The sequence below is a fragment of the Phocoena phocoena genome, chromosome 2 (genome assembly GCF_963924675.1).
Source record: "Phocoena phocoena chromosome 2, mPhoPho1.1, whole genome shotgun sequence".
In the NCBI taxonomy this organism is placed as follows: Eukaryota; Metazoa; Chordata; class Mammalia; order Artiodactyla; family Phocoenidae; genus Phocoena; species Phocoena phocoena.
This window is the reverse complement of record NC_089220.1, coordinates 159190182-159432577: the sequence shown is the minus strand read 5'-3', so window position 1 is coordinate 159432577 and position 242396 is coordinate 159190182. Positions and strand designations below refer to the sequence as shown.

The 242396-nt window shown below is 43.8% G+C and overlaps 1 protein-coding gene across 3 annotated transcripts; it reads left to right on the top strand.

Moving 5' to 3' along the window:
* Positions 1 to 31026: 31026 nt before the first annotated feature.
* CCNY (cyclin Y) lies at positions 31027 to 157384 on the top strand. 3 transcript variants are annotated; one of them, XM_065870959.1, is made up of 12 exons: positions 31027 to 31180; positions 125837 to 125911; positions 132762 to 132800; positions 134535 to 134547; positions 136116 to 136122; positions 137932 to 138032; positions 143763 to 143798; positions 147021 to 147078; positions 147171 to 147290; positions 152395 to 152561; positions 155832 to 155994; positions 156655 to 156771. In XM_065870959.1, exons 1-12 carry the CDS (start codon positions 31027 to 31029, stop codon positions 156769 to 156771), a joined length of 1050 nt encoding a protein of 349 aa, XP_065727031.1. The 3 variants fall into 3 exon arrangements, with proteins under 3 accessions (XP_065727031.1, XP_065727032.1, XP_065727033.1); XM_065870960.1 differs by lacking the exons at positions 134535 to 134547; positions 136116 to 136122 and having other exon boundaries at positions 132762 to 132796; positions 156655 to 157384; XM_065870961.1 differs by lacking the exons at positions 125837 to 125911; positions 134535 to 134547; positions 136116 to 136122 and having other exon boundaries at positions 132762 to 132796.
* Positions 157385 to 242396: the final 85012 nt, after the last annotated feature.

Sequence of the window (242396 nt, the reverse complement as noted above, 5' to 3'; positions counted from 1 at the left end):
TTACTAGAACGTATAATTAGTCCAAAACTAGTTTTAAAGGACTTTAATATTTCCAGTAGGACTGAATTTCTAGTTTGCTTATTGAAGATTATTGTGGTGTGAGATTTTTTACTTAATTGTATATATCATGGATTAAACGATTTGATAGCTCCGATCATTGTAGATTTGCATAAGCCAATATTTGAAAATATTTCCTTATCCCTAATACCTGACTCTGGTGTTTGGTAACTTCAAGCCCCTGAGACCCAGGACAGAGGAATTTCTGTGGTGAAGGGCAGCAGCTACAGCCGTGGTTGATTATGTCCCCCTTGGAGATAGGTTTATGGAAAAATCTTTGCTGACATTCTGTGGTCATATGATGCACTGCAACTAATTTGGGCTCTGTGAGTAACTTTACCGAGATATAATTCACATACCACAGTTCCTCTATTTTAAGTGTACAATTCAATGATTTTTAGCAAATTTACCTAGTTGTTCAATCATCAGCGCAATCTAGATTTAGAATATTTCCACCACTCCACTAAGATGGTTCATGCCCATTTACAGTTAACTAATTTGGTTTTATTTTGCTTCCTGTGATATACAGAATGGTAAAGTATCATTTGTAATTTGAGAATTTCATAAAAACTAGAATTCTTTTTTTTTTGGCCGCACCGGCAGCTTGCGATATCTTAGTTCGCCAACCAGGGATTGAACCCTCGCCCTCGGCAGTGAAAGTGCAGGGCAGAGTCCTAACCACTGGACGGCCAGGGAGGTCCCAGAGAGAATTCTGTTCTTTTTTTTAACCTGTGTTAGGTCTTCGTTGCTCTGTGTGGGATTTCTCTAGTTGCAGAGAGCGGGGCTGCTCTTCGTTGCGGTGCGTGGGCTTCTCATCCCGGTGGCTGCTCTTGTTGTGGAGCACGGGCTCTAGACACGTGGGCTTCAGTAGCTGTGGCGCATGGGCTTAGTTGCTTCATGCATGTGGGATCTTCCCTGACCAGGGCTCGAACCCGTGTCCCCTGCATTGCAGGCGGATTTTTAACCACTGCGCCACCAGGGAAGTCCTATTCCCCCCCCCCCATTTTTATTGCAGTACAATTGCTTTAAAATGTTGTGTTAGCTGTACAACAAAGTGAATCAGCTCTATGTATACATATATCCCCATATCCCCTCCCCCTTGAGCCTCCCTCCCGCCCTCCCTATCCCACCCCTCTAGGTCGTCACAAAGCACCGAGCTGATCTCCCTGTGCTATGCAGCAGCTTCCCACTAGCTATCTATTTTACATTTGGTAGTGTATATATGTCAGTGCTACTGTCTCACTTCGTACCAGCTTCCCCTTCCCCCACCCCCCATCCTCAAGTCTGTTCTCTATGTCTGCATCTTTATTCCTGCCCTGCCACTAGGTTCATAAGTACCGCTTTTTTAGATTCCATATATGTGTGTTAGCATACGGTATTTGTTTTTCTCTTTCTGACTTACTTCACTCTGTATGACAGATTCTAGGTCCATCCATCTCACTACAAATAACTCAATTTCATTCCTTTTTATGGTGGAGTAATATTCCATCGTATATATGTGCCACATCTTCTTTATCCATTCATCTGTCGATGGACATTTAGGTTGCTTCCATGACCTGGCTATTGTAAATAGTGCTGCAATGAACATTGGGGTGCATGTGTCTTTTTGAATTACGGTTTTCTCTGGGTATATGCCCAGTAGTGGGATTGCTGGGTCATATGGTAGTTCTATTTTTAGTTTTTTAAGGAACCTCCATACTGTTCTCCACAGTGGCTGTATCAATTTACATTCCCACCAACAGTGCAAGAGGGTTCCCTTTTCTCCACACCCTCTCCAGCGTTTATTGTTTCTAGATTTTTTGGTGATGGCCATTCTGACTGGCGTGAGGTGGTACCTCATTGTGCTTTTGATTTGCATTTCTCTAATTATTAGTGATGTTGAGCATTTTTTCATGTATTTGTTGGCCATCTGTATGTCTTCTTTGGAGAAATGTCTCCTTAGGTCTTCTGCCCATTTCTGGATTGGGCTGTTTGTTTTTTTGATATTGAGCTGCATGAGCTGCTTGTATAGTTTGGAGATTAATCCTTCGTCAGTTGCTTTGAAAAAAAAATCAGAACTATTGAATCTTTGGTTGAGTACATTTGACATAATCATATGCTTGGGAATGAAGAGCATACTCAGAAATTAAAGACCCATTGTTATTAAGTCTATTTGGGGATCAAAGAGGTATTTTAAAAAAGCATTATGATTCTCTTCATATCATATTTGCTACTCAAGGATTTGCGCGTGCGTGAAGGCTTGTCTAAACCAAAGAGTCTGGGGACGTCCCTGGTGGCACAGCGATTAAGAATCAGTGCTTCCAATCCAGGGGCTCCGGGTTTGATCCCTGGTCAGGAAACTAGATCCCACATGCATGCCACAACTAAGAGTTCGAATGCCACAACTAAGAAGCCTGCCTGCCGCAACTAAGACCTGGCACAACCAAATAAATAAAAGTTTAAAATAACTAAAATAAATAAATAAAATAAACCAGAGGGCCTGATGCCCTTTCCAAGCTGGTGGGGATCCAGGGGAGAAACACTGCAAAGCTTATTTGTCCCTTCTATTGATTTGGTCCTGAGAAGCTTGGTTTCTATCATTATTAAACTAAAAATCCAACAACAACCCTCACCCCCTCACCCCACAATGAACTCTAAAGTACCTTAACGCATTGTTGGGTTAAAAAAAAAATAGAAGAAATGGAATAAATATTGGGACTTAAGGCAAAACCTTCATTGTTTAAATTATATGAATATTTTAATGGAGATGTTTTGTCCCTTATTTGAGTAACTGCTAACTCTGCTGCTTAATTCATGTATTTGGAGAATAGCACCAAGAAGCTGGGCCAGCATGGGTTGGGCTACACCTACACGTACTTCATTGCCCTTTGTTCTTGCTTTTAATCCAGGTCTTTACTTTCCCTTGACCATCCATCAGATGTGGAGATAAAGCCCTTCTGTGAATCTACAGTGGGAATTCCTTGGGGTCTCTGTACAGAAAGCAGTCAGAGCCTGATAATCCTGAGCTGAAAACCCTTCCTTCTCCCTCTCTGCCCTCCCTTGGCTTCTGCCCACAGCCCCGCAGTTATGGGTGCACGGGGGAGGCACGTGAAGCTTGCCTTTCAGCTCACCAACTCCCCGGAAAGTGTAACCTTTGAAAAATCCGAATTGTCTCTTTTTACTTTTCAAAAATTAACATGTTAAAAAATACTTTATTTTTTAATATTGGTAAGACGTACTTGAGGTTCAAAATTCAGAGGATACAGAGGTATACAGTGAAAAATCTGTCTCCCATCCCCGGCACCAAGCCACCCGGGAGGCAACCACTGTCACCAGTTAAGTGACAATTTGGAGTCGCAGGAGAGAGTCTGAGGCAGTATGTGGTCGGGCTGGGTTTCGTGATAAAGACTGGGGTGGTTAATAGTACACGCCAAGCTCTTCATCTATTCTGTGCATTGCATTCTACACTAGAAACTTTGTGTGCATCAGTACAGTAATCCCATGTGAACCTGAGACGCTGAGAGCTGGCAGGGACCCCTCTGGACACAGGGCAAATGCCTTTAAGATCTGAGTGGATCGATGAATTATTTATGCCCTACGTAGCAGTCTGAGAAGGGGCCTTCAGACTCACCTGGCAGGGCAGCGGCCGAGGTGCTCTGAGTGTTCTCCACCCAAGTGGTGTCAGTGGTCAGGAAGAATCCCCACCCTGCAGTCACGACACTGATGGGCAGCTGTGCGAGCTTCAGGACGTGTCTGCGGGTGTCCTGATTAACGGTCTGGATGCTGTTTATGTACCTCTGGGGTCCTCTGAAAAGGGTGTAGAATGGGTGCCCAGGTCTTCGTGCATCTGGAAATCCCTCTAGGTGCCAGGACGGCCCCCTGAGCAGAGGGAGGTGTGCATCTCAGGCTGCTTGACCCTATTTGGGAAAAGGATCCTCCTAAAAAAAAAAGCCTCTGTGTGTGCATTCGCACGCACACACGTGTCCAAACCCTGGGAACTTAGCCCAACTAATGTTCCTTGTGTTCTGTTTCTGTATTTAAGGTGGCATCCTGTCCATTTCTTCTAGGCCCTCATGCTGCAGGCCCTCACGTCTTTTAACAGTACGCAAATGGTTAAGTAACATATGGTGCACCCAGGGTATTAAATACTATTATAATATTAAAAGTATATAAGCATGATACATACCAACAAGGAATGCTTTCCAAGACATGCTTGCAGGAAAACAAAAATGACAGCACAATTCAAACATACGATCTAGTAGTTTTACAAAAATTATACCCATATGCATCTATGTGTATACATTTATAAAAATGGTGCAGACTTCACTTCCACTAGGTGCTCTGAGACCCGCTCCCCCCCCCCACTGCCATCCGTCTAAGCACTGGAGCTGTCTACCCCACCCTCCGCAAGGGCCACCCCCTGACAACACAAGCCGGGGCGGAGCAGGTGGCACGCTGAGGGGTAAGGCTGCCTTGAGTGGGGGTGGGTGGCCGCAGCGGCGTCGCTCTGGGGGCACCTGCCCTTGGCCCGGTGGTGGGCTGGGCGGATGCTGGCCTCGGGCTCTGGGTGGAAAAGGGCAGTAAGGTAGAGCTCCAGTGGAAAGCACAGCTTGAGGAAAGCTTCCCTAATTTAGACCTGGAGGGCTCAGGATCCACGATCCATAAAGGTCACCAATGCACGAACAGATGAGCCACTAGGAGAGCAGAACCGGCTCCGCACTCCAGGCTGCAGGGTGAGTTCCAATCAGGGAGGCGGGGGGCTTGCTTCATGGGGGTGCTGGCTGACCAGGGGCTGACGACAGCCCCACTTGGGAGTGGGAGAAGAGGGGCAGGGAATGCTGCCTTCAACACACAAATGGACTGATCATGAGAGAAAAGATGGATTTGACTAAAGAATTTCTCTTTTTAAGTGAAAAATCTAAAACATGAATGGGGTGCTTGTTTTTGCAGTATATGTAATTATGAGCAATATCCAACATATAGAAAGAATTCCTATCTAGCAAAGAAAAGTTAATGCAAAGAAAGAGGAACAGGAGACATGAGTATCTTATAGAAGAGGCGACGTGTCTGGCCAGCAAACACAGGAAACGCTGCTTGACCTCATCAGTAATGAAGGAACTACAGCTGCAGACCGGGAGCTGGCATTCTGCAACCAGGAGACTGGTGAATTCAGAAGTCCGGCAGCACAGATGTTAAAGAGGATACAGGAGAGGTGCCTTCTGACCAGGACGGAGCAGCAGGAACCAGATCAATCTGCCTGCCTGACACAGCAGCTCAGCACAGGGCTCCCTGAGGGAAGGGACGTTCTCTGTGACCCTGTGGTTGCCCCAGCCCAAGGTCTGGGAGGAGTCCAAGGCCCCCAGGCAGGGAGGGGAATCCAACAGCCAGCCAGCAATCTCCCTATGTTGAGGAGACAGCTGAGGGTTGGGTGATGCCAAGGTAGCAGCGTCCAGAGAAGAGGGAGCCGCAGAGGAGCCCAGACCCCAGAGGCCCCCTATCAAGTCAGACCAGCCAAGGAAAGGACCACAGAAAGGAGCTCAGTGGAGTTGGGAATGGTTGTGTCTCCAATGGTCAAAGCGGAAACACTCCTCCTTGGTGGGGCAGCAGGTAGAGTCCTCAGAAAAGCACTGCCTCTGCCAGTGAGCCTGGAAGCCGCTCTTTCCAGGCAGGTGACTCCGCCCAAGGGAGACTGAGCTCCAGGACCCAGGTAAGCCGGGGCCAGATTCCTGATGTGCAGAAACTGTAACAAAGGTTGCTTTCAGCCACTAAGTTTTGGGGTTATTTGTTATGCAGCAATAGATAACTAATACACCCACTGGCCAGGACTGATCTAGTAACCTGTACAACAACATATCTAATCTGCTGATGGTAGAGACAGGCACCATGTCCCCTGATTGGTGCTATCTTCTGAGGAGACCACATGGGACCCCCTTCCATCCTGCAGGGGACAGAGGTACATCCCAATGGGCAGAGACACATGGTCCAGATATTGGTTTGACTTTTCTGTTTGGAGGCATCAGCACCCACATCCCAGGCCAGGGGACGTGTGGGGATGGACTTGTGCTGACCCGGGAATCTCCTCTTTGTGAAGCAGAGAGCAACATTTCAAGATCCTGTAGGGGAGTAGAAATTCTCCTTCCTACTAGCCTCCTGGGTCATCTGGCAGAGCTCCTTTGAGCTGACCAGACAGGATACAGATTAACCACAGAAAAGCACAGAGGTCCATTAGCTTGTGCATCCGACCCACGGGGGCACTCAGAGACAAACGACTCAAAGGGAGCTTAGAACTGGGCTTACAGAGCATGTTGGCAAAGCAACACTAAAAGTTTAGGGAAGTGACAAGACAAAGGAAAAGGACCTTGAGTCTCTAGGGGTGGCAAATTGTGGGAAGGCAGATATCTGGGAACCAATAGTAGATCCAGGCTAATTAGTAAAGTTTGTCATGTTGCTTCCTCTGGTGCTGTCTGATTCCGGACTAAGGGTGTAAAGTTGTCTCATTAACATCTGTCCTTCCTGGCAGAGAGTGGAGAGGGACACGTTTGTAAATTTATGTCCTGATTTTAGGCAAATGGGGGAGCAGCTGCTGCTTCTCAACCGCCTTCAGCTCAAAATAATCCTTATGCCAAAGTGCCCTATCGTGGGGTGGCATATTCTGTGACCCTGCAATACCTAATACCTTAACCATTTCCCATAAGCCAGAATGATTCATCCATTTCTTTTGAAAGCTTGGAAAGCATGGTAAAAGTAATTAAAAATCTAAATTTTTAGCAGTTTCAAATTCACCTTTTGTCTCAAATGTCCTAAATTTTGTTTAGGGCTGAAGAGTTAATCTATTTTTAGAGGAAAAAAATATTACTGCTTGAAAGGAGGAGATGTGACCTGTCAATATACAGGTATTAGAAGAAGAAAACCCCCCAAATCCCAGGCAGATTTCTCCGTGTTTCCTTGCCACACCTTCCTCTGGGCACTGCGCAGGTGAGAACACTCAGTGAAGTGCCCAGGACTCAAATGCGACCACAGTTACTGCTCCTTCATGGGGGATGAGCACATATGTAACTCCAAAGTAGAACTCGGGGATGAGTTCCTGGTGTCACAAAGGCAAGTGGATTTCTCTTTATAACTATTGTGCCCAGATTACCACCCAGTTAAGAGGAGAACTCTTAATGGATTATCTGGTTAAAGAACAATTTTGTTAAAATGGTATACTAATTTTATGCCAATTCATAGATACAAGGTAATAATACCAATTTGTTTTTAAAAAGAACTCCCAAAGGATATAAGCCAGTTACTTACATAAAAGCCCTGTATTGTACTGTGGAAAGACAAAAGATTGGACTTGATAAATCACAGCATCTGTCATATGAATTACTCTACCAAGAAGAATTAAAGGAAATGTCCTGTTACCATGTCCAAGCTCGTATTGCTCGCTGCACGACAGGCCAGTAAACTGAGAGACGAATTGTCGGGGCAAGGAATAGCGACTTCATTCAGAAAGCCAGCAGACTGAAAAGACGGTGGACTTGTGTCCCAAAGAACCAGCTTGCCTGAGTTAGAATTCAGGCTTTTATACTGAAAGGGGAGGGTGGAAAGTCAAATACTTCCTGGTTCCCATCAGCCTCCTGGGGGGAGGTGTTAATTTCTTCCTCCCTGCAGTCATTCACAGGTGGGCATGGTCAGCATGCTTCCTGGGAGCCAAACAAAGTTACTTTAGCTTAATGCTCATTACCTGGGAGGCAGGGTTCCCAGAGATGGGCCACTGTGTATAATTTAAGCTTATAGGCAACATCCCCTCAGTGATTAACTTGTAATAGAACACGAAGGCTCTTCCCTATCACAGTCCTACCAGAGGAAGCTGGGGAGAGAAAATATGAGTAACTTGGTACAAAACAGGTGGTGGGCAGGGTTTGACCTACAGTCTTAGTCGGCAATTCCTACTCTAGAGCTAAGAATGGTGTTTACATGTTAAAATGATGGAGAAAAATTAAAGGAATGAAAATTATTTGGAATTCAAGGTTTCCTGGAACTCAGCAGAACCTGCTTGTCCATGTGTCTTCCGTGGCTGCTTTTGCTGAGTGCTTCTGACAGAGACCCATGCCCTGCAAAGCCTGAGCCATTTGCCATCTGCTTCTTTATGGAAAACGTTGCCATTCCCTGCCCTACAGCAATGCTTCTCAGTTCTGGAACTGTGTGGGAAGGTTTAATGTTATGGATCTAATTGGCCACCTGCTGAACCCCGCTCCACCCCATGACCCTAAGACCCTAGGACGCAGCCAAGGTTGAGAAGTTCTGCTTTGAAACCAGACCTGAGAGCTGCATGTGGGATCTTAGTTCCCCGACCAGGGAGCAAACGCATGTCCCCTGCATTGGAAGCGCCGAGTCTTAACTGCTGTACCGCCAGGGAAGTCCCCAGACCTCAGAGCTTTTTAAAACACCAAGGCTGGGCTCCCCCTCGGTCCAGTTAACTAGGAAGGGGGGTGTGGTTGAGGGGGTGAGGGGTGGGTGTCACCTGGGTGATTCCCGCTGCAGAGCTGAGAACTGGGGGCCTCTCTGAGTTAAATCCCTGCCCCCACTTAGTAGCCCTGTCCTCGACAAGTGACTGGAACCAGCAGGTGAGCCCCAGGGGCCAAGTGGGGAGGGGTCAGGGAGAGGTCGAGGGTTCCCTGGGGCCTTGCACAGAGATCATTTCACCTGGTCAAGTTAAAGATATTTCAGGATCCTTGGAGCTTAAACTCAAGTGTTATCTGATCACACCTCTGATCTGATTTCTTTTGGGAACTTTGAGGAAAATTTCGAATGAAAAAACAAGGACAAGCCATAGTAAAATGGGAAAAATGCTTTGAAGTTGGAAGTTTTGATCCTCAGAATCCTCATTTGCTAAACGAGATGTAAAACACAATACAAATATATAGATTCCCAGATTAATGTATTTGGAGCATACTTATACTAAAAAACATATTTTTTAAATCTGAAATTTAAATTTTATTGAGTACCCTGTATTTCTATTCGCTAAATCTGTCAACCCTATATAGAAACCTTAGTAATTCTTCAAAAAAATGACTAAATATGACTAAGTATCATATTTGCTAAAAAGGTATATATTCTCTTAATTTCAATCATTTACCCCCAAACCTTCCTAAGAAAAATGACTCTGCTGTGTGGTTTAAAAGGGGTTTTAAGGAATATATGAGAAGCTACTAAAATTTGCAAACTGGCCACTAGAGGGAGCCAAATTGATAAATGACAGCCTATCTCCTGCGCTGATGAGTCAGTCTATGCACAGTGTCAAAATGAGTCCTACGTGAGAATTAATCACTTTTCTAAAAGATATGGTTTTTAAAAAAACATCCTTGAAATAACTAACACATTCAATGTCTTAAAAAGGTAGCAAACAACATATGGTTTTCAACAAGCGTATTCTTTGCATTAAACCTTTCCCATTTGCCATGGATGGAGATGGGGACCAGCAGGGAGAAGGTGCAGACCCACAGGAAATACTGAAATAACAAGCCCCTAAGATTGATGACGTAATGCATTGAACCTAAAACTGTAAACCAGAATCGAATTTGATAGATGACTTAGTGAGTCTTTGAGGAAAATACCAGAAAAATAGGGTAGGAAATCTCCAAGATCTCTCCTCTCCACACATGAGATGTCACCCTCCCGTAGTTCTCTGACTAGAGGGGGACCAACTAGGACTCACTCGTTTTGCTGCTGCTTCCTCTTCCCAGACCTGGAAGAGATGGGATTTTTCTCTATTCCTTTCCTGTTTCAAGGACTCACTTACACTCTGGTTTAAAGTAAAATTCTGTTTTACATTTTTCAAATGATCATCAGAGTTAAAAATTATGCCCTTGTAATAATCTACGAGCCAGCCCTATTTGCTCCTGGAAATACAAAGATGGAGCATTTGGGATTTAGAAAGTCCTGTCTCTTTGAAAGCCTGTTTGGCAAGTTTGTGATCTTAACAATTCTCAAAAGCAAAGACTAGACTGCAAAAACATAACGTATTTTCTTTGCCTTCCTTCCATAAGAATCATAATCCTGTCTGAGACAAATGGATGCCGCCAACAGGATAGGGGGAGGTCATATACGTGGAGGTACAGGGGGAAAAGTACATCACCTATTTAAAAAATAATACCCATTACGATTCTTCAGCATGACAGTCAAGCCAGGTTTATCAAGTACTTTTTTTTTTTAAGGTTTTTTTGGATGTGGACCATTTTTAAAGTCTTTACTGAATTTGTTACAATATTGCTTTCTGTTTTATGTTTTGGTTTTCTGGCCACAAGGCATATGGGATCTTAGCTCCCCGACTGGGGATTGAACCTGCACCCCCTGCATTAGAAGGCAAAGACCCTAACCATTGGACTACCAGGGAAGTCTCTTTATCAAGTACTTTCTAACGCCTGATGTTTAGCCAGTAGTTAGATCCAAGCAAACAGAAATAGCTCCTAACCTGTGTAATAGGGAAGAAACTGTGTTCTATTACAAGTTAATCACTAAAGGGGTGTTGCCTATAAGCTTAAATTATACATAATGGCCTGTCTCTGGGAACCCTGCCTCCCAGGTAATGAGCATTAAGCTCAAGTACCTTTGTTTAGCTCCCAGGAAGCATGCTGGCCAGGCCCACCTGTGAATGGCCGCAGGGAGGAAAAAAGTAACACCTCCCCTCTGGAGGCTGACCTAATATGTAGTAGGCACAAAAGAAATATTTATTGAATTTACCAAACCAGGAAGTGTCTAACTTTACTCCCTCCCCTTTTAGTATAAAAGAAGCCTGAATTCTAACTCAGGCAAGCTGTTCTTTGGGACACCACTCCACCATCTTCCCTGTCTGCTGGCTTTCTGAATAAAGTAGTTATTCCTTGCCCCGACAACTCGTCTCAATGTATTAGCCTGTCGTGCAGCAAGCAGTACAAACTTGGACTCAGTAACACATGTACCTTCTTAAGTAGGATGTATAAACATCCCTACTATTTGGGGGTTATCTACTGGGGCCTGTCCACAAACATTAGAACAAACAGATGTTTTCTGTTTCTCAGTGACTGTAGTAAGTACAGTAGAAGAGTCTAAATGGCCAAAGAATTGTTCTAAAAGAATTTTTCAAATGATTACCCATTGTTAACAATTTCAGCGCTGTAATAATGAAAGAACTATTTGATCGAGGGCAGGCACGTGGTGATTATGGCACGTGCTGGATGGCTGGTTCATGTCATGGCAACCATGGCAACCGGTGTGAGAGGTAATGGGTGAGTTTGGTGATCTTGCTAGGAACCTAGGGTGTAACAGTTATGTTTTGGTAGTTATTAAGTGCTGCAAAAGGTTGAATAGCGTTTTGCATTTATACAGTAAACATCTGCAGAAATAATCGAAGACCAATGAAATGAGAAAAGCAAAAGCCATTTTTCTGGGTTTGCTATAGTAAGGGAGCTAGCCACTATCACTTGCGTTTTGGTGGAGACTCAAAGGTGGGCAGAGGAGTGGGAATGCCTTATAAGGTGCAGAAAGGGAAGGCTTCAGGTGTGCCTGGCTGGTGGCAGGGGGCAGCTGAGGGTGGATAAACTAGAATCGGGCATCCTAAGTGATTGGTTAGGGGAGCAGATTTGGCTTTCTTTGGTTGGTTTTAAGTTGGAAGCAGGAACAAAACTTAGGGAGGGCTGTCAGTTGTTAATCAAGCCCTGGCCATTTGGGGCCAATTGTTACAAAAGTTATTATTTAGCTTCCTGGTTTGCTGCTAGAGACAGCAATCTTGCTTCCTGCAAGTCTGATTTACAGGAGGCTGGCTTCCTGGGCTGGTTACTGTGGAAGAGCGGTTGGTGTCCCAGGCAGGTGGCTGCAGGTTGTGGGACAGAGCTCTATTGCTATGGATGACCTGGCCATCGTCTGTGTGTATATTCAGTCTCTCCCATCCCATTCCTTAATCGAGAAGAGAAGGAAAAACTAAGCAGACACACCCAAAAGATGTTGGTGAGAGATTAATTAAAAGTTTTAGTCATAATGGGAATTCCCTAGGGGTCCAGTGGTTAGGACTGCGCGCTTCCACTGCAGGGGGCACGGGTTTGATCCCTGGTTGGGGAACTAAGATCCCGCATGCCTTGCGGTGCGGCCAAAAAAAAAAAAAAAAAAATCATTATGCTCTTTTCGAATTAATATATTTAAATTTCAAATATAGTCTTCATCCAAATAGGTCAGGTTGCAGACATTCTGGGTAAATCATTTATTTTATGAAAACCAGTGTCCTACAGTTGTGCACTTTATTAGGTGGACCGCAAAGGTGCATGTGCTCTTATATGCTATACACTGGATTGGAAACGCTGGAAGGCCCCTTAGCCCTGGCATCAAGAACAGGCCTGATATGTAGTAGGCACAAAAGAAATGTTTATTGAATGAATGAATGCATGTTTCTAACTCTTTTTTTAAAGTTTATGTTTAACTGTGCTAAAATACATATAACATAAAATTTACCATTTTAACCATTTTTCAGTGTACAGTTGAGTAGTGTTAATTACTTTCACATTGTTGTGCAATCATCTCTGGAACTCATCTTGCAGAATTGAAACTCTGTACCCAGCTCCCCATTTGCCCCTCTCCCCACCCCATGGCAACCAATACCCCCACCCAAGCCCCGTCTCTATGAGTTTGACTTCCCAGGTGCCTCATATACGTGGAATCATACGGTATTTGTCTTTTTGTGACTGGCTTATTTTACTTGGTACAATGTCCTCAAGGTTCATTCATGTGTAGCATGTGTCAGAATTTCCTTCCTTATTTTTTTTTAACCTTCCCCCACCTATCCCTCCCCACCCGTAAAAAAAATTAGGAAGGATATAATCTGAGAATAGTGAACTCACAACGGTGTCTTTGTTTCTCTTACTTCACTCATTTTTGGCATTTGGAAATGGGCCTCATTTCCCTCATCTGTAAAATGGGGTCATAATATATACACATGCACGTGACCACTGACCTAGCTGTCCTGCCTGGCACAAACGAGGGGATGGGGGGCTGTTAGCCCTCCCCTGCTCGTCCCCTTGAGCTGGTTTTTCCTCTTACTCCATCTCCCACTACTAAATACCCTTCTCTCTTCTTCTGACCCTCCCGGGAGCAGAGAGAGGGAGGGGCCAGGGTGAGGGGTGGGTCATGACACGCACAGGTCATGACCAAGAGGGAAGAAAACTCACTCAGTCCAGGACAATGTAGGGACTCTGAGGGAAAATTCAGCCTTTTTAAAGCTGAATAATATTCCATTGTAGGTATACACCACATTTTGTTTACCCATTCATTTGGTGATGAACCCTTAGGTTGCTTCCACCTTTTGGCTATTGTGAATAATGCTGCTGTGAACAGGAGTGTACAAAAGTCTCTTTGAGACCCTGCTTTCAATTTTTGGGGGGTATATACCCAGAAGTGGGATTGCTGAATCATATAAGTCTATTTTTATTCTGGGGGGAACCACCATACTAGTTTCTATAGCAGCTGCACCATTTTACGTTCCCACCAGCAGTGCCCAAACACGTTTCTGACTCCTAAGTTTGATTTCCTGGTGTGCTGGTCTGGAGCAGATTAGAAGCAATGAATTAGAAGGGACCAGCAGGTAAAACAGTAGCATGAAGTGTCATCTGGCAATCTAATGTTGAGTGACAAGAATTACAAGAAGCAAAACTAGCACTAGATTATTACAATATTCAATAATGGATACCCTTAATGGTGATCTGGGATATAATGAAAAAGTTAAATTATGTTCGATTTCCATTGTATAAGGAGCCAGGCATCCTTAAACCATTGGTAATTATGTAAGAAAAAATCCATTGATAATTATGTAAGTATTGAAGTGTTTAATTTTAGAATGATTTCCAAAACAAAGAGTTCCATTAAAAATTGTGAAATTTTTCCAAGGGCTTGGTCCTTAAGGAGGTCATTTTCATTTATCCAGGAAGTTCACTTTTATGGCCTTGACCCCTTCCTATAATGCCACATTAGTGAGATGTCGCTGTTTCCATGTATAATAACCATACAGAGGCCTTTTCAAATTTAAATCATGATGTAATGACGTATACTAAACCAAAATAATAATTTCAGCTAATGGTGTTTGTATGGTCATGAAACGTTTATTGATTAAGGAAAGAGGGAATCCACTGAGCTAGGAAAACATTCTCCAAACCACTGGAAAATGACAGGTCTAACAAATAATTACCATTTGGTGGTGTATATTGAACTGTCTTACATACAGAGCACCAGGGATCTGAAAGAAGTGAGGAGGTGACATATGGCCTGAGGAGGGTCATGACCTAGTTATGACTCACAAGGGGCATTATTACAGCGTGTGGGTTGCACACGGGAGGAAGGGGGGGGTCAGGGAGAGATGTGCCCTTCATCCCGGGCAAGAATCAGTGGGCCATCCCGCTGATAGCTGGCGGGCTGGCAGGCTTGTCCAGAGGCGGGCTGCAGACGCATGGTGGTGAGTCTGTGCAAGCCAGGCCAGGGCGCTGGGGATGGAGGTGAGCTGGGAAGCAGGAGAAATGTCTGTCGGAAAGCTGGGTCGGGGTTCACCACCAGAGACCAAAGCCGAGGTTAGGGAACCCAAAGGGATCTGAACAGAAGGTACTGAGACTGAGAATAAATAAGTAACTGATAGTTAAAATGGCAGAGGGTCACTGAAAGGTGCGTGGGGACATCACACACGATGAAGTTATGCTTTCCCATCTTTTTTTTTTTTTTTTTAATCTTTATTGGAGTATAGTTACTTTATGCTTTCCCATCTTGAATTGGGAAAATGCTGCTGTCACTTTGTTCGTTCCACGTCCTGACTCCTTTGTGAAGTCGGGTGTGTTGTCATTCCAGGTTCATGGTGAGGAAACTGGATGGTGAACCCAAGCCCCCTTCAGTCACATCCACGTCAGGAGTTGAGCTGGGACTGGAATTCCCTGCCCTGGAGCTTTTCGTTACCAGGTGAGCCTTGGTCCTGTCATTGTCCAGTCTAAAAATCTTCCCCTTCCTAGAAAAAGCTTTTGTTTATAATAAATGTCTTACGTCTTAATGGGCAGTGGGCTGTGGGGTCTGGAGGGTAGCTTGTGTAACATATTCAGTCAAAAGCACAGGTTACCCTGGTTTCCTCAGCAATGTTAGCTTAGGAAGTGGCCTGAACTTAAGGTGACTTGGTTTTTGAAAGTCTTTTTTAGAGACACTAGGTTTTTGGCACCTGGCACTGAGACTTTTATTCAGTAGTACAGATTCTATACTAACCACGAAGCCTGTGCTGGACTACTGACTTTTATCTAAAATGAAGATATTTATCGGTTTTGCAGGCAATGAAGCAAGGGCTTTTGCATGTATGTTTGAACCTGCGGTGAATATTTCAGAAAATCACTAAAATGTAAGACTACTGAGATTGTTTATGTTATTTAAAGCTTTTTAAAAATTAACTAGATTGGGCTTCCCTGGTGGCGCAGTGGTTGAGAGTCCGCCTGCCGATGCAGGGGACGCGGGTTCGTGCCTCGGTCCGGGAAGATCCCACATGACGCGGAGCGGCCGGGCCCGTGGGCCATGGCCGCTGGGCCTGCGCGTCCGGAGCCTGTGCTCCGCAACGGGAGGGGCCACAGCAGTGAGAGGCCCGCGTACCGCAAAAAAAAAAAAAAAAAAAAAAAAAATTAACTAGATTGATAGAGAATGAATCTTGGCCATATTTTCTTTTTTAACTGGAAGTTCCCTTGTTTAGTAGTTGTATCTTTAAACCTGAATTACTGCTAGTTGGTTACAAATGAAATAGCTCAAGGCACTGCTGTATTCTAGAATATTCTGCAAACAAGTGTAGTTTAGGATTTATAGTAACAATGAATTCTAAGGCAGAGTGGGCTCCCTGTCTTCCTAACTCATGGTGGGGATCTCTTATAGAGAAGATTGCCTTGGAGCTTTGTGAAAGATCCTCTTGGGGTCTAAAACAAAGGCCAGAACAAAGCGTGACTATAGGAACCATCAACGCATGTTTCTCTTTGGGAGAAAAGTTTGGGAGGCTGAATGTGAAACACTTCCAGGTGGTTCAGTGCATATTAAGTTTAAGAGCCCTGCATTTGAAGAGGGAAGACCAGACTTCTGTCCAGGTCTGCTCTGCCTGATACAGCCTCTTCTGGACACTCCACTATTTCCATGACATGGATGTCTTAAGTCAAAGCATGATGTACAAATAGGATACAAACAAAACTGTAAAACTAACAAAAATTCAAACTGGCAATGTTGATGTGAGACAGATGGTGTTCTTTGCTGAAACTAAATTGTACAGTGTTAGGTTTATAGCAGATAAATGTAGCTTCAAGTCCAATTCTATTTTTTAAATTTTTTACTTTTGGCCATGAGCAACATGTGGGATATTAATTCCGCAATCAGGGATCGAACCTGCGCCCCCTGCAGTGAAAGCTTGGAGTCTTCACCACTGGACTGCCAGGGAAGTCCCCAATTCTGTTTTGATTAAATAATGTAACTGTAGATGGGCTTTGTTTGCTAAATCGGACTAATGAGACTTCACACGTAAGCAAACTTTCCCCAGCCCTCAGTCCTTCAGCGTCACTTTTAAGGAGGTTTCCTAGCAAATTTCAGAACATCCACAGTCTTCTAGATTAGGAGCTTTTCTTTTTTTTGGTAAAGGGCCAGATATTAAATCTTTAGGCTTTGTAGGCTAAGAGGCAAGATTGAGGATATTATGTAGGTACTCACATAATAAGAAAATGTCTTTTCACACTTAAGAAGTGTTTTGAGATTAACAGTCTTTTTGTTGAAAATATGTTACTTTTCCTCTTATACAGTTTTCAGTGGAAAGTTAAACTAGGTAATGAGCTCTTGATAGTAATTGCTGTTATTTTCTTTCAGAGGCTATGAAAAGTATGTTCTCAAGGAAGGAATGGATGACATATTTGAAGTGAATAACTGGCAGATTTAGACAGAGCTTCTCAACCTTGGCACTACTGCCATTGTGGGCTGTACGGTTCTTGCCGTGGAGGCTGTCTTGCACACTGTAGGATGTTTAGCTGCATCTCTGGCTTCTACCCACTAGATGCGGTACAGTCCGTCCCCAGTGGGAATAATAAAAAGTATCTCCAGGAAATGCCCTGGGGTCCAGTGGTTAGGACTTGGCACTTTCACTGCTGAGGGCCTACGTTCAATCCCTGGTCCGGGAATTAAGATACCACAAGCCGTGCGGTGTGGCCACCCCCCAAAAAAAGTATCTCTAGACAGGGGCAAACCACTGTTTGGGACAAACTGGCAAAAGTGGTCAACTGAAGAAATATGGCTTATTAGTACATATATGCCGCTTGCAAGCACACACACACACACACACACGCAGGTGGGCGCACGCACACACACACACGGCATACACATTTTTCTTCTAGAGGATCTGGGTGCTTTCAGGTTTAGAAGAAAAAAAGAAGACATAAGGCATGGCAACCTGAGCTGTGGAATTCTGATTTCTGCCTTTGAAGTAGACAACTTAATGAATTATACTTTCACTCTGATGTTTTTCTTCCTAATGCAGTCAGAGCTAGGCTCTGAGAAGTACAACTCCATGTCACAAGGGCCCTTTTCCTCGTTAATTACATTCGCGAGAAAGCATTAAAGGTAAAAAACACTGTTTATTTCCAAAAGATCTCTATAAATATCAGAAGCTTCACAATGCAGAGAATGAGAAAAATATTTTCTCAAAAATTTCAACATATAATCAAAGGGAATTATCCATGACAACTCTAGCTTTTTACAGTCATCGCTAGCAACCTCCCCTGTCTGCAAATAATTCCCTGTCCTTTAGCTGCTGAGAATAAAGGAGAGAAAGAAGAGTACCAGGAGACTGAGGGAGTGAAAAAGGAGCCCGTTTTGGTTCTTGTCTAACCTCCTACAGGTAACATATAGTCCTGGGGTGCCTCTTAGATGCCAGGCACCTGGTGAGCACATCGAGGAGTCTGGGAAGCATGGGTGCCCTTTAGAAGCTTACAGTTCAGCAGGCAGGATCAAGCAAATGAATGCACAAAAAACCCATAAAAAAGTAGGAAAAGTGGTTTTAGATGAAATCTATGTGAGTTTATGATCTCCAGCATCATGAGGGCTTGAGAAAAAACAGTGCTTGTGCTGGGCCTGAAGGATTATAAGCATGTGGAGCTGGGGCAGGGGAGGAGGAAGAGGGTTTTGGGGGATGCGGTCATGAGTAAAGTGAGAGGTGGGAATGGCAGGCAAGGAGTGAGTTCTGAGAAGTTCTGATGGACTGGAGGGAGGGTGGGCTTGAAGGTCAGGGGGAGTGGAGTTTTTATTCTAAAACCAGTGAGAGGCTGTTGACAGATTTTAAGCAGGGTGGTGACAAGACTGCCCACTTCAGCAGCATCCACCTCGCTGCTCCTGGGGACCCCAGGCCTATTTGAATGTCGAACTATAGCTGCAGGGTGTTTTGAGTTTCTTGGAGGCTAAAAATGTGAGGTAGAGACAATAAGTTAACACAACTCATCAACTATCCTTGTTTTACTTTAAAAATGCTGCTGGGGGGCTTCCCTGGTGGCACAGTGGTTAAGAATCCGCCTGCCAATGCAGGGGACACGGGTTCCAGCCTGGTCCGGGAAGATCCCACATGCCGCAAAGCAACTAAGCCCGTGCACCACAACTACTGAGCCTGTGCTCTAGAGCCCGTGTGCCACAACTACTGAAGCCTGCGAGCCACAACTACTGAAGCCCACGTGCCTAGAGCCCGTGCTCCGCCACAAGAGAAGCCACCGCAATGAGAAGCCCGCGCACCGCAACCAAGAGTAGCCCCTGCTCACCGCAACTAGAGAAAGCCTGCACGTAGCAATGAAGACCCAACGCAGCCAAAAATAAATAAATTAGTTAAAAAAAAATGCTGCTGGGTTTTCGGTGTTGGAACAGGGTCTGAACTGAGGCCAGTTAACCAAGATAAAGGTATGTGGAAGTACCCAGCTACTGGGAGACAGTCAGTGAATCCCCTGCCGACACCCCAACGCCAGCCACATGGGACTAAAGAGCCTTCTGGCCTGTGCCGGGAGGAGTACAAAGTGGCAGAAATGATCTTCAGACTCCCTTCCCAAGTAGTTAGTAGGGGAGCCATGAAGGGAGGTCCAGAAAGAAAAAAAGGTTTTGAATGGGAAAGAATCAATTTCCTGGGCCAGGTGGCTCTTGAGCATATATACCAGGGACTATTCATGGAGTTTCCTACTCACAGGAACCCTCGGCTCTAGTTCTGCGGATGCTGAAGGAGTGCTATATTAAAATAATGTATCAGCTATTTAATTCTTTTAATTTCTCTGGGGACTAATCTGCCTTTTAGAGAAATAAGTTCCTTTTGCTGGGAATTCCCTGGTAGTCCAGTGGTTGGGACTCAGCACGTTCACTGCCTGGGCTCGGGTTCAATCCGTGGTCAGGGAACCAAGATCCCACAAGCTGCAGGGTGCGGCTGAAAAACAAATTCCCTTTGCCACCAAAATCCTACCTTGGCTCCAGAGCCTGCCTACTGCATCTTCTCACTCCAACCAGGATTCTACTATGGGGAGCCAAGCATATAAGACTACCCCACAGTTCTAGGTCAGAGTCCCTTATTATCTGGGGACCAATCAGTGAAAACTGTCAACATGAATACATGGAACGCCAATCAAAGAGTAATATCAAATCCTGGCCATATCAGGATTAGGTTTAGCTGCATATAACTTAGGAGTTCAAAATAACAGTGGCTTATAGTATATTTCTTTTCTTTTTTTAAAAAATAAATTTATTTATTCATTTATTTTTGGCTGCCTTGGGTCTTCGTTGCTGCGCGCAGGCTTTCTCTAGTTGTGGTGAGTGGGGGCTACTCTTCATTGTGGTGCGCGGGCTTCTTGTTGCGGTGGCTTCTCGTTGCGCAGCACGGGCTCTAGTCATGCGGGCTTCAGTAGTTGTGGCGCATGGGTTCAGTAGTTGTGGCACATGGGCTTAGTTGCTCCACGGCATGTGGGATCTTCCCGAACCACGGCTCCTTCCCAACAGTGGCTTATATAACAGTTTATTTCTCTCATGCAAAAGAGCACAGGGACATGATCTTAGGTCAAGGCTTCCCTCTTTAAGGTCACCTGGTACTTAAAAGTGCATGCTCTAGAATTCCAGCCCCATTCCAAAAAGAAAAAAGGAGGGAGCCTTTTCAGAGCACTTGCCTGGAAGATTCCACTCACATCTTTGGCTGGACTTGGTCGCGTGGCCAGCTGTGGGCTCTGAGTTGGGCAGACTGTGTTCCTCACAAGGTGAAGGGCCCTGTACTAAGGGAGACGGGAGAATGGACACTGGGTAGGGATGCAGCCTCTCCCTACCTGACCTACGCCTGACTTGTGAGGTGCTGGAATCTGCCTTGTCCAGAGGACATCCTAATTCTCAGAGATCACACATACACTTACCATTTTTATTCTTGGTGAGTAGAAGGGATAAAGAAGATAGTTTGGCAAGAGAGAGACTGGACTCAAGGCTGGTTAGCCTAGGGATAGATGAATTTTCAGTGGTGAGGAAGATAGATGAATCAGTTCCCACGTGGGCCTTCACCCAGATACCCAGCAACTATGGCTGTGCCTGCTTCGTTATTTATCCCATAAACACAGGTTTTGCTCATGGATAGGAACTATGTGGCACGGTGCTGTCTCCTCCCTCTCCTTTCCTCACTGCAGCATTCTCCTCTGCTGAGTGGGAGCACGACCTCAGAATCTGGCAGGTATTTTGGTCCGAAAGTCTTGGCATTAGTGTTTCAGTCTACTAGCCATCTTTAATTGCTTATGGGAGTTTTCACTCTGACGGGATCTCTGGATATAATTCTTTACTTCATAGGAATAAATTTCTCATAGTGGAATTTAGGTGTATCCACACGCAATAAAAGTATTCAGATTTTACCACTAAGTGACTGCGATCACTTGACATGTTCTAAACCTGTTCTTTTGACTGTTTACCTTACTGGACTATGAGTTTCTCTAGGGTGAGAGCTATATTTTATCCATTTTTGCATCCCCAAGGTCCCAGGCTTGGTACATACAAGAAATGTTCTGTTGATAAATGAATCACTTATGTTGGTCAAAGTCAAGTTGCTATCAGAGTCAATACTTCCCCGTAGCTGGTTACCAGTGAGTATTCCGGGGGCCTAATTTTGGGGGGGGTCATTGGAGAATAAGAAGGTAACAGGAAGAGCACTGGTGGCCCAACAAAGGGTCTTGGTTACTCCACATCTGCCTTACAAATGTCAGAGTGACTGACACAGGAAACTGGCTACCAGGTGATAAAGAAAGAGCAGATATAGTCTAAGCAGGTATTTGGTCCAAGCTTTTAGCCATTTTCCTTCTTTTGACCAAAGGTCCATTTCCTGAGTTAACCTGGCTCAGCGTTTTGTCTTCTAGGAGGTGATTCAGGGAGTTGTGCAAGTGATTGGTTCATATTTCAAGGATACGAGTATGGCTGAAGAGACCGTAATTACGCTCTCCCTGATTCAATCAAGCTAGCCTATTCTCAATGATTTGTTTTTATAAGTAGATATTTATAAATTGTTTAAGCTAATAGTGATATTGCTAATGTTTTAAATACTGTGATTCCTTTCAAAACCTTGTTAAAAAAAAAAGCTGCCATAGCTAAAAAGTTTGAAGAGCACTAACTTAGCTATTCACCCGAGTTCCAAATGCACCTCTCTACAACCAAAACCTTATATAGCGATTATGGAGGAGATGAAGAAACATAATTCCCCAATGCTTCTTTCTGCTCAAAGAGCAGGGTGTGATTGAGTCGATCCAGCTGGATGTTTTCTAAGGCTGAGTGTTCGAGGACGGGGTCTAAGGCCGCAGTGCTCACCTTCCCTCTCCCCTTCCAGCCCCAAACCTGGGCTAGATCCATAAGGAGGAAGTGTCCCTGCATTCAGAATCCCAAGTGATACATCATGGTAGATACTGTGGCTAAAGGCACAAGTTTTTTCTGAATAATGCTTCTCTTCAACCTTGTTGCCGTTGGTCGGGAGGGCTGGACCCACAGAAATAGCAAGGCTTCCTCTCTTCAAGTCTAGAACTAGTCCTAAGCAGTCACTCCCAAACTCCTTCAAAAAGAAAGAAGACAAGCTAGACTCACTAGAGTGAGTCTCTTTTCTACTCAAAACATCTGCAGATTCCTTCCCTCATTATTCCAGTCTGCTTCCCTGCTCTCCTCCTGTTCAGTGATTCCTGGAGGGGGGGTAGGAGGGGGGTGAGGTGGATGCAGCTAAGAGGGGCCTCATGGACTAGATCCCCACTTAGGCCATTTCTCAGTAGTCTGACCTTCCATAGGTTTAATTATCAGAATTCAAGTGTGTTTATTTGTAAAATGGGGAATAATAGGGTGGGCTTGCTTGTGAAAAAAAATTAGTATTTGGCAGGTGTTCAAGAAATGACACCTTTCATTACCATCTTGGCATCCCACTGCTTCTGCAGCCTTTCCTAAAGTGTCACTGTGTGTCAAGCAGGAGGCGTCTCTGCCTGGAGGATTTTGACGTGTGTGTGCGTGTGTTTTGGCAGGGGTGGGGTGGGGTTGACACCCTGGTAAATTACTGGCAAGGCTTTCGTACTTATCTTTCTTCTCCAGGCGTGCTGACCGGAAGTCATATTCCTGAATAAGCCCAACAGGTGCATTCCTAAGGGGAATAAGGTGGGAACATCAAAGGTGGGGCGAGTGCAGAAAAGTCCCTGCAGACCAGTAGCTATCCATCCTTTGGCAACAGTCTGTGGCTACCCTGCCCCCTCCTCCAGATGCTTTTCTCGGTTAACACTGCCATCTAGTTCTGCCAATGACCTGTCAGCATGAGAAGCTTGCAGACAGTCATGCTGTCTCCTAAGTGCCATTCTGTGTATCCTCGTAAGCCCTTCAAACTGTATCATTAATATAATTGTTATGATTAAATAAAAGTTTAATGTGCCTGCATGGACCTGCTGCACACGTATGGTAATGACTGGATGCTTCCTTTCGTACGACACTCAAATCACAAAACAGCAATCAGAACAGACAATACGGGAACCCCCTCCCAATTTTCAGCCATCTTACCCATGCACTGTAGCCCTGAAAATCTGAATATTCACTGACTTACAATTATGTTACAAGCTTTCCTGGGAAGCAAGAGGGTCAGAACTGCCTTAATAAAGAGAATCATTTCATCTTCTTGCTACCTACCCACCTCTTTGGGGCTGCAGTTCTTTAGAACTTTCCTTCCTCATCTCCTCAGTATCAGCATTTTGCTATCATTTATATTCCAAGTGTTACCAACCAGCACCCTTGGACTCTTTAATCGATAGAAATTGACAAGAGGCCAGATGAGAATTTCAGACATGGCTTTATGGGGGCTTGTGCTGCAGCATAAGGAAGTGAAAGCAAGCCCCAGGTGTCCTTGCCCACTCCTTCACAAAGAGCTCCCTGGGTCCTCTGATGGGGTGACAGTGGGGGTGGATCTGCAGGCCAGACAGGGGGCATGGCTTAGGCAGTTTGTCCATCCTTCTTGGCAGTGCCATATACAGAGATCATGTGCAGTTTCCCACTTTCTGTGCCGGCACCTCAAGATGGCAGACTTGCTCGTTACCGCCACCAGGAAGGTTGTGTAGTGGTCAACATTGCCCCTACTGCACAGGCATGAGGTTGTTTTTAATCACTTGTGGTTGATTCACGGCCTTCAGCATCCCTTTGCTTAAGGAAGCTTTACCCCTTGGTCCGTTTATGGTTGCCAGCTTCCTGTTGTTCAAGGAGGCGCTGTCCAGGTGCAAGTGTCCTGGTAGATGATTCTAGGTCCCAGCCGATCTCATTCTCTCTTGAGGGATTCTACACCCATTATTCTTTTTTTTAAAAATTTACTTATTTTATTTATTTATTTTTGGCTGTGTTGGGTCTTCGTTGCTGCACACAGGCTTTCTCTAGTTGCAGTGAGTGGGGGCTACTCTCTGTTGTGGTGTGCGGGCTTCTCATTGCAGTGGCTTGTCTTGTTGTGGAGCACAGGCTCTAGGCACATAGGCTTCAGTAGTTGTGGCACACGGGCTCAGTAGTTGTGGTGCACGGCCTTAGTTGCTCCATGGCATGTGAGATCTTCCCAGACCAGGGCTCGAACCTGTGTCCTCTGCATTGGCAGGTGGATTCTTAATCACTATGCCACCAGGGAAGCCCTACACCCATTATTCATAAGGGTCAAGGGGCCAAACATCTCTTCTTCTGGAGCCACGTCCTGCTGAACAGGGGCCACAGACCCTAGCCTACCCTAGAGGTGTAGAAGTCCCTTGATGACTGTTCTAAGGACCTAAAGGGACATGGGTCACCTTCTAACGGAACGGGTTGAAATTCCTGGGCCACCATGAACCTCACTTGGAACTGCTGAAGCCTGGAAGACACAAATCTAACTAAAAGATTAAACACGCAGGGTCTGAACAATAACAAAAGAACTACTGCCACTAGAGGGCCCAGGAGACGCAGGAACCAAGTAATGCTAGGGATGTAACCTCTAATTGAGTCCCATATAGTTTGGGCAGTGGGGTAGCTGAACCCATGTAACCACTTAGCTTGTTCATAAATTTCCTGAATATTTAGTTCAACTTCCCCCAAGCTGTTGATGTATGTACTGCAAGTTTTGTTAATTACTGCATAGACACCCACTTGTTCAGCCCGAAGATAATCCAGGGTTAACCTATTGTCAAACACAACATTGTCTAAGGAATCTAGGGACTCCTGGAGGCCCCTTAAAGGCATCACCATTTTTTTTTTTTTTGGGCTGCGCCGAGTGAGGTTTTCGGGACCTTAGTTCCGTGACCAGGGATTGAACCTGTGCCCTCGGCAATGAAATCACTGAGTCCTAACCACTAGGGAATTCCCATCACCAGTTTTTGAGGCCAGGTTCTCTATGGCCTGTGTGGGTTTCTTAAGGTTGTTTTGTGATAGGGAAAAACGCCCCAGGGGCGGCCACTCCTATGGCCACCCCAATTCCTGCCAGGATTAGTCTGAGTACCCAGCTATGTCTGTTTTGAGAGGTGGCATTATTATATATGGTGGCGCCTTGTCCTTTAGGGCCCAGTCGTCCCAAAGTGCATTCTCCCCGGAAGTGAACATTGTCTAAGCATGGATAGGCCATTGCTTGGAGAGGCCAGGAGAAGGAGGAATTTGGGTTCCCTTCGAAGGGTAGTTTATTTTGGGATGGACCACAGAGGAACAGATGTCCAGTGGGGGTGCAAGCTTGGCGGGGTGAAGTGGAATTAAACCATCGACGTAAAAGGGAACCCCAGCTAGGTGCATTATTGCATCTGGGGGACAGAGGTCCTCCATCTAGTGGTCCTCCATCTAGTTCTGAGTTTTCCTCTATTCCCTCCTCGTCACTGAAGGCAGATGGGGTCTGATAGGTGAGCCTCCAGGAAGGGGCTGCTGTTCCCTTCCAGTGCATACAAGAGGTGTTGGGTTGGGTCCCTGGGGAGAGCAGAGATGGGTCCACACACCAATGAGTCTGGTTAGGAGTGCATGAGGAGCTTGAAGTGGAAAATGACATAGGATAAATAGAGAGTGAGCGTCCCGTATCAGTAAGGCAGGTATCTGTCTGGCAGGGGCAACAGGGTTTTCCTTGCCCTGTGCAGAGAAGGGGCCGCTTGATCCAGAGACTGGTTTGGTTCCAAGGGTCTGTAAGCTCTACACACCCGATATCATCATGATCTTCGAGTTCCACTATTAGAAGCGGCGTGCTCCTAATGGGTTCAGAAGTCAGGATGAGATTAATGTCCTCATCTACAGGCACAAACCGGAACCGAGAAACCCCCTCTTGTGCGAGAGGATGACAGATCCAACAATTAGAGAGATTTTTTCCTGAGGCCAAAATGCTGGAATAGTTGACAACTGAGTTTTCTCTCCAGGTTCCCCTTCCCTTATTATTTTCTCCCCAGCCCCTCTTTAGGAGAAGGGCCAAGAGAAGTGCCCACGTTTTCCACTCCGTCATTGGTTCTGGTCTTCTAGACCCAGGAGGGACAAAAGAGTTGCTTTTTCACTGGGGGTGGTTGAGCAAACCGGTAAGATGTGAGCAAAACTATAACAAAGTAAGCAAATAGAAGTCCAGCCTACCACATCCCCCTTTACTCATCTGTTAGTGGTGCTCAGTTTTTGAGTAAGTATCTCAGGTCTTCTACTGGCTCACAGGTGTATTCTTCTGTTGTGGCCTGTGGGGTTTTGGGAGGCAAGAGTTTTAATCTAGATAAATGTACCTAACTAGGTATTCCTTGTAGTTTAATGGCAGTGGGGGTTGCTAAAATTACTCTACAGGGGCCCTTTCATTTTGGTAATAGTTGATCTCCAGGGGATCCCTCCTTCCAAGTTTTAAGAAGAACCTGGACCCTGAAGTTAATTTGTGGAGGGGCTGCCCCTTCTGTTTTACCCCTAGTGGGACCTGGCAGTGCCTTCTTGACTTAGTCCAAGATTGCCTTTTGAACCTGTCCCAGGTTAATAACACACTGTAGCCTCTGGCTCACTTCCTCATACCAGTGGTAAGGAAGGGCATCTCATAGGTCACTTCGAATGGTCTAAGCTTCAGGAGACTCCTGGGGGCTATGTGAACCCTGAGGAGTGCAATAAGAAGCAGGTTGGTCCAAGGCTCATGAATCTCTTGGCAAAGTTTTGTTAAGGTTTTCTTTAAAGTATGGTTCATTTTGTCTACTTTTCCTGAAGATTGGAGGTGCCAAGAGGTGTGCAGATTGTAGCTAATTCCAAGGCAGTCGATAGGCCTTGGGTGATGTTCGCTATGAGGGAGGGCCGATTATTGCTCTGGAGGGATTTTAGAAGCCCAAACCGAGGAATCGTTTCTTATTTAAGAGGGACTTACAGACTTCAGTGGTCTTTTCAGATTGAGTGGGGAAGGCTTCCACCCATCCTATAAAAGTACTGACAGACACAGGAATATATTTATACCCTGACTGTGGGGGCATTTGGGTGAAGTTTAATTGTCAGTCTTCCCCCAGGTATGTCCCACGGGGTTGAAGTGGCTTGAGTAATGAAGGAGGGATTGGATGGGCCTGCGGATTATTAAGGGCACACAAATCACAGGCAAGGGTCACTCATTTTATTGTTCCTTTAAGCCCCTTTCCTGAAAAGGTCCTTTGTATCAAGTCCCATAGTGTATTCCTCCCACAGTAGGTGGCACCATGTAAACCCTTAATGAGCCTCCTTTCTTGGGCCCCAGGGATAAGAAATTTGTCATCCTTTATATACCAGCCTGTGCTTTCTTTCTTATAGCCCCATTTTTCAGCATTCTCTTGTTCCTGTGGGGAATACTGGGGCAGGCCAGGGAGTTCAGGGGGGCCAACCGTTAGGGCCATGATTTGGTCAGGCTCTTGCGGCCATGATTTGGTCAGGCTCTTGCAACTGAACTGCCTGTTTTGTGGCCTGATCAGCTTTGTTATTTCCTTGGCTTATAAAGGACCTGTCCGTCTGATGGCCCTTACAGTGAATTACTGCCACCTGGGTAGGGAGTTGCACTGCTTCTAAAAGAGCCAAGATTAAATCTTTAGGTTTTATGGAAGAATTTCTAGCAGCTAACATTCCTCTCTCTCTCTCCAAATGGCAGCATGAGCGTGTAGTACATGGAATCCATATTTAGAATCAGTAAAAATATTTTTCTGGGCTGAAGTCTGGGGTGGTGGGGCCTTGGCTTCTATGATTTCATTTAAGCTAACTATAGCATCCTGCCATTCGGGTTCCCATCTCTATAAAACTACTCCCATCAGTGAACCGTTCAGCCTCAGGGTTGTCAAGGGGTTCATCTAGAAGACTGGATCTGCTGGAATAAGTTTGTTCTATTGTCTCTGTACACTGAGGCAATAAATCTCCATTTTTGACAGCTGTGAGAAGAGTTGCTGGGTTTAAGGCTTGGCACACCTTTCAAGTAATATCAGGGTTATCCATTAGAAGAGCCTGATATTTTGCTAACTTTCCCCTGGTTAACCAATGGTGTCCTTTGGCTTCTAACACAGATTGCACCTGATGAAGAGTTGATGCATCTAGGTGTTGTCCCACGGTGAGCTCAGAAGGCTCACTGACCAGTAGGGCCGTGGCTGCTACCACCTGTAGGCAGCTGGGGCATCTCGGGGCTGAGTCCAGTTGTTTTGAAAAGTAAACCACTGGCCTTTGATCTGCTCCCAGCTTTTGGGTCAGGACTCCTAGTGCTATCCCTGACCTCTCATTGATAGGGTGAAGGGTTTGTCTAAATTTGGAAGCCCTAGTGCTGGTGCCCTACTCAACTCAATCTTTAGGGTCTCAAAGTCCCACTGGTGGTCCCTACTCCATTAGAGGGGTTCCCTTTCTTCTCCCTTTAGAGCTTCCTGTAGGGCTTTGATTATAAGGCCATAATCTGGAATTCAGATACGGCAGAACCCAGCCATTCTGAGAAAGCCTCCGAGCTCTTTGTGGTTGGCAATGGTAATGCATTAATGGCTGTTTTCTGATTTATGGCCAGGGCTCATGCGATGGGGGTCAAAACAAACCCTAAATATTGAACCTCTTGCTGTGAAATCTGAGTCTTTCTTGGGGAGACTTTATATCCCCTTTCTGCCAGGAAATTTAGGACCTTAACAGTATTCTGATCTGAATCCTGCTTCACCTTTTTTAGGTAAAGGACCTTAGGACCTTATTAATAGGTCATCAACATACTGTAACAGAGTTCCATTTTTCAGGCTCAGTTCCCTCAGTTCTTTTCCTATCGCATTTCCAAAAAGACAGCAGCTGTCCCGAAGGCCCTGTGGAAGCACTGTCCAAGTGTAGTGAATAGCTTCCCGGGTGTCAAGTTCCTTCCATTCAAGGGCAAAAAGGTACTGGGAGTCTGGATGTAGGGGGATACAGAAAAATACATCCTTGAGGTCTAACACAGAGAAGTATTGAGCACCCCCTGGCATTTGAGTACGGTGTACAGGTTTGGCACCATTGGGTGAATGGGATGGATGACAGCCTCATGCACTGCTTGTAAGTCTTGCACCAACCAGTATCACCGTATCCCCGGGAGGCTTTTGGATGGGGAGAATTAGAGAAGTGGACTAGCAGGGCCGAATGAGCCCAGGTTCTAGGAATTTGGTGAGCAGCAGTTGGCCCCCATCCCCACCTCTTCCCCTGCCTCAAGACCTCAGGCTTTAAAGGATAGTGCCTCTGCCAAGGGTATTTTCCCCCAGGCTTTTTCTCTATTTCTATTGGGGGAACATGCTTTGCCTTTCCTGGTACCAATATGTCCCAAACCACACGATCTACCTGTTGCCTAATTTCTTGGGGACTATTTTTATGACCAAAAGGCAGGTCATCTGGGGCTACTAACAGATGCAATCTCTGTTCCTTCTGGGACCGCACCCTGTTCTAAGAGTACTAGCTCCCAGTTTATTCAGCAAATCTCTTCTGAGGAGGGGGAGGCCATTCCGGCACATACAAAAAGGAAAGAGTGATGATACCAGAATCGACCTCACAGGTAAGGGGGTGGGATGTAAACTGTCTTACCTTTGGCCGCCCATCAGTCTCCATTACAGTACAGTCATGGTTGCAGAGGGGACCAGCAGGCCAACTCAGGACAAGGACACCCACCACTTAACCCAACAAATGGCAATAATACAGTTCAGAGCATGGAACTTTTTAAAATACGGACTAATAAATGTAATAAACATTACTGAGAGACCGGGGGGAGCACAAGTTAAAAAAAGGTTAAAGTCGTCCAGAATTAGACAAAATCATGTTTACACTGCTTTTGGCAAGATGTACACACATTGCTGATGCTGGGTATTAGTTCCCTTACTTTTCTTCCCAGTTAGTACCTGCGTCCGTCACTAACACTTCGTGTCTCTGTACCTCAGTTTCCTCATATGGAAAATGGGTTGCGCCAGGTTTCTCCTGTTCAAAGCATTCTGTCCCCGCGTCTCCCCTCAGCACGCCTGCCCTGGCCACCTGGAAAAGGTGGGAGGGTTGTTTCTGCCGCCTTACTTTGTCCCCTCGACAGGCGAAGGTGCAGCGATGCACTGGGGGTGGCGGGGCGGGGACCACCCTCCAGAGTCCCCACACGCAAGGCCCACGAGATCGGGGGAACAGGAGAGCAAGCACTACTGAACGGATCTGACGGTAACCTGCAGGGAGCGCGGCGCCGCCCGCGCCCAAGGTGCATTCCGCGCAGACGACAGGCGGCTCAGGACAGGAGAGCGCCCCCACCCTGCCAAGCTGCCTCTCAGCGCATAAAAGAGAAAAAAAGCCCCTCACTCCGCTCCACCCCACCGCCCCCGCTCAGCCCGGAGCCGCCCCGCGGCTCCTACCCCGAGGCCCAGGCGCCGCACGAACCTCTCTTCCCCGCACCGGTCCCTCGCGACGCCGCCGCGCTGCCCGCGCCCGCGGGAGGGCCCCCTCCTCGGTAGCGCCCCCTCCTCGGTAGCGCCCCCTCCTCGGTAGCGCCCCCTCCTCGGTAGCGCCCCCTCCTCGGTAGCGCCCCCTCCTCGGTAGCGCCCCCTCCTCGGTAGCGCATCCGCTTCCAGGGCAGAGGGCGGGGCGGCGCCGGGGGGCGGGGCGCTGAGGGCGCGGGGGGCGGGGCGAGAAACGGCGCGCAGGGCGGGGCCAGGAGGGCCGGGCCCAGAGTCCCCGCGGCCGCCCACGCCCAGGCCCGGCGCTGCTCCTCCCCGCTGCTAGCGTTCTCGCCGTCCACGGCTGTCCGCGTTCCCGCCGCCCGCGTCCGCCCCGCGTCCCCGAGTCCCCGCGTCCCCGCATCCCGAGCGGCCGCGCCCCCTGAACCGGAACCGCTTGCGGCCGCCGGCGCGGAGCCGGGCCGACCGGGAAGCGGAGGCGGCTGCGCGGCGCCCGCCATGGCGGCGGCGGGGTGAGCCGGGCCGGGCGGCCGCAGTCGCGCGGGCGCGGGCGCTCCTCCGCCGCGGACAGGCCGCCGGGCCGGGCGAGGGGAGCCGGGCCGCCCATGGCGAGGCCGCGCCGCCGCCGCCGCTGCTGACCCGGGGCCGCGCCGGGGCCGGGGCGCCCGCCATGGGGAACACCGCCTCGTGCTGCGTGTCGTCCAGCCCCAAGCTCCGCAGGAATGCCCACTCGCGGCTGGAGTCCTGCCGGCCCGACGCCGACTTGAGCCGCGAGGACACGGGCTGCAACCTGCAGCACATCAGCGACCGGGAGAACATCGACGGTGAGGCGGGCGGGCGGGCGGGGGTCCCTCCGATTCCTCCGACGCCCCGCGCCGCCTGAGCTCACGCCCCGCATCCTGCCCGGCGGCCGTTGCTCTCGGCCCTTCCCCGCTAGCGGGCCAGGGTCTTCGCCCCCGAGAGCGGGCCTGGGCGGGGTCCAGGCCGGGGTCCGGCCGTCTGTCCGGCGGAGCCGCCCGTCTAGTTGCACGCAGAAGGGTGAGGCTGTCCGTCCTCCGAAAGGCGAAGGGTATGGGGACCCTGGGCAGGCCGAGGACTGGGTGCCTGGGTCAGCTGCCCGGAAACTCGCCAGTTGACCCCACTTGCTGGCTTTCAGCCCATTTCCATGAAAAACTAACCTCCCCAAAACACCACCAACAAAAAGCTTTTTTTTTGGGGGGGGTGATGGTTTAAGAGATTGCAGTCAGATAGTTTCACCAGAATTCTTTAAAATTTTTTCTTTACGGTATTATCACAGTGATTTGCAGAGAGCTTTGGAATAAGTCCCCTCGTTTTTGCTTGGGGCTGAATTACAGTCCTGTGAATTTCTGATTGATTTGAATGACTTTTGGTTTGGATTAGTGTTTGTAAAGGAAGTTAAAGGACTGATCGCTGCGCCTAGTAATGGTTGTTTATTTTATTGGTCTTACAGTACCTTTATTAGTACCATTTTATCAATAAGCTACGTGGTTTAATATCTACAGATGGGTAGTTTATGCATCATACAGTTTATAAGTTTTCACCTTAAAAATTTGAAATTGGAAATATATTTTTATGACAACTTGACTTTTTTTTTAACCATTGAATCTTTTCACAGTTGATGTGGTTGAACTAATCTGAAAAAATTTCTTGTGTGAATGAATTGGCACAAGTCTATCGTAATTTATTCTTGTCGCTTTTAGGATGGCACATTCCATCTAGTGTGCAAAGCCAAATTTAAACTCTACCAAAGGGAAGAATTTTCTTATTGTTTGGCCTCATTTAATTTCTTCTAAATAGTAAATTCTTCTTTTTAGGACAACAACTTTATTAAATGAGTACCATATGTAAAAGAGACTAAAACAATGTCTGGTTTATAGTAGGCACTTAGTAAATTAGGGCTCAGTATGACATTTCTAGTGGTGTTATTTTAGACTTCCATTATGTTGACCTACTCTTTAGTTGCCTTTGAACTATAACCGTACTTTATTTTTAAATTTATGCATTTAAAAGCATCTAGCAGGATATTAAGTTCGGTCTGTCATGATCATTCCTATGGTCTCAAGCACCTGAAAGAAGTGGCCAGCATGTACTAAACACTAAGTATTGTGTTTTAAAGGAATGAATGAATGATTTTGTTGTAGGAAATCATCACTTAGTCCTATATAATGTTGGAGCATTGAAGATAATTTCTCCCTTATGCTGTGCCCTAATATCAGGTAGAGGCATTGTGTTTTAAATAATGGATTAAAATAATACAAACAAAAGGAAGACTCATTTCTTAGATCCAGGCTGCATGTTATTATCGCCTATAGTAAGGAAACAGGAAAATAAAAGTAATTGTAATCAGCTATTCGGCAGTAAGGTTTAGAAGGATTTTGCCAGAAAAAAATAGAGTAGTGTTGTGTTCTTTCATTTGGAAGAAATCTAAGTTTTGGTCATCATTCGCTTTTGAGAAAACATTTGGAAGAGCGGCAGCTCTTGATTTGGAGGTTTGGGGAGGTTTGAGAGACTATAGAGCAGGTTAAGAGGATTTCTAATCTGGGCTGTAGATGATTTCTAATCTGGGCTGTAGTGGCTTCTCACCCCAGAACCCAGTTGGTATGAGGCTAGTTTAAACCCAGAAATACTAATTCACTATTTAAACAATGTTCTCTCTGTCTGCCACATTCAGTCAATAATACTTGTAGTATTTACCTATTTGGCCATTCTCAACAGTTTCAATTAGAGCAGAAATCTAGGACTGGGCTTTGGCATTAGTATGTGTAAAGCGCTCCAGGTGATTCTAAGATGCAGCCGGGTTGAAAATCGCTGGCTGGGTGAGCCTTGGAAGTGTCATTGTTGTTCAGGGGCATTTTCCGTGGAAATTCATTCTGTCCGAGGCTGGGAGAAGAGAATAGATTTGCTTAAGTTGTAGTGTATAGATATACATATATATCTGTATTTTAACTTCTGATTGTTAGGTGATGAGTAAACAAGTAAAAACTGCATCTCAGGAGTTCTTGATTTTAGTAGGTAACAAAAGCTGAAGTGCCTAAGTACCATATTTCTTATACCCTGAAAGATCTTCCAGACAGCTAGTTTTGGAAGGTTCAGAGAAGTTCATGGAGCTGGGTTAGGTTAGTTTCTTTAGAGCACAAAGATACGAGGTTCATGTTTTCCCTGCCCAAACACAGCAGGTAATGTTTGTAGAATTTCAGTGACTGTGTTAGGCTTCCATGACGCCCACAGGCAACTTGCCTGCCTTTGTATTTAGTGTACCTTAGTGTTAGGTTATTCCTGTTTTTTATATTAGACTCATCAGTTACCCAGGTATTACTCCTGGTAAAATTACTGTGAGAATGAGAAAAAACAAAAACACTTAGCAACAGTGATGGTAATAAGTACAACCCTTACACATTGCTTACTCTGTGATGGATGCTGCTTTTATGCTTGACATCAGCTCAGTAACCCTGGGGGTAATATTATCCTTACTTTAAGACCAAGAAATGAGGCAGAGAGGAGAAATGACTTGCCCAGAGTTATGGAGCCAGTAAATGACTAGTGGAAACTTTCCATTGTTGCTTGACTAGCCATCAAATATTAACTAAATATTAACTAGTGTGGGGTTGCCTTCTGGGGTAGGCTCTGTGTCACTGTGTCGCATCCATGGTTTCTCTGGGAAGGACTTCCTCCATCTGTAACATGCTGGACTTACCAGATTAGATTATTTTTGTGGGAGGAGAAGAAGAGGAATGGACTGAAGAGAATTTAAAATTCGGTGAGACCAAATAAATCAGGATAATTGTTAACATCTGTACCAGAGTGTCAGTTTGGGTTGACAAACTCAAACCTCAAAATGATTGGGAGCCACTTCATCCAGGGATCAGCTGTCATCCTTGACAATCCAATAGCTCCCTCATCTCATATCCAGTCTGCTAGCAAGGCATGACTCTCTATCTTCAAAATATATCCAGAATCTGACTCCTTCTTAAAACCTCTCCTGCTGTTGCAATCTAAGCAGCCTGACTGGTCTCCCTGCTTCTCCCCTTACCCACCACGGTCTGTTCTCAACACTGCAGCTGTGCTGAGATCCTTTTCAGAACTTTAACACATCACTCCTCTGCTCAAAAAACTGCAGCGACTCCTTATGTCACATGGAGTAAAAGCCTTACAGTGAACTTGACAGTGGAGTCCTTCCAGTGGACTCCAAGGCCCTTTGTGATCTGCCTGCCCTCCTCAATCACTAGCTCTTTCTAGCTACACTGGCCTCCTTCAGTGCTGTTCCCTGAACACACCAGACATGCTGTCACTCCACGACCTATGCTCTGTCCCTCTGCCTGGAATGCTCTTCTCCATGTGTTCTCTTGGCCAGCCCCCCCCCCGCCCCTCACCTTCAGTCTTAGTTCAAGCCTCACTTTTTCAGTGAGGCCTTCCCAATCATCCCACTTTAACATTCCTCTGGTCACCCCATCAGCAATCCTAATATACATTTTGTGCACTATGATTTCTTAACTGCATGTCACCTGTAGTACATTGTATACACATATGTATGTATTGTAATAATATTTCTACTCTAGCGTATAAGTTCTGCTAGAACTTTTTTGTTCATTGATGTAACCTTAGTGCTTACAGTAGTGCCTGATACCTTGAAGAACCGCTTTAAATATTTGTTGAATGAATGAGTGAAGCCAGCCACTGAAGGACATCAGAGTCAGAGCATCAGTGTGTGTATTTATTGAGTGAGAGGAAGCAGAAGGAAGTAGGGAATGAATAAGACTTGTAATAATGAAAGCAGAGTGGATGTGAAACTTTTTGGTTGGTTTGCGTTTTAACCTGAGAGGTAAGCAGATAAGGTGATATCCTGAAAATGAAACTGAAGAAAGATTTCAAAGCATGACAAAAGAAAAAAACACACCCAAACTGAAAGGAAACCAATGGCTGGTGGAAATCTGTTTAACAGCATGATATGTTCAGTCTTATTTCAGATGTCTCTTCAGATGAATGGCTTTAGCTGTGGTCTCACGTCCTTAAGGATCAAAATGAGACTAAGATGCTTATAAATAAAAAAACACTAGATAAACAAATGTGATTATGAACATAGCCATTCATGTGACTTTCTTGGATTAAACGTGAAATGTGTTCTGGGATATATGGCACTGGTATCTGAACCTCCCACGGCCAGGGAAGCTGGAAGCTTGAGGCGCTCCCCCAGGCACCGCAGGGTAGCTGGGGAAGCCAACTGCTGTAAGGCTGGGGCGGCAAGAGAGCTGGTAACAGACCTGAGTGCCTGTTTGGAGCAGGAGCTCGGACTCCTGCCCTTGGTTTCTGCGCTGTCTGCAGCCTATGGAAATTGATTCCTTCTGCATTCTTTTTCTCAAGTCTCGGTCCCACTTTAACCTTTCCAGCCTGACGGGCAAAACCATGCCTGTAGACTTTGCTTCCAGGCTAAAATTTATTAGCAATGCTGCCTGTGAGGTTTGTGAAGATGTTCCGACCAAGTGTGGGCTGACTGCATACAGTGGTGGCTCCATGGAGCAACGATTGTGGCCCCCTGACCTCCACTCCACTCACTTATTTTCCTCCCTAATTTAGAATCAGGGAGTCATTTGCCCCTCACTTTACGGATGAGGAAGCTGAATCTTGGAAGGTGCAGTCTCTTGCGCAGGTCATGCAGATCCTGGAAGAGGGTAGTGAATCTCTTCACATCTTTCTCCTCATTTTACAGGAGAGGTAATCGAGCCTTAAATGTTACGAAATTTGCTCAAGTTTCCACAGCTAGTTAGTAGCAGAGTTGGGGTCCAATTTATCCTTACTTGCTAGAGCATCACACCTCAACTACCCTGTGATAGCTACTTAGGGAGGGAGTGATCTGTGCCTGGCCCACGCCTGTCTTGTTTTCAGAGGTTCAGTTGTTGCCTGTGTGCTTTTGGCTAACAGTACTTTGCGAATAGGATTTTTACTTTTCTGCTTCTTTTAGGGAGGAGTGAAAATTAAATAATTTTTTGGAATTGTAGATTTTCTCACCCTTTTCTACGAAGCTGATTGTTTCTGTCATCTTAAGGAGATGAATTGCTTTCACATTTCTGGCTAGATGAAACTAACAACACAAAGATTAAATCCAGGGCTTCCCTGGTGGCGCAGTGGTTAAGAATCCTCCTGCCAGTGTAGGGGACAAGGGTTCAAGCCCTGGTCCAGGAAGATCCCACATGCCTTAGAGCAACTAAGCCCGTGCCCCACAACTACTGAGCCTGCGCTCTAGCGCCCACGAGCCACAACTGCTGAAGCCTGTGTGCCTAGAGTTCATGCTCTGCAGCAAGAGAAGCCCCCGCAATGAAGCCCACGCACCGCAACAAAGAGTAGCCCCCACTCACCACAACTGGAGAAAGCCCGCACACAGCAATGAAGACCCAACGCAGCCAAAAATAAATAAATAAAATAAATAAATTAAAAAAAAAAAGATTAAATCCATTCCTATCCAGGAAAGGGCAGAACCAAAAGGAAAAATATAATGAGAGGCAAGCCACGTGAGCAGCTTTGAAATCCTGTTTTAATCATGCAGGGTCAGAGATTTAGCTCCAGGCATGCAGTGTTGGGCTTACCTTTAAGGAAGCAGTGTTTGGTATTTTTCACAAGAGAGCGATTCACAGTATCATGCTTGTCATACTTCAAAATACAGATCCTTTAACGATTCAACATCTAGGCACCCAGGGTAAGTCTGTGGCACCAACAGTTGATGTTAGGGCCTCTCGTGCTTTCAGTATCATTTTCAGCTGGTAGCTGGAGGGAGGGAGAGAGCTCACTCTCCCTGCAGCCTTTCGTGTCATCGTGAAATGTTGAGTTTGTTGCTGGGAGTCTTGGGTAGGAGATCATTTCCTCTCTGTGCTCCAAGACTCACTGTTGTCCTATCCTGCCTTTCCTGAAGAATGAGAGAAGGCTCTTCCCAGGGGGTTTACAGAATGTGCCTCTGGGTCTGTGAAGTTGATGGAGGGCAAGGAGCAGGAGCCCAGTAATCAGGAGGTCTGTGCCCCGGACATGACTCTGCCTTTGCTGTGGGGCCTCTGTCCTAGTGAGCCACTTTCCTCTCTGCTTAAAAAAGTGTGCTTAAAAATACTGCCTTGAGGGCTTCCCTGGTGGCGCAGTGGTTAAGAATCTGCCTGCCAGTGCAGGGGACATGGGTTCGAGCGCTGGTCTGGGAATATCCCACATGCCGCGGAGCAACTACGCCCGTGCGCCACAACTACTGGGCCTGAGCTCTAGAGCCCGCGAGCCACAACTACTCTGCGCCTAGAGCCCGTGACCTGAAACAAGAGAAGCCACTGCAGTGAGAAGCCCACGCACTGCAACAAAGAGCAGCCCCTGCTCATCGCAACTAGAGAAAGCCTGCGTGCAGCAGCGAAGACCCAACGCAGCCCTAAATAAATAAGTAAATTTATTAAAAAAAAATACTGCCTTGACATATGACCTAAGGGACCTAAAATGAGACCAAAATGCTTAATAAACCAGAAAGTACTAGATGCACGTATGTCATTATGAACATGGCTCTCATGTTGATTTTCTTGGATTAAATATGCAGTGTGCTGCAAGAGCTACAGCAAGCTGTGTTTGAACTTTCCATAGCCAGAGAAGGCAGAAGCCAAGGGGCTCATCCTACCAACATATCAAGCATTCAGGGTAGTACCGGAAGGATAAGTGGAATTTTAGAGCTGGGTGGGATGAGGTTTTGCAGAGCTCTGTGACCTTTGAGTGGGAGCTTGGTGGCAGTAGAATTTGGAATAGAAACCATCCTTTTTCTAGCATTTATTGCCCTTCTGGGTTGCATCTTTCCAAAGTCATACCATGATGCCATGCAATGAAAGTGGGATGAGTATTTGAGACAGCTTCTCCAACTCCTGCGGATACCCGGCCCCTCCAGCCAGCCGGCTGGTTGGCTGGCTGCCTGCGGAACTGGGTTCCTGGGAACGTCAGCCTGTGCCGTGACAGAGAGGGTAAGGCCAGGGATTTAAAAAACAAAATTCTTCAAAGAATAAGGTTTTTGAGGCATGCATACAGGTGCTTTATTATATTAAAATACTGCTTTAAATAAAGAGGAATTGATGGGCTGAAAAATAAGCACAGGAAGCCCTGAGCGAGTTTTTTTGGGGTGGTTTGTGCCCATCTTTTTCATGGAAGAATCTGACTGGCTGGGTCCACAGCTGCAGAGAGGTCAGAGGAGACCTCGCCCTCTGTTCCCTTTCTCAGCTGCTTGTGCTGCTGATAGCTGTTTCGTATGGCTCCCTTCCTTTACTTCTTCTGAGGCTTCTTTTGCTCTCTGCCAGCTTGGAGAAAGGAGTGTGCTGAAGCTAAAATCGAGTGTGGTTGGTCTGACAGCTGACAAATTGGCAGGCTCCTCAGTCAGCAAGAGTTTGCCTAGAAAGTCTCTTGGTGACTCTGAGAAGAGAGATCATCTCAGGGACGGTCAGTTCCAAATTGCTACATTTTGGGCCTCTCTCATGCCTTGCTGGGGAGGTTACACTTAAATACTGGAGTGGAAAACCTTGAAATCCTTTATTCTTCACCTTTGTCAGAATATTGACATTCTGTACAACAGTTTTGACTTTGTAAAGAAACTTTGTTTTTTTATTTGTTTTTCATATGGCTCAAAAATTGGACTGAAAGGGAGTTCTAAAATATTTGGTCAATGGTAACATCTCTGGGATAAGTGTCTAGTCTCCTCTGGTTATCCTACTTTGATTAAAAAAAAATTCAACCTGATTTCATTATTTGATAGACACATTACCTAACATATGTAATTTTAATTCCTGGGTCCTTCTTTTGTGGTCTTTGTCCCCTACTCGGGCTGTATAGTGGGGGCTCATTGGGTGTGATAGATGTGAGTGCCATGCTCAGCAGAGATGTACCAGCCTCCGCAGACATGTCAGCTGGCTCCTGGTACTGAGAGAAGTACAGCTGGAGTACACTAAAGATAATTGTTAGCAACTGCAATTACATCCTTGCCAGATTGCTTCGTGAGCTTTACAGAAATCTCAGTTGGATGGTGAAATGCAAGTCACTTCTATTTTGGACACCTCCGATTATAGACCTGTGTCTCTGAGGAGGATAAATAGGAAGTACTCGGCATGGGAGTTCACATGTAATATAGCTGTGTGTTGCAACAGTGTGTAGTGTTTGAAACATTTTGTAAGCACGTTTTCTTGTGGATGGATGATTCTGTTCCTGGTGGGGAAGGAGAAGCTATTAAAGATATTGTGATTATATTTGATAAACTCTTGTCTCACTCTGCAAATTTAGCATTAATCAGGGGAATTAGTGCATGGATGGATAGGTTAAGAGGTCTGTCCTTCACCTCAAGAAAAGGTTTCACCCCACATTTAGGATTCTGTCCAGGAATGAACCTTGACTTAGGATACTAGTTGATGACAGCTATTGAATTAAGTGTAATCGCAGTTGTCCTTTGAACTATTTCTGGTTTTTAGATCTGGATCTAGATTTTGTACAGTTGCTTACGAGTCCAGGTTTTAGGGCTCCCTGTGTGTCCTGCTGAAATCTAAGATGAGAGTTGAAGTTGTGATGCTGTGTTTAAATTCAGCTTCAAAAATTTCGAACTCACACATTCATCAAGCAGTTCTTTCATTTATAGTGAGCAATTACTTTTGTCAGTTTATGCAGATAATCTTTTTTTTCCCCTCAAGCTGTGTGTAAGTGATGGGCCGTTATTTTAATGTGTAGTTCTTGTTACTCCTTTTCGTGAAAGACATTGGTAAACAGGGTCTCTACAGAATTGGAGATTGCCTTCTGTCTTCGAGAGCTAAAGGCAATGAAGAGGGACGTTCACTTTAATGTTAGCATACATTTGACTCTTTTCTGTAGGTAAATCTAATGTCTAATTTTATGTGTCTTGCATTTTGCCGGAAGTCTGGAGGAAGCATAACAAAGCTGCCTTTCAGAAGTGTGACTTGAAGTATCAACCACACAGCCCTGGACTGGAGGAGGAGAGCACGGGTCCTTGCCGTGCACGCCGTTCTCTTCCGTGGAGGCTGGTGGTTCTGTCTGAGCCCTGCACCCGGGTGCAGGCCCCGTGCGCTATGTAGTGTCTCCTCCGCAGCGGGAGGGACACTGCTTAGTCGCTGGCTTTGCAGCTCTTGGTGGCCCCTGGGTTTGGGGAGTGCAGGACTTGAACAGAGCGTGTGCGGAGGGGCTGTGGCGGCCTCGAGGAGGTGGGGGTGGGTGGGGACGACCCTGTGCAAGACCCCCGGGCGGGCACGGCCCCACGAGTGGTCAGTGCCTTTGCTCCTGGGCCACGTTGGGTGCCTCGCGCCCTTGAGAATGACTGGGGCTGGACGGCGCGCGGGGCTGTGGTTTTCAGGGTCAGTGGGGGTGGCCTGCTGGGGAGAGGCCCTGTGGGCTTCTGGTGTGGAACCAGGAGACACTGGACGACTGGACCTCATCGTCGTCTCTCATTTAACCAAGAATGTTCTGGAAGGAGCCTTTGTTGAAGCCTAAGTTGAGTTTTTCAAAAATGGAAGTTATTCTTGTGTCTGGGGTAAAAAGGCACTGTGACAGGAACAGAGGGAAGGATGGAGGGAGTCGAGGACGGAGTGTGAGGACAAGACAAGAGTGGGTGGAGCCGGGTGAGCATGGGCCACAGCCTGCAAGGGGACAGCGCCATCTCCCCTTTGTCTCAGTTCTGCACGTTTGTCACTGTCACACATCCGAGGCCACGGGCGGGCATGCCGGGCTCCAGGGGCACTGTGTGAACAACCCCGCTGTTTCCCCACAGGGCTGCTTTCTGTGCTCATTTGGACTCCTTAGGACGGGCATGTGCTCTGAGGTGGGGCTCCTTGTGGTACTGTGGACAGAAACATGTGCCCTTGACTCTGAGCTGATGGGGCCGTGGCGTTCTGGGTGCACCTGGAAGGTGTGTGATTCCTTTGTTCAAATTAAAAAGTCATGCGTTTGTCTACCGTATGCCTTCTCCTTTTTTTTCCCCTTTCTTTTTTCCCTTTTTAGTGCAATACTGAGAGGCGTGGTACATTTTTCTTCTTTTAGCCAGAAGTTTTATTTTTTACTTCAACTTTAATATCAGCTAGCTTTTTGTGTGGGTTTTTCATATTTTCTTAGTACTCACAGTGGGCTTTCCTTTGGGAGTCTGTTTTGAGGAGGAATATAAAGACGGTCTCTTTGAGTTGGTAAAGCTCTGATGTGTTTTCTGACGTTGCTTTGGCTGGGTTTGAGTGCTCAGTGCAGTTTTGTATCTTTGTGGACCTTTTCAAATCTCATCACTGCAGCTGGGTGACCTGGCTTCCTGAGGCAGGCGGTGGGTGAACAGAAATGGTGTTTGATTCAGGGTCTGGTATTCAAGGTCATGCTTAATAGAAAACTTGGGGGGAAACCCCTCTGGGTGTCGTATCTGTGTTGCACTGTTACACTCTTGAGGAAAAAAGTTTGGGGATGAACAGGTCATTTGATTTCAAGACTTGATTTGATTTGAGGTTTAGAAATTCAAGTCTTGATTTGTAGCTTGCCTAGGTGAAGAAAGCTCCAAAAAATGTGGTGATGCTGTATTCCTGACAATTAAACCTTGCCTCTATGAATATTTGAACCCAAAATGTCAGTCCCTTAGTTGTAAAGTTACCTATAAAGATAGAAATGGAAGTGGCTCCTGAAGCTGAAGATGTTCCTCCAGAGCCTGAGGGTTGAAGGTGCGCAGTCAACGCCTGCGGCGCCCATGTAGCACAGATCGCTGGTTAGGAAGCGTCCCCGTTGTCAAGGTGCAGCCTTGGATTAGCGAGGGGGTCAGCAGCCTTGCTGCAGAGCTCAGAGGGAAGCCGGCTGCCTGGGCCTTGACGGCAGGATTAAAAAGGCTCCCGGCAGAAAGATGGGAGAACGGAGCGGTTGGGGCTGGCACTGCTTCTGGGGCTGCCCGTCCACGTGCGCTCAGAGCCCTGTAGCAGCACTGCTTGGAGTTACAAGGATGAGCCTTTCCTGGTCCGCATAGCACATCTGGATGTGACACGGAGATGAGCCATGCAGAGGCAGCCAGACCTTGGTCATTTTCTCTCTGTTCCTTCTGTATTCTGAGGCCCTCTGAAGTGACGTTCAGTATTGTTTTTAGAGTGAATCTGAAGTTTTACGAGGCCCAGTATATGCCCGTGTGCATGAAATAAGAGGTCTTTCAGGGAAGGAAGGTCTGGCCTTACCCAAGCGAAGTGTGTCATAGTTCTTTCAGCTGCTTTTGTGGGCAGGCTGTCTAGAGAATCTGTTTGCACAAGAAGAAATACGGCAAAATGTCTTCTGTACCACTTAAGGTAGGGGTAATTAGCAGTCCGTGGGGACCTGGAATGTAACTTGAGACAGAAGATGATGATTATAGAATATTTTAAGTACTTTTATTTTAAGCATATAAAACAAAAGCGTGGGACACGATGAACAGAAGTGCTTCTTACTAGGTGCCCTTACGAGACCTCTTTTGGTGAACAGGTAACCAGTATATAAAGGGGTATCCAATATGAATTTGAATCCTCTTAGTAAACAGCAGTGCTCCTCTTGAATGTCTTCAGCCCAACAGTTTTTAGGGCCATTGCTCGTTATACGCTTTGGCCAGGTAGGCGTGATCACTGATACCTGCGTTGGCCATGTTGTTTGGTTTGCTCCTGAGGGTGTACGTAATTTACCTGATTTTCAGGTATTATTATAAGACACGTGGGGTGTGATGTCTTGGCCTTCATCTCACTTGTTTTGTTCCAGGAAGTCTACCTAGAATATAGCGTTCCCAGTACTGTTTTTATTTGAAATGCCAGTTATTGCTGAGGGTGGGATCAGTTTGTAGGGTGACTGTGGCTGCGAAACTCATCACAAAGCTTTTTTTTTTTCTTTTTTCCTTTTTTTCCCCAGAGTTCAGAAGTGGTGACAGTTGTTTAGTTTGGAATTCTCATTATAGATAAAAGAGGCCACATAAGCAGAATGCTAATGCTGTGAGGAACTAGACAAGCTGAGAAGTTAGGGGGGCTTCCTTTCCTTTTAAACTAACATGTCTAGCAAGTGGTAAATTCCTTGTGAGAAGTATTTCTAGAATGTGTTGTCTTCAGCCACGGAGAAGCAGGAGTTGGAGAGAAAATGGAATTCAGCAGCAAGTGTTGGCCAAGAGACGTCTGTTTTCCATCACTTAAAGGGGGAACTCATGGTGCCTGTGATGACTGGGCTCAGAGCCCTGGCTATCTCGGGCAGTGCTATGCTGGCATTTTGCATACGAGCGGGAATTTGATGTCCCCTGTTGGAGGTTAAGGTCCAGTTCTTCTACCGGTCAACAGATATTGGTCAATCCAAGTACTAATCAGTTCTAGGCTCCCCACTGGATGCTGGGAATGCAAAGATCAATGTAGCTCGGACTTTGCCCTTAAAGACCTAATGATCCTTTAAGGGAGACAGATACGCAGATAAGTGATTACAATACCATATACAGAGGTAGAAGGGAGGCTGAAATGATGATCTCTGTCCTAGGTGGTGAGGGGATGTGGTCAGGGAAGACTTTGCCAAGACAGCCTGGTGTCGAGGGCAAGAGGAGTGGGAGTGGGGAAGGGGCAGGAAAGGGTGCAGGGAAACTGCTTCAGAAAGATCCTGCGTGCATTGGGGTATAACTTTGTTTTGAAGTCAGTAGGTAATGTTGAACTTATCGGTGGCTTAGTCCCCAAACATCTTGTTTAATGAATTATGCTCCTTAGGGGGACATTTGTTCTAAAAGATTTCATAATGGATGGATGTGCATTGGAGAGCAGTTTCTTGAGTATTTTGCATATACTCTGGATTCTGGGAAATGATTACTCAAAGTTGTAACGTGGAAGACAGAATAATGTCTTGAGAACTGTAAAAGCAATGTGCTGTTTTTGTTGGGTATGAGACATGAGCCTTCATAGAATCACGGAGCGTTCATACCATCAAGTACCACCGAGATCCTCACGCTTCAGGTCAGGCAGCCAAGCTGCTGGGAGGGTTGCTCCCCAGCATCACATGGCTCGTTCCGGGTGGCGTGCAGGAGGGAAAGTCTCCTGATGGGAGTTAGGGTCTTTCACACTGGTTTTCGCCGCAAGATTAAATATTCCCCAAAGGAGATTAACCTTTTTTTTTTTGGCTGCGCTGGCTCTTCGTTGTGGCATGTGGGCTAATCAGGCTGTGTAACAAACTACCCCCAAAATTAGTAGCTTAGGACAACAGTATTCATCATCTCTCAGTGTCTGTGAGTCGGGACTCGGGCACACCTTAGCTCAAGGTCTCTGGTAGAATTGCAGTTGAGCTGTCAGCTGAGGTCGTGGTCCTCTTAGGGCTCAACCAGGAGAAGAGAATCTCCTTCCAAGGCCTCAGGTGCTCGCTGGCTGCTGGCTTCAGACATCAGTTCCTTGCCTTGCCAGCCTCTCCAGGGGCAGCTCCCACCATGGCAGCTGGCTTCCCCTAGAGCAGATGATCTGGGAGGGCAAGAGAGACCCCTAGGGTAGGAGCCGCCGCCTTTCTGTACCTGAGTTAGAAATGGCATTCCATCATTGCTCAAGTCTGGCCCACACCCAAGGGGACAGTGTTACATAAGAGTGAATACCTAGAGGTGTTTGGGGGGGCTATATTGGAGGCTGCTTACCGCAGGCATTAAACAAGATTCTTTTGCTTGTATGTAGTGGTCGTCCACTAAACCTGCTTGAGCAAAATGGGTGGGGAGTGCAGGCGGGAAGAGTTATTGCAAGTACCTGAAGATATTTCATGGAAAGCAAGGGCCAGGAGCATACCTGAGTCTCATAGGGAACTGGAGTTGGGAGCTGGACAGCCTGTAGGAACAGAGGCAGCTGTCTCTTCAGTATTTTACTGTTAAATTCTCTTGTCAGGCTTAGTTGGTCTTATCTTTTTCCATGTCTCAAATTTATTTTTCTGTCAATTTTTATTCTCTCTGTAAAATTCCTTCCTTCCTTCCTCCCTTCCTTCCTCCCTTCCTTCCTCCCTCCCTCCCTCCCTCCCTCCCTCCCTCTCTCCCTCCCTCCCTCTCTCCCTCCCTCCCTCTCTCCCTCAATTCTAAGACCACAAAAGACTGACTAGAATCTCAGTGTTCCAGTTTCCCAGGAGAAAGGATTGCATGCACTCCACCCAGCTAATGGGGTGGCTTCCCCTGTGAGAAGTGTCCAGTCAGCTGTGGTGGGTGAAGGTCAAGGTGGGGGTCTGGACATGACTACAGAAGCTTTACCTCTGTTGTTATGGAAGTGGGTAAAAGGGTGAGGTTGCAGGGGGTGGTGAATGGTTGGGGGAAGCACATTTCAGAGAAGGGCATTTGGAAATAATTTTATCAGATATGTATTTTTAAAATCTATGTTTCAGTTTTCCCTAGTAGGAAAAGGAATTCCCTAGTAGACCTAAAATGAATGAATTTGGGTAAAACTCAAGTTAGGGATAAGTTTTGCAAATAGTTTGGAAAATAGGGAACTTAGCAGAAAAGCATGGTTATCTCTATTAAGAAATTTAAAAAACAGTCTTTGAGACATCTGTTAATTTGAAAGCTGGGAAACTTATTGGTTACTAAAATTACTGTTTCTCTTTCTTGCTCTTTCTGAGCTTGCCCCTTATAAATTCCAGGTTTATCCACTTAAAAAAAATGCTCTTACACTGTGAACATCTGTCAGCTTTCCTATCTTAGATTTTTTTTTTTTAGCAGTTTATGTAACTTGAATTGAAATAAGCATTTTTGTTCTGTTCTAAAACTGCCCACTTAAGTGTCTTCATAACACTGTTTTTGGCTTTAATTGATTTCAATAAATTATAAAGGTGCACAGAGGTTTTTTTTTTTTTTTTTTTTTTTAAATTATTTATTTATTTATGGCTGTGTTGGGTCTTCGTTTCTGTGCGAGGACTTTCTCCAGTTGTGGCAAGCGGGGGCCACTCTTCATCGCAGTGCGCGGGCCTCTCACTATCGCGGCCTCTCTTGTTGCGGAGCACAGGCTCCAGACGCGCAGGCTCAGTAGTTGTGGCTCACGGGCCCAGTTGCTCCGCGGCATGTGGGATCTTCCCAGACCGGGGCTCGAACCTGTGTCCCCTGCATTGGCAGGTAGATTCTCAACCACTGCGCCACCAGGGAAGCCCGCACAGAAGGTTTTTATTGACATTTTTGCACACTTTGACTTAGCTGTAAGAAATTTTGTGTTATAAAGATAGGAACTGAAAGCCTTTCCCAGAGGTATCTTTCGTTTTGCTTTGTAGACAAGTTGGTTGGCTGGTTTTGAGTTTTGTTTTGGAGTTTGATTTGAACAGTCCAATAGCGGCAGCAATTAAAGCAGATTAATATGTGGTGAATACTTAAGCTTGTACATTTTAGGATGTTGCTCTGTTGGTTAAAAATTGAAACTGGCAGAATGGTCTCTGGGAATGCTAAGCCCTTACAGGTCCCTGGGTGGGGGGAGCTGGCAAGTGGCGTTGGCGCAGGTGGGTGTGGAGACCCAGAGGGTGTTCTGAGCGTTTCAGAGTCTGCTGGTTTTTGCGAGGTTTGCCAGTTGGTGCTCCTTTGGAAAAGTCAGCTCCCACTATTTACCCTAATACATTCCTCACACAGTACTCCATTATTGTAGATGTAGATTGGGTAATGACGCTGCTATTTCCTGTTAGAATCTGGTAGGGAAAAAGACTGTCGACTGCAGTTGCAGAATCTCTGGGACGATGCAGCAAGTTTCTCCAGCTTCTTCTTGTTAGTTGCTTCTTATGATACATTCTCTTCAATCTGTTATTTCTTATAATCCAGTCTGTCTCCCCTTTACACACGTGGAGTTATCTTGTCCCTCTGCTTACAGCCACACTTGGCCCCAGTTGGGTTCGCTCAGACACAATCTCCTTCCCGCGCCCCTGCCTGTGCACAGACCTCTTTCCTCATCTAGCGACTCCTCGGTGCTTCTCAAACTGCCAAGCCTGCCCCTGTCTCAGGGCTGTGCATCCTTTATTCCTCCTGCCTTGCGTGCTCTTCCCAGGCTCGCTCCAGGGCAGGAGTGCACGCAGAGAGGGGAGCCTTCTGCCACCACCCAGCCCCAGCCCTAGGCCCATTGCTCTCTGTCACTTTACCTTGTTTGCCTATTTATTATGTGCGCTCCTGCCATCCTCCGCCTGCCAGAATGTAAACTCCAGGAGGGTAAGGACTCTGTCCATCTTGATCCCCATTACCTAGAACAGCACTTGGCACATAGAAGGTGCTCAGTAAGTATTAGAACAGTAGAGATAGTGCATTCATTTCACATCTAATAAACGTTTTGTGGTTCTTGACCTTGGTATTTTTAAAGAGCACAGGCCAGTTATTTTAAAATTACCCCTTAGTTTGGGTTTGTCTGATGTTTTCTCTTGATTTGCTTCAGGTTCTGCATTTTCAGCAGGAATACCACAGAGGCGGTGCATCACATACAGGGGCACACGTGTCCTGTTCATCCCAGGGCTGCTGATGTTGACTTTATACTCGGTTAAGGGGTGGTACCATCTGGGTTTCTTCAGCATAATGTAGCTTTAATTAATAGTAGTAATTTGTGGGGAGATTGAGACTATGTAAATGCCCCGTTTCCGATCAGTTTTTTCTCGTGAGCTTCAGTGTCCATTGGTGACTTAGGTCCTTCCGTGTTTTGGGTGGGCATCTGATGTGCGGGCGAGCTCTTCTCATTTATAGATTTGCCAGTTTGGAGTCATGGATTCTTATTTTATTCAGTGAGTTGCAATATGTTCTTCTTATTTTTTGTTGTTGCTCAGATTGTCCCAGATTTGGTTGGTGGGAGCCTCTTCAAACTGCAAACTGGTTTCTTTATCAGCTCTGTCCTTTTGATATGTCCTCCTCATTCCTTGAACACTTCCTTAATTTCTCGCAGGATATTTGCCTTTTAGAAATAATTTTTCTCTTGGTTTGGAAAACGTTTTCTCCCTTAAGAAATATGGATGCAATATTTTCCTTTACAGAACATCACAGTAACATCAGTAGCCAATCTTGGTGCCTGAAGATGTGGCCTTAAGCAAGTCTCTCTTTTTGTAAACTCACATGATTTTGCTTGCTGGTTCTGTGAAATCAGAGAGCTGGCAGGTTATCTGCCGGTAGCTCAGGGACAAGATAGTTGAGTGAGATGTTGACAGTATTTATTGAGTACTGCCAACGTGTAAAGCCTTCTACCTGGAGCTGGAAAAACTGAAGACAAGCGCCCGCTCTGCTCCCTGGGGTGGAGGAAGATGAGACTGTCTGTGCATAAGAACAAGTGAGGTCAGAAAGGCGAACTTGGTAACGAACAGTCCTCTTCACCGGCTCACACACAGAGGACAAGGCAAGGCCAAGGCCTGACCCATTTGACCTATAAAGATATGACAAATCACTTTCAGATTTAGATGATAGATTACCTATACAGACAAAGGAGCCGGCGTCCCCAAATCCTTGTGAACCACACACCAGAAAGGGTGACACTGAAATAAAAGGGACCAGTGAGTTGCAGGCACCCTGCTGCTGTGAAGCCAAATCTGTGTGGGTTTATGTTCTGGATGTCTACTCAGAGCAGGGTGGTGTGTGTGGAAGGCCCCATACTTCACCAGAACCTGGGAGGCAATCAGAGAGGGCGGGAGGCTGATGGGAGTTGGCCTCTGCTATGGTCTGAAGAGTTTGTGTCTCCCCAGAATCCACATGTTGGAATCCTCATGGCCATTGTGTTGGTGTTCAAGTAGGGCCTTTGGGAGTGCTTGAGTTGTGAGGGTGGAACCTTATAAAAGAGAGTTCAGAGCGCTCCCTTGCCCCTTCCACTAGGAGAGGGTACGGTCAGAAGCCTGCACACCAGAAGAGGGCCCTCACCCCACCGTGCTGGCACCCTGATCTTGGACTTCCAGCTTCCAAAAGTGAGAAATCAATTTCTGGTGTTGTAAGCCATCTGGGGTGTGGTATTCTGTTACAGCAGCCGGAACAGACTAAGACAGCCTCCTGGTGCTCCTCAGGCCCTCCTCTCGTGCTCCGGGAGGGGCGTGAGGTGCTCCTCCAGGACACATCTGCTTCCGGGGCTGTGTAGGGGAGGGTGAGGTTGCTGGGGCACCATGGCGGAGCCGTTCTGCACTTTTCCACTTGTAATATGGTTGACACCTCCACGCGGAGATGTCATATGGCCTCTGACGGTCGCTGACCTGGTTGTTGCACTACTCCCTTGTCCTGATCCACTTGGCTACACATCTGTTCTGTGATTAGCTCTTGTGTGCATCAGGCTGTTCTTGGGACCTTTTTTTCTGTCCGGTGTACTCTTTACATCCAACTTAAACCCCTAGATGGCATTTGTTTGAGAATCCTAGGTCAGGCTGTCCTGAGTGCCGCGTTTAGGAGCATCTGGTTTTGGGTAGTAGGCTCAGCTGGTCAGAGTGGCCCAGGAAGATTAATATGTTGGAGCTATGGGAGCTAGATGTGAACAGGAAAAGACTGGAGCCAGTGGGAAGTCTGAGGTGGGATGGGGGTCTTGGAAAGAAAGTTATGGACGCACCCTGCTGCCACACCCCCCAGCCCCAGACAGACTTTGAGTCCCTCAGAGCACCCACCCTGCCCACTGGAGAGAATGAATGGAGCAGCCTTGGAATTCAGGATCCTTGGAGACGGCAGGATGCTGTGTTGGTGAGTGGAAACTGGAGAAGGAGGAGGAAGAATTGGCTTTGAGGAAGGAGAGGGTAAACTTTGGGGGCATAGACAGGTTTTACACAGTCTCCCTCAGTGTTAAGTGATAATTAGTTTTTACAAATTTCATTTTAATATATTCCTGTTAAGAATGTAATTTTCTAGGTCTAGTAATGTGAAAGGATCTGAATGTTCTCATCCTCAAAGAAATGATGAAAGGATCCAGACTTATAGTGATTTTACTTGATGAAAATGTGTGTTTACAGCAGCTCTTGGTGATTTGGGATTCTTTGATCTCGTTTCTCATATGACTTCTGGTCTTTTAGCCCTTCACCCATAATTCAAAACAGAGGAGGCAAGTAGGGGTGAAATTCAAGTATTTAGATTTAACTAAAGGTTCTTTTGATTATTCCTTTAAGTTATTCAAGCTAGCATGACACAAAGTTGACTGAATTTTACGTCCTGTTTGTTCCACATATAATTAGATATACCAAAAGATTGCTTTCTGACCACCAGACATAAGTTTTTAAGTTGGTTCAATGTAATGTTATGTATTTAACTAATTTAAAAATATGATGTGGTGGAGTGGTCAGATGTACCATTAGGGTGATTTTTTAAATTAAAGTGTAATTGACTGGACTTTCCTGCTGGCACAGTGGTTAAGAATCAGCCTGCCAATGCAGGGGACATGGGTTCGATCCCTGGTCCAGGAAGGTCCCACATGCTGCAGAGCAGCTAAGCCCGTGTGTCACAACTACTGAGCCCGCACTCTAGACCCCGCCAGCCACAACTACTGAGCCCGAACTCTAGAGCCCGCGTGCCACAACTACTGAGCCCGCACTCTAGAGCCCACGTGCCACAACTACTGAAGCCCATGCGCCTGGAGCCCGTGCTCCGCAACAAGAGAAGCCCCCGCAATGAGAAGCCCGTGCACCGCAACGAAGAGTAGCTCCCGCTCACCGCAACTAGAGAAAGCCCGCATGCAGCAAGGAAGACCCAAAACAGCCAAAAAAAAAAGTGTAATTGACTTGCAATATTATATTAGTTTCAGGTGTACAACATAGTGATTCAATATTTCTATATATCATAAAACGATCACCACAATAAGTGTAGCTACCATCTGTTACCATACAGAGATATTCCAATAATATTGAGTATATTCTCTATGCTGTGTATTACATCCTTATGACTTATTTTATAACTGGAAGTTGTATTTCTTAATCTTCCTCACCTATTTCATTCATCCCCCCACTCCCCTCCCTCTGACAATCATCTGTTTATTCTCTGTATCTATGAGTCTATTTCTATTTTGTTTTATGTGTTCATTTGTTTTGTTTTTTGATTCCCCATAGAAGTGAAATCATACGGTACTTTCTCTGTCTGACTCATTTCACTTAGCATAATCCCCTCAAGGTCCATCTATGTTGTCACAAATGGCAAGATTTCATTCTTCTTTATGGCTAATACTCTATTGTATAAAAATACCACATCTTCTTTATCCATTCATCTGTTGATGGACACATGGGTTGTCTCCATGTCTCGGCTATCGTAAATAATCTTGCTATGAATATGGGAGTGCAGACAGACATAGTGTTTTTGTTTTCTCTGGTATATACCCAGAAGTAGAATTGCTGGACATGTGGTAGTTCTATTTTTACTTTTTTGAGGAACCTCCATGCTGTTTTTCATGGTGGCTGCAACAATTTACATTTCAACCAACAGTATACCAAGGGTTTCGTTTTCTCCACACATTAGGATCATGTTTGAATGTGTGTTCATAGTAGTGTAGAATATCAAGAGATGACATATTTCTAAAGTTTCGAATTCTTATGTGAAAGTCAGCTTTAATAGGAGCACTACCTACATTAATATGCTTACTAGACATTTTACCTCTGAGAATTGTGTGTTTTTATGCTTCATTTTTTCTAGCTACTGTTTGTGTTTTTTCAAAACTTCGGGTTCTTTATATGATTTGCCTGTTAACTCTTTTAACTTTTGAACTTTTAAAAGCCATCTTCTTTTACACATTGAGGACTTTACCAAAGCAAAAGCTCTATAAATCTGATTTGGGGAGTGGTCCTAAGTTAGAATTGGGCCCTAATTGTCAAAATGTGGACATTTTCTGAGCTGTCCTAGTGCTCATTTAAGTTCAAGACCACCTTGTATATACTTTTGAAACGAGCCAGTTAGCATATGTTTAACAATCAGTCAATTTAAACAAATGTGTTTTGTAACATGTTGATCTTTGAACATTAGTGCTCTGGGAGGTGGAAAATTCTAAGTGCACACGAAAGATTTTTATCACTGGGTTACATACTTAACAGCCAGTTCTATCTCAAACTTGCCTAGTAGTGTTTGTTGAGCTCGTGAGGTTTATGGAATATAAGTAAGACAGGTAATCTTTTTCCCTGGAGGACATTTGAGAGCAAGAGTAGCATGAATTTGATACTCAGCTAGAAAAGAAAAGAAAAAAATATATACATATGTATATATATATACACATATGCTTATGTTTAAATGGTCCTCGTGATATAAAGACTTGTGTAGCCTTATTTTTAATGCAGCCTTATATCTTAAAATCAAACCAAAACCTAGATTTATTTCTTTTATGCTTATCAAGTGAGGAGACATTTCTGTGCTTCCTACCACCAGTTGAAGAATGTTGAACTTCAAAAATAAAAAGTCACAGATGAATTCTCCCTCATTTGTATGCTGTTACTGTCAAGATATTCGATTACCTAATACAAATCAAGATTTTTTGGTTAACTTCTCTGGATTTGAGGTTGTCAGTTCTCTTTTGCCCCTACTAATCTTTGTATGCTTAGAAACGGCCAGTTAAGGGGTCTTCCCTGGTGGCGCAGTGGTTAAGAATCCACCTGCCAATGCAGGGGACACGGGTTCGATCCCTGGTCCAGGAAGATCCCACATGCCTCGGAGCAACTAAGTCCATGTGCCACAACTACTGAGCCTGCGCTGTAGAGCCTGTGAACCACAACTACTGAAGCCTGCGTGCCTAGAGCCAGAACTCCACAACAAGAGAAGCCACCGCAATGAGAAGCCCGCACACCACAACAAGGAGTAACCCCAACTACTACTCTAGTTTCTTGCCGCAACTAGAGAAAGCCCACGCGCAGCAGTGAAGACCCAGCGCAGCCAAAAATAAATAAATTAATTAATTAATGAAAAAAAAAAAAAAAGGCCAGTTAAGTATATATAATACTAGGTAAAAAAATAAAAAAGATTATTAATCTAAATAAAATCTTTAATTGAAAGTATTGTACCAATGTTAATTTCTTAGTGTTTAAAACTGTGTATATAAGGTGTTATAACTTTGGGGGAAGCTGGACAAAGGGTATATAGGAACTCTGAACGATTTTTATAATTCTTCTGTAATCTGAAAATAATTTCAAAATAAAATGTTAAAAAATGACTAACTTATCAGCAAAATTATTAGTGTATTCCAAAACCAGATAGAAGTCGTTTGTCTGCTGAGGTTGATTCCTTGTTTATGTTCATTAACCTGAAAAATTGAGAGTTGAACTATCTCAGGAGGATGAAAATGCTGTGCTCGTGTGTTCAGTGAGGGCAGACTTGTTCCTTCTCCTCTTCTGTGTTATGTATCTATATGCGTAGATGCACAGGTATCAATTTGCATACACATATGCAGTAAGTGCATCTAAAGAAGACACTGGCTTTACAAAAAGATTATAGAATTTCATTTTAGCTTGTTACACCTTTGTTTTCTTGGTGGGATGGGGCTTTTTTGCAAAAAGCATATGATTTGGGGCATCATGTGTAAGTTGAGTGATCAAGCAGTTTAATAATGATTTGGATCTAAATTTAAGAAATGAGATTTCTTTTTGAAATGAACTGGTTCTGAATTGATTTCTAAGGAACAGCATGAACAGCGTGAAGTTTCTTTGTGCAGTGGTCTTATCTTTGGACTAAGTTTAATTTGTAGATTTCAGCTTCAAAGGCTGTCACTTAGATATATACCATTATAAATTGTTGGTGACATCCCTATTAATAGATGAAAGGACCAATGGTTTTTCAGCAGTTGCTGTGTGGGCCGTGCTGTTGCTTAGTGTGGACACTAACCCGGAAGCTTGGGCTGTGCTTTCATTCTTTATTAGTCAAGCCCCAACTTATCCTCTTTGCCTACCCTTTTCCTTTTGTTCTAAAGCTTCCTCTGGTGATGGAAAGGTTCCATATCTGTGCTGTCCAGTATGGTGGTCACCAGACACATGTGGCTACTGAGCTCCTGAAATGTGGCTAGTGTGACTGAGGGACTGAGTTTTACATTTTATCTAATTGTAAAGAGTTTTACTGTGGATAGCCACTTGTGGTAGCTGCTGTTGCTCGTTCCTTAATACTACTTTGAATGCCAATTTAACTGTAAAGGGACTGGACGCAGACATTCAGTTCTCCGTTGTTCAATATAAAATCTCCATTAAAGCAACACAGAAACCATGTTGACTCTGCTTTTGCTTTAGGGCTACCTTAGTGAGAGGCACCTTTTGGGTACCTTTTTTGCGTGCGAGATCTTAGTTCCTCGATCAGGGATGGAACCCTGGCCTGGCAGTGAAAGCTCTGAGTCCTAACCACTGAACTGCCAGGCATTCCCCTTGGGTACCATTTTAAAACATAATTTTTTTCACATAAACTTTTCTATGTCAGTAAGGATACTTTTATCTCGTCATTTTTAATCACTGTTGTAGTGTTCTGTTTTATGGCTCTTCCATCATTTACTTATCTCCTATTTATCCTTTTAAAATATTGCATACAATTTTTATGTTACATGCAATTCTTAGAAGACTAATTAATGTACATTCTTTCGTGGCGGTACATCTTTGCTTTGGTCCTCAGGAAATTCCAAGGAGTAGAATTTCGCAGTCAAAGCGTAGTTGTATATTAGAGTTTTGTTTTGTTTGGTATTTACTGCCAAAGTGCCCCTGATGCTGCCGCTTCTCCTCGCCAACGCCCCCTCCCCCGCCCAACAAGTTTGCACCCAGTTTACTCTCTAAACTGGCATTTGTGGAAGGTTGTTCATCAGAGTGTAACACATTTTAGGGGTTGTGTGTTGACACAAAGGCAGCTTTGAGGGGGCACCTGCACATTCCTAAATCTTCTGTTTGTCTCTTCTCTCTGCGCTGTTCAGGCCAAAGATACAGTGACCTTGAACGTGGTGTGGTGTTAGACACTTGGCTTTCTGGGTTAACCTTGCGGGTGATGCTCAACGGCACCTCCTGGGGCAGGGTTGGGGCTCGTTCGGCAGGTCCGTGGGGAGCTCTTGCCACTGTTATGCGGTTCTGCGCTGTCGGGTCGCTCAGTAAGAGAAGCCGGTCCCTGGACGTCGAGCCTGGAGCCTTCAGCCCTCTCTCCGCAGGCCTGCTGCCCCAGGATGGTGGCCCCGGCTGAGCACAGGCATGCCATGTTCACAGTCCGTGTGTTTCCTGCTGGACTGAGTGAGCCGTCTGCGGTCAGGTCAGCGCTGCCAGTCTGGCGCTGAAAATAGGTGTTATTTTACATTTGGGACAAAAGGGCGCCTTTTTCTTTCACACTTTTCTTAGGATGCTATCTAATCTTTTGAAAATGGTCTCAAGTTCAGAGGCTTCTTGAAAGAAAGTAGCGTGCCTTATTCTTAATTTATTTTTATTTTTAAAGACAACTTTTTAAAGAGCAGTTTTCACAGCAAAATAGAGAGGTAAGCAGACTTCTCATCTGTGTTGTGACCCCACACCTGCAGAGCCTCCTCACCACCAACATCGCCTACCAGGATGGAACTTGCTACAGTTGATGACCCTACACTGACACGTCATCATCACCCAAAGTCCATGTTTACATTAGGGTTCACTCTTGGTGCTGTACATTCTTTGGGTTTGGACAAATACATGATGACATGTATCTACCATTACTGTGTCGGATGGAGTATTTTCACTGCCCTAAAAATCCTCTGTGCTCCACCTGTTCATCCCTTCTTTTCTCCCAACTCCTGGCAACCACTGATCTTTTTTTTACTGTTTCCATAGTTTCTCCTTTTCCAGAATTTCATGTAGTTGTAATCAGACCGTCTGTAACCTTTTCAGACTGCCTTCTGTCACTTAGTAATATTCATTTAAGGTTCCTCTATGTCTTGTCGTGGCTTAATAACTCATTCCTTTTTAGCACTGAATAATATCCCATTGTCTGAATGTGCCATGTTTGTTTATCCATTCACCTACTGAAGGACATCTTGATTGCTTCTGAGTTTGGGCAATTCTAGATAAAGCTGCTATAAACATCTGTGTTCAGGTTTTTGTGTGGGCTTAAGTTTTCACCTCCTTTAGGTAAGTACTAAGGAGAGTGATTACTGGATTGTATGGTGTGAGTACCTTTAGTTTAGTGAGAAGTCGCCAGACTTTCTTCCAAAGTAGCTGTACCATTTTGAATTCCCACCAGAAATGAATGAGAGTCCTTGTTGCTCCGTGTCTCACCAGCGTTTGGTGGTGGTGGTGTTAGATTTGGGCCACTCTAATAGGTATGGAGTAATATCTCATTTTAATTTGCATTACCCTGATGACATATGCTTATTTGCCTGCATTTTAGAGAAAGTGATAATTTAAAAATTCTGGTGGGAACTGAGCTCTACTAGAATTGAACCTGAGGCAGTGCAGCACTATTAGCACAGAGATGAAATCCCCAAACTTTAGAATGGATGGTGAAAAGCTTTTTCTCTGAACAGGCATTGAACATGTAAAATGTGTCGGGCTGTACGTGGATGGGAATAAATCAACACTTGCTTATCAGAGAGTAGAGGAGTTATGTGGGAAATAAGATATACAATGAAAAGTCACAGAACAAGAAGGCTTTATTAGATCTATAAGAAGGTGAAAGAGGCAAATGTGTTAATGTTCGTGGAGCACCTGCTGCGAGTGCCTGGGCCTGTTTCATCACTTCCCTCAGCCTCAGTTTCCTCTTCTGTGAAATGGGATAATAAAAAAATCTACCTCAGAGACTTGTGTGGGGGATAAAAATGGGAAAAAAGATCAAGATCACTTACTTTGGTACAAAATAAGCACTCAAGAAATACTAATTTATTAATAATATTACTAGGTAAAGGTCATTTCTTGTGAGATGACATGGGCTCAAATCTCATGGATCTTATAGAATAAAACAAACACCTTAAAACTTGGGACAATTTAGGCATCTCTGGATTCAGAGTCCAGAGTGGTGACCATGGAACCTTGGAACCAGCGAGTCAGGCACCTGTGGAATGCAGCTCTCCACGAGGCTGGCTCCCCGGCGGCCTCAGTCACGCTGTTTGTTGGTGGAGGTGGGCAGGGTTGTCAGGGCACCCCTGTACCTGTGTTTTTTCCCTGGACACCTTCACAGGTTTGCAGTCTGAAAGTGATTTTCCTAAACCAGAAAAACGCACGTGTGAATGACCAGAAGTAAAAGATTTCATTTAACAAAACCTCCTCTCAGAGGACCTCTCATTTTGCCCAGTCTCCTGAGTAATGGGATACAAAGAACAGTCACACACAGATTCCCCCCTTCCACCCCTCTGTAAAACTTTGGAGTATAGTTGCTGGTTTAAAGAGCTTGGTTACTACCTAGATGGAAGGCCATTTTTTATCAACATGAGGAAATGGGTAAAATTATCAGAAGAGCGATTTAGGTGCACATGCCAAGGAAACGCTTGAAAATAAGAAAGGTTAGAGCTGGAATTGATTACAGGCCAGGCAACAAAGTCTTCTTGCCTGGAGGGCAGTACAACAGAGGTGAGAACTGCTCCTTTTGGAAGGCAGCTGTGTAGTGGGAAACACCTACCCAGAAATCGGGAGACCTGCTATAATGTTTACTCAGCCTCTATTAGCTGCATGACCTCGGGCAAGTCTTGTGAGTTTTCTAGGCTTCACGGGGGTTTTTTTTTTTTTTTTTTTTGCGGTACGTGGGCCTCTCACTGTTGTGGCCTCTCCCGTTACGGAGCACAGGCTCCAGACGCGCAGACCCAGCGGCCATGGCTCACGGGCCCAGCTGCTCCGCGGCATGTGGGATCCTCCCGGACCGGGGCACGAACCCGCGTCCCCTGCATCGGCAGGCGGACTCTCAACCACTGCGCCACCAGGGAAGCCCTGAGGCTTCACGTTTTTTTTTTTTTTTTTTTTTTTTTTTTTTGCAGTAAGCAGGCCTTTCACTGCCGTGGCCTCTCCCCTCGCGGAGCACAGGCTCCGGACGCGCAGGCCCATCGGCCAAGGGCTCAAGGGCCCAGCCGCTCCGCGGCATGTGGGATCCTCCCGGACCGGGGCACGAACCCGCGTCCCCTGCATCGGCAGGTGGACTCTCAACCACTGCGCCACCAGGGAAGCCCAGGCTTCACGTTTTTAATCCTCATCTTTACGATTGATTTGCAGATTGTGTCCTAGTATTTTTCATTTGCAGAAACTGCACTACCACAAAAATGGAAAAATCGTAGTCTTCTCCTAATTTGCAAAAAGAAAAAAATTTTTTACAGTGTATTGATAAGCTTTTCTTCTGAGTTTTTCTTATATAAAATTGTCTTAAACTTTTTTGCTTCTTTTCATCTGCAAATGAGTATTCATAGATAATACATGTACTTGTTATTTTCACAGATGTGGTTGTCATTGTATACTCTGCTAGGCTGTCAGAGGCATCTCTGTACTGGTGAAACCATTCCCAGTTTGCAGTGGAGCCATCTGCATCCCCGCCCAGAGACCGGAGGGCTGCCCTGGAGCACTGACTGCCCTGCACGGGCCCTTCCCAGTGGGATTAAAGACAGATTTTTGAAGGAAAGAGTCATAAAATCCTAGATTTTAGAACCTCAGAAGGGCCTCAGATCATCTTACTGTCTCCTTAACTGAGGCTCCAGAGTTATATCCCAGGTCACAAGGCTGCTGAAAGGCTGATCAGTGGGGCTGGGCGAGCAGCTCTCCAGACTCCAATCTGGTGTACTTTCCACCACTGAATTCTGAGATCTCATCGCTCTATTGAGAAACCCTTCAGTGTTTTCCATTTTCCTGGTGTATAGGAAGGAGTGGCAGTATCCTGCCTGTTATCTTGAGGAACTTCCTGCTGGTCTGACTTCATGGACATGCCCAACTTGCTTTGTGGAAGTAGTCCAGTGCCAAATGCACAAAAAGCGTTCTGGACTAATTCATCATCAGGCAGAAATGGCCTTGCGCTGTGATATGGACAAGGTTAGTTAAGAGTGTCTGAGGTGCTGGTGACTGTGTGGGCACTGACTTGCCCCTGCGGGTGTCAGTGGGACAGAGGAACAGAGCAGGACAGATGAGCTTTGACAGAGATCCCGCCTGGGACCTTGGGCCCATTCGCACCATATTGCATCCCGCCAGAGGCTTCAGCCAAACTGTTAAGGGCATGAACATTGTTTGGTTTCAGGAGTAGATTTGTTATTCATCACATTCGGAAAGCCAAGGATGAAAGGCTCAGCAGAGTCCAGGGAGGTTGTGGTCTCTGGCAAGTCCTAAACGGAACTGTTTCTGTGATCCCTGAAAACTTGGATTCTTTTTTTTTGGGCGGTATGCGGGCCTCTCACTGCTGTGGCCTCTCCCGTTGCGGAGCACAGGCTCCGGACGCGCAGGCCCAGCGGCCATGGCTCACGGGCCCAGCTGCTCCGCGGCATGTGGGATCTTCCCAGACCGGGGCATGAACCCGTGTCCCCTGCATCGGCAGGCGGACTCTCAACCACTGTGCCACCAGGGAAGCCCTGGATTCTTGCTTTCAGAAAACACAGAAGAAATTCCAATCAATTTTTTTATGGGAAAGAGTTATGAAAATATAAGAGAATAAATTCTTGGCTTTGTTGACTTAAAAAAGAAAAACGCACAGCGTTAGAGCTGTGAGTTTCAGTTTGATTGGGGGGGGTGGTCCCATTAAGGACTGCAGCCTGGCAGACAGCTTCTTGGATAGCTCTGAGGGCCTGCTCCACAGAGACACGCACGTGTGTGATTTTGGTGAAGGGTGTGTGTAATCAGGCACGCCTCTCAGTAGAAGTTGCTGCTAGTCACGAGCAACAGGTATCTATGTTAATGATTTTAGTGCTTTTCTAAGTATGGGAAGATGCCAGCATCTGTGTTCATAAAATTTTCTCCTAAAAATACCTGTGTGAGGGCTGTTCTGCCTGTTTTCCCAGAACATGGAGTGCCTCATTCCTGATCTTCACCCTGAATTCCTTTCATGGTGTACTGTAGGTAGAACTGGATGGTGGACAGCATTCTTTGTTTTATAGCTTAATATACCCATTTGAGAAGACTGCTCCATTGGGCCTTCCTCTATTAAATTTTTCTTGCCTGAGATTTTCACAGGATTTTTATTAGTGTTCTGAACCGACTTAGGTGAGCTCAACATATATAAAAATTTGCAATTGAGGTGTGTTTCTGAGATGAAGCCTACTGATGTGTGATGGAGTATTTTTCTGCTTCTGCACGTTATCACATTCGTGTGAGTTTCACAAATTGGACCCCAGAGAAATCAGTATTTTTACTAGATTAGAGGTGACCAAATATCTTAATAAAGTGCATTTGAATTCTGACTTGTGTTACTCTAGGCTTGGCAGACCACTTCTGAGAGCATTTAAAAGGGTGACTGGTACACTGTTCTGGATCAGAATTCCCTGGATGGCTATTTGAAAATAGATTTCTAAATCAGAATTTGCAAGGATGGAACTGTGGAATATGTGTTTTCAGTAAATTGCTCACATGATTTGCCCTAAAGCCTTAGCTCCTACAAGCCTCACTACAACCCCGAGATTTCACTGTTGAGGCCATATGCTCATAGAGGGGAGGTGAATTCTGTCTTTCACCCTACCCATATTCTTTGGGCATTTATATGTATTTGGTGTGTGCCTAGAAGTGGGCTGGTTATGAAGCCTCAGTTGAACGTTGTTCTAACTTAGCTAGTTATAGACATTGCATGATAATGATCAGCGATCTTCTGTTTCTATTGCTGTGTGGTTGGTTATCTGGAGACTTGGCCAGGTAGTGTTACTACTTTGGATAGAAGCTCTTAAACTCTGTTCATTGTTGATTGCCTCTCAGATAGCTTATTTCACTTTTTGTTCTGTGAGGTTTTTTTTTTTAAAAGGCTGGACATCTTTTCTTGTCATCCCCACCTAGCCTGTGTGTCCCTTCACAGCAGGGACTGTATGTGGATGATGTCGGTAACAGCACTGCCCAGCGTTGCCGAGGAGACGCAGGAGGAAACATGGAACCTGGTTAGTGATGGCGGACTGGTGAGAGGGGACCTCCTCTTCCTTTCTGTTGCCACTGTCGCCACAGTCGCTCCTGCTCTCATTTCTTAAGGCTGGACTCAGTGGTCTCCTTGGGCCCCTCTGCTTTCAAGACCCATCCTTCACCACCCTGCCAGGCTAACCTGCAAATGCCAGTTTGAAGAGTCCCTTCCTCCTCAGTGACCTTCGCTGACCCTCCCTGACCTGGGAGGCTTTCCACAATTTCACTTCTGCCTTCTTTTCTAAACATCTCACCTTGCCTTTTCAAACTAAGTCTGTCCCAGTTGGGACCTGTTTTTTCATCCTCCGCACAGTTTTAAATGTGGGGCTCGAGCTGAGGAGGGTAAGGACAGGGCAGAGATGTTGTAAGTGTTCCCATGGCGTAGACTGCAGGGCCCGGGACGGGACGTGGGGATGCAGCACCCACCCGGTTTGGAAGTCGAGTGGAAAAGGGTGGTCAGAGTTAGGACAAGAACCAGAAGAGGCAGCCACAGAGGTCCAAGGAAGAAACAACTTCAAGACGAAGAGGATGATCAGCAATACTGAGTGTTCAGGCAAGTGGGTGAAGACCGAGGGGGTTCCATTGCATTTGATGAGCGAAGGATGGCAGTTTGGTGTGTTCTGTAAAGATTTCAGTGGGAACAGAAGTTAAATTGCTCAGCAGTGGGGGGCCAGACCACTCATTTGTGAGATTTGAAAATGAAAAGGCAGGTTTTATTTATTTATTCCCCCCCCTCCCCCACAAATGACAGATTCTTAGGTGTTTTGAAGGCCCAGAGGATGGAGCTGGTATAGAGGGGAAGAAGATTCAGAATAATTTAAAGAGCGATCGTGGTGGAGGAGGAGGAGGAGGAGGAGGAGGAGGGAAGGGATGGGGTTCCCCCAGGGACTCCGTTGCCTCTGACAGTCAGGAAGAAGGAGAGGGCGGAGGCAGGCGGCAGTGCTGGGTTCTGTCGGTAGGAGAGGAGTCTCACTGGTAGCAGCGTGCGTGGGATAGCTTGCACTGATTCTGCAGAGATTAGTCTTGGAAAGGTCTGTCTTGTGTTATCCTCTTCTCTTCACAAAGCTTAGGTGACTCACCGTCTCAGGCGTGAGCCCGGTGCCTTCCGTGGTGCCCAGGCCATCGCTCGTCTGCCTTTGAGGACCCCCTGTCCCGTGTGTCATTCTCTCAACAGGCCCGGCTGTTTGCCGATGACGTGCCTTTGCTCATGCTGGCTCAGGCCTTGGCCGGAATGACCCTTTCCTGCTCCGCCTTCCTCCTCTGTGCTCATTAGGTGTTGGTTAACTGTAGATCTCATCCCATAGAGAATAGAAACACATTTCTTAAAATTATGGTTATTTTTAGTCATGCTTTTATTTCCTCTGCTAGGTTATAACTGAAAGGATTTTTAAATCCAGGAATAATTTTAACTGTAATAAAATGTAATAAGAAAATGTATGTAAATATCAGAGGATAAGCCTGAGTTGGGCTGACTTGAGTTTGAATCCTGGCTCTGCGTCTCCCTGGGTGTGGCGTGGGGTGGTTACATCCTGTCACCTTATTAACCTACAAAGTGGGGATCATGAAACCTACTTTTTAGGGATGGGGGGCCCAGGCCTGGCACACAGTAAGTGCTCTGTAGTCCACACTACAGTTGTTAATAACAGATTCCTTGCTTCCCGACAGCATTTGGCTGAACCTCGGGAGAGATGACGAGGTAGAGGAGAGCGGGTGAGTGTGCCCCCTCCTCCTCAGTGCACTGCGGGCAAGGATGCGGGATTCTGCTCTGAACTTCCAATCCCACGGCTGTGCACGTCGTGTAGTAAAGAGGTAGTGGATGCTCTTTATGACTGTGTTAACTTGTTTCGTGAAGTGCCCTATGCGAATAGTGGTTTCGTTGTTTTCCTGGTGATTGCATAGAAGGAAGCACATATTTATTCTAGCAAAGTAGTGTACACATAGTGATGACATCATTTTTACAGGTTTTTTTTTTTGGATTGGCAACTAGTTGGGAGTAGCACATAATTAGATATTTATAACATTTATGGCAAGAGATGCAGCTTATAAAATTAAAGTTTCCCCCATTAAAGTTGCTCTGCTTTGTCTTTGCCCATAGAACCCTGGGCATCTTGAAATGATTTATTTTCAGCCCTTTCCTTTTCAGAACAAATGCTGAGGCTTAGACATTTAGTAGGGCAGCTGTGTGAAGTATACATATTATATAGCTTATGAAACCAGAGAAGGAATATTACCATGGGGTTAATTTTTTCTTGTTAATTTTTAATGTATTTGACATTGTTGCAGGATAGCTGATCCTTCCATTTTCTCTGTAGGAATACAGATGTTTCCTAACAGGGAAACAGGAAAAGAAGCTTTTTCTATGAGAACTCGAGAAACCAATATAAATATTTTAAAAGAGTATTCTATTCTGTTCATCTCCATAGCCAGTCACACTGGGTTTTAGCTCTCATCCGTCTTTGTGACGAATGAGTGCACATTCAGTTTTAGTGCTGAAAATATGTCTCATGACATAGAGGCTAGTGATAAATGACATTTGTAACCTAGAGATTGTGTTGAAATGTTTTGCAGGTGCAGATGGGGTGGTGTTTCATAATTGAGCCAGTGGGAAGCCCCTCATTGAATGGTGATGCAACTTTGATCTTTGTGAAGTGTTTATTGGTTTGTCAGATATGCATTCTGAAACGGTTTATGTTCATAGCACACTAGAAGTCTAGTATGCTATGAGAAAATGAAGTCATTGTCCATGGAAGAGATTTGGATTGTTAAAACCAGGATGCAAAGGAGACAAAAGCGAATTGTCAGCACTTGTTACAAAGTGATGCTGAGCAGGTACTCTGATGCTTGTCATTCGACAGAAAAGAATAAGGGTTAAGAATGAGGGTTCAGATTTTAAGAAAGGAAGTGGAAAAGCTCCAGGGAAGGACTGTGGATAGGTCAGTGCCCCTCCCTCCCTCCTTCCCTCCCTTCCTCCCTCCGTCCCTCCCTTCCTTCCTTCCTTCCGAGTGTTCATAGAAGCTTTATTTGGAAGAGCCCCAAACTGGAAACCACCCAGACGTCTTTAAACAGGTCAATGAGTACATTATGGAATGCTACACAGCAATCAGAAGGAACAAACTACCTGCACATGTAACACCCTGGGTGCATCTCCAGAGTACTGGGCTAAGTGAAAGAAGCCAGTCCCCAGCGATGACATTGTGTGCAATCCCAAGTGTGGGGCCCTTCTCCTTTCATTTCCTGTGGTTCCTGCCCACTTTTCTACTCTTTCATCTCTCCTTCACTTTCATCCATAGTATCTCTCTTTCTTCTGTTGTCTCTTCTGTGCTTCTTGGTTTCCCATAAAAGACTGCCTATGACAGGCACCAGCAGGCAGACAGAGTGCTGCACTTCCTGTGCTTATTAAGCTCCTCTCCGTGCATCTGTCATAGCACAGACTTGGAGAGACGGATTCAAAAGTCACCCTTTAGAGTTTCAGAGGTACAGTAAAAGTAGCATAATTGCCCTTGTGGTCTTTCCATGCTGTAGCAAAAGGCAGGACTTCCTTCCTTTTTCTGGTAGTATTTCATTTTATATATGTCACAGCTTCTTTATCCATTCATCTGTCAGTGGACACTTGGTTTGTTTCCATGTCTTGGTTATTGTAAATAGTGCTGCTATGAACATTGGGTTGCAGGTATCTCTTCAACAGTGTGTTCTCTTTTTCTCTGGATGTGTATCCAGAAGTAGAATTTCTGGATCATATGGTAGTTCTATTTTTAATATTTTGAGGAACCTCCATATTGTTTTCCATAGTAGCTGTACCAATTTACAATCCCACAACAGTGCACAAGGGTTCCCTTTTCTCCACATTCTCACCAGCATCTCTTATCTTTTTGATGATAGCCTTTCTAACAGGCACGAGGTGATATCTCATTGTGGTTTTAGTTTGCATTTCTCTGATGTGTAATGATGTTGAACACCTTTTTGTGTACCTATTGGCCATCTGTATGTCTTCATTGGAAAAATGTCTATTTAGGTCCTTTGCCAATTTTTAATTGGGGTATTTTCTTGTTGTTGTTACTGAATTCTTCTATATGTTTTGGATATTAACCCCTTATCAGATGTGTTATTTGCAGGTATTTTCTCCTATTCTGTAGGTTGTCTTTCATGTTTGATTGTTTCTTTTGCTGTGCAGAATCTTTTAGTTTGATGTAGTTCCACTTGTTTATTTTTTATTTTGTTGCTTGTGCTTTAGGTGTTATATCCAAAAAATCATTGCCAAGACCCATGTCAGGGAGCTTTATTTCTATGTTTTCTTCTAGGAGTTTTATGGTTTCAGGTCTTACATTAAGTCTTTAATCCATTTAGAGTTTATGTTTGTGAGTGATGTAAGATAGGGGTCTCGTTTCATTCTTCTACTTATGAATATCCAGCTTTTCAGCATCATTTTTGAAGAAACTGTCCTTTCTCCATTGTTTATGCTTGAATCCCTTGAGAAATATTAGTTGACTGTATATGCAGGGGTTTATTTTTGGGCTCCTGATTCTGTTCCATTACTGTATGCATGTGGTTTTATGTCAGTACATACTGTTTTGATTACTATAGCTTTATAATATAGCTTGAAATCAGGAAGTGAGATGCCTCCCACTTTGTTCTTCTTTCTCAGGATTGCTTTGGTTATTTGGGATATTTTGTGGTTTCACATACATTTTAGGCATTTTTTCTATTTCTGTAAAAAATGCCTTTGGAATCTTGAATAGGGATTGAATTGAATCTATAGATGGCTTTTGGTAGTATGGACATTTTAACAATATTAATTCTTCCAGTCCATGAACATGGAACACCCTTTTATTTATTTGTGTCTTCTAGATTTCTTTCATCAATGTCCTGTAGTTTTCAGTGTAGAAGATTTTCACCTGCTTGGTTAAATTTATTTCTAGGAATTTTATTCTTCTTGATGCTATTGAAAATGGGTTTTCTTTATTCCTTTTTCAGATAATTCATTGTTAGTATAGAAAATGCTGCTTATTTTTGTGTGTCAACTTTGTATCCTGCAACTTTACTGAATTTGTTGATTATATCTAATGGTTTTTGGTGGACTCTTTAGGACTTTCTATATATAAAAATCATGTAATCTGCAAATAGAGCCAGTTTTACTTCTTCCTTTTCAAGTTTGATGCCTTTTCTTTTTCTTGCCTGATTGCTCTGCCTAGGACTTCCAGGACTGTGTTGAATAGGAATGTTGAGAGTAGGCACCCTTGTCTTGTTCCTGATTGTAGAGGAAAAGCTTTCAACCTTTCACCGTTGAGTATGATGTTAATGGTGAGACTGTATTTTTCCTATAGCCATTTTCTTAATGTAATGTGGATATTCTTTGATACTATACCAAAACTTGACAGGTGGTAGTTTACTGAAGGTTAGTTGCAATGTGGAATCTGAAACCATTTATTCTGTTACATTAAAATGTATTGATCTAGCTTGTACTTTGAATGGATCTTTTACCCATCCAAAGTTTTGTAACATCATGCTTTGATCATCTGGAAAATATTGGTTTACCAAGTTATGCAGATCTTTTAAATATTGTCATATTTCATCCATCCATCTATCTCTCTGTCTGTCTACCTAAAATTACACTTCACTCACCTCTATCAATCTATCTAAAATTACACTTGACTCAGGACTTACCTGGTGGCACAGTGGTTAAGAATCTGCCTGCCAATGCAGGGGACATGGGTTTGAGCCCTGGTCTGGGAAGATCCCACATGCCACGGAGCAGCTAAGCCTGTGCGCCACAACTACTGAGCCTGCGCTCTAGAGCCCCTGAGCCACAACTACTGAAGCCCACGCACCTAGAGCCGGTGCTCTGCAACAAGAGAAGCCACTGCAATGAGAAGCCTGTGCACCGCAATGAAGAGTAGGCCCCGCTCGCCACAATTAGAGAAAGCCTGCGTGCAGCAACGAAGACCCAACACAGCCAAAAATAAATAAATTAATTAATTTAAAAAAATAAAAATAAAATTACACTTGACTCACCTGTGATCTCATCAGAAAAGTCTTGACGATTAGAAATCATCAAGGTTACGGTGGCAGACATGAGTTTCTAGAGTTCTGACTTCTAAGTGAAAGCTCAAATTTTATACCATTATCAATGCAGATTTGAAGTTAACAGGCTCTCTTCAAATATTAACATAACAGATAGGCAAGTCTGAATAACTATAGTTTGTCATTTTTTTTTTCAGGTAAAAATGATATTCTATGAAAAAATGGCTAGTTTAGCTTACAACTCAATTGCCACATGCTTAAGAGCTTTTTCTCAAGGTGACCATTGAAATACGTGCCATTTCATCACATAGAATATTAAAAAGATATTTACTTAAGGGTAGAGGTCTAGTAAAATTAATTATCTTTACTGTTTCATCAAGGGCATTCTTAAGTGAAACTGGCCTTTATTTTTTCTTTCCCCCCTTTCTGTGAGTGCGTGAGGGGAAAAATACAAGAATTACTGGTACAGTTTGGTGTCGCTACCTTGATTTGTGCCGGGGCGTCAGCAGTTTTAACCAATATTGCATTTGCACCATTACTGCAAAAGTCAATACAATGAAAAGGCAAAAAATTCTTTGTATTACAATACAGATGGTTTCAGACCCCCTGAAAGCTTCTTGGGGGCTTCAGGGACCACATTTTGAGGCCTGCTGGACTAGCACATAGTAGGTGTTAAGTACATACATCAACTGGTATTATTGTCTTGTGTTACAATGCTTTATTTATAGCTCTGTCTTCTTTGATCCAGGCTCTTATTTCTTCATCTTCAGCCTTGGGCACAGTGTCCCAGAGAGAGTAAGGACATTGATTCATATGGGATTAATGCATGAACTCCTGTGGGTTTGTACTGGGGGAGGTCACGTTAAATAGCTACCTGTTGTGCTGGATGCTAAAAGGAAGGAGGCTGCTTTATGGGATGTGTGGTTCATCTTTTAGTGCTTTCTTGGTAACTTTGATGGTGAATGACATTTTCCCCAAGGGCATGAGATAACTGCAGAATTTGGCATTTGGCTGTTTACTTAGTCTCAGGGGTTTCTGCGGTGACGTTTGAGCTCATGAAGACGTTTCAGGCAGCCGGAGCATGTGTGGTTTCCAACCGTCACCTCTTTCCAGGAATTGGCCCACGTGTCCATTTGGATGTGCACAGGGAACTCAGGTGCTAGTGCAGGGAGGGGGCAGCTGGGACATGGGAGGCTGAGTAGCCGCAGGAGGCTGAGTTCCACCTGGATCCATTTCTCCATTAAGACCTGGTTTCTCAGCACTTTAAGCAGTGTATTTACTTATTTTGTTTTTTGTTTTTGTTTTTAATGTGATGACAAAAAGTTTATGAGTATTGGAGCCATTACCTTAAAGAGTTGGAAGAGTTTTTTTGGTACGCTTTATCCTAACCCTGATATTTGGATAATTAACCTGGAGGTGACTGTTGCTATATTTAGATTTTTCAGAATCGACGTCTGCTTGGCTTCTGAGCTCTTCGTTATTACCAGGGTTGTTTTCAGTGGGAGAAGCCGCTTTCCTTTGTAAGCAGATTCTCTGTGGTGTGATCAAAATACTCCCTTCTTCCAGAGGGCTCAGAAGTTGAAAGGGAACCCCAGCTGTTGGTCTTGGGGGTTGTGATAAGATGTGTGATATTCATTGTTTCACAGCATAAGAGATTTTGCCTGGTGTTAACCTATTTTTATGGTGACTCCCTAGAAGTCCTTTGTTACTCCATTTTATGCTAGGGTGTGGTATACATATACTGAGGAGAGCTGGGGGTTTTTTTGGTTTGTTTGTAGTGATCTAAGCCTTTAGGGCAGAGACGGAAGGGAGCCAGAAAGAGGGCAGAGAGCAGGGCGGGGTGTTAGGAGGGGCTTCCACCTCAGGGAACTGCAGCGTGTGTGGGCGTCACAACTTGCAGCAGTGCTGTCCCATGTCCCGCCCATTCTGATCCTCACCAAGATCTTTCTAGTTCGGTAGGGAGGCAGGATTACTACCCAGTTTTATAGGTGTGGAAAGTGAGACTCACACCTGCCAGTCTGAAGTCCTAGGTTAGCCAGGAGTGGGCCCCGGCCCTCAGGCCTCCTGCTTCCTATGGACAGTGTTAGTTTGTAGCCACGCTCGGCTTGCTCTGTGAGTGAGACACTGGCGGAGCTGGTGTGCTAAGTGGTGACCTTGGAAAAGACTTGGAGGAAGGAGCACCAGGAGATGTGCGGAGGTGGGGCGGCCCCGCCCAAGCTTGGTTCGTAGGTCAGGGGCCGAGGAGGCCACACTCGTGCGTGCGAAGAGCATCCGGCAAGCCTTGTTAAGACATGGGAAGCTTTGTGGGGAGCGTGTGGGGCAGGCTGTCGGGCAGGCCGAGAGGTGTCTTAGGAGAGCAGGGGAAGGACACTGGCTTGGCTTTCATTGTGTTTTGAGGGTGAGCTTGGTTGAAGGCTCCCTTGCCTGCCTACCTGCCCGGGCTTGGGTGGCTTGAAAGTCCTGCATGTGCTGAAGGGGGTTCCTGGCTTTCTTCCCAGCTTGACCCCGGAATTCCGGCCTTAGAGTCGTTTGTGGTATGTATTACATTCAGTTCATTCAGCCTTTTGGGGGGATTTCCCTCCTTCGGCAACAGTCCTCATATCATTGTTGTGTCTTTTGCTGGGCTGTGATCCATGCAGAGCAGAAGGATTCAGGGCACCAGTCTCGGGTCATCGGGCTTGGATCTGGAAGCACTGCTCCCATGTTTGTATTTTGTAATGAATGCCTGGAGTCAGTCCGACATCCAGTCATTGAGGCGAGTATGTGTAGGGCATCAAAAGGGAATAGTATAATGAATCCCTATATATTCATCATCCAGATTCAGTAATTTCAGGATATTTCCCAGGTACAGCTGACTGTTATATACAGAGCACTTAATTCTGCTTTCCTTTTATTACCTTACAACAGCTCCATGGGGCAGATATTATTTATCTCCTTCTTGAAGATGAGAAAACTGACAGGCCCAGAGAGATTAAGTGACTTGTCCAGGGTCACACAGCAGCAGCCAACCTTCAAAGCCTGTGTGCTGAGTCCCTCCACTGCACTGCACTGCCTGGAAACACTTCTTAGCTTGTCTCACACAGTCTGCTGGAGTCAGACTAGAAGTGGGACCAGGAGATTTCTCCACTTCATTTTCTTTTATGATGGTTTTCTTGTGACTTTTCTCTTTCCATTATTCTTTGGCACGCAACTACTTTATGGGCTTGGAACTTCTGAGTACCATTTTAACCCTGTGAAGCAGACAGTGGTGTACCAAGGACTGGGTGGTAGGAGTAGTCTGCTCTGGTGTGGGTGATAAAGGGGTGCAGTGTCTGTAGGAAATTTAATAGTAAAATAAAACCATCCAAAAGTTTGTCTGCAAAGTCTGAAACTCTGGAATTGTGCCTGTAATTCTGAATGTTGGTGATAACATATTCCTCCAACAAAAATCTTTTGTTGGTGTGTGTTCTGAATAATTGCTGTGGTAACTTGAGTTTTAACAATATATACGTAAGCCTCAAATAAGTACTTTTTGATTACTTATCCTTTCTTTTTAATTAATTTATTTAATTAATTTATTTTTGGCTGTGTTGGGTCTTCATTGCTGTGTGTGTGCTTTCTCTAGTTGCGGCGAGTGGGGGCTACTCTTTGTTGCGTTGGGCGGACTTCTCACTGCAGTGGCTTCTCTTGCTGCGGAGCACGGGCTCTAGGCGCTCGGACTTCAGTAGTTGTGGCTCGCAGGCCCAGTTGTTGTGGTGCACGGGCTTAGTTTCTCCGTGGCATGTGGGATCTTCCCAGACCAGGGCTCGAACCCGTGTCCCTTGCATTGGCAGGAGGATTCTTAAACACTGCGCCACCAGGGAAGTCCTGATTACTTATCCTTTAATAGATATCGTAGACTACATGGAAGTTAAATCAGAGACTCCTAATTATACAGGTAGCCTCCAACACATGGCATGGGATTCAGCTACGTGAATTCATTTTGAGAGAAGATTTTTAAGAGTTTGGAATTGTTCCAGCTTGCTTCAGACATTCTTTGTGTATTTAACCCCTGTATATTTCTGCATTTAAACAGTAGATTTGAAATGAACAATCATGGTATTACTGAGGTTTGTAATTCTGTCATTCTCTGTGACCATTTGGAGCTTTTGTTTCTGCTTAAAAGGTGAAACAGCGGAGACCTGGAGGTGTAGTAGTTTTCTTTGGTAAGTGCAAATTTTAGTTCATACATGAACTGTTTAACTAAATTTGGATAATATCAGTAAAGTTGAAATGTATTATTTTAAAATTGATGGTTCTGATACTAAAGAACAAGTCATAAAAATAATGGATTTTTACATAAGTATTACTGAAAATAATTTTTTCATATGAGGAGAGTGTTTTAAAAAATGGTCCTTCCTGGGTGTTGAATACATTAGGTATGCCCTTGCAGGCAGAATTCTTTTTCTATAGTTCTTTTTTAAGTGAACAGAATGAGAATCTTTTATATGTGCAACTGGAGCCTTTGGCAGGACAGGAAGAAAGATGCACACTAGGCACTACTTTATTGAGGGATGAGTCTGTGCCAGGAATCACCGCTGGCACTGGCTGCACCTTTATCTCACTGTGTCACTCCGTGAGCTTCTCCCAGGCCTTGCTTCAGGGCCCACAGCCTGTGAGACAGAGCAGTGAGGGCTCCATTGGGGCCTGCTGGGCCTCTCAGCTTGCCAATAGCAAAGGGTGGCATCGCAGCTGCTCCCGGGCGGTGGGAGCAGCTGGTGGAGACTCTGTGTCCTCTGCTCTGACCTGATGCAGAGCAGTGGTCCCTACCTGATTTTGCCCCCAGGGGACATTTGGCAAGGACTGGAGACATTTGTTGTCACGGCTGAAGGGGATCTGATTCTGGCCTCTAGTGGGTAGAGGCAGGGATGCTGCTAAACATCCTACAGGGCACTGGAAGCTTCTCCACCCCCATGGCAAAAAATGTCCATGGTGCTGAGAAACTCTGACTTAGGGCAAATCACTTAAAATTCCTTAGCCTGTTTCCTCATTTCCTCAAAATGGGAAGATAATAGTGCTTTTCTCATAGGGATTTTGTGGCAAACTATGGGAGATGATACATTGAAGAAGTCAGTTGGTGGTGTAACGATGATGGTTAACCTGGTGGAGAGACCCATAGGATGGAAACCTACTGCTGTGACCACTCAAGTGCAGTAGGAATACTCCACTCCATGTCTTGGCTGCTCTAAGTGGACGATGGTGCTTAGGATCCTCCCTCCCTTCTCTCTCTGTCTCTCTGTCTCTGTCTCTGTCTCTGTCTCTCTCTCTCTCTCTCTCTTCTTTCTTTCTTTCCATGCTATGTGGCTTGCAGGATCTTAGTTCACCGACTAGGGATTGAACCCGGGCTATGGCAGTGAAAGCGCTGAGTCCTAACCCCTGGACCGCCAAGGAATTCCCAGGATCCTGCCTTTAAATTAGGAAATTGCTCTGGAAATCACTTAGAAGCATTTGAACAGGAAATAGTGTTTCTGGCCCAATGCTGGTTTGTCAGTATTTTCAAAACTGGTCTGATGATAAGCCACCTGGGCTGCTTGTTAAATGATAAGATCTTTCCCTTGAAGACTTTCAGAGGTTGGGGGTGGAGGGGTTGTGCTTGGGTAGTGGGAATCCTCTGTGATAACAGTAGTCCTAGGTGATTCTTAAGATGAGGCAAGTTTGAAAAACAGTCCTTTTAGGTAGGAAAAGCGTTCCTTTGTCAGTGAGTTTGGGAAACCCTGGTTGAGAGTAAAGCAGACTTCTTTCCTCTAGAGCTCTGCTGAGCCTTTAATGTGATAATTTGCATTACACATTGTGGGGAGTGGGAGTAAGATTATATACATTAGGCAACATTTCCCAAACTTACGTGACTGTAGAATCCTCTTTTATTAGGCACACGGCAGCGTGATGGTCCACAAACAACACTTTAAGAAACAACGAATTATATCAACTCATGCTCCACAAATCCTAGTTAAAGGAGGCTTCCAGCTAGTGTTCTAGCAGGCTGGCTACTTCGTTTTGTAATGTCCCAGAAGATAAGCAGCTGGGGGGACCCTGCAGTGGAGGAAGTGGGGTTGATGCAGATCATGACTCACTGGAGTATAACTTGAATGCAGATTGAGTCCCTTTGGGTCTGCATGCACACCCCTGAGATGGCTCCAGGCCACTCCTGTGCGTCGGGTTGGCCTGGGGCACTCCCACCTTGGGGTTATGGGAGGAGCTTCCGTTAGGATCCACTTGCATGGGCTCATGACGGTCCGTTTTCTGGTGATGCCTTGGAAGGTAATCTGATTTCTCCCATAGGTCCGCACCATGCTTGTCTCAGGAAGTTTTGCCGGTGCTTAGATGGCTGATGAGTTCCTTTGGGGCCACCATTTCAGCCAAGGGCATTCATCTCTAGGAATTCACATTAATGCACAGAGTCAGATCCCTGGATCTTTGCTCCCAACAAAGGGATTGAGCTCATCTGTATTTCACAGTGATTGTGGCAAGAAGATAGTAGTAGAGAACCAGGTGTTTAATAGCTATAGGCCTGCTGAGAACTGATGGTGGCTAATAATCTGCTTACTTATAGCTTTGATTATTGTGATTTGAAAATACTCAATCTGAATTATACAAATATGTGAATTAAAAATTGGAGTATTGTAGATAAAATCTACAGCTCTAGTTTATTGCTTGTAATTGCTATAAAATAGTATATCCTTATACCCCATTTTATTTAGCTATTCTATTTTTTTTCTAACTACTTATTAATACAAATATTGACTCCATGAACATTTTGCACGTGTCTCTTTGGGCACATGTTTTCATGTTTTTACAGCATAGATACCTAGAAGTGGGAGTATTGGGTCATAAAGAAATTTCAAATATATGTAAACTTTAAATTGACACACTTTTATTACTTATCCTTTTCAACTCTAATTGGCAAGGAGTGATTAACCAAGGACAGGGAGATGGGAATGATTGGCCTCCTCTTCCCCGTCTGCAGGCAATAAAGGGGTCCATTGTAGAGAATTTAAAAACTATGATAAAGCTGACCAAAAGTTAGCCTCCCTAGCCTTCCTTTTTTTTTTTTTCTTGCCTGCTGTTCTAAACAATGTCAGTGGTAACCTCCTCAAATCTTTTGTGGTCTAGCTTCCATATATTTGCTGCAAAGACTGTTGATTGAGGCTTTTGTTTAACTTGGATAAGCCTTCTCTTTCAGTTCACAGGGAGGCTCCGAATTGAACTGGGCTCCATACCTGTGGACAAAGCTGCCCAGGCTCATTGGTTGTGAAGGAAAGTTCACGATGACTTGACTCTGGAGCTTGCCGTCTCCAGCCCCTGGTGCTACTACTGTGTTAACAGGAGGTTGAGTAAACAGTGATAGCACAGTGATTGTCTTCGTGTGTGGCCACTGGAGTTTTTGTGTTTAAAAGAACTTGCAGTGTAATACTGTTGCTTGGTACCTGCAAATTTGAGTTCATAGGTTAAATACTTTGTCAGCAGTTTTCCAGAGTGGAATATATACTACCAGCAGCAAAGGTTAAGAATTCTAGTTGTTCTGCATCCTCACCAGCGCCTGATCTTTCTTTTAAAATAAGTGAAATTTCGTTTCACTGTGATATTCCTAATAGTAGATAAAAGTTAAAAAAAGCTTTGCAGTACGCGTCATCAGAACCATGACATTCAATGTGGCTATTGGGGTGTGCTCCATAGATGAGAAAATTGTGGTCTCTCCATCCAGCAATGAGATGTTAGGTGCTTTAGTTGAGAGTGACAGTGGCCCTTTGCTGAGCCACTGGAAAGAAGGTTAGCACTGTACTGTCCATTTAAGTGAACATGAAGGCATAATTTAACATAAATACGTGAGTTCTAAACATCACTTCATATCCATACTAATGTTTCTCATAAGTGTCTTGATCCTTTGTCTGTTTATATATTTGTTCCCAACAATCTGATTAAAATGAGAAATAGAGGAATAGGAATTGGATGTGCTTTTTGGACCTTTGGATGCGAAATTCTATTAGATTTAGATGAAAATTTGTATCGAGATCCTGTAAAAAGACAGCTGGTGACCCGGGGACACTTAACTTGGTGTTTGTTGGCTGGTTGAGGAGTCGTTTGTCACATCCTGCGAGTTCTTTTTTCTTTGTCTTTGTATGACGTCAGAGTCTGTGGGGCTGCCCTCTCCTTCCCTCCTCGGTGTTGGTGAGAAGGCAGGGCTGGGGTGGAAAAGGATCCCTTGTAGAGGACAGTGACTCTTCTTGTCTCGTAGGTCTCTCGGGAGAGCTGTGTGTGTGCTGATGATGTATGTCCTCCCCCTTCAGTGTACAAGGGGTCGGAGGCACTCCCCTGAGAAAATGTGGGTTTGGAATGACTGGCAAGGCTGTTCTGAGCACCAGGGGAGGGTAGTGATGAAGAGGAGACCCTACCGCTGCGATAACCGGAGAGCCTCAGCTGGAACGAGACTGTGCGCTCAGTGTCCCACCTGTGGTGGGACGGGGAACGGCTTTAATCAGCGTGCTGACCACACATAGGACATTGGGTGAGACCTCTGAGGAGCCGTGAGTAGATCAGGACGAAGAAGGAGCTCAAGAAAAGGGAGGAGGGTCATCTTGCTGTACAGCAGAAATTAACACGACGTTGTAAAGCACCTGTACTCCAATAAAAATTAAGTAAAGGGCTTCCCTGGTGGCGCAGTGGTTGAGAGTCCGCCTGCCGATGCAGGGGACACGGGTTCGTGCCCCGGTCTGGGAAGATCCCACATGCCGCAGAGCGGCTGGGCCCGTGAGCCATGGCTGCTGAGCCTGTGCGTCCGGAGCCTGTGCTCTGCAACAGGAGAGGCCACAACAGTGGGAGGCCCGCGTACTGCAAAAAAAAAAAAAAAAAAAAAAATTAAGTAAAAAAGAAATGGGAGGGGGAGAGGGTACACATGTTCTTAAAAGTGATTATATGCACACAGTTTGCTTGTGATTTAAAAACTTACTGTGGGCAGTTTTCTAAGTTCAAAAAACAAGACAATTTCGGACAGTGTAATAAATTTAGTAGTTAACATATAGCACGTAGAATTAAACTCGCTGCCAGCATCCACAAGATAATATTTTAAGCCACAGATCGTTGATGGATTCTGAACACAGCTGTAGAATTTCATACCGGAGCCCGGCTTTCCTGAAAATAGCCGAATTAGGTGCGGCCCTTCCCTTCTGGCCTCCGTCCCGCTGAGGCTGTGCTCACTGGAGTCATCTTGAGTGAGCAGACAAATACCAGGCTGGGATCCGGGGCAACAGTCCCTCTGTGCTTTCCCACCTTCATTTTCATTTACTGTTTCAGAAGGTGGCCTGGCAGGTAACTTTGGGGCTATTTTCTACTCCTTTGGAGAGCAATTTCAGAGGAGCTGACTTTCTCTGGCCCGTGATTCTGCAGCTTTTTTGTGGTATCACATTTAAATGCTGTGCTCCATAGTAAGCTATATTTATAGCCTCTGTTGTCTGAGGCTGCAGCAGAATAGACTCTGCTACCAGACATTTCAGAAGGCCTACGTGAGCATCATACACGTGGCACTTACACGTTCAAAGTGGTGGTGCTGGCAGAATAGTTGTGACCTTGTATTTGGCGACTTTGTCTCCCAAGTGACAGCTCTCTTGGCTGGTGAGTGTGTGAAGGATCTTTCGAGAACAGGCCCTGGAGACTTATTGTAACACGATGAATGTGTGCGGCTCGGCCATTTGTGCTTCTGGATCGAGCATTAAGGTTTAACAACCTCACGCTCCTTGCTGAGTGTGGCTGATGAAACATTAGTAAGAATGCGTGTTTTCACATATAAATAGTTGTATCTTCCCACTGAAGGGCTGTCGATTAATTTTCTGTTGCTGCCTTAACAAATCACTACACTCTTAGTGGTTTAAAACGATACAAATGTATTTATTATCTGGTAGTTCTCTAGTTCAGAAGTGACATGGGTATATCACTAGGCTAACATCGAGGGATTGGCGGTACTTCCTGCAGCTTTAGGGGAGAATCCTATTTCCCTGCCTTTTCCAGCTGAGTTCCTTGGCTCATGGCCCCCTTCCCTGTCTTTAAAGTCAGCAGCCTAGCGTCTCTTGACTCTGCTTCTCTCATCACATTTCCTCTGCCTCTGTTTTCCACTTCTAAGTGGATTACATTGGGCTCACCCAGATAATCCAGGATAATTTCCCTATTCTAAAGTCAGTGGATTAGCAACCTTGATTCCATCAACAATTTAAATTCCCATTTGCTATGTCAGGTAACATATTTATAGGTTCCTGGGATTAGGATGTGGACTTCTCTGGGGGCCATTATTCTGCCTATCACAGGCTCTTTCTGTATTTCCATAGTACCCTGATCTGTACTTAAGTCATACAGAAGTTGTCCGTTTACATATATTTCACTCCTCTGGATTTCACAGACTCCTCCAGGGCCACCACATTGTCTGTATCACCTTTGAATTCCCAGCATTTCCACTGCATCTGGCGCACATATAGGGTGCTCAGTAAGAGTTTGCCAAGCTAAACAGAACTGTTTCAACACCCCGATTTTAAGAACGAATTTAAGAGCTAGAGAATTGTGACTTTTACAGCAAAGCAGTGAGAGCTCAAAACCCCTTTTATCTCTTGACTTCTGAAAAGCCACTGAATGCGAGGCTCAGATAACCTGCGTGTGCAGTAGAATGCATTATTGTAGCCATCTCTCAGGAAGATTCCCATCATCCAATACTGGTCATGAGTGTGAAACCAAATGAACAGAATGAATTACCACTTGTCTATTTGAAAACTGCTCTCTGCTAAACAGAGTATCGCTTCGTAATAAATCATGGAAAATAGAAAATCTCATACCAAACATTCATTATTGGCTTGCTCTTAAGGATAGTACTTTAAAACGGTGAGAACTATCAGATTATGTTTGTATAAATATACCATATAAATCAGCACAATAGCATAATTTGATCTTTCTTTATATTATGGCTGAAGGTGAATTCTTGTCAGTTAAGTTTGACCTTGTCTAAATGCCCTTTGCGCTGCCTTTCAGTGTTTAATTAGTAGGAGGCAAACCTAGGATGGAGAAGCACCCCCAAAAACTTGCTCAGCACCTGGTGAGACAGCATAGGGAGTGGGAATGCTGAGAAAACCCACATTCTTTTGCAGGATTGGCACACGTTCAGGTGGTTTTAAAATAGAGTTGCACATGTGTTGCATTTGTCTTGGTATTTGAATTTTTTAAATCAAAGCTGGCCCTAACAGAACAACGGGCTTTCTGAAGTTTTTATTAAATGCTGGTTGCTTTGAGGGTGGCCTGCACGTTTGGTTTTTATGTAAGCAGGAGGTGGATGGTTGTCACCAGTAGAAAGGCTCTTTCACCTCTGCCTCACTCCGCATCCTTTGGAACTTCCTAGCTCTCATGTTTCCGTCTCATTTCTGTTTCCCAGCAGCCTTTTTCCTCCCTCCGTGTCCCCAGCCCAGCATAAATATATCTATATACTTGCCAAATATATCTCAGCCCCTCAGGGCCTTTGTAGTTGGCACGGTGGCATAGGGCAGTGGTTTTCAAACTGTTGTTTATTTTTTGAAGTGTTGGGAACTCCTGTATCTTAAAAAAATGCTGTCTTACACAGATACTGAAGATACAGGAAATGGGTTAAGATGGAACTGCTCAGGTGATACTGAATGGGACCCAGAGCCTGCCCTGCTCAGGGCGGTGACGGAGGCAAAGTGTCCACGGATCCCTCTGGTAACACAGAACCCACTTGAAAAATTCCTAGCAGAGTAGAAAGAGCACAGACTCCAACACTTACTAGATGTGTGCTTCGGGCAAGTCACCTAGTTTTCAGTTTTGTTATCTTTAAAATGGAAATTATAAGACCTACCCCGCTGCCTGGCTGCAAGGATGAGATGAGATTATGCTTGTCGGGAGCCTGGGATCTGACAGCTCCCAATAAATGGTAGCCTCAGCTGTTGCTTTTGAGAGTCCCTTCCCAGTCTGCTCCTCCCCCCAACCCTTCCTTCTCCCTTCCTCTTCCTCCCATTCCCCTCCCCTCCCCTCCCACGCCCTCCTCTTTCCCTCCTAGGCCTGTTCATAGGAACCTCAGCCTTCTCTGAATTCCTGTACCATTCATTATATGTTTCCTTAAAATGTTTTCAAAATGACTTTTTCTGTATTTATAAAAGTAATATACATCTACTGCAGAAAATTAGAAGAAAATAACTATAAGATCTCTTAAGACAGGGGCTCTCTTTTTTTGTTTTTTTTAATTAATTTATTTTTTGGCTGTGTTGGGTTTTCGTTGCCGCTCGTGGGCTTTCTCTAGTTGTGGCGAGCAGGGGCTGCTCTTCGTTCCGGTAGGTGGGCTTCTCACTGCGGTGGCTTCTCTTGTTGCGGATCATGGGCTCTAGGCACGCGGGCTTCAGTATTGTGGCACACGGGCTCAGTAGTTGTGGCGCAGGGGCTTAGTAGCTCCACGGCATGTGGGATCTTCCCAGACCAGGGCTCGAACCCGTGTCCCCTGCATTGGCAGGCAGATTCTTAACCACTGTGCCACCAGGGAAGTCCTCAGGGGCTCTCTTTTTTATTGTTATTTTTTTCTCTTCCTGATGTGTAAATATAGTAGGAAATACCCACTTAATCATACTTAATCATACTTTCTGGTAGATAAACTGCCCCACAGTTCTCTCAAAGTCAGTCCTTAATTCAGACTCCTAAGACTGTAAGTTTTGTAACTGCTCTTGAACTGGAGCTCTCTTGTATTTTACAAAATGCATAGTGTATTTGGTCTAGAAAAATCTGAAAGTTTCCAGTTCAGTAAATTTCTAGATGAAATGCCTTAGTACGCATTTCTTCCTTTAAAACAGCTGGAAAACGTGCTTCGTTTTTACTGTTTCATTTAACCAAATGGCATTTATGGGAGCGAGGTAACCTCAAGCTGTCTGGGAGGATGTTTGGCTTGAGGCCCACGACTGATGTGGCCTAGGCATCTCGAGGGCCTGGGAACAGACACAGTGCTTGGCTTCCCTGGTCCTTTGGTTCTGTCCTTAAGTCCATCACAGCCTGGGCTGATAGCAGACTTGCTGTGGAAATGCATTTTGAGTTCCAAACCAGTGTTGTGCAAATTGACTTTGAGAACCTTGCAGGCTGACTGGGTTTCTTTCATATTTTGTTTTTTTTCTCTTTTCACGTTTCATCAAGCTCTTGCTTTAGGGCTTGCTGTGTGCGTTTGATCGGAAGGCACCTAAAGAGATCCTGAAATCAAGAGTCGCGTTTTGAATATCCCTCCCTAATGTGGTCAGACTGTTAACTCCCTCGCACGCTGTGGAGAACGTGGACCCCGTGTCTGGCTGCCAACCCTCAGCTGCCCGGGTTCCTCGTCTGTCCACCCACAGGGCTCCTTCCGTGGCCACTGCCTTCTCTGCACCCCTCTCCTGGACGCCTCCTGCCCCACCACTGAATCTGGGCACTAGAGTATTGAAGTGGTGGGAAGATGGTGTCGTGACCTTAGGTCCTGCCTGCCTGCGGCGTGGGTCAACGCAGGAGACGTGCTTTTTAGCTTCAGGGGGGAGCATCTTTCTGCAAAGGAAAACAGGCTGTTGTGTTTGTTTTCCTCAACTGAAACGTGGCTGTATCTCTTGTGTAATAGATCTTTTATTTTTATGTACCGACAGGGGAATGTGTTGCTGGACACCCCTGAGCAGATCTCAGTAATATGCTCCTTTCCATGCCACAGGGAGAAAATTCTCCTGTTACACTGGGAACCCTGAGGGTGCTTTCTCCTATAGATTGGGAACATTTTGACTGGACACCGGATCAGCCTCCAAACTGGTGTTTGAGGACACGTGCCTCAAACCTTGGAGATAGGGCTTTATTGGAATGGAAGGCCAGGCATATGGTTCTCCTATTTATAGGGGCTCTCAGAAAACACGCGGAGCTGGAGTCTCACCAACGCCTCTTGGACATGCCCCCATCTCTCTTGCCTAATTCCAGCCCCGCGGATAGCTTTCCTTTCTGTTTGGATTTCCTTCCAGCAATATGTATTTGATGTGGGCAGTTCTGTAGAGGAGGCCTGGTGGCCTTTGTGAGACACTAAGAACTCGTCCTTGTAATGCGATGAACAGGCATTTTATTCAGAACCTCCCTGGTACAGTGCTGGGGTTTTGTTCTGGGAGGGGAAGCCCAACAGCTAGCTTCTTCTCACCCCTCCCGCTCCTCCTTTGGGAATGAATGTTCAGAGCACTTCAGTGGGTCCCTTTGAATTTGCCAGTTCACAGAGGGAGGAGACACTGCGTCACAGTCTGGAGCCTCCTAGTTGCTGACCTGATTGGATTACTTGAAATAACCTTGTGTGCTTGGTTAAGAATATGCTTTGTTGAGAAAGCGTATTTTTTGTTCTAAGAACTCAAAGAGTGTTTCCTAACCAACATCTCTCCCAGTCCTCCAACCGAAGGAACGGTCCGTAGGTATCTCCAGAGTTATCTGCTGTTTGTTAGACAGCTGAGAGCAGGAATATTAATGGTACAATATGTGCTTAAACAGTGTTTTCAATGGAGAGAATTCAAATCATAAAACAAGGGAGTCTTCCCTGCCCCGGGAATCTTTACAGCATTTCGGCAGGGAATGGTTAATGTTGCAGGTTGGGCTGTGGAACTGTTGCTGTGGCAACCTCAGCATGAATTTCCAGACTGTTGGGTTTTTCTTTTTAATAGTAGGCACAGTGTGGTAGTGATCTGTTTTAATCAGCGCTTGCTTTCTTTCTTTTGAGAGAAGGAGAAGATGGTGGAGAAGAAAAGAGACTTTTGCATGTGTACTTTCTGGAATGCAGACTGCTGTGAACTGTGCTCTGAAGGGTACGCAGGGCTGGCAGGGGAGGTGCCGGCTGGCACGCCCCCTGGCGGGCGGGCGGCACTTGTGTTTGAGTGTGTTCCCATCTGGAGGGGGGGTTCTGTCACGAGTGCCATGTGCTTCTTTGCATCCTTGGACCCCAGCTGCCTCTCGCTCCCTCTCAGGTTTGATGAGAAGAGTGGAACGGGAGGCTGCGGGCGGGCCTCTGCAGAAGAGCATTTGCTCCCAGGAGGAGAGGAGGCTGCAGTGTGTTGCCCTGTGACCGCCTCATTGCTCCGGAGGTGATAACGAAGCCCTGGGATCTCCCAGAGGACCATAGAACACTCTTCCCTTCCAGCTCTGTGACTCCCGAATTAAATGATTGCCTGTCAGTCTTCTCCTTGAACAGCTATAGCAAAAATTTGTTTTGCCAGGAGCAGGCTCAGTTCTAAATTTCCCGAAGTTTTTTGGGGGGTGGGAGGCAGGGAGTGGCTGTTCAAGCAAAGGCGTCTTCCTTTCTCACTCGGAAGTATTTTTTCCACTCAAAATAAGTGAGAAAAAAAAAGGGGTTGAGGGAAATTTATTTTCAGAAGTGAAAAGGAACGAAAAACATCTCCAGCTCTGCTCGGGGATGTTGAAGATGGACTGATGTTGAAGATGGACTGAGCGAAGGCCTAGGGAAACTGACATTAGAAATTGATGAAAACAAACCAACAAACTGTATTGTTTCATCATTAATGGCTCAACTTGTGTTCGAGCCCCGCCCTGCTTAATGCTTGTTCTTTTCTGGTTATGGAGAAAAACAAAAATACTCTTTTGCCTCGACCCAGGCACAGAGATGAGAGCAGAAATCAAATTGACCCTACGTCATAGCTCATTACTAGGCAGAGAAGCAAACTATGTTGAGAAGACTGTGTCTTCCTCAAGGACTTGCTAGGCTATATATTATGACCAGGAATCACCAAGCTTCTGGCCCAAGTCCTGGTCGGGAGCCGTGATGCCGTGTGGCCAGCTGCCTTCATGAGGGTGGATCCTGCATCTACCACGGTGACCCCGCTCGACTGTGGGTGCCCAGGTCGCTGCAGTGGTGGCTTCAGTGCCTTCGCTGCCTTTTCTTGAGCTCCCGTGCTGGGAGAGCCTGCCATGCCGACCCGGGTGTGGGTGCGGGCTGTGGGAGCCACGGCCACAGCTGCTGTCTGGGCGTCTGAAGTAGGGCAGCCGCGCGCAGGGAGGCCAGGCCACACGCTCCAAGAAGTTTGAGTCACTGAAGTAACCGCTGGCAGCTGGAAAGTAACGGCTGTGAACAGAAAACCAGCTGGTCTCCTGCTTTCTAGAGGCTGGGCCAGAGTGGCAAGAGGGAGAGGAACAGAGCCAGGAGCAGAAAACTGCACTGCAATTCTAACGTGAAAAGAGAAGTTGTCTTAATTGAAACCGATGTACAGATGATTCCTAGGAAAGAAAGACACAGTATAGGGAACGCTTTGAAGAACTCACTGTAAAATAAAAATTAATGATAAAATGTATAGATAAGAGGTATTCTGCCCCTATGCGATAAAGTTGTCTGTGATTCTTACCTGACTTGGATGGTACAGAAACACAAAGGAAGAAAAAAAATCAACCTTGCCCTATTCCCCTTGAAGGAGGAAATCATAGCTGCATGAGAAGCACTGACTTTTCTGAACAGTGTCAAAGCCCAGATATAAGCAGAGGCTTTCACAAACGCTGGGGACAAAACCGTCAAAAAGGGTCTTATGTTTGGAGCACGACCAAGGAAGAGGCAGGCTCCCCAAGTGGAAGATGATATAAAACAAGCAGCTTGGGTCTCTTCGACATTCCCCGCTGCTCTACTTGCATACCAGCCTGACAGACCTGGATGGAGAGTGAGGGCAGAGACGGGGAGTTGTCATGTTCAGGACAAAGCTCTCTCCCTCTTTTTTTTTTTTGGCCGTCCCGCATGCCTTGTGGGATCTTAGTTCCCCAACCAGGGATCGAACCCATGCCCCTGAAGTGGAAGCATGGAGTCTTAACCACTGGACCGCTGAGGAAGTCCCTCTCCTTTCTTAAGTGGAGATGTGGAGCCAGTGGAGGCTGAACTTGACCTCTCAAGTTCCCTTCTGCCGTGGAGCCTCTGTTAGAGAATCAAGTTGCAGATACTGATCTTTCAGCCCAAGGATTTCTATCCTTTTAAACCTGTCCCTTCTGTGTTAGTTTTCTATAGCTGTGTAACAAATCACCACAAATTCAGCAGTGAAAAACAACATGTTTATTAAAACACTTTAATAAATACATTTATTATAGCAGTTTTCAGTGGGTCATGAGTCTGGGCGTGGCTCAGCTGTGTCTGCAGGATGCAGTTGCGTGGCTGAAGGCTTGAGTGAGGGCAGATCTGCTTCCACGCTGACCCACAGCCTAACTTCATCAAACTTAGCGAGAGAGAGAGAGAGAGAGAGAGAGAGAGAGAGAGAGAGAGAGAGAGAGAGAGAGAGAGAGAGCGCGCGCGCGAGTGGGGGGGGAGCGAGAGAGATAGAGAGAGAGAGAGAGAGAGAGAGGGAGAGGGAGAGGGAGAGGGAGAGGGAGAGAGAATGAATCTGTAGCAAGATAGAAGGCACGTCTTTTGCAGTCTGATCACAGAACTGGCGTTACCTGTGTTCTTTGGATTAGGAGCAAATCACAGATCCCACCCACAGGCAGGAAAGGGGATTATGCAGGGAGTGAGTGCCCTCTTAGAGGCGGGGATCATTGCAGGGGAGGATCTCAGAGGCTGCCTGCAGTACAGTAGAACTGTGAGGTGCTTCTCTTTGTCTTGAGACTTTGGCAACATGCCTTCAAGCAATTTGAGGTCCGTGGTAAAAGGGGTGCCAGAACAGATGCCAGTGAAGATGAGATGTGGTCTGAACTTTGAAGTGGTAGCTCAAGAACTTCCATATACCAGGGGCTTCGGGACAAGGGACAGTCTGATTGGCAGGACGTGCGCAACGAGACCTGCGTTTTGGGGGGTTGGGAGGTGGAGCTAACTGACACTGCTCTGGAGGATGCAAAGGCTTCTTTCCCGCCAACAAGGGAGAGGAACAGGGTGCAGCTGGGCACTCTAGGCAGGGAGAGCCGCAGAAGAGAGGCGCTGGAACTTGACCAGGCGCCGTTTGTTTCGAGGAGAAAGCTAGCAGGTTTATGAGGCTGGTCTTCAGGGACATGGAAGGTCATGAGTGAGAGCGTGGCTGGAAGGGTAGTTTGGGGCAGGTTGTGTTCCATCAGAGGAAGTGGAGCTTGGTCCTGTGGGCAGATGGGGGCTTTAAACCAGGATAATGAATCAGGACTGCCCGCTTCCAACTGACCGTGCAGGCCAGCTCCCTCCTGTCATGCCTTCAGCTGTGGAGAATCAGTCATTCAGTGGGCCAGGCAAGTGGCACTGCCAACTCTGAAGAGCTGATGAGGAATAGTTTTTATTTTCTATCTGTCAGTAAAAACCAGTATTTGTAAAAAAGACATCTTTTCGTGATACAGTGTTGTCATGTTGGATGTGAAGAAGAAATGGTCGCTTTTCCCCCATAATTCTTTAAGGAACCGCTTTCCACATCATTTTAGCACCTGCTTTTTAAAAGGAAGAGAAACTGGCATCCGCGGCGCTGTCAGCATCACTGATGACACTAGTTAACGTTGTATACTGACCAGCGTCGTGTGGCGTGGCTGGGAAGCTTATGGTAGTTGGGTGTGTGTCTGTGTGAGGCTTTGTGTGGTTGTTACCTCTGTCCCGGCCGCCCACCGTTTACTTTGATGAAGCTGGCATTTGTGTGCTTCTGCAGATGTGATGTCAGCTCGGTACATAGCACTGGCACTCTGTCTAGTCTTGCCCTTTTCAGGGTTGACTCAGAACACTTATTTCCCAGTGGTGTTGAGAATTACCGTGGAGGCCCCGTGGATCTCTTCAAGTCATTTGTTGTCTGTAAGAATGGGGAATCCTTTCCATAGAGAAGAAATGGAATCTGGGAGGAGTCATAAAAGAAGTCATGGATCTGGAGAAGTACCGTGTCATGTCGTTACCAAGTGATGTCCAGACTTACTTGAGAAAATGGCAGCGAAGGCACCACAGAGCAAGAGTAAGGTTCCTCATGGCCTCCCGGGCTTTGTTATCACGTGAAACTAGGCTGCAGTGATGTACTTGATTGTGATTGTTCTGCTCCAGACATCAGGTGTGTTTGACAGGGGTTGGAGTGGGGCCCCGTTGCAAGGAGGCCCACACCCCCTGCTTACTTGGCATGGTTGTTCTGGAGGTCACTCCCTGTGGCCTCTGGGAACACAATAAACCCGTTCACACAGGTGGCAGTGGGACCTAACTCCAGCCTAGAGGAGCCTGGGGGAGGAAGAGTCAGCCGGAGCACAGAGGGAAGGGAGTTCAAGTTCAGGAACATGTATGTCCTTGTGCCTCTTACATTAGGCAGCGTCATTGATGCGAGGTTTCATAACTCATCAACCTTCAAGTCTCAGGGTTTAATACAACTTGCTTGAACAGGGTTATATGCAGGCTAGGTGACCCTTCATCCTCTCTAGGGTCACTTCAGCAGGAGGAGAGAGATGGAAGAGGTACGTTGGAAGTGAGAAGTGTCCCTTCTTACAGTCCACTGGCCTGACCCAGTCATTCGCCCCAGAGCACGGCGGGGTGGCTGGGGGAGTGGGTGGTGTAGAGAGCACGTGGAGCGCTAGTCCACTCCCCTGCCTGCCTGGCTTTGACCTCATGGTAGCTTTTCTGGCAGGGAGGTACGTTAGATTCCGTCACCTTTGTGGATCTTGACGAGGGTGTTCTCATCCTGCATGTCCTCCAGGGAGTTTTAGGAAGAGCTGGTCCCACAGGCCGCAGAGCGTAGTAGCCCATGTGGGCTCCAGCACCAGATTCTGAATTCTTGATCCACCATTGACTGTAACTGTGGGCAAATGATTTAACTTCTCTGTCTCAGTTTATCGGTAAAATGGGGTCACTGATAGGACAGTTGTAAGGATGAAATGGTGATTAAATGACTAAAGCTTATACTATATATAAAATAGACAAACAAGTCCTACTATATAGCACAAGGAACTATATTCAATATCTTGTAATAACCTATAATGGAAAAGAATCTGAGAAAGATGTGTATATATATATATATATATATATATATATATATATATATATACACACACACACAAACACACACATAAACTGTATATAACATATGTATGTGTATATATACATATATAACTGAATCACTTTGCTGTACACCAGAAACTAACACAACATTGTAAATCAACTCTACTTCAATTAAAAAAAAAAAAAGACTAAAGTTTAGAATACTGCCTGTTACCTGGTCAGTACTCATCATTGTCGTCATCATTGTCAGCCTGAAACGGTGATCCACTTTTCTTCTGTGCCCACAAGGCTGTTGGCCCTCTGTGTGTGGGTATGTCAAGAACTAACAAATTATCCTTATGTCTATTTATAGTTTTCTTTTATCTGTGGGGGAAAGAAAAGTTTATGGTCAGTTTCCATTAAAATATTTTAGCATGTTTTTCTTTGTCTTTTTCTTTAAACATCTTTATTGGAGTATAATTGCTTTACAATGGTGTGTTAGTTTCTGCTTTATAACAAAGTGAATCAGTTATACATATACATATGTTCCGATATCTCTTCCCTCTTACATCTCCCTCCCACCCTCCCTATCCCACCCCTCTAGGTGGTCACAAAGCACCTACTAGAGAATGGACTTGAGGATATAGGGAGGGGGAAGGGTAAGCTGTGACAAAGTGAGAGAGTGGCATGGACATACATACACTACCAAATGTAAAATAGATAGCTAGTGGGAAGCAGCCACATAGCACAGGGAAATCAGCTTGGTGCTTTCTTTGTCTTAATGAGAGTTAAACCCCAGTTCCTCAGATGCGTTTGTAAACAGTGGATGCTTTGTAGAACTTCTGGTTGTCACAGTTTTAATTCTTTGGTGTGTGCCTTCTCTCAGGCATTTGACGGAATGGATCTGCATCTTTGAATTATGTTAATTTATTTTAACCTGAGCGCTTCAGTAGTAATGAAGGAGGCAGCTATCAGAGCTGACTTCGCAGTGCTCCGGGGAATGGTAAGAGATCTCTCTCCAGGCTTCGAAGGTCTCAGCATGTCTCTGAGTTGACAGCTTCGAGAGTGAAGAGGAAGCTACCAGAGCTCATTCACCTCTCCGGCAGTCTGTTCTCTTTTCTCATCAGCTGTTTCCAAAAAGCCTTCAGCAATATGATGTGTGACATTCAGCTGATACCATTTGCAGCCAGTCTAAAAAAGCTCTAAACCTGTGGCCTTTTGGAGTGTCTCCTTTGCAAAAAATCATCCAGTAAAGCTTGAGGCTGAGGTTCTTAAGTGTAAAATGAATTTTGTGCCACAGGCAATCATTTGACTCCAAAGTTGGTGAAGGGCTGAGAGTTGATGTAACAGAGAGCTCAGTGCTGGCTTGCAGACACTAACGTCTGGGAGCAGGGAAAGCGGGCACTTCCTCCCGTGGCCTGGGCGGAGTGTTGAACGACACCCAGCATGTACCTCATCTGCCTCCAGTCGGGACAGAGGGATGGAAGGGTTAGGAAAGCCTCCTGGCTTGATCACCGCATCTTTTCAGGGAAGCCTACTGTGGCACGATGCTCTCGCTGCCCGGGAGGGAGAAACCGGACAGACAGGGAAGATACATGCCCACACAGGCATGGGTCACCCAGCTCCACGGGCCATGTGCTGCGTAGAGTCACCTCTACATAGCTCTTGTCTGCATTGAGGCGTGGTCTTGGTCCTGCGTAAAAACGATGGCAAGTGGGATAAGTGGTAACTGAGAACGCACTGCTGGGACTCAGAGTGGAGAGAGCGGAGGCGTGTGGGACATTGGAGGGTGGAGACGGGCACCGTGTTGGGTCCAGTGTGGCTCTGGAGTCTGACCAGCTGGTGTCACCCCGGCCCACTGCTTCCTCACAGGAGACCAAACCCAGGCAGTTTCTTTCATGCTTCAGATTCCTCCTGGATGGAACGGGGGTACTGACAGTGCTTACGCCATAAAGTGGTTGTGAGTTCACGCATGTCAAGTCCTTTGGATGCTGTCTTGATATACTGCGAGTGTTCAGTTGTGTTATTACTATTATTCAGGAATTCTTGGAGAAAAGTTAATAAAAAGTAGGTTGAGGTTAATTGTGAGGCACCTCTAATGTGATGTGATGCTAAAGAATTCGGACTTTATCCTGTAAGTCTTTAAAAAATTAAGCAAAGAAATGGCACGAAGAAGTGTTTTAGAGATGTTGGAACACTGGCAGAGTGGTCCAGGATGGACCCGAGGTTTCACTGGGAACCTGTTGAAATAATGAATGCAGGTGTGCCTTAGGTGTGCACCCAGGCGGTAGCCATGGGAACATAAAAGAGGAGCTGGAGCTCATTGGACCGTTCCCTTTCTTTGCAGTGTGTATTAGGTGTTAAATTAGAGGTTGAGAGAGTGATTGAATAGCTAATTTGGAGACTGTCCAAAACTAGATCCCCATAGACACACCATTCATTGTAGTAGCTTCATCCTTAGTCATTCATACATACATACACACACACACACACACACACACACACACACACATGAATTATATATATGATGTTTTAGGTTTTTATGCTTTCCCATCATTGTGACTGTCTTCACTCTGCTGAAGGTAGAAAGTAGGTTGACTGATTACTAATTCCTAGATAAATTTTCTAACTAAAAGAAGAGAGAATTATGGCTGTCATTATTTGGTCCTGCAAATGATTTCTTATTCAGTTTTATTTTTCTCTACAGGAAATGTTTGGTGACTCCTGTTCTTAATTTTCTCTTTTTCTTAACTGGGGTCCTATGCCTGTGCTTGCCTGATTTTTCCTGTGCTGTCTTTTATAGCTAAAATAGTGGAAGTATTGTCATGTATATAAATTCCAAAAGTTTTCATTTGAACCACTTTGCTCCCTAGAGAAATCTGCATCCTGCTTTATCTTTTGTTTGTATGTGGGAGTGTATAGAGCAATGCCTGAGTGATTCATGTCCTGCTCTGTGGGAAGAAAGTTCTGGTATTGTTTGCTTTGTGTGCAGTGGAGGCCGGCTTGTGGGATCTGGCCCCAGTGGTCCTTCCTAATGGGGAGGGAGCTAGCTTGAGAATCTAGGTCCTCCTGGATATTCTGGGTCTTTCTCACTGGTGGCGTCTTGTTTCTCTAGAAGGTGTGAAGCTGTTGTGATGATATTTTTATGCCTCTGACTTGGCACAGGTAGCTTTTTGGTGACTTTACACCTACTCTTCTGGCGTATCTTCAATTTGTGGTTTAAAAAAAGATGAAAATGGCTGGAGTGCAGTTTGAATGAGGTAAAACCCACACCAGTGATGGGGATTCTGGGGAGTGGAGTGTGGGATCCAGAATCACCTCTCTGGTCCCTGATAATCGAATCATAAGGAAAATCACTACCTTACCTCACAATCTCATTTGAAAATAAAAACAAAGTCTCACCTAAAAAATAGAAACTGAATGCTAAGTAAACTTTTTTTTTAAAAAAAGGAAAAGTAGCTCTCAAGCTGCAAAAACAGATGCTTTCTTTTGGCAACTTTGCTTGTCAAACCTAAGCTGAATATGAGTGGAGAATAAGTTCTTAACTATTAATTTGGAGTCTACATGAAAATGACTCTGAATTCTCATTTCAAAATCTTATTTGGCTGACTGAGGTGAAAAATGTGTCATTGTTGACTAATTCGGAATCATACCCTGTAGCATTTTAAGCCAGATCTGAGCATGTCCTGGTCAAATGTAAATTGCATATTTCCATTTTTTTCTTAATAGCGCAGCCAGCTGAGTTGATAGGCCTGTGGTCTAAGTTGGGCTGTATTCGTCCCAAACTGAATGAAACTGAATGAAAATTGAGAAGTCTCTTTTCTTGGCTCCATCCACCATAAACCCAAACTGACTAAATGCAAACATGAATGAGCATATTTCTCAAGTTAATAACAGTTCTCAACTTCTTCATAAAAAACATAATAACTGGGCTTCCCTGGTAGCGCAGTGGTTGAGAGTCCGCCTGCCGATGCAGGGGACACGGGTTCGTGCCCCGGTTCGTGCCCCGTGATCCCACACCTGTGCTGACGCCTGCTCAGCTCTGGCGCTGGATCTTGGGTGCCGGATCAAGTCCAGGGGACCTGGCTGAGGACACGGACGCAGCCACACAGGTGTCCAACAGGGCCCCTCCGGAGGAGCCCACTCATGTGCTTTTCTCGGGTTATCTTTCTAAGGCCAAGTGTAAGGAGAGGAGATTTCTTCTTTAGGTTGGCATTCCTGGTTTCACGGACACTGTTTTACTTTGTCTTCTCTGGAAGTTACTGTCTCCAGACTGAAGGGCAGACAACATGGTGTTTCACACTGCTCTCTTTAACTCAGTAAATCCCAACTCTTGTCTCCCATTGCTCAGCTTGACGCAGGTTTACGGGACCAGTGCCTTCCAGTCCTATCCAGGTGCCCTTTCCTGTTATTCTAGACCCTTGACTTTGATGACCCAGAACTTGCGAGTGTGCCTTCATTGTCTTGTCTGCAGTCTGTGGCCAAGGACTTTTGACTCCCTTTGGTACTTACAAGAGTCAGGTTGTTCTTGTCAGGGACTCCAGTTTCATACCCCTTGGGCTTTTTTTTTGTCCTCCAGAACCGCCCTGCTAGTCTTATCCAGGTGCTGCCGAGCTCTCCTGGCTGGACCCCGTTAGCCTGGAGTCTGAGTGACCCTTTCCTCTGGGTCTGGGCAGCCCCACCCCATTTTCCTGAGCGCAGTCACTCGCTGTCCTGCAGGGTGTTTCCTCCTGCTTTCTCTTCTCTTCGGCTCTCTGTCCTTGTCCACGTGGTAGCCTGTTAGGTTTGAGTCCGGTCTCTCTGCACTCCCTTCAGATATCTCCCTTCATAACAGCAGCACCAGTACAGTGATCACTATAGCCAAACATGGGTCTCAGTCTTGGGTGCTTTTCGCTGTTTTGCAGATGGGACAACAGAAATACAGAGAGGGTAGGTCACTGCCCCAGATTGTTGGGCGGCTAAGTCGGCGCAGTGGGATTTGAACTTAGACACCTAGCTCTGGAACCAGTTCTCTTACCACTGTTTTATACTGCTGCTGAGTCTTGGTTCCTCTGCTCTCTGGCCCAGTGGTCCCCGGATGGGTTAGCTCGTTCATATGTGCTCAGCCACCCTTTAATACACGCAGGTGTGGTGTTTTGAACCCTTGCCTAATTGTGTGACTTCAGACAAGCTTTGTAACCTCTCTGATCTGTTTCCTCATCTAACTCAGAGGCATTTGAGAAGATTAACTGTGAGTCAGTAGCAAGGTGCTTGGCACATAATAGATGTTCAGAAAATGGCAGTTATTATGGTTTTGTTTTTTTTTGTTTTTTTGTTTTTTTTTTTTTGCGGTACGCGGGCCTCTCACTGCTGCAGCCTCTCCTGCTGCGGAGCGCAGGCTCAGCGGCCATGGCTCACGGGCCCAGCCGCTCCGCGGCATGTGGGATCTTCCCCGACCGGGACACGAACCCGTGTCCCCTGCATCGGCAGGCGGACTGTCAACCACTGCGCCACCAGGGAAGCCCTGTTATTATGTTTTTTATGAAGAAGTTGAGAACTGTTATTAACTTGAGAAATATGCTCATTCATGTTTGCAGTTAGTCAGTTTGGGTTTATGGTGGATGGAGCCAAGAAAAGAGGCTTCTCAATTTTCATTCAGTTTGGGACGAAGCAAGGCTTTTTTTTTTTGTTTTTGTTTTTTCCACTTAAGAGCTAAAGGGTTCAGAGAGAATTTTTCCATTCAAAACAGAATACTTTTACCATCTAGTTAAGCCTGAAGATACTGGTTTATCTTTTGCATATCTTTTTTCCCATTTACTTTATCTGGTAACGAATGCTGACTCATTTAATGTCTAGCTAGAGTAAAGGCCCTTATAAAAATTTTTCTCTAAAAGCACAATAAAGTAGTATCTACTTTCATCTAATTGCAGTCTTTGAAACTGACTTCACATGTTGTTAGGTGGTGCTAAGTCATCTGCAGTTACTGCTTTAATTAATGGGGACGAACAACCGCTTGATCTGTGAACCTCTGTTTCCAGCCTGCTTTGTATGCTGAACCCCCCACCTGCCTCAGTCTCCTAAAGTAAGTCTGGCCCTCCTCGGTGCTGCTTTGGTGGCGTGATGTTTGTCTTTCATTCAGTTCGGCTTTCTATAGTCTTTCATTTACTTAATCATTTTCTACCAAAAGAGGCTTTTGGGGGAGGGGGTATGTATCCTGAGGGGGCTGGTTACAAGCAGCGGGTTATTTTGGTACAAACCAAGGTTTTATGAAGGAGATTTCCCCCGAGTGTGTTGGATGGTGGCAGACGTCTCAGCGTGGTTTCGACGCCCGAGTCCTTTTGGAGAACCATGCAAGGAAACCTTTTGTCCAAGAAGAACTTTGGCCTGCCTGAATTCCTGGAGTACTGGCCATGGCCAGCTCAGGCAAATGATTAAAAACAGCAGCACTCGTTCATAGACGTACTCTTTTGAAAATTCTCACATTTGCTTTTTCTGAACTTCAGTAAGACTGTATTTATCCAAAGGTTGCTTTTCTGATCACCTAATAGAACTCACGTAGTAGGACATGATGGTTAGAGAAGAGCCCTTCATATGGCCCCTAAGTCCCCGTTCAGCGTGGAGATGAGGAAACCGAGGCAGGGGAGGTGACCCTTGTTCCGGGAACATGCCTGGAACAAGGTGGCGGAGCAGAGTGTGGGCTTGGCCCTGCAGTCAGACTTCCCGGGCTCCCTCCACATCCTGACCCTCCCAGCGTGGGTAGTAAACACCCCCCCACCCCCCCACCGCCTCCTTCAGAGCAGCTGTGAGTGTTGGACAGGTTAATTCATGTAGAGCCCCACCATAAGCTCTCAAATGTTAGTTACTCTGTTATAATTGTGGTAAATAGCCCCTCGCATTTCCACAGTGCTTTGTGGCTTACGGAGCGTTTTCTCACTTGCCCTCTCATCCGATGCTCATAGCATCGTCTTGAGGAGGTACGTCTGCTATTAGTGAGCGCTGGCCCAGGGCCCCCCAGCGCTCAAGGTGTGTGACCAGAGCCTGGTCTTGCAAAACTCTCAGGAGTGTTGAGAACCAAGGTGTATGTCCCAAAATGTGCCTGAGTAGATGCATAGAGGTTACAGAATTCATGCTTTGAAACTCATGCATTGTGTGATTGTAGAAATTTCCTTTGCTGATAACCTATCTCCTTTTAGGTACAGTTCTAGAGAAATGTCTAATCCACTTTGTCCTCCAGCTACACGAGCTAGGAAAGTGTTAGTAAAAATGTCAGGTACAGCATTGGTTCTAAAAACAAACAAAGAGAACCATGATTTCTTCCCAGCCCCGTAAACTGGCCGGGACCTCAGCCTCCAGGGTTTTTTCTGGTTCTGCAGGGGTCCTGATGCTGTGTGCTGTGCTCCAGGAGTAGTGTGGGTGCCCTGCTTTCACTCCGCACGTGTGCAGTCACGTGTGTGGCCTGGGCGCCCGGGAGGCACACGCTGATCCTCTGCTCCGGAGATTGCAGGCCCCCGTGAGAGGGGGCTCCCTCCAAATAGGATGGGCTTTGGGATTGCAGTTCCCATTTATTTGACTTACTCTTTGTTTTCTCCCATTTTGGCCAGGAACCTTGGATGGGCCTAAAGATTATCACATTGGTATCATATTAGATTAAAAGTTGTTCTGTAAATCGGTACAACCTGATTGGAAGGCAACTGGGCAATATCTGTTTAAATTTACTTGTGCCCTATGACTGAGGAATTTCCATTCAAAGGCATTTATCCTGGAAATACTTGTATACATTTGCAAAGGTCTAGGGTGTTCATCACAGCATTGTTTATAATAAAGCAACTGTTTATTGGAGATTGGTTAAATAAGTTATGGTACATTCCTAGAATGAGATACTGTATTTGGCTTAAAATGAGTTTTATAAGTACTGATACGAAAGTGTATCCAAAATAAGTAAGAAGGGCTCACTGAAGAACAGTAAGGTAAGAATTGTCCAGGGTTTGTTTATAACATTGTGTAGGGTGAACGTGCAGTGAGACCACAGAGGGAGAAACGAATGATTTGATTAGGAAAATTTTTGTTTTGATAGTTCAGAGCAGTAGTGAAGGGAGCGAAGTGAGTGTAACATTATAATAGAGGACTTTCCACTTTATAAATTTTTACATTTCTGTATTGTGTAAATGTTTAAGTAGTTATAGGGGTTGCTTTTGCAGAAAAACTAAAAACAAACTCGGCCAGTGCCATGGCCAACCTTGACCCTGGGTCTCCTCTGGGAGGTTACTTCCTTCTTCATGCTGCCAAGAGGTGCCGGGAGGGCCTGTAGCGTCCTGCTGTCCCCTGGGAGGACTCGGCCCTGGGGTCAGCCAGCAGCGCCAAGAAGCCCCAAGAAGCCCAGTCAGTCTTCTCACATCAGAGACCTTCGCTCAGTTAAAACACTGGCCCCTCCTCCCCCTCTCCCGCCCCATCACACACCCGTGCACACACACCCCACTCACACAGTGGCACACGGTGAGTAACCCTGAGGCCTTTGCTCTGAAACCTTCTCTGCAGAGATGCTGTGTTGCCTGCTTTCCCAGTTGGCAGCAGGGTCTTAGGGAAGTCTGATGGTGAAGCAGGAGATGGCAAAACTATAGAGCAGTAAACCAAGGCCTGAAAAAACTCCACACGTCAAACTCCACGTCACCTTGGTGCAAAGAGCCCAACGTGCCTCAGCAGCCGCCTCGCTGTTAACGTTAACGGTCAGTCGCTGGCGGTTTATCCTGATGACTGTGGACAGGCACCGGGAACAGGCAAAATGCTGTTTCAGGTACTCTGCTTAGGAAGGCAGGATGGTGTGTAGTACCTTTTAAAAAACAACCTTAAAATTTCTTTAACAGTATGTTATATTACAGCATTAGTTATCTGGAAATTCTGTGATGCTGAACCAGTGGTTTCACTGACTTTAAAGCCAGTATCCATCTCCCTGGAACTCTTTGTCTCAAAAATAAAATGTCAAGTTGAGGCCAGAAGTCTTTCTGGAAACGCTCCACCCTGGTGCGGTATATTCTGAATTGCCGTTTCTGCGTGGACAAGCACTCTGACAGAAAAGGCTTCAAAATTTTGTTCTGAGGAAGAAGCCAGATTTCCACCCGTCTGTGCGTCACCAGTGGGCTTTGTGCTTCCTTTATTTGAGGAGAACCCATTGTGCCTCTGGAGCTTCCTGTCTCGACCCAGACAGCTGGAACCACAGTCGCAGAAGCCGTTTCTAAGATACATTGGTGCACTCTTCAAAAGTATATCTGTGCCTTATGCGGAGCAGAAATCAGATCCCTTCAGTACCTTGGGCTTTGTGTTAGTGATTAAATGCGACAGACCCCATCACAGCTTTATTAAGCATCGCTGGAAAAATCCACTGCTCAGGCTGCAGCACGAGGGCACGCAGCAGGCCATGAATTTTGTCGGGGACACAGTTGGTACTTGGGTGCACCGAAGCATTCAGATCTTAGGGTGAGGGACTTGGGCCCCTGTTGGGTGTGTCATGGTGGGGCAGGGGCGGTGCACTGCCCCGGGGAGGCTGACCCAGGGCCCCGCTGCTCCCTCTGGCCACCCCGCAGCCTCCCTGACCAGCTCTGCGGTCTGCCGGGCCCAAGCCCATCTCACACCCGTTGAATTGGGCGCTGTTGGTGTGGACGCCGGCGTCAGTATTTTTTAAGCTTCCCAGGTGAGTCTCACGCGCAGCCACGTGAGCACGGCTGCCTCGGATGGATTAGTGAGTGGGGAGGAGCCCTCCTCCAAGGGAGGAGGGGGCTGTCACGTGTTTTCACGTCCCGCCCTCATGTCCACTAAAGAAACAAGCATGCCTTTTCTGTTTGACACCTACACACGTGGGAAGATATCATAAAAAGGGAAGGAAGGGAAACGGAAAACTGGGGTTGAAATGTTAAATGAGACAAAAGCGAAGCTTAATGCAACTCCAGAGGGACCAGAGGACCTGCCGTGACTTGGGATCTGAGTTTGCAGCAGCCAGTGTCACAGGGAACTCTCCTGGGTTTCACATTTAACCAGGGCTTCCCGGGCTTGATCCCTTAAGCTGGCCCAGGATATTGGGCACTGCGCTGGGGCTTGGCTGTTTGCACGCACACGCACGCCTGTGTGAGTGTGGTTTGAACCTGCCTCACTCACCACCCCGTGGATCACTGGAACAAAGCACTCCTGCATCAGACAGGACAGCTGGAATCCATCAAATACCAGCATTCACAAAACAGTGCACAGTGGAGAAGATGTGTAAGTCAAGGGTGGGCAAGAGTAATACTCTCTACATCTGTTTGTGTGAAAGTCTTCAAAAGACGAATCCAGTTTGCAGTGAGTGACAAAGCAGATCAGCGCTTGCCTGTGTTGGGGGGTGAAGGCAGGTGTGTGGATTGGGAAGGGGGCACATGAGCACATTTGAGGTTATGAAAATACTCTGTATCTTGATTATATTGGTGGTCACACAGTGTATAAATTTGTCAAAACTCATTGTACACTCACAATGGGTATACATTTAATTGTATGCAGATTACCTCAGTACAGCTAACTTTTTCTTAAAGTGGACAGGGATAAAGGTGGACAAGGTGTAACTGCGAGCAGAGAGAGGGCCCTGGTGTTGCTGTGCGCCAGGCTTTGTACGTCAAGGGCGTTTTTCCAGGGAGGGACGTGGTGGTTTTCTCTGTGCTTAAAGTACTTGCTTCCAAAGTGCATGTTATAGTTTTCCATCCAGGCCGGCAAGGGTGCAATCAAAAAAGCCAGTTTCAAAAAACTCACAAAATAAATTGTATTACTCTTGGTAGTTTTTTTCCCCCTTTCTTTGATGCATATGATTGTATGTGTTTATGTCTGGCCTGAGAGTTCATTCCGTGGTGGAGATGGATCTCCAAATAAACCCACTGTGCTAGCTCCATGTGTAGCCAGGGCCTGCCCTGGCATGGAAAGACTAATTAAGCTAAAGATGGTATTTTCTTCTCTTAAAAAAAAAAAAGGCCAAAACAACATGTTTCTTTTCAAGCTCCTGCTGAGCTCCTGCTGGTTGGCTGTAGTTGGGCAGAAGTCCAGTGAAGTTGGGGGAAGAGATGGCGGGTCTGCAGCAGACAGATGCCCACTCTGCCACTCACGCGTGGTAGCCTGGGCGAGTTACCCAGCCTTCTAACCTCCAGTTTCCTCATTTTAAAATGGATACGATGATAGAATGTTCTTGAAAGCCTTCTGGTAAGAAGTAACTGAAATAATGCATGTAAAGCCTTTGGTGTTTTGCCTGGCACATAATAAGTGTTCCATAAATGTTAATGATGTGTGTGTGTAAATATGACAATATTTATTGGTACACACGTTCTCCACGTATGTATATAAGGGAAATCAGTTGTGTCCCTCGGAAGCATATATGTAAATAACATAGGTTACAAGGGAGTTGAGATCAGCTTCTGGGATTTGCCAGGAGTAAGCTGTAGTGTCAGCAGGAGCCTGTCAGAGGTCTTGGTACAACAGGCTGAAATCAAGCCTCAGATTACATCCTTCACTGAGATTTAAGGAAAGGCAACAAGTCAAGTGCTGACAGTGGCCAGCTGTGAGGGAACCGGCATCACACACTGTGTCCTGGACCGCAGCCCCTCCTGAGCCTGGCGGCAGCCACTTAACCAGGACATCAAAACTTTCCTGGTACCTGGTGGCGAAGGGGGGGAAAGTCACTTTCACAGTCTGTGGGAACGTAAATTGGCTCACTCTTTCTGTACGTGAGTCAGCACATTCTGATTATATGTTATTCTTTTATTCATCTAATAGCTATTTATGAGGTACTTACTATATGCCAAGCTTTGGGTTAAAATGGTGAACAAAAACAGATGCTGTTACTGCTGCCGTGTTATTTTTAGTCGGGAGGCGTTGTGGGTGTTAGATCAGAGCCCTGTGATGAGTGCCGGGGGCATTCGGGAGAGCCTGCAACAGAGAACCAGGGGGTGTATTTTACTGCAGACAAGACGGCTGAGCTGAGATCTGAGGGATGGGTGGGCACCAGTGGTGGTACAGGGCCTTTTGACTGGAGGGGAAAGCATGTGGACTGCTGCCTGCGGTCCAGGAGCTACAGGAAGCCCATGTGGCGCAAACAAGAGAGGGAGGGAAGGTGACGGAGGGTGAGCCCTGAGAGGTGGGCAGGGCCAGACGAAGCCTAGCAGATAGGATGTGGCAGTCCTCTCGGGGTGTTTACACTAAGAGCTGTGAGAAGCCAGGGAGGGGTTAAGAAGAGAGGGAAGGTGGGAGGAACACTTGTCAGAGTTGAAGAGTAGATTAGAACAATCTAGAGTGGAGATGTGGAGGTGAGTTGTGCAGGTGAGAGGTGATGACGGTAAGATTGAGGTAGTAACATTAGCAGCACGTATTGGATGCATGAGGCAAGGGAACTGTGTTCTGGTTTGAGCAGCTGCGTGGTTGGTCTGTGAACTTCAGGGAACTGTGGAGAAGAGAGCGCTTGGGACACATCTAGACCGTCTCTCCTTTCTTCAGTCAAAATAATGATAAGTTAACTGTTTAAATGAACACGTGGCTGTCCTGGAGGGGAATGTAATTGACCACAGAGCAGCATGGCACCAGGAGCTTGAATGAAGCACCGTTTGCCTGGCCTTTGAGGTAGTAGATTTAGGGACTGGGCAAATGTACCGAGGAATTGCCAGCTCCACTCCTGACTGTGACTGCGTTTCCTGGGTCTGGGATTTTCTTAGGCTACAGAGAGAAAGAATCTTGGGCAATTATCCTTATTCACTGCACCCTAGAGGCAGCTCTGTAAGGAGGTAGCTTTATGCTTCTCCGGTATGCTGAGTTCACATATGATTTATATCTGTAGGAGATTAAAATGGTTTATAAGTTATGGGGTCAGGTGAGCTAGGTTTGGGTATTGGGTCTGCCAGTTTCTAGCTTTGAGATATTGGGCCAGTTGTTTAGGTCTCTCTTGGCCTCTGCATTTCCATTGGCAAAATGGGGATCAAAAGACCCACCTTTATAGGATTGCTGTAACTAGCTACATTGGGACTTTCAAAAAAAAAAAAAAGAACTCAGAAAAGATGTCCAGCTCTTGGAAACAGAGATGCTAAGCAGCAGAAATGATGGAGCCAGAAGTAAGTTCCAGAGTCAAAGGGACACATAGTTGAGCACACGGGGCCCAGTCCCTAGTCAACTGTACTTCCGATCAACATTACACAACAGGTGTTTGCTAGTTAATAACACTTTTAATCATGCTGCTGGAGAGATCATCTAACTTACAAGTTAGTTCAGCTGAAACGTCTGGATTTTCATGTAGCATTGCTATGTCAAGACATCTCTTTTTACACATGATTTTGGTTTGTGTTTCTGTGAAGTTGTTTAAGGATGGGTGCTCTTATTTCTGTTGTATAGCTGTGGGCTTGAGGCATTGAAGAATGGTATGCTTTTTCTTCAGCTGAGAGTATTGTGGTTGCTACTCCAGAGTTCATGCTATATTGTTAGCAGCGCCTCCCTGTCAAGGTCCCATGTGCTGGAAATACAGAGTCTCTTAAAGAACCAGAATGAAATGAATAACATGCGTTAGATTATTTACTTGAGAGTAGGCCTGTAATAGAAACTGGAGGATGATAAATGTTTAAGATGAGAAGGGAAATCCCACCCCTTTTTTAGATGAATAAAAATACAGTAATATTTAAAATTAAGTGGTCCTTGTTTACACCCCCCTTTTTTTAATTAAAGAAAGGGCTGTGTTAAAATTTGACTAACTGAAATTGCTTGAAATGTAAAATTTCATAAAAGTTCTTATACTAAAGGGACATAAAATCTAGCAGTAGAAATTTAATATAGGAAGTTAATTCTGATTTCCAAGTGCTACAATTATAAAATAGTCTGAGAAAAAGCACTTTTCCATAAAATCGCATGCTTTGAAACATGGGCTTTGTGCTCCTGGCCACTCCTGTAGGGAATGTCGTGGTGTGGGGTGTGGGGTTCTGCAGCACCGACAGGTGTCGGGCCCCTTCCTTCTGAACACAGCCTGTTCCACCGTGTTGCAGAATGGAGCCATTGTGACTCAGGAACAAGTTGGCTTTTAGACTATTGTTAGCAGAGAAGCAGAAACAGTCTTTTTTGAAATGACTTTCACTTTGGAAGGGAGAGTGACAGGATGAGTAAGAGCTTTTCCAGATGTTAAGTGTTTGTGGCCTTAGGTGGTTACACAGAGCTTCTTTTCCTGTGTATCTGCATTGTGTATGCTTCTTGTTTTCTTTATTTTAGTGCTGTATGAATATGACTTTAGCTTAAAAATTAAGCTTTTAAATGGAAAAAGCAGTAGCTTATTAGCAGAAACTTGATAGGAGTTTATCTGTCATATCTCATTCTATTTTTAAAAATTTATTTATTTATGTATGTGTGTACGTATGTATGTATGGCTGCGTTGGGTCTTCGTTGCTGTGCGCGGGCTTTCTCTAGTTGAGGTGAGAGGGGACTACTCTTTGTTGCGGTGTGTGGGCTTCTCATTGCGGTGGCTTCTCTTCTTGCGGAGCACGGGCTTCAGTAGTTGTGGCATGTGGGCTCAGTAGTTGTGGCACACGGGCTTAGTTGCTCTGCGGCATGTGGGATCTTCCTGGACCAGGGCTCGAACCCGTGTCCCCTGCATTGGTAGGCGGATTCTTAACCACTCCACCACCAGGGAAGTCCTGTCGTATCTCATTTTAAAGTGTAGGTGCCTTTTATATAAAGTTAATTTCGGTTAATGACTCACTGTAAAATTAAAGAGAAAGAAAATGTGTTTCTCTGGAAAACAAACTTGGCTTTAGGGTTTGAGATACTGAGAATACCCAGCCTTATAAGAGAATATATGAAAGGGAAAGTTTCCATTTATAGTTTTAGATAGAAAAGTTTTTAAACAGTGAAACAATTATAAAGAAAGTAGGTTTTAAAATAACAGTTTAAAAGTCTGAATAAAGCAATATGAAAGTGTGCCCGGGCATAATCCATGAGCTGGAAAGGTCAGCTAGCCTCCACGACAAGCGCTAATGACCAGGTTACCTGACCAGCAGCATCGGTATCGCCCCTGGTGTGTAGGGTCATATGCTGGGGTTGAACGTTTGCAAACTTGAAGGCAGAGCCTGTTGCCCTGTGAGGGTTTACAGTGGTAAGCTGGTGAAGTGGCTCTGGTGTTCAGAGAGAATTAAGAATTCGGGATGGCAGAGGCTAAACGTCAGATGAGCAGTTTCCGTCAAGTGCTGTGGAAACGTAGAGGAAGGAACACCGTGTAAGGTCTCTGAGGTCAGAGGGTGGACACAGAATAGACCTCAGGCAGGCCTTCCAGGCCAGAGGAGAAGTGTGCACAAACCTGAGGCGAAAATCAGTCTAGAGCAGGGCCAACTGTGCTGCTGGATGCCTGTTTTATAAATAAAATCTTACTGGAACAAAGCCACACCCGCCCTTTACATCTTGTCTTTGGCTGCCTTTGCTCTGTGATGTCGAGGTGAGTAGTTGCTATGAAGATCGTGTGGCCCATAAAGCCTAAAATATCTAGATCTTGATGGAGAACGTTTGCTGACCACCTGGGGGTGGTTCTTGGAGAGTACATCCGTTTGTGGAAATGGAAGATACAGATACATAGGTAGTAGAATAAATAAGGAATGCATGGTAGGTAGCCTTAAATGTTAAGCTTAGAACTTGGAAGCAGAAGCAATGTGAGTTGTTAAAGGTACATAAAATTAATTCACAGTTGATTAGTCATCAGTTATGACCAGGTTCATAGTGTGGGGAGAGAGATGGCTTTATAATTAAAAGATGGTGAAATATAGTGTGACCGGAGACACATAGAAATTGCCTGGATAGGAGGAGCTTTGGTGGGAGTTAGGAAGTCTGCCTGCAGGACTTGACATTTGAACATAGTTTTAACAGGCTGTAAATAGGAGTTTGCCTGAAGGACAAGGACTCTTCAGCCAAGGAAAAGCCATTCAAAATACAAGGGTGTGAAACAAGTTGATGTTTAGGGGAACAGAAGATATTGTCATGTTTGGAACATAAGGTATGAGCAGTGAAGTTGGGAGGGGCCAAAATGAGGGATGCCAGCCTGGTGATGATAGACGGTGAGAAACTACTGGAGAACTGTGGGATGGGGTCATGATCTGGGCTTGTGTTATTTTCCCCGTCATTTAATATATTTTTGTTATATGTATATGTATAGCTGGTTCACTTTGTTATACAGCAGCAACTAACACAACAATGTAAAGCAATTATACTCCAATAAAGATGTTTAAAAAATTTTTTTTTACAAATTAAGTTAGATTTGTATTTTTCAAGGATAGTCCTAGTAAATCAGTGTGGAGACTTGGTGATGGAGGAGGCTAGAGGTACAGAGATATTGTTGGGAGGGTATTGCAGTATCCACGTGACAGATGATGAGGACTTAAATTAGGGTGGTGGACGTAATGATGGAAATGAGAAAGGTGCTTCTAAAGACAAACAGGATAATTGACTGTAGATTTGGCTGTGTGAGAGGTAAGGTAACAGTAGAGATCAGGGAAGATTTTAGAATTTGTGCTTTGACAACAAAGCCAACAGTGCCATTTAACTCAGTTTGGGGTTATGGAGAAAAGAGTGTGTTTTGGTGGTGGATGAGTTCATGCCCATGGAGCAGTAAGTGGAACTGCCCCTGAGTGGTTTGCAGCATAGGTCTAGAAGTCAGTGGAGAAGCGTGCCTTGAAGAGAACATTTGGCAGGTATTGGAACTAAGTTGTTGAAATTGTAGGAGGAGGTGAGTTTCCCTAAAGAGAGCCTGTAGAGCCAGAAGTCAGAGTCCCAGTGGAGCAGGGAGGGGTGTCAGGTTCCCGGAGGCATGCTCTGCTCCTCTCCACCCTCCAGCCAGGGCAGACACCGCCTCCCACTGAGCCTGGGGAGCCTCAGGAGCCTTTGCAAGGCACAGCACTGGGAATTGACAGGAGATGGGGCAAAATGTCCATGGCGTATGAAATACAAGGGAAGTATAAGGGTTAGAGGAAGAAAACTGCATGGAGAGATTGAGCACAGAAACAGTAGTTGGAGCCACATCTCTACCAGAAAAGCTGCAGTCTGGTTAGAGCAAGTGTGTTGGTGGATTTGGGGATGAGGGTCGTTGATGACTTTGGTGAGAAAGGTTTCAGTTGAGAGGAGGTGGAGGCCATGTTTGGAGGCGGCTTGCAGCGGGGAGTGGGCGGAGAGCCTGCTTTCTTAGAAGTCCGAGCAGGAAAGGAGCTTGTGGGATGGGAATCAGAGGCGAGGAAAGGCAGAACGTGCAGGAAAGAGTTCACAGCCTAGATAACTTTTCTTTTGTGCGGTAAACCTGCTGATACATTTTCCTTAGTGTTTTATTTGTAAACAATTTCAGACTTACAGAAAAGTTGGAATAGAACTAACTTTACCTGCAGTTAACATTTTGCCACAATTGCTTTATGATTTTTTCTTTCTTATATAATTTTTTTCCTGAACCATTTGAGAATAAGTTGCAGACAGTAGATACTTTTACTTCTAAATATTTCATATTTTATGAACCTGTTACTTGTATTTATGTTGTATATAATCTATTTAGTACCCTGTACTCTCATAAGAAAAGGCTTTTGAGAAGCCTTATTGAAAAATAACCAGGACACCCCGTCCACCTCCTAAAATATTTTGTGGTTATTTGCCTACTGAGAAGCTTAAACACAGACAGTTTGGGACTTGGTCTATACTATAAACTTCTGAAATACAAAATATTTTTTAAGATATTGGTCTGTGTTGATCGGTAGCTGATCAGAAAAAGTAGAGGGAAATGGTAGCTATTTAGACCTTTTTCAAATAATAGTAAATGTTTGATTCCACAGTATAACACTGTGTTATTTATTGATTGTCTGACAAGTGAGCTAGATCAGTGAGGTTCAGAAGTCTTCCCTTCAAAATACTTACACGTGAAATAAATCCCTAAAATGTTGTCCTTATTTAGGCACGGAACAAATAGGCCCAGTGGAAAATGTGAGGTTTTTTTCCCCCTAAATACAGAACATTTTAGTTCATTTAAATAGTACTTAATTGTCCTAAATTCGCTGCCCCCCAGAGCACATTTGTGTGCAAGAAGTCATTCCCTTGTCCTTTCCCTGCTTTTAGTAAAAGCGTGGTGGTGCACATTTGCCATGTATACTGTATATTTGGAACACAAAATTCACGAACAGGAATTATAAAACTGTATCAAATTGTCTTTAGTGAGCGGCTTTCCCTCTTGCCAAGGTCTTTGTTGGTGGTGAGTAGAGACAGACTGACAGTGCCAGCTGGTCCTTCTGCCCCTGCCCTCCCCCTTGTGGGGTCTGAGGCTGGTGGCCCCCTGGATACTACCCCAGGGCTCTTCATAGTTCCTGGCTCTGCTGGTTGGAGGGGAAAAGTGGGGCGGTTTTCATTCACATTTAAAAGCAGAGGATAGGAGCCATCGCTCTGGTCCTGAGATGGTGATGACGATGATTGATCACCAGTTATTTCTAACACTACGCATTCCCATTTCTTAAGAAAATATGACGAGTTCCCTGGTGGTCTAGTGGTTAGGACTTGGCACTTTCATTGCCGTGGCCTGGGTTCAGTCCCTGGTTGGGGAACTGAGATATCCCACAAGCCGCCACACTATGGCCAAAAAAAGAAACAAACGAAAAAAATCTGAATCCTAAAGAAAGAAAAGAAAAATATGATAAGACTGGAAATAATGTAAAATTTTAATTTCTAAGATTTTAAGGATTATTTAGTAGCAGTGTTGTTTCAGTAGCTTGAAAGGTTTATAAATAATAACCCAAGTGTAGTGTTTTCTGCCACGAAATGCCAGAAATAGTTAGCGTGTCTGACACTTCGGTGAGTTTGCATGCTTCATGTGATTTCCTTTCACTGGTTTGCTCAGTCTGTTTAGCCAAGGTTGGCTATTTGTGCTGGGTCAGTAATTTTGGGAAATGTGGTTGGAACCACAGATAGTTTGATAAGGAAGTAACAGGCAGGAAACAATTGATATGCCTTTAGCCAAAACATGTAAATTTCTCCCTGGGTTTCCTTGGGGAAGAGCGCGCTGCGCTGCTCCACTCCACTCCCCAGGGGTGTTGTCCCAGCCCGCGCTCCTCTGTCCACTTGCCTCCAGCCAGTGAAGGATGGCCCTTGGCACCAGCGGGGAGCCGTGAGCCTCATTTTCATTGTCATGTGGCTGCTCAGAGACAGAAGCTGGTGCGATGCAGGCTTTGGAGGGGCAGCAGGTGGCTCAGTGGTTCTGTGATTCCTTTCTTCCTTCAGCAGGTCAGTGCCAAGTACCTGCTCCGTGTTAAACATCCTCAGGCTCATGGGTATCTGGGAGCAAAGCAGGCAGACCCCTGCCTTTATAGAGCTCCCATGACCACAGGGGAGCGAGCAGACGCAGTACCGCTAAAAACACAGCAGGAGACGCAAGAAATTACGAGTAGGGTGTGTAGGGGTGTGTGTGGATGTAGCATCCTCATTGGCTGAGTGCCTTTGGGCTCTGACTTATCCATGTCTATTTCCTCGTTGGCAGAGTGAGGATAACAGGGTTGAGTAAGTTGTCCTAAATAAGCTAATATGCATAAAGTTCTTAGAACAGTGCCTGACTCACAGCCACTATGCCTTAGTGTTGTGATAACGCTTATAATGTGACCTGATTAGTCATTTTATGTAAGGTAACATCTGAGCAGACCTGAAGGATGAGGGAGCAGGCCGTGTGGATACCTGGGGAAGAACCTTTCAGGCGGAGTGGGTGTGTGCCTGCTGGGTTTGAGGAGCAGCAGGGCGGCCAGTGGAGTGGGAGCAGAGGGGGCGACGGGGACCCTGGCAGGTGAGGTGGGAGAGGCCGTGGGGGCAGAGCGTGGCCCACCTGTGGCCATCGTGAGGACTTCCTCTGGGGCACCGCAGCCCCAGGGAGCGGCGATGGGGCTCCAGCCTGCTGGTGGCAGTGGGCATGACGGTGGAGGTTCGAGCCTGGGGAGAGCTGGCAGGTCTGCGGTGTGCTGGAGCTGCCCCTTGGTGCTTGGTGAGCGGAGAAAGCCAGGGAAGAGCCGGTTGGCCCACTTGGATTTGCCTTACGTGTTAGATGGATGGGCAGTGGGGGAGTTCAGGGGAGAGGCCACCGACAGTGGCGTGGGAGCTGTTGCATCCAGAGGGCATTCAGCTTGTGTGTGGCTGAGCTCTCTAAGCTGGGGAGTCCTGGAAGGAAGAGTGAGGGAGAGTGAGGGGGCTGGAGGGGGCTGCCAGAGTGGGAGCAGGAGAAGGAGGAGGGGAGAGAGGAAGAGCTATGGGCGGGGCCCAGGCCCACCCAAGGGGCTGTCAAGAACTTAAAGTGAGACCAGCCACTGGGCTCTGCATTTTCCTGCACCTGGAGCTGGGAACAGCTGCTGGGGCAGAGGTGGAGGAGGCGAAGAGCTGGATTGAACCTGCTCTGGGGTTTACCAGAGAGTTCTTCAGAGGGTGGAAGGGCACGGTGGCAAGGAAGTATACCAGGGAGCCTTGATGACCATGAGTCGTCCACCCCGAGCTGGATAAAGAAGGAAGGGAAGGGGACTTACCTGGTGGCACAGTGGTTAAGAATCCGCCTGCCAATGCAGGGGACGCGGGTTCGATCCCTGGCGTCGGAAGATCCCACATGCCCACAGAGCCCACGAGCCACAACTGCTGACCCTGCGTGTCACAACTACTGAAGCCCTCGCGCCTAGAGCCCGTGCTCGGCAACAGGAGAAGCCACTGCAGTGAGAAGTCTGCGCACCGTCACGAAGAGGAGCACCTGCTGGCCGCAACTAGAGAAAGCCCGCGCACAGCAACAAAGACCCAATGCAGCAATCAATCAGTCAATCAATTTATTTATTTAAAAAAAAAAAAGAAGGAAAGGAGGACAGGGAAGGGGTGAGGACAGCAGAAAGGGAGTAGAATCAGTGCATATGGTCTTTTTTTTAAAAAAATTTTTAAACATCTTTATTGGAGTATAATTGTTTTACAATGGTGTGTCAGTTTCTGCTTTATAACAAAGTGAATCAGTTATACATATGTTCCCATATCCCCTCCCTCTTGCATCTCTCTCCCTCCCACCCTCCCATCCCACCCCTCTAGGTGGTCACAAAGCACCGAGCTGATCTCCCTGTGCTATGCGGCTGCTTCCCACTAGCTATTTATTTTACGTTTGGTAGTGTATGTATGTCCATGCCACTCTCTCACTTTGTCACAGCTTACCCTTCCCCCTCCCCATATCCTCAAGTCCGTTCTCTAGTAGGTCTGTGTCTTGATTCCCGTCTTGCCCCTCGGTTCTTCATGACCTTGTTTTTCTTTTTCTTAGATTCCATATATATGTGTTAGCATACGATACTCGTTTTTCTCTTTCTGACTTACTTCACGCTGTGTGACAGACTCTAGGTCCATCCACCTCACTACAAATAACTCAGTTTCGTTTCTTTTTATGGCTGAGTAATACTCCATTGTACATATGAGCCACATCTTTATCCATTCATCTGTTGATGGACACTTAGGTTGCTTCCATGTCCTGGCTATTGTAAATAGAGCTGCAATGAACATTTTGGTACATGACTCTTTTTGAATCATGGTTTTCTCAGGTTATATGCCCAGTAGCGGGATTGCTGGGTCGTATGGTAGTTCTATTTTTAGTTTTTTAAGGAACCTCCATACTGTTCTCCATAATGGCTGTATCAATTTACATTCCCACCAGCAGTGCAAGAGGGTTCCCCTTTTCTCCACACCCTCTCCAGCATTTATTGTTTCTAGATTTTTTGATGATGGCCATTCTGATTGGTGTGAGATGATATCTCATTGTAGTTTTGATTTGCATTTCTCTAATGATTAATGATGTTGAGCATTCTTTCATGTGTTTGTTGGCAATCTGTATATCTTCTTTGAAGAAATGTCTATTTTGGTCTTCTGCCCATTTTTGGATTGGGTTCTTTGTTTTTTTGTTATTGAGCTGCATGAGCTGCTTATAAATTTTGGGGGTTAATCCTTTGTCAGTTGCTTCATTTGCAAATATTTTCTCCCATTCTGAGGGTTGTCTTTTGGTCTTGTTTGTGGTTTCTTTTGCTGTGCAAAAGCTTTTAAGTTTCATTAGGTCCCATTTGTTTATTTTTGTTTTTATTTCCATTTCTCTATGAGATGGGTCAAAAAGGATCTTGCTGTGATTTATGTCATAGAGTGTTCTTCCTGTGTTTTCCTCTAAGAGTTTTAGAGTGTCTGGCCTTACATTTAGGTCTTTAATCCATTTTGAGTTTATTTTTGTGTATGGTGTTAGGGAGTGTTCTAATTTCATACTTTTACATGTACCTGTCCAGTTTTCCCAGCACCACTTATTGAAGAGGCTGTCTTTTCTCCACTGTATAGTCTTGCCTCCTTTGTAAAAGATAAGGTGACCATATGTGTGTGGGTTTATCTCTGGGCTTTCTATCCTGTTCCATTGATCTATCTTTCTGTTTTTATGCCAGTACCATACTGTCTTGATTATTGTAGCTTTGTAGTATAGTCTGAAGTCAGGGAGCCTGATTCCTCCAGCTCCATTTTTCGTTCTCAAGATAGTGCATATGGTCTTGATGTGTTGAGAGGTGAAGGGGTTGGTGTGGCAGAGGGAGTTAGCTGGGAAGGTGGGAGGTGATGGGTGGAGGCGGCTGCTTGGCCTTGAGATCAAGGAGTGTTGTTACTAGTGACCACAGGTCTGGGGTGGGTAACCATGGGGACAGGAGCCCAGGGTCAGGTGAGGACAAGGTCACAGAAGACAGGAGGTCAAGGGAGTAGAAAGTTCGCTTAGCTAGATGTTGAAATCCCTAGATATTATGGTGAAGTAGCGGGGGAGAGAGGGCAGCTGGGGGTGCTGGGCAGGGCCAGAGGGGTGAAGGAACTGGTTTCGAAGGGGACAGCGAGGCTCCAGAGAAGACCCCCAACAGTGTAGGGACGTGGTGCTCAGAGCGGGGAGGTGTGGGAGCACACACAGGGCATTTTGCTGAGGAAGGACGTGTGTTTTGGGAGTTGGGAGCTGCCAGACAGTGGCGGTGGTGTGGGGCCTTCTGGGGCTGAGAGGGGATAGTGAGGGCGGCCTGGGAGCTGCAGGCTTCCTGAGTTGACTGAGGCAAGCAAACAGGAGTAGAGGGATTTTTCTGTGGAAGATGGTGGCGCTGGGGTTGCGGGATCTTGGGGAGAGTAACTTGTCAGGGGTCCGGGGCTTCAGAGCTGCCTCTAAATCCCGCATACTGGAGATGGAGCTGTCAGGAGGTATTACTGGGAGGTTTCTTGTTTATTTTTTGCATTTTATAAATCAGTATTTCTTAGTAAGAGATGTCTATTTCAAATATAGTGGAAGTTCATCCTCCTTAATTTTCTTTCTTTTCTCTCTGTCCTCTGCTTTGGAGAATGGCACTATTAAATGCACGGGGTCGAACTTCTTGTCTAAAGCAGATTCTGCTGCTGAAGGGAGTCTAGTGTGAGAGAGCATCGGGCTTGGGGTCTGCACGCTAGTCCCCACTTGCTGTGACCTTGGAGAGGGACTTCCTCCAGGCCTCTTCTCCTTTGTTTAAAAAGATGGTGGTGGGGGCGGGGCGTCTCAGCTCTAAAATCCTTTGGTTTTAAAATTAACCCCATTCCATTTATTTATTTAAGATGCTTCTTGTAATTATGATCTCCAGGTTCTTTGTTTTTAAAAAATTTACCTATTTACTGCACGTTTATATCAAATAACATTTTATACTTCCTGCTAATTAGTATTTTCTAAAAGAGTGTAATATGTAGGAGGTACTACTGATAATGGCTTAAAGAAGACCCAGAATTAGCTTGTGTGTTTATATACATTGTGAAGTAATCTTCTCCCCCTACTTCTGCTCTAAACAAGAATGAATTTGAGAGAAGGAAAGAAGAGTGATTTGCTGCTTCACAGGTGGCTTAGCTGCCTGGACGTAGTGGTTTTGCTTGGTAGGCTCAGAGCTGGCTGTATTCTCAGCTTTTTGTGTGTGTGCTTGGGAAATTGTAACTGTTACCAAGAGCCTTAGATTCAGAATGAGTTGGTAATTTTCCATTTCTTGTTGTTTTTATGATAAACTTATTTTATTTTATTTATTTATTTTTGGCTGTGTTGGGTCCTCATTGCTGCGTGCAGGCTTTCTCTAGTTGTGGCAAGCGGGGGCTATTCGTTGTGGTGCACGGGCTTCTCACTGTGGTGGCTCTCTTGTTGCAGAGCACGGGCTCTAGGTGTGCGGGCTTCGGTAGTTGTGGCTCGCAGGCTCAGTAGTTGTGGCTCGCGGGCTCTAGAGCGCAGGCTCAGCAGTTGTGGTGTACGGGCTTAGTTGCTCCACGGCATGTGGGATCTTCCCGGACCAGGGCTCCAACCCGTGTCCCCTGCATTGGCAGGTGGATTCTTAACCACTGCGCCACCAGGGAAGCCCTCCATTTCTTCTTAAACTAACTGGAAAATCAGGTTAGTCTAAGATGTTTTTGATATCAGAGCGCAGCCAGGCTAATAAGGCTGTGCTGAGCAAATGGAAGAGTACTTGCCTGGCAGGTTGTGTTTGATTGGCTTCCACTTTTGTTGGCCCCCTCGTAGGGTCCCTTCTGAAAGGCACTCTGTGGAGGTGGTTAGGTTTGAGAAATGACATTTTATGGTGTGAGTTGAGAGCAGACACGGGCACACCCAGGGGCTTCCTGAGGCCTGTCCCTCACAGATCTTGGGTCAGCCCAGGGCTGGACCTGTTACCCAGGGCCATGCACTCCCCAAGCACAGGCCTGGGTCGCTACTAACTCACCCGAGGATGGCCTGGGCAGGGGAGCGGTCAGTGCACACCTTCCCCTCCCCACCCTCACCCCCAGCAGGCAGGCATCGCCCTCTGGAACACCTGTGTCCATCTCACGGCAACTTGGGTGCAGTGCCCTCTGCCACTCTCTTTCACTCATTTTGATGGTTTTATTTCAGCTCTGTATTACAGTGCAGTGTTTAATAAGATACTGTCTTCCCTTTTTAATTCTTTAATAGTTCGAATAGTAATGTATCTCAAGAGTAGACTGATACTTTGTCTTATTCATTAGTTTAATAATTTCTGTGTTCCTACAAGAATTAATTTATATAGGGGACAGGTGAAAGAATAGGATAGAACTTGTCTTGTTGAGTGTCAAGAGAAAAGATGGTAAGTAATGATTTTGCATATTGAAGGTGCAGCTGTTGGCAGTGATGTTGAAAGTGGCCTCCGAGAACAGTTTGTACTGCAGTCCACATTTGAGGCTCAGAGTGATCAGAGCGACTTGTGTGATTATTAATTTGTTCTATGACTGAGACAGTCTGTTTGTCTCTGCATATACCTTTAGGTTAAATGCTGCTGAAATGAGAAATGACATGCAGACTTTTCCCCTCCTTCTCAGATACCAAAATAGTCCTATAGTTTGTATCAGCTCTGCAGTAGTATTGGTCTTCTTTAAACCAAGCATAACCTTGCTTATCTGGAATGAAACAATATTCCTATTCAGCAGTAAATAAATATAATCTTTACTTGTTTAATTTTTAATGTTTGTCTTCCCATTTCATGGTATGAAGTTCTTATCAACTCTCTTTTCCATCTAAGTGACTGATGAAGTTTCCACCATTTTATAGTAAATTTCTTTGTTCTTTGAGGTTGGAAATTTTTTTTTTAATTGGGGTATAGTTGTTTTACAAAGTTGTGTTTCTACTGTACAGCCAAGTGAAGTAGTGTTCCCTGTGCTATACAGCAGGTTCTCATTAGTTATCTATTTTATACATATTAGTGTATATATGTCAGTCCCAATTTCTCAGTTCATCCCACCCCACCCGCCCTTTCCCCCCTTTCCCTCCTTGGTGTCCATACGTTTTGAGGTTGGAAATTTAATGGTAGGATTTAAAACTCTGTAGCACTGGTATACTTAGAAAGGGAAGCTCTAACACTCTCTCCATTTTGAATGTGCAAAATAAATATGCCCACAGAGAAAAACTGGAACATACAGAAGGGTTTAAAAAAAAAAAGAGAGAGGGAGAGAGAAGAAGCTCCTGTGCTTGCCTGATACAAAAGAAGTACTGTGAACATTTTTGTGTGGTTTCTTCTAGTACTTTTTTTTTTTGGCGGTACGTGGGCCTCACACTGTTGTGGCCTCTCCCGTTGCGGAGCGCAGGCTCCGGATGCGCAGGTTCAGCGGCCATGCCTCACGGGCTCAGCCGCTCCGCGGCATGTGGGATCCTCCCGGACCAGGGCATGAACCCGTGTCCCCTGCATCGGCAGGCGGACTCTCAACCACTGCGCCACCAGGGAAGCCCCTCTTCTAGTACTTTTAAAAGCTGGATTTATTTAAAATGAAACCACCACCACCAAAACAATAAAACCCAAACCTGTATAGCATATAATTGTGGTGACACTGTGTACAAAATTTTGTATCTTCCTTTTCACTTAGCGTGATAAATAGAAGTATTTCCCCAATTACAAATGTGTGAGCTTTTTATAAATATTTATTTATAATTATTTTAATAGCTACACATTTTTCCTTATAATAGTAAATTTGCCACCTAGCTATTCAGTCCCTTATTACTGAACATTTAGGTTATTTACAGTTTTCTTTTTCCTATTATACATAATGCAGTAATGAACATCTTCGGGCTTAAAGCCTTGTCTGCGTGTGAGATCATCTCACTAGGGTAGAATCCCAAGACTGAAGGACATCTGCACAGCGGCCTGGAGGAGGGTCGGCTGGAGATGCCAGTCTACCCGCCTCTCTCAGCCCCTCACAACCTTGCCCTTCGCCTGCTGGCCGGATGGAGGGAGGGGTGCTGTGCACCTCGAGCCTGCTGGGCTCAGAGGCGGGCCACTGGGCGCTGTGAGGAGGAGGCTGGCAGTGACTTACACACAGCCTTGCATCACTCTTAACTCCTCAGAAGGATGATGTTGGTGACTCTTACCCAAGGGTTTCAAAGGGCCTGATGTAGCTGCAGATGCTCCCCTTCCATTGGATATAGTAACCATGGCAGGATGACATTTCAGTGAACTCTCTTGGACATCTGATTATGGAAGAAAATACCTCCTTCCCCCACCAGGTGAAGGCATCACTGAAATCCAAGCTAATCCCTGGTAGTATTTTTCTCTTCTCAAAGGACAGTTCATTGAATCGTGCAGACAAGTGACGTTTCCTATTTTCAACATAGTCACATTGGCTGACTGAAATTCAGAAATAGAAAGCAAGGATATATTTATTGATCCATGGATTTCTTGGAATGCTGAGAAAAATATTGGCTTAAAAACCAAATTTCACGGGACTTCCTTGGTGGCCCAGTGGCTAAGACTCTGCGTTCCCAGCGCAGTGGGGCTGGGTTCAGTCCCCGGTCAGGGAACTACATCCCACATGCCACAACTAAGAGTTTGCATGCCGCAACTAAAGACTAAGACCCGACGAACCAAATAAATATTTTTAAAAAATCAAATTTCGCCAAACCTGGTAGATTGCGGTAGGAAAAAAATGGAATATATGTGGCATTCTCCCCTCCTCTTCTCCATCACAAGGAACCTACCAGAGGGCCTGCTCCCACTGTGCTCCCCATGGGGTCGCCGCTGAGCTGTCAGCACAGAGAGGAGGCCCAGCACCCTAGCAGCTGCCTCTACTCCTCCACTTGGGCCTGAGGACGTTGGGCAGGCCCTGGAGCCTGGAGCTCAGCGGCAGTGCCTGGCTCCCTCCCTCTGGTCTCTCACCAGGTCTTGAGAGGAGAGGGTCCAGGATTAGTACTGAGCCCCTGGCTTTGTGCCATCTTATTGAACACTGTTTACTAGATTAACAAGCCAGGGAACCTGAGTACATCTGCCTCATTTCTCTTTTGCAGTCATGATGACCGTTTTAATAGCAGACTAGGTAGGTCCTTGGCTGCATGTCCCCCTTGGCTAGGTGTCTCAGGTTTTGCAGAGGAGTAAGGGTTGTCGTGTACCCTGGCGTGTGTATGCTTGCACTCAGCACGTGCTCAGGGTTGTAACGTTGCATTCACCATTCGCCAGATAGTTTTGGAAGGAAGACATGTGCGCTCCCATCCTCTCCGTGTCTCTGTGCAGCCTGGACCGGAGCCAGATGTACAGCAGGGCTGAGCACTCAAATGGAGCAGAAGAGAGTTAGCACCGAGCTTCTCTCATGCTGGGCTCACTGCCTTAGTATTGATTCAGCTTTAGAAACGAAATGGATTGTTTAAACCTTTTTGGTTTTGTGATTGTTTAAATTCAAGTTTTATTAAACCAGGCAGGAGATCTGATGGCAGGATTCTGAGGCACATTCATTTGGGTCTTCCGGTGCGGCTTTTCTGAATGCAAATCTTGTCCATCTGGCTGCCTGTTATCCATCCCTCTGAAGCTCGACAGACTTGATTAAATGCAGAACGACTCTGCCTTGGCAGTTGCAGCTCAGATTTTATCATTAGTTATGCATCCCATTTCCTTGTGTCTGAGGTGACCCTCAGAGGCCACAGTATTCCCTTTCTTTCTATTTCCCCCAGAATCGGGATGTTCAAAAGGCAGGTTGTAGTTGTAGATTGAGGGTAGGAGGTAAATTCTAGATTTAACCTTTTCTTCCTAAAATATAAGCTATATATCAGGTCTGAAAGTGAGGAAAATACCGATGGGTGATGATCTCACTTGCAGACGTGACTATGAATTTGACCGCCATAGAAGTGCTCTAGGATGACACATTGGGACCGAGAAAACAATCTTCAGATCCTGCGGGATAGAAGTGGCTGTAACAGAGGTGGAGTTGCTCTTCCTCTGTCATCCGTTCTGTTGTGCTGTCTGACTCAAGGAGGGGCCAGGTCGTTCCTCTCCCCTCTGACAGTCCTGGGGTGCTGCACCCCGGTGCCCACATCCTGGTGTGTCCCCCACCCAACAGGTTTTCTCACATGTAGGTTCCACTGTATGTCTCCTGAATTGTATCTTCTATTTTCCTGTCTTTGGTGTGATATCCTTTTATAATCTTGTTTTAGTTTTTTATTTGGTTTATTTAGTTTCTTTAAGTACTTTCAGCTGTAATTTCTGTTTTTAGCACTTTCTTCATCTGCTTCGGGTGTAACCCTCATTTACATGTCTGGTGGTGGCTGCCTTTGGGGGAACACTTGGTGTTACTTGGTGAGAATTTGATCTGAGGATCTCTTGCCACCCTCTTGCTTGTGTTCTGTGTTCTTTGTGGCAAGTATGGGCTTTCAGTGGTTTTGTGTTTGAAAGAGGAAATAATGTCTGATTTGTTAATGGGAAATCTCAACATTAGTAACTTTGTCCCTGATGTTATTCGATCCCGCCTGCTTCTAAAATGCATAAGTAAACCTTTTTTGTGGGCTGAATGTTCTTGCTGCGTGTATGTTTTTATCCCCAGCGCCCCCCTCTCTCCCCACCCCTCACTCTACACACAATGTAACTTGCTTCCCAGCAGCCCTGTCAGCTCTCTCTTGGGCTCTCCATGGCACTGCCCCTAGCAGAACACTTGTCACTGCCCCAGCCTGTCTGCTTCCCCCACCCCCAGACCTAAACACTGGGGGGCCGCAGGGGCTTTCGCATTGTATTTCTTGCACACATTGAGTTGATTCTCAATATAAATATTTGTCAACTGTTGAATAAAGTAATAACGGGGACTCAGATGTCTCTACTAGCTTTCAGGGTGTCATTTTGGACACTTTTTAGTTGTCTGCAATAGCCAATTTTATCAGTGTTGCCCATACTAGACCTAGTTATTTGCCTGATACTAAAATATCAACGTTCCAAGTGATGTTTTTCCTGTTTCCGTGATAGCGCTAATTCATGCCTCAGGAGGGGCTGGTTGCTAGGAGATTCTTTTTGAATTAATCTACATATGAGTTGATGGTTGGTCCTTGCCAGTTTTTCTTCTCCTTTTTCTTTCCTTTTTAAAAAAGCTGAAAAGAGCTACTTCACTTGATCATTCTTTTATGTATTTCCATTATTCAGCTTGTTTGTTAATTATTGTTGAGCATTTGGACTTTGTACACAGAGTTCCTGTCCTCAGTTGGTACTGATTGGAGGGGATGAGGACCCCACTCAGCGTTTAGGTGGGGACCCCGGATCCCCCTGGCTTTACTGTGTACTGTCTCTGATCATCACAGGACCCAGTGGCCTGTCAGAGCGTTCCTGTTACCATCATCCTTATTTATTGAGACTCAGAGAAGTAACATGATTTGCTCAAGCAGAAACCAGAATTCAGTCTTCTAGTTTTCAACTGTACATTTTTTATCTTGTTCTCTGCTGGACTTTAAATACTGCAGTGTATGCTTATTTTATGGTCTCTAGCCAGCTCTGTTACCGCAAGTTCTCTAGGGCCAGTCTTGCCATTTGTTGTGTCTCTTGACCCTTGCTTGTGATGGATCGTTTCCTCTGTGTCTTGCCGTTTGGGGTGGTGAGCCTGTCTTCAGAGGGCATTGTCTGGCGGGGTTCAGGGACGCAGGCTTCTCCAGAGCGGTTTGCAGTTACTTCTGCCAGGCACCCAGGGATCTCACTGGCATGTGACCAGTTTGGTGTAAATTTCTTGTCACAGGGTTCCCTGCACTACGTGCAGAGTAGAGGGGAACTCCAGAACCATGTTAGAGATACAGACAGACCTGTGGTTACCAGTTACTGGGGTGCTGGGAGACATTTCTCCCACTGAGGCCCAGCTCCTTTTTCATCTGGGTTCATAGATAACTTTTTTTTTTTAATTCAGTTTTTGTTGTAATTGTAGCTCTTCGAGGGTTCCAGACATATATAAAAGCATCTTTTCTAACTTGTATCCACTCTACTGGCTTATATCCTATCCTGCAGGACATTAAAACAAGGTGACTTCCAAATCAAGACATTGTAAGTAAAGAGGATAGAATTAGTAATTATACCAGGGTAATAGGTGTGAACCAAGACGTGTGGTCACCTTGGTTGAAGCCCAAGACCCAGCTCACAAAGCTGGGAAGCCTTTGTTCTGTCGGAAGACTCCAGTTCTCTTTTTGGTTAGAGCCTCCAGCCATTTCCCTAGCTACACGCTCTAGGCTTTTAAATGGAGGTCTTATGTTTTATCTCACATTTCTAAGTGCTTGTAGTGTGAGAGCTTTTAGGTCATCTAGTCTGTTGCATTGGTGGAACAATCTGTCTTAACGTTTAACAATCTTAAACGTTAGGATCTTTCTCTCCTTTGGTTCATGTTAACACAGAATATTTGAAAGAGACAGTGGAAAGACTGGAGAGAGGGTGAGGGACGGACAGAGGAAACATATGGGGAGAGAAAAAGAGTGAGTAGAAGAGAGACTGAGAGACAGGTTGGAAAGAGGGAGATGGAGAGACAGACAGAGAGCACATGAATGGGAGTCAGATGTGTGTTCACAGAGAGGTGCACACAGAGACACATACGTCTCGGCGCAGACCCAGGCTGAAAGGGGTGCACCCCGGGACATGTACTCACGGATCAACGTGGAGAGTGAGAATGGAAAATAACCCAATCTGAGTGTGTTAGAATAATCGTAAAGAATCGTAAAGAATAAACGTGAAGTCGGTGGCGGGGGCGGGGGTACAAAAGATGGCTTTGGAATTAACTGGAATTGTAGTAACAGCAGTTTGCTGCCACGGCACCAGCTACAGAAGTTATAAATAGGGATGCTGATGTGGGCCCCTGGGTTTGGGGCTTGCCTGGTGGCGACTGCATGGAGCAAACCAGGGGGCCAAGCTCTGTATTTTGGTCTCATTGGCCCTAACGAATGGAGATAATCACTGATTTTCAGGCAGTGGGTCAGTAGTGACTAAAAAATAAAAGTAAGCCAATCTCATTTAAAATTAACAGGCGTTATTTGTTGATTTTTCATCATTGCTTTGCAGACCCTAGTCACATTTAGCAATATGACTACCTAAAATTGAAATTAAAAGTTTGAGATTATGACTATGTCAAATATTTGTCTACAGATAGGAAACAGACCTGATGGAATCATCTTAAGATTAAGTTTGGGATTGTTAGCTGACCACAGTTGGCCTTCGAATCTAAGTTGACTTTCTACCACGGAGTTCCCCAAACTATCAAGGATCACAGGATCCTTGAATCCTTTGGGCTCTACTCACTGATATTGTCGAGGCCGAAGTGAACAGCCCATCTTTTGGATGATTTGTTGGAACAGTGATCAACCTGGGGCTGGCAATGCAGAGAAAGGAGGTAGGAGGTAGGAAGTCTCTGATTTTGCAGGTTGTTTTTTTTTTTTAAATAAATGTATTTATTTTATTTTTGGCTGCCTTGGGTCTTCATTGCTGCACGTGGGCTTTCTCTAGTTGAGGCGAGCAGAGGCTACTCTTCGTTGTGGTGCGCAGGCTTCTCATTGCGGTGGCTTCTCGTTGCAGAGCACAGGCTCTAGGCACGCGGGCTCAGTAGTTGTGGCGCACGGGCTTAGTTGCTCCACGGCACGTGGGATCTTCCCGGACCAGGGCTTGAACCCGTGTCCCCTGCATCGGCAGGCAGACTCTCAACCACTGCGCCACCAGGGAAGCCCCCAAAGGTTGTCTTTTATGTTTCCTCTTCTATCCAAATTAGACCCAGCACAGTTTAGGCCTTGCTGCACTGTTCTGTTTTCCTTTTTTCTAAATTTCCAAACCATCAGTGATGGATTATGACTCCCACTTATCTTAGGCATTATTTTATCACACGGATCTTTTATAGCATTGGTGCTGTTTTAGAAGCTGAGATGAACAATGGTGTGACATCTGTGGAAAGGACAGAAAAAACTACATTATGTGGCATGGGAGAATATAGTCATCCCTTGGTATTCACTGGGAATCGGTTCCAAAATCCATGGATGCTCAAGTCCCTTATATAAAATGGCATGGTATTTGCATGTAACCTACCACATCCTCCTGTATACTTTGTCATCTCTAGATTACTTACAATACCTAATACTATGTTAAATTTTATATAAATAATTGTAAATATGCAATATAAATGTTATACAAGAAGTTGCCTATGTGTGGCAAATTCAAGTTTTGCTTTTTGGAACTTTCTGGAATTTTTTTTTCCAAATATTTTTGACCAAAGGTTGGTTGAACCCATGGGTGCAGACATGGAGGGCTGACTGCATTGTTAATTACACTAGGTTCCCAGCTGTTAGATTTATTTTCAGTTTTGAATAAAGGAATCCTATCATGCCTTTTACTTAGCTGAAACATGAACTGAAAGCAGTGTGACTGAGTATTTCTGTTATCACCTGATAGTCTGGCAATAGACTCTTAGAATGTTCTGTTAGTATTTTAATTTGACATGTGTCTTAGTAAGTATCATCAGCATAAAGAAGTGGTTCCAAACTGCTTCCTAAGCATTAGGTTGAAGTCACCCTAGGAATTCTGTCACATTTCCTAAAACTGCCTTTTCTCGCTGAAGTACCCCACCTCAGAGGCTGGTTTATCTTGTCATGATGGATCATCTTGTCATTGTAAGAGGTAGGAGGACCTCTGTCACCAGCAGGGAATGCCGAAGTTGTGAACGTCAGGACTCCTTAGGGAGCAGAGATTGGATGACGGAGGTTTAACACATCTTAACTGTCTCCAGGTTTGCCATGTGTCTTCAGCACTGAGCCAGATGCTGGGGCACGGCACACTGTTTATCAGTACCCTAAAATTTTAATAGCATTGTTTATGGGGCTCCTATTTTGTGGCGCGAGTCCTGCTTATTGCTTTTTGTTGCATAACTGCTATTCTCACAGTACTCCTCCAGGTAAGGTGTTACTCACCTGCTTTATAGCTGAGGGAATGAAACCTGGAATAGGATGGCAGTTTGCCCGAGGCCATTAGAGCTAGCAGATCTTATATATATCTTATCACATATCTTATCACATATCACATATATATATATCTTATCACATCTAGATCTTCCACATTATAAAACGTGTTACTTTTACTCCACCATTTGAGCTTCTCCTTGGGGAATGAATGATTCCTAGAACTCCAGGATTGTCAGCTTTCAGCTTTCCAGATGTGGGTTTTAGAATTTATATTCTTGATGGTCTTCCATCCTTGTTGTTTTCTTTACTGGTACTTCTCACCTTCAGCTTAGAAGGATACTCTTACTAGATCAGGGACTTGATCTGTTTTGTTCAATTCTGTATCTTCAGGATGTGGAACTCAGCAGTACCTGGTACCCAGGAGATGCTCAGTGATGGTTTGTTGAATGAGTGAAAAGTGTGGCAGGTTGGACTGGCCTTGACCACCCCCCAGTGGTGATATTCGTGGTATCTAATAGGATGCTCATTTACCCCTCCACAGTTTAATTATGAAGGCATCTCTGTGACATAAATAACATGGGATGCATTATGAAGGCATCTAAATACATGTTTTGTCTCACCATTAATTGACTATAGCCCTTTGAAAATGAAGAATGCATTCTTATGACCATGAGATAGTTTGTGTGGAGAACTGGAAAGGTAAAGACACAGACATGGTTACCACCCCAAAGTAGTCTTTTGGTATCAGCAGGACTGAACACAATAGCTGGCGTAGTAGAGTTCAGTTTAACCGAATTCAACTGTATAGCCTTGCCAGGGGGAAAAAAAAAGCAGTGTAAAATTTTTGACTCTTAGAGTCCATTGCTTTGTTTGAGAGCTTTTTTGTTTTGTTTTTTAGGTGTTGGGGGTAGGAGTTTATTAATTATTTTTGCTGTGTTGGGCCTTCGTTTCTGTGCGAGAGCTTTCTCTAGTTGTGGCAGGTGGGGCCACTCTTCATCGGGGTGTGCGGGCCTCTCACTATCGCAGCCTCTCTTGTTGCAGAGCACAGGCTCCAGACGCGTAGGCTCAGTAGTTGTGGCTCACAGGCCTAGTTGCTCCACGGCATGTGGGATCCTCCCAGACCAGGGCTCGAACCCGTGTCCCCTGCATTAGCAGGCAGATTCTCAACCACTGCGCCACCAGGGAAGCCCTGAGCGCTTTTGTTTTAAGCACACTACTCTCTTTCTCGCAGGATTTGGTCAGAATCTTCTTTCCTCATTGTTCACTAGCTGGTCCTGTGCACTAGTGGTGACTAAATTGTAAGTCATCCTGTAGGCTGTGCTGACCTTCCTACAGAGCTGTTGGCCCCCATGTGTGTCACCACCCAGCTCATCTCGGGGTCTTTCAGGGATGGGGATTCACTCTTCAGTAAGGGCAGTGACGTCTGTTCATACGACACTGAAATGGCACCCAGCCAAGTAAATATTTATTTATTTGTTTGTTTGTTTTTGTCTGCGTCGGGTCTTCGTTGCTGCGTGCAGGCTTTCTCTAGTTGAGGAGAGTGGGGGCTTCTCTTGTTGCAGAGCATGGGCTCTAGGCGCACGGGCTTCAGTAGTTGTGGCTCGCGGGCTCTAGAGCACAGTCTCAGTGGTTTGTGGCACACAGGCTTAGTTGCTCCGTGGCATGTGGGGTCTTCCTGGGCCAGGGCTCGAACACGTGTCCCCTGCACTGGCAGGTGGATTCCCAACCACTGCACCACCAGGGAAGTCCCAGCCAAGTAAATATTTAAATTTTATAAGTTACTCCTCTTCTGGGTGGGTTAGTACTCAGGTACTTCAGGAGCTCGATGGGGGCAGGTGGGAGCTGTGTGTGCTCTGGGAAGGCCTGTCTGGGGGAGAGCTGGGGCCCTGGGAGTCTCCAGGAAGGGCTTGGGGGGCGGAGGAGTACTTGACATGGTGGTGACTTCAAAATAGGTACTATACTGTCAGAACAGACTGTAGCAGAGTGCTTTATTTCATCCATAATCTCTAATGTTAAGCGTAATAGCCTGTGAATTTCTTCTTTTTAATTCTTGCAATTCAGAAGCATCCCTGAGCCAACGGGGAGCGTCGCCTCCCTCGGAATGTGCTCCTGTTTAGTTCATTGTGCCTGACCCCTGACTGCAGCGTGGGGACTTATTTCTTCATGGCTGAAGTAGCGGTTTGTCATGACTTCAGAGTGTAAGTTTGAGTGACACAGCAGGTTTATTTTGCTTGGCTTGTGAGAAGGCTGCCTTTTCCCATTTTTGTTCCCCGCAAAGTTGGAGTTTCCTTGCCAAAGCACACACTGTGAATAACTTTCTGTATTTCTCTTCAAGGTCTGGGGCTGCTCCCTGTCTTAGGAAACGCCTGGCAGTTCCTTGTACCTTTGTTTGGTGCCATTTTGCATATTTAAGTCAGGCTAGGTAATCGGCCTCTATGGCTGGCCCTCCTTCACAGCAAGGGCGCCCCGAGCACTCTGTCCCTTCAGGCCTGGCCTGCACGAGCTTGGGAACTTGGCCTGTTGGCTTGCACCTGGGCGTAGGGTTTACTGTGCACGCCACAGTTATGGAATATGAATCTGCTTAGGATTGGAGAAAATGCACACCAACTTGCTGTTAAATCCTTTTTTAAGTAATGTCCTGGCAGCTCATGAGATGTTGCCCCCTAACAAGTGTAAACATTTGGACATGCTTTCACATAAAATTTAACCGATGATCTGTTTCCCTCAGCAACATTGCATTGCCCTGTGTCCAGAAACAAGTCCTTGATTTTTCTCTTTGTGGAAACTTCCTGGTTATCTCATCTAGGATCTAGATCCTAAAACTTAAATTCCAGGGAGAACTTGGAAGCCAGCTTTAGGGGCTTCTGGATTTCCCTCCGCATCAGCCTCTACCTCCCTCCTGTTCCAGGCTCCAGTCCTTTTGGGGCACTGGGGATCTGAGCAAGGTCTGGCCTAACAGGGACGTGGGGAAACTCTGGACTTGCTGCTGGAGACCACAGCTCCCAACCCACGTTCTGTTATCACCCCGCTCGACACTTAGCTCTCTTGGCCTCACTCGCCTCATCTGTGACATCACGTCAAGCCCAGAGCTTGAAGGCTCCTCTGAACTCTTCCTGACTTGCTCTGTATCATTGAATGGGTAGAAATGATACCTGGCCTGTCACCCATTCAGGAAACCACCCGGGACATAAGCGAGCATTCTGGTCAGGCTCCTCACAGACTCATTTTTACCAGAAATTTCTGGCCTAACTTTATCTAGTACAAATGGAAGCAAGTTTGAAAAATTGTTTCCTCTTTCTCCTTCCATCAGAATCCCTTAATGCCTTCAGCTGTGAAACCACTATATATAACTTTAATACTTGTTACAGAAGAAGGACCAGATAATTAAGATAGCATTTGCGATTCAGGTGTCGCTTTCCTCAAGCCCCCAGCGGGAGGTGAGCAGCTGTAGTGCAACGAGCCATCGGCTGATGTAGGAAGAGGCCTCACCTCAGAGGTCTGCCGAGGGGTCTCTGTGACAGGTGTTGCCTCCTGGATACACGTTGCCATCCTTGTTTTTTCTTACCTTTTATCTTTGACTGGGTTAGCTATTAAACTAAGGATAGATACCATCTGGTTTTATTGGTGTTGATTAGATTTCTTTGCAAATTTACTGAAATAATGGAACTCAAAATAGTTTTCATTCTGATGTTGGAAGCTGATTTGAAGACCATTCTGACTTTCCTTTTTTTTGTTTTTTAAATTTATTTATTCATTTATTTATTTATTTTTGGCTGTGTTGGGTCTTTGTTGCTGCGCATGGGCATTTCTCTAGTTGCGGTGAGCAGGGGCTACTCTTTGTTGCGGTGCGCTGTCTTCTCATTGCGGTGGCTTCTCTTGTTGCAGAGCACGGGCTCTAGGCACATGGGCTTCAGTAATTGCGGCACGTGGGCTCAGCAGTTGTGGCTCGTGGGCTCTAGAGCGCAGGTTTAGTAGTTGTGGCACAGGGGCTTAGTTGCTCTGCAGCATGTGGGATCTTCCCAGACCAGGGCGTGAACCTGTGTCCCCTGCATTGGCAGGCGGATTCTTAACCACTGTGCCACCAGGGAAGTCCCTCCATTATTTTTGATCTTCTCTCTTCCCTCCTCTAACTTTATTCTTTTGTTTTGCTTAGCCATTCTTTCCCTGTGGAATCTTTTTGTTTTTTTTTTAATTGGAAGAACTCTTCTGTGATCGGATTCTAATTGTTTATACTGGACTGACAAGCCTGTAGCCCTTGGAGACTGTTCTAAGGCAGGATTACAGAGCCACTTGCCAGTGGGGGAAGAAGGGGTACGAAGTGAGGCAGAGGGTGAGGACTGGGCGCTTGGGGGCGCTGGGGTCTCAGGTCCTGCCAGTTGTGACTGCTGTGGTGGGGCCTGGTGTTGCCAATGATCTGATTTCTCAAGAGAAGCTGGAAACACAGACCTTCTTTTTTCCTTTGTGGTCTGTGTTTGAAATGTAAAAATCATTATCTATTGGCTCAAGTTTTTTACAAAGGAAAGAAAATGAATGAGTCAAACAAAACTTACATCCATGGCCCAGGTTATGCCCACAGAAGGCCAACTTGAGCTTTTGCTCTAAAGGAAAAGGACAGTCTTGATTAAGCAGAGTGTGTCGATGCCGATTTGGCTGAGGTATTCTGTTTTAGTCACTTTAACAAGGAAATATCACTCGCTTAACTGGGGGTTTAGATGAGTCAGTCGTAGCACATAACTCTCCTTAATTACGTGTTAGGACTTTGTCCTGCTATTCTGTAGTATCCTGGGTGCAGAGCAGACTTTTAAAAAGAAAATGGAGTTTTCGGCTAATAGATCTCCAGCCAAGTGTCTAATTTTTTTGTATGACTTTCTCAAGTTTCTAAATAGCAGTGTTCTCAGTTGAGCTAGAAGAATCTGTTAGCACAGTAACTGTTGGTTTTTTCCAGAATCCTTGAATGTATTAGTAATTTAAGATTGAAAGTCTTGACTCCCTTTAGTTATCAGGTGGATATTCATATATTTTCTTTTTCTTTCTTTAAAGATTTGAACATGGAATTCAATCCTTCAGACCATCCTCGGGCCAGCACAATATTCCTCAGTAAATCTCAGACGGACGGTAGGTTACTGATATATTTATGCTTCTTTCTTTTTTTTTTTTTAAAGAAGACTTATGGTGGCAACTAGCCTGTCCTGATTTCCCAGGATAAAAATAGAATCCCCTTTAGTGACCCCTAAGGATATTGTTTGGTGGTGGTTTCCTTGGGGTTTCTTTATTTTATAGTTATGCTTTTAGAATTTACTGTTTGAAGCAGCTGTCCTCATTTTGCCAATCAGCTGGATTGGTTCTTAGTAGTTTCTACTCCGAGAATCAGAAATTTTCCTTTAAAAATTGATCTTTGCATAAATTCTCTAAAGATCAGAAGAATTAGTATGTAAAAGAAGGCATAATATAACCCTAAATTAAAGCGCCATTGTCTCTGTTGTGTCATTTGAGAGCCGAATTGAGCCTGTACACTAGGGGTAGATGTTTTCTTTCTGTCGAACTCTTGCTAACCAGTTTGTTCTGTGGCATGGAATTTCTCCTGGGGGATTTTCCACTCTTTTCAGCCCTTGGCTAATCTCACTGTAAAGGAGAGAGAAAACACACAGTATGGTGAACACAGTCTCTCAGTTGGATTCCTGTAGAAAAGAGTAGCGGAAGGGGACTTCCCTGGTGGCACAGTGGTTAAGAATCCGCTTGCCAGTGCAGGGGACACGGGTTCGATCCCTGGCCCGGGAAGATCCCACATGCCATGGAGCAGCTAAGCCCGTGCACCACAACTGCTGAGCCCGTGCTCTTAGAGCCCGTGCTCTGCAACAAGAGAAGCCACCGCAAGGAGAAACCTGAGCACCACAAGTAGAGAAAGACTTTGCACAGCAATGAAGACCCAACGCAACCAAAAATAAATAAATTAAAAAAAAAAAAAAAGAGTAGTGGGAGGAATTTGTTAAATGATGATACAGTGATGGAGATGTTACATTACAGTGCTGGAGCCCTAGCGACTCTAGCCCTGACTCTTGGCAAACTGCTCAGCTCTAACTTTGACAGAGTCCTAAACTGACTAAAAAATAAACATATTTAAGACAGTAAGTTCATTTACAAGAACTGATAACTCCTCAGTTATGGTTAGGTGACAACTTTGATGTAGTATAATGCTGATACAATATTGGCGCTCTTTAATTAAGCAGGCCACTGACTTGATTTGAGAGAATTTGGTGCATTTATTTAAAAAACAGTGTTTCCAAGAGTGAGAATAAGTCATCGTGGGTATCACATACTTGTGAAATAAGTTTAGAACGTATTGGGTAAAAACAAAACAAGACATTTTTTCTTCACCTGGTGAAGTGGGAGCCCATTGGGAGGGGTAGGTACTGCCAGGCAGGAAAGTGGCGATGGGGTGAGGGTTTGGGACAATGAAAAATGGGACTCAGAAGCAGTTTTTTGCGCTGAATGTAGTGCTGTGAAAACAAGTTACACGACTGGCATATTTTCATATTTGGTTCTTGCTTCCTGTGAATTTAGGGTACAGACCAACATCAGTCAGAAACTTTTCTACCTGGATTTGTGTGGAATGGCATTAGAGCCTCTAAGTAGATGACACATACCTTGGTTGCCACCGGGAGAGGGATGGCAGGATTCTCTGACCTAACAGCGTCCCCAGGTGTGAGTCAGGGACTTGTAGCTTCCCCTTCACCTCTGCTCCACCTCTCGTTCCCTTCCTCTCCTGTCTGGATCATCAGGGTAACAGTGACTCTGATCCTTCTGTTTTTTGCTTCAGTTTCTCAAGTGCTGGCTCTTTCCTTTCAGTGTAAACCTACTTGGGTCTCACAGGTTAAAAACAAGAAAAGGAAAAATAACTGACACTGTCTCCCACCTGCCGAGTGAAAGCCCTGGTGCCGCCGCCTCCTTCCCTTTCCCTTTGCTTTCCCACTGGCCTCCTCCTCCCTCCCCCCCTTCTGTGGTGTGACCGCTGAGGCTGCTGAGGACACGGCCTCCGGTGGCTCCTGCTCTCGTGTGGCACTTGCTCACACAGGCCATATTGCTGAAGACAAGTCCAGCTAATGAACACTTGCCTTATAGATGATGAAAAGAGATAGGTTTTTTAAAATAGGTAAATTTGGTAACTTTAAAGACTTCATTCTTTGGTGAGTTGATCACAGAGAATTGGCTATTTGGAAATGGGTCCTGAGAAACCGCCTGTTTCTTTAAGGTGCTTCTCAGACATCTTAATCGGCTTCTCCATTTATCCCTCTGATGTTAGTGTTTTCTAGGGTTATGTGCTTTTACCCTCTTATCTTTTTGGCCTGCGTACAGCTCCTTGCGGCTTCCATGTCAACTAGAATGTCCAGCCAGATTTTGCTCTGCAGTATTCAAACTCCGTCTGTCCAACTGGCTGCTGGACATCTTTTACACTGAAGGCTATTGGTTCCTCTAACTCAGTGTGTCCCAAACAGAACTTAGTAACTGGGGTTCACCTCCTGCCTTTCCCTCTTCCCAGACCAGAGAAGGCCCTTCCCTCTTCTGGTGCTTGCCTGCTGGCTGTGGTGCTGGAGCCGACCGTGCTCGTTTCTTCCAGCTCCAGGATCAGTGACAGCAGGCCAGGAGTTCAAAACAGCCATGATGGCAGCGTTTACAGCATGGAAATTGGCAAATGCTACAAGTCAGGGCATTCTTCTTCTTCTTCTTTTATTTAAAAGGCATCTGTTAAACATTTATCAGCCACCATTGCATCCAGCTTAATCGAAAGTGTATCAGTTTTTACCTCTTCAGTGTCACCTTAATCTGACTACTCTTTCCCATGCCTGTTGCTGCCACCTCCGTCCATAATTTCTCACTTAGATTCCTGCCGCAGCCTCTGGCCTGGCCTTTGACCTTTTCCCTTCCCAGTCCTGTGTCTACGCTGCTGCTAGGTGAAGAGACTTTCTGTAAATCAGATCTGATTATGTCACTTCCTTGTTAAAATTTTTTTGTGGTTCCCCAGTTGCCTTGATGTTAAACTCCAAACGGCTTAGCGTGATATACAGGCCGTTGGAGGTCCGTCCTCCGCCGTCGTTTCCAGTCTGTCTCCTTTTGCACTGTGTCCGCCACGCTGGATCGCTTGCGGCACCCCAGGGCGCCACTCGCCCCCTGCTCCTTTGCGTTTAGCTGGGTTTTCCCTTCTGTCTTCCACACAGCTCATCTCTTCAGTCTTCAAGGCTCATTTCTGCTATCACTTCCTCCTTGAAGGTGTTCTTGACCCCTCAGGCTAGATTAAGTGGTCCTGAGGGTAGCCTGTGAATAGTTTCTTCATATCTGAACCATACTGTGGTATTTAAAACTATTTTCTCATATGTATCACCAACGAGCTCCTGGAGGGAACGGAACGTGTGTTATTGGATCTCAGTATCCCTTTGCCTTGCTCTGCCTGATACGGAGGATGTGTTCACCCTAGGTGGTTGAAAGGAGGAAAAGACAAAGCTAGGAGACATTCTTGATTGGATTGTGATCTGTCTTCACTTGGGTAAACTTCCATTGCAGCACTCCCTCCACTTCCAGGAGTACTAGAGCAGTTAAAACCTGTGGGTTCCACGTGCTCCAGTTGTGCCCCCCTGACCCCAACCTTGGAAGAAGTGTTGTAATGTGAGCTTATAAGCACACATTTTCATTTGAATCTGGTGATCTCTTCTTGAGGTCGATGTGCTCCTTTGCAGTTCAGGATAGGCTTCTGGGTGGGAGACCATGGATGGGACCATGGCAGTTATGCTGGGGCAGCTCTGCCCGGACCACGGCCTTCACAGCTCTCTGCTCTGAAGACCCTCGTCCTCCTTCCTTCCTCAGCACTCGGCCTGGCAGCCAGGCTCTGCCTGCCACGCTCCCTGCCACCGGCTGTTCCGTGATTCTGCGTTAGATGTGCCTGCATTAAGTCATTAGGAGCTTCCTGGCTGTTACGTTCCTTTTCCCTCTGAATAGCAAAGAGATTCAGGCTGGGCTGACTGTGATCACGGAAGGCGTTCCTGATCAGACCTCCCCAGCTGGCTGAAGTTAGGGAGGTCCTGTCCCGAGCCCAACGGACTGCTCTCTCGGTCACTTCCTCACACATATGAGATGTCAGTGTGGACTTTCTTTGTATGAGAACCACTCAACAAAGAAGGGACCAAGGGCTCCTTGTAGTGGGAGAGGAGGTGCCTGTGAGAGATGAGTCTGCTCAGCCTGGTCTTTTCATGCTCTCATTTCTGCTTGTGGGGGAGAATTGCAGTTGATTTTGTCTTTTCCTTTTCTATTCCATTTTAATTTGCTGTTTTCAAAGACATGAGAGCCTACTCTTTTAAGTATTAGGAGAAAACAGTCAAAGTGTATTCTTTTTATTTTAATTAGTTTGGTTTTTAGAAAAGTTCTTTGCCTTAAGAAAGAAGTTGGACAAAAATGAAAACCTATGTGTGTGTGTTTGTGTGTGTGTGTGTGTGTGTGAGAATGTGTGATCTGTGTGTTTTTCAGGAGTTCCTTGAAATAATTAAAGGAATAAAAGCAACTTGTCCCTTGAATGACTTGAAGCCAAAGTAGAAAGACTAAAATTCAGAAATTAAAATGTGAGCTCTGGTTTTCTTTGCACAGTCATTCAGAAACACTGACATTGAGAAGCGTTTTGTGGCCTTCCTCTCTTTGGGGTCCTGCTTTTGTTCCTGGCAGTGTTGAACTCCTGCATGATGAGAGGACCAGCCTTTTAGTTCTCCTTTAGTCAGACATTTGCAGGCAGCCAAACCCTGTGCCTGTGAGGGTCCCAGTTCTCTTTATCATGGTCCTGGGTGCCCTGTTTAGGGTGCCTGTCTCTCTGGTTCCCCGTCAGTCACTCTGTGTGTCTCCCCACAGCTTCCCAGGTTCCACAGGGGATGCTTTTGCAGTGAGATATTGAAGAACCCGTAGGAGCCTAAAGCTCTTACGCTGCTGATTTTCATGCTATAAACCATGGAAAATAACTTTTAAAAACTATGAACTCCTTTAAACATTTTTATGTTGGCCATACCACTTTTTCATGCTATCAAAGGATGTAATTTCTGATGTAAACATTGGTATTTTAAAATAAAACTGTCCCTCTTTTAAAAAATGTTTCAAATAATATCTTAATACCATGGTGATTTGATAATCCACCATCAGCAGTCATTTAAAAATGTATGAACACGCTCTTCTTTAACAGTTGGAAATTTCATATCATTCCTTTCATCTTGAACTTGCATTTCCGTGCCATTTTCTTCATAGAATTTTATCCTAATGTAATATATTCGATTTCTAAAACTCACTTGTCACACTCTCATACTTCTATGAAAATATGGATCTCACTCGAATCTAATTTTTATTTCTCATAATTATAAGTCTCTCAGTGTTATAAATTCTGGATTGTGGTATCATTATTGTTAGTTCCCAGTTGATCAAAACAATACAAGCATTAAAATGTTTATGAATAACTATTAAACAGAAAAGTGAAATAATTTTTGGAAAAACATTTCTTACTGAGATATTTCTGTGTATGACTATTATATGTAACTGGAACGAGGTGCTAGTCATCAGATCTTCTTGTTTTTATGGATGTGTAAGTGCTGAAGAGTTTTGTTTATACACATCAGTAGGTGGGGATGGAAGGAGCTTTGTTAATCACTAAATTCTTTCTACTCTATTTGGTTTATATGTCAAAAAACTCCAAGGGATTTATCATCCAAAATAATTCCTAATAGCTGCAGTTCAGTCTTCAGTTTTGTTGACAGTAAGGAATTGGAGTCCACTTATTTGCCAAAGAGTTTCTCACCTGGTTGTAGGAGCTCCGCACTTTCGAGTTTCTGGGAAGTACACCTGAAAGGCTTTACCAGCCATGTGAATGACTGTCACTTGTATCCACTGCTCTTGTCATCTGGAGGCGCCTGGTCTAACCCAACGCGCTCGGGAGCCTGGGGAAGCACCAGCGTTCATGCGCCCTCTAGAGCAGCCTCATCTCCTTGCCAGGCACAGACGGGGAATCAAATCCAGGTTGAATGAAAGAGCCCCACCTGCCCTTTTCCTCGAACACTCGCAACTAGTGTTCCTAGCTTCCCTTTTGATTTAAATATATCTCTGTCCTCTCCAGTGACCTGCTCATTACCTGTGTTGATTGATTAGTATATATTCTCAAAAGTAAGTCTTCAGGAAAGAAAATGCAAAACTCAATGTTACTACATTGTCAAAAAGCTCCTCTGGGTTCCCTGTCCCCCTTCTACATCTTTGGGGCTGAGGGGCCCCCATTTTGGGAAACACTGGAATCTGGGGCACGGAAGGCTGGGTGCAGACCACACCTCGCACACAGCAGCGTGAGAACAGCATTTCAGAAGGGGCAGTGTTTTTGTTGTGAGTTGGATCAGCCTCCCTGAGGGGGGCAGGATGCTCTGGGCGGCCTCCACAGAAGCCGGTTTTCCTCCCCTGCACCAGCACGGAGAGTAATTGGATTCCATGACCAATAATGCTTCCGACATACACTGTCCTGTATTTTAATGCTGTTATGGGTATTGTTGTTATCATATTTCACCCAAATAGTATGGACGTTTATGGGTCTGGTTGGGTTCTAAATAAATAGTCCTGTTATCTGTTGATCATCTTAAATTAGTGGATGCATGCAAGTTTTATGAGATTTACTAGTTGCTACTTTATTTAGTTCTTAGAAAGCTGTTACCCCTCAGTTAACTATGGCTGCAGTGATTTTGTTAGGTGCCATGTTGTCAGTGGGTTTAGGTTTTGCTCTGTTAGCTAGCCGAGGTCAGATCTGCATTTGTGCAGGTTGCATTTCTTATGTAGTAAGTTGAGCATCTGGGCACGTTGGTTGGTGGAAGGATGGGACCTTGACGCAGAGAGAGGCCCGTCCTCAACAGCCTGCAAGGGTTTGGCACGCAGGCGAGTAACATTTCTGTTGCATCTTTTGTTTTCACAGTGAGAGAAAAACGCAAGAGTCTCTTCATTAACCATGTAAGTGGAGCTGTTTCCCTGTGTTCTTCATAATGACTGTCCAGCGCAGAGAGCTGTCATACTGTGTCTGTGATGGGGAAATGGTCCGTGAATCTTGTTCGCACGTGGAAGAATGTGAAGAACGCTGCAGTGCACTCGTGCTCTGTGGGGTCTGTGACTGGACAAGCACGGCTTGGCATTTCTCCCCGGGGCCAGTGTTTGTCCAGAAGCCCCAGACAGCTGCCGATCCTGGGAAGATGTGTGTGGACGATACGGCAGCAGACCCCACTCAGGTCCACGGGAGCACTTCTTTTACACTTCTAATCCTTCCCTCCTACCCGCTCCCCCAGGAGACTTGCTTGCTCTCCTAACTCAGTCCCATTTGAATAAGCGTACAGGTGTTTTCCACGAGGCTGTCTGCCTCCACACACTCTTTCCTCTCCCTCATTGTTTATAGGTCCAGTGGAGTCTGCACGTTCTTTCGACGCTCTAAGAAAGGATAAATTTGACAACACTTTAATTTTTAAAAAATCCAGCTCTAGTCTTTCGGCCATTCTGAGCAGCATCTCCCTGACCTGCTGGCTAGGCATCAAAGATACTTGATCTTTCTTCCTTGAGCAGCGGGTGCAGCCAGCCTCCTCCCACCCCTGCCCCATGACGACCCCAACCTGCACCCCCAGGACTGTGGCGCCTAGCCACCAGGAGAGTTAGAGCCACAACCTCCTTGCCCTGTAAACTTCTGCCCCTTGATGAAGTAGGCGTGTTACCAAATAAGCGTGCTATCAATTCTCATATCGAGAACAAGATTGAAGTATTTGACTTCTCAGGGGGGTTTTCTCAGGATTTCTAGACTGCCTGCATTTAAGTATTTGTAGAACTTGAAGTACTTGGCCCTGAAGCTTTGTGCTAAACAGACTTAAAGCCATAATATTGTCTTTTCTGCCCTTTGAAAATCTGGACAAAATGCAGTTGGAAAGAAATTCATAGCCAGGCCATTGCACTCAAGGGCCTCCACGCCCGGCCCGTGGGAGGCTGGTGATGCCTTCTTGGGCAATGTCAGTATATATGTGCGTGAACCGTGTTCTAAGGATCAAAGAGAAGGTCTGTAGTTTTTATCAGATTCTTAAAGCAGTGGCCTCTTCCCTGGCCCTTTCAAGTTTTGAAGAATCAGTGTAAAGCATCTGTGAAATTACAAGCTATGTCTTAAGGAAAATACGCTGAACATTACCGTGCCCTTTTTTATTTTTTGAAAGCTGTATAAACCTGGACATAGAGCGTTGAGAGATTTGAAGAACTCCTTCCGTAAACCCTCACCCCCATTTCTTCGCCTGCTGGGTGCACTGGAACACTTCCCCCCTCATTAGCAGGTCAGGCGAGGAGCCTGCAGACAAGAGGAAGGGTGGGGCGGAGACCTCCTCCGCTGGTCACTGCAGCCCCTTTAAAGTGGGCTGGAGGGAGAGGCAGTTCTGAGGGTGGCTCGTGGGCAGAGCTGCGCCCTCCTCGTGCCAGTCTGCACATCTGTCTCACATGCTGTTGCTGACCTCACGCTTTGCGGTGTGCACAGTCCCAGTGACCTGCCCCATGCTGTGCATCCTGACTCAGAGTGTCCTCTTTCCCCTGTGAACCCTCTCACCTCCCGACACAAAAAGCGGAAGCACACAGTTGTTGGAATGTGCTCAGGTGTGCTTATTCCTATTAAAAGAAATTTCTGTGCTGCCTTATGTAGCAGACTGACCAGGGTAGCAGCATAACCCTGCAGACCACATTACAGAGTAGCATTTCAGCTCTGCCCACGACAGGAAGAGCCATTGGAATGTGCCGTTGCAACCAACTGAAATAGAATTTGAGTGAAATTACCTGCAGCTTCAATTAGGCTAATAAACCAGCTGTGCTTTTTAGGTTTTGGGACACTTGGGTGTCATAAGTTAGAGCAGTAGAGAAGAGATAAGTAGCAATAATAATAATCAGTACAGTCTATTGAGTGTTTTACCACGTTTGTGCCAGGCTCTGTTCTAATTGGTTTAGTGTACTCGATAACCACACCCGGGAGGTACTATTTATCACTCCCATTTTCCAGATGAGGAAAGTGAGGCACAAAGAATCAGCCAGATGAGCGGTGGAGCCAGCACTGAGGCCCAGGGGACTGGCTCCAGAGCTGCCCTCCCAGCTCTCCTCCTCTGTGCTTCTCAGATGGTCCCGCCAAGCCCCACCTGGACAGAAGTTGTTTAGCTTATTTACCTGAAGTCAGAGGGAACACTCTTTTCTGGATTTGGGCCCAACTAAAATTTGTAATTTAATTTGTTGTTGAACTCTGGAATGACCGTTATACTTTGCCCTTATTTATAAAACCTTCTTGGTTTTTATTTGCTTTATCGTGAGGGACGTTGTTTCTTTAATTTCTCCTTTAAGTGTCTGAATAACCTGCTTAGTACATGTTGCTAAGATAATCTACAAAGAGGCTGCTATTTGCTAAAAAGCAGTGGCCATAGGTAAGCCATTTAAGGAGAGGTGAGGGAAGATGATCACAACAGGGAAATAACTTCCACCAGGTGGAGAGAAACAAGGGTTTTCTGGCTCCAGAAACACGTTAGCCAGCAGCACATGTTGGCAAGTGAAAGAAGCTGACTTTGGGAACAGTCGCCAGGGAGAGGGCAGTAGAGAAGGAACCCCTGGCTGGAAAAGAGGGGGCCTTTCCCTGGCTGTGAATTTGCCGAGGGAGACTTAAAAAGTAAAAGGAGGCTGCTTCTAAAAGAATTATTATAGATTTTAAAGCTTGAAACCATTTGAGGATAAACCCCTTGGGGGACTTTTAACAGTAAGCTGAGCTAGGGCAAATTATAAAGATTAATATTCTAATCAGCACCTGTGTTTTAGATGTAATTAGATCAACAGTTATAGGAAAATTTAATACATTACAATAGAGATGCTTAGGTATTTTAGAAAGGCTTGTGTAAAGGGCTTTATTTAAAGTTTGTAGTTTATTTAAAATTTGCTGATGTTTTGGTTAGCTGATTAATGAATCTTTTAATTAAAATGTGAAAGTCTCTGATTATAAATTGTGGGTGGCATTGTAGGTGGCTGGGAGTCCGGAATCAACCCCCCGGAAACTTAGGGGAAACTCATGCCTTTTGCTTTGGCCTAATTTTTCTGTAACATCCTCCTCCCCTCGACGACAGCATGCCTAAAGTGAATTGATCATTCTAAGTTAAAGGGAAAAAAAAAAGATATTAAAACAGAATGAATCAGGAGTTGAATGGCCAGCCTCCCTTACCCTCAGCAAAACAATCACAGTATTTGTCTTAATATTGAGACAGGTGATAGCTGTAAAAACTTTGTGAAGGAACAAAGTAACTAGAGAGTGTTATTTATCAGTTAAGCAAGAGTCACATTGTTAGCTGGACTTGGAGCCAAAAGAATTTTGTTCAAGCCCTAGATCTACCACCTGATAAATGGGGGGCCTTGAAAAAGCCTTGACGTCTTAGTTCTCCGATCTCGTAGAATGACTCCTGTCTACCTGTTCACGTGGTAGACTGAACGGGAAGGTGATCTGCAAACTGATTTTAGCAACAGCTGACTATGTTGATGTTATTATTGTTATTGCTCATTGGATTTATAGGTAAATTTTGTATACTTTTCCAAGTTCAATAGCAAAACTGATGAAAGTCTTTCCAGTGTTTTAAGTATGGATATAGTTTTTTCATGAGTATTAAGCCATAGAAGTCAAGGAATGAAGTGAGTGTGATCCAGGAACTGAAATTTTAAATACTCTAAACCTTGCTTTTGCCTCTTTGGGAGATTTGCTCTTTTTTTTTTTTTTTTTTTAATTTATTTTTGGCTGCGTTGGGTCTTCGTTGCTGCACGCGGGCTTTCTCTAGCTGTGGTGAGTAGGGGCTACTCTTCCTTGCGGTGCGTGGGCTTCTCATTGTGGTGGCTTCTCTTGTTGTGGAGCACGGGCTCTAGGCACGCAGGCTTCAGTAGTTGTGGCACGCAGGCTCAGTAGTTGTGGCACATGGGCTTAGTTGCTCCGCGGCATGTGGGATCTTTCCGGACCAGGGCTCGAACCCGTGTCCCCTGCATTGGCAGACAGATTCTTAACCACTGCACCACCAGGGAAGTCCCGGGAAACCTTATTAAATAAGAAGTAAATGTTAAAAGTATCGAACAGGGCATTTGGTCTCTGATGGGCTTTAAAGCTCCCTTCATGTTCATAAACCATGGATACTGAGGGCTTCGTTGTGGGTGGGCACGTGAGGCAGGCAGTGTTGTTATCCTTAAGGAATTATCTTTTTTGGTTGCTGAAAATGACCGATTGTCAGCATAACACCAGGCAAGTGGAGACTTGTTTGGATGATTTTATTATTTTTTTTCTAACATGCTTTGAGCTAGAATTATCCAGATTGATGTCTACTAATCATATTGCCCACATAATTGCCCAAAATCGACTTACTATTCAATTAGATGTCATCCGAGTGTAATTTGAATTCTTTAAATTCTTTGTTCTTTAACAGTATATTTCAGAAGTAGATCTTAGTTCTGAAGTTTTCTAAAGAGCTCAAAATTTATGTAGCTGTGAAAAAACCAGGCATGAGACTGCACAGGCACCCTACCTGAAGCTTATACATTGGTAGTATTTTCAAAAGCATCGGATAACTTTCACCTATTTTTATCTTCACCTCCTGAAATTCAAGATTAGGAGATTCTAAATGAACATTGGCTGCATTTTCCATGGTCCCCAAATTGACTGTATCCGAAGAATAGAAAAAATGGGTGCAGTGGACTCTTGTTTTGATCCTGGTGCCTCAAACCAGGATGCTGCCTTCAGCAGGGGCTTTCATTGGTGTGATGAGCGCATACTTCTTGTTTCTCAGTGATTTTACGGACTCTGCAGCACACGCTTTGATGCTCGATTGCGAGAGTGTACTGTTCTGATGGAGGTTGGGGGCCAGGAGTGGTGGTGGTGACTTTTCTTTGTGGAAGAACATGGAATTTCATTGTAGGAAGGAAGTGGGTTTGTACTGTTCTTGCTGGTAGTGTTAACATTTCTCACCAAGACACTTTTCCTCTATAGGCTGGTCTCAAGGTGAAGGGGATGATGTTCCTTGGAAGAATTTTGAGCCCTGTCTAATTGTCCTTGTCTTGTTGCCATTGTTTTTTAGCATCCTCCAGGACAAATAGCAAGGAAATACAGCTCCTGCTCGACTATTTTCCTAGATGATAGCACAGTCAGTCAACCAAACCTCAAGTATACAATTAAATGGTGGGTATACACATTTTTCCTTAACTGAATGTCTTTTCTTTTCCTTAACCTGATGGCTAACTGGTTGGTTGTGGGGTCTGGGAGTGGTAAGATTGGGCAGGGGGAGGCCATATTCAAGAAGTCTTTTTAAAAAGTGATTTTGGGAGTTAAAATGTGGGGTGTTCAAAATATTTGTCTATATTACCATTTACATAAAAAGGCCAAATTTTTCAGTGATTTTAAATGTAGGTTAGAGCATATTTTTGAGTTTTGTGCATACTTTCTACCTTCCCACCTCCTATTGAAGCCATCCTGGCATAAGTCTGCTAGTATTTTACCTTCAAGATGTAATGGGTCCCACTTTGACGTGGGGTTGCAGTAGAAAGCAGGCTTGGCACTGTGGAAGTGTATTTGCCTGGAGCATGGAGAGTGGGGTTCTGACCTTGGCTGTCTCCCCAGCAGGGAGGGTGGGGTGAGCCCCCTCGCTCTGGTCTCTTACTGTAAAATGGGGCTTAAGGGAGGAAAGGGGGGGCGGTCTTCGGATAAAATCTTTTCCCTTTGTGGTTTCAGTGCTCTTATTTTCAAGGGGGAGGTGGGAGGGATGGAATGCTGGTTTTTCCCGAAATGTTCCCACTAGCATTGTGGTAGGAAGCCTTGATAAAGGTGCTGGGGTCTGTGGCCTTTGGCTCAGCTATGAAAAACCTGGGATATTTTGCCTCTGCGCTCATTTAAGAAGAGTCCACATTTAACAGCAGTCCACGTTAGCATGTGCGGTGAGTGTTTGTGTTTGTAAATAAGAAGCCTTCTTGTGTTCCAGTGGGCCAGGCGTCCAGGCCTCAGAGCCCTGTTCTGCATGTGCCCACACATGGCAGTCAGGCCTGCCAAGCAGTGGGGACGGTGCCCCCTCCAGGCGGAAGGTGGGAGGTGGGCCCGCCTAGAGGGAGGCTGCCTTCTCCCCTATGGGTAGCTTGTTTCTAAGATCTAAACGGGAACGTAGCTTCTTCCCTCCTTCCGTTGCTGGTTGAGGGACCAGCAGGCATCACCCCACAGTGGGCGCTCACGGCTGGGAGCCCACATGTGCCCTCGCTCTACCGCCCTGCCCTTGGCCGAGCTGCCCTACCCTGGGGCTGGGCTCTGTGCCGGGGTCTGGGAGGTGCTGGGGCAGGAAGCAGGAGCCTGGAGACCTGGCACCTGGCACCCGCTCGAGCCCTAGAGCCCCGCCTCCCTGGGGCCTGGGACCCTCCATCCAGGACTGGCGGGAGCTGTGGGTTTCCAGGGGCTCGGACTCTGTTGCTCAGTGCTTCACCTGGGGATGACTTCACACTGCCACTGGTTGTGACGCAGACACTCCGGGGCCCAGTAGGAGATCTGGGTGACAATTTGATATTTCAGTGTGGAGTCTAGGAGGTAGAAGCTCCGCAGTCACAAGTGTGGTCTGTGAATCAGTGGTTCCAGCTCGCCACACCCGCAAGGCCCCCGAGGGCTTAGAGCCCCACTGAGGTGTGATGTCTGGCCCCGCAGATCCAGGATCTGGAATGTCAACCCCTCCGGGAGATTCTCATAGGTGGCCAAGGCCGAGAACCCCTGGTGTCAGTGAACAACTGCCTTCGAGTTCCCTTGTAAGCTTAACCTGTGGTTAATACCGGGAGGAAAAGAAGCTGGACAGCTGGGCCAGTGATGATGGCTGAGTGCCGAGAGGAGGCATCCAGTGTGGATGCTGTGGCTTCCCCTGGTCCAGAGGACGCTTCTCCACACCACCCAGATTTGAGATGCCTTCAGTCAGTCGCTTATTTGTTTTAAAATGTGCCGTTTTTAAAAATGTACGTTTTGGACCTGGGAGCTGGGTAGGGTGGGCCCTAATTGTAGCAATACCATCAGAATCCTTCCCTGTAAATTCCCGTATGTCACACGTGACCTGGTTCTGGTCATTTTGAGGTGTTAGCTGGCCTGGGTAACTTCAGCCAGGGCCTTTGACAGCACGAGGGGAACGAATGTCATGAAGGGCAGGGAGATTGGAAGTCTGAAGGCCCTCCTATTCTAAAATTCTGCCTAACCGTATCCTACACCTGCCAAGGCCCTTGTGACCTCCTGTCCCAAGATGTTAAAATTGATACAAACTCATTAATCAGTAGTTCAGCTTCCTGTGGGCAGAGTGAGCGTTCGTGGGCTGAACTCGCCTCCTGATAAACCGTGTAGGACCTTGGAGAAAATGCTCTGGGTTCTAACAATAGCTTTCTAAGCTAATTTTAGAAGAAAACCCTTCTGGGGGGTTCCTTGGTGGCCTAGCGGTTAGGATTCCAGGCTTTCACTGCCGTGGCCCAGGTTCAATCCCTGGTTGTGGAACAGATCCTGCAAACCACGTGATGCGGCTGGGGTGGGGGTGGGGGGGAAAGGTTACAAAAGAACCAAATGGAAATCCAGGAGTTGAAAAGTACTCTGAAATAAAATTCATATTAAAAAAAAAGAACAAGAAAAGAAAAGAAAACCCTTCTGTAAATCAGGGATTGCCAAAATGAACACACATTTACGAATTCTGGTTCAGGAATGGGTGGAGGGTTGAGAGTGGCTCTGACTGTCAAAGAGAAGCAGCAGCAGTGTGACACATTTGGGCACGATTCTGTGCTCATTTTCTTCACAGGCATAATATCTTCTCTGAGAACTTGATTTTCCCAGCTTTCTCCTGAAGGCCAGTGGCTGTGGTATGAATTTAGTTTGCCACCCACCCCTGTGCCGCTGTAACCGACCCAGGCCCCGAATCCTGTGTGAGCACGGGGATGGTGCCCAGAGGACGGGGGGAGGGCAGCGAGGGCCGCTCGCAGCTGCCCACACCATCCGCAGCCCCGGGCCTGAGGGTCGAGAGCAGCTTCGTACACCCGCCAGAACCCGGCACCTCTGACTTAGCTCTAGGTGAGAAGTACAGCGAGGGTAGTGCCCGCGGTCAGAAACATGTTTTGTTTTCCTGACCAAGAAAATAGCATTTCTTCATTCCCAGCTCCCCTTCCCTCCTGGCTCTGCAGCAAGGGCAGTTGATCTAACCCTCTGGTCAGCCTGTCCTGGGTGACCTCACCATTTTCTGAGGACATGGCAGAATAAGCAGGCCTCCAAAGCTGGGCATTTGGAGTAAAGCCTGAAGCCTGGAATTGATTCTGTTTTCAGCTGACTGTCCTTTGCCCCCGGCAGTCACTTCTTTCACAGTGACCGACTGAGCTGGCCTGTGGAGCTGGGCCCAACACGTGCGTCCTCAGCTTGGTTTTCTCACTTTCCGGGGTGTGATCTTGAGTGGACATTGGCCTACAGGCTGCCACTGTGTTTTACGGAGGCCTGAGTCATGATAACGTCCAAGCTTGCCTTCAACTCTGGAGGTCTGGGAGACAGTAACCTTGGGGCCCCGAAGACCTTCACTCCATCTACAGAAGCTGGAAGACCTCTTGAGGTGGAATTATTCATAGGGCAACAACAATAATAATAATAATAATAACTTTGCTTTAGAACTTTATATTTGAGATCTTGCTTTTATACACTTCATTTGATTGTAATAACCACTCTGTGATGTGGGTTGAATTGTAATTTTTTAGATGAGGAATTGAAGGCTCTGAGAGGTGGATAAACTCTAATTGATGAAGGAGCCAGTTTTTAAACCCAGCTGGTCTGACTTCAGTGCAGTGGTGATTTTCCTGTGATGTGCTCCCTCACAGGGGAAGCAGGGACCATATTTTTCTCAATCAATCAAAGCAACTAAAGTAATCACTATACCAAACCCAATCATATGAAACATTCAATTTAATCATCACAGCAGGACTGTTAAATGAATAAAACAGTACTTTCTTCCTTTTTTCTAGAGGCAGCATTATAGAATGAAAGGGCATAAAACCATGATACAAGTCGGAAATCCCGACATCTAGTGTCTCTACCTGAATTTTCTTATTTATAAAATAGAAACAGTAACATTTATTATTTCCCATTGCAGGGCTTTTAAGGTACGTGAAGGCACTTTGAAAACTGTACCATTATTTTTTAAACGTCTGAAGTCCCTTCACCCCACTTTCCTTCATCAGCTTAGATGCTTTTCAAGATGTTAGGAGGAAGAGAATATATTACATATGCTCAGGGATACTTTTAACACTTAGCTGAAATCATTTGAATTAATAGATCTGGAAAGAGAGATTTAGAAGGAGATGCTTTCTTTTGATAGAGATGAGCTGTTGTCATGTTAAGTCGTGGGTGAACATCTGAGCTACTCAGAGTCCAGCGTGCATGCCCAGGTCTCTGAGTGAGTGCCGCCGCCGAGTGAGCTGAGGTGTTTGGGACCCAGCCCTCTACCTCCATGTTGGTGCCCTGGATGGCAGTTTCTGTGCTCTGAGAACACAATCTGATGCAGACAGTTAGCTATGTTCTTAGAAGCTTAAAAAATAAATTTTTGGCCTCCTCAATACATTTTAAAGTAAAACAAAAATTGTGGAAGGATCTAGACAGGTTGCAAAAGAGGAAATAATAAAAAAAAATTGGGCAGTCAACACGAATAACCCTGCCAACTTGACAGGTGATCAAAGAAACTCAAATTGAAAACGGTTACACTTTTAACCTGTCCAGTTGGAGAACATTTTTTCAAAACATTCAAGGTGAGTGTTGGTGAAGGGGAGGTGAGACAGACACTGGTGGGGAAGTACACTGGTACAGCTTTTCTGCAAAGATACTGGGATGTATATGTGGGGAGCCTTACAGTTATTAATGACCTTAGAGCAAGTAATTCCAAGTACAGGATGTTTTCTTATGGAAATAATATAGTGATAGGTCACACAAATATTTATCTGTGGGTATATTCATTATGGTGTTAATCATAATTGCAAAAATATTAAAAATAACTTAAATGTTCAATAGTAGGGGGATGGTTAATAAATTATTCAACAATGTAATGGAATATAGTCAGCCATTTAAAGTCACGTTTTTGAATAACACTTTAATGGTAAGAAAAATGTTAATGAGGATAAAAGTGGGATGCAAACCTGTTTGCTTTAGGTAGAGACGAATAAATACCTCTATATCTTAAGCTGATAGTAATAATCTTTGGGCAGAGGAATTATTTTTCTGTATACTTTTTTTATTTTCCAAAAATTTCTTCAATCTGAATGTAACACATTTTATAATCAGAAAAACATTATTTGAAGAAAATTCAGGGGATAGGAATGTCTTCATTAAATTCAGATCTTTTAAAATGTAAAATAAAATTTTGAGGTATTACAAATAAGAGTTACACTACCATTTCAGCAAATGAATGAATAAATTAGGCAGATTTCCAAGAGGTTATTGATTTAAAAGAAAAATGGCAAACCACTGTGGGTAATATTCACATTTTGATGGTAGTTATAAAGAAACCACTAATTTTCTAAAACAGCAGGTGCTGAGTTGGAGACTTCTAGAGGTGTTTGATTTCACCACCTATTTTTTACATAGTGCCTATATTTTAAAGTGAAGAAAGCTTAAGATTTCAGATAGAAAGAGAAATTTGTTTCTGAATATCACTTGAAGTTTTGGTGTTTCTGGAAAAGATTTAATAATTGCTCAAAATAAGTGCCTGATTGATTTACTTTGAAGAATGCATTTTCTTAATCAGCATTGTGAATTAAGCGGGGCTGTTCAGATGGGTCGTTTTTTACTTAAATTTTAAATATTTATGGTCAGACTGATGCCAGATAATATATAACATCTTGAATGTGCTTATGGAACACTGAACGTCTGCATTTTATTTTACAGTGTAGCTCTCGCAATATATTACCACATCAAAAACAGGTAGGTGGATTTTGATTAATTTTGTGCTAAAAACATCACACATCATCTACTGTGATGTTTTTCCTATTACGTTCTAGTTCCTCAGCCTTTGAGTTTTATATTCTTATTTCATTTTCATAGAATCTCTAAAGTTAGTGCAATTTACCCACACTTACTAGGTAAATGCTGAACTGCTTCTGAGTCAGAGGACACCAAATGAAGCCAGCAAAACAGAACAGAGTTTCTTGACAATGTTCAGCCTCCTCTTGACTTTATTTTCTGTATAATTTGCTTAAACATTCTGTCTGTTATAAAATATTTAAACAATTTTCTGTGTGCAGCTTTAACATGAAAAAATGTTTAGTTTATAGTTTCAATTCAGTAGAAAAAGTTTTGTTGTAAATTTAGTCATAAACTATTTTAATGTAGTAGAAATTCTCTCTCTGATAGATGTCTGGAGATCGTTCAGTTAATTTTAAAAGTCAGTTAAAACAGGGACTCACAGAAGAATCATTTAAACATTTACCTTAAGCATTTTAATTCAACATAAAACATGTAAAAGTACCCTCATTTGCCAGTTTTATGCAGCACTGAGGCTTCTGCTTTGAGCGTGGGGCATTGATTACTGAAGTGCTGTCCTTTTATAAGCCACACCTGATTTGTGTGTGTTTTTTTGTTTGTTTTTGTAATCAATAGCGAGAAAACTTGTGACATTTGCTAAACAATGAGTGTAGAATCTTTTAGGCTTTGACCACACCTGATCTACAGCAAACTTGTTTTTAGTGATTTCCTTTTATTGGGTCTTTATGAAGCATCCTTCTTCGTTTTCATGAGAACAAAGCCACTCTCACTGCAGTCCTGTTCCACTGACGGGTGTGACATTTACATGTGTTGTATGAGTGTAGTAACAGTTCCGGGAACCAGCAAAGTCACCTTCTGGCTAGCGTGGGTCTCCGTGGTGGGGGCCACAGCCCTGGAGTCTACTTTAGGAAGGGGACAAGGGAGAGTTGTGACAAGCAGTGACGTGGAGGGTAGATGACAGAGCTTGTGATGGACAGGTTATGGGAAAACACAGCCATTGGAAGCAAATACCAGGAAAGGTGTTCTCTGTAATGACCTTTCTCTGTAATGTAACTGTGATTCACGGTTCATTACAGTGCTTGAGAAGTCTGGATTTACGAACTTACAAAATGTAGGATACTGGAACTTCGAACCTTGACCAGAGTAACTTAGTGACGGTGTAGATTCGTCTTGCTGCTTATTTCTATGATAGTAGTTCACACTTTTTAAACACTTAGGTCTTAACTAGCAATGTAATACCATTGGTGAAACTCAGATGTGTTCTCAAAACAGTTTCGCATTAGCGTCTCCGATTTCTCAGTTCTTAGACTCTCTGGGCCTCAAAGCTAATCTATAGCCATAGCTATTAATAATAAGACCCAACTCCATTAAATGCTTACTCTGACCACCCTGGTCAGCTCTTTGCATGCCTTATCTCATTTAATTTTTTATAACAGCTCCATGAGGTGATTCTGACATTATCTCCATTTTACAGATAAAGAAACTGAGGCATAGAGAGATTTTTTTTTTTTAATAATTTGCCTGAGATTACACAACTAGTAAAGTGGGGAATTGGGAATTGAACCCAAGCAATATACCACTGAGACTTTAAATGCTATGCTCTGCTGGGTTAATGGTGATACATTGGGCCGAGAGGAAGTGGAGAGAGTCCAACAGAAAAGTCAGCCTGTGGAAACAAGCATGATTAATTTACAGATTGTAGCCTGAAAGTGTCTTGAGAAGAGGTGTCTGCAGACTCTCTCTTTGACAGGTCATACTGACCCAGCCTCAGGGACTGGTGATAGATCCCTTAGCTTTGATAGAGACTGTGCTGAGATTCATAGCTTTTAATGGAAGTGAAAGCAAAATCCACTTCTCAGAGGAGTCATTTTAGCTTAAATTCTGAATCCTTATTTATATTTCTGAACCTACATTTTGATTTTTAAAATTACTTGTGAAAGTTTCTCGAGAGTGCTGAATGGTGTTTCAGGGGCTCTCACTCCTCAGGAGAACTGAACAGGGCTGAAGAGCCTGAGGAGTTGGGGGCGTCCCTCACCTTCCTCCTTGAGTACCTGGCAGGGGCGGTTGGCAGTCGAGGGGGATCGTGATTCCTCAGCGCCAGGTGCACTTTATGTTTTCACCCCACTCTCCAGTCCTGACTGCTTGAGCCGTGCTTTTATTCGGGTTCATCTAAATCTTTGCTGTCTGTCCTGCAGGCTAGTGAAAAGCAGCACAGGTATGAATGCCCAGAGCTTTAAAAACAGTTCCCACTGGGCAAAGACAGGGATGAAAATTGAGCTGTCCTGCCAAGCTCTTTCTTTCGCTTTTATTTTGACGCAGACAGTAAGTTCATAGAACAGAAACTGTAGTGTTTGCCACGGGGCGTGCGTGTCAGGGACAGATCTGCAGCCTTCTGATACTTGCAAGCCTAGTTGACGTTGGAAAATTGTGTGCTGTTAACCAAAGCAGTGGTTTCCAAATTTAGTTTTTAAAGAAAAAATTTTAGACAAAACTCAAATGACATAAAACAGATGGAGGTAGAGCCATCACTAGTGGAGTGTGGACGACCCCCCAGAGCCCAGCGGCCCTGCTGAGCTCACAGTGAACGCTGCCACTTTAAATGGGTCTGTGCAGTTACCGGCTTGGTAACAACCAGTTACACTTTTCTACGTGTCCCCTTTTGTTTTTCAATATACAATCATGAAACTCCTCATTAGCGAAGTGGTTAAGTTGCATGCTGTGAAACTTTCAAACTAATCTCCAGGACACACTATGAGTGTTCATTGTTACCCTCAGAATTCTTTCTTGTCGACCACAACGTAAGGATGGTTTAAACAGATCTGTCAGCCTTTGCTCAGAAACAAGAGGTTAAAGAAATTTAGATTTGGTTCATTTGAAAACTCAGGAAATGAAAATCTAGATTTTCACTTAAGTTAATTAAACTAAATGTGATTCATAACCTTTATTTCTTGGACTATTCAAAAATGATTAAGTATTGTCCCCAAGAAAAACAAATTATAATTCATGAATAATCAGTAGCATCTCTTAACAGCACGGCCTCTGTTTCTTGAAATAACAGCTGAATCAAAATATATTTTTGTTTTCTTTTGACTGGCACTCATACTTGCAGAAGGTAAACTCCGTTTTCTGTTATTTCTCCCCCCGGCCCGCCCCCCCAACCAGGGACCCAGATGGAAGGATGCTCTTGGATATTTTCGATGAGAACCTTCACCCTCTTTCGGTAACCCTCCCCCGGGGTCTCAGGGTGTTGTCCAGTCGTGTCTCTGTTATTCTTGTTGGGCGGCCAGTCATTGAGAATCTCTCCTTTCCCAGAAATGCGAAGTGCCACCAGATTATGACAAACACAACCCAGAGCAGAAGCAGATTTACCGGTTTGTTCGGACACTGTTCAGTGCTGCTCAGCTGACTGCGGAATGTGCCATTGTCACCCTGGTGAGTGCCCACAGGGTGATGCGGTCGTGGAGTGGGGCGCAGGCAGGAATGTCCATCACGGACCTGGGAAGCACAGCACCACTTCAGGGTTGTCTTTTATCTGGGAGGGTAGCGACGGGATCTCCTAAAAGAGGGTGCGTGTGTGGTCTGCTCCACAGTGCCCACCTAAAGCCCATTGTCAGATCGCACTCAGAATCAGGAAAGCTGAAATGCTGCGTGCAGGTAAGTGAAGCATGGGGCCCAAGGGCCTGAGAAGGACCAGCGCCTCCTCATTAACGTCCAGGTTTCTGGTGTTGGTTCCCTGCAGAGGTTTAATACCATTGATCAGATGTGATAAGTTGATATATGGGAAGGACTGCTGTAGTTGCTGCCTTCTCTTTTGTGATTTTCATGTAAATATGTGTCTGTAAGATAGAGACAGCATGGACATAAATCTGCACTTTAAGACTTGGGATAAAAATCTGTAACCTTACTTAGACTCTGAAAACCTTAGGGACGGACTCTTTAGGTCACATCTCATTTGGGAAATAGATTTGACAGTGTAGCCCATTGTCACTGACCTTTCGTCACTGACATTGTGTGCAACTCAGATAAGAAGTCAGCTCTGCCAGTGCACGGGCTGCCCCGAGGGACCAGAAAGTCATCCCTGCAGTTCCTGAGAAGAGATTGGTGTGTGACAGAAAGTGTACAGGACCCTTTGTGTCTCTGCCACACTAAGAGCCCTGTACTCTCGGACGATTGGACAGTAACCTGTTTGTTTGTTCATTTCTTCTCTCATGGAACTTGCCGCCTGGTAGGTTAACAGACATTCAACAAGTCTTCCTCTGGTGATCTGGAGTGATGATAGGTCCTTAGGTCATGATTGGGAAGCATATTTATTGCTCAGCTTTGTTCCTCCAAAGGATGTCACATCCTTAACAAAACACACCTTGGGCAGCAGGATTGATATTTTAATGAAAGGAGATTGTGATAAAGGGGAGGGAAGGGTGAGAAAATCAGATGACACTGTGGATAAGATTAGTACTAAAATCCACACCATGATGAAAGATTTATTTTGAAGCTTCTGCAGATGGAATGTGGTGGGGTTTTTTTACCTTCCATTCCTAAGAAAACCGTGACCTGACCGTGCCCTGTAGTGCCTTATCTAGTTTGGATTTATTGGCATGAAGGAGAAGGTTAGTGTCCTGTGGAGGACACAGTTTCTGCAGAGACATGGAGAACATGTGAAGTGTGTTTCCCTGTCTCCGAGGGGGACTGGGAGGGTGGCTAGTTTGTCTTGGGAGTACTACCAGAGTGGTGTGTGTTTGTCAGTCATTGGAACTGCTGCAATCTTCTCTTGTCCTGTGACATCAGCTGGTGGCTTAGCAGGGGATTAGCATACATATATGGCGGTCTTGCTGGCTACAGCCTAAAGGTGAGCAGCTTCGGGGCCCGCACAGCAGGCCCAGCCCTGCAGACCGATTCTCTGGGGCCTGCTTGGTTGGCCAAGTCAGCGTGGGGCCTGTGGGCAGAGGGGAGACAGCTGCGAGCTCTGAGTGAGCCCCATGTATGATGATCCTGCCCTTCTCTCCAGTCTCTAGAGGTAGAAGCAGCCGTTCAGAACAGGTCCGGTCTAGAGCTGGCAGAGCTGCGTCTCTCTCGGCCTTTCTCCTGGGCCTTCTCTTGGCTGCGTGCCCAGAGGGAGGCAGGGGGGGCCCACAGTTACCTCTGCACTGCTGCACACAAGGAACCAGACTGCAGCCTGCCTGTGCAAGGAGCTTCCAGGACCTTCAGCCACTTGCTCCTGGCTGTATCAGGAAGCACCAGTCATGCCAGCCCAGCTGGGTCCCCCTCGAGTGGCCTGGCAGGTCCAGCCATTGCTGCATGGCCATGAGGGCTGCCATTCAGCCCCTGGACTGCAGCCCCAAAGGGCCTCTCAGAGGCTGGTGCTCTGATGGTGAGGCGACCTGTGGAATCTATCCATTCTGACCCCGAAGGGTCACGTTAGTGGTTTCTAAGGAAGTCAAAAGCTGTTGTTCAGATGGTGTCCAGTGACGAATCCAAATATCTCATTCTTGTGCTCCTTCAAATACTAGCAAATAGGAAGCGCTGTTGAGGTCCCAGTTGGCTAAGCTCTGGGTACGAGAGTCTTAAGGTGAATGGACCCAGTGCTGCTCTTTAAAATCCATGGAAAAATTCCAGCATCGTCGGAAGTTTGGTCACATATCCTGGATTCCATGAGCTTGCATTTTCTCCCTCCCCCGTGCCTTTAACAGTTTTATTTTCTACAGTCAACTGAATGCTCTTTGTAGCTCAGTAAGTGCTCACTGGCCTCTCTTTTCTAGAGACTCCCAAGGATGGTCCTTCTTATGAAAGTAAATCTGAAAATTTAATTGAGCAAGAGTGTACCTGTTAGCAACGGTCTGGGGAATGGTGTTGAGAAAGAATCAATTGTCCGTTATTTTACTTGGCAGAGAATTAAAACACCCAAGTGGGAGTTTACTAAAGAAGTTGCAGCTGACCCTTGAATATAGCTTTACTGGCAAGTTCTGCTAAATTACATGCTGTTAAGTGGCGCTTATTATGAATGCCTTATCTCCCAACATAACAACTGCCTTCCCTCAGTAATGGAGTGTATTTTCATGTGTGATTCCTCTAGTTAGCCCTAGTGGAATATCAGACATGGTAGATGCCCGTTATTTTTTTCTAAATGTTACCTTAAATATTATCTAGTGTACCTGTTAATATCTATCAACTATGGTAAAGTAAGAAGAAAATTGAGTAGCCTTCTTTCTGTACTGAGTCAATGAGGAGCTGTTTCATTGGGGAGCTTGGAGAGGTTTACATAGCTCATCTGTATAAAGGAATAGAGTCTTAGGGATCTGGATGAAGACTGTTCATAACAATTGCTTTAAAAAATCTGGAGTTAGGTCCAGCCTCAGTTTCCTGCTTGTTTTTTTTTTTTAAGAAATACATTATTTATTTTTTGGCCGCACCACATAGCTTGTGGGATCTTAGTTCCCCGACCAGGGATTGAACCCGTGCCCTCAGCAGTGAAAGTGTGGAGTCCTAACCACTGGACCACCAGGGAATTCCCTATCATACATCTTTTTGATTCTCTCCTTGGTAGAATGAGAAGAATTAGTCATCAACCTTTGTAAAAACTATGGAAGTAATCATTCCACGGTTCAGAAAAATGTAAAACATACCAATAAACAGATTTTTATGAAGGGAGACTTTAAAAAGGCATTCGTACCTTGTGATCCAGCTTAAGCAGTGGGCTTTGTGGGTATTTCTGATGTTGGTCTTCAAACTAAAGTATGGCAGTTTATAAATCCTATATTACATGGTTTCATTTTACAACTTCAGCTGGAATTATTTCATTTAAAAACAACCACTTCAGGGACTTCCCTGGTGGTCCAGTGGTTAAGACTCCACGCTCCCAATGCAGGAGGTCTGGGTTCGATCCCTGGTCAGGGAACTAGATCCCACATGCCGCAACTCAGCCCGCATGCCTCAACTGAAGATCCCTCACGCAGCAACGAAGCTCTCACGTACTGCAACTAAGACCCAGTGAAGCCAAATACATGCATACATACATACATAAATCTTTTTTAAAAAGATACTTCACACCCATTAGGATAACAATAATTAAAAAAAAATACAGAAAACAACAAGTGTTGGCAAGGATGTGGAAACATTGTAACCCTTGTGCATCGCCGGTGGGGATGTAAATGGTTCAGCTGCTGTGCAAGGTAGTATGGTGGTTCTTCAAAAAATTAAACATAGATTATGATATGATCCAGCAGTTCCACTTCTGGGTGTATACCCGAAAGAATCAAAAGCAGAGGCTCGAACAGATACTTGTACACCAGCGTTCACAGCAACATTATTCACAGTAGCTGAAAGAGGAAACCACTCAAATGTCTGTCAGTGGATGATAGATAAACAAAATGTGGTCCATACATAAAATGGATCATTATTCAGCCTTGAAAAGGGAGGACATGTTGACACATGCTACAACGTGGAACATTATGCTCAATGAAAGAAGCCAATCACAAACGGACAAATACACTGCGATTCCACCTATGTAAGGTACCTAGAGTAGTCACAGTCACGGAGGCGGAAAGTACAAAGGTGGGTGCCAGGGGCCAGGGGAGGGGAAGTGGGGAGTTGTAATAGGTACAGAGTTTCAATTTGGGAAGATGAAAAAGTTCTGGAAATAGAGATAGATGGTGGCGATTTCACAACACTGTGACTGTTCGTAATGCCACAGAAATGATTAAGTGGTAAATCTTGTGTGTATTTTACCATAATAAAAAAAGATACATTTATCAACACTGCCTGTAAATCTACAATTACCTCAAAATAAAGAGTTTAATTGAGAAACAACTACAGATAGAAAAAAATAGGTTTCTTCCTTTCATATCCTTTGTTCTCCTTCTTGGCACATTGGTGGTTTGGGTTTTTTTGTTTGTTTTTTTAAACGGAACTTTTTTTTTTTTGGCTGTGTTGGGTCTTTGTTGCTGCATGCAGGCTTTCTCTAGTTGCGGCGAGCAGGGGCTACGCTTTGTTGCGGTGCGCGGGCTTCTCATTGTAGTGGCTTCTTGTTGCGGAGCATGGGCTCTAGGAGCGCGGGCTTCAGTAGTTGTAGCTCGCGGGTTCTAGAGCGCAGGCTCAGTAGTTGTGGCGCACGGGCTTAGTTGCTCCGCGGCATGTGGGATCTTCCCGGATCAGGGGTCGAGCCCGTGTCCCCTGCATTGGCAGGGGATTCTTAACCACCGCGCTACCAGGGAAGCCCGGTGGTTTGTTGAATGTGTGTTGATGTCATAGTTGGTAGTGTGAGAAATTAACCCGCAGCTCCTAGAACACTTTCCTGCCCCTGAGTCTTAAGGGCCCTGCCTCATCCACACATCCAGTTACGGAGTGTGCCTCTCAGCCCATTTTGCCTCAGACTCGTTGAGCCCTTTGACTTTTTAAAATACGTGTGATCAGGCTGTCAGCGCCTGTTTAAAGCTGAGCTGGGGGAGTGAAGTGAACAGCTGGGAGTTGGTTCGCGTGTGTTGGCGGGTGTGGAGCAGTAACAAGGCAGGTCACCGGGCGCCGGCGTGCTCGTGTCTTCCAGGTGTACCTCGAAAGGCTTCTAACATATGCAGAGATTGACATCTGTCCGGCCAACTGGAAGCGGATTGTTCTGGGGGCCATCCTGCTGGCCTCCAAGGTATGGGACGACCAGGCCGTGTGGAACGTGGACTACTGCCAGATCCTGAAGGACATCACGGTGGAGGACATGTGAGTGTGGGCGGGGGTGTCTGCAGAGGAAACCCTCCCCTTTGTGGACCTGCTCAGTGTGGTTATGAGTGGATGTGATTGCACGTCTGTTGTGGGCTGGCCGAGCAAGGACACAGTTGCTGAAAGCCTTATTCTAGGCGAACCTTCCTTTACCTTCCTGCTCCCTGTCTGCGGTGGGGCTCATCCCAGCTCTGTATCCACTGCAGACTGATGACTGGCAGCAGATGGGCTAAAATGTTACCTGTTCTGTTCAGAGAGAAGTCTTTCACTGCTTTTGTCACGTTTTGCAAGTTCAGTTGCTTAAAATGAGCGTTGTGTCCTCGAGGTCCCCCTGTGCTGTCCTGGTCGGGCTGCGTGTTCTCAGGGCACCATCCTGAGCTCACACTTAGCTGCGGCCCGGGGGCTGGGGTCCCAGGGGCCGGGCGTACAAGAAGTGGGGTCAGAACCTCCCAGGAGCAGTGAGCTGTTTTGGAAACACTCAATCACATGAATTTCTTACAGTTCCTTATGGTTTACAGGCATTTCTGACATGATTCTTGCTAATATTTTTCTCGTCTTGTTTGGCTTCCTTGAGGAAGCTCTGAGCTGGAGCAGGTTCCACTGTGTCCCGGTCCACATACAGGTCCCTGGACCCAGTGACCAGTGCGGGCTCCTCCCCACCCTGCCCCCCCTCTTCCTGTTGCTGGTTCGCTGAGCACCCCATTTTTGTGCTGCCCTGGGAGCTCCTGTTTGTGTTTTGGGTCTTTTGCCAGAGGCTTTTCCTGCTGCATACCTGTATGACTCCTTCCTACATGTCATTCTTTATCATAAAGAGTAAGACAAATATGAAGTGTTTGACAGCAAGAAAAATAAAATGAGCATATTTTAAAAAAAATTCTTGATTACATTTCAAGGTGAAAGCAGTTACTAAGATAATTGTCATCCAGACTGTAAGTAGGTTGCTTCCACCTTTGAGCTGCTGTGAATAACACTGTCGTGAATATGAACACGGGTGTGCAGACACCTCCCAGAGGCCCTGCTTTCCGTTCTTTGGGATCTATGCCCAGAAGTGGGATTGCTGCTTGTTGGCTGGTCTTTAAAGTGAGCCCATTTTTCTGCAAAAGCCGACAGGCCATTAGGTGATGAAAACAACTCTCTTTACTCCATTTTAGAACCCCACTTGCAAGTTGCTAAATGGCATCAGTTCAGTTGGGTTTCTTTACAGTGTTGATCTAGCGTAACAAATATTTCTTAAATTTTTTTTGTTTATTGACTTGAATTTATTTATTATAAAGTTTTACATCAGAACTATTTCCTTATAATTATCCCCTTCGGGGCAGTAAATCCATCAAGCCTGTTCTCTCTGCATCACTGTTAGTTTTTTGATGATTTATCACATAACAAGCTGTCAGATGTCCCTGGAGGATGTACTTCTGCCGTTTGGAAATTCAGATTTGGGGAATTATTTTTATTTTCTAAATCTTGCCTTAGTTGGAAAACACAGAAGCTCTAAAATCTTTATTTCCCCCCAAACTTAAACATTCTGTTCAAGAAAACAGTATTCAGGAAGGCTGTTTTTTCCCCAAGGAACCCTGGGAAACTGCCACCTTGTTCAAAACAAGATTCCTCTTGACTTTAATCCTAGTTATACCCTCAACAAGAGGCAGTGGTGTCTAGATACCATTTGGGGCAGGAATAGCTAGCATTTATACTAAAAACTTGGTGGCTTTGGAGAATGGGCTCTGCAGTGGCACCTCTTAGCCACCGGGTGGCAGTCTGTCCACAGGCAGCTCCCAGGTTGCCCAGGAGAGCACTTCTGCCTTAGCGTATTTTTGACACTTAAGATTTTACCTGGCTTCCAGTATTTCACAGGATGACTTCTTATTAAATCTCACTGAAAGGAGCCATAAATACAAGTCATTAAAAGTGTAAAGTTTAGCACAACACACACATTTGGGGCTTTACTCCTTTCTCGAAGCTGCATCGAAGCAGCCCCTCCGATTAAATGACCTGAATGCGACGTCTTGGTCCCTCCCTCTGAGGCGCTCAGGCCTTCGATAACGACTTGCTGAGGTTTCTCGCTTCTAATCTGCCTGGGAGCTTCCGTCGGGGAACCAGCCACCCTGCCACCTTAGTGCTCCCGCCCCCGTTGTCATAGCAGCGCTAGACGGGCTCGGATGGCTAGATGGGGCCCCTGGCCCGGAGCAGACGAGCTGCCCCGCCCCCCCCCCCCCCCCCCCCCCCCCCCCCGGCTCCTCCCCGCCGGAGCTGGTCGCTTCTGGGGCTCAGTTCAGCTCTCACTTCCCGGAAGCCTTCCCTGGATCCCTCCACCCAGGCTGAGCTTGGTGCGCTCCTTTCAGTAACAGGAATTATGGAGCACCAACCTCATGTCAGGTGCTGAGCTGGGGCCAGGCTGCACCATCAGATGTCACGGTTTCTGGCTCCGAGGAGACAAGGAGGGGAGACTGTGATAAAGGACAGAAGTGATCCCGGGGTGCTGCCTGGAGAGGTGGCCCTGGAGCAGTGCTCCCAGACAGACCTGTCGCTGAGGACGCTTCTCCCCCGGCAGTAACTACGGAGAAGTAGGCCTGTAAGTAGGCCTGATGACAAGGAAGTTTTCAGATGCATTCTGGCCGCCCTGGTTCGTCTTCATACAGCTGTTGGGCTCCCTTGTGGACCAGGGGCTGTTGCTGAGTAGTTCTGAGCGGGCGGACAGGACCAGCAGCGGCAGCTCGCAGGAGTGTTAGAGATGCACGTTCTCGGGCCCACCCAGACCTGCCGGATCAGATGGGTGGGCCCAGCAGGGGGGTCCTCACATGCCCTGCAGGTGATGGGTGTGCGCTGGGGCTGGGGAACCGCTCCTCCTCCCGTGGTCCAGAGGAAGGCTGGTCAGCGCGTCCTCACCTCTCCTCCCGGGGAAGGGCAGTCCTCTGGGTCTTGGGGAGGCCTGTCCTCCAGGCTGCTGTCCGCCCTCACTGGACTCCACTTGACAGCTCTCGACTGCATCTTCTGCCCTGTTTGAGCCAATGGCTCACGCGGAAAGGTGAGGCCAGAGCCTGCCGTGTGTGTGTGTGTGTGTGTGTGTGTGTGTGTGTGTGTGCACGCGTGCACAGATGTACTCAGTCTCAGTGTCAGGGTCGCCCTGAAGCACTTTCTGGTGATCATCCCAGTTAATCAGGACTCATCCTTCCGGTCACTGGACCAGGTGGACTTGGCTGTGTCCAGCAGCCTGCCCAGGCGGCCACAGGTGGGGACAATGGCTGAGCTGTGCGTTTGTGGCTTACTCTGCAGGAACGAGCTGGAGCGACAGTTCCTCGAATTGCTCCAGTTCAACATCAACGTGCCCTCCAGTGTTTATGCCAAGTATTATTTTGATCTTCGTTCTCTGGCGGAAGCCAACAACCTGAGCTTCCCCTTGGAGCCCCTTAGCAGGGAGAGGGCCCATAAGCTGGAGGTAAGAGGTGTCGGCGCCCGGCGGGTGCACTGCTGCCGACTGAGCTGTGTGCTCACGGCAGTTCCTGATACTGCGTGTCATAAAATAAGGACGAGGTGCCCTGGATTTAATTTGTACAACCTCATATTTTTAATAACCTTATTAATGGCGGTTTTTACTTAATGTGCACTGATTGTTTTTTAAGTCAAAGAAGTTTTTTAAAAACCCGTTTTAAAAAAAATGTACCCACAAAAAGAGTGTTCCCAGCATGCACTTTTATAAGGAAAAAGTTACCAGATGACCCTACCGATTGGGAATCCGAAAAAGTTTGATTCTGCCTTTTTATTTTTCATTTTTTCAAAGTATTTTCTCCACAGCCCAGTTAGAGCCGGGGCCAGCCCCTGTGGTCTTGGCCTGGGTTCAGGGCCATCACTGATAAGCTGTGTGACTCTTGTGTCTTACACTTGTGTGTAGCTCAGCTTTGCACGTGCACCCAGCTCTTCCCATCCGACTTTGACGGCTGAAAGTGTGGGGACAAGGAGGCTCACGGGTTAGAGCCCTCCTTCAGAGGAGGTGCAGAGGCCCTCTGCACCTTCATCCCGAGTGTCCTTGGTGCCGAGGGCCGGCCAGGGCGAGGGCGCTGGCTCCCGGCTGACCTGATTACCTCCCCTCTGCCCCCAGGCCATCTCCCGCCTCTGCGAGGATAAGTACAAGGACCTGCGAAGACCCACGAGGAAGCGGTCAGCGAGTGCTGACAATCTGACTCTGCCCAGGTGGTCCCCGGCCATCATCTCCTAACCGTGGGCGTCCCCGCTGGAGGCCGTGCCATCCCTCAGTTTCTCCTTTAGTTCGAGAAAAGACAGTCTTGGGGTGGTTTGGTTTTGTTTCTCCTTTCCTTTTTTTAAAATTCATAGCTCCGCCAGGCTGCCTTGATGAGCGCCTCCGCGCCACGCGCACGCGCAGCAGGGCTCCGAGGACGCGAAGTCGGTACCGTGGGATCCAGTCCAGCCTTCCCCAGCCCCGGAACAGCGCTTCCTTCGTGGAGGAAAGACTCTAACCCTGGAGGACGAAGGGAAGGGAAAGGAAGTCGGCTAGAGGCACGGAAAGCGGCTTGGCCATTTCCTAAGACCCCCACCGTCGGTCAGTAGCCGGAACCGACAGGAAAGCCCGGCGTAGGTGACGAAGTTGGATGTGCATTCAAGTCGCACGCCGCGTTCACCGCCCCACCTGGATCAGTATGTCCCGTAAGACTTCTTGCATTCCTTCTTGCTGCTTCTCGGGGGTTTGGGGGGAGGGGATTTTTGTTTGTTTTATTCTGTTTTGGTTTTGGTCCCACAGAGCAGAGAATATAGTTTGTACCCACCATGGCACAGACATCCAAATAAATAGTACTGGCTGTTTCTCTCTGCACAACTCCTGCGAGCTGTCTTCTGAGCTTTCTTCCTCTCCAGGGGGAGCGCTTGTCACGTTTCTGTGCACCTTTATTTTAGCCGGTTTTCTCCACAGTGGCAGAATCAACTTGACTGTAGTGCTGAACCAAACGTAGCCCTTCCCCCTGACTCCTCCCCCCGGGAACATTCTAGATCACATGGGTGCTTGTGCCTTCTGGTCCTGCGGTGGTTTCTCTCTGCCCTGACGTCCTGGTGGAGGCTGCTCCCCCGCGGCCCGCGTGGGAGCCCTTCCTCCCCCTGCCCACCCCCTCCTCTACTTCCACGTCCATTGTGCAAGCAATATTCCTCTCAATTTTTATATGTTTACTTTAAATCAAAGTTAGTCTATTTGTATAAAATTTTTTAAAAATCTAAAATTTAAAAAAACGGGGGTGGGGGTGGGTATTCCCGTGGAAGATCATTGAAGGGCAAAATGTTCCTATTTACTGAGGTATTTTTCACAGAATGATTGAATAAAAAACTCAACTTGCATTTTCATTGTGGGTGCTTAGTGAAGTTATACAAAATTAAACTGTGAAGGTTTATGCGTCATTAATTATGACCGTCTATTTTCGTTTCTGACTGTCCCTCATTTCCTTATGGGCTGGATAAAAATCTGTTACATCAAGTAAAATTAAAGGGTTAACGATAGAATACCACATCAGTCTTAAGAATCTGGGTCAGTGAAGCATACAATGCTTTGGGGTTTGCGCATTTTCTTGGGTCACAAATGACAGAGGTTTCTAAGTTTTTCCTTCATCAGGTCTTTGAGGCAAATGGCAGCCAGAAATCTGTGTTTCACCTTCCTCCTGTGTGAGCTTGGAAAACTCTGGAATCTTAGGTTATGAGTCTGTGCCCTAAACTCATCCACCTGCTCCCCAGACATGCCTGCTCCAGATGAGACATGCTTTGCTTAATGGGGGGGACTCGGAAACACCCAGCATCCCAAGAACACCAAGCCAAGTACTAGTCAGGTTCTGTGAAATTTGTATCATGTGTAAATGGAACTCTTTGGGCCAGAAATACTGTCAAATTCTTTCTGGCTTAAACTTTCAAAAGCAAACAAGCAGAATATGAAAAGTTAATTATCTTTCCATTATAATTGTGTTGATACACTCTGTATGGGTTCCAGAATCAGCTTCTCTCGTCAAGTAAGAGTTGGATTTAGAATTTGAAATAGAGACCTAAACATATAGAAAATATCATTTTATATTCCCTAATCTATATAGCTTAAAAAGGGACATATTTTCTTAACTGAATACGAATACCTCTCAAATTAGTTCCTCCCATGTAAAGTATCGTATTTTACCCAACATCCATTTCAGGAAAGAGGTTCTGCTGCCTTTAAAGCAGACATCTTATTTTTATCCCTTTTATTTGAATGAGAGAGATTTGAAAATTGAATTATGTAAATATTTCAATGCATCTGCTATTATTTTATGGAGTTTATTAAACTACTTAAAAAATTGTATAGTCTATTTATTGTATGTATGTACATACAGTCTGATAAAGTGGGTTCCGTAAAACCTGACTCAGTCTTGTTTAGACTATTGAATATTGTTTTAGCCCTGTGCACTGGACTCTACCTCTGTATAGGAAAATTTTCCATATAAATGAGCATTGATCTGTATTAATTGGTTATGTTTCTTACACTAAGGATTTTTAAAACTCTGCTGTAAGTGTAGATTTCAGTTTTACTTTTGCAGTGTGAATCACTTGACACGAAGGTAGATACTTTAGGTTTGTTTTATTTTTCTACATGATGATGGAGACTTACATTTTGTTCTCTGGTTTGTTCTAAGTTTGCCAAAAAAAACACCCGACAACAACCAGTACAGTACCTATTGATAAATCATCGTGATGTAATTTGTTTGCAAGGTGATTCATGCCCTACAATTAAAGCTGTATTGCTATTTAGGAACACATTGTCTTAGTGTAGTTTTTGAATGGACAGTTTTCATCATTCATGAAGGATGAAGAAAACCACACAATTTACTGACTCTAAGTTTAGATTTGACTTAACAAATGAAAGTATCCCAATGAATTTTTCCTTTTTGGCTTTTTTTTTTTTTTTTTTTAAACTGGGAGAAGAGAAAGAAGTCAGGGATTTAAAACCAAATTGGAGGGCAAGGTGGGAGGTCCTACCAAGATTCCCGACGTGCCCTGTGCCTTATGCGCTGCCTGAGGCCATCGTCTGGCTCCTCTCCCGGGCTGGCTGGCTTCCTGAGCCTCTCCTCTTGGCCTTTGGCAAGACCATCTCCATCTTGGGCTTTCCCTTGGGTCTGGGGGTTTTGATCCTCAGCTGAGCTGCAGAGCAGAATTTTGGGAGTGAGCGATTCTGATCCTTTCAGGCTGCTTTTGGTAACCTCTCATCTGGGGCTGTATTTTACAGCTTTGAATTTTTTAAATAATAAAATATAATTCCTAGTTCATTGTAGGTACTTATTGTTAGATAAATGGATACAGAGAACAAATAGTGCCTACCTTCCTGCTGCATTTTTTGAATATGACACTGAGATAAAATTGAACAGGTTTTGTGGATGCTGAGTGAACCAGTCCTTTTCAAGAGCAGTGGAGAAGTGTTGTTATGTGTTCTGTAGGTGCTGAGTGATCCTCAGAAGGACTGGGGCCTCCTGGAGGCCTAGCAGAGCTCGCCACTTGTGTAGCAATGCCCTGTTTCATCTGTGATCCCTTCAGCCCCCTTGGCTTCACTGGAGTCAGCGTCTCAAGACTCCCGTTGGATGGATCATGGAGACATGGATTGTCTCCTGAAAGGCCAACCAGGGAGCCCCTAACCTTGTTGAAAAAGAGAAGGAAGTAGGGAACACACCCGCGAGTGAAATGGGAAAAGGACACTGAAGGACTAATTTGGGATTCGTATTTTAAGCTCTGTGGGTTGCAAGGAAGGCCCCTGCACACACGTGCATTCAGGTCATGACAGGCAGCCCCCGAACACCGAGCCTTCCCAGCACTTCTGCACCGAAAAGAGATCATCCCGCAGGTGCCAGCAGACCCCGTCAGGGGAAGGGAGGCGTGCAGGGGCTCGCAGTCACCAGGACTGCTGGACTCGGACCGGCCCAGGGCAGGGGCTTCCTTCCACTTCTTCCTGGTAGGTTTTCTTACTAAGTTTGCATGTCTGGAGCTGCTCAAGGTCAACAGTGTCACTTTCCATTAGAAGCGTTCATCTCTGACTTCAAAGGGTCACAGGAGGCCTCTGTGTGTCTGCATCGCTGTGAGTGTGGGCTGTAGGTCAATGCCCGGGAGGTCCTGGTACCCACGTTGTCCATCGTAGGTCTTGTAGGAAGCACCCTGGAGGAACCTGTGTCCTTTAGGGACTCGGTCTGGGTAGGGAGCGTTATTCCTTAAAGAACTTTGTTTCAATAGAATGCAGGATAAAAGTACGGCATTCCAAAGTAACTGCCATTTTGAACAAAAATATTAAATGTAACTAGAACTTAGGCATAACATTTATAGTAACAAACATTGGTATTGATTTGTATTGTAATGGAACCTTGGGTTTCAGTCTCAGACCAAAGTTAACTTGCTTTGCCACCTTGGACAAGTTACTTCACCTCTCTGGATCACTCAGTGAATTTGACTGGCAGAGATACACTTGCTCACGTTTTCACCACCTGTCTTACTGTTTCTAAACACACCCTGCTCAGCCATTCTTGCATCACGATTGGTGGATGCTGCTCTGCGTGGATGTAGGAAGGCTGGACCCACTGAAAGACAAGTCCGAGCTTATCTGTGAGTTTCCCCGGGGAAATCGGTTGTCTCTTCCAGGGCGCCCTCCCAAAGAAGGGTGGCCATCGGCAGATACAGCTGTTCTTAGGAGGAGGATGTGGGTATCCAGAATTCAGCCGCTGTCTGTCCCTCCTGGGTCTGCCCTAATGCACCTCAATCTGTAGCTTGTCCAGTTGGGTTTTACTGTACCTTGTGGTTCTTGTCCATGTTGATGGACAATGAAAATCTTGTAACAGTGAAGTTGGGCGTTGGAATCCTCCCCTGACAAATGTCTTGAGAAGACATCTTTGTGTTAGCCCCCAGGTGATGCTTATCCTTCTTAGACCTGCAGACCCAAAGCTCTGGGGGCCACCCTGGAGGAGAAGGCCTTCACTCCCGCCCTGTGGCACTTCCGTGGAACTTGGCCACTTGCAGGCTTCCCAGATCTGCCTCTGCTCACCAGCTCCTGGATCTTCTGCAAAGGACTTGCATTTGGGGGGACCAAAGGAGTTGGGGGTCCACTCCAAAGAGAAGAGCCGCATTTGGGGGCAGCATAAGGTAAAGCAGTGACTGTGCAGGGTCAGGACGCACGAGTATGAGGCCTCGCCAGGGCACACGGTCTGGCAAGTCTCAGAGCTTGGCTGGATTCCCAGAGCTTCATCTTTCTTTAAAGCAAAGAAATGTGTCACCCCCTGGGTCACCCTAAGATCCTTCCGCTCCTAATACTCAGTTATCCTACGAATCACTTAGTTATTCTGAGATTTCCAGGAGCACTGTTGGGACTCACAAGAGATTTACTCACCCCTGCGATATTACGAAAACAAACACAGAATTTGGGAAAGCCTACCGTGAAGCGTTCCAAGGTCTCACCGGGGAGGGAAAGACGAATCTGGTTGGTGCATTTTCTGCTTCCAGTCAGGACCGTGAGTGTGCAGGTGGCCCACTGTCACCGAGGCAAAGTGGACACAGAAGGCCTGGGGCACCATGGGGATGGGACCACCAGGGCGACGGGACCACGTACAAACGGGTTCGACCAAGGCAGGAGGCAAGGAGACTTCATGCAGATGTTCATCTGACGAGAGTCCCAGGCGGTAACTGATCACCCTCTTGTGTTTCTGGTTCTTTTTCTTCTTCATCATCATCTTGTATTTTCATTTTTATTATATTTGATGGTTATCTGCATCTCTTCTATCAGCTTTTATAGTCCTATACTGACTGATGGCTTTTCAGAAGGTCAACAGTGGATTTAAAAGTACATTAGTAAGGAAAGACAAGATAGGGGTAGGGGGAGTAAGAAGTACAAACTACTATGTATAAAATGAATAAGCTACAAGGATATATTGTATAGCACAGGGAATAGAGCCGATGTTTTATAATAACTATAAATGGCATATAACCTTTAAAAATTGTGAATCACTGAAACTTATATAATATTATAAATCAACTATACCTCAATAAAATATGGTAATAAACAATAATAAAAGCTTACAGAAAGTATTAAAAAAGTACATTGGTACAGTAGATTGGCCTATAGATAAAGTGACTTTTAAAGCTTATGTTATTAAATGTAATGGGGAATTTAATTGGTGAGATTTTAATGTCTTCAAATATTTATGGCTATTCTGCTTTTTCTTTTTTCAGAATTTCTCTCAGGCTTCCAAGATTTAAAAACAAAAAGGTTTTGTTAACACATAGTGAAAAATACATTTCTGTGATATCTTTGTAAGATTATTTCATGGTGCTCTAATCTGAGCCCTCTTTGGAAGAAACATGTGGATTTAAATTACGGAAGAGTTCCCTGATTATTGATTTCTGAAGGATTGAAAAAGTTAATGGTACAAGGGAGAAAATGGTACACTAAAACTCTTAAGGCATCCCCAAAGAGCTCTTGTTCATTAAGCCTTAGTGAATTCTTCAACATGCAGCCCCTCTTTTCCCGACTTTGTTTATTCAGCAAAGCCAAGAATGTGACCCCCCCCAAATTTTTTACACAAAATTAAAATGCTATATACTCATCAGAATAGTCAGAATCTTATTTTCCTTCTTAACTTACAAGTAGTGATCATGCAGTGAAGTAGATGTTCCATGTTGCTGCTAATTTTAGTTTGTCAGCATTTTCTGGAAGCAACCAAGAGTCATATGTATTTAGACAGCTATGATTTCTGCCAATCCAGCTGGCTTCAGGAACTGCGGGGCGGGGGGCGGTTCATTCTTACTTTATGCCGAAATCTGTTTGGGATGATGGCTGTTACCATTGGTCTTTTGACCTCTGATTTGCATTTATTTGAAAAATTTGAGTTGATCGTCCTTAATAAATAATCCCATTCCTATGTATCTTACTTGGATAGCCCATGAAAACAAAAATCAGAGTTTAATTCACTGAGTAAAGCATTAGCCTTATTTTATAAGTGCTAAAGAGCAAGCATAATTTATTGCACAAATAAAACGAATAGTATGTGATTTTTTTCCTTAAATTCCTGCAGACACATGGATTTGGAATTCCTTTTCTAATTTGTGATTTCTCTTCCCAGGAACACACTGGCTTACCACGCCTCACAGCACAAAGTGGTACATTTCATGTCCTTAGGCTAAAATATTCTAGTAGATCCATTTTCAGAACTTAATCCCAGTCTTGAAATATTTAAATTCTTTTTTATATTTATTCCCCGGCATGAGCCTGACACCTTGCATACATCGTTAATCCTTTGGGTGAAAGAGGATCAACCCAACAGAAACATTCCTCTTTACATTACCTCCTTGTGGAATAAGGAAGGAGCAGAAAGGGATGTAAGAACTTGCTCATCTAGAATCAGAAAATCTCAGTGTTGGAATCATCATCCACATTCATTTTCAGATGAGGAAATTTGGTTCAGGATGTGAAGTGAAGGTGAAATGAACATGAAGGTCAAGTCTGGCTTTGGCTGTGGTAGCTAACAAATAATTGGTCCTGATGGGAACCATGTTGATTTTTCACCTTGAGTACCTTGAGGATTAAAACCTCATTGCAAACCAATAATTACGTAAGTGTTGATATTCAAAAGTCACACATTCATAACTCCGTTCCATTTGAATCCTTCATTTAAGATGAACACAACTGACGGAAGTTATGGGTCCCATGTTGAACTGAGTTGCTGACTATGAAGCTAATAAGTCTAAAGCTTCCCTGACATCTACATTCCTGATTACATATTTGCAGCAATGGACCTAAAAGATCAATGTTATATTTACAAACTCCAGTGGTGAAATACGTGGACAGATCCTGCATACAGTTGGACATAATTTAAAATGTATGCCTCGTCCTTGGAGCTGTTCCTTTTATGCCACTCTTTACAGTCAGTAATGACTCAGGGAGCCCTCCATGTGCACACAGTGCTGTGCTGATAAAAGAAGGGAAAGACACTGTCCCTGCCCTTCTGGAGCTTACAGTTGAAGTACAAAGATGAAGTGTTATTTTCTCATAAATGAGGGGACAATAGGAAATTAGAATAAAGACAGAATCTATGGATAAGGATCATATACTTATAGCTTAGTGAAAATATGCTAATGGACTACAGAAGTCAGGAAAGGCTTCCTAGCAGATGTGGGACTGTGGCGGAGCCCTGGAATCTTTGTAGGATACAAACTGGAAGAGAAAAGGGATTCTAAGCAAAGATAACAAGTGTGGCATGGTGAGGCTGAGGACCAGTGTGAAAGGATAAAAATATGTGCAGTACATCCAAGGGATACTGAGTAAGCAGGGCTGGGTTTGTTGGACCTGGAAACTTGGGCTTCTGCCAGGAGAGATCGGATCTGTGTGCTCACATTTTCATTCCTCCAACAAGGCAGCTGCTGGAGATAACTGCCTGGCCTCAGATGAGTTCTGCTATGGATTAGCTCTGTGACCCCAAGCAAATCACTTAACCTTTCTGAACCTCCATTCTCTCATCTGTAAAGTGAGGACCAAAATAGCACTTACCTCCTAGGACGATAATGAAGATTCAGATGAGAAGAGAACCCGTGCCTGGAACACAGTGAATGTTCAGTATGTGTTCGATATATTTTGATTCTGGCCTGCTGCCTGTAAGGACCAGGCTTCCTAGGCAAGCCCTTCATCCTACTTCGCTCACCTAGAGAAGATCATCCTGAATGCAGAGAGGACGTGGCAGCAGCATCTTCCTGTAGAAAGCCATTCTCTGAGTCATCCCCGAGGACCGCAGGCTGGGGACTGAGGCAGCCTTCGCTTGTGCAGAGTCAAGAGACCCAGAAGGGCTGGGCAGGGTAGCTGAGGAGGAAGGAAGCACAAGAGGAAGTAAGTTAACCTCAGTGGGGATGAATCATCCAGTAGCTATTTGAACCCGTTTCCCCAGGGACCATCCTTGCCTCAGACAGAAACCCAGCAGAGTTAGAGCCAATGACATGGGCATCAGCTTTGGCTTCACTGGAATGGCTAACATGTTCACATCCCCAAGCCCTCCTAGCTGCCACTTATACATGGAGAATGAACCCTTGGCCACACACCACAAAAAGGAAGAGTGACTTGGTCTCCCCAGGCCATTAAAGAGTTTCCAGTGCCTCAAAACGCAACTAGTAAACAAGCACTAAAATATCTGCATTGAAGGTCACCTCTGCCTGGGAGCTGCTGCCAACAGTCCTGGCCTCATAGCACGTGCACAGAAAAAACACAAACTACACTTGCGAGTGGGATTCTCTACTTGGAATCCTGTCCCACTTCTGGAAAAAGTGTTCTCGGTTACAGTGTCAGAACTGAGGCTTCTGGCTACGGAAAAGTAATTAAAAGCTTATTACAGTTGCCAGGGAAATGATGTTCAAGAGGAATTTTCTATGTTATTTTATTCTATCTCTTCTATTGTATTCTATTTGTGGCTGCACTGCACAGCATGCAGGATCTTAGTTCCCCAACCAGAGATCGAACCCGGGCCTCCTGCAGTGGAAGCTTGGAGTCTTAACCACTGGACCGCCAGGGAAGTCCCAAACACCTTTTTTTTTCTAGAGGAATTTTAAGTTATTTAAACGCGGTAACTTTGTGAATTCCAAGCAAACTCAATTACACAAACTCAAAAAAGGAGCGATTCCAAGAGTTTCTTTCAATTCAGATTTTAGTCGGTTCAAAGGAAATCTTGCTGCTAAGGCTAATGCCTTTTCTTGATCTCCTTATATGTCTGCTTTAGGACAGTGGAGATCAAGAGCGTAAAGAAGAGGGATTTTCTTTAGTGTTCATTTTTATTTACATTGTTGCATAAGGTCTCTGTTCCCTCCATACTGTTGAGACATATTCTAGAGGGAGAGACCACCCCTTGCTGTGCGTCTCCACAGCTGGCTGGGCTCAGGCTGGTGTGCGTTCAGGAAAGAGCAGCCAAGAAGTAAAGAAAGCGTTTCCTTCTTGCTGTGTATGTGCTTGTTAAAAGCTGCAGAAACAAAACATCCCTTCACTTCACTTTTTTGAAAGGGTGGATAGAGTTTCCGGTAAAATATCTACCCAGAATGAACATCTCTAGTTAGGCATGGGTGGGAAATTAAGTTCTGGTATTGATTGATTCTCTCTGCTCCTGTCACAATAAGCTATAATAATTTATTATTATAACAGATGATTCAGTCTGGGAGTAAATCCACTGCGTGAAGGTCTCCAATTCACTGACACCATTAATCTGATAATTAGAGCAGTGATCACTGAGGGAATCCAGGGATGGAGGAATGGGCCAGGCCTGGCTTAATTCTTTTGTCTTATTCTCACCCTGACTGAGGAAGATATTCCAAAATGCCACAGGCCCCTTCCATTCTTCCTGGCTAATGACAAAATTGCCTATTCCTCAATAATACATTGTTCCTTCTCTTGATAAATTCTGAATGCCTTTTCCTCATCTGTAAAATTGGGTTAGTGATGCTTATTGCAGGGGAATGAAAGGATTCAATGAGAAAATATCTGTAAGGCCCATGGCAATAGGCCAACTCTGTGCTGTGATTGCCCTTCCTGCCTGTGGTATTAGAATCACCTCCTGATGGAATTGCTGCGGGCAAGTCAACCAGATCCACACATTCGTTGTAAATGTGATTGTTTGCTGCCCTGGGTAGCTCTTCATATAAACCAAAGGGGGTCTGATTTGGGGTTTCTTTGTTTAAACAAAACATCCATTGGGGTGCCCCTCCCTCCCCCCGGCCTGAGTGAGTCAGAGCCCCCGAATCAGCGGCTCCTTTAACCCCGTCCTGTCTGAGCGAAGAACAGACGCCCTCCGGCGACCTACACGCAGAGGCAGGGCCAAATCCAAAGCTGAGCCCTGGGAGCTGTGAGAACAAAGAAGTAAAAGGGAAATCTCTCCCAGCAGCCTCAGAAGCAGTGGATTAAAGCTCCACAATCAACTTGATGTACCCTGCAGCTGTGGAATACACGAATAGACAACGAATCATCCTAAATTGAGGAGGTGGACTTTGAGAGCAAGATTTATGATTTTTTCCCCCTTTTCCTCTTTTTCTGTGTGGATGAAAGGCTCTTGGTGCTGCAGCCAGGAGTCAGTGCTGTGCCTCTGAGGTGGGAGAGCCAACTTCAGGACACTGGTCCACAAGAGACCTCCCAGCTCCACATAATACCAAATGGCGAAAATCTCCCAGAGATCTCCATCTCAACACCAGCACCCAGCTTCACTCAATGACCAGCAAGCTACAGTGCTGGACACCCTATGCCAAACAACTAGCAAGACAGGAACACAACCCCAACCATTAGCAGAGAGGCTGCCTAAAATCATAAGTCCACAGACACCCCAAAACACACCACCAAACGTGGACCTGCCCACCAGAAAGACAAGATCCAGCCTCATCCACCAGAACACAGGCACTAGTCCCTTCCACCAGGAAGCCTACACAACCCACTGAACCAACCTTAGCCACTGGGGGACAGACACCAAAAACAATGGGAACTACGAACCTGCAGCCTGCAAAAAGGAGACCCCAAACACAGTAAGATAAGCAAAATGAGAAGACAGAAAAACACACAGCAGATGAAGGAGCAAGATAAAAACCCACCAATCCTAACAAATGAAGAGGAAATAGGCAGTCTACCTGAAAAAGAATTCAGAATAATGATAGTAAAGATGATCCAAAATCTTGGAAATAGAGTGGACAAAATGCAAGAAACATTTAACAAGGACCTAGAAGAACAAAAGATGAAACAAACAACGATGAACAACACAATAAATGAAATTAAAAATACTCTAGATGGGATCAATAGCAGAATAACTGAGGCAGAAGAACGGATAAGTGACCTGGAAGATAAAATAGTGGAAATAACTACTGCAGAGCAGAATAAAGAAAAAAGAATGAAAAGAACTGAGGACAGTCTCAGAGACCTCTGGGACAACATTAAACGCACCAACATTCGAATTATAGGGGTTCCAGAAGAAGAAGAGAGAAAGAAAGGGACTGAGAAAATATTTGAAGAGATTATAGTTGAAAACTTCCCTAATATGGGAAAGGAAACAGTTAATCAAGTCCAGGAAGCACAGAGAGTCCCATACAGGATAAATCCAAGGAGAAATATGCCAAGACACATATTAATCAAACTGTCAAAAATTAAATACAAAGAAAACATATTAAAAGCAGCAAGGGAAAATCAACAAATAACACACAAAGGAATCCCCATAAAGTTAACAGCTGATCGTTCAGCAGAAACTCTGCAAGGCGGAACGGACTGGCAGGACATATTTAAAGTGATGAAGGAGAAGAACCTGCAACCAAGATTACTCTACCCAGCAAGGATCTCATTCAGATTTGACGGAGAAATTAAAACCTTTATGGACAAGCAAAAGCTGAGAGAGTTCAGCACCACCAAACCAGCTCTACAACAACTGCTAAAGGAACTTCTCTAGGCAAGAAACACAAGAGAAGGAAAAGACCTACAATAACGAACCCAAAACAATTAAGAAAATGGGAATAGCAACATACATATCGATAATTACCTTAAATGTAAATGGATTAAATGCTCCCACTGAAAGACACGGATTGGCTGAATGGATACAAAAACAAGACCCATATATTTGCTGTCTACAAGAGACCCACTTCAGACCTAGAGACACATACAGACTGAAAGTAAAGGGATGGAAAAAGATATTTCATGCAAATGGAAACCAAAAGAAAGCTGGAGTAGCAATTCTCATATCAGACAAAATAGACTTTAAAATAAAGACTATTAGAAGAGACAAAGAAGGACACTACATAATGATCAAGGGATCAATCCAAGAAGAAGATATAACAATGGTAAATATTTATGCATCCAACATAGGAGCACCTCAATACATAAGGCAAATACTAACAGCCATAAAAAGGGAAATCGACAGTAACACATTCATAGTAGGGGACTTTAACATCCCACATTCACCAATGAACAGATCATCCAAAAAGAAAATAAAGAAACACAAGCTTTAAATGATACATTAAACAAGATGGACTTAATTGATATTTATAGGACATTCCATCCAAAAACAACAGAATACACATTTTTCTCAAGTGTTCATGGAACATTCTCCAGGATAGATCATATCTTGGGTAACAAGTCAAGCCTTGGTAAATTAAAGAAAATTGAAATTGTTCCAAGTATCTTTTCCGACCACGCTATGAGACTAGATATCAATTACAGGAAAAGATCTGTAAAAAATACAAACACATGGAGGCTAAACAATACAATACTTAATAACGAAGTGATCACTGAAGAAATCAAAGAGGAAATCAAAAAATTCCTAGAAACAAATGACAATGGAGACACGACAACCCAAAATCTATGGGATGCAGCAAAAGCAGTTCTAAGAGGGAAGTTTATAGCAATACAATCCTACCTTAAGAAACAGGAAACATCTCGAATAAACAACCCAACCTTGCACCTAAAGCAATTAGAGAAAGAAGAACAAAAAACCCCAAAGTTAGCAGAAGGAAAGAAATCATAAATATCAGATCAGAAATAAATGAAAAAGAAATGAAGGTAACGATAGCAAAGATCAATAAAACTAAAAGCTGGTTCTTTGAGAAGATAAACAAAATTGATAAACCATTAGCCAGACTCATCAAGAAAAAAAGGGAGAAGACTCAAATCAATAGAATTAGAAATGAAAAAGGGGAAGTAACAACTGACACTGCAGAAATACAAAAGATCATGAGAGATTACTACAAGCAACTCTATGCCAATAAAATGGACAACCTGGAAGAAATGGACAAATTCTTAGAAATGCACAACCTGCCAAGACTGAATCAGGAAGAAATAGAAAATATGAACAGACCAATCACAACTGAAATTGAAACTGTGATTTAAAATCTTCCAACATACAAAAGCCCAGGACCAGATGGCTTCACAGGCGACTTCTATCAAACATTTAGAGAAGAGCTAACACCTATCCTCAAACTCTTCCAAAATACAGCAGAGGGAGGAACACTCCCAAACTCATTCTACGAGCCCACCATCACCTTGATACCAAAACCAGGCAAGGATGTCACAAAGAAAGAAAACTACAGGCCAATATCACTGATGAACATAGATGCAAAAATCCTCAACAAAATACTAGCAAACAGAATCCAACAGCACATTAAAAGGATCATACACCATGATCAAGTGGGGTTTATTCCAGGAATGCAAGGATTCTTCAATATACGCAAAACAATCAATGTGATATACCACATTAACAAATTGAAGAAAATCCATATGATCATCCATGATAAAAACCCTGCAGAAAGTAGGCATAGAGGGAACTTTCCTCAACATAATAAAGGCCATATATGACAAACCCACAGCCAACATCGTCCTCAATGGTGAAAAACTGAAAGCATTTCCACTAAGATCAGGAACAAGACAAGGTTGCCCACTCTCACCACTCTTATTCAACATAGTTTTGGAAGTTTTAGCCACAGCAATCAGAGAAGAAAAGGAAATGAATCCAAATCGGAAAAGAAGAAGTAAAGCTGTCACTGTTTGCAGATGACATGATAGTATATATAGAGGACTCTAAAGATGCTACCAGAAAACTACTAGAACTAATCAATGAATTTGGTAAAGTAGCAGGATACAAAATTAATGCACAGAAATCGCTGGCATTCCTATACACTAATGATGAAAAATCTTAAAGTGAAATCAAGAAAACACTCCCATTTATCATTGCAACAAAAAGAATAAAATATTTAGGAATAAACCTACCTAAGAAGACAAAAGACCTGTATGCAGAAAATTATAAGACACTGATGAAAGAAATTAAAGAGGATACAAATAGATGGAGAGATATACCATGTTCTTGGATTGGAAGAATCAACATTGTGAAAATGACTCTACTACCCAAAGCAATCTACAGATTCAATGCAATCCCTATCAAACTACCACTGGTATTTTTCACAGAACTAGAACAAAAAATTTCACAATTTGTATGGAAACACAAAAGACCCCGAATAGCCAAAGCAATCTTGAGAAAGAAAAACGGAGCTGGAGGAATCAGGCTCCCTGACATCAGACTATACTACAAAGCTTCAGTAATGAAGACAGTATGGTACTGGCACAAAAACAGAAAGACATCAAAGGAACAGGACAGAAAGCCCAGAGACAAACCCACGCACATATGGTCACCTTATCTTTGATAAAGGAGGCAGGAATGTATAGTGGAGAAAGGACAGCCTCTTCAATAAGTGGTGCTGGGAAAACTGGACAGGTACATGTAAAAGTGTGAGATTAGATCACTCCCTAACACCATACACAAAAATAAGCTCAAAATGGATTAAAGACCTAAATGTAAGGCCAGAAACTATCAAACTCTTAGAGGAAAACATAGGCAGGACACTATGACATAAATCACAGCAAGATCCTTTTTGACCCACCTCCTAGAGAAATGGAAATAAAAACAAAAATAAACAAATGGGACCTAATGAAACTTCAGAGCTTTTGCACGGCAAAGGAAACCATAAACAAGACGAAAAGACAACCCTCAGAATGGGAGAAAATATTTGCAAATGAAGCAACTGACAAAGGATTAATCTCTAAAATTTATAAGCAGCTCATGCAGCTCAATAACAAAAAAACAACCCAATCCAAAAATGGGCAGAAGACCTAAATAGACATTTCTCCAAAGAAGATATACAGACTGCCAACAAACACATGAAAGAATGCTCAACATCATTAATCATTAGAGAAATGCAAATCAAAACTACAATGAGATATCATCTCACACCAGTCAGAATGGCCATCCTCAAAAAATCTAGAAACAAATGCTGGAGAGGCTGTGGAGAAAAGGGAACCCTCTTGCACTGTTGGTGGGAGTGTAAATTGATACAGCCACTGTGGAGAACAGTATGGAGGTTCCTTAAAAAACTACAAATAGAACTACCATATGACCCAGCAGTCCCACTATTGGGCATATACCCTGAGAAAACCATAATTCAGAAAGAGTCATGTAGCAAAATGTTCACTGCAGCTCTATTTACAATAGCCCAGAGATGGAGACAACCTAAGTGTCCATCATCGGATAAATGGATAAAGAAGATGTGGCACATATATATAATGGAATATTACTCAGCCATAAAAAGAAACGAAATTGAGCTATTTGTAATGAGGTGGATAGACCTAGAGTCTGTCATACAGAGTGAAGTAAGTCAGAAAGAGAAAGACAAATACCGTATGCTAACACACATATATGGAATTTACAAAAAAATGTCATGAAGAACCTAGGGGTAAGACAGGAATAAAGACACAGACCTACTAGAGAATGGACTTGAGGATATGGGGAGGGGGAAGGGTAAGCTGTGACAAAGTGAGAGAGAGGCATGGACATATATACACTACCAAACGTAAGGTAGATGGCTAGTGGGAAGAAGCCGCATAGCACAGGGATATCAGCTCAGTGGTTTGTGACCACCTAGAGGGCTGGGATAGGGAGGGTGGGAGGGAGGGAGATGCAAGAGGGAAGAGATATGGGAACATATGTATATGTATAACTGATTCACTTTGTTATAAAGCAGAAACTAACACACCATTGTAAAGCAATTCTGTTCCAATACAGATGTAAAAAAAAAAACATCCACTGGGACCATGCACTTCTGCAAAAAGAGCCAGGGGTGGCTGGAGCACATGGGAGCAGGTTTTATTCCAGTAACCTCATTTATTTTTTAATAACCAGGGCATTTTTATTAAGAGTCAATTTAGATGATAGTTGTGAAAACCCTTGAACAGTATCAAACAGTATAGAAAACAAAAATAATATTATACAAATAGGATCCCAGATGTCCAAACCAGAAGAAAACATTTGTTTAACCCTACACCGTAAACGTGAAAGAAAAGATTCAGACAGGCTTTCCCAAGATTACATAACTAGCCAAATACAACGTTTATCTGTTCTATGTAAATCTACCTCTCCAAGGTTGATTGTAAGATATCTCCCTCTACATACAGGCTGTATTAACATCTGACACTGCCACAATAAACTATACCAAGTTAATGAAGCAAGATAGCCATTATATTCATAAAGAGCTCAAAATAACAAAGTTAAAAGCAGGTTTAAAATGAACCTGACATCTTATCTTCAGAGAAAGGATTCCGGTAAACTCGTTTGTAAGGACTTTATTGGATTCGATTTAGAGAGGGGCCCACCAGGGGCAGATTCGATAATCCCCTATTAGCCAGCGAGCAGCAGCCACCTGAGACAGAGGACCCCAGGCAGACAGATGCCACCGCAGCTGCCTTTGCTGCGAAGCTGTGACACGTGAGCATGGAGAGCCTCGGCAAGAAGGAACAGAATCAAGGAGGCTGCGTCTGCCACATCCGACACCGCTTAGAGTCTCGTTCTGCTGTCATCAGCCTCAGGCAAGGACCGGCAGAAGCCACTCTCCCTGCCCCTCCCAGGACCCTCGTTAGGAGCCCACACAACAGTCCTGTCAGCTCAGAGTGACCCCAGGAGGGACCCTGTCCTGTCAAGTTCTGCCTGACTCTGAAACCACAGTTATCTCCTCTTCCCTGTGCCCAATCGGGGGATTCCTCCAAAAAAGAGGAAATGAAGGGAATGGAAAAGCAAAAGAAGAGAAGTTGATCTGGGGTTCAAATAAAAACCATTTTACAAATAGTGTGTGGTTGGCTAGCATCTGAGTACTTGAATGAATGTGAAATGTGCTGGGTCTTCTCCTAAAAGAGGAAAAAGACTTTTCAGACACAAGTTTTTTGTTGTTGTTGTTTGTCTATATGTGTAATGGATCCCTGGATTAGTTGATGTATAAGCTAAACAGAGAAGAAATGACACAAGAATCTTTTATTTTTGGAATTGTTCTCCCTTAAACAATGAAAATCTAGTGTGTTTTCCCCTCCTTTTAAAAATTTACTTTTCAAACCATTTTTCCCAAACCAGCTTTGCATTTTCCCCCAGTTTTACACTTAGACTTTTCAAATTGCAAAAATCATGCACCATAGGTACAGACTAAAGAAAATATCAATTCAAATGAACCAAATGTGCTTAAAAGGGTTACAGGAACATCATATTAACAAATGGGATGCTTTCTAACAAAACATTTATCTCTGAGAGATTTTATTCCAAGTTTGTGGTGTTGGGAGGAATCCGAGCGATGGCATGAAAGACATCACCTCATCCAACTCCATTATCCCCAGATGAGGAAACCGGGGAGGGGCGGGGGAGACAAACAATGTCCCCAAGCCAATGGGTAGCACCATCTGAACTAGCATCTCCTGCTCCAACTTCAAAGGCCATTTCTTGCACGGTTGTCAGTGAGGTTTTAGTGTGGAAATTTATTAAATACTGAGTAAAATAACACAAATTTGCAAGAAAACTGATCGTGCCTCTGAGAAGCTTGGAGGGAAAGGAGAAAGGCCGGGGGAAGAGCAGGTGGTCAGTCTGTTTTTAGGCAAAGAACAGAAACAAGAGGCAGAACAGCCACAGGTGGGGTAAGGGTTGGTCTCCTCTGCAGAGAGAACCATGGAAGACCCCCTCAGGAAACTGCTCAGGACCTCGAGGTCTCAGATAGCCATGGCTGGGTGCACCCCCCATTCAGTCATCAGAGGATAGAGGGGGGGCTGCTTGTGCACCAGCCCATCTGTCACTCACCTTCCTTTGTCTTCTGGCAACACCTGCCCATCACCCCTACCCCCGTGTCCTACTTCCCAGGCCCCCATGACCATATCACATCCTGAAAGAAGTCAGTCCCATCCACTTCAAGATAGGTCTTGTGAGTGGGAGTTGAATTATCTTGGAAGACTTCTGCTCCTCATTTTTCAAAGTTTTACTCTCTTGCTGATGCCTCAAACTCCTTCAATTAGAAATAAAGCCTTTTGGAACCCCCCTACACTGCTGGTGGGAATGCAAATTGGCACAACCACTATGGAGGACGGTATGGGGGTTCCTCAAAAAATAAAAATAGAGTTACCATATAATTCTGCAATCCCACTCCTGGGCATATATCTGGAGAAAAACATAATTCGAAAAGATTTTGCACCCCAGTGTTCATAGCAGCACTATGAACAGCACTTTACAATCGCCAAGACATGGAAGCAACCTAAGTGTCCATTGACAGATGAATGGATAAAGAAGATTTGGTACATGTAAACAATGGAATACTACTCAGCCACAAAAAAGAATGAAATAATGCCATTTGCAGGAACATGGATGCAACTAGAGATTCTCTAAGTGAAGTAGGTCAGAAAGAGAAAGACAAATACCATACGATATCACTTATATGTGGAATCTAAAATATGACACAAATGAACTTATCTATGAAACAGAAGCAGACTCACAGACATAAAGAACAGACTTGTTGTTGCCAAGGAGGAGGTGGAATGAGGGAGGGATGGATTGGCAGTTTGGGATTAGCAGATGCAAACTATTATATATAGAATGGATAAACAAAGTCCTACTGTCTAGCACAGGGAACTATATCCAATATCCTGTGATAAACCATAATGGAAAAGAATATGAAAAAGAATGTATATATGTATAACTGAATCACTTTGCTGTACAGTAGAAATTAACACAATATTGCAAATCAACTATACTTCAATAAAATAAAGTTTTTTTATAAAAGGAAAAAAATAAAGCCTTTCTTTCAATGGGGGGGTTGGTGGGGGAGCTTAACTTGCTTTATTTATCATACTGGCTGGAGTTCATTTCATTGAAATGTTATAAAGCAATGACTGATGACTTTCTCTTTTCCTTTCTTTTTTCCACGAGCTAAAAACTAAATCCAGATCTAGAGGAAATGTAGTCAAGGGGCCTCCCTTACAGAGTTACACCTGAAGAGTTTCATCCACACCCAGACTTGATTTTAATGATGAGATGCTGGGCTTTGAGCTGATGCTCACATGGGATGAGACATGTGGTGGCCTTGGAAGGGGCCCGCTGTGAGGGTGAGGATGTTGTGAGGATGCTCAAGCAGCGCTATGGGGAACTCCACACGGTGAGGAACTGGGGCCTCCTTCCAACTCATCCAGCACATCTACAAAATCTAACCCACATCCAAACGCTTCTCAGCGCCTCCACTGGAAACACTGAGGCCCCCCCACACCAACAGCAACAATCACCTTCTATCTGGCCTCCCTACTTTCACACTCCATCTTACCCTTTTCTAGTAAATGCATTGAAGTCTGTAGGTTTTCTTCTGCATATTGCTTTCCACCTCTTCCATAGATACAAATCAATTTTCATTTCCGTTTACTTCTTAATTGTCTATAATTTTAGCGATGATTTTTCTTTTGCACATGAAATAATACAGATCTATATCGAAAGGGTTAGAAGAATATATAGTATTCTTAATTTTCATGTGATGAATTGTTTTTGGCTATCCCCTTGTTACTTTCTAGTTGTAATGAACCACAGTTGCAAATGGAGCCTGTATAATAGAATTTAGTGACATTTACTGTCTAGCCAGGTATATGAGCAACTACATAAATATTAATGGTCACCTGTATATGGATACAAATTTCTGTGTGTGTGCATATGTATATATGTATACACACACACATATATATGCACATACACATTAAATGTAGATATAAAATTACCATTTTATATACATGTACAAAATTTTCAAGATTTATATCTGTATGTTATGTATGATACATACATGTATATATAATCTAATTGTGAAGCTGCTATTTAAATCCTCGATGTTAATTGGAATATAACTGCAATAGCAGAGGTTTTTGCTTATTATTTTCCTTGCTCTAATCGTGAGCATAAAGAGTTCCTGGAACATGATAGACATCTAATAAATATTTACTGAATGAATGCTAAATATCCATGTCCATTTTTGAGAGAGAGAGATTAAAACGTCCCATTAGGATTGTGGCTCTGTCAAAAACTGTTGAACAGACCAAATGTTTGTGGGAGAAAGGAGCTGACAACATTGTTTCAAAAAACTAAACTCCTGATTGACTCAACAAAGATTTACTGTATATCTCTGGTTTGCCAGGGACAGAGAATTTAAAGATGAATAAGACTTCATGCCAGAGCTGCTGTTTTGCATATTTCCAGGGGCACCATGCACATCATGGGCTATCGCCCCCTAGAGGTGAGCCCTGCACCCCTGCACAGGTACGGGTCCTGACTATGCCCGTCCTCAAAGGGTCTTGAAAGATCTATTAGGTGGCTCAGAGGCTTGTACTTTGAGGTCTAATAAGTCCATATATCATTATACTCAAGGCTTCTATTCTTTTGCCCTCTGTCCTGCCCACCACCTACACACACACACCCCTCTCTCCCCATCTCTCTCATTGGAACCATGGTTGACCTTTAATGTGTTGGCACGTTCATTCTGGCAGCAACAGTTTCTCTTTTCAGGGACTATTTAGCTCTGGCCTTTTGACAATAGTCCCAAATCTTACTTAGGGTTATCTGACACAGGTCAAGGGAAGTCAATCTCTTACTTTGTTTCTGGTCACTGATACCTGAACTTCTACAGCTCTTGGTAGACCAGACCTCAGAAGAGCCTCCAATCAGTAATTCACTAGCTGGAAAACACCTCAATCGTTGCTCCTTGACCTTGCTCAAAAACCAGTGCCACAAAATGAGATCATTTCCCTAAGGAAATTTCCAAAGTGAATGATTTCTCAAGAATTACAAAAGAACATGACTTTGCTTGGCAGACAGAATGAAGTGATGCCAATGAGTGACATGGAATTTTCTAGAAGAAAGTAGAAGAGAAAATAGTTACCAAAGGTTTGCCAGACATTCTGTAAGCATTCTGATGTCTTGACCAGTTTATTATATTCTGGAACATTTCTCTATTCCTAATTGAATCTAGAACCTAGGCAAAGCACTCTTTCTTATCCAAGCAGATACCCTAATATTTCCCTCAGTCAATACTGCCAATGTTCATCTCCAGCCAACACTGTTCTCTTCCTTACCCACCTCCACACTTCCGATATGCCCTATAGTCTTAAAAGTCTTAAGGAAAACAACAATGCCGTACCACTACACACCTATTAGAATGGCCAAAATCCAGAACACTGACAACACCAAATGCTGGTGAGGATATGGGGCATCAGGAACTCTCATTTGTTGCCAGTGGTACCATTTGTTGCAAAATGGTACTGCCACTTTGGAAGACAGTTTGGTAGTTTCTTACAAAGTTAAACATAGTCTGACCATAGGATCCAGCCATTGTACCCCTAGGTATTTACCCAAATTAGTTCAAATTTCTATCCATATGAAAATCTGCACATGGATGTTTACAGCAGCCTTATTCATAATTGCCAAAACTTGGAAGCAACCAAGATGTCCTTCAGTAGGTGAATGGATAAACTGTGGTACATCCAGAAAGTGGAATATTATTCAGCACTAAAAAGAAACGAGCTATCAAGACGTGAAAAAACATGGAGGAAACTTAAACGCATATTACTAAGTAAAAGAAGCCAATCTGAAAAAGTTGCAATACTGTATGATTTCAACCATGTGACATTCTGGCAAAGGCAAAACTATGGAGACAATAAAAAGACCAGTTGTTGACTGGGGTTCGGGGGAGGGACGGATGAACAGGTGGAGCACAGAGGATTTTTAGGGCAGTGAAACTATTCTGTATGACACTATAATTGTGGATACATGTCATTATACATTTGTCCAAACCTGTAGAATATACAACACCAAGAATGAACCCTCATGTTAACTATGGACTTTGGACAATTATGATGTGTCAGTGTAGCTTCTTCAATGATAACGAATGGACCACTCTGGTTGGAGGTGTTGATAAGAGGAGGGCAGCTATGCCTGAGTGGCAGCAGGGTGCATATGGGAAATCTCTGTGCCTTTTGCTCAATTTTGCTGTGACTCTAAAACTGCTCTAAAAAATAAAGTCTGTTTTTTAATCTAAGGAAAATAGATTCCAGAAAATTAGTAGTGATGTTTTGCAAACATAAAAACTGCTTCTTGCACTGAGAAACAATTCCCATCACTGCCCTTAGACCTCTATTGAATGATACTTTTGTTGCTTTCCCAGTGCTGAAGAACCAGGGCAGGGACCCTCTCCCACTCCACACAGAGTTATACTGTAAGCTCTCTGAAGCCAGTAACTGTCCTATTTAACTTTGTCTCCCAAACACACAGCTTAGTCAATGGCACACAGTTGTCAACAAATGTTAACTGAATGGCTGGATGGCTGAATCAATCCAAAATGAAGTCCTTAGTGAAAAAAATATGCTTGACATTTGCTTATTCAAATGCCGGGGGGGGTGGGATGGAGAGGAATCTTCCTTTTTTAAAATAGTGATACATGTATTACTTTTTCTTATAAATGTTTTCTCATTGTAGAGGATTAAAACGTAGAGAAACACATAAAGAAGAAAATACAAAATCCCTATTCTTTCACCCCACAAATATAACCATTCATAATAGGGGTATTTTTAAGGCATAATTATACATGTAGCAAAGGTGGAAAGAGGAATGGTTCAAAGCACAGATCCTAGAGCCAGACTGCCTAGATTCTAATCCCAATTCTTCCATTTACTAGCTGGGTGACCTTGTATGTATCCTTTAATATTTATTTTCCACGTGTTTATAATATGCAGGGCTCTCTATGCTCAGAGACAGGTAGAGGCTTGTCCCATTCAGATCTAAGGGCAATACTGCTTTTACCAATATTGATCAGAATCCAAACACATGATCTCAATATAATGTAAGCGGAGTCTAGGAAATTTGGCCTTCCTGTGTGCCAAGGAAGGGGAAGTGAGTGTGAGCCACGCCCGTGTCATTAAGTATCATTTGGAAACATGACTTTTAGTGGTGGCAGTATTCCAGCATATACATAACTATACTGTATTCAGTTCTCTCCAATTTATAGCCCTTCACACAACAGACTCTCACAAGGCTCCTGAAACTTCCTAAGATCCCTGTAGATTCAGAATGGCCAAGTCAGCTCAAAACCATGAAGACTCTTGGGGTGAAGGGCAATTAGAAGCAATCGTCCAGCTCCAAGACAGGTCCACACAGACAGACAGCATTTCACGTAGGACAACATCAGTCAGCAGCAGTGTGGAAATTCCGGTTAAGTCTCACAATGGTAACTAATGTGCACATGTCTTAGGAACATTTCTTAAATTTCATTCTCAGCCTTTATTTCAGCAGAAGAATACCACAACTCCTTTTTATATTCCTTTATCTCCATATATGCATTATAAGAATATATACTGTGGGTATATGTGAGTATATATATTTTTCTTCTAGTCTCTCTCTCTCTCCACACACACATATATATAGTCTAATGTGTAGTGTATATATGATATATATATATATATATATATATATATATATATAATAGAGAGACTAGAAGGAGAGAGTGGAAGAAAATATACCAAAGGCTAAACTTGGTCCTCTTTACATTGGAGATCATGGATGACTTTTTTTCCTAATACTTCTGTACATTTTCTAAATTAGCCATAATTTAGAGACTTCTGGGACACTATCAAATGAAATAATATACACATACAAGACTATCCATGACATAAATCTTAGCTACATCTTCACCATTATATCGTGTTATCACACTATATGTTCTTGCTATTTTAAGTTATGTGTGGGTCCTTACACAAGTTTTTTTCTTTTTTTGTTAATATTTTCTTTCTCTCCTCGGGGAGAGGCTTTCTCTCCCCGAATGCCTCTCGGGTCCTCTTCACCTAGAGGCGAATTTCAGGACTCATTTCAGATCACGATCACTTCCGGAAAGCCTCTGCTTTCATAAGTATAGCATTGTAGAAAGTACCGGAGATCTTACCTCTCCAGAGGAGAAACTTTCTTCTTGGGAATTAATTATTTGAAATCTCTGCTCCCTTCTCCCCCAAACTCCACATCACCAACTCAATAACTCAGTGGCTGTCTCTTCTTCAATAACCTCTTTAATCTGCTTACATCTGGGTTCCTTCATTTTTTCTACCCCTTTCCTCATCTGGTTCAGAATTAGTGGCAGAGGTAGTAGAGAAATCATCAGAAACCAGATATTAGGGAAAACTTCTTTACCTCAGCCAGGGAAGAAATGGTTCAGCACCAAGGACAAGGGCACCCATGCCTGCCCGGGCTTTCTTCCCTGCCCTCTCGTCCCCACATTTCAGTTGTGCCATGCCTGTGTTCCCTAGGTTAAGAGCTCCTCTTCACTGCTGAGTTGATCTCTGTCAGAGCTGTCCCTTTATACTGAAATTACTTGTTTCTTATTATCTCCCCCACCACACTTAGGGTAGCCTCCTTAGCTGCACTTAGCACAATTCCTGGGGCACAGCAGACTCTGCAAATTATAGATGAACTAATAAATGAAACAATGACAATAAATCAACAAATAGATTTCATAAGACAGAGTAAAATCCAAGGACACATTTAGATACAACAAGTATGCTTGGAAGCAAAGTCATGGATTTGTTACCACTCCTTCAGACATTAGTTCTCAACCCTGGCTGTGCATCAGAACGATCGTTAGAGATTATTAAAAATGCAAAATCCAAGACGCTACTCCAGAAATGCAGAATAAGAATCCTAAGAGTGGGGGCTTGTCATGTGTATGGGAGGGTGGACAGGTGATTTCCGAGGGCATGAAATGATTCTTCCGCAAATAGTCGTAAGGGCTGCCACATCCCTAGAGGGAGAATCAGGCATCTGGAGAGGGAGGAAGCTCCCCCTGCTCTTGTTTATATGAGCAACAGGACCCAATCTTTTCATCTGGGTGAAACAGAAATCAGGAGGATTGTGTCTTTATGCTGACATCTACTGGCCTCTCACTTCTGGTGTAATAGTACAGGTAAAGTTATTCTTTCAGGTCCTTCCCTTTCCATCTGCAACCTACAAGTAAACAGTCCTCAGAACCATTTTACTTCCCAGGTGGTGCCAGTAACACAGGATAAGTCCACTCTGCTTCAACTAGGGAAGCAAAGAAATGCCAACAACAGCACAGTGGATGTGAAAGAAAATCTGTTTCAAGCTTTTGATTTCCTTTCTTTTTGTGAACTTCACCTTTCTGGTAATCTTTGTAGAACTAGCTGCAAGGTTTTCTCATCAAATATCGATGAGAGGGCTTTCTGTCAGATTTTCCAAAGATCTGAAAGAATTTATTAACTGGACTCTACCATTCAATTCAGGAAAATAATTCCTGTGTCTCTCACTACATCCACCATTATAGCATCTGACCCAGTCCTGCCCTGAAGGAGCTTATGCTCTGGTTAAAGGATATGGTGTTGGCCTCAAGTTACGTGAATGAAGACTGGCCATCCTCTTCATCACTCTTCTGCCAAATCTAGGAGCTGCTTTTTATAACATAGCTCTCCTGATCAAAAAACAACTCAAATGACAAGACTACAAGGCAGCCTAATTTGTGTGTGTGTGTGTGGTACGCGGGCCTCTCACTGTTTTGGCCTCTCCCATTGCGGAGCACAGGCTCCAGACGCACAGGCTCAGCAGCCATGGCTCACGGGCCCAGCCGCTCCGCGGCATGTGGGATCCTCCCGGACCGGGGCACGAATCCGTGTCCCCTGCATCGGCAGGCAGACTCTCAATCACTGCGCCACCAGTGAAGCCCTCTAATATATTTTTATCTTGCCACTTCCTGTCCTAAATCATGTAGAAGTCCATATTCATGCCCATGGCTAGCATCTGCTCTGGCACCTGCCAACTTCATGTTTGTATGAAGTTCATTTGACACTTCCTGCTCGACAGATAGCTGTTGGTAAATTCTGATGTGAATTCCCATGCCCCAGCATTATGGCCCTGAAACACCTCCATATACTGGAAAGAACTAATGTAAATTTTTAAGATGGCATTAACTCAAACTCCGCAAGTGAAAAATAAAGCACCAAAACTTTACAATCAGGTCTACTTGAATGTGACTATCAGGGCATTCAGGCTCAGCTTGATTGCCCTACAGCCTGACCCAAGTTACTTTGATACTAACATTTCAGTTATACACAGCTACAGCTCTCAAAGTGGTTCCTTGAAAATATTTCTTCTTAAAACTTCTCTTGAGTTTCAGTAGATAGTGTTTTCAGTACTAAGCATATGGTGAATAGCGTGGTCTTATGGCTATAAATGCCCAGTTAATAGGAAGAAAGTGAAACAGCCCAGAATCCCAAGGTAGAGGAATCCCAGGGCAGTTCCTCTTTAACAGATAAGGTGATGTAAGGAAAGGGCACAAGCTCTGAGATAGCCAAACAGAGTTAAAACAAGGCCTCTGCCAGAACAATCCCTGAGAACTTGGCAAGTCATTTACTTCTCTAGATCACCATAAAGAGGGTAAAATACTACCTACCTAACACAGTTATCATGCAGATTAATGAATACAAACATTTTAGCCAGCATCTGTCATATGCTAAATGTTCAACAAATGGTCACTAGGAGTGTGGTGGGAATAAATGACATAGTAGTGTTTTTAAAGTTAATTAGCTCACACACAACAAAAGAATGCTATTGATATTACTCAATTAGGTATATGAAAGCAACCTCACATTAATCTGTGATATGTCTACTCCCATCATTCAAATATCAATTATGACAATATCAAGTCAATTCTCCCAATTATATGTGAAAGTTCCATCCAGCTGCCATAAAGTTAAGGGTAGCTTGCCTTCTGTCTGTGTTCCCCCCAAACTCGTATGTTGAAGCCCTAACCTCCAGTGAGGTTGTGCCTTTAAGGAAGTAATAAGGTTAAATGAGGTCAAAAGGGTGGGGCCCTGATCTGATAGGATTAGTGTCCTTATAAGTAGAGACACCAGAGGGCTCTCGCTTTCCCCACCAACCCCCTTCCCACTCCCTCAATACTCCATACCCTGTGTGCATACATCTGAGAACATAGCAAGAAAGCCAGGAAGATAGTTCTCACTAGAAACCAAATCAGCCAAGACCTTGATCTTGGACTTCCAGTCTCCAAAACTGTTAAAAAATAAATTTCTGTTGTTTGATCCACCTAGCCTTTGATAATTTATGACAGTCCAAGCTAAGATACCAGTCAACTACTGAAGTGCTGACTTGAAAGAACTGTAAACCTCAGAGAAAAATTATTTATTTCCTGAGTAGCTTTAATTCTTATGTATGGCAGCTGATTCACTTAAGTACATAACATGCATAGTTTAGCATCCCTGATGTTTCAACAGATCATTTACTGTATAAGCAATTATAGTTTGTACCCCCAATAGATGCCTCCCAGCACTAAAAGCCTAGGAATACTGAAATGCATTCGGTCAAGAAATCTCTTTATAGCAAACTAGCTTTGAACTATAGCTTTGACAGGATTAAATATATGAATAAGAAACACTGCATTCAAAGCACTAAGAAATATTTGAATGTCAGGATTTACTTAAATTTATATAAAGATAATGATCATGTTTCTTGAATGAAAATTCCCTGAGGGTGGACTACCTCAGACACATCCTCTGTTCTTATCTTTGATATTTTAAAAAATGTATAGTTTTGGTGACTTTAATATTCCTGGCTTGAGGGACTTGGTGGTGGTCCAGTGGGTAAGACTCTGCGCTCCCAGTGCTGGGGGCCCAGGTTTGATTCCTGGTCTGGGAACTAGATCCTGCATGCATGCCGCAACTAAGAAGCCCGCATGCTGCAACTGAAAAAAAAAAAAAAGGGAGACCTGGTGCAGCCAAAATAAATAAATAATTTTTAAAAATATTCATGACTTGCGTCTGCTCCTACACTGCTGCTGATGTCAATGTGACTGGCGGGCACACTGCCACTTAATGTGGCTGAAAATAAGCCATGCACAGAGCCAAGTGCATCACCTGTGGCAGGCTTAAGAATCACAGCCTCATAGATTGGAGACTTTTATTCATCAGCCCTTCAACTCCATCTCAAAGACTTGATTTCATAGCCCCATCAACAGCACAAGGTTCCCTCTTATATGTCCTTGTTATTCAGTCCAGGGTCACTGAATAGTCTTAAGATTTTGGTTATTCATGGCTGAAACAATAAAGAATTTTTAACTTGGCTTTGGAACTGAACATTTCAGACTGTCATATAAAGCTCCTTTGATTATCCTCTGGACATGAAGTCTGCCTTTCTGTGCTCATTAGCTGAGTTAGAGGCTAGAAAAGACACTTTGCTGATCTAAGTACTGATACAACAGTAAACAAGTCAGATTCTGTAGGTGCCAACAGGAATGCTCCCTAACAACAGCAAAAGACATCAGTAATAAAGTCACGATGATCGATTGTTCAAATAATCTAAACCTAGACACACACACACACACACACACACACACACACACACACACCCCACCCCACCCCACATTTTCTTTATCCATTCATCTATCAACGGACACAGGTTGTTTCCATATCTAGGCTATTGTAAATAATGCTGCAATGAACATGGGGGTGCGTATTTCTTTTTAAGTTGGTGTTTTTGTTTTATTTGGAAAAATACCCAGAAGTGGAATTGCTGGATCATACAGTAGTTCTATTTGTAAGTCTTTGAGGAACCTCCATACTGTTTTCTGTAGTGGCTGCATCAATTTACATTCCCACCAACAGTGCACGAAGGTACACTTGTTGTCCTCACATACTCTCCAATACTTGTTGTCTCTCACCTTTTTGATAATAGCCATTCTAACAGCTGTGAAGTGATATCTCATTGTGGTTTGATTTGTATTTCCCCGATGATTAGTGAAGTTGAACACCTTTTCATGTACCTGTTGGGTATCTGTATGTCTTCTTTGGAAATGTCTATTTAGTTTCTCTACCCACTTTTAAATCAGACGGTTTGGTTTTCTGCTATTGAGTTATATGAGTTCTCTTTATATATTGGATATTAACCCCTTTTCAAATACATGATTAGCAAATATTTTCTCTCATTTGGTAAGTGGCCTTTTAATTTTGTTAATGGTTTATTTTTCTGTGCAGAAATTTTTAGATTGACGTAGTCTCACTTGTTTACTTTTGCTCTTGTTGCCTTTGCTTTTGGTGTCAAATCCAAAAAGTCATCGTAAGACTGATGTCAAGAAGCTTAGCCCCCATGTTTTCTTCTAGGAGTTCTATGGTTTCAGGTATTACATTCAAGTCTTTAATCCATTTTGAGTTGTGTATCATGTAAGATAGGGATCCAGTTTCATTCTTTTGCATGTTCAGTTTTCCCAAAACCATGTATTGAAAAGACAATCCATTCCTCATTGTATGTTCTCAGCTTCTTTGTCATAAATTAACTGACCATGTATTTGTGGGTTTATTTCTAGGTTCCCTATTCTGATCCATTGATCTAAGTGTCTATTTTTATGCCAATATCATACTCTTCTGATTACTGTACCTTTGTAATATAATTTTAAATCAGGAAGTATGATGACTCCAGATTTGTTCTTCTTTCAAGATTGCTTGGCTATTGGGGGTCTTCTGTGGTTCCACACAAATTTTTGAATTATTTATTCTATTTCTGTGAAAAATGCCATTGGAATTTTGATAGGGACTGCAGTGAATCTGTAGATTACTTTGGGTAGTATTATCTTTTTAATAATATTCATTCTTCCTATTCATGAGCATAAAATATCTTTCCATTTATTTGTGTCTGTCAGTTTCTGTCCCTAATGTCTTATCATTTGTAGTGTATAGGTCTTTCACCTCCTTGGTTAAAATTTATTTCTAGGTATTTTATTCTTTTTGATGAAACTGTAAATGGGATGGTTTTCTTAATTTCTCTTTCTGATAGCTTGTTATTACTATATAAAAACACAACTGATTTTTGTGTATTGATTTTGTATCCTAAAACTTTACTGAATTTATTTACTAGTTTTAACAGTTCCTGGTGGCATCTTTAGGGTTTTTTAAATATATAATATCATATCTTCTGCAACAGGGATAGCTCTACTCCTTCTCTAATTTGGATGCCTTTTATGTCTTTTTCTTGCCTAATTGCCCTGACAAAGATTTCCAGTGGTCTTTTAACTTTTATACTAGAGCTGTAAGTGATTTACCCACTACCATTATGATATTAGGTTATTGTGAATTTAGCTATATATTTACCTTTACCAGTGAGTTTTATACGTTTATGTGTTTTCATGTTACTAATTAGCGTCCTTTCATTTCAACTTGAAGAAATCCCTTTAAGATTCCTTGTTAGACTGGTCTAGTGGTGATGAACTCCTCCATCTTTTGTTTATTTGGAAACTGTCTCTCCTTCAATTCTGAAAGACAACTTTGCCAGATATTCTTAATTAATTGCCAGTTTTATCCTTTCAGTACTTAGAATATATCTCCCCATGCCCTTCTGGCTTTCAAGGTTTCTGCTGAAAAGTCTGGTGATAGACTTATGGGGATATATTGTACATAACAGGTGGTTTTCTCTTACTGCTATTAAGATTCTCTTCTTGTCTTTAACTTTTGATAACTTAATTATAATATGTCTCAGTCTGGGTCTCTTTAGATTCATCTTCTTTGGTCCTCTTTGGATTTCCTGGATCTAATATCTGTTTCTTTCCCCCGGTTAGGGAAGGTTTTAGTCATTATTTCTTCAAAAAAACTTTCTGCCTCTTTCTCTTGCATCCTTCTGAGATTGGTGTCCCTTCAGCTATCTTCACTCTTTTTCATTCTTTTGTTGTTGTTGTTATTTTTTAACCCCAAATTCTAAAGCTATTATCCAGTCTAAAAAAATTTACTAGCCCAAGGAGAGGAGAAAAAAAAAAAGCAAAATCAAAAACAACAAAACTTCTGAACCACAAATGCCAATTTTTTTAATGCAATAATTTGTTTGTAAACTAACCACATTGTAAATTCCAATGAGCTCTCCTAAATGTATCAAATTCAAACTAAATACAATTCTAAGTTCAGGAAGGACTCCAAAAATTGCAGACATGTCCCAAAGGACAATCTAACCTAATTGGGCAACAGAGTTAAATGATAACAGCTGTCCTCTCCAAAAAGAACTTGCATGGTCAGGTAACTCCCAGGTTGTTTGTTGATAAATAGAAAAGTACCACAGGAAACTCAAGGCATCAATCAGTCTAGACTCACCTGTTCAGGCTTTTATCTTCAATCAACAACTTTTCCAATACATATCTCATTAAAAATTCTCAAAAACTTAAAGAGAGTAATCAAGTCTTCTATCAGCCTTCTCATCTCTAATTAAAATACACTCCTCCCTCCACATTTGCAGTTTTTCACCCTGAATCATCTCCTTTCTTCCTAGTAACTAATGATGGGGAGGAATGATGAAAAAGCAGAAGCCCTTGCTCTAGGCTCTGAAGTAAGAGGGGGAAGCAGAAGCTCCCTGTCTCTGCTCAGTGAGCTCATACCCACAAAGGGAGGTGCTGTGGACCACACTCTTTCATTCCTCTTTTCTACCATTGAGAAATGAACTCTGCCTCAGGGAGAAAATAAAATAGAATTTAACCCTGATAATGAATTCCTGCCATCAACCCTGAGGGAGTTTCTGCTTAATCAGAGAACTAGCTTTAACATTTTTTGAGCTGGGTCAGTTACCTGTATTAATTAAAGGAAGCATCCAGAAAATCCAATGAACCTAACAAGTCATTTTGGCTTTTAAATGCATTGTTTAATTCCTTTGCATCCAATTGACCTTCTAAATTACATTCTGCCTTGTAACTATTAAAATATCTTTGTGTTTCCTAAGAACTCACAGGCAGATGTTGAGGAATTCCCAAAAGAATACTGATGGGTAAAAGGAAGGCAAGGTTAGAACTAGAATTTCCCCCCAAAAGTCCAGAAACTTACTAATCCATTTGCAGTTCAGCAAAGATTACAGTCTGTGTGTTTTACAAAAATTAATTAATACATGCTCGTTGCAACAGGAGAAACTATCTGAGATTTGTAAAGTGAAAGACATACTATGTGCTAAAAAAATTGATTTTAATAAGCTGATGTTATTTCCTCAACAAATTTCCCCAAATTAATATGAATAAATGCTAATATATAGGGAATGTATCTGATCTCACAACAATGACAGCATATTATGGATATTTCTCAGCACTTTGCCTCTCTCATTTGATAATAACAATCACGGACACTCCCCAGCTCTGTCAATGCGTATCACATCCATATCATATCTATATCTAATATCATATATATTGATATACCAAGATATAAAAATTATATATCTATACACATAAATATGTTGTAGAGATAAAGCACACTCTGTTTAGCATGTACAAGGCCCCAGGATTATTTAGTTGTACATCTAGGCAATCCTCCCTCTATCGGAAAGAATTTCCAAACTCCACACCTAAGCAAAGCAGAACAGATAATGATAAACACAGATACCTAAACTTCACGTAGAGAAGTCTCAAAGATAAAAAGTAATTCTTGTAAAATATTGAAATCAAGGTCAAGGCACTTCCTCCCCTGGCACAGTTTTTGCTACAGGAACAAGGTCACAAGACGTGGCTCCATATCAGAATCTTCCCGTGAATGAATCTTTGGTTTTTTAACATCCTCCTAAATTAGTCATCTAGTAACTGCCAACATAATCATTTTCAGTTTTCTTGCCACTATAAACAAAGCTGTAACAAATATCCAGGAACATATGGCTTTACATACCACTATCTCCATAAGACAGATTTCCGAACTGGAATCCCTCTGCCAAAGAGAATGAGTTTTTTTATTTTGGTAGATGTGGTCAGATTACATTCAGAAAAGGCACAGCAATTCACTACTTCCAGAAGCAAAGTAAGAGAATATCTGCTTTCCTGCAACCCTGACAGCACACAGTATGATCCCTCCCCTTTGTTTCTTTTTTTTTCCCTGCCAATTACATGATTTAAAAATATAAACTCCTGGGCTTCCCTGGTGGCGCAGTGGTTGAGAGTCCGCCTGCCGATGCAGGGGACGCGGGTTCGTGCCCCGGTCCGGGAAGATCCCACATGCCGCGGAGCAGCTGGGCCCGTGAGCCATGGCCGCTGAGCCTGCGCGTCCGGAGCCTGTGCTCCGCAACGGGAGAGGCCACAACAGTGAGAGGCCTGCGTACCGCAAAAAAAATAAATAAATAAAATAAACTCCTTGTTTAACTTTCACCAACCTGACTTCTAGCCAGTTTGAGTATCTCTTCATATATTTATTAGTTATTTAAATTTTATCTTCAATGAATCACCTTTGCCCTTTCTTTCCTTATGTGTTTTCTATTACTAATTCAGAGGAATTAGCCGCCAATCTCTTTGCATAGCCCTGCAATAAACCTTTCTCTGCTCCAAACTCCAACGTTTCAGTTTGTTTGGCCTCACCATGCATCAGGCACACGAACTTGTGCTAACATTTTCTAATATTAATTTCTTTACTCTTTCTGTATACAGTATGAAAGAGGGAGCTGGCTTTGTTTTCATGTATCTAATATGTGTGTATATGTTACATATATTTTAATGTCTATCAGGGAGAATGAAGTAACCAAGATGGCAGAGTATGGGGACTCTAGTCTCCATAGCCCAACAAAGATCAATAATTAGACAGCTATCTACAAACAAAAACAGCACTGGGAGAGCTCTGGGGTTCACTGACGAAATTTAACACAGTGGAACAAAAAAAACTTGAGAATAACCACACAAAACGGGAAGGAAGACAGCCTCATTTTGCCTGCACCATCCCATCCCCCAGGACAGCATTGCTAAGCATCAAGAGAGAACTCCGTTAGAAACAGTTCCGCTCACAGGAAGAGGAAGAGCAGGGAGAGAAACCAGCTTCCCAGTCTTTCTGGGCCCCCCAGAAAGGTCCCACTTCAGTTTTACCCCAACCAGAGACCAGCAAAGCTGAGATATATACAAATGACTAGGAATGATAAAATCAGAGGCTACCAAGAGTAGCCATACAGCAGGAAGGATCATGGTTTCTCAGGGACCTGCTCTAGACACAGACCCAGCAGCCTTCACTACCGAAGAAACCAACATCCAGCAGAGCCGCCAGAGACCCCTCGCAGATTTCACCGGCTTCCATTCCACAGGCACCTGCAGCCAGCCACCACAGCCAGGCATGTGCACACCACCGGTGCCAGCCCCTGCTGCTGCTTGCCCTAGTCCCTATCCACTGAACCTGGAGACACTGCTGAGGACCCCAATAGCTCCTGCAGCCTTTGCAGACCTTTCCCTGCACCTCATGCAGTGCTCACCGAGGACCACACATGATGCTGTGGCACCCAACAGCCCGAGTCAGTGAGCCATCATGTTCCCCCAGACCGGGTGCCACCACACGCCCCTGCACTTGGCAACATGCACCACTAGACCTGGGGTCATAGCATGCGCCGGTGTCTGCCCCTCCACGGTGAAAGTCTTCCCTTACCAGAGAGATTGTAATTATACCAAGTATCTTTTTTGACCACAATGGTGTGAAACTAGAAATCAATAACAAGAGGAAAACTAGAAAATTCACAAATATGTGGAAATTAAACAACATGCCCCTGAAGAACTACTGGGTAAAAGAAGAAATCAAAAGGGAAACCAAAGTATATCTTGAGAAAAGGAAAATGGAAACACAACATACCAAAACTTATGGTATGCAGCAAAAACAGTTCTAAAAGGCAATTTTATAGCAGTAAATGTCTATCTTAAGAAAAAAGACCTCAAATAAAAACCTAACTTTACACCTCTGGTAACCTGAAAAACAAGACAAGCTAAGTCCAAAGTTAGCATCAGCAGAAAGGAGATAACAAACATTGGAGCAGAAACACATTAAACAGAGAAGAGAAAAATAATAAAAAGATCAATGAAACTTGTTTTTTTGAAAACATAAACAAAATTGACAAATTTTAGCTAGACTTACCAAAAAAAGAGAGAGGACTCAAATAATTAAAATTATAAATGAAAAAGGATACATGTAAATGATACTACATAAATACACAGGATCATAAGAGACTACAACGAACAATTATATGCCAAATAATTGGACGACTTAGAAGAAATGGGTAAATTCCTGGAAATATACAATCTATCAAGACTAAATCATGAAGACATAGAAAATCTGAACAGACCAATAACAAATAAGGAGAATCAATCAGTAATCAAAAATCTCCCAAAAAAGGAAAGCCCAGGACCAAATGGATTCATGGATGAATTCTACCAAACATTTAAAGAGAGACTGATGCTAATTCTACTCAAACTCTTCAAAAAAATTGAAAATGAGGCAACACTCCCAAACTCATTTTATGAGGCCAGTATTACCCTCATACCAAAACCAAGTAAGGACACTACAAGAAAAGAAATTTACAGGTTTATATTCCTGATGAACATAGATGTAAAAATCCTCAACAAAATATTAGCAAACTGAATCCAACAGCACATTAAAAGAATCATACACCATGATCAACTGGGTTTTATTCCTGGGATGCAAGTATGGTTTAACATATGCAAATCAATCAGTGTGATACACCACACTAGTAGAATGAAGACAAAAATCATATGATCATCTCAATAGATGCAGAAAAAGCATTTAACAAAATTCAACATCCTTTCATGATAAACTCAACAAATTGGGTAAAGAAGGTACAAACCTCAACATAATAAAGTCCGTAAATAACAAGCCTGCAACTAACATTATACTCAATAGTGAAAGGTTGAAAGCTTTTCCTTTAATATCAAGAACAAGACAAAGGTGCCCACTTTCACCACGTCTATTCAACATAGTAGTGGAATTCCTAGCTAGAAAAATTAGGCAAGCAAAGAAATAAAAGGCATCCAACTCAGAAAGGAAGAGGTAAAATTGTCTCTCTTTGCTGATGACATGATGTATATAGAAAACCCTAACGACGCCACTAAGAACTGTTAGATATAAACAAAGAATTCAGTAAAGTTTCAGAACACAAAATCAACATACAAAAATCAGCTGCATTTCTACACACTAACAATGAACTACCTGAAAAAGAAATAAAGAAAACATCCCCATTTACAATAGTATCAAAATTACTCAGGAAAAATTTTAACAAAAAAAGTTAAAGATCTATACACCAAAAACTATAAGACGTTGAGGAAAGAAGTTGAAGAAGACACAAATAAATGGAAAGATAGTCCATGCTCATGGATTGGAAGAACTAATGTTGTAAAAATGTCCCTACTATCCAAAACAATCTATGGATTCAATGAAATCCCTTTCAAAAATCCCACAGCAAACGTCATCCTCAGTGGTGAAAGTCTCAAAGCTTTTCTTCTAAGATCAAGGACGAGACAAGGATGTGTACTCTCACCACTTTTACTCAACATCGTACTAGAAGTTCTAGCCAGAACAATTAGGCAAGAAAAAGAAATAAAAGACATTCAAATTGGAAAAGAAGAAGTGAAATTATCTGTTTGCAGATGACATGATCTTATATGTAGAAAATCCTAAAGATTACACACACACACACAGACTCACACTGTTAGAACTAATAAATGAATTCAGCAAAGTAGCAGGATACAAAGTCAACATGAAAAAACCAGCTGCATTTCTATACACTAAAAATGAACAATCTGAAAAGGAAATTATGAAAACAATTTAATTTACAATAACATCAAAAAGAATAAAGTACTTAGGAATTAATTTAACCAGAGAGGTGAAAGACTTGTACAAGGAAAACATTGTTGAAAGAAATTAAAGAAATAAATAAATGGAAATGCAACTCATGTTCATGAATTGGAAGACTTAGTATTGTTAAGATGTCAACACTACCCTACATAATCTACAGATTCAATGTAAACTCTATCAAAATCCTAATGACATTTTCCCATAAATATAAAACCCCATCCTAAAGCCCATATGGAATCCCAAGGGGCTCTGGATCGCCAAAACAATCTTGAAAAAAGAAGAAAAAATCTGGAGGACCCACACTTCCTGGTTTCAAAACTTTCTACAAAGCTATAGTAATTAAAACAGTGTGGTACTGGCATAAAGATAAACATATAGACAAATGGAATAGAAGAGAAAGCCCAGAAACCAAACCTCACATATATGGCCAAATGATTCTGGACAAGGGTGTCAAGACCATACAATGGGGAAAAGACAGTCTTTTAAAAAAAATGGTGTTGGGAAAACTGGATATCCACATACAAAAGAATGAAGCTGGACCCTTACCTAACAACATACACAAAAGCCAACTCCAAATGGATCAAAGACTTAAATATGAGATGTAAAACTATGAAACTTTAGAAGAAAACATAGGGCAAAAATCATGACATTGGATTTGGTAGTGATTTCTTAGCTATGACACCAAAGGCACAGGCAACCAAAGGAAAAATAGACATATTTAACTTCATGAAAATTGAAAACTTTTGTTCATCAAAAAACAAGTCACAGAGTAAAAAGACAACCCATAGAATGGGAGAAAATATTTGCAATTCACATATATAATAAGAGATTAATATCCAGAATATATAGAGAACTCCTAAAATTTAACAACAAAAACAAACCAATTCAAAAATGGGCAAAGGACTTGAATAGACATTTCTTCAAAGAAGATATACAAATGGTCAACAAGCACATGAAATAATATTCAATGTCACTAATCATTAGAGAAATGCAAATTAAAACTACTATGAGATACCACCTCACACCTGTTAACATAGCTACTAGAAACAAACAGGATGTGGAGAAATCAGAACACTTGTGCACTGTTGGTGGGAATGTAAAATTGTACAGTCACTGTGGATAACGGCATGACAGTTCCTCAAAAATTAAAAATAGAATTACCATATGATCCAACAATTCCACTTCTGGATATATACTCAAAATGATTAAAAGCAAGGATTCAAAGAGATATTTGCATACCCATGTTCATGGCAGCTTTACTCACAAAAGCTAAAACGTGGAAGTAAAACAAGTGTCCACGGATGAAAGAATGGATAAGCAAAATGTGTATACACAAGCGATGGAATATTATTCGGCCTTGAAAAGGAAGGACATTCTGATTTATGCTACAACATGGATGAAGTTTAAGGACAACATGTAAGTGAAACAAGCCAGTTTCAAAAAGACAAACACTGTATGTATTTATATGAGACACTTAGTCAAACTCATAGAGACAGAAAGCAGAAAGGGGGTTACCAGGGGCTGGAGGAGGGGAGACTGGGGAATTAGGGTTCAGTAAGTACAGAGCTTTGGTTTTGCAAGATGAAAAGAGCTATGGAGATGGATGGTGGTGATGGTCACACAACAGTATGAATGTATTTAATACCACTGAACTGTACACTTAAAAATGGTTAAGATGATAAATTTTACGTACGTATTTTTACCACAATTTTTTAAATTGAAAAAAAAAAACAAGAAAAGAAAACAAGAGATGGAGAGAATTCCTAGTGATCCTCTGGTTCTTAGCGTAGTCTCTCAAGAGACCCAGATATACTTCCTGAGTTCAATGAGCTGTCAGAGCTTTTCTCCAAGAACTTCTCCTTTGCGCCTGAGCCACTTTGAATGGATTTGGTTCCTTATAAATCAATCCCTAACTGTTTCATACTTTCAGCCAATGATACTAGGTAGCAATGATAACTGCTTTAGAGACACAAGTTCTGGGGAGACAGTGTATGCATATGTATCTCAATATGTCACGGATGTTAATGCTTATTAAGTAACCTAACACTGGGCTTCCACGGGCATAGCCTCTGTGCGGTGTCAGTGCAAAAAAACTAACAGCCACATTTAATTTTAAACCAAGCCCACCATTCTTAAAACCCCCTTCTACCCCTTCTTCTCACTCTCTGCCTCTCTCATACCCTGCAGTGTCCCCAAACATCTTTCTCCTTGCTTTGCTCTCAGCTCCCCACCTAAAATTCTCTCCCAAGCCTTCTCGGGCTCTCTCTTCTTCCCCAGCCTTCTCCTCCTGGGGCTATTCTTCCATCCTTTCCTTTCTGTTCTCCTCCCACTGACTGTCACTGGGGTGGAGCAGGAAGGGGTTGGCTGAGGGAGATGAACAAAGGCCAGAGGACTGAGCGGGTCAGGCAGAGGGAGAGTCTGGTTAACAGGCAAGAGGAAAAATATATACTATATGGAAAACATATAACTAGTAATAGCATACTAATTACATATGCATGTTATGATTAAAATAGAAATCATCAGCAGAGTTATTTTTTATTACCAATTTATATTTTATAAAGTAAAGCACAGGAGCTTTACCAGGACAGAAAAATGAGAAGCAGAGGTGCCCAAGATGGTTATCTTGAGTATCTCCAGCTGTGAATAAGCCAAAACCTAGAGGTTCACACAGCTATGTACCATAATCTCTCAGGGATCTGTGGGTTGATTGGGCTCAGCTGGGTGGTTCTTCCCCCTGGTCTCTCATGCAGCTGCATTTAGATAACAGCTGGGGCGGGAGTCCTCTGAAGGCCGGACAGGGGCTGGGCGCCCAAGACGGCGCCTTCACCTCACATCTGATGCTTCAATGTTGCCTCATGTGGCCTCTCTCACCTCAGGGCGGAAAGAGCCAGTTAAGTGCAAAGTCTACCACCATTTCTGCTGCCTTCATTTGGTCAAAGCAGTCACAGAGCCTGCTTGGATTCAAGGGGGATGGAAAGAAACAGATTCCAGCTCTTGATGGGGAAGGGAGAGATGGTCCTGGCCATCTTTGGAAAATACAGTCTGCTGCAGACAGCATAAAAGTTAGATATTTATATCAGAAACAAACATTCCTTACTATTAAGAGCAAGCCAAATAAAATAAATGGGCAAAACTTTACAAAGTGCTCAACCAAAGGAAAAAAAATCCCTCACCACTCCAAAAAAAAAAGTAGCAGGATTCTTACTTCAAGTCAACCCAGGTCCCTGCAAAAAGGTGAAAGCGCTCTTTAGCCTGGAGGAAATGGGCAAAAATACAATGTTGGACTTGGTAGACATGCCAAAAGAGTGAGGCTGTAAGAAACACAGTAAAAATCCAGTTCAATTAAGTAAACTGAGTTCCCCTGCATTCTCTAGCCACTAGCCACCCTCTGCAGAGATATTCCTGGGAGTCCCTACCCAAAGAGGATGCCAGCTGGAGAATTTTCTCCCACATCATCATTCCAGGACATTCGGTTCTTCCTTGCCTGTGATTCAATCAGCCATCTCCCAAACTCGTTCACTGCCACTCCTGTGTCTTGAAGCTCTTTCTGGAGCGTTCCTCTACCTGGGGCTTTAACTTTGCCCTTGCAGACTTTCCACTAAAACTTTCCTAAGGGAAAGTAGTTTATTCTCTCACACTCCATGCACCGTAAGTTCAGAAGGTGGGTTTGCTGTTCTCTGTGCTCCCCATTGCTACCTGCAGACATTTTAGTGGCTCAGCTTTTTTTTCAAAACAAAACGAAGAGCAAACACATTTTTCTCGAGGCTCATGCCATTTGAGTAAACTATTCTGTTCACCTCTTCAGACTGTCATCTTCCCAAATCCCAGTCACTCCTGCTCTCTCATTCCAAAACCCTGACACCTGACTCCCAATCTTCCTTTAAGATGGGCTTAAATCTTATCATTCTGTTTGCCTGGAAGAGTCATGCATTACACCTGTTTCCTGATTTCTCATCCAGTTAGCACTTTGGTACCCTCAAAAGTGTCCCAGCCTCAACAATTTTATGTGGCCACCCTAATCCTGGGTGACTTAACAGTTAGCTACCCTTTGGCCTCATTTCCTTGATCAACACGTGACCAGGCCCTTGGTCACACCCTGGACATTGTCAACTAATCTCACTGCCTCCTGGAGCAAAATTCAATCTGCCTACCTTCTGACCACAATGACCCATCCTTCCAGCTGGCTTGTTTTTGGCCACTCCCATTACAGCTAAACTTTCTCCAAACCCAGGTAACCTAGCCCTGCAGGAGAGCCACACGACTAAGCAGACTGCTTCCACCACCATCACCAATTTCAGGCTCTCAAGTTGCCTGGAAATCCCATTATATTTTTCTGAGCAACACACTCTCTGATTCTCTGCAATGACCTCGTTAAACTTTCTTGGGACTTCCCTGGTGGTCCAGTGGTTAAGACTCCGCATTCCCAATGCAGGGGGCCCGGGTTCCATCCCTGGTCAGGGAATTAGATCTCACATGCCGCAACTAAGAGTCCATATGCCACAACTAAAGATCCTGTATGCCACTAAGAACCAGCGCTGCCAAATAAGTAAATAAACATTAACAAAAAAACAACTTTCTCCAGCTCCCTAAATCTGTGACCTGCTAACCTCCTATCTCACCCCCAGCTGATGACCCTGCTTCTTTTCTTACTTTACAAAGAAAATAGAGGCTTGAGATATTATTTTACACAATCTCATTGGTTTTAGGATGAGAAAACAATCCTGGACGTGGTCCACGTGGTCCTACACAGTTTGTCCCTACTGACCTTTCTCCATCTAGCCATGCCTCACACCAGAGCTCCCAGGACACCAGTCCCACTGGTTTGCATTCGATTTCTAATCCCTTCTGCCACTCTCCCACTCCCACCCCAGCCCATCAGCAAATGTTGGTTCTGGTTTCATAATGTGTCTTGGATCCAAACTCTTCTCACCGTCCCCGCAGTAGAATCCTCACCAAAGCTACCGTCACCTTTCATCTGGACTGTTACCACAGCCTGAGTGCTCTCTTACTGCTTTTCCTCTTGCCCCATCCGACTGATTTCCCAATCACAAGCCAGTAGGATGGCACACAGAAGAAATCAAATCACTTGCTAAACACCTTCCCATAGCTCCCCGTTGCAATTAGAATAAAACCCAAAGTCCTCAAGGCTGAGCCCCAGGCCCTGCTTGGTCTGGCGCCTGCCTACCTCTTGGTCCCCATCCTCTACCACTGCCCTACTCTTTCATCACCCCCTTCCCCACATATAAGTCCTTGACAACCCAGCTGTAGAGGGGAAGGACAGGTGAATTCAACCACATTTCCAAATCTAACTGACTTTAACTGCTATGTTTTCAGATCTCACCCACTTTCTCTCTGGACACGCCACTTTCAAAAGTCATGGCCTTATTTCCACTTAGTCCTTTGCGATGACAAATTGTGTGGCCAAGAGTGGCCTGGTGCGTACACATTACTTCATTTGCATCACTGTATCTCTGTAATACATTCTTCGAAGTGGGATCGCTGGGTCAAAGGGTCACCGCAGATGTAGATTAAGTCGCTGTTGCCCAATCCCTGTCTACAGGGCTCAGACCATTTTGGACTTCCACCAGCGTTATGGGAGAAGCCACAGCCTCGCCGGCCAACTGAGTGCCGCTAAGCTTTGGGGGTGCGGTTGCCAACCGGAGAGCTGAGAAACCGCCGCTGCGAAGCGCGCCCTTCCCCGCCCCGGCTCCAGCGGAGACCGCCTAACCCCGGTCCCGCGCCTCCGCTGCGGCCAGGCGGGCGGGGACCGCTGCTCTCCGGCTCCCGCGTGCGCTGCGGGCGGGCTGCGCGCGGCAGGGAAGCCGGGCCTTGCACAACTGGCCCGAAAGAGGAAGCTCAGAAAGGGCTGAAGTCAACACTTCGGAAGACCGTTGCAAAAGAAATCGGCTTCTTCGGCCTTTGTGGAACCGCCATCCGGCCCCCAATCCCTTAGCCACTGATATATCGAGGCGACAATCAAGGGGGTCGCTCCCGAGAGAGGAGGGCCCGCGGCGCAGGTAGGGGAGGGCTGAGAGGAGGGCGCAACTTTCCCCAGAATAAAAACCAAGTTGTTTTCTTCGGGGGGGGGGGGGAAGGGGGGAGGGGTAAGACGAAAGGAGGCACAAACCCGTGGAGTCGAAAAAAGCAGCCCCCGAGCTTTAGGCGTCTTTATCCACATCCGTGGGTGTGTCTCCAGCCAGGCGCCCTCCTCGCACCTCGATGCGGAGCCGCGCGCAGAGCGCTTCACGTCTGCGCGCTGCGTGGGAAGGGGCGGGCTGACACCACTTCCTCCAGAGGCTGCCGACGTGAACCGGAGCGCAGCCGAGTGCGCCGCGTCGCCCTCCCGGCCCAGCCCCGCGCTCGAGGCCCCGCGCAGCCGTCGAGGTAAGCGGCGCCCGCCGGCCCGCCCAGGGGCCCTGGGAGCTGCACCGGGACCCGCCGGGCGGTCACCCGACCAGGAGTCTGGCCTGTCGGGTCCGAGGCCCGACCCAGCTCGCGGCGCCGGCCGGGTGAACGCGCGGCCCCCGCTGGGCCCTCCAGGGCAGCGGGTCCCCGGAGTCCCCTCCGCCGACCCCTGCACTTGACCCAGCTCCGCGGGGGGTTGGGGCTGGGACTTGCCTTCCCCGCGTTCGGATTTGTCATATTTGACTGATTTCCTGCCCAGAAAATTGCTCCAAGGTCAGACGGGGAACCGGTACACCCTCGCCTGTCCGGCGGGTCCGGGAGCCCCGGGCTGACAGACGCTGAAGGAATCCCGGGGGGTATTTCACGGGGGGCATTTCAGGGGGTATTTCAGGGTGCTATGCATTGAGTGCAAGTAGTGTGAGAATTTGAGTGACGATCGAAGTCTGACGCGTCTTGGAGTGTTTCCTTTTTGAAAACTTTCAGACGGCTGTTTCTTCTTTTTAAAAATAACTTTTCCTCCGAATTATTGTCCTTTTCGTTTTAAAATAAGGTAGAGGAAAGATGTGGACACCAGGCAGAAGTTTTGTAATTTGGCTTGGAATGAGTATCCAGAGCATCCTTTTAGAGCACGAAGCAAACTAACCAGGAGATCGTTATACCCAGGAGGACCTCGGGGCAGGGGTCCCCCTGAAGACCTTGCCCAGTGCACCTCTTATTTTCCTTCTGGGAAGGTATTTCTTATCGTTCAGACCATTGTGGAACGCTAAACGTGTTTTTTCCTAGTGCCACTCACGGCAAAGCAGTTCAAAAATAACTTTTAATGTGATCATTATAGAAAGAAATGGAGTATTGGAGGAAGTAACATAAAGAAAAAGCTAACTGACTTTATTACTAACTGAGTTTATTACTCCTCAGGTATAATGTGATTTAAATAAAGGCCAGGGTACTAGCTACTACTAATTTTAAAGTCTAGGGCCTCTGAATGGATGTTTGGGAGCCTTTGTCCCTTTGAATAAACCTCCAGTGGCAATTTTCCCTCTGGCCTCACTGAAATACTGGGACGGCACATGGGCAGTCTTGCAGTAACGCTGGCTAGCAAAATTAACAGAGGATCTACTACGAAACTTCTGTAATGTCTTCCGGGTGGTATTTCCTGTCTGCTCAATGTGTTGTGAAAGGTCTAAGAAATTTAATATCATCTTCAGACTATTAGTATTTAGTAATTTTCACACTATTACTAATATCTGTGTCTTTTCTGGGTATTTGGAAGACTTGGGTTCTGTTCCATATCTGCCTTTAACTAGAAAAGAGTGACGTTGATTAAGTTGCTTTGATCTCTCTGGACCTGAGGTAACTTACCCATAACGATTACTGGCCTACCAAATGTCTGTCATGAAAATAGCAATTGAGGAATTGCCATAATTCTTTGAATTTGTCCTATCTGGAGTTAGAATTGCTGATCACTAACAAGAAAGAATGGAGAAAATAATGATAACAGATGTTGTTAGATTCTGAAATATTTCGAGGCCTTTGTTCTTTAGAAGTTCCTCTAAAAACAGTCAATTTTTGGCCTATATGTAAGACGGCAAATTTCCATTCTTTTGAAAAACTTCAGTGGGGAGTTGATATGCCCAAGCTTGGGCAGATCCATATTAGATTTCAAAATTCTTCACGTGTTACTTCTCAAGAAATATAACTTTGTAATATGGATTACTTTATGACTTAGTTACTTTAAATCTTAAACGCAATACTTACTGGGTTATGTAGTGTCCATTAAATCTTTTGTATTTTCATGTCCTGAGAATGTATACCAATCACCCACTATTTTTTTGCCTTTTTTCAATAACAAATTAAGAGTTCTAGATATTTTCATATTACTGTTAGAATGAACTACCTATAGAATGCATTACCATGAGTGTCTGCATTTGATAGGCCACTTTGAATTTCTTCAAACCATCCCACTTTCAAAAAGCATGACTATTTTCACTTACTTCGAATCCTCTTCAGTTTTATTTTAGTTATTTTTATACCCAATACCTTTCTGTGAGTGCAGACTCTTATAATAAATTAAGTTTGTGTTTCATAGTCTGTCACACCAAGATATTTACAGTTGCACCGCATCGCCATCACCTAGCCAAGTTCCTGGCACCATAGTTGGGACTCAAATAACATTTACTAAACGTGCAGGTATATGAGTTCCACTTCTGGATTGTACCATCGATATGTCATAAGACCCTGAGACCCAGCTGGCCCAACCCTTAGGCACGGGCCACACCCTTAGGCTACCAACCCTTAGGCTTGTGCAGGCAGAAATGTAGCACCACTCCAAGGCACCACGCCTTCTCAGCACATACTCTAGAGCCTGAATTCATGACTCCATTTCCAGACATTTCCTGAACATCATCTATGCACTTGAATCACTAAGAATCATATTATAAGAGCTATTGTCTCTCATCTCTGTCAATTCAGTTTCCTCTTTATCACCAAATGGTAGTAGTAAATAATAATTATATTTATTCAGCTTATATTTTGTACCAGACCCTGTGTAACTAATTTAGACGTGTTGTTTCATTAAGCCTCACATCCTGGGCTTATACTATTATCAGCTTTTATGGTTGAGGAAATGATAGCACAGAGAGGTTAAGAAGCTTACCTAGGGAGTGAGAAGCAGAGCTGACCTTTGAACTGAGCCAGTATGACACCAGCACTTGAAGTTCTGTACCAAGGACAAGGGCTTAAACGGTGAAAAAACAATGAGGCCTTTTCTCAGTGAAGTTCTGGTTTAATACGGGAGATATAAATGGGCAGTTTCAGTTCCACACGTGACCAAGATCGTGTGCTGTGGGAGCACCCATCAGATTCCTACACCACCCTGGGATCAGGGAAGATGAAATGAAGGTAGGCAAGCAAAGAACGTGCCTTGTTAATAGTGGGAAGACAAGCTATAATCACTTGTGAAGTTATTATCTTTATATATGTCTTTTGAAAAAATAATCTGCTTTAGCAGCAATCATGATTTCATTTTTATCTTCATTATATTCCAGTCCCTCTTGATAGCTGGCTATGTTGATTAAATCAATGAAGTAGTGAGTAGCTTTTTGTCTATTTCTGCTGGGGATCCTTCTGATTTGATCTCATATCACAGACTCATCAGTGAGATGACTGTGGGCTGGGGGAGGGGATAAATGCTAAATCACACAGCAGTTGTGATTTACCTCACAAACTGGCTGGAAGATTTACATCCATAGATAACTATCATATCAAACTGGAGGGAAAATAAAGAGTGGTAGGAGAACAAGAAGTACTAGATTTTATTAATTATTTCATACATGCAAGAGAAGATGTAAGATATATATGTAAATTACAGCAACTAATCGTAAAGCCAACATCTGGATACCTATCACACAGCTTAAGAAGTAAGATATTATCAATACGTCTTCTGACTTCCTCCCAATAGAATTACCCTTTTTTCTTGATAGAGGTAATCATTATGCTGAATGTGCTGAGTTTTTAAAAAGCATTTAGAAAGCACGTACATGCATTTGCAGAAATGTCAAACTGGGAATTAGAGTATATCGGCACTTGGGAGACAAATTAGAATCTCCACTGACTTGAAGCATGGTCATAAACAGAGTGTCCTATTAAGTAAAGACAGCTTAATTTAAATAACATTAAAACATAGTGGATTACAAATGGTTAAGAGTAAGTACCGTGGAAGGAGTGGTATCTTAGTCATTAATGAAGTGACCATGATTCATCAGGGGATAACTATAACTTTTAAGTGTAATAAAGCATATGTAACTTAGGAACTGCTAATTTCCATATTACTTAGATTTCTGCTTTAAATACAATTCAGTCATTCAAAAAAAAAATATTTACCAAGCACCGTTCTTGGTGAACAGAAGAGGCAAAGGTCTCTGCATTTGTGGAGTTTCTATTCCAATGGGGAGATGTAGACAACCATCAGTAAGCATAATAAATAAGTAAATAATATAGGTATTAGTGAGTGAAAAGTCCTATTAAAAAGGACAAAGTTGAACGTAGTAAAATTGCAGTGTTAAATAAGGTGGTCAGGCTTGGCCTCATTGAGAAGGTAAGATCTGAGCAGAGGTTTGAAGGAGTTAACTATCTGAGGGAACAGTGTTCCGGGCAGAGGGAGCGGCCAGTGCCAAGGCTGTAAGGCAGGGGTCAGCCTGGTGTGTTTGAGGAACAAGACGCCCATGTGGCCTAGAGGTAAGTGAGCAGGGAGAGAGTAATAGGAGATGTAGTTGGAGAGGTAAGAGTGGGGGTGAAGGGTCTTGTAAGCCATCGTGAAAACGTGGGCTTTTACACTGAGTTAAATTGAGGGGCCATTACAGGATTCTGAGAAGAGGAGTAATGTGATCTGACTTACATGTGAAAGGCTCACTCTGATTGCTTGAGAAAAAGCTGGACAGAGTAAGGAGCCTATTAGGAAGCTTTGGGAATCGACATATATTTTAAAGGTAGAGCCAATAGGGTTTCCTGGCAAAGTGGATATGGGGTGTGAGAGAAAGAGGAACCAAAGATGACTCCAACGTTTTTGACCCAAACAATAGGAAGGATGGAATATCGTCAACCAACACGGAGAGGTTAGAGGGGAGACCATCAGAAGTTGAGTTTTGGACGTGGATATGAAGTGTCAACTGGTAATAACTATGTGCTTATTATATAAAAGACTACAGTCATTCAGCCTAAGTAACTACTTGGAAAGATACAGTTATTAATTCTCATTGTACAAATTAGAAATGACAATTTAGAGAGTTTTAAGAATTTTACCTGAGATTACAGTTTAAGAAATGGGACATAAAACCAAATCTTTGGGATCCCAATGCTTTAACTTTTCTTTCAAAACTTGCTGAAAGTGGGACTTCCCCGGCAGTCCAGTAGTTAAGACTGTGCCTTCCAGTGCAGAGGGTGCGGGTTTGATCCCTGGTCAGGGGGATCCCTGGTCAGGAACTAAGATCCCACATGCCGTGGGGTGTGGCCAAAAGCTAAAACAAACAAACAAACTTGCTGAAAGGATTGACCAGCAATCTTTTTTTTTTTTAATTTATTTATTTTATTCTTGGCTGCGTTGGATCTTCGCTGCTGCGCACAGGCTTTCTCTAGTTGTGGCAAGCGGGGGCTACTCTTCATTGTGGTGCGTGGGCTTCTCATTGCAGTGGCTTCTCTTGTTCCAGAGCACGGGCTCTAGACTCACAGGCTTTAGTAGTTGCAGCGCACGGGCTCAGTAGTTGTGGCTCACAGGCTCTAGAGCGCAGGCTCCGTAGTTGTGGTGCACGGGCTTAGTTGCTCCACAGCATGTGGGATCTTCCCGGACCAGGGCTTGAACCCATGTCCCCTGCATTGGCAGGCGGATTCTTAACCACTGCGCCACCAGGGAAGCCCTGAGCAGCAATCTTTATCAAATAAATAAAATAAGAGTATAGTCAGCTAATCAGTAATATTTCATGCCCATGAGACTCAAGACAGTGAATATTCTTTCTAATAAATGGGAGAGGGAGAGATGAATACTAAAAAGCCCCGTATTTATACATAAATTCATAACCAGTTACATGCATTATGCAATACCAGGTTTCTATGATTGTGAGTTTAACAGCAGGATTCTGAGGGAGGGAAGACAATGGCCTTTTCCACAAAGGAGCTTTTCGTGCCCTGAGGCTAAGATATTTATATTTTCAAAATCTAAGACCAGATTCGGAAGAGAAGGAAGCTTCCTCGTTGCACAGCTGAATTCAAATGGACGCCAGCGTTAGAGCAGGTCTAAAGGGTCACTAGTAGCTCTTGAAGAATGATAGATTATGCTGTTATGACATTTGGAAAGCTGAAAGTGAATTTTAGGAAGTAGCTACTGAGATGGAGGTAACTGACATTTTATTTGTTTTGGTTATAATAGGTGTCAGGGCAGTGTCATTATGAAATAGTGGCGCTTAGTAGAATGCTACTTCTATCATTGTCTACAGCATAGTCCTTGAAATAGACTGTTTTTTTCCCACAGGCAAAAGTCCAGTTTTCAATTAAGTGCAGTATTAGGATTTCATCTCAAAAAGAAAAGAACGAACAAATTAGTTATGTGGCAGAAAAAATACCACAAAATCTTTTTCAGGTGATTTACAGAATGATCTCAATTCAGTGACATTAAATGAATTTGTCTAAGGCTGCTGTGTTTATAGTATTAATGAACTTTTTCATCTCTGCTGCTGACATAAAACTCACGGCTGGGTCAATGAACTGATGAGGTTTGGGATGTAGCATTTGTTTATTTGTTGTGTCTTTTTAAGGGGAATGATTTCCTTCTAGTTAAATTCTGTAAATGATATAACTTAGCAAATCAAGACTATTTCTTAGCAGTTCAAGACTGTTTGTTGACTAACGCGGTGCATTAAATTTCCCCCATTGTATGCGGCAAACAGAGGTGAAGTGGCTTGGGCCAGGAACGTGGGTAAATGCAGCGTGCTGCTGTGAGCAGATCTCTTAAGACCAGTGTAGAAGAGAAAAGCTGAAACGCCCAGGGAGCTCACTGCACTGACCCTCAGAGCAGAGAAGCATCCTCGAGACTCACAGAGAGGGCTTCTGTGCTTACACAAACACTTGAGTTGAATGACGCGCTGCTCAACGTGCTGTCGTTGGAACTTTTTTTCAGTTTCATCACATACCTGTTGAGGGCCAACCACATGCCAGAGTAGAAGGTATAAAACAGAATAAGATGTGGTGCTGAACCTCAAGAAGCTTCTGGTCCAGTGGGAGACACAGGCCTGCAAATAAACACATTCCAGGGTGTGATGTGCATAAGATGGTGACGGGAGTGATTCTAGAGAAGACATTGTAGAGGGGTGACCAAGAGGCACTTTCAAGGCTAAAGTTATTTCCAGGAGGCCCAGTGGAGTTTCCTCCAGGCACCACATGTATGAAATTGTTTGACAGGGCTGGAGCATACAGTACAGTGGGAAAGGAAATGGGGAGATTCTGATTTAACTCTTAGTGAGTAATATTCAGATTACATTCATATGGTACAGTCACCACAACCTACCATCTTTGAGTCAAACGTTTAGGCACTTGTAATAACTGAACTGTTCTACTTTAGACCTACCCTGTCCGGTACAAACATAATGCAAGCCACGTTGATAACTTTATTTTTTGTTAATTTTACTTATTTTTTGGCCGTGCTGCACGGCCTGCAGAATCTTAGTTCCCCAACCAGGGATCAAATGCACGCCCCCTGCAGTGGAAGCATGGAGTCTTAACCATTGGACCACCTGGGAAGTCCCCACATAGATAACTTTACATTTTCAGGAAACCACACTAGGAACAGTAAAAGAGAAACAAGGGATGTTAATTTTAGTAATCTATTTTATTTAATATATTTATCCAAAATGACTATTTAATGAATTAATATTAATTATACTAAATTGCATTAAAGTCATATTAAAATGGTGGATGAACTCTCTTACTCTTTCTTTTTTCACACTAAGTTTTCCAAAGCCAGCATATTTTACACTTACGGTACATCTCATTTCGGACTAGCCACAATTCAAGGGCTCAATGGCCACCTGTGGCTAGTGGCTACTGAATTGGACAGTACAGCTCTAGGTAATTGCATAAACACTGTATCCTAACTCCGTGTTAACCCTTCAGCTGCATGGAGGATATTAGGTGTACTATGAAGTAAGCTAAAGGAAAAAAGACAGGAAAAGCATTTTCTCTTACTGTGGGGTCTGTCCCTGGAACCAGATTCTAATGCATAATTAAACCTATACCCAGAATGCTTTGTGAGCCCTCTAGCAACAAAAACAAACAGCATCAAATTGCCATTGCTTACTATTCTTTTTATTCTTTCGCTTCCCTCTGCTGCCCCCCCACCCACACTGCCCTTATTTTTTGGATTCTTCCTAAAAGTAACAGGGGCTGAAAAAGAGTGGAAGTAAAAGGTAGAGCAGGATGCCCTAAACCCACATCCGGCAAAATGTGATCGGTTGCCCTAGGCAACGGTGGTTGCCAACTCTTTTTTTTTTTTCTCTTTAGCTTCCACCTGCTAGCTCACGGGCGTAACGTACCCTCATCAACAGCAGCTCTCTTTGTGGTGGCCCTCAACTCCAGAAGTACACCTCCCTTTCAGGGCAGGAGGTAATGATAAGATTTGGATTGTGGAGCTGGAGGTGTCGTGGGTACAGTTTGAAAAAGTCTCAGGGAGATTCTGATACAGTTCTGTCTTGTTCAGAATGGTTAAGAAGCTCTGTCCTAGGGACTTCCCTGGCTGTCCAGTGGTTAAGACTCTGTGCTTCCACTGCAGGGGGCACGGGTTCGATCCCTGGTTGGGGAACTAAGATCCCAAATGTCACATGGCATGGCCAAAGAAAAGAAACCCCTGTCCTAGAAACACTACTTACAGATGTCCTTCCCAGTAGCTTAGTCTTTTAAAAATGTCCCTGGCCTATGGAAAAATGGCAGTCCAGGTACACAGAAATGCAACAGGCAGAAGTAACCATCAGTTAGTACTTGGGACTTGGGAACGTGTATGTGGTGTGTGAATAAGTGGCTGACATTTATTTCCACTGGTGGTTTTAGAGGGAGATATAGTAACAAAAATGATTATGATAATGGTGATAATAATAATAGCTATATTAGTATCACTAATATCACTTTATATGCATCAGATGCTATGCTATGCCCTTTATAGGCGTCATCTCATCCCTACGACGTAGGGACTGTTTTCATTGCTATTTTACAAATGAGGGAACTAAACCAACAGAGAGGTTAAATTGCTTGTTCAAGATCACCCAGCAGCTGAGTGTATTTAGTGAGTGGTGTGTGTCACATGCTTGGATGAAAATACAAGATTCCCTGCCTAACCTCAGTGTGGTGTGAAAGACAGACACAAAGTCAGTTGTATTCGAACTGGACGTATAGATATTGTAACAGCAGTGTTAGCAGAGTAGCTGCCAAATTCTACCTCTTAATCAGCCTGTGTCTTCAGAAGGCCACGTGGCTTGACTGTGAACATGAGTTTTGAGTTAGACCTAGGCACGGTCCAGTCCTCCGCTCACATGAGCTTGCACAAATTATTATTTCTCCAGGCAGGAAATTATTATTTCTCTGAGTTTTATAACCTATAAAATTAGAATAATGTCACTACCTCATAAGATTGCTTTGAGAATTAAATCAGGCACTGTAGGTACCTGATCTGTAGTAATTTTTCCATATTTATAATTCCTACTATTCTTATTTTAAAGTAGGTGCTAATACATATTAATATGAGCTTACATTGAGTTCTGAGTATTGGATTGGCCAAAAAGTTCGTCTGGATTTTTCCGTAAGACGTTTTTGGCCACCCCAACGCCAACCGTGGCACTGTGCCGGCTACTAGGAGAGTTGAGGTGTAAATTTTGCCCCTTCAGCATAGTTGAGAAGATTTTTTAAATGCACATAAAGAGACAGATAAGCCATAAGGCACCTTGTGAACTGTCAAATTAGTGATCCTAACTCTGCTGCCACAGGATTTAGAGGAAGGTAGATCACCAGGATGCAGGAGGGAGCCTTGAGCTGGCCTTGGGTGGTGGGTAGGACTAATGTGAGTGGAGAAAATGGGGTGCAGAGGTATTACAGACGATGTGCACAGGGGAGGAGAGATCACCTACTTTCACTGTAAGCAAAGGTTTAGTGAGAGAAAGATGCTGATGGATTTGGAGAGGTATGTGGTGTGCATCATGGATGAACTCATCCCAGGAGATGTGTGCCCTGAAAAACTCTTCCAGCAAGCTGGGGAGGTGCCAGGATGACCTGTGCCCACTGGGACAGTGAGGGCCCTGGTTTGGTCATCAAGCCTCTGCTCCTTGACTAGACGCACTGGCCTCCCTGCCACCCACTCCTTCACCTCCTGCCTGCCTTTGATTGACATGGACTTTCCACATTTGGTGTTTGTACCCTTTGGAAAGCCTGCTGACCTGGCCCTGGAGACTGCTAACCTTCCTCTGGGCTGCAGGACAGACCCTGATCACTCCTGAAAAAGGCCTCGGGGGGCCGTTGCCCCTGGTGAATATTGACAGGAGGGACCTTGAATGACCCCCCCCCCCCACAATTTGACACTACATTATGAAGCAATGAGAGAATAATTGCATTTTTTTAAAAAGCTTTATTTATTTATTTTTGGCTGCATTGGGTCTTCGTTGCTGCGCGCAGGCTTTCTCTAGTTGCGGTGAGTGGGGGCTACTCTTCGTTGTGGTGCGTGGGCTTCTCATTGCGGTGGCTTCTCTTGTTGCAGAGCACGGGCTCTAAGTGCGCAGGCTCAGTAGTTGTGGTGCACGGGCTTAGTTGCTCCGCGGCATGTGGGACCTTCCCGGACCAGGGCTGGAACCAGTGTCCCCTGCATTGGCAGGCAGATTCTAAACCACTGCGCCACCAGGGAAGCCCAATAATTGCATTTTTGACTGGTTGTCTCTGCTGCAGAACTGCTGGGAGGATAAGGCAAATGGTGGAGGGGTTCAGATTCTTCGCCAAGAGGCAAATAAATGAAAGATGCTGAGAAAAACAATATCTTGCTTAGCTGATTGAAATATAAATGCAAGCCATGAGTTAAGTACTGTGAATATGTCATCATTTTTTAAAAGTGTTTGGGGATTTTCAGCTTAACTTTGTCAAGTTACGTGGAAACTGTTATGTGAAATACATATAAAATACGTGCAGTTCTAGAAGTTGAATTCCCTCCGTGTCTGCCGATTCAGCTGTTTGGGGTTCTTGAGATTGGGCGGGGGGGGGGGGGGGGTTTGTTTGATTTGTTGGTGTCTGTGTGTTTTAAGTCAAGAATTAATTTTCATGCCCGGTTAATCAGTGATCTTTCTATGGATGGATGTGATTTAAATTAGTTTTGCTGGAATCCAGTTCTTTGAAGGAGGAATCATAAATTTACCCTAAATCCATTTGGGTTGGTCCTGGATTATAGTAGTATAGTACTTACTGCTGCTGTTCTTTTTCTTTTTATTCTTTTAGCATATAGTGTTTGGTTCATTGGTACATACATTTGCAAAAATGACTCCATGAGTATGTTTTGATTGAATGTGCAGAGAATTGTAAAAGTTATCACATCACAGAAAGAGAAGGAGCTTTGTTGTTTGTTTGGTCCTTTAGGTATTAAAAAAACCCTCTGCTCTCAATAACATCTATTAAAAAATAAAGACTCACATGCTATACACAAAAACTAACTCAAAATGGATCACAAAGCTAAATGTTAGAGCTAAAATTATAAAATTCCATATAAGAAAATATAAGGGCAAATTTGTTGCCACCTTTGCTTCAGAAAGTAAAGCTGCATCTTTATTCATATTTATGAAATATGGATATTTTGAGTGTCTGACTGATACCTTTGTCAAGATAGCCCCCTTGGACAATAGGAAAGTGAAAGGGGTGGAAAGTGCAGGAAGCTAACGGATGGATTCTTGGAAGTTTTACTGAGGCCTTGTCTGGAAAGGTCCACAAACACCTACCAAAGAAGTTAACCAAGCACGGTATCCCGTTTTCTCTCAGTGTCCATATCAAAACGAACCTAAGTTGTATCTTAATTTATCATCTGTCTTTTATACCAGGGCATCATCAGGCAGTTGCATTGATCTGAAATAAGCTATTAGGGGTAAAGTAGGTACAAAACAAAGACTCTATAATATGCCTGCCAAAAATTTATTCATATATATTTCATTTGATAGTTTAGATTCTGGTAAGATTATGAAGCGCCAAATTCTCTGATGTTCTTAAATATATTTCTGTGTTGTTATATGACAGTAATATCTATTTTATTCCTATACCATTACTGTTCTGCTTTAATTATTGTCACTGTGGAAGTCTTTTATTATTATTTTTTTCTCCAGAATTTCCTTTGAATTTTACTCTGGTTAAATTGTGTATGTGTGTGTAGATTTTACTATGGTTGTTTTCTAGATAGTTTGAGATTGTCCTTTTCAGATTTTCTTCTCTGATCCCTAAGTTGTTAGGAAAATACATTTTTCTTCAGGGTTTTTAAGTGTATTTAAATCTTGTGTTATTAACTTCTATTTTTATTACATTTTGGTCAGAAAATATAGCCTGTACAATTTCTCCTTTGGGAAATTTAGATTTTCTAGCATATGACTAGTTTTCAGTGAATGTCTTATAAGCTAACCCTACTTTTTACTCAAAGCCTCTGTATCTTTTTTTCCCATTAATCAATCAAATATAGAGAAGAAATTTGTTACAATTTCTAAGGTCATAATTTTGTAAGTCAACTCTTGAGTATTATTTTCTGTGAAACGTTGATTTAGTCCTTGAAATCATTTGTATCAATAAAAGAATATATTCTTGGCTGGAAAGTTTAATGATGACTCAGTTCTGAATCAAGGCAAATAATGCTAAATTCTTAAGTCTAGTTGTTGCCTTCAGAGAAATAAAGAAAATAATTAATTAATGACAAGAAAAACACTCCCTGGAAAGTTGCTAAGCTTAGTTACAAAAATAAACGGATAAAATACCCTTTAAAAAAAAGGTCATCATAAAATTTGTCTATCAGAAACAACACATGAAGGATACATTTTAGTTTTAATTTAAGCTAAATTAAAGAATTTAAATTCTTTTCACTTAGTTTAAATTCTTTTCACTAAGAATTTTTAGAATCTAGGCAAGAAAGACAAGGAACTGTTGCAGTGCACTTTCCACCTGAAATCATCCTCCTTGAATTGATCCCAGCAATGTTTAGGAGAAGAAAGTCACAATTGGGTGGGGTGGAGAAGAATCCCTTTTCTCCTTTTTGTGAGCAACATTCAAAATGGAATTTAATAAAAAGGCAACCTATGGAATGGGAGAAAATATTTTCAAACCATATATTGGATAAGGGGTTAATATCCAAAAATATATGAAGAACCCATGCAACTCAATAACAAAAAAACAGCAATCCTGTTAAAAAATGGGCAGAGGGTCTGAACAGGCATTTTTCCACAGAAGACGTACTGAAGGCTATCTGATACATGAAAAGATGCTCAACATCACTCATCATCAGGAAAATACAAATCAAAACCACAGTGAGATATCACCTCACACCTATTGGAACAGCTGTCAAGAAGACAAGAGATAAAAAATCTTGGCAAAGATGTGGAGAAAAGGGAACCCTAGTTCACTGTTGGCGGGAATGTAAATTGATGCAGCCACTGTGGAAAACGGTTTGGAAGTTCCTCAAAAAATTAAAGGTAGAACTACCATATAATCCAGGAATTCTACTTCTGGGTATATATCCAAAGGAAATGGAAGTAGGATACCAAAGAGTTATCTGCACTCCCATGTTCATTGCAGCAGTATTAACAATAGTCAAGATATGGAAACTACGTAAGTGCCCATCAGTGGATGAATGGATAAATATGATGGATATGTATATATATATAATTATATACGTAATTTATATAATATATATTATTAACTGATATATATATATATATTATGTATATAATTATATATATTTATAGAGAGAGAAAGAGAAAGGGGAGAGAGAGAATGGAATGTTATTCAGCCATGAGAAAGAAGGAATTTCTGCCGTTTGTGACAACATAGATAAACTTTAAGAGCATTATACTAAGTGAGATAAGTCAGACAGCTAAAGACAAATACTGTATGGTCTCACTCATATGTGGAATCTAAAAAAGCCAAACTCATAAAAAACAGTGTAGAATGGTGGTTACCTGGGGGTGGGGGAATTGGGGAGATGTTGTTTAAGGGTACAAACTGCAACTCGTAGATAAATAAGTCCTTCAGATCTAATTATAGCATAGAGATATAGTCAACAATACTGCATTATAAACTTCAAAGTTGCTAACAGACTAGATCTTATTTGTTCTCACTACAAAAGGGAAATGATGATTACATGACATGATAGAAGTATTATCTAATATGATTATAGTGGAACTCATTTGCAATATATAAGTGTATCAAACCAACACATTGTACACCTTAAACTCACACAATGTTATATGCCAATTATATATCAATTAAAAAATTACATATTAACCTCTGGTTTTGCTAATATGCCCTTTAAGTCCACTTCTATGGACTTAAAACCAATTGTGATTCTTAACTCTATTTTAAGTTATGAAATTAATACATTATAGAAAATGTGCAAAATAGAGAAAAATAGACCAGCCTCCTGATACAAGTGCTTTTTCACATGTTGATTTATTATCTTGTAGTATTTTTTTCCCTGTGTTCTTGGTTTTCTTACATTATTGTAATTTTAGAATATAAATTATTTTGTATCCTATTTATTTTACTTAAAGATGTTGTTATAGTCTTCACAGCCGTTTTTCATGGTAACAACAACAGAAACCCACTGAGTGCATTACAGTAATTAACTCTTCTCATATTTGTCGGATAAATATCCAACAAATATTGTTTGTTGTTTTTAATTTCCAATAATGCTGCCCTTTCATCTCCAGGCATAAAGAGTTCTTTCAAAGTTTATAAGATTTCCTTGAATTAAATTCCCAGAGGCTGAATTAACAAACCAAAGACAACGAACATTTCCATGATATCTAGATATTTAATAGACATCTGTTGATGAATGAATGAATGAATATAAAGAAAGAGCTTCTTTAAAGCTCCTGGACTTCAGGTCATGCTTGGAAAATACTTCACTACTTGTAGTGATCAGGAAATGGAATTCATTCTAGATTAGACAGAAAAGAGTTTATTACAAGGTATACGGCTGCGTACAAAACTGGGAGGGTCAGGAAGGTAGTTTGATGTTAACAGTCAGGAATAACACAGCCAGGAGAAATGCCCAACTCTACCTTCAGGACTGTTCTGGCAAAACCTCACTGCAGCCAAGACCCACTGCTCCACCTAAGGTGATAGGGACAGAACAACTACCCCCAGGAGATTCTGTTTCACCATCTGTCACTTTCACTTCACGTTGCTCAGTGCCATCTAGCAGGCCTCCCATCACTGTGTCTGCTTGACTGGAGTATAGGTAGAACCCTAGCTGCAAGGGAGCATGGAAGTGTTATTTTCAGATTTCCAGCTTCAGTATAATTGAAACACATGCTGCAAGGCACCTGGAGAGGATGTTCAAAGGGCCAGTCAGTAGTATCTGTCACAAAATTATAAAGAAGCAAGGAAAGGAGGAAAGAAGCAAAGAAAAACTTTTCTCTTCTATGACTTACAGTTTTACTGTTACACTTAGATTCTTAATCCAACTTGAATTTATTTTGTTTATGGTGATGGGTAGGGATCTGACTTTATTTTTTGCAAACGGGTAGCCAATTGTTTCTATACCATTTATTAAATAATATATTATTTTCTGCTGATTATTAACTGCCAACTTTTTCATATATTAAATTTGAATTCTGCAGTCTTTGTTCTTTTACACTGGTTTATTTGTGTAAATCCTGAAGTACCAAGAATTTTTTTCTTTAAAATACATTTTTTGTTACAATTTAAGAATAACCTTTTTTCTCAGATGAAGTTTAGAATCAGCTTGTCAGCTTTTATTTTGTTTCGATTTTAAATCCATTTGGAGGTTTAATTGGAATTCCCAAAATTTTGTATTCTTTAGGAAGAAATGACGTCTTTACCACATTGAACGTTCCCTTCTGGTAACCTGGTATTTCTCTCCATTTGTTCGTCGTCTCTTATGCTTTATGGCTTTCTCTATATAGGATTGACAAATTCCTTTTATTTATTTCTATATTTTTCATAGCTTTTGTTGCTATTGTAAATTTGATCCTTTTGCCACATCACTTTCTAATATTTATTGCTGGATATATAGAAATCTTATTGTTTTGTATATATTTACCTCGCATCAGCCATCTTATTAAGGCTGCTTGCACCTAATTCTCTTGAATTTTCTATGTAAGCAATCATATCACCTACTTATGCTAATGTTGTCTTTTCCCTGTTGCCTGTGTCCTATATCCACTGCAGTGCTTTTGTAAATGAAGTTGTATTGATACTAGTCATGCTTGCTTGTTTACTGTCATCTACAACAACTTTTTCCCTACAACAGCAGACTTGAGTAGTTGTGACAGAGGCCATATGACTTGCAAAACCTAAAATGTTTACTAGCTGGCTCTTTATAACAAAAGTTTGCTGAATCCTACCACAGAGTATCTATAAATTTGAGATATTTTTTCTGAACTTTTATTGTCTAAGATCACCCAAACAAACTGAAATAGTAGCAATAATGATGAGACTCTTTGACTTGTGTCTGACTTTAACAAGAAGACTTTCTGTGTTTTACCATTAGAATAATGGTTGCCATTGGTTTCTGGTAGATACCCTTTATCGAGTTAAGGAAAGCACCGACCATTTCAACCTTACTAAGAGGTTTTTATCAGGAATGGGTATTGAATTTTACCAACTGTCTTTTCACCATGCATTGAGATGATTATGTGGCCTATCATTTAATATTTTAATTTAGTGAATTACTGTAATGTATTTCCTACTGTTGGGCTGTTCTTGCATTCCTGGTTATTACATATTTTAATATACTTATGGAATCAATTTTCTTAAATTTTATTTGCAATTTTTGTATCCATATTTGTAAGTAATATTGATTTGTTATTTTCTTATTAGTTTTTAAACAAATTAATTTATTTATTTTTGGCTGCGTTGGGTCTTTGTTGCTGTGCACGGGGCTTTCTCTAGTTGCGGCGAGCGGGGACTACTCTTTGTTGTGGTGCGTGGTCTTCTCGTTGCAGTGTCTTCTCTTGTTGCGGTGGCTTCTCTTGTTGTGGAGCATGGGCTCTAGGTGTACGGGCTTCAGTAGTTGTGGCTCATGGGCTCTAGAGCGCAGGCTCAGTAGTTGTGGCTCATGGGCTTAGTTGCTCCATGGCATGTGGGATCTTCCCAGACCAGGGATTGAACCCATGCCCCCTGCATTGGCAGGCAGATTCTTAACCACTGCAGCACCAGGAAAGTCCTCTGACTGCTTTTTAAATATCAGTTATTCTTATTACTGTGTCATCATAAATCTATCTGAAGACATCAACTGGAATTTTTTTTTATTCTCTCTTCTATTTCTTTCATCAACTCTTTTTCCTCAGGGGTAAGTATTTTGGATTTTAGTCTTGATGCTCCCATGTTTGTGTTTTTCCTCACATATTTCATGGGCCTTGATTGTTGGTTCATAATTTTAATTGAAGGGCTAGAATAACATAAGAAGGTGATATGATTTACCTGTAGCCGAACAAGCCTCTTTCTTGACTAGGAGGCTGACTGTAGGGTTCTATAGATGGAAGTGGGGATTGACAGGCAGCTTTCCTGTTTGGTTTGGATAACAGTCAGGCATGTAAGTTTCAGCTCTCCTTGAGTGCTGTTTGCTGAGGCTAGCAAAGCCTTGTGCTGGAGGTGGACCTCCTAGAGAGTTCTTAGTGCCTTCCACTGAATGTGGATGTTTCTCCTCCCACCCCCTTTGGATGCATGGAGGGATGGATGGATGGATGGATGGAGGAAAGGATGGAACGATGGATGAAGAGTTGGCGATTGGACTGGGATCTGCGTATCTGTTACAGGATCCCAAACTTTCTGAGTCCCAAATTGCTCTACTTGGGTTTTTTTTGGCTCAGGTCCCACCTTAAGAACCAGTAAGACAGTTCTCCCACATTATATAAGACAACGGTTCTTGCTGATTTTAGACCCAGGGCAATTGCAGTTTCTCATTCTCCCTTGTGACAGAGAAATCGAATGGCCCATAGCGTCAGTCCTTTAATTACTCCAGGTTGTCCCTGGATTTCCATCTTTGCTGACCCTGAGTGTAGATGTTTTCCTTGGCTCTATGTTTGACCGCCCTCCTCCAGACCCATATTGAACTGCTGTCTCCCTAGCTCTAGAGGTTCTCTGTACAATCCCTTCTCCTTAACATCTTCCAGAAATTCCTCAAAGGTTTTGGTCTAGCAATGCCATCTTTCCTGGCTTTCCGGACTGTTACGGAGTCCTTTCATTGGAATTTTAGGAGAGGTTGTGTATTCACTGCCCACTAACCAGAAGTTATCAATGCATTTTAAATGTTCCTACCTATATGCAAACATCACTGTGTGCCAGTTACTGTGCAAGGGTCTGACTGTGTTAATTTAGTCCTCCCAACAATTCTATGAATTATATTTCTTATCTCCGTTTTACAGATGAAAATACTGAAGCTCAACAAGGTTAAGTAAGTTGCTCAGGGGCATGCATTTAGCACTGAACCCAGGTGTGGAGCATCCAGTTATCACATTCACATGTAGTGATACAGCCCTGGTGATACAGCAGGGCTCCAACATGGACCATTTGAATGATGATCAAGGGTAATTCCAAGTTCCTTATTCACTGTTTTTATTTCCTTGATATGTGAATTAAATAGAGAATTGGCTTAGTGGTCTAAATAAAACTGACAGGAAACTCTGGAGCACTGTTTTCAAATACATTATTTCCATATTATCCTTGTTCCTTCTCACAGCTGTAAGAGAGAAATTGAAAATGCAGTAGCTCTAGAGTGGGTCTGATCCCATGTAGACTGTGTGGAGGAAAAAATATAATTAAATTAAAAGGCTCTCATTTGTCACATATAAAAATAATACCCATAGGAACTCGTATGTAAATATCCTTCCCAAAGAAAGTGAAGAAACTCATCAAGAGTCAGCTGTCCACTGAACCAATAGGCGCCCTTCTTTGCTTCGTAAATGTGCTCAGATCTCAACTAGTTTGCTGTTAGTGATGCTCTGTAGACACGTTAATTTCTATCTAGTTGGTTTATTCAGGGACACAAATTTCTGTATTTTTCATGACAAACATCTCATAATTGTGGCAAAATTAATTAAATCAAATGATTAATGCTGATATTATATGTTATATATTGTAATGATATAATAATTACTAATTGTAATCAATAATAATGATTTTGGACCTCCTGATGAGTAGATAAAATGCTTAAATCCTCCACAGAAAAAAAATTAACCTTCAAAAAAATTTTTTTAAACACTGTAACTGTGTCATTACTAACTTTTACTGTTTCCCATTTTCTTTTCATAGCCACAAAGTTCCTCTAGTACTTAGCGTGTGCTGGGAACTATGCTAAGTGATTTCCATGGACATTTTCCCCTTTAATCTTATGAAATACATAACATCTCTCCTATTTTGCAAATGAGGAAACTGAAGCTTATATTTCTTTTTTTAATATTTATTTATTATTTATTTATTTTGCCTGTGCCGGGTCTTAGTTGCGGCGTGCGGACTTCTTAGTTGCGGCATAAGGACTCTTAGTTGTGGCATGCATGTGGGATCTAGTTCCCTGACCAGGGATCGAACCCCGGCCCCCTGCATTGGGAATGCAGAGTCTTACCCACTGGACCACCAGGGAAGTCCCTATATTTCTTTTTTCCAGTTAATATGGGCCAATTTCAGAATAGCTAGTGTCATTTATCTCTTATCCTTAAAAACCCTTTTTTTCCCATTGTAAACCATGAACATATAGTTTGTCAATGTATTTGTTTAATTGTCCTAATATTATTTATTAATTAACTCAACTTTTTGTTGTATTTGAAAGGTTGTTTCCTTAATCTTTATTTCTTATCTCTTTACTTTGGACCATTCTAGACTTCTATTTCATTGGTCAGTGAATCCTGGACCAGTAACATACTATTTTAATTATTATATTTACTCCACTGGTGTTACTGTATTACTAGTATATATATATGGGTGTGTGTATATATATATATATATATATATATTTACCATATGAAACTATATATTTTTTTTTCAGTTTTATTGAAATATAATTGATGTACAGCACTGTATAAGTTTAAAGTGTATAACACAATCATTTGAATTACATATATCATGAAATGACCACAATAAATTTAGTATCTATCAGCTCATACAGACATAAAATTAAAATAATAGAAAAAACTTTTCCTTGTGATGAGAACCGGTAGGATTTACTTTCTTAACAGCTTTCATAGATAACACACAGCAGTGTTAATTATATTCATCATGTTGTACATTACATTCCTAGTACTTATTTATCTTATAACTGGAAGGTTGTACCTTTTGATCATCTTTATCCAGTCCCCACTCTACCCCATGCCACAGTAACCACAAATCTGATCTCTTTTCCTGTGAGTGTTTTTGTTTGTTTTTGAAGTATAGTCGACCTACAACCACTGTTAGTTCCTGGTGCACAACACAGTGATTGGATATTTCTGTTCTGTTACGAAATGACCATCACAGTGTTTGCCTTTTTCTCATTATCGTTTCTAGATAGCTAACGACTGACATTCTGGTATTTTTTCACGCACTGAAGTTTGACGTAAATAGTCGTTTACCACATGTGCCTTTGCACGATACTAATTTTCTCAGAGCCTCCGTTTCTTCACTTGCAAATGGGACTAATATATTTTGCAGAGCAGGCGCAAAGAGGAGGGGTATAGCAGAAGAGTATAGTATCATGCTGGACACGTAGAAGGTACCATGGAATGGTAGCTGCTATGATCATTTGCTCCACTCTCAACAGCTGCATAACAAGTCACCCCAAACTTAACTGCTGTTGAACAATTTTATTATGGTTACAGATTCTGTGCATCAGGGGTTTGGACAGGCCACGGCAGGGCTAGCTGGCCTCAGCTCCATAATGTCCGTGACCTCAGCTGAGGAGACTTGAACAGCTGGGGGTGATGCAAACAGCTGGAGACTGAGCTTACCTGGAGGGTTTTTTACTCACCGGCCTGGCCCCTGGACTGGGTAGGACTGGTGACCACAGTGTCTCCTGTGGCCCCTCCAGGTGGCTTGAGCTTCTCACAGGGTGACAGCTGGGCTTCTACAAGGAGTGTCTGGAGGGAGTTCTCAGAGGCCGGGGGATGGCCTGCCCTGCGCACGGAGCGTCACTTCCTTAACACTGCACCCATCATAGCAGTCACAAGCGTGCTCAGAGTCACGGGAGGGGACAGAGACCCCACATCTTGAGGGGAGAAGCATCAAAGAACGGGAAGCCGCTTTAAAACCATCATCATCATTATACTGTGAACATGCTTCTTTCATACGAATAAGGAAAGGAAGTGCTTCCAAATTCCACAGGAATTGAGTGACTATTTTCTTAAACAGGTTATACGTTGCCCAGGACAGGAACATTAGTGGTAAAAACTGAGCTGTGTTCTCCAAGACCTAAGATTAAACACCTGGTTCTTTTTCATTCCGTACCTTTAAACAATAAATAGGTACGACAATTTCTTTTGCATTTTCAACACTGAGATAATAATACAGGGCATGGGAGTGTCTTCTTTCCTTGTGTTTGACATAAAACACAAGCCGCTTTTGACTTGGCTAAAACTTTTGGTTCTCATAATCTTTGTACATCCTGTACTTGCCTGTGACTTTTTTTTTTTAACTTTACCATCTATATGTAGAGCAGTGGTTCTCAAACTTTAGTGTACAGTCAAATCACATGGAAATCTTGTTAAAACACAGATTATTGGGACTTCCCTGGTGGCTTAGTGGTTGAGAATTCACCTGCCAACGCAGGGAACATAGGTTTGATCCCTGGTCCGGGAGGATCGCACATGCCATGGAGTTACTAAGCCTGTGCACTACAACTACTGAAGCCCACGTTCCCTAGAGCCCGAGCGCCACAATTACTGAGCTCACACGCTGCAACTACTGAAGCCCAAGCACCTAGAGCCTGTGCTCTGCAATAAGAGAAGCTACTGCAATGAGAAGCCCGCACTCCTCAACGAAGAGTAGCCCCTGCTCCCCGCAACTAGAGAAAGCCCGCATGCAGCAACGAAGACCCGACGCAGCCAGAAAAACACAAAAAACCCCACAGATTATTGGTCCTCACCCCAGAGTTTCTGATTCAGTAATTTTGGAGTGGGGCCGAAGAATTTACATTCCCACGTGTCTGGGAGATGCTGTGGGGCAGGTCTGAGGACCCACACTTTGAGAACCACCGTTGCAGAGAAGGCGCAGAACCAAATCGGCCTCACTGGATTACTCAGCTCTATCAACCCGCCACGTGCTTTCAGAGTCTGGCAATCTTCTTGTAGGATATACCTACTAACTGAACAAGGGCAATGGTGATACGACCACTCTTACCAGTTTCTGAGCATCCCATGTGTATGAGACATTTGTAAACACTTTGTATACGTTATCTTATTTAATTCTTTACAAAAACCCAGTGAAATATCCCTGTTTTATAGATTGAGAAACTGACACTATTAAGGCTGTTTCCCAGCATCACACCACAGTGAGGGCAGAGCTGAATCCAGGTCTTAACCCTCTCCCTTTTCTTTCAATTCATGACCTCCCCACCCGCACCAGTTACAACCAAGAATGTCCTTGGGGCCAGTTGGTGGGAAAGGGATGGGCTGAGTGGGAAGATCCTGGTCAGGAGACCATTGGCTCGAACAGCGTGATGTGTGCTGGTCACCATCACCCTCCTCTCCACAACCGTGATCGGAATATCCAGTCAGCCTGTATCCTTGATCACTGGAGCATCCAGTGTGATGTGGTGGAGATCTTGAAGGGGCCTGCTTTTCTTTGAGAAGGTGACATTTAAGCTGAGATCTCAAGCACCATTTTTAAGCTGCTGCATTCACCTAAAATCTCCTTCCTCAAACCCTAAGATGCTAAGACCCTAAGGCAGTGATTCAAAGTGGCACTTATTTTAAGTAAAATAATTGGTGGTTCCATACATACTATGGCAACTAACTGATTTTGTGATCTAGGATAAGTTACTTAAACTTTGTAAAATAGGAAAAATAATGCTAACTTCAAAGGATTATTATGAGGATGCCATCAGCCTTCCAGACCTTCTGGAAGCTAACAGAAGGCTTCAGTTCCAACTGCTTCGTGGTATATTAAGGCTTACATTTACTGAGCACTTAGAGCTAAGCCCGGCCTGTTCTATGGACTTTACATGCATTCATTTATAGGAGTCCCTTTGACCCCACAAGGTAGCTGATTATCACACCTTTCAAAGATGAGAAAACTAAAACCCTGAGAGGTTAAGTAACTTGCCCAAGTTTACCCAGCCAGTACGCAGCAGTGCTGGGTTTTGAACCCCGGCCTCCTGGTTCTAGATTCTGTCCTTGTCCCTGGGGAGGGACTCAGTGGTCCCCCAGTCTCAGGCCTAGGTGAGCCCACATGTCACAAGGGAAATGTAAACAAAATAGAAGCCTCCCCCCAACACCGCACCCCAGCTACTTATGGAAGGTTGGGAGAAAAATATTAGATGTTTTTGTTTTAAGGGATGAATCATCTTGAATGTGGGGGAGTAAAAATTCAGTTCCTTTCTTGCTTCAAAACAGGAGAGTAGAAAGTATTGTCAGTGCATCTTTGAGGAAGAAGAGAGAAAATTTACTAAGAGACTCAGGAAAAGAATTAGAACTGGGTTGCCGCTGGAAACTCTTAAACGTACCTCAGATTTTTCTGATATAAACCTTTTCCATGGCGCATGTATTTTGGACATGGGCGGTCACAGGAATGGCCATAAATCCTTGCAAACAGAGAGAAAGCAGGGGCACCATGGGACACACACTGCATGAGCTCATTAGTGCAGAGTTTACCACCCTTGACTGTTATTTTTTACCAACAGCCCCAATCCTTTGGGGGTTTTGGAGCCAGGTGCAGAATATTGACCAAGGTGAAAAAACAGAAATTTTCTCACCCCACAGAAAGGCAACAAGAATTGGTTGATATTTTCAGTTTTATCCTTAGGCCATGCTGCATATAATTTTTCAGCAAATGAAAATATCAGGCTCATAACATTATTTCTTGAAAGAAAGGCAAACGGTCAGTTTCCAGCAATAGAGAACTGGTTAAATGATGGTACAGCACATCCACATCAAAGATGCTTGGAGCCATGAAATTGGAAGAACTGTGAGTGACAGAGAGGAACGCATGTTACAATTGCTACGTACCGAATGGACTCACATTCTCAGATAAGTTGGCTGTGTCATTATCTCTCTTCCCCACTCACTTCTGAAGGGGCTCCGTTTGGTTTCCACCCTCAACGCTTCTCTGGAGATAACCAGTGACTTCTGTGTGGTTAAAGCCAGAGGGCATTTTTCGGTTCTTATCTTGAGAACATTCAACATTGTTATACCATTGCATTGATCAGTTCATTACCATTTTCTTTCTGGAGGTGGGAGATGCGGGACTGAATGTTCAGGGACATTTTAGGACATAAAAGTGTACAGTTGTCCTAGAGTTACACATCATTTCTTCTTAGTATTACAAGTATTATAAAATGTGAGTCTTCACGTCTTCACATTGAGAATCTAAAGATTCTAAGACAGGCTGAGCGTGCCAGGACAATTAGCCAAGTGTGCTGTTCATAACCCAAGTCTGTTCCTTTCAGCCTTTAGAGTTCGCAATATAATTTTTAGGCTTATCAGAGAAAGTCATGAATTTTTTTTTAATGTTTCTTGTTGGGTTCAATACAAAGATTTATTTTTCTTTATTGTCTTAAGTATTGTTGGAATTGAAACAACTTCTCTGGAATTCCAGTTACAAGTGTTTGATAGGTAGGCCTTTGGTACCTAAAGGATAATCCTTCATGATACATCAATCTGCCGCATCCATCAGTCTCTTTTGAGTTTGAAAATTATAATCTGAGCGCTCTAGCGATTTCTGCTGCCATGAATTGTGTGTCCTGGGCTGTGAATGTCAGTCTTTGCCAGACATTAACTTTACATGTCAGTGCTGTATCGTGAAATCTTTTGAAAGCTTTTTAAATGAAGATTTGGGATCCAAATGTAACAGCTGAACTGTGTGTTCTACTACCAATGCAGATAACTTAACTAAAATGACAATTAAATAAAAAGACACCTTTTCTGTTCCACTCAGTTGGGACATATATAGTTAAGGAAAACGACGTCATAGCTGATTCCTGTTGGTGGTAGCCAGATTTCATATCTGGCTGTATAAATCATAACTTTAGAAGTATTAGAATGTCAAAATATGCTTTTGAATCGAGGAGATACGCTGCCTTTAGTTTTCCTTTTTGTTTCAGTGTGTTTTTGAAGTTCTGCAGCAACCTGTGGATTTATTTTGCAATATGAAACAACTCACAAAGCTGGCCATCAGTCTTAGAGTGCTGTTGTGGTAGATTCAGCCCCTGGCTGGCTGTTTCCTGCTTTCTAAGCAAAGCCTGGAATGTGTGCTCTGCCTCGGGCTGTTTCCCACACCTCAGTGGACATGTCTGGTTCTCTTTACTCCAGTGATGGCCAAGATCATGACTCTTCATTCTTAGGAATCTTTAGCAGATGTCGCCTCTGCACTCCTGGAAATTAAAAAGCCATCTGACACTAATATTCTCATGCTTGGGTATTTAAGAATTTTAGCAATCGCTCAGGGAAATCTTCCTTGGGCTAGTCAACATTGGTCTTCACTCCAAAGCAAAACGAAAAATTGAAGCCAAAGTGTTTTGACCTCTTCCCCTTCATCCTTTTCCACTTTCAGGTTGCAGTTGGAAGAAGAGAAGATTAATGTTTTAAAATCATCCATCAGAATCTTGTGATTACCAGCTCATTTCTGCTTCAGACTGTTCATTAAGCATGGCATCTAGACCCAGGTGGCCCCTCCTTTTCTGCCTATCCTAGGGGTAGATGTCAAGGTCATGGCCAGATATGAACCCTAGCTTAGTGTTAGCTGTTCTAGAGGGGGGAGGAGTATGACATAGTACCCACCATCATGTCTTTGAAGACACAACCCAGTTCTGGAGTCTAGAAGCAGTGATGTGACAGATCCTCCCTCACGTGGGATGTGACCACGTGAAAGCCTGTTTCTGTTTGACTTTCTTTGTTGTGTGTGCCTTTTTCTCCTTTACTTTTTCTCTGTGTGTTGAACGTGTGTCATCTCTAGGCAGATGTGCTATATGAGTGTCTAAGTGTATTTTCCACCTGTGTTTTTCTTTCACACACTTCTCCTGCTATGACTTCCATCTACGTGGCTTATTTTCTGCGTAAGGCAAGAGGAAGCAGTACAGTGAAAGAGACTGGACTTGAGTTTGAGTCTTGTCCTTTGTGATCTTGGGCCCGTCACTCAAACTCCGGACCACAAGATCCTCATCTACGAAGATGGGAGTAGTATGATCTACCCCCAAATGGTTTTTATGAGAATTAGATGAAATAATATATCAACCCTGCCCAGGATAGATTTCTTTTTTCTTTTTTTTTTTTTGCGGTACGCGGGCCTCTCACTGTTGTGGCCTCTCCCGTTGCGGAGCACAGGCTCCGGACGTGCAGGCTCAGCGACCATGGCTCACGGGCCCAGCCGCTCCGCGGCATGTGGGATCTTCCCGGGCCGGGGCACAAACCCGTGTGCCCTGCATCGGCAGGCGGACTCTCAACCACTGCGCCACCAGAGAAGCCCTCTTTTTTCTTTTACATTGTCTTTGCCTTCATCTAACATTTCATTCTCCCCTGTTCCTCTTTCTTTCTTTCTTTTTTTGTGTCTTGTTTCACTTTGCCTTTTTTTATCCCCCTAATTTATTTGGCTGCTCTGGCTCTTAGTTGTGACACACACGTTTGTTGCCGCATGCGAGATCTTTGTCGCGGCCTGCAGGGTCTTTTCTTAGTTGCGACAAGCAGGATCTTTAGTTGCGGCATGCAGGATCTAGTTCCCTGACTAGGGATCGAACCCGGGCCCCCTGCATTGGGAGCGTGGAGTCTTAACCACTGAACCGCCAGGGAAGTCCCTGCTTTGCTTTTTTAAAACTCGGGTCTCTCTGACTCAAAAGATTGGTTCTTTATTCCCCCAACTTTTTCTTTTGAAAAGTTTCAACACTTCAACAACAACAAAAAGGTAAGAATAGTGCAGGAGACACCCGTGTTCCCTTCACTCCGATTCACTCATTGTCTACATTTTACTGCATGTGCTTTATTTTCTTCACCATTTATCTCTTAAGAACAAAGACCTTCTCTTACACGACCACAGTAGTGTTATCACACTCAGAAAATTTAATTGATTTAATACATTTTCTGATATGTAGTTCATATTCACATTTTCCAAATTATCCCAATAATGTCTTTTTTTTTATTCGAAGAATCCAGACCAGTCATTTTGCCTATTTTGCAGAATGTCCCTCAGTTGAGATTTGTCGGATTAATCCCTCCTGACTAGACTCAAGCGAAACACTTTGGTGGCAGTATTGCAAAGATGACGCCACATCCCGGGGGCATCACATCAGGGGCAGCAGTGTCAGATTGTCCCATCAATGACGATCCTAAGTTTGATTATTTGGTTAAAAGCGTGTCCACCAGATTTTTCCATTGAAAGGTATTCCCTTTGAAAGCGTTAAGGAATACTCTGTGTCACTTACTGTTCTATTTCTGAGTTCTGTTGAACATTTTCATCTCACCTCTCACCTGCCTGGAGCTTGACTTAGCAGAGAATCATCTTTCACCCACTGGTGTCAACATCCACTCTTCATTCTTTATCTCAAGTTTTGGGTTTTTTTCTTTTCTCTTTTTTATTTTGGCTGTGCCACGAGGCTTGCGGGATCTTAGTTCCCTGAACCCGGGCCCTTGGCAGTGAAATTGCAGAGTCCTAATCACTGGACTGCCGGGAAATTCCCTACTGTTCATTCTTGCCACCCACTATGGTGGCTGTAGAATCATTTCCCTTTTTTTTTTTTTTTTTTTTTTAATTTTTTGGCTGCACCGCGTGGCATGCAGGATCTTAGTTCCTGGACCAGGGATCGAATCTGTGCCCTCCACAGTGCAAGCAAGGAGTCTTAACCACTGGACCACCAGCGAAGTCCCCATTTCCCCTTTCTTATCTGTCTCCCCCCTCTACATTGCTCTTCCACTGCTCTCCCTTGAAGTCATTCATCCATTTAGCAAATACTTTTGTGGGTCTTCATGACCAGAGCAGGCACCATGCTTGGCACTAGGAAGGCATAAGTAACCCCTGCCCTCGTGAAACTTAAATGAATATATTGCATTTTAATTTTTTTTATTCGTTCATTCATTTAACAAATATTCACTCAGTGTCTATTGTGTATCTACATTGCTCTGCTTCCTGAGAAACCAGCAAGAAACAAAAACAGTCAAATCCCTGCTCTCATGGGGCTTACTTCTAGTTGGTAAGTGGGGAGAGAATATAAACAGGGAGAGGTGGGCTTGTTGGGAAAGAGTTGGTTTTGAAATAGGTCAGGGAACACCTCAGGAATGAGGGAACAATTAAGCAAAGACCTAAAGGCAGTGGGGAGCAAGCCATTTAGGTCGGCGGGGAACAAGTGTTCCAAAGAGAAAAGCATGTGCAAATGCATGCTGGCAGGGTCCACGGAACAGCTGGGAGGCTGCCAGGAGCAGAGTTAAAGGAGATAAAATCAGACAGGCAAAAGATGGGGCGGGGCTAAGTATGGTTGAATATGTGAAATAAGAGAGAAGTTTGGGCTAGAGATACACACTGGGGGTTGGCAGCTTGTGTGTGGTATTTAAAGCCATGAGACAGCATGAGATCAGCTAGGGAGTGAGTGTAGATAGAGGCCAGAAGGAAAACCAGGAGATCTGGGAGATGAGGAGGAACCAATCAAAGAGGCTAAGAGGAGAGACCAGTGAGGTACCTGAACTTTGTACCTTTTGGGGAAACCCCCTTTAAAAAAAAGAATACAAAATGATGAATAAAAGTTTAAAAAGTAAATATTAGAGTGAGAAAGGAATCACAACAAATTACTAATTTTTTAAAACACATACCACAAATCTTAAAAAAATACAAATGAACCTATTTACAAAACAGAAATAGACTCACAGACATAGAAACCAGACTTACAGTTACCAGAGGGGAAATGGGTGAGGGGATGAATTAGGAATTTGGGATTAGCAGGTACACATTACTACATATAAAACAGATAAACAACAGAGACCTACTTTATAACATGGGGAACTATATTCAATATCTTGTAATAACCTTTAATGGAAAAGAACTGAAAAAGACTATATAATATATGTATAAACGGAATCATTTGCTGTATACCTGAAATATTGTAAATCAACTATATTTCAATTTAAAAAAATCACAAAATCCAAAAGGTACATTTTTATTATTACTAACTGCCTGATATATGTTTTCCTACATTTTTGGCTGCATATCTTTGATCACCTCTCCATATGAGGATAAATTTGAAATACAATTTTCTATAGTGGAAATAGCTAATTTAGTCTTTTCTCCCACGTGGTTACTCAAGATTAATTGTGTTATTGATAGTCTAGAAAAAGTTTTACTTCAGTCTCACAGGACTCTATGGTAAGACTTTATCTGTAATTTCCTCCGTGGTTTCTACTGCTGGAGGTGCCTCTTGCCCAGGAGCAAGACCTCAGAGAACTAGCTGAGTCATTTGCTCTCACGAGATATGACATGGCACCCATGGCTCCCAATGGCTCAAGAAGTAGCTGGTCCAGCTCAGCTAGGACCACGCATTTCCTGCCCCCTCCCAACTGCTAGGCTGGCCCTGGGGGTGGTGTAAGGTGGCTGTGGAAGCCTGGGTGAAGGTGATTCCATGCAAGGAGCAGAGCAGAACAGCATTTCCTTTAGATATTCTCCTTGGAATAGAAGATGCAGTCCACAGTCCATGAGATTTACCTTGGGTCCAGCTCTTGCTGGAGTCCAGGTGAAGTGAAGGTAGTGCTGGCAGCCTACCAACCCCACTTGAAGCCCTTGGACCACTACCAGGGTGACCGCCCAGCAAGAAAACAGTGTTCCATGTTGTTGTGGGGTGCCAGAAGAGAACTGCAAGTCTTAGAAGGAGCCTGCAAGTGAGGATCCCTGAAACTTAAGCTTTATTGGCTTCAAGGTCAGTTGGTCTCTGTTAGGAGGAAAAGCAGGAAAGAAAGCCTTCATGGAAGCCAAGTGAAGAAAGTATTTCCAAGAAAAGGTGATCAATGAATGGTGTTAAATGCTGTTTAAGCTGCTGAGAATGACATGAAGGTCATTGGTAATCTTGACACAATTTGGTGACATGGTGGGAACAAAAGTCCAATTGGGGTATGTCTTGGTCAGTTCGAGCTGCTATAACAAAAATGCCATAGACTGGGCAGCTTAAACCACAAACCTTTATTTCTCACAGTTTTGGAAGCTGGGAAGTCCAAGACCAAGGCACCAGCCCATCCGGTGTCTAGTGAGGGCTCTCTTCCTGGTTTGCAGTGTTCATCTTCTTGCTGCGTCCTCACATGGCAGAGAGAGAGGAGAAGCAAGCTCTCTCGTGTCTCTTTTTTTTTTTTTTTTTTTTTTTTTTTTTTTTTTTTTGCGGTACGCAGGCCTCTCACTGTTGCGGCCTCTCCCGTTGTGGAGCACAGGCTCCGGACGCGCAGGCTCAGCGGCCATGGCTCACGGGCCCAGCCGCTCCGCGGCATGTGGGATCTTCCCGGACCGGGGCATGAACCCACTTCCCCTGCATCGGCTGGCGGACTCTCAACCACTGCACCACCAGGGAAGCCCTCGTGTCTCTTCTTACAGGGGCACTAATCCCAACACGAAGGCTCCACCCTCATGACCTGATTACCTCCCAAAGGCTCCATCAACAAATACCATCACATTGGAGACTGGGGTTGCAACATATGAATTTGGGGGGAAGGGGTGTGGGACACAAACATTCAGCCATAGCAGGGTAAATTCAAGAGGAAATGGAGACAAGTAGGAAACAGTGAATACAGATAACTATTCATAGGAATTGTGTGTATGAAAATTAATGCCCATTCTTATTTACAAACGAGTGAATAATGTATTTTTCTATTTTTGTCTCTTCAAAAAACCATAAATTACGTTGTCACTTTTGTTTGCTGTCACAGTAGATCCTAAATATAAAAGCAGTTCCCCATGCTTTATGTAGATGCTCAAAATAGAATAAAAAGGGAACCTAAGAAAATCCCAAGATTTTAAAATTCTGTTTTCAGCCCAAGTATATCCAAGTGACACCAGTCTACATCTTGCCTCCTAAAGATACAGAAAAGCCATCAGGACAGATGCAAGTGAGAATTGTGTTCATATGAGCTGACCTTCCCCTGTGTCACACGTGGTTTACTTTTGAATCCTGTTGAACATTTTTGGGTCTTTTTCTGCCATCTCACTTTTCACCTCTCTGGAGTTTGACTTAGCAGAGTGCATTATTACTCTGCCCCACTCCACCTTGCATTCACTCAAAAGCAAAGCAATTTGGAAATAAGTCCATTTTAAAATCATACTTTTAAAAAATATGGTAGTCCATCTCATGTTCTGTATGTGTGTGTCTACACTGACAAATTCTAAGGTTTTTCAAACTGCTCCCTTAGGGTTTTTTAATTATTGAAAAAAATATGTCATTTCATGATTACTCTTTCATTTGCAAATGTTTTTTCCATCAAACTTTTGCCATCACGGTACCGCCTACCAAAGAATCCTATTGTCTTGACTGTTCCTTTTGCGTGACCGTACATATACACATCTATGCTGTCCATGTGAATTTCCTTTGAGATTGATCGTTGTGTTGGTTTTGTATTGTTTGTATGACCATAGTGATTATCCTGTTAACCTAGTAACTGTTAGCCTAGTTCTTAAAATTTTCACTGATCTCAAGTATACTGTGCAAAGCCAGTTAAGTTGGCCCAAGAGATTTCTTCTAGTTCTTTTTTGAGTATTATTTGATACTGTGTGTAATTTTAGAGATGTTTCTGTTTCCTGTTTTATGTTACACAGAAATTTTAGCTCCCCCCTCCCCCAAACATTGCAAGAACCTTTAACCACGTGCTGTGTTGTTCCGTGAACCACTTCCTCTTGAGGAGTGCTTTCATTGCATTTTGAAAAAAACTGCATTGAAGGAATCAGGCAAAATGCAATATTGTCCGTTATTTTCCAATCATACTGTACGCTAGCTACTTCATAGTTTCCGCCAGCATTTGTGATCACCTGGATTCTGCACTACATATTCCATACCAAGTGTGGTTCCTATCATCAACAGATCTTTTAAAAATTATCTCCTCTTTTGTATCTGTAGTTGCAATGTGTGGGCTGATTTTTTTTTTCCTAGGAAAAAAAAACCACAGCCAGCCGTTTTTTTAATTTAAAAGTAATAAAAAATACCTAAGCAAATTGATACTGACAGAGCCTCAGATTTTTCAACCTTCTTTCTCATGAATTCTAGTTATATTTTAACTCTGGCAATCTAGCTATAGACTCAAAACACCACTCCACTTGCCCTGATACATGATAGTGCTACAACATGGATGAATCTTGAGGACAAATATTTCATTCCACTTACATGAGATGATGACAAGAGTAGCCAGATTCATAAAGAAAGAAAGTAGGATGACAGATACCAGGGTCCGAGGCTGGGGGAGGGGGGAGATGGGGAATTATTATTTAATGGATATGAAGTTACGGTTAAGGAAGATGAGAAAGTTCTGGAAATGAATGGTCCTGGTTGCACAACAATGTGAATGTGCTTAATGTGACTGAACTGTGCACTTAAAAAGTATTCAAATGGTAAATTTCATGTTATGGATATTTTACTTCAATTTTCTAAAATTTACCCAAAAAATGATGGAATGGAGGGTAAAAAAGAAGTCTCAATGCAAGGATGCAAACATTTTTCTTTGCCTTCAACATGGAAAGACATATAGTATGTAGATGAAGTCTAGATATTTAATCCTTAATACATTGATGAAGAGAAACACAGTTGTAGAAGACCCACAGAGGAAAATCTTTTTTTTTTATTATCTTTATTTATTTATTTATTTATTTAGGAAAATCTTTCAGAGATTTGTTTGAGCCTAGAACAGTGTCTGGGATCAGTAAATTTTTTTGTTTTTGTTTTTGTCAGAAACACTGGGAATGGGACCGAAAAATCTGGTTTTTTTGTTGTTTTTTTTGTTTTGTTTATTTTTGGCTGCGTTGGGTCTTTGTTGCTGCCCGTGGGCTTTCTCTAGTTGTGGTGAGCGGGGCTAATCTTCCTTGCGGTGTGCGGGCTTCTCATCATGGTGGTTTCTCTTGTTGCGGAGCACAGGCTCTAAGCGCACGGGCTTCAGTAGTTGTGGCACGCAGGCTCAGTAGTTGTGGCACATGGGCTTAGTTGCTCCACGGCATGTGGGATCTTCCTGGACCGGGGATGAAACCCGTGTCCCCTGCATTGGCAGGCAGATTCTTAACCACTGTGCCACCAGGGAAGTCCCAGTAAGTATTTGTTGATTGACTTAAATTGTGTAACCTCAGGCAAGTTAATTAACCTCTGGGTGCCTTAGTTTCCTCATCTGTTAAATGGGGAAAATAAGTGGCCTATCTAGGTTGATTGTGGGGATAGATTTAATCATTCAGTACATGTAAAGCTCAAGAACAGTGCCTGGCACAGAGTAAGAACACCTAATAGTTATTAGATATTGTTTTTATTATCATCAGGCAGGTAGAGAGACTGAGTAGATTCCTCTCTCTCAACCGACAGCCACGCACAGGAGCAACAGAGCAGGGGACTTTCTTCTGGGTATATAGATGGCTGTTCTGGTGGAATTTTGAAGACCAGTTCTAACCTGTCTGAACTTAACTGACCAACTCATTTTAATGATCGAAAAGTCAATTTTACACATCCTTTGTTGTTGCATTAAAAATTTTTTTACTAACAACTATTCTATCTTTTCTTTTAATTCTTATTGCTCTAAATTTTCATTCTGTTCTTGGTACCAGGACCTCAATGCAAGTAAAGATGATGCATGACTAAAAGCACGGCTGAAAAGAAGAGCTTTACAACCATCAAACTAGACCATCCACAAATTCATAATCTCTTAACCTGGTGCGATAGGAAAGCAGGCTTTTGACAAATAAGTGCCTTATAAAAATGTAAATAACACAGGGTTCTTCATTGTATTGACGCTGGCTGCCACTGAATACATCTTTTAGTAAAGCCAAGAATTGATCATCAAAAAGGAAAAATCTCAACCTTTTTATTTTTATGCAGAAGTTATTAGGACAACTTTTAAAAATTATTTATTTGGCTGTACTGGGTCTTAGTTGCGGCACACAGGATCTTTGTTGTGTCATGTGGGATCTTTTAGTTGAGGTATGTGGGATCTAGTTCCCTGACCAGGGATCGAACCTGGGCCCCCTGCATTGGGAACGCGGAGTCTTAGCCACTGGACCACCAGGGAAGTCCCAGAACCACTTTTCAAAAACCTGTATGAACAGTAGTCATTTTGTTTTCTGTTTTATGAAAAGTTCTTATAAGTTTATTATTAACTATTTTATTTAATATACAAAATTGGGTTTTTATGAATATACCTTTTCTTTTTAAATGTGTCAAATAACCCCCCCCCTTTTTTTTTTCCTAAGAGTCATCTCTTAAGGTATTGCAGTGATGTACCAAATTAAATAGGCGAGAGGTTAAAGGAAACTACTGGAATAGAAGAGAGGTCAGGGAGAGGATAGCAAGGAACATAACAAAGTCCAGCTATACAGACAAAGCTTGTATAACCCCTTATTTTAATACTATTATGCTCAAAATTCAGTTCCAAACAAGAAAGTATAACATATGTGTCATGAGAAGAATATTTGAATGTGTTCATATGTGTATTCATTTTTGTTCTCACAGATTCGCAGATTTACACATAAACACGTAAAAAACCAAAATGTGACATTGGCAAATGCAAACAGGCACATAAAATTTATCTGTTTTGAAGCCCAGTGCAAGCCTGAGGCATACAGCTAATTCTGTGTAAATAGCAAAACACATATAATATAGATTATATGTTAAAGTGATATAGGTAACCTGATTTATTACTGTGTAATTAAGCTATTCCATTTCTGTTCTAAAGTGAGGTATGAATTTCTGTTTATGGGGCTAAAATGAATTAGATATATGATGTGAATAAAGGAATACTTAAATAGAAGATATAATTTGTTTTTATTTATTAAATAATGGCAAATTAACCTACTCCTTGAAATGTTAAGTGACTTCAGGTTGAATTAGATAAGGAAAGCCATGGATAACGTCACTTGAGTTGCATGGTGGCTATTAGATTTTTCTCAAAGCAACAAAAACTGATTCAGGCCTAAATAGATGTGAACTCCAGTGAACCCCTGTGTTTGCCAACAAAATTTATCTGTATAAATACCAGTATTTACTCACTTGGAAAGCACTAAAAAAAAGTGAAATATTGCTATAGTGAGTGATGTTCCAGAGACCTGTAGCTGTGATTACAGCTTGGAAACAGACTCTCTGTTTATTTTCCCTGGTAGTTAAAGGAAACGTGGGATTTGGTGACCTCCAAGGACTGTCCAGCCCCGGAATGTTACGTCTTTGCGTGCAGGGCAACAGACTCCACGTCTAGGACACAGGAGGTGGAATGACAGTGACTAATGACTTCTTCCCACTAGTCTGGGAGGTTACCTACGCTCTCTGTGTTTTCAACAGAGCACTTTTAAACCTAAAGATGAGCAAGAGCTAATCCTTCCTTAATAAGAGCTCCCAGTTGGGAAAGAAGTTCTAACACAGTAACAAAAAGAGCGTGATCCAGTATGATAGATGCTAAGTACTGTATGCTATTTTATTTAAATGTCCCAACCATCCTCTGAATTACATATTCATCTCTTCATTTTACAGATGAGGAAACAAACCCAGGGAGGTTAAATGCCTTAACAAGGTTGTTGTTTCTGGGGACTGGATTTACTGATAGGGTTACCAAGTACAATGGACAGCACATCTCTCTACCAGGTATGAAGACATCCATGAAAGCTGGATTCCAAATGATCAGTAGGGTTTTATGAAGGATAAGTGCACTGAGGAGGATGCTATTGAAAGGGAATAGCATATACCAAGACAAAGAGAGTGTTTAAAAGCCTGTTCAGACAATGTCAAGGGCCCTGATGGGTAAGAGTTGAATCCTGAAAAGTAGGTTGGGGCAAATTACGAAGGACTTTGAAAGACATACTGAGACTTGAACTCTCCCCACTTCATCGTGATCTGTCACGGAGGATTTTCAAACAGGAGACTGGCGCATTCAAATTTCTATTTCAAATTCCAAGTGATGGTGATGGGGCTTGATGGGGGATCCAGTAGCCTGCAGGCTGGATGAGCTGATGAGGGTCTCAACAGTAAGGATGAAGGAAAGGAAGCTCTCTGCAGGGGAAACCAGCAGGATTTTTTTTGACTGATTGGGTGGAAAAATGGGAAGAGTCAGGGACTATGCCAGGGTTTGTAAATTAGACTAATAAATGAATAATGACCAAGAGTCAAGTTAGGGCATGTAGAAGGAGAATGCACCAGAGGGGGAAGAATGATGGGAAGGACTGTGGACTATTGAACGGGCTGTTTTAGGTGAGCCACTCAGATAAAATGAGGTCTGCCCTGGCTCAGGTCCAAAGTCATGGCTGGAATTGCTCGTGCAAATGGCAATGAAACCTGCATCCAAACTGAGTTAAATAGTTGAGGTTAACTTGGCCATAGATAGAAACAGGGGTCCTGTTAAGCATATAAATATCAGAGTACTTAGAGTAGACCTTTTTCCTGCTCTCTGGGGATATAACTGACATATTAAGTTTAAGGCGTACAACATGATGTGATATATGTATATATTGTGAAACAATCACCACAACAAGTTGAATTGACATATCCATCACCTGGCATAGTCACAGTGTTTTCTCTTATGGACAGATTTTTTAAATATGTGTATTTAAAGTTTATATATGAAATTTACATATGTGGAGAAGAAAAACTATCTGAAGATAAAAGCTGAGGCTTAGAAGCTTGAGCCTTGTGGAAAGACTGAGAATTCAGGAAAATTGCCCCGTCATTCAAGGAATCTGAGGCAGAATTTCAGCCTGGATGTGCAGCCTCAGCCACCCACCCCTCTCCTATCCACTCTCCACACCCTCCAAAAAAAACCCAGTGAAATCTGTCTGATAAAGAACTATTCCAAATTATTTATTTAAAAATTTTTTTAAAATTTTTATTTATTTTCTTTCATTATTTTTGGCTGCATCAAGTCTTAGTGGCGGCATGTGGGGTCTTTGTTGAGGCGTGCGGACCTTCCGTTGCAGCGCGGGCTTCTCTCTAGTTGTGGCATGCAGGTTTTCTCTCTCTAGTTGTGGCACCCCGGGTCCAGAGTGCGTGGGCTCTGTAGTTTGCAGCATGCAGGCTCAGTAGTTGTGGCGAGTGAGCTTTAGTTGCCCTGTGGCAGGTGGGATCTTCGTTCCCCAACCAGGGATTGAACCCACATCCCCTGCACTGGAAGGCAGATTCTTTACCACTGGACCACCAGGGAAGTCCCTCCAAATTTTTTAAATCTACGGTTTGTTGTTCTTCCCAAGACACAAAAGGAATTCAGAAATGACATACTTACAAAAAGATGTTAATTCCACCCAGTTGCGATGTGCACGTTGCTGTTTCGCAATCCGTTGCTTCACTAAGGCTCCTCCACCCCTGCTCTTGGGGCTGTTAACCCATACAACACTTTGAGCGCTTAGGGCTGGGTGTTTTCTTGCTCGGTTTCTCTCTTTTTAATCCTGATTTTGACCTTCAGGAAATACCGAACATACAAATAGACACAGCCCTATTTTCTTGTGCATGTGTATGTGTATAGGCACTATGTATATATCCACGGGACTCTTGTTCTGTCCATAAGGTTTTCTTGGGGAATATAAATATGTAAGATGATTTGAATGTACACATTTATGTTAATAGCCCTTAACTAAATGTTTTATTATTTTCACCAAGGATACAACTCTTTTAAACTGTGATCCATTCAGTAACATATTTACTTATGACAGGATTTACAGAATAATTTTGATATTGACTCCTTTAAATAATTCAATATCAACACACTCTGGGGAAAAGGAATGCAAGGGCAGGGGGAAAGATTTTTACCAGATGGACGCAGGGAGAGTCAGCAGAGGTCACAAGAAGATGCTGCTGTTTCAAGTTATTTCCGTGTTAGGTGTATGATTCACTCTGGCAAGTCCTCAACCCGTTCTGGTTTTTTTTTTTTTTAATTTAATTTTTATTTTATACTGGAGTCTAGTTGGTTTACAATATTGTGTTAGTTTCAGGTGTACAGCAAAGTGATTCAGTTATACATATACATATCTCCATTTCTTTTCCCATTTAGGTTACTACAGAGTACTGAGTAGAGTTTCCTGTGCTATACAGTAGGTCCTTGTTGATTCTCTGTTTTGTATATAGTGGTGTTTATATGCCTCACCCCATTCTGTGTCAGTGGTGTATACAGGCTGAGAAGCTAAGGTCTTTGGGCTCAGTGCATATTTCTGACCCATCAATGCCACATTTCCTTTCAAGACTTCATTCTTCATCATTTAGCGCTTTTCCAAATGTAATGGTTTAAGAGAAAGCATCAAGGATAAGATTCTTATTACTAGCATCATCTTTGGTTCCTTTGAGTTTATTTTAACACTGACTGGCAGTTTTGAGGTCAGCAAATAAATCTATTTTTTTCCACTCTGAAAGGATTACTTTTCTCTCATGAAAAACTTTGAAATATGTTAACACTAGTACTTACTCTTAACTTGCCCTGTTAGTAATAATTCATCTGAAGGATTCCTTTATTTTGTCACATTATTGTACTGCATAATATTCTAAAGAAAATAAATTCACATGGGCAGTTCTGGAATTTTATAGTTTTTTTCTGCTAATTTCCTCTTATTAAAGTAATGAGTGAATCATCCATTATAAGATTTTGAAACCAGATTAATTATTTGAAGGGACACTTTTTTTTTTTTTTTTTGCGGTATGCGGGCCTCTCACCGTTGTGGCCTCTCCCGTTGCGGAGCACAGGCTCCAGACGCGCAGGCTCAGCGGCCATGGCTCATGGGCCCAGCCGCTCCGCGGCATGTGGGATCCTCCCGGACCGGGGCACGAACCCGTGTCCCCCTGCATCAGCAGGCGGACTCTCAACCACTGCGCCACCAGGGAAGCCCAAAGGGACACTTTTCGAAACCATGAGTACTTTGTTGACTTAAATATTTTCTTTCCTCTATTTTGTAGGTAATTTGAAGAAGGGAGAGTATGATTCAGATACTTTATAAGCAACTGGGAGGGAATTAAAACCATATGTGAGTGGATCCTAGCATTGACTTCCCTCCCCAACCAGAGGCAGGGCCCACCTGCATCTCTTTTTCCTTCTCTGATTATGACAAACACTAAACCCAGCAATCCATAGAATGGAATGAACTTCTTCCATCCTTTCTTCACTGATGCTATTTGAATCCTTCCTACCTCTTAGACCTACACACATAGACCCACACCTGCAGTGTCTGCCTTACCTGTCACTTCTGTACCTGAGGGCTCATCTGCCTACCTTGTATGGTTTGACCCTGAGCACTCACTGAATGGCTTCATCAGACTCAAAACACGTGCCTCCCTGTCCCATGTGTATGTTCACCTGATTCTTTCAGGTGTGTCTGCTACTTAGAAGTGGGCTTGTCCCATCGTATCATAGACTTCTTTTGTTTGAATGAAGTCCCCTTCCTGGCCCTTCCTGGTCAACCCAGTTTTGTAGCTTCCCCATGCTCCTGCAAGATACCTCCTCCAGTGGAAGCCAGATAGGAGGTTCTGGAAAATTAACAATCATAGCAATTCAAATATTCTCCCTCCAATATAAAACATGCACAACTGAAAACTTGAATGTACTCAGGAACTATATAGCGCAGAGAGGCTTTTATGTTTCACTGGAGAGAGAGCCCAGAAGGAGAGCAAAGAAAGAGTTATTGTGGGGAGCATGAAATTCAGATGGAAAATACTCTCAATCCTCATCTCATCTTCAGCGAAGGTGGTAAAGTTGTACATGGAAAAAAGAGTTGTTCCTTCTTAAAATTGGGAGAGGGGAAAACATATGATGGGAAAATTAAGCCAGAAGATTTCCTAAGTGATGTAAAGTGAAGATAACTATTGAAGATAATATGGGAAGATTGAACACTAGCTTTGCAGGGTGGATATTTGGAGGATATGCACTAATTCACTCCAGATGGTTTTTACAGCCCTCATTCCTTCTGATTTCTCAGTGTCAGTGACATTCTGGGTGTTTACTGTTAATATCAACCCAGCTTGTAGATCAGTTCTTGGAACATGGTTAAGTGCTAGATAAATGTGTTCATCTTCGTCATCATTATCATCACCACACCTCTGTACTTTCAAGAATTGTTTTAAAAAAATTATTCAGGTCAGTTTTAAGTAAGCAGAGTCAGTATGAGAAAGGTCTTTTATATACACATTTTATAAAGAGAGAACCCCTGATTAGCTAAAGCTATTAAATATGAAAAAGTATTATTGCTCGAGTATTAGTTTGAAGTGATGGTAAAGGGAGAACTGTAAGTTTTCAAGATGATTTATTCAAGGAAAGATAGATCTGACCTTGCCTATTTTAGCCAAATAATTTTTTTATTGAAGTATGGTTGCTGTATATTGTAAGTTATGTAACTTACAATGTAAGTTGTAACTTATGTAAGTTACAGGTGTACAATATAGTGATTGACAATTTTTAAAGGTTATACTCCATTTGTAGTTATTATAAAATATTAGCTATATTCCCTGTGTTGTACAATTTATCCTTGTAGCTTATTTTATACCTAATGGTTTGTATTTCTTAATCCCCTACCCCTATATTGCCCCTCCCCGCTTCCCTCTCCCCACTGGTGACCACTAGTTTGTTCTCTATATCTGTGAGTCTGCTTTTTTGTTTTATTCACTAGCTTCTTGTATTTTTCAGATTACACATATAAGTGATATCATACACTATTTGTCTTTCTCTGTCAGACTTATTTCAGTTAACATAATGCCCTCCAAGTCCATCCATGTTGCTGCAAAGGTCAAAATTGCATTCATTTTTATGACTGAGTAGTATTCCATTGTATATATGTACTACATCTTTATCCATTCATCTGTTGATGGACACATAGGTTGCTTCCAAATCTTGGCAATTCAAATAATTTATTTTATTTATTTGTTTATTTATTTTGGCTGTGTTGGGTCTTCGTTGCTGCACGTGGGCTTTCTCTAGTTGCAGCGAGCAGAGGCTGCTCCTCATTGTGGTGTGCGGGCTTCTCACTGTGGTGGCTTCTCTCGTTGTGGAGCATGGGCTCTAGGCTCGTGGGCTTCAGTAGTTGTGGCGCACGTGCTTAGTTGCTCTGCAGCATGTGGGATCTTCTCGGACCAGGGATCAAACCCATGTCCCCTGCATTGGCAGGTGGATTCTTAACCACTGTGTCACGAAGGAAGTCCCAAATAATTTATTTTAAATGCAAACACACACGTGTGTGTGCAGAGATGATAGTATTATGGTTATGGTAAAAAAACAACAACAACAATCTTTTAGTGCTACATATGTATCTACATAAAAAAGATTAGTCATGAGTTGATCATTGTTAAAGCTGGACACTGGGTACATAAAAATCATTATATTATTCTCTTTACTTTTGTATATATTTAAAAGTTTCCATATAAAATAATTAAAACACAAACACACACATACATACATATAAATATTGTTTGGCTTAAATAATACATGCTGCACTCAACAGACTTCTTAGCTTGAGCTGTAATCGGTACTAATCTTCTAGTGTTTTAGAGCATTTGGGACCCTAAGAAATTATCTGCGGCAAACGCCTCGTCTTACAGATGAAGCAGTTGAGTCCCTTTGCTAAACAACACATTACTAATTAAGCCTCATAATCATGTCTCCTAATGTCCTAATCCAGCTTTGCCAATGATGTCAGGAGGAGGGCGACTAGTTACACCTCCCAGGGTGTCCCCACCCGACTTTATGGAAACACTTCTCCTCTCTTGGACAGTTCTTTCACTCAGTTTAAGTAGAGAAAGATTATAATGTAAAACTTGTTTTATTTCCATCTCTCATCACTTGATTGTGTGGCCATTTTAGTTTTAAGTGTTTGTCACCCTAAAATTTCCAAATAAATGTGCCAGAAGCTGCTGTTTCAGAGACAACTTTGTAAAGCAAGGAATCGTTTGGTAAATAATCTTACCGCTGACATATCATTTTTGTGTTAGG

Excerpts from the sequence above, each read along its gene's own strand:
- CCNY (XM_065870959.1), top strand. The coding sequence starts at position 31,027 with ATGGGGAACACCGCCTCGTGCTGCGTGTCGTCCAGCCCCAAGCTCCGC. Across the intron at positions 143,799-147,020 it reads TATTACCACATCAAAAACAG|GGACCCAGATGGAAGGATGC; the intron begins GTAGGTGGATTT and ends CCCCCCAACCAG. Across the intron at positions 152,562-155,831 it reads GACATCACGGTGGAGGACAT|GAACGAGCTGGAGCGACAGT; the intron begins GTGAGTGTGGGC and ends CTTACTCTGCAG.